This window comes from Arvicola amphibius, chromosome 2 (genome assembly GCF_903992535.2).
Source record: "Arvicola amphibius chromosome 2, mArvAmp1.2, whole genome shotgun sequence".
NCBI lineage: Eukaryota > Metazoa > Chordata > Mammalia > Rodentia > Cricetidae > Arvicola > Arvicola amphibius.
The window spans coordinates 80,765,827-81,054,184 of NC_052048.2; the positions used below are offsets into that span (position 1 = coordinate 80,765,827).

At 38.8% G+C, this 288,358-nt stretch overlaps 2 protein-coding genes across 3 annotated transcripts; both read right to left on the reverse strand.

Moving 5' to 3' along the window:
- Window positions 1-48,491: 48,491 nt before the first annotated feature.
- LOC119807840 (transforming protein RhoA-like) lies at window positions 48,492-49,073 on the reverse strand. Of its 2 annotated transcripts, XM_038320004.1 has the most exons (2): window positions 48,918-49,073; window positions 48,492-48,665 (listed from the first exon to the last, which is right to left on the reverse strand). In XM_038320004.1, exons 1-2 carry the CDS (start codon window positions 49,071-49,073, stop codon window positions 48,492-48,494), a joined length of 330 nt encoding a protein of 109 aa, XP_038175932.1. The 2 variants fall into 2 exon arrangements, with proteins under 2 accessions (XP_038175932.1, XP_038175931.1); XM_038320003.1 differs by having other exon boundaries at window positions 48,492-49,073.
- A 12,987-nt stretch (window positions 49,074-62,060) lies between these two features.
- Window positions 62,061-234,128, reverse strand: Prdm5 (PR/SET domain 5). Its single transcript, XM_038319175.1, has 15 exons — window positions 233,933-234,128; window positions 221,876-221,959; window positions 184,968-185,090; window positions 164,789-164,963; window positions 162,989-163,163; window positions 161,405-161,526; window positions 157,919-157,998; window positions 153,211-153,295; window positions 151,685-151,842; window positions 137,854-137,947; window positions 135,999-136,159; window positions 132,715-132,808; window positions 109,594-109,679; window positions 73,239-73,343; window positions 62,061-62,497 (listed from the first exon to the last, which is right to left on the reverse strand). Exons 1-15 carry the CDS (start codon window positions 234,023-234,025, stop codon window positions 62,333-62,335), a joined length of 1,800 nt encoding a protein of 599 aa, XP_038175103.1. The 5' UTR covers window positions 234,026-234,128; the 3' UTR covers window positions 62,061-62,332.
- Window positions 234,129-288,358: the final 54,230 nt, after the last annotated feature.

Below are 288,358 nucleotides of genomic sequence, written 5' to 3' on the forward strand. Positions count from 1 at the left end.
ACTGTAATTTGAGAAACACAGTAATCTCCAAGGCATCCTGCAGTTTGATGTTATTTCCCTTTCTGCTGCATTTTTAGTGGCTCTTCCATACACAGCTCTGTGTTTTCAATAGCATGAATATTTTTAATGTTATATGCTTTGGTGAAGTTTCAATCAGTTCAGAAGTCAGCTCTGAATACCTTTTGTGTGGAATTCTCAAACTCTGTCTGTTAGTAAGACTGATGTTTGAAATGAATTGTCGGGTTATTAAAAACAAAGTCAATATTTCAAGAGACCTCCTCTATTAATATTATTTTCTACATATGTTGCAGGATATTTGATCACACTGTGAACCCTAAGATTGTGTTATTTACTGAAAAAATCTGTTTCTAGTTGTGGTGCAACTCAGCCCTAGCACACATCTTTAAATACAAGAGTTTTCTGCTTGAATATTTTAAAGAGGTTTAAATGATGTCAACCATAGGTTAAGAGGCAGAGAAAGCAACCAGTTGACAGGAAAAAATCATAAAGAGTAAGAGGGAGTCAGGAGGATGGCTAGAGAGACATACAGGAAGTAGAAGAGAAGGATATTCAATTTGAGGAGTTTTGTTTGAGACAGCATAGGAAAAAGCTATCTTTCTGGGATTTGGGCAGAAGGGGGAGGTCATCTGGTTCTTTCTCTGCCTTCTGAGCTAGCAGGCTTTCACTCTAACATCTGGCTCCAGAGTCTTTATTGGTAAAATTGAACAATTGTGATTTAGATTTAAAAAAAATCACACATACATTAAAGCAATATGCCTACTTTTTTGGTCAAACAGGGAGAGCAGGAACATTTTATTTTATCTCTTAAGAGTAGAAAAAGACAAGATATCCTGAGTAAATTGGGACCATGGGTACCTTGGGGGAGGGTTGAAGGAGGAAGGGGAGCAGAGAAAAATGTAGAGCTCAATAAAAAAATCAATAAAAAAGAGTTTTCTAGATGGAGATCAATTTCCTATCTGTTGTAAGGAGGCTGCTCATTTGTTTCCCGACTGCTCAGCCCTGAAATAATGACACAGAAACATGGTTTGCAATACTGTTTGGCCAATAGCTTAAGCATATTTCCGGCTAACTAATATTCTAAACAAATCTGTCTCTATTAATCTGTGTATTGCCACATGGCTGTGGCTTACTGGGTAAAGTTCCATCCAACATCTCTCTCAGGTGGGGACAACATAGCTTCTCTCTGACTCTGTTTCCTTTCTCCCAGCATTCAGTTTAGGTGTCTCTGCCTATCTAAGTTCTGCCCTATCAACAGGCCAAGACATTCACCAATGGTATCACAAAACACAGAGGGGAATCTAAGCTTACTGAGAAGAGATGATTCCTCTAATCATTCCTTGCACACACTAACCATGCATAGCACTAAACCCTCAAAAGGCTGCTGAGCTCTTTCTGTTCAGTACAAGACAAGTTGTTTGCAGGACAGAATCTTCTGGGTTTTTCTTAAATTCCCTTTCCCTTCAGCTGACCACATTGGCTTTCACAGTACCACAGTATGATATTCTTTACACTTGGTCTTTTTCTAATGTCCTCTGATGGTTGCAAACAGAGTACTTTCCTCTCCTCTCCCTCCTAAGCAGGTAATAGTGACCATATATCTGACAGCACAGCCCAGATAACTTTTCTCTGGTACTTTTTTTTTAAACCTTTCTGCCTTCATGAACTTCTGATTCATTGATCCTGACATTCATTTCAGGTTGTGACAGGACCAAAGCAGAAACTCATAGTCCACTACTGACTCTACAGAAATGTTTTCTTGGACCTCTCTGCCTTTATAATGACATTACCATATGGCTTATTACTTCAATCATATCCCCAATCCTGTGTGTGCCTCAGCAGAAATCCTGTCTACTTCTTCTGAGAGGGTACCCATACCCCTTTCTTTTGCATCCATCTGCTTTTTCCTTCTGCCCACTCCTTCATCTTCTGCCTGGCCTTTTACTCTACTCCTGCTGTCTATATACATAGTGTCACTTCTCTGAAATGAAGATTAAAGCTTTCCTCTGTAAACATGTATTATTTTGTCATTGAATCCCAAGAAAAAAACTCATCATAGACCATAATACCCTTCATAACTGACCTTCCAAACCCCTCTAAATTCATGTCAGACCTACCTGCCCTTAACCAGTGGTCTTCAAGCATATTTGTCTGCCCATTGTTAGATTGTTATTGAATTAGTCTCCTTTATCATTTCTATAATAAAGTACCTATTGTGATGGTTAGCTTTATAGCTGACAGGGAATACCTCCTATTTGGGTTATTGGCCAAGGAATTCCAAAAGATCTCCAAAACAGCATACACATACCTGCTATAACGTGATAATAAGACCTAACTTCTGGAGACATCAGTTCCATGACTTAGATAAATAAAGCTAGTACTGACCTGGAAGGATCTTCCCTGAGGGCAGTTCTCAGTGTCAAAAGGGGGAGAGTTATCAGCAGTTATATCCAGCTGTGAAATCTGAGAACCACAGCAATGATGGGATTGGCAAGATGCCTAAGTAGTGCAACAGTCAAATTTGTATTCTGAGGTGACCAGTAGGTGTGCAATTGAACCTAACACCACTCACTCTATTATACAGAATTAATGTCTAGTTCAGAAGTTTAGTCTATTATTGTCATGGCAGGAAGCATGGTAGCATGCAGGCAGACATGGTACTGAAGAAGGAGTTGAGAGTTATATATGGACCCACAGGCAGCAGGAAGAGACAGTTGAGCCTGGCTTGAAGTCTCAGAAATATAAACCCGTGTCAATTAAATATTTTCCTTTATTAGAATCACCATGGTCAACATGTCTCTTCACAGTAATCAAATCAAAACTAAAACAGATACCTAGGAGCCTCATGGAAAATAAATTATTTGAGCATATAATTATAGAAGCTATTGTTTGTGGCCACCAGGTTCCATTGTTCTAGGCCTCATGCTGGAGAGAAAGAACATTATGACAGGGAGTATGAGAAGGAGCAAGATCTCTCCTCCAAGGTGAACAAGGAAGCAGACAGAGAAATGAAGAGAGTTTTAATCAGGCTCCACATTCTTGTTTCCATAATCTCCCAATGGTTCACTAAATTATGTGTAATCAGAGGATTAATCCATTGATTAGATTAGATTTCAAATGATCTTATCCTTTTTCAAAGCCCCCACATAAACATTGTATTGGGAACCAAATGCTGAACATATAAGCCTTGTTCTACCATAGACAGTAAAGACACATCCTGACACTACCATAATAAGCATTGTTGTCTCATACATGTATCAGCGTAGTAGCCAACTCTTCTGAAACACCCATTGTAAAGTAGATTCTCCCCATTTATATGTACCATAGCACGTTCCAACACTCTTTTGATATTCTCCTGATGATCTCTCAATCCCACAAGGTTTCCAGTTTAAATACCCAGACAGATATAATTAACAATTCTTTGGTAAATAACAGTGATACCAAGCATTCATTTATTAGGGTCCACAGGCAGATAAGGCTGACAGGGCAGGTGTCTTATACCTCAGAGTAGGCATGGCTGTGAAGCTCCCCCGAGACAGTGGGAGGATTAATTAAAGATGGGTCTTTAAGTCAGTACGGAATCCTAAGAAGAATTATAAACGGGACTTTCATGGACTATGTTTCTAAAGTGTGACTAGTTAAACTAGAGTTTGTAATTAATAAATGTAAAGAAAAAGGGAAGAAAAAATGCAGCAATGCTGTTGCAGTTTTTGAGTACTTCCACTTCCTTCCCTGGAGGCTGGGAGCACAGCATTTGTGGTAACCCTGGCAACCAGGATAATCTGTGGAAGGAAAGTGATGGTGCTTGATTTTTATTGGCATTTTGCTAACTGAATTAAAGGGAATTTCCTTTAATGTTCATGTTCAGCCCCTGGCTAAGCAGCAGGGTGATTGCTGGCACCCAGGTGAGAAGGAATTCCTTTCTCTGGGGCTGGCTTAGCTATCCAAGCTTTTTTCCTGTATCTTTAGAAGTAAAGGCACAAACAGTTAATTTTTTAGACTAATTTCTCGTGTCAGTAGAAACTAAGATGAAGGTAAATACAGAATATTAATAGCTTGTTAAGGTAGAGCAAAGGCCAGTAGATTACACTCTCCTGAATTGGGTGATAGAGATTTTAAGGCTGGCTGCCCAGACCTATTTATCACTAAGGGCAGACATGATGCCTCTCTTGCTCAATGCCTGTCTTTTGTGGTTCTTCTGTGGTTATTTGTAAGACACCTTTCCTTGTCAGACATCCTGTCTTAAAGGATAATTGTGGGGGTTTATCTTTATGTAGATTTATTTGACTGTGAAAACAAAGGTTTGAAATGAAGACTTTTACACCAAGGCCCCACAGTGTGGAAAACAGTAATTCAATTGCCAGTACAGAAAGAAATTATGCTCAATGAATGATTGATACATTTGATACTATTGAGATATTTAGGAATAAACCCCATTATAGAAAGGAGAAATGATATGAATTCACAAGGTCTTTTACAGAAATAACAATGGCAATTCAAAATACAGTTGTTCCCAAAGCTCTGAAAATTGGGTTCCTCACTCCTATGAGTTAGTCTATTGATCTGTCAACTGTAATTTCACTGTATAATGCTTGTGAACAAAAGAAAAACACCATAACTAAAAGAAACTGGGAGGTAAATAGTTTTATTTCATCCTATGACTCTCAGGTCATCATCCATCACTGAGGGAAGTCAAGGAGGGAATCTGGATGCAGAAATTGAAGAAGAGATCTTGGAGGAACCCTGCCTATGGGCTTAATCAAAAGCCATATTATCACCTTGCACAAAACTCAACTCCAAATGGATCAAAGACTTCAACATAAAACAGGATACAATGAACCTGATAAAATAGAAAGTATGGAATAGTCTTGAACTCATTGACACAGGAAAAGACTTTCTGAACAGAAGACTGATAACACAGGCACTAAGATCAACAATTAACAATAAGACCTCATGAAACTGAAAAGCTTCTGCATGGCAAATGACTCCATCATTTAAGCAAAGTAGTAGCCCAAAGAATGAGAATTTTTTTTTGCAAACTATACATCTGATTGAGGGCTAACATCATATATGAGAGAGAGAGAGAGAGAGAGAGAGAGAGAGAGAGAGAGAGACAGTCTCAAAATACTATATACCAAGAAAACAACCCAATTTAATAATTGGGTACCAATTTAAACAAAGAATTCTCAAAAGAAGAAGCTCAAATGGCTAAGAAACACAGAAATGTTCAACATTCTTAGACATCAGCTAATGCAAATCAAAACTACTTTCAAATTTCATCTTATGGCCATCAGAATGGTTAAGATCAATGAGAAATGACAATTTATGCTGTCAAGAATGTGGATCCATTTCTGGTGGGAGGGCAAACAAGCACAACCACTATGAAAATTACTGGGATGATTCCTCAGAAAGATTGGAATAGATCTACCTCAAGATCCAGTTATACCATTCTTGGATGTTTCCTTTTTACCACTGCGACACTTGTTCAACCATGTCCACTCCTGCTTTTTTCATAATAGAGCTAGAAATTAAAATCAACCTAAATATCCATCAAAAGAAAATCAATAAGGAAAATATGGTACATTTACACAATGGAGTACTATTCAAACTTTCTTGAAGTTTGTATGTAAATGGATGGAACTAAAAATAAATCATCATCCTGAATTAAGTATCCAGACCCAGAAATACAATATTATGTATTTGCTTATATGTGTATATTAGCTGTTAAGTCAATGATAAACTCTAATTCATAGAATCACAGAGGTTAGGTATAGAATAAGGACCCAGTTGGGGGCAGATAAATCTTCTAGGAAAGGAAAATAGTATAGACAGTTATGGATGGATGGTGTAGCTTAGAACAGGAGTATCAAAAGGGAAAAAAGAGGGAGAGCAATGGAGGAAATAGGGGTAAAGACAGGTAAAATAAATAAAGGGCCATTTATGGGGTAGTATGAAAACCTAATATAGCACACACATCCTAAAATATAATACATATATAAGGTCTATTTAAACAAAATTGCTAAGTAACAGGAGATGACTGACTGGGGCTCTGTGTAACCTAATCTAATTTAGTTGTTGGTCAAGAGAGTCTCATGAGAACCCCAAAAAACCCAGGCTGTTGCTAAGACTATAGGTTGTTCTTCATAAACTGACAGCAAGGCCCCATTTCTGGAGACATTGTCTACACAACTCATTAAACATGGAAAAGTCAAGTTAGTCCCTACATAGAGCCTTTGCCCCTATGTGCTAGCATCTTTGGCACAGGAACTTACTCTGCATACTACCAACGGAGAAATGTAGACACCAGCCCAGTCATAAACCTTTTGATCTACAATAGTGTCCTGCTTGTAAGATATGCTAGTGCTATCGTAGCACAGAGATTGTGCCAACAAATATGTGATTTGACTTAAGGCTCACTCCACTAGTGGAAACCATACCTTATACTGTATTGGTGACCAAGAACCAGAGACTAGATAGCCCAAGGACCTAGGACAAAACAAAATACTATTGTTCTAAAACACAAAATCAAGGTAAAACAAAAAAAGTAAAAATAAAATGACTCCTAATGACATTCTGCTATGCCTTGTTCAGCCATCACCAGAGAAGCCCCCTTGCTGCCATTACATCTACAGCAGATGTGAACAAACCCAGTCACATATTGGTCAGAGAGTGAGAGATCTTGGAACACTCAACCCTGAAGTATATGCCACACCTCAGGGCTCAGGGAATCCCAAAGAAAAGGAGGCAGAGACAGTGTGAGAACAAGAGTGGATGGAGGACTTAGGGAAAACTAGACCCTTTAAACCAAAAGGATTAATGTGTATATGAGTACATATCTATTGGGGTAGCATACACATGGCCTGTACAGGTCTGAACCAGATGGGGTCCTAGAGCTGAAGGTGAAGTGAGGTCATGCCGCTACCTAAAACCCAAATGCAATCTCCAATTGATAGCCACTTGCATATGTAAATTTCATTTATTCCAAAGGAATTTCACTAAGAAAACAAACTACTCTTAAAGTAGGTACCATGCTCTGTGGTAGATAGCCAATAGAAAAGAACTCAATGGAATTTTTAGAGGGTGCATGTTTTACAGTGTACTGTCAGGGCTTTTTCTTTTTCTAATCATATTATTTTTATTTTTTTTACTTTTACTTTGCTTTTATATATCTTTTTAAAATTTCTCTCTCTTTTTACCCTAAAGTTACTTTGTGTATATTATAGTATATCTTCCAGATTAGTGTTTCAATGGCATTCCAGAGTGTGAGAACAAGTGTATCTGTTTTTTTCTGCATTCTCTTAGGTTTGCTTCTCTGTTTGTTTGATTTGTTCAGTTCCAATGAGGTAGTCTTAGTTTTATTATTATACTATATATTATAATTATTATTCCTTAGAAGTTTGTTTATTTTCTAATGAGAGACAGAAAGGGGTTGGATCCAGATGGTAGGCATGTGGGAAGGACCTGGGAGGAGTAGACAAAGAATCGGAATGAATATACGTACATAAAATATATACATACAAATGCATTTGTGAGAGAGAGAGAGAGAGAGAGAGAGAGAGAGAGAGAGAGAGAGAGAGAGAGAGAGAGAGAGAGAGAGAGAGAGAGAGAGAATCTCCTTTCAGAAAATTAAACTATCATGGGATGTGTTAGGGAAAATAACTTGTCATATTAGCCTGCCTTTCATAAAAAACAAAATTTAGAAGCAAGGTCTGATCTATACAGGATTCTGCCAAGTTCTGTTTTGTCAGGAGACACCAGCAATTTGCCCATGCCCATGAAAAATTCTCCTTTATCCCTAAAAAGGAAGGTTGATGCACAAACTCTCATCCTGAAGAACTATCCTTAAAACAAATCTCCTGACTCGTGTTGCAGATCTTTGTTACTTGAACAGTGCCCTTGTTTTTTGTTTAATTTCTCAATGGATGAGAAGGGAAAATAATTTAGACTCCATGTGCTTCAGACACAGGGCTCAGAAGCCACTGAGCTGGAGCCAACATGAATGCCCTCTCTCTGAGGACTAACTTGCTTGGTATCAGAAGGTACCAATGAAGGGAGGCACTCACAATCCTACACAGCTATAACTCCTGTGAACTACATCAACAACCAGTGTGGAGCCAGAACCCCAGGGGTGCAGTGGTAGCACACATATCTCAGAAACAACCAGATGCTCTTTAATTGGATTTAATTAGTTGTTAACTGCTCGACAAGAGGGAAAAAACCTGACGGGTACTGGAAACCTAGCTACCTAATCAGTGCTGGTAAAGTAATGGCTATAGATTGTGGATAATCTATAACCACTAATTTATTTAATCGGCATAATCCCTAACAATAATCTGTAAATATTTGTCTTTTTACCCACAGGTAACTTTAGTCTTCCCCCTCATCAAGGAAATTTTTCTTTGCAACAGACAGCGACCACTAACTACAGAAGTCACCATCAATCAGCATGCAGAGTATGGAGCCTAATCCCATTGGCTTACAAATTACTCCCACAGCTAAGGCTTAGGGAAAATTGTGTAAGAATGAATGGGAAGATTGTAAGAGCCAGGGGATTAGAAAGTTTGCTGTGAGATTGTGTCTCCTAGTAACACCAAAATCTATACTCATAAAGTCTCACCAACATGATCCCCAAACTGAGTAAAACTGGGAGTGGTAGAGGTGGCCATTCCCAGGGAATAACATGCCTACTGGCTGTCCAGTGCCAAAAGGCTAGCATTGAAAACATAGATAAAATTAGCATTATACAGGTTATATTTAAGAGTATATAAGTATACACAAATACAATAGCAATAGATATTTTTAATGCTCATAAATTTGGAGGAGATCAGGAAGGGATAAATGGTATAGTTTAGAGGGAGGGAAGGAAAAGAAGAAATTTTGTAATTAAGTTATAATCTGAAAAATAAATAACACAATCTAACATGATAGAAATAAATCTAGAATAAAGTGTTCACCATCTAGTTATCTTTCTCAGTAATACCTTACTGAGAAATACAGAATTGCTTGAGTCACTTCCTGTGGAACTAAGGACAAATTAACCTTCAAGACAGAATCCCAAGACCAGTAAAATAATTTCTTCAGTGTAAAATAGAAAATGACAAGGTTCAAGTTATGCTAATTGATGGTAGTCGGTCTTCTTGAAATTTTGTAAAAATAAGACACCATAGTTGTTCTTCCTGTGGTATTGCCTCAGAACTAAGTAGGACGAGAATCTATTGTTTATGTTCGGTTTCTACTCCAGACGGCAGTGCAGTGCTGTAGATGCAGTTTTGATACAACAGCAGTCTTGACATAGTATCTCTATGTACTGCCACTCACTGAACTACAGGAACACTCTCATGTTTCTTCCTTTCTTATGTTCCTTTTATTAAAATATATCTTCAAACTCAACTCTGTGACAGTATTTATAAACAAATATCTGTCTCGCATATTGAAGGGCATTTGAGAATTATGTTTCTTTGTACTTGATAATTCTTACTAAAATATATTTTTCTCAAAAATCTGTGAGTGCATGTATTATAATAAACATAGCCTGAACATTCAGTCTCCCCAAAAAAAACATTGAAAGTAAGTTGTTAATTTGAAGTATTTCCCTGAAATTCTTCAGGGAGCTATTGAGATTATGCAACGATAATGAGAATTCTTATGACTTTTTTATGACAACTGCTAAGGTGCTTAAGTGCAATTAAACTCAGTCCAATTGCCTTTCCTTCGCCTCTTAATGGAAAAGCCACAGGGTGACCATGTGTTTCCATTGTAAAATTACAGTTCATCCCCTTTAGCATTGTAGAAGGATGTAGTGTACATGACATCCTCTCCTGAGCATGGGAAATGAGCACTCACCCAAGTGAGTACATTACTGGAGTTTTTGAAAAACTAAAATTCCCATCAATGATCATGTTTGTGCTTTTTTAGTTATTTCTTCTCTGAGTTTATGGTCCTTGGTACAAACAAGTACAAATTTCAAGTAAAATTGTAGACAAAATAAACACATAGATAATTAAATGGTAAGAGCATGTCAGGGAGTGGATGTGCAAGGGCTGAACAAGGAAGCCACAGAGCTAGGATGGTAGGAAAAGAAAAGACAGTGGAGAATATTATCCTCCATTGGTAATCACTTGCCAGCCCTTGGACAAACTCCATCATACTGCTGAGCCTCAGGAACTAATCATAAAATTAAGCAGAGGTTACATTGTGAGAAGAGGATTGGCTAATAGACTCAACACCTAGGAATGCAGCCATGCTGTGTGATGGACTCCTTTGAGGCTTCTTCTGGCTCTCAGCTTCGAAGGGATACATGTTCTACCTGAATGAGTGAAATTCTGTGATAGCGTTAGTTTTTGATGACAATACATCACATGCACATCCATTCTGTTCCACGGGTTACAGATCCTTAGAAATCATAGATAGCAGTGTGTTGTGGCAAGGCCTCCTTAACCCACAAATCATTGTTTCATTGCTGAAAAGCTTTCAAAAAACACTATTCAGTTGGATTATAATATTATCTTCCAAGTACATGTGCCTGCATTTATGGCTCTCCTCTTGGAAAATTCATCCAAAGACCATTAAGTAGGACACAGAGGAAAGTTATGGACTCTGTTGCTGCTTTAACACATTACTATGATTCCAGAAATTAAAATAACACAAATGTATTATTTCATACTTCTAAGTTCAGAAGTCTAAAATGGAGAGCTGAGTTTTTGGTAAGAGTGTTGTCCTTATATGTGGAACACCCTAGGTTCACTTTTCAGAACTGCCCCTACCAAAACAACAACAAGATTAAAGTAGGAGCCTAAAATGTGTTTTACTAGACTAACATCATGGATGCGTTTCTTTCTACAGTCTCTAAAGAAAGCATGGCTGTGCTTTCCAACCATCATTTTCTGGCATTTAGAAGTTGCCAGCTTCTTGGAGCACTACTCTGTTCCACGATCAAAAACAGCAATGTGGAGCAGACTCTTTCAGGCTGCTGGTGCTCCTGTTCTTTGACCTGTAGGGATCTTTATTTTTGATTAGGACCAGTAAGAAGTATCTCCACATAGCAGTGACTCCTGAGCCAGCATCCTGATTTTACCCACTCCTTAAATCCTTTTGCCACACATTTCTAACATGGAAAAGCTACCAGGAAGTGCATATATCTCATGGTCTGTAGGTTGGTAGGTCAGTCCTACTGCCAGCTTTAGGAGCTGAAATGCCTTTCTCTCTCAGGGAGTTCTCATGCTCAGAAAAAAAGAAGGGCAGCCTACAGATCCTTGGAAAAGTGCAGAATGAATTCCTACAGGAGGGCTATCTATGCATGGTATCAATCCCAATGTGTGGTGAAGAGTACATTCATAGACAGAAGCAATCTGATAATAAGTGTTAAAATTCTACAAGTATGTGACAGCCATCCCTATGATTGTAGGCATTCTTGGAGCCTAAGTGGTTTGCTTCCTTACTGTAAAGCCACCCAGCATGATATCAGAACCCTTACAAGAGGTCCATGTTGCAGTGGGGCACTACAGTCAACCTGAGGACATCTCTACACTGGTATCAGAGGCAGAATGAGTAGTCTCTGAAAAAAGAAGACAAATCATGGCTGTGGAAGCTGACAGTGGCATCCACAGCCTAAAAGAGGCTGAGCGTGGAGAATAGAGAGTGCAAGTTACACACCAGTACACAGAGCAGGCTGTCCACTTCTTACACAGAATCCTCTCCGCTATCTCAGAAAGTACACATCAGTGATAAGTGAAAGAGAAGAGGCCCCACTCTTTGTCCACTGCTAGAGGTCTCTGCAGTCTCTCTTTACTGCACTTGGTACTGCTGGTCTAACTGACTTCACCTGCCCATCTCTGGCTCCTTCTCAAAGTGTGGCGACTCCAGGAGTCTGTTGTACTCCTCCATCTTCACTGTCCTAGACCATTTCCTAGAGCAGGACACTGGGGTCAGTACTTAGGGCTCACATGACTTGTTTTCCTTCTTTTGGAGATGACTGAGATGTCTATTATCCAATCATCCTTCCTAAGTCTACTTACTAGATGATTTCAGCTGAGAGAGTGAGCTGTTTTCTGTTACTCCCTCATGAGCAGGGACTTGTAATTCTGTATTATTTTAATGAAAAGTAATTTTTTTTATTTTTTCTGGGGGATCTATTTGTTTATTGTTTGCTTGTTTATTTGTTTGTTGATACTATGATCTCATAATTTCCCCCTTCCCTTTGCTTGCTCCAAACTCTCCCATACACCCTTCCTTGCTCTCTTCCAAATCATGGATTCTTTTTATTCACTAATTGTTGGTATGTGCATACATATATATATATATATATATATATATATATATATATATATATTCCTTAATATGCAAATACATCCATCTCAGGCTATATAATATTAATAGCATGTGTGTTTTCACTGTGGATCATTTGGAATTGAATAACCAGTTGGTGTGCTCTTCCCAGAGAAGACTTTTCTCCCACTCTCAGCGTTCCTTAGTTGCCAGTAGTTCTCTGAATAGGATTGAGACCCCATGAACTTTCTCCCTTCCTTTTTGGCATGCCTATTGTTGTCCTTGTTCAACTTGTGTTTACAAAGTCATGCTGGGCACTGTATTAAATGAAATAAACCATGCAAGAAGAATATGCATTGCCTCTTATGTGATGTCTAAAATGACCACTTATATTGGTTCCTTAATTATTTATATGTCTGTATCATTTCTAATACATAGCCAAGAAAATCGTTTTTACTGACATTTGAAAAACTCTTACTGAATTAAATGTTTCAAGAAAAAAAAAGTGTTGTTCTTTATTAGTTCCAAGTTAACAACTTGTGGTTTTATGTGTTTTTATTCTTTAAGAAATAAAGTGTTATTTTGGTTTAAAGCTGTAGAGATGCTGTGCAGACACTGAAACTCCAAAATGATTTGATATAGAAATACGCAACTGTACTGTTCTATGTTCTGTATTCATTCATATGAACATGATTTCAAAGATATTTCAAGACAGAAAATAAAATTTTAGTACATCACCATCTTGTGACATTTATCCCTTGTTTTGTTTGGTTGGTTGATTGGCTGTTTGGTTGGTTCGTTGGTTGTTTGGTTGGTTGGTTGGTTGGTTGGTTGGTTGGTTGGTTTTCAGAGTTCTTGATATCAACAATTAGGCAGAAAGAAGTTGATCCCATTCATGCATGTTAATACCATAAGCCTGTTCATTTCCCCCATTACTTCTTAAAGAAAAATGCTCATTTCTGTCTTCTTCCTCCAATCTTCAGGTTCATAACATCCCCAGCTCAGCCTGATCGGGGTTCTGGGACAGGATTAGGAGTGCAACCAGGCAGGCGGGAGTTTCTTTGTTTCAATAGCCTGCCTGCAGCAAGGTAGGCCCTTTGTTTGAGAGCTCCTTGGCAAGCAAGGACCCCTGATCTCAACACCAGAAGATACATCCGGGAGTTGTGTGAGTTCATGACCCCGCTGCAGATGGAGCACTGCCTCTCCTCAACACCCTACATTTACTGGTCTTCCTGCTGGGGATACTCTCCCTGGCTACTCCCTTTCTCTTCCTACCCCATCCAGCTTGCTTCCAGAAAAACCCTCCCTTCTTCCTCCCCTCTTGGGGTTCACTACATCTCCAGCTCAGCCTGATGGGGGCACTGGGACAGGATAGGGAGTGCAACCAGTGGGCGGGAGTTTCTTTGTTTCATTAACCTGCCTGCAGCAAGGTAGGCCCTTTGTCTGCAAGCTCCTTGACAAGCAAGGACACCTGATCTCAGCACCAGAAGATATATCCCAGAGGCAAGCAAGGACACCTGATCATGTAAAAGAGGATTCATAGAGGAGCATTCAGAAGAAGATATGGGCAGGCGCCAATGCAAGAATTCCTCCAACAATCTGAAAAACAACATGAAATCACCAGAACCCAGCAATCTTACAACAGGAGGATTTGAACACCTAGATCAAATAGAAGTAGAAAACCTTGACTTTTTGAAAGTGATAGAGGCCCTTAAAGAGTAGGTGAAAAACTCTCTTAAAGAAATGTATGAGAAGAATAACAAAAAGTTTGAAGAATTGAGTAAATCCATAAATGATATCCTAGGAAACCAAGGAAAAACAATCAGATAATGGAAACAGTTCAAGACTTGAAAACTAAAATGGAGGCTAGGAAGAAAACACAACCCGAGGGCTGGCTGGATATGGAAAATCTAGGTAAACAAATAGAGACTACAGTAACAAGCATAACCAACAAAATATAAGAGATAGAAAAAAGAATCTCTGATTCTGAAGATACCATAGAGAAAATAAATGCACTGATCAAAGAAATCAGCAAATCAAACAAATTCTCATCACAAAACATTCAGGAAATCTGGCACACAATAAAAAGACCAAACCTAAGAATAATAGGGGTAGAAGGTCTTAGGAGAAGAATTACAGCTCAACAGTCCAGAAAATATATTTAATAAAATTATAGAAGAAAACTTTCCCAATCTAAAGAAAGATATTCCTATGAAGGTTCAAGAAGCATACAGAACACTGAATAGAATGGATCAAGAAAACATCCCCTTGCCATATAATAATCAAAACACAAAACATACAGAATAAAGAAAGAATATTAAGAGCTGCAAAGGAAAAAGGTCAAGTAACTTATAAAGGTAAACCTATGGGACTGACACCTGACTTCTCTATGGAAACCATGAAAGCCAGAAGGTCCTGGATAGATGTACTACAGAAACTAAGAGACCATGGATGCAAGCCCAGACTACTATACCCAACCAAGCTTTCATTCACTATAAATGGAGAAAACAAAATTTTCCAGGATAAAAACAAATTTAAACACTATGTAGCCACAAATCCAGACTTACAGAAAGTAACAGAAGGAAAATCACAAACCAAGGAGTCCAACAATGCCCACAATAACTCAGGCATCTAGCGACCCTTCACCAGCACAACTAGAAGAAGGGAAACACACAAACTCTACAACAAAAAAAAATTACCGGAGTTAACAACCACTGGTCATTAATATCACTTAATATCAATGGACTCAATTCACCTATAAAAAGGCACAGGCTAAGAGATTGGATACGAAAACAGGATCCAACATTCTGCTGTTTACAAGAAACACACCTCAACCACAAAGACAGGCACCTACTCAGAGTAAAGGGTTGGGAATAGGTTTATCAAGCAAATGGACCTAAGAAACAAGGGGGTGTGGCCATACTAATTTCTAACAAAGTTGACTTTAAACTAAAATCAATCAGAAGAGATGGAAAGGGACACTTTATACTCATTACAGGAAAAATCCTTCAGAATGAAGTCTCAATCCTGAATATCTATGCCCCAAATGTAAAAGCACCCACTTATGTAAAAGAAACATTACTAGAACTCAAGGCAGCCATCAAACCACACACACTGATAGTGGGAGACTTCAACACTCCTCTCTCACCAATGGACAGGTCAATCAGACAGAAACCTAACAGAGCATTAAAAGACTTAATGGAGGTAATGAACCAAATGGACTTAATAGATATCTATAGAACATTCCACCAAAATAGGAAAGAATATACCTTCTCTGCGGCTCATGGAACCTTTTCGAAAATTGACCACATACTCGGTAACAAAGCAAACTTCCACAGTTACAAAAAAAATGGGAACATAGGGGTGGGGTGGGATGGGGGGAGGGGGGATGGGGCGAGAAAAGTGTGAAGTGGAGGATGGGAAGAGCTTGGGGGAATAGGATGGTTGCTATATAGGAAGGGTGGATATGGGAACAAGGAATTATATATCTTACTTAAGGGAGCCATTCTAGCGTTGGCAGAGACTTGACTCTAGAGGGGTTCCCAGGTGTCCAGGAAGACGCCCCCAGCTAGGTCCTTGGGCAGCTGAGGAGAGGGTGCCAGAAATGTACAGATCCTATTGCCATACTCATGAATATCTTGCATATCACCATAGAACCTTCACCTGGCATTGGATGGAGAAAATGACAGAGCCCCACATAGGAGCACCGGACTGAGCTCCCAAGGTCCCGATGAGGAGCAAAAGGAGGGAGATCATGAGCAAGGAAGTCAGGACCGTGAGGAGTGCGTTTACCCATTGAGACGGTGGGACAGATCTAACGGGAGACCACCAAGTCCAGTTGGAATGGAACTGATGGAACAGGGGACCAAACCGGACTCTCTGAATGTGGCTGACGGTGGAGGAGGACTGAGAAACCAAGGACAACGGCAATGAACGTGAACTCTACAGCATGGACGGGCTCACTGTTTGCCTTAACCTTCACCTGGTGATGGATGGAGATAGAGACAGAGCCCCACATTGGAGCACCGGACTGAGCTCCCAAAGTTCTGATGAGGAGCAGAAGGAGAGAGATCATGAGAAAGAAAGTCAGAACCATGAGGGATGCATTCACCCACTGAGACGGCAGGACAGAACTAACGGGAGACCACCAAGTCCAGTTGGAATGGGAGTGATGGAACATGCAACCAAATCGGACTCTCTGAAAGTGGCTGATGGTGGAGGCTGACCGAGAAGCCAAGGACAATGGCGATGGGCTTGGTCTCTACGACAAGGACGGGCTCTGTGTGAGCCTTGTCAGTCTGGTTGCTCACCTTCCTGGACCTGGAGGGAGTTGGGAGGACCTTGGACTCAACATAGTGTAGAGAACCCTGATGGCTCTTTGGCCTGGAGAGGGAGGGAGTGGGGGTATGGATGGAGGGGAGGGGAGGGAAGGGGGAGGAGGAGGGGAGGAGATGGCAATTTTTAATAAAAAATAAATAAATTGGAAAAAAATATATATAGAACTAACGAGGAACCCAAATTGTTAAATAGTCTATAGGAATATAGGGGGAAATTTTGTAGCTTTCATGGATAAAACTTTCTTTTTTTAGTCTTTTTTATTTTGTTTTGAATTAGAATTTGCATGAAGAGAATTAATAAAAAATGAAATTAATCAAAAAAAAAACAAAAAAAAAAAACAAAAAAAAAGGTCCTGGGAAGGAAAATCAAATCCTTTGATACTCTCAAAAAAAAAAAAAAGAACACATAGGCATCAGTAGACATGAGCTCACACCCTCAGTGCCTCAGTGCTGGCAGGTCCCTTTCTCATACCTGAGGCCATTCAAGCTGCAGTAGAATACTTCTCCTTGTCTTGGCTCATCTGTCCTTACAGCAAGGGGCTTCATTTAAAATCCGAAAGTCTTTGGTTTGAACACGCGTGATGTCAGAAGTAAGGAAATGCTTTGGAGGGTGAGATAGGAGAGGAGAGAATGGCATTCCTACTAGGAAGCATGAACACCATCAAATCTAGAGACTGTGAGCTCATTTCTGTGCAGTTCTGAGTCTACTCTTGCTGTTGTGAGTTTTCCATTCGAGGATCTATGAGTACTCAGTCATTTGGAGCTGTCATAAGAAAAATACCATAGGCTGTGGATGGCACACAGAACAGACTTTTAATTTTCACAGTTCCAGAGGCTAGCAGATCAAGGTGAGCAGCCCCAGATACCTTAATCATCATGCTTTCCTCGGTACTGTAGTAGTTCCCCAAATCAATAATTATTTCACTGTTAAAATTCTGTCATCTTCCTTCATACATCCTGTACCATGAGCTCCTAGACTATATGTTCTTATCTAGTGGTGATGTGGGACATCCTTCTGTATGTGTGTTGCTTTTATTGGTTAATGAATAAAGCTGTTTTGGCCTATGGCAGGGCAAAATATAGCAAGGCTGGGAGGGATATATAGGAAGATTAGGCCAATTCAGGGAGATATCACATAGTTGAAAAAGGAGAAGAATACCAGAACTTTACTGGTAGGCCACAGCCTCATGATGATACACAGATTAATAGAAATGGGTTAATTCAAGATGTAAGAGCAAGCTAGAAATACGTGTAAGTCATTGGCCAAGCAATGTTGTAAGTAATATAGTTTCTGTGTGATTATTCAGGTCTGGGTGAGCAAGAAACTAACCAGCCATCTTCTGTTTACACAGAAGACATTTAGAAACACAGGAGGCCACTCTGTTATGCATACATTCAAACCAGTGGGATTCAAGGATCCACTTACATTTTTCTTATGACTTTACTCTTTTAACAGAAGTAGAGTGAATTCCTCAGGAATTCCACGTATAAGATACTGCTGAGATCAAAATATAAGTTTCTAATGTTAAACTCAGTAATTATTCCACAATATCAGTCTGGGTTCACTGTGTTTTTTGTCTTCCAAGTGCCTTGCCATTTGTTTCCTTTCCTTTGGTTTGGGATTTTGAGAAAAGACTGGCCTGGAACTGGAGATCCTTCTTCTTTTGTCTCACAATACTGGATTACAGGCATGGACCACAATCCTCAGTTTATCTGTATTCAATACTGAGGATTGACTTTAGGACCTCAAACAGGCTAGGCAAGTCCCACTGATGTCTATCCTCAGCCTCCTTTACATATGACAACTGGAGCTGTACTCTGAAGTTAGAGGCAGAGTGATCAAGTTTGAGGTCAGCCAGAGTGAATTTGGAGGCAACATGGCCAACAATATTATGACTTCAAGAGTTAACTTGAAGAAACAATTTTAAGGCTACACAAATTCAAAATTCTAGAAAAGAACAAGTTCACAAATCTCATGTAAGAAAACTAATCCGGTCTTCTAATATGACTGTAGTCAATAATGATTGAACCAGTTGGATAGTAAGTTCTAGAAAGTAACTATGTACAATCTGATTTCCAGACAAGCCAAATCACAGTTTAGAAACTATTATAAAAGATATCTGCCCATTATACACTGCAAATGTCTCCAATGTTTGTTTTGGTTTGAATTTACATTGGCTTTACCATCTGTCCTCCATTTTAGCCACCAAGTCCAGCCTCCCTTTGCCAGACTGCTCAGTGGGATACATAAAGCACTTCTGAGACCTCTGGACCTAGCACTCCCATCCCACAGGAGATTTGAAGCATTCTTGTCTGCCATAAGAAGGTAATGGTGGGGTAAGAGACAACATAGAAAATCATGACATGTTGGCTGTGCAAACATGCAAACTAACCAAACTGCCTCGGTTGCTTTTGGAGCAGCCTTGGAAACACCATCCTCTGGCTCTCATCTGGAAACCACAACTGCTTCTTGTAGAAGGTTCAGTGAGCAAAGCTGCCAGTGGTAAGTTTCCACACAGCACACAGAGTAAATAAATGCAGCTTTTGTTTTTGCAAAAGTTAACTAACATTGCTGATTCCCAACTGTGGGTAGAAACACAATTGTCAGGATCCTCCTAGGAGGACTCTCATTCTGCTATTTCAAGAAATTGTTGCTATTAATGGACCCAGCATGATTAATCATCATGCCCAGAAACATCAGAGCAAGCATGACAGACAGAATTCTTGCTTGGAAATAAGTAAAGCATTGTTGATGCCCCATGGCTCTTTCCATTCATTTCCATTCTCTGCAGTGCTGCAGATGTGCAGCGCTGGAAGGGTGCTTCTAGATCATGCAGACCCCCTATGGTCTTTTCCTGAGAAGGAGGAAGAAAAAGTCACAATGACTAAAACTAGCTATTCAAACTCACAAAAACTACAGCAAACCCACAGAATCAACTTGGTTTTCTTGTCACCATGTAGGCATCAAGGCACAGCTATAAACCTTTCAAACAAGGCAGTGTTCTGCACTCCATTCAACTCTACCATCACCATCATCCCACGCACATTAAATAGGGCACTTCATGTTGTTCACATCACCTGCAGACAATGTCTCCTATAATTTAACATTTAGTGCCAGGTTCTGGACAGTCAGTAGATCTCAAAAAGTGATGGTGATACATAATTTCTAACTTTCCTTAAACTCTATCTTCTCCAGAGTAGACACTCAGGTCCTTCAGGTCCTGATGTGATCCACAGCACTAGCATCCTGAAGCATGTCCTAAGAATTTGACAAAACAGCAAGACAGAACTGTGGTGAATGGAATGAGAATGGCCCTCAGAGACTCAGCTATTTGAATGCTTGCTTCCCAGTTGGTGGACGGCTTCAAAGGATTAAGAAGTGTGGTCTTGTGAGAGGAGGTGTATATAGGCACAAAGACTTTAAGGTTTCAGCCAGGCCCATTCCTTCTCTTCCTGCTCTTTGTAGATCATATCCTAGCCTTCAGCTGCTGGTTGAGCAACATGTCTACGTGTCTGAATGTTTACACGATGGCATATTTGCCTGCTGCTATGATGATCATGGAGTAACCCTTGAAACTTTAATCAAACCCCAATTAAATGTTTTTATTTTAAAGGTTACCTTGGTAGTGGTGTCTCTCCACAGCAAAGGAAAGTAAGTAACATAAGAATTAACTCTCTTAGACATTCTAAAAAGTTCTCTGGCTGGGAAGTCGTGGCACATGCCTTTGTTCCCAGCACTCGGGACACAGGGGCAAGCAGATCTCTGTGAGTTTGAGGCCAGTCTGGTCTATAGGAGCTATTTCCAGGACAGGTTCCAAAGCTAGAGAAACCCTGTATCAAAAAACAAAAACAAGCGAACAAAAAATTTCTCATTTTTCTAGAAGAATTTAGAAGCATCTCATTTTCTTACAAACAAAATAATTTGTCCTGAACAAAATATAATGAAAATAGAACTTAGAGAAAAATAGGAAAAACTATTTTTCTCTAAGTTCTATTTTCATTAAATTTTGCCATTATTGTTTCAATCCTTATTTTGCCTTATATGAGAATCTGTTTGTTTTGTCCTCAGTGCTGTCTTGTTTTTTTTCATTGAGGTTTATACTAGTTAGTGTAATAATCATTATTTCTGTGCTTTGAACCCCAGCTCTGTTAGTTCTAGCAAGAGTCTTTTATAACTAGGTACTGATGGTTTTCTAGTAGATTGCGCAGTTTGTTTCCTGGCATGGACAAAGAACTGAACCACAGGGAAGGTTAGAACAAAGCCACTGAGAAAGAAAGATAATAACTTATACATCCTGACACTGAGAAAACTAAAGCTAGGCATCTCTTAAACAGGGTCTGGGTTATAAGGCTTCTGGCTCAAACCCTTGCCCTATTGGACTTGTCTAGATACCCTAGACTCTGCCTTCTTTTCCTTTCTCCTCAGAGCCTTCTGGAAAGCAGAGTCTGCCATCTTAGGGAGCCAGTCTTTGCTTGCCTCATTTGCCTGCATTCTTTAGTTCCTCTGTACGCAGATATTCATATCTAAAAACTGCTAGAAATCTCACGTCTTTATGTAAAGAGTTAGCCAGGGTTTTAAACTGATGCTAAAAATATTGCACACTGGAATGAGAGATGGCTTGGTAGGTAAAACGTTCTGTGCAAGCATGAGGAACTGAGTTTGGATCCCCAGCACCCATCTAAAAGTTGGGCATTGCAGTGAGCACCTGTAACCCTGGCACTGGAGGCCAAAGAGAAGAGCAGGTCCCAGGGGTTCTGGTCAGCCAGTCTAGCAAAAAAAAAAAGGAGGGGGTTCCTGGTTCAGTGAAAGACTCTGTCTCAGAAAATACAGAAATACAGTAGAGAAGACAGCCAACATCTTCAACCTCTCACCTTCACACGTGTCTTCAGGAGTGAACTCGCTTGCACCTACATGTGCATACACACATATAACACATGGAGCACAGACACAGAGATTGAACATCTGAAAAGAGTTCGCAGCTAAAACTCTTCTATGAAGTCAGATCCTCACAAGTCATTGACCCTTTGCCTTCAGTGACTGTATACCTTTGTATGTGTGCCTGTATGTCTGTCTTCCATTTTCCATTCTCCTTTTCTCCCCTTCTTAGGTGAACACATAAAATACTTCTTTTATACAACTTATGGAATGTCCATAAGTTTCTTTTTTCCTGTGGCACACGCGTTTATAAGTCATATTCCTAATTTGTCTTGAAACTGTATTTTGATGACTCAGTATTGAGTGATTATGAACTCCTCCAGCTGCTATATAGGACAGGAAAGTTGACAGATGAGTAAATCCAGTTATGGAACAAACAGTGGACAAGTTCTGGGATGAGGCACTGTATTAGCTGTGCAATGTGCAAATGGCTAACATAGTATTTGTAAAAAATTAGAGAACATAAGAAATTACCAAACATATTTTCAAATCTCAGTAGCTCCATTCACACATTCAGAAAAGAAGAGAGGTCCAGTTACCCTAAAAAGATGAAATTCCCAAAGTGTAGCCAGAGAAAAAACCCGCTCACTCCAGTTGTACAATTGATCTTAGGAGACAGCGTGCATGGCTGCATTTTATATGTTTATAATAAACTCTAAAAGCAATTGTTGGAAAGGGAGCAACTGAGGAAAGAGTTCTCTGAGACTGAAGTTTATGAACTTGGTGAATGTCAAAACAGCTGCCATATTTGCAGAGCATGTATCAAGATAACATGGTACAAAAGACTTTTCCCGGTGACAGCAAGGAAGTAAATCATGAGCAAGTCGTTGATGAATTTGTAACTGATTATCAACCAGGTAGTCAAGAACTCGGCTATGAATATCAGTCCCTACTAGAATCCAATCTTTCTGTCAAATATATTTTATTATTGTCAGTGAAGCGATAATTTGAGCAAACAATCCACAGTTCCAGAGGAGTTTCTGGTGTTGAGAGTCTACGCTGTGAATGCTTACAGCCCTTCACCCAAAGTTCAAGGTCACCATATACACCAAGCTTTATTTGGTATCTTAGACATTTCAGTCTTCCCAGAATATGCCACCATAACTGCAGTAAGGTGAATTCTTACTAGAAGTTGTCTACCTCACTAGAATGAGTGACTGGACTCCAAGATACATTTATAATAAAAACTTGCTATTCATCTTATGACATTTAGGGCAGAAAAATTAATTTGGGGGTGTTTTTAATCTGTTTCTATTCAGAAAACCCCTTCAGGCTAGCCTTTCATGATTCCTTTCAACAATAAATGGATTTGTGCCTGGGCTAATCTTAGAGGCAGAGTTCTTAAGTTCAGTGGATATCACTCCATGATGAACATAAAAAAAAGCTGGGTTTTGTTGCTGTGGACAGCGTCTACCCTGAGGTGCAGAGTTGCCATGAGGGGCTGAGTAGTTCCAGGACTTTCAGCTTTACTGCACATCTGCTTTTCACAACCTCATTTTAAGGAGGAAAATCTAAGAGACAGAAAAATATTCAAAATCCCCAGGACAGAAAAAAATTCTCTCTTCTCATCCATAAACCAATACCAGATTTCAGCGTGAGCCCACTGGCCACATGAGGGCTTCTTAAGCTCTCATCTTGCACCACCTCCTTGGAGAAGCAGGATTTGGAGTGCAGTTTTGAAAAATATTCTGTGAAAACTAGTGTCCCCAAAGAAAAATGGAGGAGAGGGGGCAGTGGGATCAGACACCAAGCTCTTTTCCTTTTCTCAAGGTTCAAGCTCTGCTTTCTGTCTACCTTGCACTGTACTCAGCATCCTGCCATATAAGGAAAGACAGGAAAAAGAATCACCCAGACAGAAAAAGCTGCAGACAAAACATTGGCTGTCAAGGGAGTGCCAGATCCAGCCAGAGGTAGAACACCCTTTCATGGATGAGAGAAAGATGCCTGTGTGTGAATTCTGGGGCTTGTCTTCCCTCTTCCACAGATAATGAAAGTACTTTCCTGAAAATTATCATGCACTATTTCATGCTGCAAATAATAATTGCTTATCCAGGGGTTCTCGGACTAGACTTTCCTCCATGAGACTACAATCATCAAAACTGAATTTGAGTTGCTGAGAATACATTAATGAAAATATTTTTTTGGTTTAAAATTTGTGGAATCACTGTTCTAACATGTTTGATATGACCAAGACCTAGTTCTGCATTGCTCAGAAAAGGCTCAATCTGCATGATTCAGTATTCATCTATCTGAATATAAGTGTTCCTCAATATACATCCAATAAACCCCTTACATACTAAACATGTGTTTTAAAGGCACTTAATAAAATTCAACCTACCAAACAGCACAGTTCAGCCAGCCTTCCATGCATAAGCTCAGATCATGTAACAGGCTTATGGCTCGGCACAATCATTTCTACAAAGGTTTTTATGTAAAACATGCTGAATATTCCATGTGATTTGTTCAATATTCTGCTGATTAGAGAGTAGAACCATTGTTTGTCTTTTCTTTCATGCCACGATGAAGTTGCAAAGTCCCAAGCTGAGCCACAGTGAGCCATGTTTGAGCCATCAATATGCATTTGCTTCCTATTTATTTGGGAATATATGTTCAAAGTTTTATACATCAATTGTCAAACTCTAATTGTATCAGCTATGGAATAATGGACCAAAAAACAGAGAACAAGTTACAAAACTAGAGAATGTTTAAGCTATGTTGGGAAGATCACTCAGCAAGTAAGCAGAGCCCTTGCTATGCAAGCGTAAGTACTCGAGTTGAAATGCCTGCTGCCTGTGTGACAAGCCAAGTACATCGCTGCACCTCTGTCTATTTCTCGACTGCTGTGTGAGACAGGAGGATGAGTGGGCTTGCTGGCCACCGTCCTAGCTTCAGGTTCAATAATACCTTCCTTTAAGGTAGTAAGATGGAGAGTGTTGGAACAGGACATCTGCACCCTCAGTCATCTCTGGAAGTGTTAGCACGTCTTCATCTAGAAACATTCTCCTCGACTCACTTATTACTCTGATTGCCACTTCCTTTGAAGGCTAAACTCACCTCCTCCTGGGTGCATACACCACACATATACCACATACAGGTGCACATGCACATGTGTGCACATCCAGAAGCAGAAAAAAATTATCCAAAAGAAATTGAGAAACCTTAAGATGGTGCATCTTGAAGAAGTGGGGAGGACAACTGCTGAAAAAAAGATCCAACTTTTTCTCTTATGTTAATCATATTTCCTTTTTCTAGCAAAACATTTCAGTAAAACTAAATTGGCCTCTAAGAACTTCCTATTACAAAACAAATAAACAAAGGCACTCACAAAACAACAATAATAGCAAAAATCAAAACCAAATCAAACCAAGCATCAAAAGGTAGTCACAGCTGTATTTGTCCTTCTTGCTCATTATAATTGACAGAGTCTGTCTTTACTTCATCTCAGAAATATTCCCTTCTCTCAGGATCCCAATTCTTACTACATAGTGGAGGTTAAATTCATCTCCTCAAGTGCTCCTCTTCTTGCGACCACATTTACCCAACTGCTCTTGTAGGCCAAATAACCTGACAAAGTCACTGAAGAGTCCTCCTTTATTTTATTTAATTTTTTTGTAGAACATCTCATTTAAAATAATGTCCAAGCACCCTGTCTGTTCTTGAGGAATTACTGGGCATGGTTGAAGAAGTTTTAGAACCCTGGCTTGTATGTAACGAGATCTTGAATGTGGTGTTAAAATGGCACCATACTTTTCAGAATTTGCCATATGCAGTTCCATTGTCTAATCTCAGCATGCTCTAAGGCTTTATACTTTGCTATTACTGCCATATTGTCTCTACAGCAGATATACAAGGGTTTCCTCATTCTACACACGAGGGTCCAGAGATATCAATGAAAACAATCTGAGAAGCTGCAAAGGCCCGAAAAATCAAAACAGTACAAAAGTAACCCTGAACAAAGTGGGGAGGAGCTAAGGACACAAGATAGTGGAGACTAGGAATATGAGGCCTTAGAAGACTGAAGTAGATAGAACAAACATTAGCCTGGTTGCTACTGGAAACCAACTGCTGAGAAGGACCCTGTGGACCTGGAGTTCAGGGCTGTGAAGCTCAGTCAGATGCCCCTGTCTTTGGAGACCTCCCTACTTTTATCAGTGAAGTGCAATTTATGAAAGAAGAGCAGGGTGTAATCCATGATGGTTGGTTTGTGTAAATCCAGTTCCTAACATTCAAGCCCCACAGGGTCTCTGGACATGGGTACCGCTGTGTTCTCTCTAATAACGAGCACATTTCCTGACCTATTCTTCCCTAAACTACGGTGATTTCCAGTTGACTGGTGTTGGAAATATGAGTTCTTTTCTCTGGTGTCAGAGGCCTTCTAGAATGACCCAGTGCTTCAGTGCTTCTTCTCTGCTTCTTTAACGTTCTATGTGAAAAAAAAAAAAAAAAAAAAAAAAAAAAAAAAAAAAAAAAAACCAAAGGAATTACCTTCTTCAACATCTGTTATGTCTTAAATCTCAGCCTCATTTTATCCCTGAATTTATTCTCCAAAAGCAGTAATACATGCATGTAAAATTTTAAAAAAAAATGACCTTCACTTTCAAGGGACTACTTCCATTGTAAAATACATGGTTGCTGCACAATTAAATGTATAGTTTCATGGAAAATAAGGAGCCAATTTTTTTGCCAATTAAAACTAAATGACAGATAAATGTGTCTCTAAGTCTGAAAGAATTTAACTGTGAAAGCAGCATTGTAACACCTTTTCTGATTATCACAGACCTGAGTGCTAGACTGGTTCAAAGGAAAATGTTCAGCAAATCATCAAACAGGATTCTGCTTTGGGGTCCTGTATGAGAACTCACTTCCTGCCTGTAGAGCTGACTGCCTTCCACAAGGGAAGCTTCAAAAGCAAGTTTTCCCATTTGCCCTCTGAGTTGCAAAACCAGTTCTCAGCAGGAAAAGAAAAATCGCTACTTATCCTTGAAAAGTGTCTCCAGTATGTGTGAAAACACCGAGGTGAAAATGTCAAAAATTTCACATTTCTTTGAGCCTGTGAAATCTAAAGGGATGTGAAATTTACTCATGACCCAGATTGAAGTGATGGGTGCCTCTCCTGGCCATTAGAAGAAATTCTCATGCTAAGTTTTCATTTTATTTTTAAAAGGCAAATATTAAAAATGTTCTGTCCTTTAAGGTATAAAGTTGTTATCATTTTTCTTTATGTATGATTTTTTTTAAACCTTGAAGCTAAAACATTAATGAAAAAGGCAAATCCTATACAACATTTACTGCTTAGAGCATCATAAATCCAATTTTTTTGTGTAACTTCCAAGACCAACTTTTAAATAATGAGACTCTAGTTCGGTACTTTAGTTTAAATTCTGCTAAGAATTTGCCTACATATCCAATTTATGTTATCCAATAACTTATCCCAGTTCAAAAGCCATTCTATATTCCATTTATTTCGCCCATACAAGGTGCCTCTTATACTTAATGTGCAACCTCTTATGCCATTTCTGGGACATTCCAAACATTCTTGAATCATGAGATGCCTGGATGCCAGCTCAATAAGAACAGTCAATAACAGTCGGAATGATATGCCTACTAGAGCCTTGCAGTCTTACCACAGCAGGACCAGAGAAATGCCACAAAGCTGAAGTACAGGACAAGGATTTCAAATAGTCTGTATGAACACGTATAAGGTCTTTAAAGAGGAAATTAATAAATTGCTTAAAGAAATCTATGAAAATGAAAACAAAAAGTGGAATGAGATGAAGAAAAAATGGTTAAGATCTGCAAGTAGAAAAAGAATCAATAAAGAAAACCCAAACTGAGGGAAAACTGAAAATGGCAAATTTAGAAACTTGGATATGAAACTCAAAGGTGAGACTCACCACAGAATACAAGAGACAGAGAAAAAATGTCAGGCATCGAAAACATGATAAAAGAAATGGATACCTCAATCAAAGAAAATATTATATTAAAAAAATAAAACAGCACCAAAGCATGCAGGAAATATGGGACATGATGAAAAGGTCAAATATAAGAATAATAGGAATGAACAAGGGAGAAGAGACTCAGGTCAAAGGCATGGAAAATATTTTCAACAAAATCTTAAGAATAATTTCTCCAACCTAAAGAAGGAGGTACATATCAAAGTACAGGAAGAATACAGAATACCAAATAGACTGGAACAGAAAAGAACTTCTATTCAGCACATAGCACTCAAGACTCTTAGAATACAGAAAAAAAGAATGAATATGAAAAACTGTAAGAAAGAAACAAATTTCTAAAGGCAGAGCTATTAGAATAACACTTGACTTTTCAATGAAGACTCTAAAAACCTGAAGGGTGTGGAGAGATGTCCCATAAACTCTTAAGACTACTATACTCAGCAAAACTTTCAATCACAATAGGTGGAGAACGAACGACATCCACGGTAAAGCTAAATATAAGCTGTATCTATTGACAAATCCAGCCACACAATAGGGGCTAGAAAGAAATTTTCAACCTGATAAAGCTAACCAAATCCAAAAACACACAGAAATAAATAATCCCAGACAAGCAAATAAAAATAAAAGGGACAGGATACTGCCTCTCTCTTCCTGTCCCTTCCCAGCTTGCACCCAGAATCCCCCCCTGTCTCATCCTCCCATCTTTGGGGCCACAAAATCCCACAGCTCAGCCTGTTTGGGCTCTGGGGACCTGGAATTGAGTGCACCCAGGCCGGTGGGAGGTCCCCTGCTTCATTAGCCTGCCTGCAGCAAGGCAGGCCCTTTGTCACTCAGCTGCTTGGCCTGCAAGGAGACCTGACTGTCTGCCAGAGGATCCATCATTCATTGGGGTGAGTGAGTGCCTGAACCAAGGCAGCTGCCCAGAGAGGGACCACCGACATTCCCCAGCCCCCTCCCCCCCCCACACACACTTCCTGCTCTTCCTGCAGGGGTTATTCTCCCCGGATACTGCCTCTCTCTTCCTGTCCCTTCCCAGCTTGCACCCAGAACCCCCCCCCAGGGAGGGTTACCTGCCCTCTCTTAAGAGGAGGGTGAGTGGGGGAGCGGGAGGGGAATGGAATGAGGGGAGGAGGTGCAAATTTTTGAATGGAAAAAAATAAGTAAATTAAAAAAAAAAAGAAATCAGGGAATCAGGGATACAACTCCTTTCAGAAAAGCCTCAAAAATACAAAAGTCATTTGACTGGTTATTAATGAGTCAAGATTCAAGAATAACACATCTACCTCTTGAAATGAGAAATGTCTAAGAATTTGCAGCTATATTTTATAATTGTCTTTTAAAAATAACATTAACCATGTAAAATGTAAACCTTAGACTGTCAACCTCGTTATCATCAAATTGTGGTAGTAGCACTATTACAAGTAAAATGATTAACAATGCTGTGTACAGCATGGATCCGTGTACATGAATGTGGTTTTTCTGGCATTTAGTGTGGGAGTGTAGGTACTACTTTTCTTAGAGAAGTCATACTAACTTGAGTGGTTGAATTTCAGGATCTTCAATCCAGATGTAGTACATACCTACAGCTTCATTTAAACATTCAAGTGGATCTTCTGATCAATAAGAGACAATTTATTCTATTGCAAATGGTATAATAATCACTTTATACCATACAGAGTAATCAGATATCACCACATATCTGGCATATTTTTAGATGGATCTACTCTCATTATTTGCTGCCTCAGCTGTGTATGCTTGGCTGGTCACTCCTAGTAAGTAGGGTGTATATAGAAGGTTTCAACTGATGTCCTGTTGGAAGTTACTATTCTATTTTGTGGCTTGTGGTTCAAAAGCAGAGAGACAATTGGTAAAGAAGTAAATTGGGGTGGGATTTCATAACATAAAGAAGAAACTGGAGAGGAATTCCTTAATAGTAGTTCCAAATAAGGGAGTTATGATATTGACATTGAAAGAGGAACACTGCCAGAGTAAAGCAGAAATGCTTCATACTTGGGAGCTTCCAACCTTAAAATAGTTCCTGATGAGACGGTGGACAATACTAGGCTCTGACGGCAGAGAGGCCATCAAGGACCCCAACACACTCTGCAGACTTTTTCCCACTTTGATTCTGTGACTTCCCTTTAAAAACTTCCCTCTTCTGTGGTTGCAGTGGGTTTGTGCTAGATGAGCTTGTGGAGCAATAGCCCCACAGAGAAGAAGAGGGGAAGAGATAATATTACACTTTGTGTAAATAAAGGTGTCCATATGCTTAGTAAAACCATTCTGTTACAATAACAAAAAGATTGTTTTTTTTTAAATGGGGTCGACTACATGGAGACTTCAGAGGGTTGTGCACCCCCCCTTGCCTTGAAGCATGAACATGAGTCTCAGTCATATGTCTAATAATCATATGTCCCTGTGTCATATGCTTTCCCATTAACTGTGTCCTCTCAGCATCTGGTTGTTTTGAGACACTTCTTCTTCCCTTCATTTTACCCATCTCTAGAACCAGAGTCTGAATCACAACTCTCAACTGCTTCCATTAAAAATCTTTCATCTCATTTCCCATTAACTGATCACAGCTTATCCAAAGGTTATTTGCTTAGTCCCTTGTCCTATGACCACTTTTCCTATCATTTTCCTGTTGTGAGTTGGCCGTTCTATGTTTTCATTTATATTGTTGTTCAGAGTAGAGTCAATGGTCTCCTGCTCTAAGTAATCCCTCCACTGTAAGGACTCACAGCTCTTGACCTCATCTCTTGTCCAGTTGTCTGGCTCTGGAAAGAGTCAAGCAACCTCCTTCTCTATCAGCGTTGAATGTGTAACTTGAGAGAGACCACAGTGAATCAAATCTATTTTATTCCAAATCCAGGGTCACGAACTTCAAGTTCATGTTTACCACCAGGCTTGCTTTGTCTTCTCCTCTTTGGAGATGAGGGTTTTCAAGAGTATAACATTTCTTCTCTTCTCATTTGCATAAAAACTCCTGTTCATCTTTTCCTTACATCCAGTGTCAGAACACAATCTGAGAAAACAAAATTAACCAGATCAGACCTTCCTTTATGTGTCACCCAAACTACAGCTTCCTGTCTTTTTCTTTCTGTGGGAGAAAGGTCCTTTCTTCTCATGTAACAATTTCTGTAAGATACACTCTAGAGATCATTTCCTAAATTCCTAAATAAGCTAATATTACATCACCCTGCATCTTCCTTTTCCCCTTTTTCATTAATATTCATTTTCTTTTTTTCTTGATAGCCATTGCTTTAATTATAACTTCTAAAGAGTTTGTCTTATTTATTTTTGCATTATTTATTTATTTTTATTTTTTATTGATTTTTATTGAGCTCTACATTTTTCTCTGCTTCCCTCTATGCCTCTCCCCTGCCCTTTAACCCTTTTCCAAGGTCCTCATGCTCCCAATTTACTCAGGAGATCTTGTCTTTTTCAACTTGCCATGTAGATTGTATCTATGTATGTCTCTCAGGTTCCTCATTGTTGTCTAGGTTCTCTGGGATTGTGATTTGTGGGCTGGTTTTCTTTGCTTTATGTTAAAAAAACACTTATGAGTGAGTACATGTGATAATTGTCTTTCTGGGTCTGGATTACCTCACTCAAAATGATGTTTTCTAGCTCCATCAATTTGCCTGCAAAATTCAAGATGTCGTTATTCTTTTCTGTTGTATAGTACTCCATTGTGTAGACAAACCACATTTTCTTTATCCATTCTTCAGTCAAAGGGCATTTAGGTTGTTTCCAGTTTCTGGCTATGACAAACACTTCCGAAATACAATCCCATTAACACTGACTCTGAGAAAAACAATTAATAAATGGGACCTCCTTAAACTGAAAAGCTTCTGTAAAGCAAAGAACATAGTCAACAAGACAAAAATATCTGTTTTCTTACAGTATTTTAATGAAATAAAACATAGGGTTGGAGATTTGACTGGCTGGCTGTATATCCTATATTCACTATTTGCTATTTTCAGATTGTCTGAGTTCCTTTATTTATATGAGGCAATAAGATAATATGTCTTATAGTGCTGTTGTAAAGATATATTCTTCTTGAACATTCTTATGAGTGGCTGTGCTGCAACGAGTTACTCAGTCATGACAATGTGCTACTCATACTGACACACAGCTTGTTACATCTAGCCATCACTAACCACACTACTCCATCAACTTACATTACTTCAACTCTTGTGTCAGCTGGAGCTGCAAAGCCTGGGAATTGGAGAATAATGTTATAAATCAGAACAATGCATATGAACCTCCAAAGATTGATGCACAGACACAGGATACATCACTTACAAGAGCAAATAACTTCTTATAATTCTGTTTGCAAAAGTTGGAAAAGCTTGTCAGTAATTAATTGATTTGTATGTTCAAGGTAACAGAATATCAGTGATTCAACCGCCTTTCTTTTTTTTCTAGATGTATAAACCTAGAAGTCATTGATCAGAAAATGAAGTATATTATAAAATTTAAATGTAACCTGATGAGCTAGGATTACCACATTCCAAATGATGAGTAACATTTGCTTCGAATTATTAAATCTTTATTCATCTAATAGTTGGACCATTTAAAGGTAATTCCATCAAATAAAGTACTTTGGCATCATTTTCTGTAAATAAAAACAATTCTATCATGTGGCCATTTTTTATTTCAGAAATCAGTACGTTCTGTTTAATTTGTGTCTGTTCTTTCCAGAGTCAGTCTTTTTCACTTTCAGTTACTTAGTCTAAGTGTGACATTTTACAGAGAAAGATGTAGCCGTTGCTGAGAAAGTCACCTTCTTAAGGTGTACTAGTCAGTGCATGACATGCTCCAACCTTTCAGCTAAATGAGTTGTTTAAGCTGCTGTCAGAGCTGAGCTTTGGGATACTGAGCTGCAATGTCCACCAAACGATGTGTTAAAAGTTAAGACAAATGTGCATAAGATCATTTCTGAAGGAATAAGTGATGTTTTATATACTTAGTAGATTTTAAATAAAATAATAAATTTAAATATTGACAGGTTAAAAACTACCCCTCTCAAAACTCATCATTATAAACTTCTAGACATATATAATCGCTCACTATATTATATATGTATACAAAATGCTTGCATATAACATATATCCATATAACTGCTGGTATTCTAAAGGTCAGAATTGAAAAGCTCATAAAAGCAATAAGAGAGCCACCTTAACATTAGATCTGCTTAGCATAATAAATAGTGGGTTTGAACGTATTTGGCCCCATAAGCCCAAAGGGAGTGGCACTTTAGGAGCTATAGCATTGTTGGAGTAGGTATGACCTTGTTGGAGGAAGTGTGTCACTGTGGGGATGGACTTTGAGGTCTTCTATGCTCAGGCTACTCCAACTATTTCAGTTTAATTCCTGTTACCTGAGGGTTAACATGTAGGACTCTTAGCTCCTCTAGTACCACGTCTGTTGACACCTCCATGTTGCACCATGATAATGTACTAAACTTTAGAAATGTAAGCCACTCCAATTAAATGTTTATCCTTCAAGGGTTGATGTAGTTTTGGTGTCTCTTCTCAGCAGTAGAAACTTTAACTAAGACAATAATGATCAATACAGAAACCTACAACTGGTCAAAGTGTAAAAGAAGAGACCAGAGAATTCCCAGGCCAAAAATGGGACATTTCTATCACATCCCTCCTTCCATGGCTCAGAGATAACTGCAGAAGAGGGGACAGAAAGAATGTAAGTGCAAGACATGGTGGATGACGATAAGAAAATGGTGTCTTCCAGGCACAGAAGGAAAACACAGAAGGGAAACAATAGTTATGATAGTATGTATACGACCTAACCAAGATCAAGTCAGACCAAATCCAAACATGAAGATTAAAGGAGGACATAAGTATCACTCCTAAGGGAGTGCTGCTATCATTGATGCATGAAGAAAAAGTTAGTTTTCTCAGAATGTGGGATCTGGTAAGTCAACTGTGCTCCAATAGAAGGACACACATCCAAGGATTTTGGGGCATCATAAATGGTCTTGATAAGTGGAAAAAAAAGAAAACAAATTTTGGTGGATAGTGGAGCAGTTGTTGCACAAGAAGCACTTTGGAGGGGTTGAATATTATCAGAAAATATTGTATGTAATTCTCAAAAAACTAATAAAAAGTGAAAAATATTGTCTGGGTTCTCTAATAATGAGGGCCCTAAGAGAGACATAACATGATCTAATCTATATGGGTAGATAAAGACAAGATCTTCTGAATAAATTGGGAGCATGGGAACCATGGGAAAGGGTAAAAGGGGAGGGGAGAGAAAAGAGGGGAACAGAGAAAAATGTATAGCTCAATAAAATTAATAAAAAAGTGAAAAAATAAAGAAGACTTAAAAAGGGAAGAGCATATCAAGAATATCTTTGAGTCAACAGAAAGGAAGTGGTAAACTCTGAGTAATACTTGTACACTTAGAATAATCCAAATAATAAATATGTTTTATAATGTTTTCAAAATAGAATTATGCCTTAGACTCACACCCTCTAGTAAACCTTTAGGTCATCTATCAGAGCATGTTGATTTTAAGCTTTCACTTAATTCTAAAAATATTAGAAATTTAATTTTCCAAATTATAGCAAGTTATAAGTAGTGAATACAAGATTATAACTACCTTAAGTAATCACTCAGTTCATAGATCTTTGAAAAAAAGTTTCATTGTTTAAACCATAGTATAATCTGTAAAATTTTATGGTGTTTGATAAGCAATGAAAATAAAATTGGAAAGTTCTAAGTGTTTGATAATTTCAAAAAGTGTATGCACTATTCCTAAAACATTCACTTGTATAATCCCTCAGAGATTTGAGAAATTAGTTTTATTAAACTGACCTATGAACATGTCAGTGCAACATTTTATTGGCTAGTGATTCATGTGGAAGGGCCCAGCCCATTGTGTACAGTACCGTCTTTGGATATGTGGTCCTGTGTTATATAAGAAAATAAAGTGAGCAGGCCATGGGGAGAGAGCAATAACCAGCTTTCCTCCCTGACCTCTGATTCATTTCCTACTTCCAGGCTCCTGTGTTGAGTTCTCATTCTGGTTTTCTTCATGGTAGACTGCTAACTGTCACCCAAATAAAGCATTTCAACCCCAAGTTTCCTTTGGTGAGGGTTTTATCACAGCAACAAAAGGACAAACTAGAACAAATAGTTTCATAATTTAATGAGATTACTTCTTCATTCCCCAAAGTAAAGAGTGAATTAGGAACAGCATTTACTTCTAAGAAATTTATGATCAAAAATAGAAATATTATTAATTCATTAAAACAACTAATTAGCAAAAAATGCTTTGTTAAACTGGATTTAAAGCACATATCGTCAAGTAGATGATAAAGACGATGGCACCCATGATTTATAATGATGCTTAGGTCATCAGAAGTAGGAAAAAATCTAATAAATAAAGAAAGGAAGAAGAGTGACTCTATTATCTTTAAATTATAAGTGTAAGCCTATTTATTGAGTGCTTCAAGTCTATCGTGCTAAGACTTTTAGTTTTACAAATATTGATATGAAAATATAGTTAAATGGGACTGAACATCTACCAAACATATTTAAAAAGAATTGGTACATTTTAAAGATAAAAATAACTACGTGGAGAATGTTTTGCTAACTTACAAACTTATTTTACAGGGTTATAAAATAGTCACCTCATGTGTATTGGGTTACTTCTATTTACTTTTACTTGACAAATTTTGTTAAATTGGTATAAGAATCATAAAATACCCTAAATCTAATTTTTGCTTATTTTTGCTAGCATATATGCCTTTTATATGCAGTTACAGATAGCATATGTCTCTTTCAAAATTCAAATGTTGGAAATTATCCTAAAGTAACGTATTTGAGAGTGAGGTTTATGGGAGGTGATGAGACTCTGAGGGCACAGCCTCCCTACCTGACGGGAGTGCTTCTGTAAGGGGACCTTAGGACAGGTCTTGTCACTGCGCAGTGGAGCTGTTGCTGGGATGTGCAAGGTCCTGGCTTCGATTCCCACATCAGAATGTTTTAAAGATTAGGTCCTTCCTCTACTCTTTCTGCTCCTGATCCTTTTATCTGGAATTGTCTTTTGCCTACAACACAGGCAGCTGTCTGGTTACTGTGTATACCTGCTACTTTGAAGATGATCTTTGGAGATGATACCTGCTACTTTGAAGCAGTTCTACCAGACTGGTGTTAATCACATCTCTCTCCAGTTGAGGACCAGCCTTCATTTAGCTGGTATCAGAAGCTAAATGCCCTAGGCCCAGAGTAAATGGTGACTTTTATTTGTGTTGTACTGTATTCATCATTGAAATAAAGTATCTCTATGTAGCCCAAGATGGCTTAGAAGCTGAGATGATTGTGCCCCAGCCATGGGTATCATAGGTAACCATTGTGACCAGAAAGATAATAGTTTATTTTTCCAACCAGCCATTTAGACACTATTCCTGTGTTTATTGTGAGTTTTCTGCTGATTTCCACCAAGTGATAGATTCCAGAACTAATGCTTCCTAGCAAATTTCCCACAGTAAACTTGATATTTCATACTAGTTCATTTATAAATTTTCTCTCAATACAGAAGGATAATAATGACCATGCATCTATCTATCAGGACATGGTCATGAAATGCACAGCTTCTACTTATGCACAGTGTCTTGACAACCTCTGTAAAAACCACATCTCTGAACAAGGCCATGTTCTGAGATACTGAGCGCTAGAATTTCAACACAATTCACTCCATAATACTCACCCTGTGTTACCCATCTCCTTATTAATACGTTTGTTATCTCTCATGGTTCCTGCATTCAGGAATTTGAAAGTGATCTGGGCATACATAGATCTCTGTACCCTGAAATTGAGATCTCTGGAGTTAGCAGTTTCATGTCAGTCAGAGATGCAGGCATTTAAGGACTCGAATGGGTTAAAAGACCCTCTCTGAGAAGACTCAGTTACACAGACGCTGGCAGGAAGTCTCAGGTTTCCCCTCTGACCACAAGTTTGCTTCAGTATCCTAAGGACATGGTGAACCTCTCCTGTTTTTAGGCTGACTTGGATGCTATACATTCTCAGCAAAGCCATACTGGTCCATATATTGTTATCCACGTGCTTTTATGGGGGAAGCAGGGACAAAAACTTCCCATGCACCATCTTATCACCAGTGTCATTTTTATAATCTAATTATAAAATTCCTTAAAGCAGCAACTCTGCTGAACAAAATTTTAAGGAATGTTCCTAAAAGACTCTAGAAGGAACTATTTTCTGTGAATCAAAACACTTCATTCAAAGGAAACAGTTAAAGCTGTTTATGAAATATGAGCTCATTTAGTACTTGTCAATCTTTTCAATGTAGTTTAGCTTGTGTCTACACTGAAACATTCTGCTGATGAGTCTCAGAAATAAGGGTAGAAAACTGTAGGAAATATCTATGTTTTCACTTTATAAAGTAGAATGTACTAGTAATATTAATAAATTAATCTGGGTCTATGCTTGAAAGAATGGCATCTGAAAGTGTACAATTTCCCCTTAACAGCACATAGTTTAATATTCATGTTAAACAGTCACCCTTAGGAGCGAAGCTATTTCTTCATGACTTTGGGTCTTAGAGAGGTTAACTCTTCAGCTGAAAGGAAGTATTACTGATTAGTTTGCCACTGAAAATAGGAGTAATTTTCTTTGAGAGCTTCTCTTGGAAAATTAAAAACAAACCAACAAACATACAAACACAAATGTCTAACTTTCCTACTTATCTTTTTAAATGGCCATAGACAAGACTTGGTCCATTGTTGAGTTGACATTTTAAACTTGAGATGTTATCGATATTATAAAAAGCTATTATACAAATGCAAATGTATAATGCAAAGTGACAGATGAATTTGGCTTGCAGTTTGTTGGTAAAATACAAATATGGACTATGGTATACTCATAGCTATATTTCAAGAGTAATTGAAGAAAAGTAGAGAAAATAATAAAAATAAAAACAACAAAAAGAGAAATTGAAAAAAAAACAAGAAGAGATAATGGGGAAAATGAGTGAAATGAAACCAATAAAGAAACTCAAAGTACGAAGAAGACAGGACAAATGAAGCCAAGAGAGTGTGACGATTCAGCCACAAGAGAAACAACAAAAACTACAGAGGACTGCAGAGCACCAGACACAGTGTGTCACAAAGAGCACAACATAGGCACGACAGGAATAAATAGTAGACTATTCGCCACTCTTTGGGTGTGACTTCATTTACTCGTTCACTCATGTTTTGAACATAAACAGGAACAAGCACTAAAATCTACATGGAACTGATTTGTATTGTTAAATAGCGAAATACCGGGATGTGGTGGTGCACACCTTTAATCCCAGCAATTAGGAGGCAGAGGAAGGTGGATCCCTGAGTTCAAGGCCAGCCTGGTCTATAGAGTAGGTTCCAAGAGAGTCAGGGATACACAGAGAAAACAAAAAATTAAAAAAGGAAACAGAGAACCTTTTTCCTATTCAGATATTTCTATACCAATTCTAGATAAAATGTGGATCAATAATTTGGACAACAAACAGGATAAACAGATACAGAAATAATTATTGATACATTGGAAAATAGATGGGTTTATAATTTATTTCTTCAAACATTTTGCATTCGTAAGCAGGCAAAGTGAATCAAATGTCATGACTTTCGGGAAAAATAATAGACTGTTGTCATGCCCCCACATGGCATGTAAGGTCATGTGTTTAATGTAAATCTGAACTCTGTTCAAAACAAACCCATACTGACACATTTGCATCATGCGTGTCTTGTTAATGCAGCTTTGGAAAATGTGTCCAATAAGCTGCATCTACACATATTTTTCCCACATGCAGATTTTAAATAAAATGCAAGAAATAATAATTATATAAGTGAAACCAATTTTCTCACAAAAAAAGAGTTCACAAACTCTGTGTACCCAGCAGAGAGCCAGAACTGGCTGCGTTGGCAAGAGAAAGAAGGGTCTGTGCTGATGAAATAAACCACATTACTTAGCGCTGTTTAGTTTATGCTGTAAATGTGGGCAGATAATGTGGGTTAGAAACATTATGGCCTCCACAGGCATATGGTAATTATATCCACATTAAAGCCCTCCTGTTAATCGCACACATACACGTTTGCAGCTGATGGGGTACATCTTTCACACAGGGCTCATCAGCATTTCTTTCTCTGTGTGTCTCCTACCTAGGGGGCTGCTGTAGATTCTCTCAAATGATGCCTTCCTCCTGCATCTCACCATATAGAAGATTATAATGCGAACACAAAGCTGGTGGAGAAGTGCAGCATTTCGGAGAGAAGCTGCTCTGGGAAGCTATTGTTCTCCCTGACACTAGTCTGAAGTGGGCTATCTGAGTACTGGTTTGTCATGGCCAGTCCGTGACACAAAGAGCCAGAGTCGCACAGAGGTATCAACCAAAATTCAAACACACAGCAGAGAGTGGGCCACAATCACTCTATAAGCCATCTTGAGTTTCTTCTTTATGCTACACTCTGAACTGTTTTAAATATACTTTTTAAAAATTTCCCCATAATTGTATATGATATATATATATGTAATTATTTATATTTGCAGACAAAATATAAAGGAGGAAAGCATCAAAGGAATAACTTGGTTTGAAGAATTAAGATTCAGATACTGGACAGTTGAGAAGTTATGCTTTCTCCACTAGAATCTCAGCCATATTCAAAGGCATACAACTAAAAAATAATAATTATGCCCCGTAGCAAACAACACACACCCTACTACAGAAGGCAAAGTAAAATTCCACTTCAAAACCACAAAGCTCCCATGTAGATGAAACTAAATCCTCCTCATGCATCCCATGTAGATGAAACTAATCTCCTCCTCGCCACGTCTGAAGTCATGGGTAAGCCCATTGCACGTGTGCTCTGTAACTCTGTTTGCATTGGCATTCTTGTTTGCCCATGCCCTGAGTGAGTGAGTACATGGCAGCCTGATGGGATGGCTGGCAATGCTCCCTCGATGCTGCCCGAGAGGAAGATATCTTAATATGCTGTTTATAATGCAAATAATTCTGAGCTTCACATGCTCTCACCAGTGTTTTAGGCTTTTCCTGCCTCAAGAATTATCTGAAGTCACATTTGGTGTGCTTAGTTTGATGTTTGCCTTGATCCCTGTGGGGCTTAAAGAGATTAAGACCTTGTGATAGCCAGATTGTTGGCATTTAATGCTCCATTACTCAGCTTTCGGCAGGGCTCAGAGTCAGTTGGCAGCACAGTTCCCGGGGAAGCAAGCTCGGTCCTGATGCTCTCCAGCAGGGTGTGTGTCAGGGTGACCTCAAAATAGGAAACATGTGCTTTCCAGGAAAGGTGATGTGGAAATGTCCATACGTTAGGCATGCCTTAGTGTTTTCTTTTGCCTTTGGAGAATTAAAGGCCAGATGATTCTGCTGAGCACTGCTGTGCACCCTGCTCAGTCCATGTGCTGGGAATACATTTTCTGGCATGGCTGGGATCTCTTCCATTTCTGGATGCCACAGGACTAGAAGCAGTGACTCCCTTTGTTCTGGAGTAATATTTTAGGGATGTTTGTTTAGTAGACTTGGACCACTGTGATGTCTCATTCTAGAGCACAGGGCAGGTTCAATTATTACCCACAATGACAGAAAGTGTCTAGCTTTGAGTTAAGGTAGGCACATTATAAAATCTAGGGTTCTTGAATCCCTGCATTCTTCTTTAAGGAACATCTGCTGGAATAAAAGCACTTCTCATAGAATCTAGTACTCAGGAGTAGGTGAAAAAATACAGGAGCTGCAATGAGTACCAAAATGTCTTTAGTGGCTAAACAAGGAATTCTGGGTCTTCTGGTAGAATTCTATTTCACAGGGTAACTGGAAAATAGGGCAGAACCTTACACTTCCATGTACGTAACAAAGCTTTTAGTGCTTATTGTTTTACAAAGTGCCTGTACATGTTTATGTATATGGTTTCATTTATCTGTGAGTTTATCTATACAGAGAGAATATACCTATAATATTTGCAAACATGTTTTCAGAATAATCTTTATAGTTTGTTTCAATAGGATGATCATTCTGACTTGAAAATAGGGCCTAATTTTGCAGGAGCTTGTTACGAAGATAGAATTCAGAACTACTTTAGTTTTCGGTATAATTTTACTTATCTTCAGAGGTACACTTATTGCCAATCACAATAGCAATAACTAGTCACTAAAAGTTAAAGAAACATAAACAATTGATCTTTTGTGAAAACAATACAGCAAGTAAGTAAACTTTTATATTGTGTATAGGCCACATTCTGGACGTATCCAAGTCAAATACTTATCAGATCAAATTCTTCAGCATCTGATGGGGGAACATTCAATATACATTCCATTCTCAGAACTCTCAGCTTGGTGACCTATGGATCTATCTCAAATCATGACTCCAAGTTTTCTCTATTAACAATAATTTTTTCATTGACATGGGGGCAGCACTAGCTTTAGCACATAAATGCCTAGGAGACAGTAGCTACAGGTCATGCCCGTATTCAGTTCATGTCATTTATGCAACATAACTCTTCCAGTAATGAGAATCAATGGTTGGCTCCAATATGTCTCACTCTCAACTTTCCTGACTTTATTTCTCAAATTCTCTTGCCCACATCCACATTAACAGTACTGATTTTAATGCTTGGTTGTATTGGGGGGGGGGGTGATTTTGAAAGAAGTATAACACTTCTGTGTTAAGATGAAGGCTTTGATCTTAGATAGGTTGTTAGGTTATTAAGATCTTCAATGTAATATGACTCACATAATTGTTTCTACAGCATCTTTGATTTCTAAGTTGAAAAAGGGAAAATTTCATAGTTACTAAAGTTAGAAATAAAGTAATACAAAAGTGGCCATTGACCACTTAGATTTTTGAATGTGTAATCCTCAATTCATTCATAAAATATGCATATATGCCACTACACAATATGCTTCTATTGTAAAACATATAGAACAATGAACCTAAAAAGAATTTAAAGTTGAATACTAAAGTCTTAATTTGATAAAAATAGTGAATTCAAAGACATGATAATTTCAGATTTCAGTGTTGTATGTCATCACCATTCCTATCTTGTGATGGCATGGCAAAACAACAATCATAGAAATAATGGGCAGCATTACCATCTTCTATGTTGGTTACTTTTGTTTGCATTACTAATTTATTGTTAGCCTGTGATTTCCGTAGAGAGATTTTTAATGCATTAATCTATTTGAGGAGGTATAGTGATTAGAATTGGACAACAATCCATCTTTCAGATAGGTATGATGTTTAGAAGCAAATGAAGATGCCACAGTCAGTCCCTCAAGTTCATAAAAGGTCATGTGATAAACCCAGTGTGACATCTAACAAATGGACTCACGACTTTTTAAGGAAACTAATGTCAGTTGTTGTCCAGAAGCTTATGGGAATTCTTTACAGCTCAGAATGATGCTTTGATAGTAATTGTACTGCCTCTGTCTTGCCATCCCAGTCAATTTTTGTTTTGAAGTTTGTGCTTGTTCTAAAGATCTGTATTGTAAAAAAGAATTATGTTTTTAAATTATTAATTTAATTAATAATTATTTAATTATTATCATGTATGGGATTTGGAAGTATTCTGAGCTATGTACATGTCCTTATCGCTTACAAGAAACAAACTGACTGGAATTTGCATCAGCTGTTGAATGACTAGAAAGCCACATGGAAGCTCCCTCTAAAATTATGGAAGTCACATGTCCTATAGCTGTGAGCCAGTAAAGGGCATTCATACACCATTGCATTTTGCTGAAACAGACTACTTATTTATAAATAAAGCTTACAAATAAAGTGTAGTGGGATGCCACTAGTTAGTTCCCGGTGCTCAGTCCTGACATAATCACACAAAAAAATGTATTATTTGCAATACTCTTTGGCCAACAACTTAAGTATAATTCTGGCTAACTCTTATATCCTAAACTAGCCCATCTCCATTAATTTCAGTATCCTGCCATGAGGCTATGACTTGCAAAGTAAAGTTCTGGTATTTGTCTCCATCTGGGCAACATGGCTTGTTCTGACTCTGCCTTCTTTCTCCCAGCATTCAGTTTAGTTTTCCCTGCCTACCTCTGTTGTACTGCCCAAAACAGATTCTTTATAAACCATATTCACAGCATACAGAGGGGGGGATCCCACGTCAATAAATTGTCTAGGAATCTGAGCTATGGCAGCCATCTATATACAAAATGCACCACAAGTGAATTAGCCCTCATTGTATACCTGGGAAGTGAGCTTGTTGCACAATGTATGATGAGACACTATCACAGCAGGAAACCAGATAATTCATGATTTCTGAGATGCCTTGTGATTTGGGCTTTGCCCCAGAAAGTCTAAGTATATTAAGTGTTCCTCTGAGTTGCATCATAGCATGCAGAAACTTAGGAGTCACTGAGCAAGATTGAACAACATTTCCTAGGACACTGAAGTTCCAGACTGTATCACCAGGAGGACAATCAGTCACTGTTGTATTTTATCACTTGTGAACAATGATTAATTTGGGAAAGGCAAATATCTCTATGGTCTATACCACACATTCTTTGATCTCTATTTATTGTCTTCACAGTGTTGACCAACAAATACTTCTATGTCAAGACCAGGGCAAGCATCTCTTTCATAGAGGGTAGAGAGAATTAATACATGCAGTAGAAATGACACTTTAGAAATTAAAAAGAAGTGTGTGGGCAGTGGTGGCACATGCCTTTAATCCCAGCACTCTGGAGGCAGAAGTAGGCAGGTCTCTGTGAGTTTAAGGCCAGCCTGGTCTATAAGAGCTAGTTCCAGGACAGACTCCAAAGCTACCTTGTCTCAAAAACCAGAAGAAAAAAAAGAATTGATTTGGTAAAGAGACAAATGGTTAAATATTAATAATGGAGTCTTATTAAGTTTTATCCTCTTCAAAGGTTCAGAAAATACAGAGTGCAGACCTTCGGCCAGCTTTAATTTCTTTGTAAATGCTGAGTCCTATACCCTCCTGAACCAGTAGCAAAGATAACATTTATCTTCAAGAAAATCTGACTATTAATAAAATAATGTTAGAAATAATGGAAATGCAAAATCAACCCTATGAAAAACAGGAATTTGATGTGAAGTATGTTAGGAAAATATAACTTTTGAGTATATTTTTTCCCTTTCAAAATGAGTAAATAGTCACATTGTACAGAGGGTTATGTCTAGGGAATGGCCCTCCAACCAAGGCTTCCTGAGATCTCAGGCATTTAATCCTCCTAGTTGTTCTCTATCAAACATTGTCATAGAAAAAATGTTTTATAAACCACCTACTTTTAAAAATAAGATAGGTTTATTTAAAAATAAAATGAATGTGTCATTATTGCAGTTATGTCTCAGTGTTTGTTGCTAGCAATAAGTGTATTCTAAGCAATAGGGCCCTGATCCCTTGACCTCCAGATATGTAATCTAATACTGTTGCCAGGTTGTAGTTATGCTATATTTATTATATATATTTACTTACATTTACATATTTGTGGTATTTGAAAAGTTGGTGGCAGTCCCCATGATACACAACAAATGTATTTCCAGAGAATAAAGTTTATTTATTAGGATAGGGTTCCTGTGTACCTCATCTGACAATATCTGGTGTTGGCACTGAAATGGCAAGAACAGGGAAAGCCTGGACTTCATTACTTCTTCTCTGTTCTATTTGCAAACTGAAAATTTGCAAATATTCTTGCCTGAGTTCTCTCTCTTTGCCCATATCTTTTCCCGCTCTCCTGGAAGAAATCTGGTTTCAGCCTTCTCTGTGGAAGGCTCTTGAGCTAAGTCTATGAGAGCATTGGGTAGACATTTTCAGTCTTATTACAAGAAAAGTTACACAAGTCACTTTGTGATGTTTTTCAGCATATATGCTGGATAACCCCAAAGCCAAAGACATAAATTATATATTCAGTTGCATCTGTTTCCTGCAAATGACATAATTTTATTCTTATCTTCTTTGGGGCTCAATAAAGCTCCATTGAGTATACATACATTTCCTTTATCTACTCATCTTATCGACAATCTAGCCTGATCCCTTTGTTTAGATGTTATGAACAAACATGAACATGCAAGTATTTCTGTATTATGTTGACTTCATCATTCATGTGGAGGAAGAAGTTTCTGTGTCCCACCAGCTGCTCCCAAACAATCACAAAAAAGCTAAAAATTAATTGTAAATGCTTGGACAATTTTCTTGTATCCGTCCAAGAATAGTAACTGATTTAGAGACTTATTTGGTATATAGCCAGGAAAGGTAGGTAAATCATATTATAGTTCCTACTGTTAGGGCTTTTGTGTGTGTGTGTGTGTGTGTGTGTGTGTGTGTGTGTGTGTGTGTGTGTGTGCATGTGTGTGGTTTGTTAGGAAAATGCACATTTATTGTCATAGCAGCTGCAATAATCTCCATTTATGCCAACAGTGTATGAGGTTTTCTCTTTTCCTAAATCTTTACCAGCATTTATGATATTTTTTGATGATAGCCATCCTTCTTGGAGTAGTATGGAAAGTTAAAATAGTTTTAATTTGCATTTCCCTCATAGTTAAAGAGATTGAGCACATTTTCTCTTATATTCACTGGTTATTTGTACTTGGTTTTGAGAACCACATGCTCAATTTGCACATTTGAGAACTGAATTTTTTGTTTTTTCAAGTGTTTGATTTGCTAGGAAATCAAAATATTAATCCCTTCAAAACCATAGTTGCATATTTTCTCTTACTCTGTAGGCTGTCTCACCACGATGCTTACTGTTTGCTGTGCTATGCAAAATTTTGCAACCATGTACTCTTTTTTATGAATTTTTCATTTTATTTACTTTTTAAAAACCAATTTTTCTCGTTTTACTTACCAATCTCAGTTCCCTTTTCCTCCCCTCTTCCCATTCCCTCCACCCTTCACCCTCCATCCATCCCACACCCCATGCACTCCTCAGAGAGGGTAAGGCTTCCCATGGGGAGTCAACAAAATCTGGCACATCTCTTTGGGGCAGGACCAAGGCCCTCCCCAGGATATCTAGGCTGAGCAAGGTGTCCCTCCAAAGAGCATGGACTTCAAAATGCCAGTTTAAGCAGTAAGGATACATCCTGGTCCCACTCCCAGTGGTCCCACAGAGTGCCCCAGCCACACAACTGTCACCCACATTCGCAGGGCCAAGTTTGGGCCTATGCAGGCTTCCTTGCTGTTAGTCCAGAGTCAGTGAACTCCCACTAATTCAGATCAGTTGTTTCTGTGGATATCCCTATAATGGTCTTGACCCCTTTGCTCATAATACTGATCCTCCTTCTCTTTGACTGGTCTCTGGGAGCTCGACCCAGTGCTTAGCTGGGGCTCTCTGCATTTGCTTCCATCAGTTGCTGGATGAAGGTTCTATGATGACAATTAAGGTAGTCATCAATCTGATTACAGGGGAAGGCCAGTTCAGATACCCTCTTCACTATTTCTTAGGGTCTTAGCTGGGATTATCCTGTGGATTCCTGGCAATTTCCCTAGTGCCAGGCTACCATGCAAACTTATTTGTCAGTTTTTGAATTGTTGACTGTGCTATTGGAATATTTTTCCAGAAAAATATCTCTGCCTGTATCTTGGAGTGTTTTCTCTGTTTTCTTCTACAAGTTTCTAAGTTTCAGGTTTTACATTAAGGACTTCCTTTTGAATTGTTTTTCTTTTTGTTGTTTTGTTTTGTTTGCCCCAGAGAGTAAGACTTTACAGATCTAGCTTCATTTTTCTTCATATGAATACTCATTTTTCCAGAACAATTACTTGAAGAGGCTGTCTTTGTGCCTTTTATTCCTCTCATCAATATACCTTCTCTCTTTTTTTTTTCTTTTTTTCTTAGGATTATACTTATTACTATAGCTCTGGGGCATAGTTTAAAATCAGGTGTTGTGATAGCTACTTTTTTGGTTTCTTACCATCTTTTGTGCTTCCACATGGATTTTTTTTCGGTTGTGTATTCTAGCTATTTGAAGAATGTCATTAAAATTTTGATGAACATTGGATGGAATTTATACATTGTTTCTGTAATATAACCATTTAAATTATCAATTCTGACAACCTTGGAGTGAACTTGGAATTGGAGTGTGCATTCCAATTTCTAGTATTTTCTTTAAATGTTTAAAAGTTTTCATCAGAGGTTTTACTTCCTGTGGTAGCTTAACACAGCTATCATATTAAAGGTCTGAATGTTTGGTCCCTAGATTTGTAGAACTGTTTGATAAGGATTATGAGGTATGGCCTTGTTGAAAGTATGTCACTGGAGGTGGGCTTTGAGGTTTCACATATTTACAGCATTTGTTAGTCCTCTCTGCCTCCTGCTTATGGATCAGTTGTAAGCTCTCAGTTACTGTCAAAGTACCATGCCTGCCTTTCTGCCGTGGTAGTCATGGTAGAAGAAAGTATTAATTTTTAAAGTGTGTGTTTGTATGTGTATGAATATGGGTGTCTGAGTGCCATGGTGCAAATCTGGAGGTGAGAGGAGTTAGCTCCTGCCTTGCACCTCGTTGCCAGGCTTCTCATTGTTTTTGCAGCACTGCACATACCAGGCTGGCTGACCCACAAGCTTCCAACAGATCCTCTTCTCTCCTTGTCCTACATGACCATAACAGTGCAGGAATTTGTGATGCTCACCACTGCATCCAGCATTTTAATGGAGTCACCAGGCTCATATGGTAAGATCTACCCACTGGATCATCCTGACTTGAAAATAATGAGCATTGTGTGCTGATGCTATGTTCTGCTACTAAGTGTTAGCAAATCTAAGATTCCTTTTTTGTGGTAAAGTCATTAAGATCTCTTCAGTATCGAATTGTGTCATCTGAACTTCATAACACGACTCATATCTCTCCTATTACTTTTCTTCACTTTTGCTTTTGCCTGTTGCCCTAAAACTTCAAACACTATGCTGAATAAGAATGGAGGAGATGGAAATCCTTGTTTCATTTCCTATTTCAATGAGAATGCATTGAGTGTAATGTTGGCTATATAGCTTCCACCTCCCCCACACATACACACATACTTGCACACATACACTTAAGAAACTGCATTTATTCTTTTAGTTGGAAAAATTAACTCATACAGAAAATAATTTCAGTCATCCTGGAGACAAAGACCACCTTTACACCCCATGCCATTCATAAGAAGAGGTGGCTCCTCTGGGAGGCACTGTGACTTAGATCCAGACCCTGCAGACCAGATGAGAAGGACTATGCCTCTTTCAAGGGCTTATTGCCTTAGGATATGAAACCTGATTCCTATTTACTTAGCCCAGTTCTGGAAAGATGTACTAGTTGTGAAGGGCTTAAAAGGAGGAGAATGGTTATATTATATCAGAGAAAGGAAAAATGGAAATTTTAAAAATTAATTTTTCATATGACTTTTATTTTGAAATTTTTTCTTTCAACCACTTGCTGTGGAAATGGCAAATATTGGTATTAGGGAATCCAATTATACCAAAAATGCTACATCTAGTCTGGGGTAGATGTTCTTATTCCTGGTAACATCCATTAACATGCACTAACTGCATAGCAACTATAAAGTAACTAGCAAGAAATCACAAATTGCCTACTCTAGCACAGCTGCATGGAGAAACGTTTCATCAAAAATAAAGATGGCAATCAAAGTTGTTATAGAGTAAAGTCTGGTGACTCAGAATTCTTCGCAGCAGACAGATGATAGGTTGGCCATGTCAGAAAGTACTTACAGTCTAATAATAAAGCTACCATTTCTTTTTCTAGAAATGATAAATTCTTCACCTCATGCCCGATGTTTCAGGTCTGTTAGAGTCAGGATCCTGGCAGGTCAGACAGATTGGACATCATTAGTAATCATGGTTGCCTTCTAATCACTGGTAGCAAGATGACTTATGATTTTTAGTCTCAGACATATACATTAACAGGTTAGCAACTACACAGTAAAATTACAAAATAGCACTTGAAAATTAACTGCACCTGGGCTGTGCTTGCACTAAGGCTTCACAAGATGAAGCACCCAGGCTTTTTCTTCCCGCGATTCGTTTGCAGAGCAGCCCTTGTGGCCATTTCAAATACCATCCTCACTCCATCTTTGGTCTTTGCAGAACACTCCACGTACCCAAAAGCACCAATGCTGTTCGCCAAATCTCTGCCTTGTTCAAGTTTTACCGGCTCCTGCTTCCTCTTGGCTAACTCTAGTCTTATGTGCCTGTCATTCCTAAGATCCTTCTTGCTCCCAACTAGGATGATTGGCACGTTGGGGCAGAAATGCTTGATTTCTGGAGTCCATTTCTGTGGGATGTTCCCAAAGCTATCAGGGTTGCCAATGGAGAAACACAACAGGAGGACATCAGTGTCCGGATAGGATAGGGGTCTCAGGCGATCATAATCTTCTTGACCAGCTGTGTCCCACAGGGCCAACTCGACCTGTTTCCCATCCACTTCGATATCAGCAACATAGTTCTCAAACACTGTGGGAACGTAAACCTCAGGAAATTGGTCTTTGCTGAAGACTATGAGTAAGCATGTCTTTCCACAAGCTCCATCTCCCACGATCACCAGTTTCTTCCTGATGGACGCCATTGCTTAGGTTGCTTCTGCTGCTGTACAAGGCACCTGGGACTTCTCAGAGCACTGGCTGGCATACCACACGCAGGCTGGCTGATTATTGTGAAGGAGGATGCCCGTCCAGAGTCACCACCTCTGAGGCACAGCTCAGCAGGAGGTGGCAGACTCTGGAGTTTACCAACTGAAGAAGGTGTTAGAAGGCGGGTGGTGGAGGGAGGGGGCCGTGCATGCGCATAAGTGCTCAGATTGGCTCGCGCCTGCCAGCCCCATACACTCTCATATTTTCACAGTTCAACAGGATTGCTCCAGACAGATTTGCTGCTCAGAAAGCAAGGTACTGTTGCTATCATCACACCCAAGTGGGACATGATGGGAATTCTCAAGATATAGTCTTGTTGTTACTTGTTTCTTCTAGATATTCTCCGTGTAAAGGATACTAAATTTTCCCAAAGGCTTTCCATTGCGTTGATTGTATGATTTTTGCCCTTAAATTTATTTAAATTTAAATCTATTTAAATGTGTCACCAGACTTATTGATTTGCATATATTGAGTCTACCTTGTATCCTTGGAATGAAACCATCTTAGCTCATAGTTAGTGAGAATTCTTTTTAGTGTGCCCTTGAATTCAATTTGCAAGCATCTTTTTTTTTTTTCTCATGGTTTATTTTTTTTTTTATATTTAAAAATTTCCATCTCCTTCCCTCCTCCTCCCCCCTCCCTCCGCTCCTCCTCCCCCTTCCCTCCTCTTCCCTCCACCCATACCTCCCCTCCCTCCCTCTCAAGGCCAAGGAGCCATCAGGGTTCCCCACTCTATGCTAAGTCCAAGGTCCTCCCAACTCCCCCCAGGTCCAGGAAGGTGATCGACCAAGCTGAGAAGGCTCCCACAGAGCCCGTCCATGCAGAAGAATCAGAGCCCAGCGCCATTGTCCTTTGCTTCTCAGTCAGCCCCCGCTGTTGGCCACATTCAGAGAGACGGGTTTGGTCGCATGATCCATCAGACCCATTCCAACTGGAGTTGGTGATCTCCCTTTAGTTCTGACCCACCGTCTCCATGAGTGAACGCACCCCTCACGTTCCTGACTTTCTCCCTCATGTTCTCGCTCCTTCTGCTCCTCATCAGGACCTTGGGAGCTCAGTCCAGTGCTCCAATGTGGGGCTCAGTCACCTTCCCCATCTGTCGCCAGCTGGAGGTTCCCTCACAGTCCTGACTTTCTTTCTCATGTTCTCTCTCCTTCTGCTCCTCATCAGGACCTTAGCATTATTTGTAATAGCCAGATCCTGGAAACAACCTAGATGCCCTTCAGTGGAAGAATGGATGAAGAAACTGTGGAATATATACATGCTAGAATACTACTCAGAGGTAAAAAACAATGACATCTTGAATTTGCAAGCATCTTATTGAAGGTTTTGTATCTGTGTCCATCAAGGAAATTCATGGATGGGTTTTTTTGCTATGTCCTCAACCTGGTTTTGGTATGAGTCTATTATTGGTTTTATAGATTGAGTTTAATAGTGTTCTTTTCCTTTATATTTTATGAAACAGTTGGGGAGGCTTGAAGTTAACACTGTTAATGGTTTGGAAGAATCCAGCAGGGAATCACTCCAGTCCTGGGCTTTTCTTTGTTGGAAGGATTGTCATTACTGCTGTAATTATGTTCCTTGTTGTGCTTCTCTTTAACTTGCTCATGCCTTAATTTTGGTAGGTTATTTGAGCATAGAAAATTATCTGTTTATCTTATATTTTATATTAAAATGTATGTTTTCTGAATGATCCCCAGTGACTCTCTGAATTTAATTGGAATCCATTGTAATATAGCCATTTACATCTCTAGTTTTATTAATTCCATTTTCTCTTTCTTTTGGTTAATTTTCTTAATATTGCCGGGCAGCGGTGGCGCACGCCTTTAATCCCAGCATTCGGGAGGCAGAGGCAGGCGGATCTCTGTGAGTTCGAGACCAGCCTGGTCTACAAGAGCTAGTTCCAGGACAGGCTCCAAAGCTACAGAGAAACCCTGTCTCGAAAAACCAAAAAAAAAAAATTTTTTTTCTTAATATTTTGTCAACCTTGTTTATCTTTTCAAAGAACCAATTCCTAGTTTCATTGATTCTTCACGTAGTTTTTTAGTCACTATTTTATGAAATAAATTTTATGCCTTCATAGTTATTTATTTCTTTCCTTTCTTTGACTTTCTGTTTAACTTGTTTTGCTGTAACTTTGAGCCACATCATTAAGTTATTTGAGACTTTTCTGATATTTTAGTGTAAGCATTCAGCTATACTTCTTTCTTAGAACTGTGTTGCTGTATCCCAAAAAATTTTATAAGTTTTGATCTCATTGTATTAACTTTTCAATTATTTCTTTAAAACTGAAGTACTAATAGATAAGTAATAAAACATAGAAAGGGAATTGGAAGGTAGAGAAAAGAAACAGAGGAAAAACTAATGTAATGAAATGTAAGAAACAATAATGGGGTCTTACAGTGGTGGCACATGCCTTTAAAACCAACACTCAGAAGGCAGAGTTTGGGGGATTTCTGTGTGTGAGTTCGAGGCCAGCCTAATCTACAAGAGCTAGTTCCAGGACAGCTAGGGCTATTACACAGAGAAATTCTGCCTCGAAAAACCAAAAGAAAAAAAAGAAAGAAAGGAAGGAAGGAAGAAAAAGAGGAAGAAAGAAGGAAGGAAGGAAGGGAGGGAGGGAGGGAGGGAGGGAGGGAGGGAGGGAGGAAGGAAGGAAGGAAGGAAGGAAAGAATAATGGGTAGAACACAATAAACCAAACACAAAGAATTAGGGATGATATAGCAGTGCTTTTGTTTTTTCCTTTAAGCTTTTGCTTATTTGTTTTCAGTTCACTTGGTGGTGGTGCAGCCATTTCTTTTCAAAACCCAAATAAGTGAGTCCAGACCAGACAGAGACACATGCAAGCTGAGCCTTTCTTTCTGGGGGCCCAGGTAGGATTCTATACATACAAAAACATTGGTGGAATTTTTTTTTTTTTTTTTTTTTTTTTTTATGGTTTTTCGAGACAGGGTTTCTCTGCAGCTTTTTTTTTTTTTTTTTTTTTTTTTTTTTTTTTTTTTTTTTTTTTTTTTTGAGCCTGTCCTGGAACTAGCTCTTGTAGACCAGGCTGGCCTCGAACTCACAGAGATCCGCCTGCCTCTGCCTCCCGAGTGCTGGGATTAAAGGCGTGCGCCACCACCGCCCGGCTTGTGGAATGTTTTTGTATGTATAAGGCCTGGAAATTAAAGCATACCCCATCTCACACTGCCACATATATCAGCATGTCCTGTTACAGGTTAGATGTTCTACCTGTATATAGTATAGGTGTGATATGGGAGATCTTTCCTGGATTTTCAGAGAATACTGAACACTAAGACTAAAGCCGCCTCCCCTTGCTGCACAGGGCTGAGGACAATCTTGTGATCCTGATTTCTCTACTATCATTGTTCTCTGTCCTAGAGCACCAACTAGTCTCTTTTCTTTCCTCTGACTAGCATTTCAGCTGCAGACATTCCAGTCTAAGGATGCCTACTTGGCTCTTCAGTATGATTACACTTCCCACCAAAGCAGATCCATGTCCATGGACATGATTGTGAACTACACTGGGTCCACACTTGTTCTTTTCTAATCGTTTGTTTGGCCAATGTAGAGAGGAAAGCTGAGGCTTGATATCTCCAGTGTTCTTGTATCTACATTCTCATTGTTCCCTCATAGCTTCTACAAGCATAACAACCGAGCCATTCCTGCCTCTTTTCTCTGACTCAGTTTTCTTCCTTTTAAGGATGAACAATGTTTTGTTTTTGAGACCCACTCTACAGGAGGAAATTCACATCTGGTAATGTAAACATAGTAAAAATCCTGTAACTCTGGAGATTATAGGTCCCCGTATAGAAGATACTGCCATCATTTTGAAATATGAACATGTCTGTCAAATTTCTTTCTAATATTTATGCTTAAATCCATTGCTTATTTCTGACAGTTGTGCCACTACTGCACTAGTAGGCACATCTTGGGTAACATGTTGATAGTTTAACATGCAGTTTTCACTGGAATACTAGTTAAAAATCTATTTGACTTTCAAATGAACATCATCAGTTATATTGAATCAGCTGAGTTATACAGAAGACTTGTATTAAGTCTGCAATGACAGGCCTTTTTCTGATTTAAACCCAGTGATGATAAATTTCATGTTATGTGTAATTAGCACATTTCTATTTTAGGACAGACTCTTAACACAAGTCCAATAACCTATACGAATGATCCTATGTAAGTCTGACAGAAAGACAAGGACAATTCATCAGAGACCATAAAATACCATTCCCAGTTTGTCAGACATTGTGAATGGAATAATTTTTATCAATTATTGTTTCTCAAAAACATACATTTCATACTGGGAAGTGGTGGCATACACCTTTAATTCCAGCACTTGGGAGGCAGAGGCAGGTGGGTCTCTGTGAGTTCAAGGCCAGCCTGGTTTACAAAGCAATTTTCAAGACAGTTGGGACTGTTCTACAGAGAAATCCTATCTTGAAAAACAAGACAAAATAAAAAAATAAAAATCACTTTTCCACATTAAAAATGTACTCAAGTAAAAGTAAAATACAGAAAATTACTTTTGAGGGAAGAATTATCTTAGTATCTCTAGAGGATAAATCGGCCTGAGGCATAATGGAATAATCCAAATCTCTTTTATGAGCTGGGGAAAATGGTTAGTGCGAGAACTTTCCAGATGTAATGGATTTTTATAAGAACAGTGATTGTTCTTACAAATTCATGCAATAACCAACAAGAGTGTTAGCAGTCCCACAGTCTTTCCCTATTATAAACATATGAATTACTGTCATTATTTAGAAATGTTAGTTTCCCACTCCTGTGTGCTTACCAATGTGGCATAGACATAAGGGGTACAAATTTAAGACTGCTAAGACGTCTCAGTGGGTAAACGTGCTTGCCACCAGGCTGACTCCCACATGTGTGTCTTGCTGCTTATTTAGTCATGTTAGGTATAATTTAAAACTACTCTATATTTCTTTTTTAATTTTTTTAATTTTTAGATTATGATATAATTAATTTATTTCCCTCTTTCATTTCTTCCCTGAAAATCATCTTATATATGGCTTTTTCCATTAATTTTTATTACATAGACATACACACATATACACATATAAATATATAGTTCTCGCCGGGCGGTGTGGCACACGCCTTTAATCCCAGCACTCGGGAGGCAGAGGCAGGCGGATCTCTGAGTTCGAGGCCAGACTGGTCTACAAGAGCTAGTTCCAGGACAGGCTCTAGAAACTACAGGGAAACCCTGTCTCGAAAAAACCAAAAAAATAAAAATAAAAAATAAAATAAATATATAGTTCTCAATCTGCATGATGTTAGTTGTATGCATATTTCCAGGGCTGTTAATTTAGTATTGGATTAATCAATTTGTGTGCTCTTCTGCAGGAGAAACTATTTCTCCTGCTCTTATCATTCCTTGACTGCCTATAGTTCTTTATGTAGGATTAAGGCCTCCTGAACATTAATGTAACCACTTGTCATGCATGTTGTTATCCTTATTCAACATGTTTACACAGTCATGTTGGTGATGGGTGTAGCTTCTGACATTCCTAGGAGATACAATCTCATAGTAAACTCCCTGTTCTTCTAGCTCTTCCAATCTTACTGCCTGCTCTTCCACAATGCTCCCTGAGCCTTAGGTTAAAGTTCTTTTGTAGATGTATCTGCTGGAACTGGGCTTCAGAACTCTCCATTTTGTTTGGTTGTGGTTTTCTGTAATGATCTACATCTGTAGCAAAGAGAAAATTATTTGATGAGGGGCAAGGACTACACATATCTATAAGGACAGATATTTAGGCTATACTTAGGGATTATGCTGGTTTAGTAAAGTGGTGTGGTTGTGATTCTTCTTCTAAGATTCATGACTTCATTAGCCCTAGGTAGACGGCTAGGTTTTCAGTTCCAGTCATAATGTTTCTCTTGTCAAATAGGTCTTAAGTCCAAATATAGACTTAAGTATGTGTGCCACTAATTCACCCTTGTGTGTATTTTGCCATGCTAGTCATTGCTGTGATTCATAGGCATCACAGCTAGGTAAGGCTGTAGTTACTTCCTTTCTTTAGAAGCTTGCATGGTGCCTTATGATACCATGGAAAAGAGTTCTCAGGGAGTAGTCTTTCAGGCCAGTTCCAGATCAGGGCCGTCTGGGTCCTGCTTCTGAAGTACACTGTGTCTTCAGCAATAGGAATTTATTTTCCACCTCTGAGGGGTCATGGCAATGTCCTGTAATTTGGGGGGAATACCTTGGACAACCCTGACCAACAACTGGAAAGAGGGCTTCATTTCCCTGGTATTGGAGTTTTTGTTAGCTTGTCTTTGGCTCTTGGAGGGAGCAACAGAAACAATTAGAAATTTTCATTCAAACTATATATGCACATTTACACACATTTATGTATGTATGCACATATATATGTATTACAGGTTTTTTTTAGGTGATTGAATGATTCCTTATGGCATTTTTAGACGTCGTGTTATTTTACTCTCCTTTTAACTCCTGTATTTATCCCACCAACACCACCAATGAAAGCCCACCTGTTTTTTCCATTTCCCTCTCAGATCATGTATACCATTATCTTTCTCTGCATTGCACCTGCCACCCTGCAAGCCATCGTCCATTTTCACATTCCTGGTTTCTGCAGTTAGCCCAAGATTGAAGGTGCGTGGTTGATCGGCAGTTATGATTCACCAGACAAGCTTTAATATATATAATTCAGTTTTAATAAAGGAAAGGAAAGGGAACTTACAAATCCAAGGTTCCAGCCAGGAGCGCAGGAAAACAAAGAGCAGGCGGGCCACAGGCCCGCAAGATTTTATAAGTCAATATTAGCCTAAAGGGGACACGCCTAAGAGGGACACGCCTAAGAGGGACACACCTTTAGACCAAGGGTGACACGCCTTTAGACCAAGGGGGACACGCCTTACAAAACAAGGTTTTTGGCTAGGCTTCCCCTTCACAAGATATATACAAATACAAGAGCATTTGAAGCTAGGAGCCTCACATGAAAGAAGACATCCAACATTTTTATCCTAGGGTCTGGATTATTCACTCAATATAATCTTTCCTGGTTTCGTTCAAAGTTCATAATTTTATTTTCCTTTTAACAAGTGAATAATATTCTATAGTTTATATGTGCCACATTTTCTCAAAGGCCTTTTCTACATTTATTAAGGTAGTCATTTTTTAACTTTAAATCAACTTATGTGATTTACACATTGATTGATTTGCATATATTGAGCCATCCCTGAATTTCAGGGATAAAATCAACTTGGTAATGTGGTGGATAACTTTTTTGATATATATCTGACTGTATTCTGTTAGAAAGTATTTTATTGGGCATTTTTAATCTGTGATCATCAGGGCTATTGGCCTGTAGGTTTTTTTTTTTTTTTTTTTTTGTTTTTTTGTTTTTTTTTTACTTTTTTTTCTCATTTTTTTCTTTTTTTTTATTAAAGATTTCCATCTCCTCCCCCTTCCCTCCCCTCCCTTCCACCCATACCCCCACTCCACCCCTCTCCAAGACAAAGAGCCATCAGGGTTCCCTTCACTATGTTAAGTCCAAGGTCCTCCCAGCTCCCCCAAGTCCAGGAAGGTGAGCAACCAAACTGACAAGGCTCACAGTGAGCCCGTCCATGCTGTAGAGGTCATGTTCATTGCTGTTGTCCTTGGTTTCTCAGTCCTCCTCCACCGTCAGCCACATTCAGAGAGTCTGGTTTGGTCCCCTGTTCCATCAGTCCCATTCCAACTGGACTTGGTGGTCTCCCGTTAGATCTGTCCCACCGTCTCAATGGGTAAACGCACTCCTCATGGTCCTGACTTCCTTGCTCATGATCTCCCTCCTTTTGCTCCTCATCGGGACCTTGGGATCTCAGTCCGGTGCTCCTATGTGGGGCTCTGTCATTTTCTCCATCCAATGCCAGGTGAAGGAAAAGTGGATATGGGAACAATGAATTATATATCTTAATTAAGGGAGCCATTCTAGGGTTGGCAGAGACTTGACTCTAGAGGGGTTCCCAGGTGTCCAGGAAGACGCCCCCAGCTAGGTCCTTGGGCAGCTGAGGAGAGGGTGCCAGAAATGTACAGATCCTATTGCCATACTCATGAATATCTTGCATATCACCATAGAACCTTCACCTGGCCTGTAGGTTTTTTTGTTTTGTTTTGTTTTGTTTTGTTTTTTTAATCTAGCTTTAACTGGCTTTGGTATTAGAATGATAGGGGCTTTTGGGAGTGCTTTTATTTCTATTTTTGCTTTTGAATAGCTTGGGAAGGATTAACCATAGATCTTCTTTAGAAGTCTAGTAGGCTTCTGCTGTGAATCCATCTGACCCTGAATATTTTAGCTGCAAGAATTTATCATTTCAATTTCCTCATTTACTATGTGTTTGTTTAGGTTTCTTTTTCTCCTTATTCATGTAACTTGGCAGATTTGGCTGGAAATCATCCATTTCTTTTAGACTTTCCAACTTAATGAAGTACGGATTTTTGAGATATTCCTTTATAATATTTGAAATTTCTTTGGTGTCGATTATAATGTCTCATAGTTTTTTTCTGATTCTGTTTATTTGGGTCTTTATTTCTTTTGGTTAGTAGTCCACAGATCTATCACTCAAAACTCAAGTCCAAATGGATTAAAGACCTCAATATAAATCTGACCACGCTGAACCTGATAGAAGAGAAAGTGGGAAGTACTCTACAACACATGGGCACAGGAGACCAGTTCCTATGTATAACCCCAGTAGCACAGACAATAAGAGCAACAATGAATAAATGGGACTGCCTGAAACTGAGAAGCTTCTGTAATGCAAAGGACACTGTCATTAAGACAAAAAGGCAACCTACTGACTAGGAGATCTTCACCAACCCGGCATCAGTCAAAGGTCTGATCTCCAAAATATATAAAGAACTCAAGAAACTAGACATTAAAACTCTAATTAACCTAATAAAAAATGGGGTACTGAACTGAACAGAGAATTCTCAACTGAAGAAGTTCAAATGGCCAAAAGACACTTAAGGTCATGCTCCACCTTCTTAGCAATCAGGGAAATGCAAATCAAAACAACTTTGAGATACCGGTAATCTTACACCTGTCAGAATTGCTAAAATCAAAAACACCAATGATAGCCTATGCTGGAGAGGATGTGGAGTAAGGGGAACACTCATCCTTTATTGGTGGGAATGCAAACTTGTGCAACCACTTTATTTTCTCAAATAATCAGCTTTTGTAATGATTGTTTGTATTGTTTTTTGCTTCAATTTCATTAATATCTGTTCACATTTTATTTTTTTTGCGATCACATGGGTTTAGAATTGTAATTGATTTGTCTTTGTTTCCCACTGTTTTTTTTTTTTTTTTTTTTTTTTTTTTTTTTTTGAGTTTTATCGTCTTAGTCATTTTGTGAAGACATTCCATGATCTTATTTGGTGCTGGCTTACAGTTCTGAGGTTTAGCTAATTACCATGGCAGGAAGCATGGAGGTACTAAGGCAGACATGGTGCTAGAGAGGTAGTTGAGATTGTTATATCTAGATAGGCAGGCAGCAGGAAGACAGAGAGAAATCACAAAGCCCACCTCAGTGACACACTTCCAACAAGGCCTCACACCTACTTCAACAATGCCACACCTCCTATAGTGCCATTCTCTGTGTCTAAGCATTCAAATCTGTAAGCCTATGGGGCCATTCCTATTCAAGCCATTACAATCATTAAGTCATTTGTATGTTCTCTTTATGATTAATAAGAATGATTATTTTTATTATTTAACAAATTTTGAATTAAAAAATATTTTTATCATATTCTTCCCTTTACCCAAATCCTCTACCCCTACTTACCCATCCAATAAAGCAAGGCTCATATGAACTCAGAGAGACTAAAGCAGCAAGCACAGGGCTTAAACCTGTTTGCACCAGGTCCTCTCTCTATATATATTATAGTTTCCAGTGTAGCATTTTTACAGTACTCATGAGTGTGTGAATTAGTGGGTCTCTGACTCTCGTGTCTGCTCTTGGGACTCTTTCTCTCTGTTGAGTTGTCATGTCCAATTTTGAAATGATAGTTTTTGTTTGATCTTACTATATTTTAATTTGTCATGTTGGCTGTTAACTCCGAGCAGCCTGTTCTTTTCTAATGAGAGACTGGAAGTGGGAGGAGTAGAGGGAGTGGAAATTATAATGGGATCTACTATTAGAAAAAATAATCTGTTTTCAATAAAAAGAAAATTGAAAACAATGCTTATTTTTACTGTTTAAAACCACTTTAAATTTTAAATATATTTTGATTCTATTCTTCCCTTCACCCAAGTACTTGCTGATCCTCTCCCCTTCTCTTCCCACCTAACTTTAAGTTATTTCTCAAGAAACAAAAACCAATAAGATAACAACCCCTCAAAACAGAGAAAACAAAAGAAAATGACATTCATAAAGAAAGAAAAGAAAAACAAACCCCTCCAAACTCTAACCAAATAAAAGAAGACAAAACAAAACAAACTGTGGAGTCTATTATATGTTGGCTAACTATTCCTGAACATCAGGCCTGCCTGGGGTGGTTGGTATACCCAGTGTCATTCTATTGGAGAAAATTGATTTTTCTTCTCCCATAATGTATAAGTGACAGTTAGTTGTTAGCCTTTACAATAGTGGCTAGGTTTTCATAAAATATAGTAAGAAAAAGCAAAAGCTATCACACCAAATTTCAACAAGACAATCCAGCAAAAGAAAAAAAAAAACCCTAAGAGAAGGCACAAGAATCACAGACCCACTTACTTACACATTCAAAAATCCCATAAAAACAGTGAACTGTAAGCCATAATACATATATGCAAAGACCCTGGCGTAGACCATGCAGGCTCCATGCTTGCTGCTTTAGTCTCCATGAGCTCCTATGTACCTTGCTCAGTTAAGTCAGAGGACCATATTCTCTTTTTTTCCTCCATCCCCACTCTGACTCTTAGAATCTTTTGCCTCTTCTCCTGTGTGATTTTCTGAGCTCTGAGGGAAGGGATTTGATGGCAACCTTTTTTTTTTTTTTTTTATTCTGTCAGTGACCGCTAAAGGGCCATTTATTTTTAAAAATTCAATCCATCTTAATTTATTACATGGACATAGCAGATTACTCTTTTTTTTTCTCATGGTTTATTTTTTTATTTTTTTTTTCTTTCTCATGGTTTACTTTTTTTTTATATTTAAAAATTTCCATCTCCTTCCCTCCTCCTCCCCCTCCCTCAGCTCCTCCTCCCCCTTCCCGCCCCTCCTTCTCCCTCTTCCCTCTCCTTCCCTCCACCCATACCTCCCCTCCCTCCCTCTCAAGGCCAAGGAGCCATCAGGGTTCCCCACTCTATGCTAAGTCCAAGGTCCTCCCAACTCCCCCCAGGTCCAGGAAGGTGATCGACCAAGCTGAGAAGGCTCCCACAGAGCCCGTCCATGCAGAAGAATCAGAGCCCAGCGCCAATGTCCTTTGCTTCTCAGTCAGCCCCCGCTGTTGGCCACATTCAGAGAGACGGGTTTGGTCGCATGATAGAACCTCCACCTGACGATAGATGAAGAAAATGACAGAGCCCCACATTGGAGCACCGGACTGAGCTCCCAAGGTCCTGATGAGGAGCAGAAGGAGAGAGAACGTGAGAAAGAAAGTCAGGACCGTGAGGGAACCTCCAGCTGGCGACAGATGGGGAAGGTGACTGAGCCCCACATTGGAGCACTGGACTGAGCTCCCAAGGTCCTGATGAGGAGCAGAAGGAGCGAGAACATGAGGGAGAAAGTCAGGAACGTGAGGGGTGCGTTCACTCATGGAGACGGTGGGACAGAACTAATGGGAGATCACCAACTCCAGTTGGAATGGGACTGATGGATCATGATGGCAACCTTTAATGTAGATTCTCTTTCTCTTTCTAGAAGGCACTAATTTAGTCTAGTCCTCTCCACTTCTGGCTCTTTAAAAGTTACCTTACTTAAGTTTTAAGCATAGTATTTTCAAAGGCTTTAAATGTCCATAGTGAATCTTTGTGTTTCCTGTGATTCTAAGGTGCCCAAGCCCTTAGATAACCATTCTCCTCAACTCTTCACCACCGAATGACTTCCATTTAATTAATGTTCCTCTCTTCTAAACGGGTTCTGGTCACACTGGTCCAGGAACTGGGCTTCTTACATTTTGGATCTCTCAACTGTTTTGACATTGTTATCTTATTATATCATCACCACTTGTTCTTTGTATCTGGCTGTCAAATATTTTGTAGATATGAATTTAAACTATAACAATGAGAAAACTTACATTTTAATATTCCAGATTTCTAATTCCATGGGATGATTGAGGATACTTCAAAACGGTTCTTAAAATCACACCAGAAAGACAGAGGCTCTGAAGTCCGCTGAGCCTGTACTAAGAACGGGCACAAGCCAGGGCCACCTCGGCATAACTCAGGTGATGATGGGGAAATGACCATCTACTTCTATTTCTAGCTGGGTGTGCTTATGATTGCTAATTTCTAAGGATGAAAAGTAAAACTCGAATGATCAGGATCATAAAAATTCAATATAGCAGTTATTGTTGTGCTGACCATATAAAAAATTTCCAAAGCATAAACAAGCATCTGAATGATACATTCAAACAGTGTGTTCTGAGATTCTCTAAAGTAAGCAATATCTAAATAGACTTTAATTCTCAAACATATCTATATCTATCTATTTATATTATCGTAATTGTTAAATAGAGCTGTTAAATAGGATAAACTTGTGTTTTTTTTCCTGCTTGAGACTTTGAAAATACATGGTCTTACTGGTATCTGCAAAGAAATACTTGAATGTCTTGATTTCTGTCTGATTTGTTAAGAACCAACTGCAGTATCTGATACTTGCATGTGATTACCTTCCCACACATAAATAAGAACACAAATGCCTAATGGGGGAATATGTTAATAAATTTCATAAAAGGAGTCGAGAGCCATAACTTTTTATTTAGTTTTTAATCAGCTAGAACACAAACATAACTTAAAGCATTTTGTAAGCTACAAAGAATTATTTTTTATTTGCATTTCTTTTTGGTAAAAGTAAGATTTTTGTTTACATGTCCATCTATAAAGTCCAAAGATAGGCAAATGAACGCTGTGAGATCAATGTACTGCTTTTGGTTATTTCTGTTAAGCTGATCAGGTGATAAGAATCTGGAATTCATATTAGAAGCCCCTTCTACATGGTTCGGTTCCTTGACAGCTACCATCAGCTGTCTGCTACACCATGAACATTGTCCATATGCACTTTGAGGTAGTCATTTCTTGTAAACTTCTTATGACAAAAATGGCACTCTGCCATGGGGCGGTTTGGATTGTGAGTCATCTTGTGTCGGATGAGCATTTTCTTCAGGCTAAAAGCCAAGTCACAAACCTAGAAAAGAACCAGATACCCCATATTTATGATGAGAAATCAGTCTGTCATATATACAATATGAAAATTCATTTTATTAAGTATGTGCTAGTGGGCCTAAGGACAAACCACGCTTTCAGAATAAATGGAATTTCACACCAAGACAAAGAAGTTAATTTCAGTTTTCAAGCATCACTTGCGTTTAATTGCATGGCTTGCACCACCCCCAAGCATCCTCTCCTCTCCCAGCTCTAGAGCATGTCAGCGAAACAACTTCCTAGGGACATACCTTCCTCAGCATAACAGAGTGTATTTAAAATCCATAACAACTCCTCACGTGCTGTGATTTACAGCCTGGATGACATCTCTCCACAGGGCATAAATACACAAGACGTTTTTTACTGTGATGTTTTTAATTTAGTCCCACTTGAGATGTGACTGGCTACAAAGGCAAGAGTTATAACCACTTGTGATGTGATTGGGTAACAATGCTTTAAGCATTACAACCACTTGTGGTGTGACTGGTTAACAATGCTGTAAGTATTACAACTCAAATTTATTACCCAGTATTCCGTTTCTTTCTTTCTTGTTGTATGTATATTGCTTAACTAAGGCATATAAGCAGTTTATTTCATATAAACTCCACTACACGGCAGCCCAGCTTAACATCCCCATCAAACAACCTGGTAAGGAAAAGTACCGCAGCAGGAACATGTAAGCAAGGCAGAATAACTTAAGTCACAGATAGAAGTCAAATTCCAAGTTTGATCTTACTCAATTTCACACACACATAAGTTTATCTCTCTCTCTCTCTCTCTCTCTCTCTCTCTCTCTCTCTCTCTCTCTCTCTCTCTCTCTCTCTCTCTCTCTCTCTCTCTCCTTAAAAGTGCACTATGCCACTGGAGTTAGATTGTAGACAGTCACTAAAAGCTTGGCTAAGTTCTTCTTCCCTAGCAAGCAGGATCATTGGAATTTTGGAATATTGGAAAGAAGAGACTAAGTGGGGAGCTACCACAGGGGGATTTGAGAGGGGACACAACTATTCAGGAGTGGCAGTGAGGCTTGCCCGCCAGGTGGGATTCTCTGCGAAGTGTCCTCAAGGCAGCCATTCCCAACATTTACTCCAGCTTAATGACCGATTTCTGGGACTTTTCTGGGCAAATCTCCTTACTTTTATAGGGAACTTAAAGGTACAGGTCATTAATCCATAAGTATTAGTTGAATTTACAAAAGTGAAATAATGGAAGATGATAGAAGGAAGGTAGAGGGGATAAAGACAGAGATACAGATATGTTTCTATGTATCTAAATCTATACATAAATACATATGGACAGCTTTTATGAGCAATATAAAAACCTCAAGAACTATGAATACTTTTAAAGAAATAAAAGCATGTTTTTATGGACAGTACCTTGATGTGAAATAAGTACCAAATTGTTTTGAAAGTATAGCTTCAAATTGATGCTCATTTAAAAGAGAAACTTGGACTTTATCTGCATGTCTTATTTCTCTGGCCCCTTCTCTGAACCCATGCAAAAGTAAAGAGCTCACACTACTTGTAGTGTCTTCTCACAGAAATTGCATTGAGTCAATTCCTTCCCATGGTGGAGACATTCACATGCCACCCAGGGCTCCACTCTTCCTTTCTCACCACGCTCCCTCTCCCTAGGACTCCTTACCCCTGTAGCCTCCAACCATGCTGTTTGCTCTTCGAAAATGCTCTTATCTTAGTAGCTGACACCTTATCTTTTAAGCTAAATAAACACACAGAGAGAAAATATGGAGATACATAAGCAGATAATTCTTTCCTAACTATATTTTTTCACAGCTGTTTGGCATTGTACCTTCCCTTTTCAGTCTTTATCATAAATGGCAATTAGGTATTCGTCAATGTTTATTTATTTAATGTTATATGCATTAAGTGCCCTCTATAATGACAGAGTAGATGCCATCTTGTTCACCTGCTCATTTTGTGCCAAGCATGGCTTTCACTATTGGCCAGAATGTAAGTGATTTCTTCACATTGCTTCATTCAGTACCCATAGCTGCACCACTGAGTAGATAGTATGTAACCTTATTTTCACAGAAGGAAATTGAGATTAAACAGATTCCCAACAATAGAAAGTGATTTCTAGAACTGGAGCCAGCTAGTCTGCACTCAGTCCATACTTCCCCAGGGCAAATCACAGAATCAACTGAAGATTCTCATTTTAACTTGAGATATATGAACTGTTTCTCCCATTTGTCTGGCTCTCACCATTTTAAGGAACAAAGGTGACTTAGAAAATATAAATAAGGTTTCCAGATATTTGGGCTCACTCTTGGGAAAGGAGAAATACAAACTTCAAGTGCTGTGGATACAAGTCCACTTCCTTAGTCTCTGTGGGAAAATGACAGCAATGGTAACTGCAGAGAATGTAAAGGAAGCTGAGCAAGATGCTAAAACTTTTGTTAGTGGCTGAGAACTAAGGAAGTCCAGAGGATTCCCACAGGAGAGGAGACAGGGACAACCCAGGAGAGACTATTCATTGGGAGCCTGGGTAGAGCTTTAGATGGCAGTGGAGAGCCACTGATGTCACTCTTGTGAAAAGGATTACCTGGATGTGAGAAGATTGACATTCATTATCTTAAGTACAGGGCTTAAAGGACTATGATGCTGCTCAAAATCAACCACCCAATGCCAGGTCATCTATAGTCACACTGAAGTCAAAAGAGGCTGGCAAGAGAGAATGAACACTGCACAGCATAGAGTTTTCCTTTTCTTCACTTACACCAGGGCTTCTCAAGCCTGTCCTGACTTAGTACCAATTCAAATACAAAAAATGGGGAAGCTTTATTTTTCACTATTAATCTAAGAAAGAGCAGGCTGATTTTGTTTCAGAATATAGTGAAGCAAGTTATTGAGAAGGAAGTTCTTCCAGAGCTGGGAATGGAAATTGTATATAAACTGCAGTTAAAATACTTATAATACAATGAATGTACGTACCAGTTTATATAATAATAAAATGCTAACAGAGGCACAGATGTGAGCACACTTAATGTTTGTAAGGGACTGGGACAGGTTTTAAGCAGTGGGGTGATAAAGTCTAGGTACGGATGGAAGCACATGGCAGAGATGGAGAAGGATTATCTCCTGGGATAGCACAGGTACTGCCAGGGGACAAGAAAACAAGCAGGAAACTGAGGGTGTACAAACACTGTTGACTTGAAGGAAGAGCGGTTCAGAAGTCATTAGAGAGAAGACTGAAAAGGAAGCTTGAGTTGAAGGTTGGGAATAAATTTCGGAGACCTGAATATGAATAATCCTAAATGGGAGTGGCAATCTCTCATGAAACTGGTAGGAATTCACTGAAGCTTTCTAACAGATACTAAGACAGATGCTATTTGGTCAGCAAGCAGAAGATCAAAAGTTACTGTCAGGGAGGCCTAGTCCATGTTTCTTTCTAAGCCAGACATGATTGGGACGTGGATTAGGACAGTACTTCATTTATTCAAGTTTTCATTCTTAAAAATACTTACAGCATGTATTTTTTTATATCTGAGGAATTGTTCTAGGCTTACAAACAAAGAAACCAGTAATAAAGCAAAACTCCTACTTTCACAGAACCTGCAGTGCATAAGCAAGTAACTAAATAAGGGCCATCAAGATGGTCCAGTAGATAGGCTGGCAAATCCAACAATCAGAGCTTGATCCCCAGGATGCAGGTGGTAGAAGGAGAGAACTTAGTCCCACAAGTTTCCCTCTCACCTTCACATGTGCACAATATGAACACATAAACAAGTGAACAAATAACATAATAAATAATTCAAGAAATAAATATTAATTTAGGTAAATACAAGGAACATGAAGACTATGTATAGAGATACAAGAGGAAATAATCTGAGCAGGACCTGAAGGGAGCATTGGGGCAGGCCATAAAGATACACCAATGGCCAGGCATGATGGAGCCCAAGATCCCAGCACTTGGTGGCAGAGGCAAAATGGTTGCTACAAGTTTGAGGCCATCCTGACCTACACATGTAGCCAATACTGGAACAAAATGGGCTACAGAGTGTAATCTTGTCTTAAAACAGCAGTAAGTTTAAAAATAAGTAACCAGCAAACAAATAAGAAAATAGAACAAAACAAAAAGATACCCAAAGAGAAAGGAGTTCAAGCAGAGAAAACAGCAGTTATGAAGGCACACTGGTGACCATAGTGAGAGATTGTGTTGAGTACATCAGAAGGGGAGGAGGGCACAGGTGCAGATCCTAGGAAGGAGGGCACAGGTGCAGACCCTGGGGAGGAGAGCAGGTGCAGACCCTGGGGAGGAGAGCAGGTGCAGACCCTGGGAAGGAGAGCAGGTGCAGACCCTGGGGAGGAGAGGACAGGTACAGACCCTGGGGAAGAGGGCATAGGTGCAGACCCTGGGAAGGAGGACATAGGTGCAGACCCTGGGGAGGAGAGCACAGGTGCAGATGCTGGGAAGGAGAGCAAAGGTAAAGACCCTGGGGAGGAGAGCAGGTGCAGATCCTGGGGAAGAGAGCAGGTGCAGGTCCTAGGGAGGAGAGGACAGGTACAGACCCTGGAAAAGAGAGCAGGTGTGGACCCTAAGGAGGAGAGCAGGTGTGGATCCTGGGGAGGAGGGCACAGGTACAGATCCTGAGGAGGTGGGCACAGGTACAGACCCTGGGGAGGAGAGCAGATGCAGATCCTGGGGAGGAGGGCACAGGTGCAGATCCTGGGGATTTCTTTTTGAATGAGACGCATGATCACTGGAGGATTACAGACAGTCAGACAGTCAGACAGTCAGACAGTCAGACAGATGCAACCTTTGGATAGATTACTCTGGGTGGCAACTTTAAGCAGAGTGTTAAGCAGCAAAGATAGATCAGTGAAGAAGCTACTTCTGCATTCCCAAGCTAACTACTAACTAACTACTAACACAGTAGTTGGGCAGGTGTGGTGAATCTGTAAAAGCCAAACAAATTTGCTCATATGGTGGGTATGAGAGACACGAAAGTGGCAAAAAAAAAGTCTAGAGGCAGCCATGGGTTTGAAACACATCCTGAAGAGTAGTGACAGAAAAGGGGGTTACTAAGAGATTAAGCAAGACAAAGGCCTGTCAGTCCAGTAGGTCAATGTATTTTATTTCCTGTTTGTCAGGTTACCAAACCCACTTAAGGAAAAAATGAGAATAACAACCGAACATTGACATCAATACCAACAACTCAAGATAATGAATAAAATATAAATAATATTAATAAGGAAAGTCTAGGACTAATGGACCCCACAGATGAAGTCTACCAAATATTCAGAGTTACAGAAATATCTTTCCTGCAGCGAGAAGAGCACTTTTAAAACTTATTTTCTGTACTTAGCATAGCTTTGTCACCAAAGCCAAATGATGATATTAAAAATAAAGAAGAGATCAACATTTATGGATCTAGGTGCGAAAGTTCACACATACACATACACAAAATGAAAGAATTTAAGTATCTATTAAGTGGGTTGTTAGCCATGGCCAAGTAAGATTTATTTCAAGATTGCAATGGTGGTTTAAATAAGAAAACAGAAGAACCTGTCACATTAGTAGAATAAAGAAAAAGACAAACATGGACATTGAAAGGGCATTTACTAAAATTCAGGTTTGTTGGTTTGAAAACAAACGTCTACTTAAAAATTTGTCAGTATAACCAAGGGTGTTTATTGAAACTTACATTTAAGGTCAATAGGGCAGAAGACACCCAGCACTCAGTGTAAGGGGGCAGAAGACACCCTAGAGGATGCTGCCCACCACCAGGCCAGTAAGCCGGCCCCAGGACATGAGAATGGGATAGCGGTCCTGCCCCTCGCCTGGGCAGTATGGGAGAGCTGGCCCCAAAGGCATGAGAGCCGGTGAGCTGGACCCATCCCTAGTTGGCTACAGCATTCCAGAGAGTGGGACCCATGCCTTCCTTGGGCAGCATAGTAAAGCTTACCCTGGTGGTGTGGATGCTGGAGAGCAGGCCCACAGGGCATGAGAGCAGATGATCTGGCCCTGCCCTTCACTGGGCCAGTTCTGGAAAGCTGGTCCTGGTGGCATGGGTGAGGGAGAGCTGGCCTCAAAGGCATGAGCACCAGAGAGTCAGCGGGTGCCTTCCCAGCCTTCATAGCAGGAAAGCGGCTCTGCCCCCACCTGGGCAAAGAGGAGGAGAGCTGACCCTGGTGGTGGAGGTGCAGGAGAGCCGGCTGGCTGAATGACTCAGCTACCACCCAGGCCCAGATGCAGGACTCTGAGTTGATCAACCTCAATATCTAACCCGTCCATGAATTGCTGCAGTGCCTTCAATCCTGCAGAACCAAAGCTTTAGGACCTTCATGACACCAAGCTACAACAGGATATCTGAGAGGAACTCCATGGAGAATCCAGTATTGATAGTGTAGCAGAAGCCAGAGGCCTCTAAACAGACCAAGGACTTATGGTAATTAGCATTTGCAAGTAAAGATGTTTGGGCAAGAGGATAGAGTGTGTGACACACTGTGACACACTGCAACTCTTTTTTTTTTGGTGTTCTTTTGTTTTCTTTAGATGGGGTAGTTTTAAAGACAGAGGGCAGATATGGAGGGATGGGGAGATGAGTGGGATTGGGATGCATGATGTAAACTTCACAAGGAATCAATAAAAAGTTAAAAAAATACCTCACATTTAACACTGTATATAAAGCTGAAAGATGGTGAAAGAATGGATCCCTAGCAGACTCCATATTAAAAAAAAATCAATTCAAAATAGATACAACACTGAAATATAAGAGCTGAAGGATAAAATGTTTAGGGAGAAACAAAAGGACCTTGGTCTGGGCAACAAATTTTATATATAACATGAAATATGACAAAATTCTGAAAAATATAAAATGAACTTAACGTCGAAATCTTTGTGCATAGAATATTATCAGAAAAAATAGAAAGAGTACTCCTCGAGTGAAGTATTTATTTGAAATAAAATATTTGCATGTCATGCAAAGTTTTTATCCAGGACATTACATAGAATTTTTACAACTCAACAAGAAAAAGCCTAAGCAGGTAATTTTAAAATGAGCATTTGAGCAAATACTTGTCCCCAAGACAGAAAAATATCCAACAAGCACATAGACACTTAACTTCGTTAGAATTTAGGGTAAAGTCAAAACCTAGTGAGATACTTCACACTTAGCTGGATGGCTAAAACAGAAAAAAACAAAACAGGGAAAAATGTACTCAAAGATGGGGAAAATAAAACCTGAATCCTTATACAACCCTGACAGGAATGTAACATGGTTCAGCTTCTATGACTAACAGGATGTACAAACCACACTCAAGGACGGCCTCATGCCCAGCAGTAGAGGGCCAACTCAAAAGGAGTTTGGTGACATTTGCGGCATCTTTTATCTACTAATACTTCTTGGGGCATTTTTATTTTACTTGTCTTTTGCTTATATATTATGTTTTCTAATTTGTGGATTGTGTGTGTGTGTTTTATATTTTTGTTTTTTATTGGCTTATTTGTTTGCAAGAGGGAGAAGTAGAAAAGAGGGAGGGGGGAGAGAAAGCATGAAATTGGATGGATGGGAAGGTAGGAAAGATCTTAGTAGAGAGGAGGGAGGGAAAATTTTTGATCAGAATATGGTATATAAAAATTATTTTCAATTAAAAAGAATAAAAACTCAATTATTACACAGCCCAGAAACTCCACACACACCCCCAAAATGAAAATAGGTACTCAAACAAATTCATACATATACCTGCCTGCCACAGCCAATATGTAAAAACAGCAAAAGCAGAAACACCAGGTGGCTACCAATGGATAGATGGGTAAGCACACGTGATAGGTCAAGAGAACAGGGTATCATCAGCCATGGAAAGTGATGTTCCACAGATACATGTCACACTGTGGATCTGTCCTAGGAAAGGGAAATCTAAAAAACTTAAAAAAAGGCAGACTAATGATCGTTGGGGACTAGAGGAGTTGGGGAAAACATTAATGGGGTTGATTTTCTATTTTGGTGCAAAGAAAAATGCTTTGCTGCTGGATAAATATGATTACACAACAAGGATAATGTGCTAAATGCCACCAAATTACATATTTTAAAATGGCTAATTTATGTTAAACAAACACTTCACAGTCAGGAAGATGACTCAGTAGTACTTGTTGCAAAGCTTTATGATCCAAGCTTCACCCCCAGGACTCTATTAGTCAGGATTCTCTAAAGAAACAGTATGTGTGCCAGGCGGTGGTGACACACGCCTTTAATTCCAGCAGAGGCAGGCAGATCTCTGTGAGTTCAAGGCCACCTTGGTCTACAAGAGCTAGTTCCAGAACAGGCCAGGCTCCAAAGCTATAGCAAAAACCCTGTCTTGAAAAAACTAAAAAAAAGAGAAAGAAATAGTACGTGTGTGTGTGTGTGTGTGTGTGTGTGTGTGTGTGTGTGTATGTGTCTATGTGTTATATACACCTAAATATGTGTGTCTGTGAGTCTGTGTATGTCTGTGTGGTCTGTCTCCTGTGGAAATGCCAAATCTCAGCAGTCTTAATTTGGGGCTTGAGTCCCCTTGAAGTCCTAGAGAGCTGCTACTTTTCAGTCTACGCTGGAATTCTGAAGAAGTAGGTTCTGGTACAGTGGCAGGACAGGTGAACAAGAAGAATGAGGTAAGCAGGCAAAAAGCAAATGCTTCCTTCTTCCATGTCCTTTTATGTGCATTGTCACCTGAAGGGGTGGCCTAGATTTAGAGTGAGTCCTCCCACCTCAAATAATCTAAGTAAGAAAACTTCCTCACAGGTATCCTTAGGGGCTTTAATTTTAGTTAATTTCAGATACAATCAGGATGACAAGCAAGATTAGCCAGCACAGGACCTGATGTGGGATTCTCTTTTGTATGCTGTAAATATGTTTTAATACCATTGGTCAATAAAGAAGCTACTTTGGGCCTATAGCGGCACAGAATAGAGAAAGGCAGGAATTTCAAGACCATATATAGAAAAGAAGGCAGAGGGGGGCTGGAGAGATGGCTCAGTGGTTAAGAGCACCGCCTGTTCTTCCAAAGGTCCTGAGTTCAATTCCCAGCAACCACATGTAATGAGATCTGGCGCCCTCTTCTGGCGGGCGGGCATACATGGAGGCAGAATGTTGATACATAATAAATAAATCTTTAAAAACAAAAAGAAAAGAAGGCAGAGTCAGGGAGATGCCATGTAGCTGTCAAAGGAGGCAGATGCCATGTAGCTGCCCAAGAGGTAACAAACCACAGGCTTTGTGGTAAAATATAAAATAATGGAAATGGGTTAATTTAAGATAAAAGAGCTAGCTAGCAGTATGCCTGAGTGATTGGCCAAGCAGTGTTGTAATTACTATCATTTCTGTGTGATTATATCGGGTCTGGGCAGCCAGTAATGAACAACACTCTGTCAACACAGGACCCACATGGTGGAAGGAGAGAATAAAGTCCCACAGGTTGCCCTCTGACCTCTACACCCACACCATGAGGTACATGTGCCTACACAGACATACAGACACATAAAGTCTGCTAATAAATCTTATAACTTTTAAAAAAGATTTCAAAGTATCACGTCGAAGATGCCCAGGGGAACACACTGGACATCTGAAGTGATGAGAAAGGATGAAGGCTACAGCTGCTGATAGGAATGGAAATTTAGAGGAAGTGTCCATATGCCACTGTCAAACTGTTTCAGGCCTGAGACGGTTATCTGTGTAGCTGTTCAACAAAGGCACTTACATAGGCTCTGTTTCTATAAAAGAATTAACTAACTGAAGTTACTGAGCTAGCTCCAATTCCGGACCATGCTCTGTCTGAGTGCATTTCTCTTGCTACAGGTGGGTTTTCTTGAAGTGTGCTGGAGAGGAAGGTACTTTATGAGTAAGCACATTGCTGTTTTAGCCTCCAGCGAGCTCTCACAGGATGGGGAAAAGGTCTTGGGTTTGTCAGTTCCCATTCACAGGTACTCCTTGCACCATATGGTCCCCGCTCCGACATGCCAGTGGGATGACACTCTTGAGTAAATTCAGCACTTACAGTGAATTTGTACAGAGCTGCTTCACACATTACAACTTCAGTGTTTCTTCTCATACCAACTTCCACTGATGCTCTTTTTTTATATTTATTTGTCAAGAACAAGCCTTCTCTAACACTTGGGTTGATCAGCTAACCATCGGTAGAAAATAATCATTTCCCCCATCAATGTTCTTATTACATTTACTAAGAACAGTAGCACTCTCTCCTTTCAAAATTAATGTGAAACAGTTATGTCAAATTATTTCAGTTTAATAAAATATCCAAAATAGAAAATGTCTTAAGTAGCATTATTTAACAGAATGGAATTTATAGACATATTCTGAAAATTCAGCTTGTATTTAACATCTGAGTAGCTAAATATATTTTTTACATTCTGATTTTTAAGAATTTCAGACACATACAATATAATTTTCATCATACTCACTATTGGTTAAACTGTCACTAACTTATCAAAGATTGGCGCAGATGCCTGAGTTGCCCCCAACTATCCCATATTTATACTCTGGAAGAACAACAGCTCCTTGGATCAAACATTGGACGATATCCCGATGAAAATCACAGTTTATTTGCTGCTAGTAAACTATAATGAATAAAATATGATTTTACTGAATGTGCAGCCCAGAGTTAAAAGCAGCAGAAGGCATTGATGGACTCACAAAACAAATGCATGCTCAGGCACGGACAGTCCTCCTGGTACTGCAGAATACCAGAGGAGAGAAAAGAATCCCAACTCACGTCACACTGAAAAGGCTTTTCCCCTGTGTGCGTCCTCTTGTGCTCATCCAGGCCCCGCTTCTGGCTGAAGGCCTTGCTGCACTCTGAGCACTGGTATGGCTTCTCCTGCAGGCACAGAAAAGAGAGCACCAAGAATGTCAGTGGGTGAGTGGACCGGCTGCTGAACCTCCACGGAAAGGCGAGTGTTGAGATGGAAGACGCCATCCTCGAGATGTGCAGGGGAGAGCTGAGCTGCTTCAGACCTCACGAGAAACACTAATAATCATTCCTGGACACTGTAATCTCCTAGTTGAAAGTGAGCAACAAAGGCAGGACAGTGTCTGTCCCACTAATAGCTTGAACATGTGATTCAATTTTTAATTATTTATTTTAGCTTAGAGGTACCATAACATTTTCCTATGGCATTTTGAGTATTTTCATCTAAGAAAGCCGAGGATCCCTCAGCTAAATGATGCAACTACTATAATCTGGATTGAATATTTCAGAATCAAAATTGCTATGTAAGTTGGAAAATAAATTTAAAAAGCTAGAAAGTACCTTTGATTGATGTATTTTAATCTTGATTACAAAATATTTTTCTTCCTGGTATAGAGTTATTAAAACTAAGAATATTTCTAAGTGAGACTTTTCTTGTTTTTCTGTTATAAGCTTTTAAGTATGCATCTCAAAAGGGAGAAAAGTGTCTACATTTCCTATTCACCTAACGGATTCCAATCTACAGAAAAGAAGAAACAGCAGGAAGAGAACATACTGGAGATTTTCTGATCCAGCAAGTCTCCTAAATGACAGGCAGAAACAAGTCCTTATAGAGAACCAGGTAAATCAATGGGGAGACACATGCATTCTTTCTGAAAAAGAACCTACACACTTCCTACTAACTTCTCATTACCCCTAACCTGATTCATTGCAAACACATGATTCCTCACTAGTCAAGCACAGGTAGACAAGAGCCCAGACTGGATGCTACGGGCACAGTGTGTGATGCCAGGAGATATGTGTTCCTGTTCCCACCCCTTCCTCTGAGAACTGAGTAGTCTTCATTGTTCCAGGAACATTCCCTAATATACGTAGCCCTCCCCTTCCTGTGAAACAAGAATCCATGCATACAGTCAAGAGCACAAGGGAATTATAATTTTACTCTCTAATCTCTTTCCCTTAGGTTTACTTAGCACCATGGTGGTTAAGACAGTTACACAGAGACTGTCAACAAGGAACCATATGATAGTGAAAGCTTAGGAAGCCATAAGATTCTTTGACTTCTGTCAAGTTAAAAGACTTGAGGCTGAATAATCTCCTGCCTTTCCAAGGATATAAATGAAACAACTTATAGACCTATGTGGCTAGAATATAAAAGCATGCTCTTATACCACTTGCTATGATTTGGGTTAGTCCTTCGTAAGAGCCCATGTGTTAAAGGCTTAGCCCCGTTGGTGGCACCACTTAAGAGCAGAGGTAGCAGGTGGAAGGGAATTAGATGACGGGGTATTCCCTGAATGAATTATATGGCTCTGCTTTCTTCTTCCTTTCTTTCTGTTTCCTAGCCACCATAAGGTGAGCAGCTGCCCTCATTATGTGCTCCATGTGACAGGCTCAAAAGCAGCAAGGTCAAACGACTAAAGCTCTAACACTGTGAGCCAAAATTAACCTTCTCTCCTTTTAAGCTGATTATCTCAGACATTCGTTAGAACAACAGAAATACTGTCATGTTTGTGACCATCCTGCCACTCTGAGATAAGAAACTCATCCACCGCGTTGTCTCACAATCTCACTGCACTTCTTCTGTTGTCTGATACAGGGATCTTAAATATGAGCACACAATCAGATTCAACAATATATCATGGGAACTGGTTTTAATGTCCTCATGGAGAAATATGTAAAATAAATCACACATTCTGACTCATATGCTAGATTTAACTAGACATCATGATTAGGTTCTTGATTTATGCTATTTCTGAATGATTAACCAGTCCAGTTGAGAAATGTCTTGTCCTTTGTCACTGTGACCTGGGAACCAATGCTAACTGGAGGCAATCTATTTATCAGCTAAACTAATCCATGAGTGGCAGAAGTAATCAACCATCTAATTAGTCTACTCTAATCAAACAACATCTGGCAGAGCTCATTCAGAAGGCGGCTGTATGGAGCTCTGTATCTGACACCTTGCCTATCGACAACACAACAGTTGTGAGTCATTGACACCCTTCTATACAAAGAAACAGCAACTTAACTCACAAAGATTTTCTAACAGCTCTCAATATCATTTAGGAAAGCTGTGGACAAAGAGTTGTTTTTTTAATAGAACTTGTTGGGAATTCCTCACACACACACAAATACACGCACACACACACACACAAAGGCATGTTAAGACATGAAAGTTGTCTTCCATTTCAAATTAATTTAATTTTCCAGATTATAGTATTTTATATTAATGGCTTTCCATGTTTAAAGGTTAGGAAAATGACGAATTTTCCTAGATGATCCTGTTTTATTACTTTTCTTGTCTGTGATTATGTATGAACATGTAATGTATCTTTTCATGGGTGTGGGTGCATATGTGTATGTGTGGAGGTCAGATGTTGATGCCTGTGTCTTCTTTCTTCTCCACTTTATTTACTCGGGAGGGGTCCCCTGTTGATCTGGAGCTCACAGATTCAGGCGAGTCATCTTGAGGTTTTGGTTTCCTCCTCCCTAGTGCTACGATCATTAACCAGCTACTGAAACTGCCTGAATATTTATGTGGCTTCAGGGAACCAGAACTTTGGTGCTTACACTTGCATATCAAGTGCTTTATAGATGGAGTCATCTCTTAGGCCCCAGTTCTTATTTCTAAACTTAAAAAATCATCTTAAAAATTTCCTGGGTACAATGGTGCACAGCTGTAATTCCAGCATGTGGGAGGTGGAAGCAGAGGATCAGGTTCAAGGTCATTCTCAGCTACAAAGAAAGTTGGAGACCAGCCTGGACTGCATAAGGCTGTTTACAACATAAAATAAAACAAATAAACAAATAAAATCAACAAACAATCAAACAAATGAAAAGGTTTTTTTAACGTGGCCCAAATATTGTCATGCAATTATCTAGGCCAGTGAGATAGCTCAATGAATAAAGGCACTTTCCATTAAGTCTGACAACCCGAATTTCATCCCCAGAACACATTCCCACAACTATGCTGAAACACAAATGCTCAAGCATGCCCACATATGCACAAATATAAATTTAAAATTCTTGGAGCATGGACTTGATGCAAATTACTTAAACACAAAATTTCTATATACCCAGAAATCTTCCATTCCCCCCTTTTTTCCAGCAGCCCTGGTGTTGGTTAACCTTGTAGACAAACCATAGTTTATAAGAAAGTGAGACCTTGTTAACTTAAGTGCTGAATTACATTTTTAAAAGTATATAAAGCAAATTTTACCTTTTAATCTCATGTGAAAAACACTGTATTAATGTTTGAAATATGAAGCCTATAGTGGGGCAGACAACATATAACCAGAGTAACTCTTTCTATCCGGGACCGTAACAAGACCCATCTACCAATCCTTCTGAAGATAACACACGGAGAAGCCTGAACCACCCACATTAGTTTAGGTCAAACTTCCTTAATCTGGAAACAATTGAAATTTAGGGCCAGGTAATTCCTGGGAGAAGAGATGTTCTCAGTATCCACTAGATGACAGCAGTATACGGTGGTTCCCCACCAAATCTCCAGACATTGGTTCAAGTCCCTGGAGGAGGGCAAAGCACAGAGGTTCTATAGTATGCTTTTGGGGCTTTACATACTGAAAGATGGCAGTTGCTGCAGTCTGTTGAAGAGTGGTCATTTAGAAAAGATAATAAAAATTCAATACCCAGAGAAGTTATGCATCTGAACATCATCACAATGCCAAAATGTTGTGATGTGACTCTCCTCAGATTGTCTTCGCCTGTCACAATGAGCCACCGCTGCTTTTGAGGCAGACTTGGAACTGCGTGGGCTTACAATAAAACTGTCTTTGCTGATAGGATGCCTATAATTCAATTTTATCATTATCTAGGAAAACAAATGATGCCTATGCTAGAATATACTCAAAGGCTTAAATTTCATATGGTTAGGAGATTAAATAAGGCAAAACTACTTGTCTGATGTGGCTGACAACACATGGGAAGGGGGAATTCATTACTTGATTCTCTTTGTTTCTATAAGTCTAAAATTTCTGTATAAAAGTTAAAAGACTTAAAATACTGTTTTTATGTTATTCTGAAACTTGAAATATCACAACCTTCCTTCTTCCAAGGACATGCCTTTCTCTATTGAGGGGAACTAATTATATTTACTATTTACTATATATCAAGATAATGGACCTTGTAAACATCAAATCAAACTAGCTGTTTAGAGACAATTCCATGATCTGGTGTTGGGCTTGACAGCCATGAAATCTCAGCCTGGTAGGCAGTTGTTTTCCAAAACCTGGCCCTGACGTTGAAATATGGAGTCTACAATGTGCAGGCCACATGAGACTGGGTTGACTCTTTCCAGCCAGACCACAGCCTTGACCAATCATTCTGCAGCAATGTTTGGGGTATCTGGAGCAAGGCAAGTATGTGTGTTTCCCATGGCACTTCATAACACAGCTCCTCCATGACTTGTAGTAATCCCAACCATTGACTACTGGTCAGCCTTGACCAGTGCCCTCAATGTGGCAGACTCAAACTCTGGTTTCTTTAGTGAGACTGTGTGGACAAAAGATTACTACTGAGTTCCATAAAATATCAAATTTGTACAAAATCAGAGCTACAATTTATAGGAGGGTTTGTGAGTGTGGTCCCTCTAGTTTCTATTACACCTAATGGGGCAGATCTATAGCCTGCAGAGCAGCTGGTCATATATCTAACAGTTCCTCTTAATGGCCCATTTGTGAGAACACACACACCACCGGCTGCACACAATCAGGGTGTGCTGAGCCTCCCTCTAGAAGCAGCCCTGCCGAGCAAGCTCTCACAGATGTTTACAGCTTCTCTGGGTTTTTACTCACGTCTTATTTTTTATAGTCAGTGTGGTCATTCAACATATGACAAAACACACCCTTGGACTAGTAAACAAAGCACCTAAAAATTACAACTCATAGGGAAGCCTTTGAGAGCAAGGAGAATATTTAAAGCAGGTTTCTACACAGCATATCCATAATTGCTTCTGCATTGTAGCTAATGGGAAACACATTACATATAAGCCAGGAGAATGAATTGCAAAATCCACATATAGGAAACTAAAAATAAGCACAGTGAATAAAATCTAGTTTTCATATAACAATGTTGTAAGGAGACACCTGGTCTATTTCTGATTAATTTCTTCTTGTGGTCCATGCAATAATTTGTAAAATAAGTGGGTAGCCAGAAAGTCCAATTACATGCACAGAGTGGGTACAGGAGCTTATCAGGCATAAAACAAGCAAGAACCATGCAAATTACTTGAATGTGCTTTGCTGGAGCTACATGCATGACTTCTGTTTGTTGCTGGAGCAGCAGGACAACCTGCAGCAGAGGAAACACATCCCTCACTCCATCCTGATTGTGGACCACTGTATTTCACCATGCCTGATAATTTAAGTTTCCTTGGAATCTTTTAAATAACTACTTTCTGTGGAATAATCCTCTTGTACACTGTAAAGATTTGTCACTTGAATTGGTTTGATAAAACACTGATTGACAACTAGCCAGGCAGGAAGCATAGGTAGGGCAACCAAACTAAGGATGATGGGAAGAAGTGTGGAGTCGGAGTGGCCAGCTAGATGCAGTGGGAGCAGGAGATGAACATGCCCTGCTAACAAAGGTACCGGCATGTCGCAGAGTATTAATAAAAATATGGGTTAACTTACAATGTAAGAGCTGTTTAGTAATAAGCCTGAGCTATTGACTGAGCATTTATAAGCCTCTGAGTCAGTTTTTTGGGACCAGGTGGTTGGCACAGGAAACATCCATGTACATTTGGTACTTCAATGTGTGGTTGGAATTTCCACATAAGACATGATAAAGCTTTAAAAAAGATTTTAAACACACATAAACAGAGTCAAACTAAACTTCTTGGTAACCACTACAGAGAAATATTTGATTATGAAAGCTGTTAGATTAAACCAACTTATAAATTTTAAAAATATCTTGAGTCCAAAGTTTAAGTAAAAAGATATGTTACTTTGGGAAAGAGGGTCTGCTTTTTCTCTAGTGATGAGCAAAGGCATAGCTCCTTTAAGAGACAGCTTCCTTAACTCAGCATTAGTGGCAAAAAATGGGAGGCTCTTTTAAGAAGCCCTGCTACCAACACTTGAATGGGGTTCATGAGCAGTGGGTGGCAGTGTGGATCCAGAAACTTCATAGAGTTGGAGCAGTGAACATGGCTCCCAAGCTAGCAGTAAACATACCTCCTCCATAAGACTAGCCTCTCAGGGAACCAAGGAATGGGATGGAGACAGATGACAAAGTCTCTGCTTTGGTCTTAGTCAGCTCAGCATTTTAAAGGCTCATGTGGTCAGAAAAAAGATAGAGATACGCAGTAAACACAGATTCATAGGGGGAAAAACCCTGTAAACAGTTTACAGTGTGTTAAAATATATCTATATCTATATATCTCTATCTAGGCTTGGGAGAGAAAAGAAAAAGTCCTTTAAAAGGAATAGAGTAATAAAAATTATATTATACAACATAAATATGGAAAATACAGAGTCTGAATTGTGTATATTATTGTGTTGTCTTTAAATTTTTTAACTAATAAGGGAAAATGATAACTGCTGAGAAATATTTGATTATAAAAGCTGCTAGATTAAACCAACTTATATATTTTTAAAATATTTTGACTCCAAGATTTAAGTAAAAAGATATGTTACTTTGGGAAAGAGGGTCTGCTTTTATTTCTACAGAAAATTAAGAACTCTGAATTAATTCTGGGTTAAGAAAAATCAGGTTTGATTGAGGAAGTGCCCCTAAAAAATCTCTAATGAAAATGGATGGCCCAGATGATCCAATGTTTCAGAATGCCTCTGCTGCAGTTTCCTCTGAGCCTCTGAGTTTTGCATCCAGAACTGCATCAAGGATGCTGGATGAGATGATTCAGCCTCACAGAATACTCCAGTCAAGACTTGACCATAATCCTAAATTATCTCAGAGTCCCCCAAAGATTACCAACACCCCCAATCAACAGAAGTAGTCTAGAAAACTATGCCCACACTCCCAAAAAATGGGTTATGGATATTTATTTTCATTTAAGGGGGTTGGTTACAAGTTGTTATTGCTAATGGTCAGGAAAAAAGCTGAACAAAAGAGACTAGATTCAAGTATCTTGATCTCATTCTAAAAGGAAAAGGGGATATAGAAATACGATAAAATGATAGATTATTGTATCTACTTTAATCCAAAAACCAACTATTAATTTTACATTTTAGAATTGGTATGGATTTTGGTTTATTGATACAAATTTTAAATTAATTTATACTGTATGTATTTTCTACTCTTCTCTAGGGTATTATGTCTATGCATCTCATTTAAAAATATAATACATGATTAAAGAATATAGATTAAGAGTCATCTATAATACTCAAACTTATAGTTATGTTAGAGCATACACAGATATATTTAGATAGATGGTCTTCAAACACTTCAAAGACCTACAGAATATACCATAATATGCTTAATAACCTAAGGATTTTCATGACAGTGAGATGTAGTGAGGAGACGAGCAGGCCTGCTTTTCATCCTGCCTGGCTCCCACACGGCTAGCTTAAAACCTGAAATAACAACACACAAATTGTATTCTTTTAAATACTGCCTGGCCCATTAGCTCTAGCCTCTTACTGGCTAACTCTCACATTTTGATTAACCCATATTTAGTAATCTGTGTAACACCACGAGTGGTGTCTTACCAGGAAAGATTCAGCATGTATGACCTGGCGGCTGGCTCCATCATGTCTGACCCAGAAAGGAGAGGCATGGCAATTGCTTGAGGCATCTGCCTCACTCCCAGCATCCTGTTCTGTCTATTCCACCCACCTATGTTCTAACCTATCAGGCCAAGCAGTTTCTTTATTAATTAACCAATGAAACAGCAGATAGAAACACTCCTATATCAGTGAGACGTGTTTCGACAGCACCAACCTACTTCAGAGAAGATGATGGGCATTAAAGAAACTCAGTATAGAGGATTTTTATGGCAAAAACTAACCATGGGGACAAAGAAACTTCCCTTGCCTCAATTGTTGTCCAAACTGGACCAACAGGATATAAAAAGTAAAAAAGTGACTGCTGAAATTTGCCAGGACAAGGTAGGAAATCCTTTAGATTTCCCTGCTTTACAGGAAAGTCTGTCAGATATTCTAGACCAGCAGGCCAGAGTTGGATACTCCAAAATTACAGAGGAATGTTGGGTGACTGTCCAGGCAGCTGAGGTTCCTATCATTAGGTAACATTTTACCCTTTTGGGGTCTTTGATGGATTTGAAGGCTAGAGAGTTATAGTTATAATTCTTTAGTTATGATAAAAGATAACTGAGGTAGAAAACAGATGTGGGATTCCCCTCTGTATGCTGTGAATACCATAGGTTAATAAAGTGTCTTGAGCCCGTGATAGGGTAGAATAGAGCTAGGCAGGGAAAACTAAACTGAATGCTGGGAGAAAGAAGGTGGAGTCAGGGAGAAGCCTTGGAGCTGCTGCAAGACACAGACATGATGAAACCTTGCAGGTGGTAAAATATAAAATAATGAAGATGGGTTAATTCTAGATGTAAGAGCTAGCTAGCAATACACTTAAATAATTGGACAAGCAGTAATTTAATTAATATAGTTTCTGTGTGGTTATTTCAGGAATCTGGGAAGCCAGGAAATGAACAAGTGGCCTCCGTACCACACAAAAGTTTAGATTCACAAAGACAACAGAGTATTTTTCTCTAATTTTTACAAATACACATAGACTGGATATTTTAACTGTAATTCTTACTTGATGAGTGTTTTGTTATATATAATCTTACTATGTTAAATGAAAAACCTTTCTTTTTAATTAGACAGAAAGGAAGAAATGTTGTGGAATAATCCTCTTGTATACTCTGAAGATTTGCCACTCAAATTTGCTTAATAAAATGCTGATTGGTTAGTAGCCAGGCAGAAAGTATAGGTGTGGTGACCAAACTAACGATGACAGGAAAGAGAAGGATAGACTGATGATTTGCTAGCCAGATGCAAAGGGATCAGGAGATGAACATGCCATGCTAATGAAAGTACCACCATGTTGCAGAGCATAAATAAGAAATGTGGGTTAATTTAAAATGTAAGAGCTAGTTAGTAATAAGCCTGAGATATTGACTAAGCATTTATAAGTATTATGCCTCTGAGTCAGTTGTCTGGAAGTGGGAGGTCAGGAAAAGAAATGTCAGTTTACAACTACTGCCCTCTGGAGCCCACTCTCAGAAAGCATATTCATTGTACTGGACATGGCTAGGCACTGATGCTTTAAAAGTTCCCAAGGTATATGAAAACATACAACATATTAAAAAAAAAAGAAATGTTCTAAAAAGGGGGTGTCTCTATAGACAGTCCATGAATATAGTCTCTCCTGCTCTGTAAGGGAGAAAGTCATGAGTAATTTTCTCTTCAGGGCTTCATATGGAATGGAATGTTAAAAAAAAAAACTTAGAAGTGAAAATAAGATCTAGTATTAATCAAGGCAACTGATGGTTTCCTTTCAAATATTACCTAAAGTCAAACATGAAGGACTGAATGTAATTATTTAAAATAATGTTCAGAGTGACTTTTGTTGTATGTTTTCATATATCTCTGATTTTGGCTAATGGAAAGATTTGTATATTATTATTAATTACTGTTATTGTTTTACATTTCCTTAGATTCCTCTTTATTACCTCTGCCTTTTCTGAAGCATCTTAATAAGACCAAAGGGAAACTCATACTTTTTATTTTTGACCATTAATCACATGAGAATATACAAAATTTTTATTCCATTGGTTTCTTTTATACATGGCTACTTTTCTGTAAAAATTTATCAAGAAATAGTGTGTGGGACTTCTAACCACATTTTCATGTTTATACTGAAGATTAATTAGTATATTAATATTTGGCTGATTTTATCCAAATTGCTCAGCATTCTGAATAGTTTCAAAGATTTTAATAATCAACAAAAATATAGAATTTTAGAAATCACATTTTGAATACAAAATGTCAATTATGCTTTGTAAAAACATACAAAATATTTAGCCTTTAAGAAATTACTTATAATTATACAAACATGAATGCGAAATCCCAAATATTCCTAAATTGCAATGCCATTGACAATGTAACTCTAATCATGATGATCAATTTAACCGATAGCTTGGGGAATGAAGGGGTAATAGAATTATGTCCTGAAGGAGATGGATTGATGTTTATCACAAAATAAAGAATTCATATCAGAAAGTGTGGATAAATATATTTTACAGTACACAGAATAATCTAAAGCCTTTGTATATTAGGAATCTGGGACTAAGGTTATGCTTTGCCACATAGAAGTTCTCTGTTTTAGACCATAGCTAGGTTTTGCTTCTCTTTTATGCTCTATGTTTTGTGGGGGGTTATACTTATTTGTACTCTGTTAATGCATCAATAGTTATTATATACTTAATTTTTAAGTAAAAAAATAGTTTCTGTGCAAATCTGAACCAAAGAAATAAAGATTTCATTCACTGGTGAAAAAAAAAAAAGTTCCCAAGGTGCTGTCAAGTGCAGTCATGAGGAAGAAGCTGCGATCTAGTCCGTGGTCCTGTAAGGGCATGCTAGAAGGCTAACTGAGCAGCAACAGTGGCAGACAGGCCTGTTGGCCCCCTCCTGTTCTTATACTCCTCTCACACTGCACGGTAACTTTCCCTTTGGGCTGCCTCTTTCACACTAGCTGGCAAAGGGATAGGAATACTTTAAAAGCTACAGTCCACTAAATTGTTAAGCAATACTTGGAATTTTCTATGGTTATGCTCACTTTACAGATGAAGAAATGTTAGTTTACAGCTATGCCAAAGGTCACAGAGTCAGGCAGAGAGGACAGAATTCACAACAAGTTCCACTCTAAGACCCAAGACCACTGTACTACATGGCTGCTGGCAGCTCACAAAACTCTTCCCCTTCTCTCTGGCCCTGCGAGCAGAGCTCCATTCTGTTGAGTACCACCTTTATCTGGTTAGCTACTCTGAAGGGGGAGGATGGTCCCCAGCTCAAATGAGGCAGCTGGTCAGGCTAAGCTTCAGCCCATGCTTGTATAAAAATTGTAATCAACAGAAGAGCTTCAAAAATGCTGATGCCTGTAGCCTACTCCTTGGGAAAGAAGATTTCCTAATGGGGTTGTGTGCCCAGGGCTTTGTTATTTTTAAAGGACTTCTGATGCTTTTAATTGGACATGTTGGGGAATAGCTGAGAAAGATCAGGATGCCATTTGTACATTGTTGCAGGTATGACTTTAGATGGGAATATGAGAAGTAACTCTGGTTCCCGTATGAGGAGACACTGCCTGTGCTATTAAGAATCACATGCAGAACACGGACAGAGCTAATATGGTGGGAGACATCAGAAGAATTGGGTTACCTGGTGGCCTTGTTGAGCAAATCATCAGCTCCGGGCAGTCTCATATTTAGGAACCTTACAGTTTGTGGTAAACTTACTCAACATACCTCACCTGAGATTCTCACTCACCACGTTATTTTCTTATGATTCATAAGCAAAATACTGCAGAGGGTGCTGAGTGAGGAACAGGGTGAAGACCAAAACAAAATGTCCTCACCTGCCAGAAAAGCACAACAGATTCACCAAGGAAAAAATATCAAGGCAGGTGGACTAGATAGAGCTGAAGTCTACCTGCCTATCAACTGATAGGTTCTATGGCACACAATTTGAAATATGGAGGCTGGGGAAGGAACACAGTGGTAGAGTGTTTGTCTATCAGTGTGAGGCCCTAGGCTCAATTCCTAGGCTTTAGAAAATGATAGCATATCCAAATATAAACATAAACCAAATACTCACAAGAATCTGAGGAGCGTTACGTAAGTGCACAAATGACAGAAAGTGAGAATTCATCACAGGCACAAACTCACATTTAAGAGTCATTTCTAACTGGTCCCAGAGGACTGAATAATTCATCTTGCCTGCTTCCAAAAATAACAGCTCTGACATATGTGATGGTGGCAATTCACTTCTCAATAAACCCATACCATTTATTCAGAGGTCTGCAGGAGAAAGGAATTATGTAGATTCATTCTTAGAAGAGGCATCTCTAATTCTAAAGAAATAACATACTTCTCTGATTACTCCATTTTGAAAATAATCACACAGCACAAAGGTGCTATTGCACATGTGGCTAATCCATCCACGAGCAACAGGGTATTGATAACAGCCAAGTTCATGTCAACAGTAAAACGAAGCCATCAAGCAGTGGGCAAAAGTCAGAGGAAGTAGTATCAATGTAAATTACAACTAGAGTCAACACCCTGCATCAACGGCAGGGAGCTAGTAATAGAAATGCATCCTTTCAAGCCTCAGAAAATTCTGGAAAAAACCTAGGCTGTCTGTTTTCACAGGTGGGGATTCCAGGGCTGACCTACTAGAGATCTTACCAGATCAAAACTGACTCAAAAGTCATAAAATGCTTTTTTAAAAAGTCTAAAAAGTCTTAAAAATAAAAATATAGCATAAGATTACTATAATAAGTGAGAATGGCTTTATATATCATCTGAGAATAATAAACATTTTTAAAGACAAAGGGCAACAGAAGATCAATTTAAGTTCAGATTATTAGTGACCTCACTTTTTACTCTATTCACCCAACACCTCTTTTCTTTTTTCTGTCTCTGTCTTTGTCTCTGTCTCTGTCTCTCTCTCTCTCTCTCTCGCTCTCGCTCTCTCTCTGTAAATTGGAGCACAGTTATTTCACAAGGGTAGATTTTTAAAAACTTTTCATCACTTCTAGGGCTATTATGCAAAATTCATCCAGCTGGTGTGTGCTTCATTCCTCATCAACAGGTCCTAAATTTGCTTGTGGAAAACTAAGGACTGGCACTTTTGTCCAAGTAGCTTTTGGTTGTCTCTCTGTCTCCTTATGAAGGGCACTTATTAATGTATTTCAAGAAAGGATATCACCAACTTGGCATATTTGTCCAGGACTAGCCTGGATTTGACCCTGAAAGTCCTATATTCTAAGAAACTTTATTTTTCAGCAAAACAGAAAGGTCATGATTATAATGCAAGACACTGCCCAAACACGTCTATATTCGCCTAAGTGTGGAATGCTGGGCTGAAACTATGTCCCACTTGGATACTATTTAGGAACTGTACACATCTCCCCTATATTTTTACTCAGTTGTCATTTGGCAGGATAACATATTGAACAGAAAGGACTCTGCTAATGTAACACCTCCCATGCCCCAATCTTTCATCCCATGTGCAAATAGTTAAAGTCTCTAGTTCCAATGACAGTAGGAACTTAGTTATCTACAACAGCAGCACTCAGATTTTATTTTTAGTTAGTCCTTTCCCCAAGGCATGGGTATGACAACTCACATGACATGGATCCAGGGGGCCACAGGGAAGAAAGAAGCAGGTAAAGTGAAGTGACAGTTGCTGACCTGGGCATGTGAAATGCATTTTCTCAGCAGTAGGTACTCGTGGTTTTTTGTTTAAGGAAGAACATTTTACAGAGAGGGGTATTTTTGAACTCTCCAAGCTATTAGAAGTTTTGTCTAACTCAGAATGTGTTAGGTACAAGACTGGGTTAAGCCAGCTTGGCGGTGGTGGTGCATGCCTTTAATAGCAGCACTTGGGAGGCAGAGGCAGGTGGGTCTCTGTGAGTTCACGACCAGTCTGGTCTACAAGAGCTAGCTCCAGGACAGGCTCTAAAAAGCTGCAGAGAAACCCTGTCTCGAACAAACCAAAAAAAAAAAAAAAAAAAAAAAAAAAAAAAAAAAAAAAAAAAAAAAAAAAAAAAAAAAAGACTGGGTTAAGTCAATGTAGTTATTTTTAGCAAGCTAAACGGCATAGAAAACTCCAAGGAATGACATCTCAGATTTGAACCATTCTTTTACACACAGATAATGTTGATCTTAGCTCTCAGTGTCTTGTCATTTGGTTTAGAGATACAGCCTCTGCATGGGGGAATACTAACATAGAAGAAGAGCTACCAGCCCCCATCTCCTGGTCACTGTCCCCTCTCCTTTCATAATTGTGGTTGTGATAGTTTTCTACTAGGAACTAAGTATCCTCATATTAAGTCAACATAAACAGCACACTCAGCAGAGGATCCAGTTAAAAGAATCCTAATTTTTCACAGAGAAGCAAACCACAGTGAGGTGGCTCAAGAACTCAGAGATTATTCAATGAGTATATTTCTCTTCTCTCAAAGTATCGATACTACTGCCCTCTAAGAGACCTCTATTCAGAGAACCAGATAATATCTGAACACTTACAGGTACAAAATGGGAGCTGGGGAGGGAACCAGCAGGCCCCAAGCTCAGTATCACATGAAAAGGAACATATAGCATTGGGGAGTCTCAGCACAATACAGATGTTGAGGGCTCAGTCATATCTGGCCAATGGAAACAGAAGTAGAATTTAATACTTAAAATCCAAAATTCAGTCAATATGTCACATATTACTTGGTGATAAACTGTCCTACTGTTTAGAGTGTTAAAGACTATTTCTAGGTGGAATATAATTTTCTTGGCACTGACATGATCTCTGCTTATTCACCTAAAGACACATTTAGACCCTTCAGTCTGTTGCCTCTACAGAGCATCAAAGTATTGAACCTGACTCACACTGTCATGGTGAGCCAAGAGTAGTCATTTACTGAAGGCAAGCAGCAGCAGGAACTGGGCCTGACAGAAATGCGAGAGCACAGGTGCGTATGGTCATAAATATGTGAATACAAACACATACGAAGTGTAGCAACAACAAAGTTTTAGCTCCAATGCAACTAATCCAAAATGCAAAGAAAGTGGTCTTGGATTCACTGCTGCAGGAATCTGGGCCATGTTTAGCATCACAGACTAGAGAAGGTAGTATGGCCAGGGACTTGGTAAGTTTTAAGGTAGCCCTAGTGATTAAGGAGGTTCTCAAATGTCTGTCTTTTATAGCCAAAGCAAAAAAAGAATCACTGAGGAGTATCTGACTATGGCAGGTTTTTTGTCTTGGTGACAACTAATCCTTGAATGAATGGTTTATGTCACTAGCAATTTGCCTCGGACTGGCCCAAGGAATGAATGAGTTTAGAACTAATTAACAGTCTCCAGAGTGCTTCCCCAACTCCACCCCAGCTTTATGGTTTCCAGAACACCAATACTCAAATCAGAAATCTATTCATCTGTTACAAACCACTATCAAGGACACAAGCAATCATTGCCATCATAGTCACTGTAAATCATAATTCCATAAAGAAAATCTTAGGCAAAAAATGCATCCATGTGATGTGACCTTAAAATATAACTAACTAACTAACTAACTAACTAACTAACTAAATAACATTTGGTGATGAAAATGTGTTTGGAAATCTGCCCTCAATTCTGGTTCCTATTATCTCCATTTATAACTTTGAACATGCAATGATATAAGGAACTAAATTACACATGCATGTACTCTCTACTGATTCCACATATATTTAACAATATTTACTCTTCATGATGTAAACAAAGGCTTATTGGTTTAAGTGAATGTTCTGTGTGTGTATGTATATACATATATGTATGTATGTATTTTGGAGACAGTATCCTACACTGTAGTTCAAGCTAACATGGAATTCCCTATGTAATGAAGCTGACCGTGAACAACTTACCACTGTGTGCTGGAATTACAGATATGAGTATGTTGTGTAAATTCTCATTCATTTGCCTATCAGTCAACATTTAACCTAATACTATGCGTTGGATGTATCTATGAGGCTTTTAATATCTATATTTCAGTGTTCCTAAAGAGGAACTATAGTCATATGAACTCATGGCACCTGAACTTCCTATTTCCCATTAGTGAGACATGCTACATAGGAAATATGCACAGAGTATGATTTGACTGGGAATTCTCAAGTGTGTGATTATAAGACGCAACTTATAATTGAGAACAGAGCTGCCTAGATAGACACGGTAAAGAACATAGTTTTCTGACCATCATGTTTAAATACTCCACAGAAGCAGCGGAACCAAAGCCTCCCCAAAAATGTTTCTGTCTAGGACCACAGCGGGAAGTGGTTTCCTTGATAAAGAAGATGTTCGGCACAGAGCATACAGATTTGATCTAAGTATGAAGTAAAGAAACAGAGCCAGTGTCCTAGCCTCACTCAGGACCAGCAGATCTGACTTCAACATGAAAACGATTAGGGCCAGTCAAATGCTGAATGAGTAGCTGCTTCTCTTAGAGTCTAAATTAAGAGTGATGCCTTCTTTGTTGAACAAATGAAGACACCCATACCCATATTTTAAACTGAAGCCCAAATGGATGCTCTAAATTAGCAGTTCTCAACATGTGGGTCATGATGCCTTTGGGACTGGATATCAGATATCTTGCTTATCAGGTATTTACATTATAATTCATAACAGTTGCAAAATTACAGTTAGGAAGTAGCAATAAAATAATATTGGTTCTCACCACAGCATAAGGAACTGTATTAAAGGGACACAACATTAGGAAAACTGAGAACCACTGCCCTAAATTTTTAAAGTATCAGTTTTCTTCATGGAACTGGGATACTATCAACAATAAAATTAAGGCATTTTCCAAATTCTACAATCTTGACATTAAGGTGTATGGCAAATGAGTCCAAGAGATCCTTCAAAGCCTGGCTCACAGGACCATTTTCTAACCTTGATATCAACTTGACCTATGACCTACTGCTGTTATAGATTATAATTCTAAAAGGATGGCTTATATACTATGGGAAGCAGTATATTATAACAGTGTGATGACTACACATAAACATTAACTTCACAAAGATATCCAAATTCCTTTCTTGATGCTGATCACATCTAGGTGACTCTAGAAAAATTACACACTTCACTGAGTTTGACAGCCTTAGTTATTAGCATGAGACAGTGTACCTATGTCTTCTCACCTTAATGTGTGACATAAAAGATCTCAGAAGGGTATCTTTGTCTTATATTAACCAGAATTTGTCTATTTGTAACCACAATATGAATATTAATAAGTACTGCAAGTCCAAACTGAAAAACGCCATACAGATTATGAAAATATAATTAGATGATTTTACCAAAAGGAAAGGAAATCATGAATGATCTTCAGTGTATCACTGCTTTTGGAATTTATATAAATAGATGCCTTTATTTTAAAATTCTTATGATACTTTAGTAATTAGAGCTCTCTCAATAGAGTAAAAAATAAGTAAAATTATGTTTAGAAAGAAAATAGTATAGAAAATTCCATTTTTTTCTAAGAATGATGACTTTTTCTTTTAAAACTGTCTCTATACTAACTTTCTTAAAACAAATGAAAACTCAAACAGCATGGACTACACTTCCATTTAATATTAAAATATATTATTAAAGTCTAAAGATAATGTGGTATTGGGAAGATAGCAATTAGCATAAATGCTAAATATTTATAGAGTTTTATTTTAGCTAAATCGTCAAACCGTTCTGCATAGCTTCTTTGTTCACATACCAGCTTCACAAGAATTACTAGGCATCTTTGAAACAGCTGGATTAATTACTGCATTGGGACCACATAGGGACAGGAACCCGTTCTATGTCACATGGTACACAGGCCCTTAAAAGAACAGGATTGGGTCTGATGCAGGGGCTCCTGGAATACCCCTTGTAGGAGCCACAAGAACTGAAGAAACACCTGACCTAATGGATCTTGGATACCTAAGCACAGACTTTGATGCATTATGGTCTGCTCTGTAGATGCTCAGTATACTGAGCAGTCAATTAGGCCTGGAGCTGAACAGCAGGAACTTTGCTCCAGGATTCTGTAAATTGGGGAGACAGTGAACTACAGAAATCAGTTCAGTTAAATGTGCAATACATAGTGACTGCTCATAGATGAAGCCCTTAGCCAAGCACTGAAAGATTGAGAAATAAAGGGGGATGTGATTTAACCGAGCACAGGACTTCATTTGTTTGCTTTTAAAGTGTTTCCAGATGGCAAAGCCAGCAATAAAACACAGAAGGACATTTCAGTTAACAAGACAATCCAAATAGATCTAGAGAGCTGAAGAAGGTTGTGAATTTGGCTAATCTAAAATATTTATGCTCTTCTCTTTAATAAAAGAAGCCTAGACTTTCTGTCACTGTGACAAACCCTGAATGACAGGAAGGGTCACAATAGCTAAGACAGAAATTGACTAATTTTAGTGTTTCAGATGAGAACTTCAAACTGATCTTGGATTGTCTCAAGATGAGGGTAGGAATCTGAGTGGATTAAGAGAAGCAGTTCTGCCAAGAATGAGAGCTACACTTACCAGTGTAGGATACGTATTTAGGGTGTAGTTTGAAATTACACTTGTTTAGGACAGTAGCAGTATTAGCTTTTCTTTAAGATCATGACCTAGCTAGCAATGGGAAACCAGGCTTTTAAGAGGACCTTAAATCCAATTAGACAGCTGCTTGCTACTGCCAAGATATAAGTACCACTACTGTTCCTTCAAAGATGTCTTTCCATTTTGGTCATTGTTCTGGTTCATAGATGTCACAGCTTTCTTCCCTTGTAAACTACTGAAAATGCTTTCTTCCCTTGCTAGCTTGCACAGCACTTTCTGGTATGATGAGAGCCTGCCCTTAGGGAAGAGGCTTTTATGTCAGATCTACCTCAAATCCTCCTAGTTCTGTGTTCAAGGAGTGTGGTATCTTCAGCAACAGGAACCTTCAAATTCTGGAAAGCAACCAAGCAAGACAACAATAACCTATATTTTTTAGGAGTCTCTTGGACTTCCCAACAACTCAAATGGAGTTTTTTGCTAGATAGATAATTGCTCTTAGGGTAGGCACTATCATCCCAACTGGCATAACTCTTAAAAATATATAGTATATACAATAATATGATTCCCTATGATCATTTCAATAAACCTTAGTGTTATTTATCCTTCTCATCCCTCATTTAAAAAGTTTCATTTTGTCAAAGACAGAAACCATTACAGAAAGTCACAAAAGGTCAAAATGCAGAGAACAACTGACCACAGAGTGTCCATTGCCAAATATCCCCCAAAGGATAAACATAGCCCTTATAACTAAGGCTCAGAGAATAGCAGATAAAAGGAGCCCAAAAGCTTGTGAGAGTCAGAGGACCAAGAAGTCTGCCACAAGATTGTGTCTTCTATATATAAGGAAGTGATACCCATAAAATCTCAAAAATATGGATGTTTGAACAAGACCTGATCAATGACAACACTACCAGACATTCCAGTACAGATGGGGGTGATCTCATGGGGTCCACCCCTAGGTGAAGAGCTGCAGGAAATCAGTGACTACTGACAGAGGGAGAATAAGCCTTTTAAATGATCCCCCAAGTGGTTATCCAACACTAAGTAGTCAGGCCGAAAAATATATGTACAAGTAGTACTAAATGGACTTTTAGGGTGCATTTATGTATTTTCGTGTGTATTTGTGTGTGTGTGTGTGTGTGTGTGTGTGTGTGTGTGTGTGTGTGTGTGCACGCACATGTGCGCACATGCGTAACAAAAATAATTTTTTAAAAAGAGGCCATAAATTTAGGAAAGGATGTTGGGGCCATGGAAGATGCTGGAGGGTATAACTTGGTGTAATTATGTTTTAAATTTTAAGAAGAGGAACAACGTCATAGTGGGGAAAGTATGGAAGTAGTCTAAAAGACTGGCAGCTCAACATGAAAAAGTCAGTGTTAACTGATTTATTTTCTGCTCTTAGGATTGCATATATGTTATATGGCTAATATGACTTTTGAGAAGATTTCCTGATTAGATTACAGACATGTAAGTACTACCAGGTGTATTTATGATGCTTATAATTGTTAATATCTATGCATTCATTATAAAATACATTGTTTATATCTGACATTGAATAATCATGTGGGTTGACTTATGATTTATTTGAAATTTTATCTTTTCTATATTAAAAAGTTTTAGTCTCTAATCTTTAAAAAAAAAGATAAGTTGTCATAGTAACAATAAATACTAATTCCTAGCTATTACATTGATTCTGTGCATCTAATACCTTATATTATGGAACCAAATTTTATTAAACAGCAGTAGCATTAATCTCCATGGTAAGCAAAGGCAAAATAATATGTGGGTAAACAAAAATGAGACATTTAAAAATAGCATTAAAGTCTGAAACAACAAACAACTAGATAATGGTATAATATACCTGCTTTCTGATTTACACCTTTATTCAGCTTCCATTTACTTCAAACATGATAATACCACCAGCAAACTCATAGAAAGAAAGTTATGTAACCTAATTAGCTACATCAAGTCACTAACACATTCCCCTTTTAAATTCCCACTAAAAGCAGGACAGGATCAGCTGCCACATTACGTGCTCCCAAAGACTTCAGGCTGAAATAATTGGGATCAAGCCACCGTTTATTTTTAAAAACCATAGGAATTTGTGCCCTAATTGAATCTTAAATTCCTTCAAAGACAGTGTTTCCGAGACTGGATTTCTGGCTCCTTGTGCTTTCGGGATATGGCTGCCTAGTGAAAGGAAATCAAATCCCTGGGATGCTGTTTTTTATTAAGACACCAGCCCCTACCTGCTTTCTCTTTCCTCACCACATGCTCCCCACCATAGTGTCTTGCTTCTCCAGAGACTACAGCAAAATGGCCAAACCACGATATACTGAAATCCCTGATGCTAGGAGCTAAAAGAAGTCGTCCTTTTTTTTTTTTTTGGCGGCTTGTCTTGGGCATTTTGTCACAACAATAAAGACAAATTGAGTAACATATGCCCTATATTTTGCTCTTGGAGTACGTGCAATAACTGCAGCCTTGGAAACTGAGTTACAACATTATGAGTTTCAACCTGTGAGACTAATTTTGTAATATAAAAAATGAAATATAAATTTTTAAAAGCAGTTCAAAAAGGAGAGTTGTTTGGGGTGAACATCTGTTTTTATTTCATAGACTTTTATTTCTAATAAGCAAGGGAATCCTCAGGCTTATTGCTTATCTTATTGCTTCATTCTTTCACTGGGAAACCAATAAAATCTTCCATTGACTTATAGTGCTATAGAGTCAATCTTGCCTTGCTGTCTTGGTACAGAAAGTTTCTACTAGCCTGCAGAACTTACCTCGCCCATACCTTCTGCTCCACTTTACCCTGGCCTGTGATGCCCTCTCTTAGTATGGGCTCTTTTTCAGGAAAGAAAACACAGCTTAACGTCACCACACAAAGCTCCCAGTTTATGTAGCATTGCACACAACATCCCTGCACATATCTCTCAGTTATGTAGCATGGCCCACACTACTTAATATCCCTGCACGTAGGTACGCAGCATGACCCACACAAATTAACATCCCTGCACGTAGATCTCAGTTATGTAGCATGGCCTACCCACCTCTGTTTCTTTCTCTTGAAAGCTCACAGTCATGGCTTATAATTCAATTCACACTTCCTCACTGAACCCTGTGTGGTTTCCATATGGATAAATTAGAGGCTTTGTCTTCCACATGGGGAAATTCCCACCAAACACACTGCTTTTTCTCTGTAGAGCATACAACTGAGCAAAACAGGTTCTTGACTTTTATCTGGGCACATCTACATCTTGATTCCTAGTAGTTGAGACTAGACCTTAAAATTTGGTCCTTTCAGCATTGATAGAAATCTTTTCAGAGAGTCTCTGTTCTTTTCACAGAAAAAAACATCTAATAAGAATAAAGTATAAAACCATTTGACAAGTGTGTATGGAAGAATGAATTAGTAAACTAAGCTATAAAAAAGAAATGGCAAATAACAAAATAAAAGTAGAGTGCCATTTGATACTAATGTTCTTTTCCCAGTATCAACTGGCTAAAGTCAACTGGACCTGTGCCTTGGGAAAGGCATTCAGAAACATGAGACGGTGGGAGTCTGGTCACTCAGACACAGCCACTGACTTATTACCCATGGGCAGTGAGAAGCTGCTTTTGCTTGTTTAGTTTTTGATTTAGTAACTGAGATTCATGATCTAAGTTGATCTTTACAAATATTATTGTGTCTGAGATAGGTAGACCAGAATTTCTTCAATAGCACTTTATGGACACTAGCCCCACTGAGTTTTAGTATTCTAAATCCATCAGTCTTTTACTTTGTTGCTTGTTGCTCATGCTTGCACTCTCTCTTGTGCTCTTCCAGGCAAAGGCTATGTTATGTAAATTACAATAAAGTATATCATGAACTTCTTAAAACTTTTAATATGGTTACCTATATTCTGAAGCTCCAGGAGAAAGACAAAGAGGCGGGCCCTCTGGCCCTTTGCTGTAGTGCCACTTTGTTTCTGCTGGTCCTTAAAGACCTCTTTGAGTTTCAGCTCAGGGAAGCTAAGCTGCTTTGTTCTTTTCCTGTCATCCATGCAGCTATCGCCATTAAATTTTCTCTTTTTGTGACTTATCCTTGACAGCACCTTACTCTAATGTTGTTGACAGGAAGACCCCTCTCAGTATATTCTGTACCTTGGGACCACCCCTCATGATCGCTGTCCTGATCTGACTTTTGTAATTTCCCCTAACTTTTCCTTCTCTATATAGCTAATAACATAGATGCTATATTCTTCCAAATCTTAAAGAGATTCAATTGGAAACATAACACATTAGTCAAAGAACTGTCTTTATTCAAGAGTTCCCTGTGGGCAACTACTAAGTATTTCAAATCACTGTTAAGCAAAGTAAAATAGGAACTATGAGTAATCCCCAAAGATGAAGGATTTTGCTTTGAGTTTTAAAGAAACTCTATGAGATAATCAAAAAGACCATGAATCCCATAGGCATTTCCAATGTACAGCAGATGGACTTTATTCCTATCACAGTGCTACTGAACTTTACTAAACAGTCTATAAGTAATCCCTTCACAAGAAATCCTGTGCACTTTCCCTATTTCTGTGTTCAAATGATAACACACTCTAAGATCCAACAATACTTTAGTTAAAACACTGTTCCTATTTCAGCTATGGCAACAGTTCCCAAGAGTCCTGACAGATGTGGGGGTGCAGAGCTAGTAGTGACTCTTGGCTTTGTGTTACTGTACCAGTAGGTATGGTCAGTTCTTACGTTGTAGGCATGAGTATTTACCAGTGGTTGTAAAGCACTGAAAGGAGTGGAAACGCCACACAGAGTCTAGGAAAAGCTTTAATTTTCTCTAAAGGTAGTTTGCTGGCATGCTTTCCTGAGTCATCCCCTAGCTTCACCCAAGCCACAGAGCAGGACAGGAAAAAAAAATAAGAAGTTGAGGAGAGTCAGACATCTTATTTTTGTTGTCTACAAAAAAATTTACCTTCAAAGAAGGCACCACGTTAGAGTGAATATTCAGAAAACAATATTCCAAGCCCATGGGACCAGTGAACATTATCCTAGTGTCTGACAAAAAGACTTCAAACTAAAATATGTTAAGGATCTTATATTTAAAAAAAAAAATCAAAGAGCGCCAGTTGGTAGTGGTCCATGCCTTTAATCTCAGCATTTGGGGATCTCCATGAGATCAAAGCAAATCTGGTCCACAAAGTGAGTTATAGGATAGTCAGAGCTTTTACACAGAGAAACCCTGTCTTGAAAAACAAACACACACACAAAAAAACCAAAATCAAAGAATCAAAGAGAACAAAGACAAATAACTTAATGGTGCACCTCAAGAATTTGTACAAATGAAAGCAAAACACATCCAAATGCCTTGAGCAGTAAAAAATAATAAAATCCAGGGCAGAAATTTATGAAATAGAAAAAAATACAAAAGGAAATCAATGAATCTAAGAGCTCATTCTTTGAGAGGATAAATAAGATTGACAGACCCTTGGCCCAATTAACCAAATGAAAGAAAGAAACCCAAAATTAACAGAATCATAGAAGAACAGGGAAATATTATATATATGAAAAAATTTACAACATTATAAAGGAATAGTTTAAAAACCTATTTTCTATTGAATTAAAAAAATCTATCATGGAAGCTATAAGGGATGACTTAGGCACAGTGCATATATGTTACAGTTCTTCTCAAAGCTGGAACAGAGGCTACATCTGACACTTTTACTGGACTTTGGGACTCTATTTCTCATACTGGGTCATATTACCCAATCTTTGGTGCAGGAGAATTGTCAATATTCTATCAATCATGTTTTAAATAAACGCTGATTGGTCAGGCAGGAAGTACAGGTGGGAAAACCAGACAGGAAGTAGAAATGATGCAACGAGAACAGGAGAATTCTGGGAAGGAGGAAGTTGATTCCTCCCACTCCTGCCCAGACTCCGTAGAAACAAGGTGTGAGCTGCCCTGCTGAGAAAGGTACCAAACCATGTGGCTAGCATAGATAAGAACAATGGGTTAATATAAGCTATAAGAGCTATATGTAGCCTGAGCTAATGGGCCAGTTTTATAACTTATGGAGATCTCTGTGTGATTTTCTTTGGGGCTTGATGGCTGTGAGGAACTGAAAGGACAGAAACCCCAACGAGCAGCCCCTCATGTTAGAATCTTAATACATGGTGAGGAGATTAGTTGTACTGCAACTTGATATGCCATACTTAATTGATACTCATGGGAGACCTGCCCTTTCCTGGATGGAGACATAAGAGGAGGGGATTGGAAGATGGGAAGGGGAAATGGGAAAGAGGGGCTGGGGTGGGGAGGCTGTAGCCTAGATAAATAAATAGATGGATAAAAAATAAAACAAAAAGAAAGAAAACCTAAAATAACATGAACAAATTTCTAGACCATGGGAACCAAAGTTAAATCATGAAGAGAACATCAACTTAAACAGACCCATGATAATAATGGTATCAAAACAGTGATTTAAAAAATCTGATTAAAAAATGCCAGGCATAGATGGAATCACAGAACTTTAGCATATTTTTAATGAAGAACTGTATCAATAATTCTAAAATTATTTTTAAAGAAAAAGAAATGGAAATGAGCATTTCTAAAGTTCTTCTATGAAGCCAGAATTATTCTAATATTCTAATACCAAAGCCTAGTAATGTCACAGCAATAACAAAATTACAGGTCAATATTCTCAATTAACATTACAAAAATTTTCAACAATATACCTGCAAATGGATTTTATATATATATGACTGCACATATAGCTCAACATATATGACAATATATGTAATAAATCTTATAAGCAGACTTATAGACAAAAATCACATTGTTATCTCAACACATGCACAAAAGTCCTTTGATATAACCTACCATGTTTTCATGATAAAAGTCCCACAGAGAGTGGGACTGTGTAGAAATATATCTCAACATAACAAGCCAAAATTATCCTAAATGGAACAAAACTTCAAGCAATCCCATTAAGAACAGTAATGAGGTAAGGGTGTCCACTCTCCCTGCTCCTTTTCACTATAGTACTTGCAGTATGAGCAGGAACAGTAAGACAAAAGAAGGTAATTAAAGAGATACAAATAAGAAGTCAAATGGTCACCATTTGAAGATAGTAAGGTATCTTACATAAGAGGTCCTCAAAATTTCAACAGAAAACCATTAAAAATGATCAACAATTTCAGTAAAGTAAAAAGATATAAAATCAACTTCTTCATTCCTTTCTCATGACAACAACAAACATGCCAAGAAAGAAATCATGGAAACACTCCCATTCAAAATATCGTGAAAGATCTTGGAATGAACCTAATCAAGGAGGCAAAAAAAACTACTTTAAATCTGGGACTAGAGAGCACTAGCTGCTCTGTCCCTAGCACTCACATCCATCCACAACTCCAGGTAAAGGGATATAATGCTCTCTTTTAGCCTCAATGGGAACCAGCTCTCAATGTGAATCTTAGGTTTCAGTGTACAACCTGATGCCAGCAAAGTGTTCACTGGAGAAGGCAAGGAGAAGATCCAGAGAGGATAGTAGATAAAGGTGACTCAAAAAAGGAAAGGTAAAAATTGGGAGGGGTGTCTTTAAATGGGGAGGGATAAAGGAAAGGCATACAAAAGAAGGAAGGAAAGATAAATAGCACTAAGGATGTTTTAAAAGGCTATATAAAAACTTATTTTATATGCTTATTTAAATACCTACAATACCTGTGTATCTCTATATATATGGTTTCATGTGTATATATGCATATATGTATATTTGCAGAAGCAAATATATCCTAAGTGGAGTTATACCACATGGGGTGATAATGTCCCCCCACCAAAGCCACAGACTGTCTAATAAGAACTCCAGTTGTAGACATGAGAAATCTCCCTTTCAATTGTTAGCCAGCAGGGGTCCAAGAGATTGCTCCACCCCAATGATGGCTATTGCCATTAGTCTTGTCTGTTTATCTAAACATGAATATAAGTCCATAATGCTGAACATACTACATGCTTTGGATGTAGAACTTAGAGTAATTAATCTAGAACTGAGCTGTAAGACTAACATCACAGTACTGAAAGGGACCACACAAACTGCTAACAGAAAAAAAGCTATCCAAAGTCCTAAGCAGCTGTAAAGATCAGGGACCATAGCAATGAGCAGCCTGGAAAGATGGCTCCAAGGGTGCAATGGTTGCATTTTTATCTTGGGAGTAACCATTAGCTGTCACGCAGGATTTCAGGCCTACTTAGGATAAGGGACTTCATCTCTGGTACTATACACCTAGCTAACTACCCATGTCTGGAGAGGTTCTAGATCCTAGAGGAGAACCAAGTACTTCCATTTTCTTAGGCCAATATAATTTCTAACTGTATTTTGAATAATATATCAGAGACCCACAGATAAGTTCTCATCCCACATGGACGGGCTCACTGTGAACCTTGTCAGTTTGGTTGCTCACCTTCCTGGACTTAGTGGGAGCTGGGAGGACCTTGGACTTAACATAGTGAAGGGAACCCTGATGGCTCTTTGTCTTGGAGAGGGGTGGAGTGGGGGTATGGGTGGAAGGGAGGGGAGGGAAGGGGGAGGCGATGGAAATCTTTAATAAAAAAAATGAGAAGAAAAACAAAGCTTCTTTTTGAAACAATGATTCACAACTGTTCAAAGTGACTTTGGGATGCCCATCCCCAACTGATTCATCTATAACACAACCTCTACATCTAAGACTCAAGAAAATGGCAGAAGATGGGGCAGAAAAACTGTAAGAGCCAGAGGACCAGAACACAAGCTGTGATATATTATCTTCTAGGCACAATAGGAGAGCTCCACCCCTGAAATCGCCACAATATGCTTGCATCATGACAGAACCAACTGTCATGCCAACATCATTTTGAGAAATTTCACTAGGCCTTAGATGACAGGATTAGATCAATGGTTGGTGAGAGTCAGAGATCAGCTTTATCCAGGAACAAGCTCACTGAGAAGTTATTCAGTCCCAATTGGTCAGTCCTATTTACATGCACATAGGAGCTACACTAAATGGACTTCAAGTGTTTTTACACACGTACACACACATGCATGCACACATGCACAGCCTGTGTGTGTGTGTGTGTGTGTGTGTGTAACAATAATTTAAAAAGGAATGTGTATGGGGAACCTTGGAGAGGACCTGAGTAGGGAAAGGGATGGGTGGAAATATGTGAATTTTGTATTTGTGAATAATGTGGATGATGTATAATATGAAATATGTAATTGTGGATGAAATTAGTAAAAGGAATATTGCCAGGCAAAGCACATGCTTTTAATCCCAGTACTTAGGAGGTAGGTAGATCTCTAGTCTACTTAGCAAGTTCTAGGATAGCCAGTGCTTGGTAAAAAGATCCCGCCCCCAAATAACAAAATAAACAAACACATAAACAAGCAAACAAGCAATATTTAAAAAAAAATCAAAGAAACAGTCAGCAGAACTAATTTCCTGCACACATTTTTTATTATGAACACCCAGCGCTGTGCACTATTCAGTATTCGCTCCAGCTATCATAGTAAAGTCTCCAAGTTAATATACATTTTATTATGTAACATTTCTTCATTGGTATTTGGTTTACCTATTTAACGACCTAAGATAGCCACGCTGAGTGGGCTGATCTGGCTCCAGAGTGGTTCTTCTGGAGTTTCATTACTGACGCTGCAGTTGCCCAGCTGCAGCTGCAATCATATGAAGCTGTAACTAGGCAAGATATCCATCATACTTTCCTCGGATGGCTTTTACTTCCCATAGTCTGACAAGAGTGCAGGAGCTGGCCCCATGAGACCCAGACAAAAACTGAAGGTTTTCTGCCCACGGGATGATTTAACTAGTAAATTTCTCACAAATATTCCCCTTTCGCTTAAACAATCACCTGTGACATCCGAAGTCTGTGGACATCTGGGATGCCTAGACTGGAGCCTTTCCCTTAGGGACAGCACATGGCATGCAAAGACTAGTCTAAACTAGAAAACGTGAAATTGTCTTTTCTGTGACTTTATAAGAACTAACTTGGAATTTAATTTCCAAGAAATAGCAAGGAATATAAAATTCTCCATGAAAAATAGGGGTCCTAAAATGTGAGAACTATACTTAGTCAAATGAAATGTTTCATATAGTACCAAGAAAACACACCTATTCTCTCTACAGCATAGAAGATAATGATGCCTAAAAGTTAGAAATGATGGAGGATTCCCATTGGCTAATAAAGAAACTGCCTGGCCCATTTGGTTGGCCAGCCCTTAGGTGGGTGGAGTAGACAGAACAGGAAGAAGGAAGTGAGGTAGATGGCTCAGTCAGATGCTACGCCTCTCCTAAGTTAGACAGACCACCGTGCCTCTCCTCAGAGAGAAGCCAGACGCGATGAAGCTCCAGCCCAAGATGGATGTAAGCTAGAAACTTCCCGGTAAGACACCACTTCGTGGTGCTACACAGATTATTAGATATGGGTTAATCAAGATGTGAGTAAGAGGCAGAAAATAATGGGCCAGGCAGTGTTTAAAAGAATACAATTTATGTGTTGTTATTTCGGGGCATAAGCTAGCTGGTGGCCGAGAGCAGGGCAGCGGGAAGCCGCCCGCGCAGCTAATCACTACAGAATGGCGCCCACGTGGATAACCGAATCCGCAGAAAGCTTGAGAAAGCTTGGGAAAGAATAGAGTAAAGCTCTATTTTTCGGGTCTGGCAAGCAAGCACTCTCATCTAAGAGAGGCTTCCTGACTCAGCTTCAGCTGCAAAACATTGCAGCTCTTTTAAGAGGTTCGGCTACGAAACACTTAAATGGCGTTGATAAAATCTGACTGCATGCTTGTTTGTTTTCAGCCGTAGCAGGAAAAAAGTTGTGCTGTTTTAAAATGCTGGCGTTCTGGTCTGTACTGCCAGGGCAAACTCTGACTCTTTCAGGCAGGCGGTCCGACTACGTACAGAGCATTTGAATGTGGTCTTTGAGAAGAATGTTGCAGCTTGCTTGCTGGCAGGGACCTTGAAACTCCACAGAGTTGTGGTAATAAGAATGGCTCTAGCAAGTACCTCTGCCATTAGGCTGGAAAGCTAAGGAATGGGCTGGATCCAGCCGCCAAAGTCACAACTTTAGTCCTACTGATATTGTTTGGTAAATTAAAGACTCATATAGTCAGAAAAAGAGAGATATACAGTAAAAGAAAGATTCAAAGTCGAAGAAAACGTCAAAATGGTTTACAATGTGTTGGAAATATATGCAGGCTAAAAGTTAAAGTTCTTAAGAAAAAAAAAAGGAAGCAGTTGGGTGTGGTAGTACACACCTTTAATCCCAACACTTGAGAGGCAAAGGTAGATTGGCCTCTGTGATTTCAAGGGGCAGAAGTAGATTGACCTCTGTGACTTCAAGGTGTGGTAACACACGCCTTTAATCCGAATGCCTGGGAGGCAGAGACAGAAAGATCTCTGTGAGTTCAAGGTGTTGTAGCACACACCTTTAATCCCAGCACTGGGGAGGCAGAGACAGATGGATTTCTGAGAGTTCAAGGACAGCCTGGTCTACAGAGTTATTCCAGGACAAAGATATACAGAGAACCTGTCTCAAAAAATAAAAGTAAAAATAAACGAAATAGAGGTTAAAATAAAGCCGCACAAAGATGGAAAATACACAGAGAATCTTGATACTGTATGCTATTATGCTCTTTGTGAATTGTTTGAATGCTGAGGAAGGAGCAACAGCTCCTAAAAGATATTTGTTTACAAATGCTGCTGAACTAATCCAAGAAAGATATCTTGAAAATACCTTGACTTTAGAATTTGGATCTAAGGATATGATACTTTGGAAAAGAGATTCTTCTTTTATTTTTACAGAAAATGAGACCCGTTGGATTGCTTCTATCCCAATATGGTATGATAGGCCACGCCCTCCTGAAAGGTTGCTGTGAACACCCTCAAAAAATTACTTCGCTCAACTGATGACTGAGATGAACCTGGCACACAGGTTACACCATGAAAGATCTGATTAACAGTGTCCCCATTCAGCAGGAAGCAGTTTGGAGAGAAATAACTGCGCCCATGTTCCCAAATATTGTTTATAAATATTCTTTTACATTTAAAGGGGGATATGATATAGATATGAATAATTTGCATTGGTATGGATTTAAGGTCAATTTTGTTATATGTATATGTATTTCTGATACTGATTAATGTATTGTGATTGTGTAGTTCATTTAAAAATGTAATGTATATAGGTTGTTAATGGATAGTTATCAATATTAGTAAAACTTGTAGTTATGTTAGTTAGATTTTCTAGCTATATAGAGATATATTTAAGTTACATAGGCATTCTTCATATCTTTCAAAGACTACAGAATATCGCATTTTAGATGTTTTAATAACTTAAGGCTTTTCATGACAATGAGACACGTCAGCTCCTGGCAGCACCAATCTACTTCAAGAGGAAGATGGGCATCGAAGAGGATCCTTATGGAGTTTGATAGCCACTTGGGCAAGAAACTGCTCTTGCCTGGACTGTTGGCATAAACTGGACACAAAGAACCCACAGAGAGAGGACTAAATATGAGATGATCTTTTGGGGTTCCTGATTCAAGAAAGAGTCTGCGAGACATTCTGAAGGACACAGCAGATAGTGAATGAACTGCCTTCGAAATTTCCTGCTGCATAGAAATGTCTGATGGATGTTTATGGGCCTGTAGGCCGAAGATGGATGCCCCAACAGTACAAAAGAACTTTGGGTGACTGTCCAGGCAGCGAGATGTCTCTGTCATTTCTAGAGTTTGGAAGTTGCTTATTTCTTGTTTACTTAGGTAATATTATATCCTTCTGGAGTCTTTGATGGAGTTGAAGAATAGATAGATAGTTATAGTTTTCTTTAGTTTTGATAAAAGATAAAGTAGATATAAATATTATAACTAATTCTTACTTGATAACTGTTTTGTTATATGTAATTTTACTATGTTAAAGTTAAAGCCTTTTTTTTTTAAACAGAAAAAGGGGAAATGATGGAGGATTCCCATTGGCTAATAAAGAAACTGCCTGGCCCATTTGGTTGGCCAGCCCTTAGGTGGGTGGAGTAGACAGAACAGGAAGAAGGAAGTGAGGTAGATGGCTCAGTCAGATGCTACGCCTCTCCTAAGTTAGACAGACCGCCGTGCCTCTCCTCAGAGAGAAGCCAGACGCGATGAAGCTCCAGCCCAAGATGGATGTAAGCTAGAAACTTCCCGGTAAGACACCACTTCGTGGTGCTACACAGATTATTAGATATGGGTTAATCAAGATGTGAGTAAGAGGCAGAAAATAATGGGCCAGGCAGTGTTTTAAAAGAATACAGTTTCCGTGTAATTATTTTGGATAAAGCTAGCCGGGTGGCGGGACACAGCCCCGCCGTTCCTTCTACATAGAAAAATTAAATTTTTCTAAAATCATAGTGAATCTGTTATTAAATTTGCATCTTTTACATTCTCTACATATAAAGATAAGCATATCTCAGCAAAAGTCTTAGTTTCTTAATCTATACAATAGCTAGTCTCACTGGCATCCTCCCTAACCTTTCCTTTTCTTTTCCTTTGAATCTCCTCGCTAAGCTACCTTGTGTCTGTGTAGAACATCATAACCTATAACCTCTACATCTTTTCAAGGCTCTCCAGGTTCTTTTGTGACTCTTCCTCTTCACCGTCATGTACATACAATGTATGAACAACAATGTTGACGTTTATCTCAAAGGGGCCCTCACATCTGTTCCCTACTTTCAAATCCCACAGCCACAGGTAGAAGTTCCTTTCTACCTCTCTACTCTCTACTCATAGCCTTCCTGCTGCAGTCTTCAGTCCATATCAAAGCATGACCTTCCTGATAGGTAAACCTGACCATGTTAATCCTTCACTCAAAAGGAAACTATGAGCACAGCCAACTACTTCAGCTCAGCCTGTCTCAGTTCAAGTCACACTTCAGCATTCATCTCTGGTCACACTGAACAGGCCACTCTAGCCAAACCTGTAGGGAATTCACAGAGTCATATCTGCCCAGCCCATTCTCCATGTTTTTCAACCACTCCCTCCATGCGCGCATCCCTAGAAATCAACTCATTCTTTCTCTATTTTACTCAAGAAACCTGCACTACTTTGACTTTTAAGCTTTTAATGCTTACCACATCGTATGCTTATAAAGATTCAAAGCTTATTCTTGTTCTTAAAAGATGCCTTTCTGTTTTCAAAGCTACTCACAGTCCTGCAGGGCCAGGGAATCTTGCCTTTTCCTATCCTCAGCTTCTGCCATTCATTCCTGCTGCTCTACCAATTTTGTTCATCTGGAACAAACTCTGCTTTTTCCTTCAACATCATGTTAATACTGATACTGCACCCACATGATTCATTTTCTTTATGCCTTGGTAAAAGTCAGCAATATTTTTAAATATAAACAATTAAATTTAAACATATATACATATACAAATATATGTATATATATATATATATATATAATTTAAAGATGCAGATAAATCAGAAACGTGTGCTTTATAGAAAGTCTGAGCCACCCATTCATATTTGGCTCAGATACCTATTTCCAGGCACAAATATCATTCTCCACTATTTCACATATATCAACAGCCACTATGATCACAGCATAGCATAACTCCCTAAATTTCCCTACCTATTGTTGATAGACAGTCAACATAAAGAGACCCGGGGGTGCACTATGGTGAAGTTAAAATACCTACATATAACAGGTAAAGAATTTAATGAAAAAGATATTTTTTTATTGTTGTATTAGAATAAAAAGCTATCAACATGGTGATGGTGGGAGTCTGGAAACTGAGCTTTCTGAATGATAAATATAAACATAGAATTGAAACGAAAATGTTCTATACCTCCAGTGTAACAGTATCTTCTTTGAGTTAAGCCTACACGGTGCTAATAACTATCAGAAAATACGCTTGCAGAGCCTGCCCTGCCTGGAGTTTTTACAAAATGTCTGGTTCTTGACAATGATGTGACTGTATTTAGTGATAATATTAGTATGCTTTACAAAACTTGAATTTTTGTGCAGAGAATAATTGTAGTTATTCAATACTTAGGAAAAAGGATTTCAAAAGGAGAGTTGTCTGAGACACCACGTGCACAAAATTAGAAATCAAAGTAACTGAAGGGAAAAGCTGATCTGAGATTCTTTCTAAACTTCCAGGTGTTTCTTTCTAGAGAGTGGCTGGGATCTACTTCCTGTACAGATAGTGCTTGAGAACTCTCAGCATTATGCTGTCTGCCAGCAAACACGGTACACTCATCAGGATGCTTATTTTAAACTTCAAGCAAATTAGACTAAAATTTAGGGTCTTTATTTTTTGTTTTGTTTGGAAATACATAGGAGAGTTTATCCAAGTCAATAAAATGAGAACACATTTAGTTGAATAAAGTAAGAAAAAATGTAATAGGTGTTTGGACAAAAGCTCCAAAGGCTCATGAATTAAAGGCATGATCCCCAGTTGGCAGTGGTTAAAGATGATTAGGTTACAAGAGTATTAACTTCATCAGTGGGGGAACCCATGTGTGAGTTCATAGTTGAACAAGCCATGGTAGGTGACCTAGGGCACACTTGTGGAGATGAGTCCCTGGCTCCTCCTCTGCTCGCTCTGGCTGCCATGACATGAACAGTCTTTCATTTGGCTGTGCTCTTCCACCATGATGTTGGTGCTTTGCCTCAAGCATAAAGCAGCAGACTAGCCAGAGCATAGACTAGACCTGTGAGAGCAGTTGTGACACTATCTTACCTTTCTTAGACTATATATCTCACGTCCTCTGTCACAGTGATGGACAGACAGGAATGGGCACAGTTGGTATGGGAGAAGCTTCTACATGCAGCCTCACACTGCTGCATGTCCGTGCTTTGCCCTCTCACTTTTTCAGAAAGTATCATGGCTCTCTCAGCTTGAAGGGGACTTAAACAATTTACAATAAATCTTAAGGAAATAATTGTGGAGATATGTGACATGGCATGGTTGGTTCAATCTGTATTTATTTGTACTTAGCCACTAATATTATTCTTAGTAATGATTTACATTATGGTAAAATACCAAGTTCATTGAATTGGAAATCACTGTTTTCTGTAGAGCAACCAAAACAGTATTTTGTCCTCCTGCAGCAATGTACAGAGCTTGTTTTATGGTATGATTTCTTGTCTCCAGTAATCAGTGAAACAATGTAATGTATACTGTGGTCAGCATCGCTACTTTCTGATGCTGAGAACTGGGATGCTTTTTGCCTAGATACTGGCATCTTTACTATCATTTTCATTTTATGGTTACTCACATAAAAATTACTTTTTTATTACGTGTTTTTGTGTGTATGTGTGTGTTCACACAAGTTCTGTAGCAGACCTGTGGAGCTTGGAGAACAGCTTGCTGGAGTCAATTCACATTTTTCTTTTTTGAGGGGTGAGGTGGGGTGAGGGAAGGCTTTATTTCATCTTACACTTTACAGGCCATCGAGGGAAACCAGAGCAAGAGATCAAGGCAGGAATCTGTAAGCAAGAACTGAATCCACGTTCTGGAACTGGATCCACCTGGCTTGCTCAGGTGCCTTCTCATATAGCCCAGGTCCTCCTGCCTTGGGATAGCAATGTCTAGAGTAGGACCAGTCCTCCTCCATTAATTAATGACCAAGAAAGCAACCCACAGACACACAGACATGGCGACTGGTAAATCTAATGGAGGAAATTTCACAACTAAAATTCCCTCTTACCAAATATGTCTAAGTTCACATCAAGTTGACAAAAATAAATCAGCAATCCATTCTCTGAACGTTAATTCACACTATAAACAATATCCTTCAAAAATGGTTACTAACCATTTGTTATTACAAAAGTCACTTTCAACATATTGATCCTAGGAATCCAACTCAAGTCATCACTGTCTTCACTGTGCGCTATACCTGCTGGGCCTTCTCATCAGTCCTAAAATAATTTCTCTAACTGGTTCAAAATGAACTTAAGCTTCTTTATTAATGCTCATTGTGAAAATAAGTATTTGATCATTATGTATTTAAATTATACTATAGTAAATTTCAATACCTGTTTAATATTTTATAGCTGTATTGTAATTTATATTTTGTTATATTCTCTCTCTCTCCCTCCTATACTCCCTCTTTCCTCCTCTCTCCCCCTCTCTCTTAGACAAGATCTCTAGCACAAGCTAGCCTCTAGGTTCCAATGTAGTTAAGAACGGCCTTGAAATTCTTATTTTCCTGCCACCACACCAAGAGTACTAGGATTACAGGCACTTGTACCTGAGCTGGACCGTGAGCAGAGTAATACATGTGAACATAGGACAGGTGGTGCATACCATTTTAAAGCACATGAAACAGAAGCTTGCAAAAAAGTATACAGACAGAACCAATCTAGTGAGAGGTGCTAACAGCTCAGAAAGAAAATAACACATTGCTTGGTGGTGCTCCCTGTTATCCATTCAGCCACATTTCCATGCTATGTAAACCTCCCTAAAATTTAAAGTATTTGCAAGGTCTTTCCTGTGACTTTCCTTGTTTGTAAATATTATCCAGTAGTCCAATACTGACACACTTGTCACTATCAAACATATTCTTTACAAGTGATTATTTTGTAAGACAAAACTACCTTTTCAAGGTTTAAATATTAACATTTACTGGACATTTGTATTACTTTGTCATTAATAAACCCTGTGAATTAATTCAAAGTCTAAAGTAAGGGCTCTTTGGGGGTTTGGGTTGTTTTTCATTTATTTTTCTTTAAAAAAGTTTGTCTTCAAATGTCATACCTAGTCTTTGTCATAACTTCAACTATAGCACTTTAATTTTCTCATGTAATGTTAAATATGTTTCTTTTAGAAAAGCCATGGATCTTATGATCAACAAAACCAGGCAGAATATAGTCTTACCCTCGTATGAGTTCGAATGTGCATCTTCAGTCCGTCATTTTTACTGAATCCTTTTTCACAGTACGGGCACTGATAGGGACGCTCACCTGCAAATAAAGGAAGCCCCCACGTCAGTCAGTGATAAGTAAAGAAGCAGAGCACCCTCAGTGCCGCTGCTCTTCACAGGGTCACTACAGGCACAGCTGGGCCGCAGAAGCACCACAGTACAGGAAGCATACACCGGGGCATTTCCTCCAGCCCAACTCGGCTAACACTCAGAAACAAACAAGGTTTGCTGCATGACCTTCTAATATATGAATCAAATTAAACACACTAATTTCAAAATCTTGTAAAAACGATTCTATATCAGTCTGTTCTGTGACCATGCTCCTCACTATGGAGGTCTTAAACATTTTTTAAAGTAACTTTGCTTATAAACATTTCATATAAATAAATATGGCTCACATCTATGCATTTCAGAATAATCCCATATAGCTGGTGCCTGTTAAACAGAATCATTGGTATTTAAATTACACAACAATTGATCTACACTTTTCTATATAACTAAGTAGCTCTAAATTAAGGCTGTAATTTAGAAAATTGGAAAGATGTTTTTCAAGGCAAGTAAGACCACACAACCCCCACCCAAAGAAAGCTAAACTTCTATTTTAAAATGACAGAATGCAATAAAATCCAACATATAAAAAGAATTCAAGGCTGTTCTCATCAAAGCACAATTATTTACATAATAAGTTGGGTCCAAATCATCAGTTTTCTTTATCCTTTCATTGAACAATAGACAAATAGGACAAGATGCTAGAAATTTCCTATATTCCAAGATCAGTAAATTGAAGTGAAAAAGAAAATGTCCTCAGCAAGTAAAAAAATCTATCTTTCTTTGCTTCGGGGCCAGACCTGTAATGTCCTCTGCTCTTTTGTATTCAACCTGAGGATCTAGCCCATGAATTACTCCAATTACCCCGCCAGAGCAGCAATGAGCTCTTCCTTGTTCAACCTCACCACTTTCCCAGAAGAGGCCTTACTTGACCTCCCCCTTACCCCTCACCTTCCCCACATCTTCATAGCCTCATGAGATGAGATTCAAGACTGACCTAACTTATCCCCAGTCTGCCGCATAGAGCTACCATGTGGTGGCAGCTCCAGCAGAGTGGTATTTTTCAGCTTCTCCCATTTTAAGGGGATCATCTTGGCCATTGTTTTACATCACAGCCTTCGATGTTATGTTAAAAAAAAAAGTATAGAACAACTGTAACTTTAATTCCGGTGGTTCAAATGGCACCATAAAATGGTTGCAATCTCCACAAGGGAAAGAATAGAAACAGCAGCATCAGCCAACATATGAACAGGGGGTCTTTAATAAACTACCCAGATCTACTAGCTACCGAAAGAGAATTAAACTTCTAGCACTAGGCAGTACACCTGGAATACTTGAAGTAATAACTATGACTCTAGGACATGTGGCTTTTCATGACAAAATAAAGGTTATAATTTCTAATATTAACAACAAGATGATAATCATATGCTTATCTTATTTCCCATCTCTACTGAGCCTCAATCTCCATACACCCATCTGTCGACCATTTGTATACCTAATAAACAACTCAAATTCTGCACGTACACTCTAAATTTATGATCTTATCTTCTGTTCCTATGTGCTCCAAATACACTGTCCTGATCAGCTGTGTAGATTTATTCAGATATCAAACAACAAAATCCCCATACATCTGTAATGTACAACAAATCCTAAATAAGATGCTATTCACTCTTGTTAAAAGGCCAGTTCCTATAGCCATACTGATGAATTTCTTGCATATCACCATAGAACCTCCACCTGACGATAGATGAAGAAAATGACAGAGCCCCACATTGGAGCACCGGACTGAGCTCCCAAGGTCCTGATGAGGAGCAGAAGGAGGGAGAACAAGAGAAAGAAAGTCAGGACCGTGAGGGAACCTCCAGCTGGCGACAGATGGGGAAGGTGACTGAGCCCCACATTGGAGCACTGGACTGAGCTCCCAAGGTCCTGATGAGGAGCAGAAGGAGCGAGAACATGAGGGAGAAAGTCAGGAACGTGAGGGGTGCGTTCACTCATGGAGACGGTGGGACAGAACTAAAGGGAGATCACCAACTCCAGTTGGAATGGGACTGATGGATCATACGACCAAACCCGTCTCTCTGAATGTGGCCAACAGCGGGGGCTGACTGAGAAGCAAAGGACATTGGCGCTGGGCTCTGATTCTTCTGCATGGACGGGCTCTGTGGGAGCCTTCTCAGCTTGGTCGATCACCTTCCTGGACCTGGGGGGAGTTGGGAGGACCTTGGACTTAGCATAGAGTGGGGAACCCTGATGGCTCCTTGGCCTTGAGAGGGAGGGAGGGGAGGGATGGGTGGAGGGAAGGGGAGGGAAGGGGGAGAAGGAGGGGCGGGAAGGGGGAGGAGGAGCGGAGGGAGGGGGAGGAGGAGGGAAGGAGACGGAAATTTTTAAATATAAAAAAAAATAAACCATGAGAATGAAAAAAAATCAAAGTATGTGTAGCTATGTGAAGTCATAGTTGTGTTCATTTAATTTATTTTAATAACTATTTATTATTATTTATTATATGTTTTATAATAACATGAATGACTTAAACACACAATAAAATTTATTGAAAAAGAGAAACTTGAGAACTGTCCAGATACCACCTTTTAACTCTACTCTATCTGGATCCAGTCTCCGGTGATAAAGACACCCTGGGATGTTCCTCAGGATTATTGGAACATGAAGACAGCAACAGTAGTGCACCTACTATGGCCTGCAGGAGGACCTAGGGGACAGCAGGGGCTGCCACTTATCAAGTTAGTAAACATATAACACAACCCTTGACAGAAGTATAAAGACTGGAAAAAAAACAGACACACTCATGCTAATGGTCATATTCCCGCAACATAAAAATTCAAATGACTTCATCCCCTTAATCATAAAAACTTACAAGTAATGGTGCTTTTAGTTTTTTTTTTATTGAGACAATATCACTCTATATACTATAGAGGTTCTGGCCCTTACAATATAGACCACACTTGCCACATAGGCAATCCTTCTGTTTCTGCCTTGTACTAAGATTATAGGCATTGCCATACCCACCTGATATTTAGAACATTCAAAGTACATTTATTCCATTTATTTTACTTAACTTATATAACAAGTAATGCTGAGTTCTTTTTTTCCTTTTTAACTATTATTAATAATTGAATTCATCAGCCAATCAAATCTAGATGACAGATAAAGAGTGATAAAAACAAAAAGTTTGAGGGCAGGACAGATGCCTTAGAGGTTAGAGCATTTGTAACTCTTGTAGAAGACTTGGTACGATACACAGCATCCACATGGTGGTTCACAATCATCTGAAACTCCACTTACAAGGTGTCTGAGTTTCACTTATGAACTCCACAGCTACCAACCATGCACATGTTATATGTACATGCATGAAGGCAACACACTCATACACATAATTTTTTAAACAATTAAAACTTTTAACATGACACGCAGACAGATACTTAATTTTTCTTGCCAACCACTGTGTACCGATTTCTCCTGAGTTGGAACATTATCTCCTAGAAGAAGGAGGGAGGCTTCTAAGATTGAGAAAGTAAAGAAACCTTACAAGGCCCAGGAAGTCCCTGGGAATTACATGACTCTCAAAGCCCCTTCCCATGGTTATATAAGAAGTAACAATTTCCGAGAGAGACTCCTATCAGTCAAGCTGTCTGCAGAGGATGCAGTGAGCTCTCTGGGATGTAACTTTTATAAATTTTGAACTGTGCTCTAGGGTGGGGCTTTAGATGCAGTTGTCTTTGAATTACTCTGGCAACTTCCTACCCACACTTCTAAAAGTCCAATACCCTAACAGATTTGTTAACCACTCATTCGTTCATTAGGTGGAACTGTTTCTTTGGGTTGATGTCAGTGCTCTATTTGGGGTAGAGAGACATTTATTCACATCTCTCCAGAAGAATGAACACAATTCGTGGTAAACTTTGTTCATAATATTCAGAAACTGGAAACCTAGGTGTGCCTCAACCAAAGGATAGGTAAAGAAAATGTGGTACAGTTACATAATGAAGTATTACTCAGCTGTTAAAAATGATGACATTATGAAATTTGCAGGCAAATGGATGGAACTAGAAAAACTCATCTTGAGTGAGGTAACCAAGACCCAGAAAGACAAACATGGTAACAACTCACGTGTAAGTAGATTTTTAGCTGTAAATTGAAAGATAATCATGCTACAGTCCACAGACCCAGAAAGGCTAAGTAACAAGGAAGGGTTTTAAGAGGGGATGAAAGGATCTCTATGGAGAGGGAAAATCGAATAGATTTCTCAGGTGGGCTCTTAGGGCAGGTGGGGTTGGGAATAGGAGGGATCAGATGTGGGGGAGAAAATAATGAGAGAAATGACTGAATTGAGGGGCATTTAGGTGATGAAGAGGAAACCTAGTACAATGAAACAGCATGGATTCTATGAGCAAACCTAGCAAAGTCTCCCAGTAATGGGGGACACAGAGCCTGAACTAGCCATCTTCTGTAACCAGACAAGGCCTCAAGTGGAGGGATTGGGACTCCAACCCAACTTCAATATCTTTGATATACAGTTTGTCCTGCCTATAAAGCGTTCTAGAACCAGAGCCTAGCAGAATTGTCATAAGAGATCAGAGACACTTCATCCAGCAACTGTTGCTAATAGATGTGAAGTCCCACAGTCAAGCATCAGGCAGAGCTCAGATAATCATGTGGAGGAAGGGAAGAAGGCTCCTTGAAGTGTTAGGGTCTGTGGATCACCCCACAAAACAAATACTACAACTCACATATGCAGTCAGCAAGAGCATTGTTTATTCCTGAATGCTGGGCTCAGCCAGGCACACAACAAAATGTGGGTGACCCCGATGGAGCTCTGAGGCTCCTTTTACAGGCAACATAGGAGTGGGAGGGGTGGGATTAGGTGTTCCTAAACACAACTAGCTGAGGCTGTAGTGCCAACTCATACAGGAAATGAAACTGAAACTAAACTGAAACAGGCATAGTAGAGGCTGGGGCCAAGAGAAGCCTCCCTGTGGTGCTGCTGTGGCCTCTCAGGAGGAACCAGGAGGTTCAAAGACACCATGAGAACACAGCCCATGGAATAACTGGCTAGGACTCATTGGGCCTCACAGAGGTAAAGGTGTCTGAAATAGGTCCTTTGCATATGTTATGGCTGAGCAGCTTGAGGTCCTTGTGGGATTCCTAACAGAGGGAGCAAGGGCTATGCCTCTTTTCCCCACTTGGGACCCTCTTCTTCCTACTGGGTTGCCTTTTCCAGCCTTGATGAGATGGCATGTGCCAGGTATTATAGTTCGGTTGATCTCCCTGGAAGGATGGCTCTTTTCTGAGAGGAGGCAGAGGAAAGGTGGATCTGGATGAGAGGGGAGATGGGGAGGAGAGGCTGGGGAGATGCACCAAAAAGCCCAGTTCCACATTCTTGGCAGTTGTGGCAGCTCCTTCCCTGAAGTTGCCAGTAGCTCAAGTCCCAGTCCACAGTGTTTATATTTTGACTATACTTGGGACAAACCCAACTTCATAATCTTCCTGCTTTAGTTAGGGAACATGACTGCTCCAGCCTCTATCTCTTCTGTGACTGGAGAACTCACCCAGAAGATGCTTTCCTCAAATAAACCTATTCTTTTACTTTTTCAGTTTGGCTTGACCTGGCTTACTGTGTTGGTGGAAAAACCTGTTATTGGGCTCTAGAAAACCTATTAATGAGCACTAAAATCTGAAACAAATCTGAACCCTCTGAAAGTAGAGGGCCCTTGCAGGTGAGTCCTTGGGCAGCTCTCTTGCTCTACACAGTATGGCTAGCATACCTTTTTGATAGATGAAGTCTTCCTTATGAGTATGAGTACAACCCCCAAAGGGCAGATGGACAAGAAAAGATATTTTAATTCCCAATAGTAGGACATCTGGGGCAGTATTTTAAATGGGCTGTGGTGACTTCAGAATGAGTAATTAAGAGATTATTGTGTATGGAGAATTACAACAAGAAAAGGGCATACAGATTACATTCTCTGTATCAGCTTCTGAGAACAGTAAAAATGCAAAGGGGGGAGGATGAAACAGATATGTTGGCTCTCCTTTATTACAGCTGGCAGGATATAAGGGATGTGCCCAAAACCATTGCTTGGATCCTCAAACTAGACAGTGAAGAGCAAAAGATGGTGGTAAAAGTCCTGGAAGACAGTCCATAGATCCATAACCCAGTAATGGAGAAGAAAGGAAATCTATGCTTCAACGTGTAGACAGGGACTTTAAAAAGGCTCAACACAGGAAACTATGATAACTGAGAAATAGCAACTGACCTGCTTGAATTGAGGAAGACTTTAATTAAATGAGAAATAAAAGCCATTTACAGACACATTTGTAGTGCTGTGAAGCAGAGGTGGATGCCCTGCTTCCAAGTCCAAGGGTGCCCTGGAAATGGAGATGTAACATAATTACCCATTTCTCCTTGAAACAAAGGTTGTGTAACCTGGGGCAATATGAAGGGAAACAGAATTTGAACCATTAAGTGCGCTTCTTTATCTCCTGCTGAAGGCTGCATGCATACCAGGGGCTGGAAAACAACAGAAGGCTGGGCATTACTGAGGTAAAGGAGAATGAGAAGAAGTGATTGATAAGCATCTCACTAGGCCAGATAGAGCTGTTTGCAAATAAGTTTAAAGAGGTTGAGGGCTAAAGAGATGGCTTAGAAATTAAGAACATTTGCTGTCCTTGCAGAGGACCCAGGTACAGTTCTCTATACCTACATGGTGACTTATAGTTATCTTTATTTCCATTTCTAGGAGATTCTACATTTTCTAACCACTATGGGCATCAAAAACACACCCAGTATATATGAAAGTAGACTGCCCATATACTTAAAATAAAAAATCATCATTTTTAAGAGGTTGATTCAACAGGGACCTCAGGACAATTTCAGATCTTTAGTATCTTTGCTGATACCAATGATGGCACATGGTTTTATGATGCATAAGAGGCTCTGGAGACCTAGGTGTTTTAGACCAGCATGAATATAAAATGTTAATCCAATGAACAGATCTGCTGTAGGAACTCTTTCAGCCAGTAGCCTTTAAGTTACCCACCCACTTGGGCATGGCCTCTTATACTATAAATGCTGACATAAAGTGTGCGCCCACTCTCTTCTGGCTGCTGGATTTGGTTTCTGTTCTCTATTCGAGGAGAGGACTTTGATCTGTGAGTCTACTCATAAATAAATAACCTTTTATTACACTCAATTCTGAGCTAGTGTAGTATGGAGCGAGGGGCCCCTTGTTTTGTCCCAGTTGCCCTGCTAGCTTACACCAGAAATAATCACACAGAAATTGTATTAATTAAATCACTGCCTGGCCCATTAGTTCTAGCCTCTTATTGGCTAACTCTCACATCTTGATTCAACCCATTTCTAATAAACTGTAAGTCACCACGAGGTTGTGGCTTACCAGAAAAGATTCAGCATGTCTGACCTGGCAGTTCCATGACTGCTCTCCGTCTGCCCTTCTTGCCAGCATTCAGTTCTGTCTACTCCTTCTACCTAAGTGCTGCCCTATCAAAAGGCCAAAGCAATTTCTTTATTCAAACAATGAAAGCAACACATAGACAGAAGATCCTCCTACACCAAGCTAGTGTGGGATTTTTGTTGTTGTTGTTCATCTTCACAGATCTCTTCAGGCCACTTAAAGACTGATGTTGTAATATGTATATCAATTCAGTGTTCCTGGGTAGTGGGAAATAGAAAAAAATCCAAATGCTATGCTAGTCAACTTTTGGAAGGCTTTGTAGCTGAGTTCACAGAGGACAGAAATGACAAAATGGTACAGGCAAAAAAAAAGTTAAACTTGTCCTGGGGGTGGGCAATTATGCTCCCCCTCCTAGTGTATGTCCTGAGTTTTTTCTTTATTCTAATCAAGTATATTAAGGATGGAGATGTGGACCCTTTGAAGAGCCAGCTGCGATCAATGGAAGAACAGAGGCCATGTATAGTAGTACAGAACTTGTCAGAACCAGGAATCTGGCTCAAGTAGCCAGATGTCATGCTACAGTATGTCCTTTCTCCTCCTTGGGCCAGAGTAGGACAAGCCCCCTAAGTGAACTCTGACAGGATGACCAGGGAAGAACAGATGCACAGTGGCCCCACTGCAACAGCAGTAGCAGCAGCTCAGATGAGGATGTCTGGTAACTCTTGAAAAATGACTGTGGATTACAGAGGGTGGATGGAGTAATGCCTGTTACCCATGCCACTGGATACAAAACTGCTCTTTTGAGGAAATAATTGATAAAAGTAATGAGACCTTTCTGTGATTATCGTCCTTGCCCGTGCTTCTTCTTTCCCTATTTTTCTATCCACCCTTAATGTACACTAACAGGCTTTGATAAACTTTTGGAAAACTAGAGTATATGGTTGACAAATCAATCAGGTTGTCCCCAATAATCTGCTATGTTCATGACTCTCTGAAGTCATTCCTGCCTATCATAGCCTCCACGATAAACAGCACCTGCTGTCCACACAGTATGAAATTGAAGACACCTGACAATCAACATGTTAATAATGATTAGTCTTTGCCTTGTTTGTATATTAAAGACAAATGACTACTCTTATGTTTTATTCAAATTATAGATCAAACTTTATTATGGAGAATATGACTGAAAGGCACGTTTTTGTGTGTATATCAAAATATCATGCTTTGAACAAGCACTAGCCTTCAGTTTTGGTTAACTGTTAACAATATGAACCTTTCTTCCTTATTTGAACATGCTTAAGTTATACTCTATGAAATATAAAATGAATCAATTTTAAAGCATTGTTATTATCTATTATCTCAGAAAAATTTAGATATTCATTTTGGTTAGAATAACCACAATATCCACATGAAAAGAATTTAATCTTAAAGTTAGCAAAAAACAAAATAACAAAACAAAACAAAAAACCCACCTCATCAAGTGCAGTTAGAAACAATAGCTGGAATTTAGAGCTCTATTCTCAGGTACTGATCTGTGAGCTGGGAGATGGCTCAGCGAGTGAAATACCTCATGTGCAAGCATGAAGACATGAGCCGGGATCCACTGAAGCAAAATCCCACATGAAGACATGAGATGAGAATCCCACAGCAGCTTGGGAAGCAGAGATAGGACACCCAGATCTGTGAACTCCAGGTTCAGTGAGACTCCCTCAAAAAATAGGATGCAGAGTGATAGAGGAAGACACGCAACGTAAATCACTAGTCTCTACAAGCAAGCACACGCACATACACACACAGAATGCTGTATATATATACAGCATATATATATATATACAGCGTATATATATATACATATATATAAAACCAATATTCACTTACAATAATACTATGATCTAATTATTCAAATATCTAGTTTATGAATGAGAGAAATAGGGCAGAGAAAGGATTAGTGATTTTCCAAGACAATACAGCTGTCCAATGGTAGAATCCCAACCGCAACCCACTCTTAATTCCTTTGCTAGATGACACAGATAGTGTTCTGTGCTAAGTGGTCCAAACTCTGAAACTACAGCAAAAGCTGTTCTGACAATAGATAACAGACCCTTCAGGTTGGCATATTTAAGCATTCAATTGTTCATCAAAATTTATCTGAAAAAAATAAGGGACAGATTAGGAAGGTATATTTACAACAAGTCCAAAGTTAAAGGGAATATGGATATATACTAAACTGAGTTCTGAAAGACACACCCACTGAAAGATTCAGCTATGAATGGACTTTATAAGCATAATAACATAAATCATATTCAATTGGACACATGTAACAAAGCATTTTCCATTTAACTAATACAAATGATTGTGCATCTTTAAATGATGTTCTCACACTGAATGAAATGAAAAGCTACTGTGTTTTCCTTGGACACATCAAGGAATAAACAGAAACATGATGGTAATTACAAAAGGTTAATTTTAAATGTGTCACAAAGTGGTTACACCATGAAACTAATTTATTAATTTTCAATAGATTTATATCTTTTTAACAACATGTTCAAGTTTATGCCTTGGACTTTAGGAAACAAACTACAAAGAGATAAAAATATGCCAAGACAAATCTAATCAAAAAAATGCTTAAAAAAATCTGCAGGCAAGGAAGCAGGCAGGTGATGATCTTCAGCTATAGGCAATGGAGAAAGGGAAGTCAGTAAATGAATGGAGTCTCTCCAATCTAAACACATCTTTTTGATAATTCTTTACCTTTCAATTAGAAGAATTTGAGCTCCTGGCTTTGAAGTAAGGGTCTCCAAATTCTCACTGCAGGCACAACTGAGAGGAAATCAACCTATGAGCCTATAAATGTGTCTGGTGAAGCTTGGAAAGAGACTTTCAAGGGCATCTGGTAGAATGAAAGGAAGCCATACGGAGCCCCTTGATCTGATACAGGCAGACCCTATCAAGTCACCTTGAACCTACCACAGCATAAACGCCTGTTGATGACAAATGCCGGCTGTTAAAAGCAGTAAGATTATTTACTTTTTTTTTGCAGTGGCATTGTTCTATGTAAAATAATCTTAATAAAAGACCTTAGGACTCAATCATACCCAAGTATCAAAGCATTAATGACCTAATAAAGCATTAGACTCATAAAAAAATAAAACTGTGGAAGGAAGGAAAGTAGCATGCATCTTAATGATAAAAGGTTCCTATAGCGAGGAAATCACTGAATACCCACCATATACTGTGCCACTTTCTCAAAAGATCCAACACTTTCCCAAAGATTTATGTTTAAATAACATAAAATTGGTTAAGTAAAATATTTCAAGTTATTTCAATCTTTATATATATATATATATATATATATATATATATATATATATATATATATTTGGGTTTTTCGAGACAGGGTTTCCCTGTAGTTTCTAGAGCCTGTCCTGGAACTAGCTCTTGTAGACCAGGCTGGCCTTGAACTCAGAGATCCGCCTGCCTCTGGCTCCCGAGTGCTGGGATTAAAGGCGTGCGCTGCCACCGCCTGGCTCAATCTTTATATTCTTAAACTGCCCATGTATTTAACTCAAGAAGTCAATCTAACCTTTCTATTAGGAGACTGAGAATAAAATTTTGTTCATGCTACTATATGTATTAAGTGATGATCTCAATTAACCACAAATGTAATGTAAACAATGATTATGACAATAAATTTTATTATTATATTTTACCACAACTTTTGTAAGTACAATTACTGTGCTTTCTAGTGATTTTAATAAACAAAGGAAAGCTTAATGTACAGTGGATATACACAAGTTTGAAGAGATTTTTGGATAAGTTAAGATTGGATGCTTTCCAGAAGTACATTTTAATGATTTTAAATTCTTTATTTTGTCATTTCATATAGTAAAAATGAAAACATTATGCCAAACTTTATAACCCTCATAAATATTTAAAAAGATAAAAAGTTAACCCACAAAGAAAACCCAACCTAAAACAGTAAAATCAAAGTCATGTATTTTTACGAACTCCAGCGTAAATAAGGTTGAATAATTAAATGAAGCAGTATACAAAGATTCATAAGTTATATATACAGTTTTACTTTCTACTTAAATTTATAAAATAAAGAAATTGAAGATGACAATACTTTCTATGTGAAAAAGCAAACTTTTCAAGGGTATAACATTTTTGGAGGAAAAAAAAATCCTGCTGAGATGGCTCCACCTGGACAAGTTTGGAGTCGGTGTGCTACATACATCACATCTGTCTTCCAGAAGTATCAAAGTACGGGATCATTTTACTTTTGAAGACTAAGGGAATGGTTATAAAACAGCATACTGAATCATTGTTAAAACAAAAAAAAATCTAGTTTTGGAAGTACGACCCAATCACTTTTCCAACACTGCATTCAATCCCTTCCATTTACAGAGCAGCTAATAAATTAGAGGAACAGCTCTGAGAGGAGACATGCAGCACTGAAAAGTGGGGGACTGTGGAGCTCATTCCTAACACCTTCCTGTGAACTGAAAACCTTTCTTCTATCCTTTAGCCTAAGAACCATGACTCCCCATTGACTTCACTGAGGCCCACCTTGTTAATCTTAGAGTGTCCCCATTAATCAAATCTTGCTAGAATAGCACTGGACCTAACAACTCAAAGGACACATCTGAAGGAAAGACAGCAAAGTCCTGGGCCTCACATTTACTCCTCAATGGTTACAAAGACACTGTATTAAAGTGAGTAACAAAATGTTAAAGCCATATAAGACCTTTACTGCTTAAATACCGTGCCACCTGAAGCAAGTCAGATAGAACTTGATCAAAAATAAAGAAATAAAACAAAACCAAAAAGCCCACCTCCCTGCATTTTCTTCCTTAAAAGATGTGTTTTGTTTTAGAGAACCTTCTCAAAGCTGGATCCTTCTTCTGTCAATGAAGCAAGTGATATTCAGTGGAAGAAGAAAGAGCCCTGTGTACTTACTACTGAAAATTCTGGGGCAGTAATAGCAGAGGTGAATCAAAACCCCAATTTACCAACTTACAAAAACAATACGGGTAAAAACGAGGTAGGAAATACAATAAAGAAGAGGAGGAGGAGAAGAACTAATGAGTAAGTTTAACCCTGACCAGGGAAGAAGGAGACATGACCTAACCCCACACAGAGTGTCTGTTCAAGCAAAATGTGAAAGGCCCCTTTCCTGGACTGGACTGAAAGGAGGAGATGGGCTAATGCAGCCCAGAGTGAGTGCTGCAGAAGCCCAGCGACTCCCGAGGAGAGCAGAGAGCTGCACAGCAAGTTTCAAAGTTCTACCTGTGACAATGACAGACAGTGAACAGTAGTGTCCCTAGACACTGGCTTGCCTTGGTTTTTAGAAGTCAGTTATTGGTAAGCAAATCCTTCATCTTTTCACCTGGTCATTTTTCATCTTGAAAAATTTCAAGCAGTTTTCTTTAAAATGGCATTTATGAGCACCACAGCAGTAGTGGAGGGGGAAGCAGCAAAAGCTCAGGTGCCACACACAGATAGTGCCAGAAAGGAAGAATCCAAAGCATATAACTTTTGAGCAGTAAGAAACTCATAATTAATTTCTCCTATAAATCTAGATAAGCTATAAAACCTCCCTGAACTCTGAAGCAGAGTCCAGGAACTACAGAAAAAGAACACGGGATCTCTTCCTGGGAGTAATTATAAGAATGGCAGAGAAACATGAAAGGAATTACATTTACAGCTACAACATACCCCAAAGAAAGACAGGGCTGGGGAGTAGTTCAGTGATGCACACACTTACAACACAGATGAAACTTTCGTACAATCATGGTCATCCAAACCAAAAGCGATGTTTGCAGCTTAAATTAAATGCAGCTATGGTGATGATATTATCTAATGATGCAAAATAGATGGAGCTTTGTGGCAGTGTTGATCAAACATGGTGAGCCTACAACACTGCAAGTTTTCAGGAAGCCAGTATGAAGAAAGAAAATGGAGAAAGGGAGGAAGGGAGGAAGGGAGAGAGGGAGGAAGGAAGGGTAAAAATGCGACTTACAGAAATGGTAGAATATTGCAGATGATCCCCACAACTCTCTGCAACTATTACTAACTTACTTGGTGGTGATTCACAAACCATATTCTAGGCAAATTTGTAACTCCTTTATCCCCCCCAGGCCTGTTATTCCAACCTATAGCAAATCTTGACTTAATAAATGCTATTATGTGGGCCTAAAATTAGGGGTTAGGGATGGGGAGAAGTTTCAGTGGCTAAGAGCACTTATTAAACAATTCTGAGACCCAGCAATCAAATGATGAGCAGGACATGGTGTGAATCCTCTAACTCCAGCTCTCAGGATTCTGAAGCCCTCTTCGGATCCCTGTGAATCCAGACATGAATACTTGCCCACAGATGTGCATACACTCACAGATACATGGAGACACATGCATATGCATACATATGTAAATAAACCTTTAAAAATTAGGGGTTTAAAAAGTTTTTAAAAGAAAATATAAAGATACAATAATTGAAAGTCAAAATAAAGTCAACTTCTGATGGGGACCAAGCAGTAAAGAATCACTTAGGAAAACAAAGTTGAATAAATTCCTTCTCGGCAGATAAAGTCATTTAATGCCTATAAAGATATGAAGGACAATTTAAGTTCCATGTATTCAGTATTTATTGGCCATTATTATCTTATATCACACATGGCTGAATCCAAATCTAATCCAACTATAATACAACAATCCTTTAATTCTAAGCTGTGGGGCCACTAGCAGTGGGACCAGGATTTATCCCTAGTGCTTGAACTGGCTTTTTGGAGCCTATTTTCTTTGGAGGGATACCTTGTTCAGCCTAGATATATGGGAAATGCCTTGGTCCTGCCTGAAAGTGATGTATTTACCAGACTTTGTTAACTCCCCATGGGAAGCCTGACCCTTTCTGAGGAATGGGTGGGGGCTGCGGTGGGTGAAGGGTGGGGAAATGGGAGGAGGGAAGAGAGATAACTGAGACTGGTATGTAAAATGAGAAAAAAGTTTCAATTTATTTTAAAAAGTGAAAAAACAAAAAAAACAAAAAGCAAAAAAAAAAAAAACAAAAAAATAACTTTCCAAAGACAGTGATTTATTACCCCATTCAAATAATAGTGTGCACAGAAGCCAGGGCAGAATGTCCAACACAGCCGCTATCTAGTAACAGGGAAAGTTAACTCTAGGCACATAATTAACCTCTTGGCCTAAATCTTAAAAAAAAACAACAACAACAAGAACAAAGAAACTCCCAGAATTTCTCTTATAATTTATGAACTAATGGAATTCATGTCACAGTCTGTGGATTCCCTTGCTGAGTGAGCCTCAGCTTTCACTGACCCAGAGAAGCCACAGACTCACGGAATGTGCTCCACCATTTCCGCTGACCCGCAGAGTGCCATCTCTCTGGTCCCCTCAGAGAAAACTGGAAGATAAATTACAGGACTGCCCACCAGACACAGACTTAAATGTTCACCTTCACTAACAGTGACAGCAAGGAATTGAATATTACTCTTCAGTCACCCCAGGTCAGCACCCATTTGACAGCAAACCCTCGTCTGTAGCCTAGACATTATCTCTATCTGCAGAGACAGTGTATGGAGAGACAAGCAAGATGACTTAGAAGTAGAGGGCTCAAGAGTGCACCACTACAGTGAGTCTGAGCACTGCAGAAATACAAACCAAAGCACACCACCATCACAGCTTGACCACGCTGAACTATACAATAACCTTCACATGCAGCTACATCTCTTCTTTCAAAAGCACCCCACTACTGGGCCTATTGCCCAGTTTTTCAGTGGAGATAAATTATAGGTGAAGCTGCTTGGTAAAGATCCCACAGACAGACAATAAAATGAATTTGAAGACTCTGACCTGACTCGATGACCCTATACCAAGTATGAACCAGATATTAAATAATAAGCTATCAGAGATGATTTTGAGATGGGAAAGGTTTTCATACATGGAGTGTTTGGCCACAGGTAACAGACTGAAGACCTGCACATTCCAGCTAAGATCACTATTCTCAACCAGTTAATATATTAAGAGGAAAATACCATCAAATAGCATGTATGCAAGTTTAAAAACAACAGTAAAATTCGAGTTCAGGCAAAAAAATAAGAAATAAAAAGGTCAGCAATGTGATATGCTAGAAAGAGTTCCAATCTTTGCTTAGTTCCTAGTGAACCATGTGAAGGCCTGTAACCATATGAATCATTGCTTTTGGCTAAGCCCGCCCTCCAGTAAGAGGCTTCAGGCATTCAAAATTTCACTTTTGAAACCTGCAAAAGCAGATGCTAGGACTTGTCATTTACTGGTTCTAATCACCAAATTACAAAGAATGAATGACTTTAAAGGTAGATGCAAGTTTTAATAAAACTAATGTTTTCCAAATTCATATAAAAAAACAAACCAAACAAACAAAACAGTAAGGCTCTTAGACTTTACCCTGGTTCTGTAGAATCATGGTAGTGGGAATGTGGAAAAGACAGGGGAAAAAGTTAACTTCGTTTGGTTCTTATGCCACCCCAACTGACCCTTACTTATTTATAAAGTCCATTCTTTTTTATGACCCAAAGAAAAACTTGTTTTTATCAATGGGGTCTGGAGCCTCTCTCCATTTCTTCCTTACATATGACAGTTGTTTTTATCAATGGGGTCTGGAGCCTCTCTTCATTTCTTCCTTACATATGACAGTTGTTGTTCTTCAGCACCTCGTAGGTAGTCTGGTGACAGAATCATTTTTTGGATATGAAGGCAGATTCTCCTGTATTGATTTTCTTAGAACCGGGTTTGTTTTTATGTGCCTCATTACTAGTGGATCCTCTGTAGGTCAGTGATAATTAGTTATTGTCTGGAGTTCTGGGAGTCATCTTATCACTGACCTACAGACATGTTAACTTCTTTAATATATGGAAAAAAAGATTAAAATGGCTATTTACTCCATAAAAATCTCACTGCACTACAGTATATTCAAAAGTCCAACTATCAATTATTTCCTAGAAAATTCTCAGTAAACTGCTGTAAAAAGATAACCTAAATAAAATAATAATATAAAAAATAAAATAGTATTCACTAAGTTTTGCCACTGAATATTAATGAGTAAAGCTTCTGTGACTTTGGAAAAAAAAATCCTAATTTTGGTGCCAGGATAACAACAGAATTTTCAAGATAATGCTTATGATAAATCTCAGGTTCAAATGGGCCCCCAAAATGGCAGTGCTATAATGGCACAAATGACAATCTGGACTATTCTGACTAGGTAAACAGAAAGATGGTTCTTCGATAAACAAAACCCTAAGATAATCATTCCTTGGGAACTTGTAAAGCAGGGCTCTATCTGTCAGGAAGAGCCAAGCCTTCTCTTATCTTCCCTACAGCAAAACACGTCCAGCAATGGGGCATCTAGTTCCCCAGCAACACATGTCAAAATCCCCATGCTAGCTCTGAAGCTATTCTGGCTTGCACACTTCCTTTAGCTATTTTCTCTGTCTCCTGCAGGACAGCCATGGCAGTTTTGAATTTCCCCAAATAAACCTTGCTTCCTGCTTCACTGTGCCCTTCTCACAATAATCGACTATCTCATGCAAACCATACCAAGTACCTTACACACGAGACTTCATTTATTCTTCATTAAGAACCTCTGAGGTAAAATAAGGGTTAAAGAGGATAACTACTTTGCTCAAAAGTATAATTTTGAGCAGAATTTGGATTCAATTTAGCTTTTCTTTCAGTTAGGCTGATGCCAACATTAGAACAGAAGAAGGCAGAGTATAGTGGGAAACACACTGCAGCCTGCTTTTACTCAGCAGGGCAGCTGCCACAGCAGAGAGTTTTTTAAAGCCAAATAGAATTCAGAAGACCAAAGCCCCTATTACATGATTTTAAACATCAGTCAAGAATTACTATGATAGCCCTTTGGCAAAGCTCTAGCTTTTGTCACCCACTGGAACATTTTAGAGTAAGGTTCTAAAATACAGTAACACCTATGCCCAAGTTGGAAACATAATATTTTTCTATAAACACAACATGGGCAGCCTAACAACAAACAGATACAGCAGGAATCAGATCTGGTAAACCTCCTTCTAACAAGCTGGTTGCAACAAAGGAACCAGAAGGGACATTTGCACGTTTCAGCAACAGCAACATGTGGAGAATGTATTCCCAAGAAAGGTTAAACAATGAATGGAGGCAATATCAATCTGGTTAGCGAAAAGTTCTCAGTTTGTACAGAATGGCCTGTTGGCTGGGTTCTCATTTGCAGGCCTCTTCTGGTTTCTCTGCATGAGCCCCCCCCCCCCCCCCACACACACATATACACATTTACTTTGCCTTAGATGTTTATTATGAATTGGGATGCCCAACTAAAGTTTTAGTTCTCAAAATACCAAAATATAGCCTGTGCATTCCCAGGGATCCTGAAACCATTCCATACAAGGTCAAAAACACTTTCCATATAATGCTTTTCTATAACCTTCCTTTTAACTATGTTGACATGTACATGAATGGTGCAGTTACAGCGGCGGGAAAACTGCAGGTTTAGTGATATAGGTCAGAGCAATGACCTCAAACTCTATACTACTCACAACATTCATCACAGTCTCATACACTAGAAATGCATGATGTTCCCACTGGAGAATATCAACACAAAGTGATTTATTTTATTAAACCTAACTGTCAATAACATCTTTTTAGCATGGAAACTGAATGGAAAACTCTTGCAATGCATATGACACTGGTCTCGAAGACCCCCGAAAGCTGTGTTTGCTGCTTTTGTCACGAAACATTCTTCTTCTATAATGCAAAAGAACAAGTGACAAAGCCTAGGTATTAGAAAACGGCGTTTGGAGAATAGTTTTAATACACAGTAAAGAAAGGATGTAACCATGACAGTGCAGCAGTAATCCTTACGAAATATCAAAAGTGAACCAGACAAGCAGAGAGCTCTGAACGGGCAGGCGGATGAACTCAGCAATGGCATAAACAAATGTGAAGATATTCAGGACTCAGTGAGTGGATGTTTCCCAAATGACCTGTGCATCCTGTTATAGAATCCTTCATGGGTGAAAGGTTTACTCCTAACACAACACAGATGGATGGATTTTAAAGTGATAGAACAGAAAGGGGTCACGAAAAGAACTTTAGGTTGCACATGACAGCAATCCTTATCCAAAGTCTGCTTCTTGATTTTTAGTATAGTAGCAAATAATACCTCAAATCATTTGATCAAGACTATTAAAATACTCTGCAGGATTTCTGCACATTCTGAAACACCAATTACCTATCGCAGGATGAATGAAGAAACAGATATGAATATCTAGCTTTCTCCTCAGAATCCAGAGTCAAGTCGATGACTTCATTCTCACTAATGCCTTCTGTTTGGAAAGCACAGTTACTTCCTATAAAAACATGTTAACCTGGAAAAATTTCCTATGTCACTTTCAACAAAAGAAGTAGTTTTACATTTTCTATTAAGACACACTGCTTAAATTGGTAACGTGGTCAACAGCTATGGATAGAAACGAGTGTTCCCTAAGGTCCCTGAGAGTCGGGAGCAAGGTGCTGCAGCAGCAGTGTGTACACTGCTCAGCAAAGCACTGTGTGCGCAGAACTGTGCCCTGCCTGATGGTCTCAAGCACATCTCACTCGGAGGTGTTGACATTTCACTGACTATTCCATAAACAACATGGGATTCTTTATTACTGGCATGCTAGAGGGCAACTAGAAATTGCAAAACAGCATTAAAAGGGGAATTAATGAAGTCTTTTCACAAAGGAAAATAAAATAAAGGCAGAAAAAAAGATAATATGGCAAAACAGAAATAGTAAGAGATCTGTTGCTCTTCTGTCAGAACACAAAGTACCGACAGAAGCTGTGTCCTCAGTGGCCTAGTGTCAGCTCTCGGGGGTAAGTTGACGTTCCGCATTTGAGGATGGGATAAAATCCTGTTATTCACACTTGGAAGAGAAATCCATGTCCAAATTCATCTTTTTGGGTCTGGGTTACCTCACTCAGAATAGTGTTTTCTATTTCTATCCGTTTGCATGCAAAGTTCAAGATGTCATTGTTTTTTACCGCTGAGTAGTACTCTAATGTGTATATATTCCACACTTTCTTTATACATTCTTCCATTGAAGGGCATCTAGGTTGTTTCCAGGTTCTGGCTATTACAAATAATGCTGCTATGAACATAGTTGAACAAATGCTTTTGTAATATGATAGGGCATCTCTTGGGTATATTCCCAAGAGTGGTATTGCTGGATCCTGGGGTAGGTTGATCCCGAATTTCCTGAGAAACCGCCACACTGATTTCCAAAGTGGTTGCACAAGTTTGCATTCCCACCAGCAATGGATGAGTGTACCCCTTACTCCACATCCTCTCCAGCAAAGGCTATCATTGGTGTTTTTGATTTTAGCCATTCTGACAGGTGTAAAATGGTATCTCAAATTTGTTTTGATTTGCATTTCCCTGATCACTAAGGAGGTTGAGCATGACCTTAAGTGTCTTTTGGCCATTTGAACTTCTGTTGATTTGGTATGTACTCACTCATTAGTGGATTCTAGACATAAGTAAAGGTCAGTGAGTCTATAATTCGTGATCCTAGAAAAGCTAAATAAGAAGGTGAACCCAAAGAAAAACATTTAGTTATCCTCCTGGATATTGGAAGTAGACTAGATTGCCAGGCAAAAATTGGGATCTTGGGGGTGGGGGTGGGGTGAGGGTAAGGGGAGATGAGGAGATTGGGAGAGAAAAGTGAGGAGGGGAGGATGGGGAGAGCCTGGAGTAATGGGATGGTTAGGATGGAGGAAGGGTGGATAGGGGAGCAGGGAAGAAGATATCTTAATTAAGGGAGCCATTTTAGGGTTGACAAGAGACTTGACTCTAGAGGGGTTTCCAGGTATCCATGGAGATGTCCCCAGCTAGTTCCTTGGGCAGCTGAGGAGAGGGAGCCTGAAATGGCCCTTTCCTATAGCCATACTGATGAATATCTTGCATATCACCATAGAAGCTTCATCTGGCGATGGATGGAGATAGAGACAGAGACCCACATTGGAGTGCAGGACTGAGCTCCCAAGGCCCAAATGAGGAACTGAAGGAGGGAGAACATGAGCAAGAAAGTCAGGACTGCAAGGGGTGCGCCCACCCACTGAGACGGTGGGGCTGATCTAATGGGAGCTCACCAAGGCCAGCTGGACCGGGACTGAAAAAGCATAGGATCAAACTGGACTCTGAACATGGCAGACAATGAGGGCTGACTGAGAAGCCAAGGACAATGGCACTGGGTTTTGATCCTACTGCATGTACTGGCTTTGAGGGAGCCTAGTCTGTTTATATGCGCACCTTCCTGGACCTGGATGGAGTGGGAAGGACCTTGGACTTCCCACAGGGCAGGGAACCCTGATTGCTCTTTGGACTGGAGAGGGATGGGGAGGGGAGTGAGGGGAGGTGGAAGGAAATGGGAGGTGGGGAGGAGGCGGAAATTTTTAATAATAAAAATTAAAAAAAAGAAACCCATGTCCAGATTGCTGCAGAAGCCCAGCTTTCAGTCTCCAGCCAGATAGCCTCAGTTCTGCAGCACTGCTCCAGCTACTCTGCAGGAGGTTATCACTGAACAGACTTGTAACTCAGATACATAAAGCAGGGTCAGGGATGGGACTACGAAACAGGTCTGTTTTTAAATAGAAAAATGCGGTGATAAGAAAATGCCCACCAAAACAAATAGTTACATGGCTATTTGTGGACACACACACACGCACACAGTCTACTCCTTTTCCTTCCCCTACATATGCACAAAAATCTGTTTATACAAGTGTATACATAGGATCACCATGCTTCAGTTTGGTACAGAGTAAGATATACAATAAATTGCATCTAATGCAACATGATTCAGATTTTAGGATGCTCTTTATAATAAACATAATATGAAACATTACTACAAAAAGGATAAACATGACATATTTGACATTTTTATCAAATAAAATTCTTGGATTTCAAAAAGATAATACTTAAAACATTAAGAGCAATGTGTAGCACAAATAATGTATGCTTTTCTACTGGGCACTCTTCCTACAAGCAAAGTTAAGATGAAAGCACATTAAAATGCACAAGGATGGAATCATTAGGAATCTTTAGGCTACATTTGAATGAGTCTATCTTTTCCATGCTGAAACCTCTGCCTTAAAGTCTCTGCTTTTAAACACATGATACCAGCTTGATACAATCATGCAAACATGTCTCAGGGGTTATTTACTAGAAGGTTTTTCTCTGGCTATATAGATAGCCTGCTGTCTTTCTATCTACAAACAACACACAGAAAATCTATGCCGATGTGCAAACTAAAATAATTTTCTCAGTGTGTCACAGCAACATCTACTGAGAATGATTGGCACAGAGAAGACAGTTTATTTCTCTACTGTCTTTATCAGACCCAATTCGATATGGTCCCTCTTACACAATAGGAAGGGATGGCCAAGGACATCCACACTACCCCATTGGAGAGCGGTTCCCTAGTCATCATGACTTGCTGTCAGAGGGCAATCAGCACAGCGCAGGCAGCTGCAGTCACTGTGTGTTAGGATACCAGCTTCCTGAGCAGCCCTCTGCTGCTCATTTCCTTTGCCTTCTCTCATCTTTTAACCACCTTGAACTTTGTCCTAAAAGCCTTGACTTCCCTAGATAACTTCTCAGACATATAAAGAACCTGGTGTCCAGTCTTTGAACATTGTGCTGGGTTTGTCACTGGTTATGTGGATCATTTACAAGCATATGAGTAAATATTCTAAGGTCCTATGTTAAAGGCATGTCTTTCAGCTTTGTCTACAAAATATACAAATTATGCTCTAATGTCCCTTCCTTCATGTGTCTATAATGTCACAGTGTCAATTCTTTGATCTACTTAAACTAGCAATTCTTCATTCCCAAAACAGTTGCTACTCTAGACACTATGCTGAGTGTGGGAAATACTATTTTTAAAGTCACATATTATGGCCCTTGTACAGAAAGCTTCAACTACATAATTCAAAATAAATGCATTCTGCTTAGTGGAAAGACAATTCCATTCACACAAAGCAGAAAGAGTGTAAAAATCATTTAGTCTAGCCAGTTGGTAAACTGTAAGCTCTTTTCAGGAATATTTAGCTATTCACCATCACCCAGTGGTCACCTTTTCACTGGAGAAACTGCAGAGGAAAAGTAAGAAAAAAATGTCAGGGGCTCTTAAGCATCAGCTGATACCACAGATCCCTCATATGTAAAATAAAACTCTACAAAAGTCAATCAGAAAAGCAGACACTTTTCATATTCAAAAAGGCAACATTTGGTATGTGATGGATAAAGAGGAGGCCTGTCTGCTGTGGACAGTGAGGTTGATAACACCTACCCTGCTCAAAAGGACCCTGAATGTCACACTCACATCTCAACTAAAAATTAAAGTGTTTACTCTTCTTGAGTGATCTATTTATTTTGGGGGCAAATTCTGCTACTGAAACTCTTCTCAAGTGCAGAACTAGTTTGGATGATCCTCTGAAGAAGGAGAACTGGGTTTGTGACAACAGTGCTCTCTGTTCTGACACTCACTTCCAGTGTTTCCAGCCCCATACCTGTGTGGCTCCGGATGTGAACTCTCAGGGTCCCACTGCTGGCGAATTTCTGGCCACAATATGGGCAGACTTTCTCCTTTTCTCCTGTGTGTGTCTAAACAGGAATAAAAATGGTTGATGATAAACGCAAAGATTTTGGTAAAGATGATTAAGTACTTCTGACAAAAGTAAATCTATATATTCCAGGATTATGTTTCATTAAAATGATTTAATGTCACAATGCAACTTTAAGCAATTTATCATGGATAATCCCATGGGTTCAAAATCCCTTAGAAGCATGCATTAGCGTTAATTTAAAAATAATTCTGCAGTTTACCGCTTAAGCCTTTATGGAATCCCTGTCTAACTAAACGTGATTAAGTTATGTAAAGCCAGTGTATGGAGGAAACCCAGATAATCAAAACAGGGCTGGAGTTGCCCTTGACTGTTGCCAAGAAAATTTCCTTTGAATCCTTTTCTACATTCTTTGGGCATATTTCATTCTGAAAGGCAGAATTAATCTCAAGAAAGTCATTTGTTACCTAGACTATGTTTGTCTGGACAGATTTTACTACAAAATAAAGAGCATGTATACATCTAGTTTGGCCTAGAAAATCAGCAGGTGTCAATTGAGCAGTCAATTGGAAACAGAAATTCTGTCCTCCACATATGTATCATCTAGGCACAAAATAATCATACTAGAAAAAGAGAAGGAGCGCCTGCACACACAGTTTAAAGATGCCAGGGACTAGGGCTGGGACTATAACTCAATGCTAGGATACTTGCCTACCATGCAAGAGGCTCTGGGTTTAATCACTGTAAAATAAATAAATAAACAAACAACAAATGAAAATTGCCAAACTAAACTTCTGACAGCTCCAGAAGGAGGGGTTGGGAGAGTATGATAAGGCCTCATGTATTCAACAGGAGACTAGTTTTGTCTACCAACATAAAAAAGAAAGAAATCCTATCATTCCAGTGAATGAGGAGTCTGAGCAATATGTGAAGTCACAGGGTTTTCAAATTTAAACCGAAAAAAAAAAAAAAAAAAAGCTGATGGCTGAGGAATCAGGAGGAAGCAATTTCTTCAAGTATCTACCTTCATGGTCTTCATAGTATTGTTTTGAGAATATTTTCTGAAAGTAGCCTGAAAATTAGTAAAAGCAGGTAGTGTCTGTTCTAATTAAAAAAAAAAAAAAAAGGAGTATAGACCTAAACAGACTAAACAGAGAACTCTCCACAGAGGAATCTAAAATGGCTGAAAGACACTTAAGGAAATGTTCAACATCCTTAGTCATCAGAGAAATTCAAATCAAAACAACTCTGAGATTCCATCTTACACCTGTAAGAATGGCCAAGATCAAAAACACTGATGACAACTTATGCTGGAGCGGTTGTGGAGAAAAGGGAACACTTCTGCATTGCTGGTGGGAATGCAAGCTGGTACTACAACCCCTATGGAGGTCAATGTGGCGACTTTTCAGAAAACTAGGAAACAACCTTCTTCAAGACCCAGTAATAGCACTTTTGAGTATATATCCAAAGAATGCTCAATCTTGCCACAAGGACATGTGCTCAACTATGTTCATAGCAGCATTGTTAGTCATAGCCAGAACTTGGAAACAACCTAAATGCCCCTTGACTGAAGAATGGATACGGAAAATGTGGTACATTTACACAATGGATTACTACACAGCAGAAAAAAAGGCATCTTGAAGTTTGCAGGAAAATGGGTGGTGATAGAAAACATTATTTTGAGTGAGGTAACCCAGACACAGAAAAACAATTATCACATGTACTCACTCATAGGTGGTTTTTAAACATAAAGCAAAGACAGCTAGCCTACAAACCACAATCCCAGAGAACTTAGACAACAATGAGGACACTAAGCGAGACTTACATAGATCTAATCTACATGGGAAGTAGAAAGTAGAAAAAGACAAAATCTCCTGAGTAAATTGAGAGCATGGGGACCTTGGGGGAGGGCTGGAGGGGGGGGGAGAGGCATTGTGGGGAGCAGAGAAAAATGTAGAGCTCAATAAATATCAATAAAAAAGACTGAAGAAAAAAAGATAGTTATTTTAAGAGTAGCTGGGGAGATTGGTGATAACGACCTCAATGGGGGCGTTCAATGGCATTTCTACATACCATCGCATTATAAAGCCTCTGATCCAAACTAGGGATGATTGCTTTATTAGTAGGTGGGGGAACGATAGGAGGTGGGGTCAGGCTGAAATGCGTCATTAAGGGGTGTGCCCTTGGAATAGATCTTGCCCTGGCTTTTCCTGTACTTTCCCTTCATGCTTCCTGTCCACACTGAAGTGAACAGATTTTATTTGCCACCTGTTGGCACCACCAACTTTGGAAATTTAATTGAGTCCTTCCTAAAATAGCTGTGCTATTTATTATAATGTTGTATATTTATTTATGAAATACAAAAGTAAACTAAATTTGCTTGATATATTGATCTAATTAGTATAATCAAAAAGATAATCCTGAAATCACAAATGAAACTATTTCATATGAACGGAATCAGTATGTGTCAAACCCCATTCTATACTAGGAAATCCCTAGTTTCCTACACTTTCTAGTAAACACTTGAATTAGTTCTATAAAAACAACCCAGCCAAGTGGTAGTGGCACATGCCTTAACTTCAGCACTCAGCAGGCAAAGGCAGGTGGATCTCTATGAGTTTGAAGCCTGCTCGATCTAGAGACTGAATTTCAGGACAGCTAGAGTAACACAGAAAAACACTGCCTGAAAAAAAAAAAGCAAAACAAAAAAACCAAACAAACAACAATAACCTACCACAGGTGTCATTCATATTTTCAGAAGAAACAATCTACATTGAGTGAAAATGATTAAAATCAGAGAGTCTTACTGAATACTTTCCAAGCATACCTATCAGTAAGGCTAAAGATTACATAAAATAAACATAGAACTTTGAGGTTCTATTTTATAAGAAAATGCCTATTCTGAAAAAACAAAGGAAACAGGTATTTCTTTTTTTTTTTTTTCTTTTCTTTTGGTTTTTCGAGACAGGGTTTCTCTGCAGCTTTTTTAGAGCCTGTCCTGGACCTAGCTCTTGTAGACCAGGCTGGTCTCGAACTCACAGAGATCCGCCTGCCTCTGCCTCCCAAGTGCTGGGATTAAAGGCGTGTGCCACCACCGCCCGGCAGGTATTTCTTGAATAGCAAATATAATATATATTTGTCCTTGTCTATGAGCATGTCATAAATTAAAATAAAACTGTCATAATTCTTAACCCTACAATGCATTCTGTCTTGATGAAGTTTGCACTTACTTTCTTATGGCTCCTGAGCACTGACGGCGTAACGAAGGCCTTACTGCACAGCTCACATCGGTACTTCTTGTGTCTTTCATGGACCACTTGGACATGAACATTTAGTGTGTCCTTCCTTTTAAATGTGGCATCACAGTGATGGCACTTGAAAGTCCTTTCACCTTAGAAGACAACAACAGTCACTCCACAAATACAGGATTTCAGATTTTTTTTGCGATAAAATAACAGAATTCCCTAATTCTGATATGCTACTTCTATCTGATTCTGTGTCTTAATTCTATCAGAACTTTTCCCTAAGGTTAACACCTACAAACTAGCCAGGGACCTGCCTTTTGGTTTTTAGTGTACAGGAGAAGAGAAATAACTTCCAAAGTAAGTAGAAATTGTTTATATTTTAGTCTATGGTAAAGATATGTGTGTGTAATAACAGCCTTCACATCTCTGAAGTGCAACTAGCTGTACTGTTAACACTGTGTGAAACAAGACCTAGGACTTTGTTCTCTCTGCGTCTTGTTTTCCTGCTGTTTTAACTTCACTGTTGCATGTCTGCCCCTTACATTGCTCACTTAGTGCCCTAAATTCTGGAGGTTGACTTTTTAGCCCAGCACCAAGTGCAGCTTCTGAAAGCCTCTTCTAGTGCTGCCCATTATCATTCCCACTACAGAGCACACAGCACAGTCTCATAGCCACTTCAGTCCTTCCTCTAAAGCTGCTGAGAACCAAGTGGGTGACATCAAAAGTATCAGATTTCTGATGCTACAAATTCATTGCTGTTATGTGAAATAAAATTTAATTTTGCCCATGAAATTTTTTTTTAGCATCAAGTCAAATTCAGCCACACGTCTTCAATGAAGTTCACTCGTCTAAATGTTTATTCCAAAATCCATCCAGCTCTTAAGCCCTCTCGCATAATAATTCCTTCTGTTGTGCAACAAATTTCTTTAATGACAAAGTTGTTCTGTATAAGGAAACGGAAAGTTGGGCTAAGCACTCTGCAGAGCTGTATGGCGACTAACCTGGACTGGAACTATAGTCTGGTCTTTTCCGACAGGAAGCAGCTTTCTTCCTTAAGACCATCACCAACATGTATAACACCTTAATACCCTTATTATTTTTCATATTAGACCCTAACTTGAGTGGAGAAACCTTTCTTCTGTCACCATTCTGTACAACCAACCATCACAATGCCTTGTATTTTGAATTTAATATTTAAGCAGCAGTAGAACTTTACATGTACATTTTTTTAAAAAAAGATGTGTGTCTACGTAGAACATAATAAAAATTTACTTCCCCCCCCAAAAAAAGTAGAGAAATCAGAAATTTTACATGAAGTAGGAAAGGTGCTTGCCTATCAGACAGCTGGATGCAATGTCTACAATCCCCTACTTTAATGACTGTGCTCTTGTCAGACTCAATAGAGAATATTCTCAATTTCTCCTTAAAAAGGTTCTGGATTAGATGTGCACTCTGATCCATTCCAACTTTAAGCCTGCAAGCTAATAAAACCCTGACCTGCAACATAATTTCCTGTTACAGAGGCAGCCAAGTTTCCTTAATCATCATAGTTAAAAGGGAATAAAAGTCTGTGTTTCTAAACAATGTTCACAGCGTACTGAGTGTGGGGTATCTTTTTCCATACAAACCATAAATACTGGCAAGAGGCGATGTAAAGTAAAGTATCTCATAAAATGATTAATGGTACTGTAGGAACACAGGGCAATCTGTCTTCTGTATGCTTTAAACAGATTATCTAAAAATTCACAGTGCACTTCTGTAATGTCTACATTCTGAAAGGGTCTAAGAACACAGTAGGAAGTAACTTCATCTGTCCTCAGCTGCCCGAACTGGGACTTACTGTTGTGGATCAACAGGTGTCTTTGCAGAGAAAATGGGGTGCGGAACAAAGCTTTGCATTCGTCACATTGAAATGGCCGCTCCTCAGAGTGAGTCTGCAGAAGAAAGACAGAGTCAGCAGAAGAATGAGCTCATCATTACAGAATGCAGACAACATCTTGCTTCTTCCTATAGCTCTCTACTACGGAGGGAAAACATAACCAACCATATGCATTCACAGGAAGAAAATACTTGTTCTGTCAAACTCTCAAATTCCTTAGAAATTCAATAAATAGCAAAGGAAATTGTTACTCCTATCTTGAATTGCTAATGTAAACACAAATGTATATTTTGTAAGATCTACTTTGTAGACCAACATGCTGTATAGTTTGTCTGGTGTACAGTTAGCCCTATGGAGCATTTGTCAGGCTTGCTCACTTTCCATATAGGCAAGGGAAACAGTTCACAGGCACATGGTCTCTACCCTTTCCCTAAAATCTCACTGATTTAATCCTCAGGTCTGCTTGGTGTTTAAATTAAAAGAGCGTGGACTCATATGGTTAACCCGAGGCAGCATTCATTAAATAATTAATTTGTATCCAATGTCATGGTAAATACTATACAGGGATTGATGAATTCCAAGAGCCATGTTCTTGATTAGAATAATATTACAGTCATGATTGTAACATGAAAAAATAACTAAAGACTTGCAAAAGATGCACATGTTATAAAGGTCTATGGAACACGACAAACCAATAGGCATTGAAATGATCACACAGAACTTTAAACCAATTTGGCACAAACCATAAATAAAGTCTTACTCTATACTGTGGATGACAAAGTTTATTTATTTATAAATATTTTTAAATTTTATTTTGTGTGTATGTACATTTTGCTTGTATGTGTACCACCTGTACACCTCATGTATGCAGAGGGCACAGCAGGGTATTGAATCTCCTGGAACTGGAATGTTTATGTGGGTGCTGAAAACTGAATCCAGGTCTTTGCAGGAACAGCAAGTAATCTCTAACTGCTGAGTCATCTCTCCAGACTCAGATGGCAAAACTGAATAAGGTTCACAAATGCATTTTTAAAATTCTCAAAAGTCCAACGATATCCATTCATTACAACAAAATAGGCTATAAATGTGATAGGTTCTATGGTATTGGTACAAAAAGCATGGGACAACTGAAGAAAGCCACTTTATTCCCATCCCATTGACAGGGACGTTCACAATTTGATGGGCATGTCAGTATTCAAGTCTGAGAAGTAGTATCACAGAGAGTAAAACTGCACATATATCAAGACTGTTTCCACTGTCAGGAACATAAAGGGTAGAAAAAAAGTCAGCATAAATTTAAGATATTTAAATGTGTTATTCAGACATAGAAATTCTAGATAAAAAATATAGTAGAAGAACATTTCTTCCATTATATAATATGAATGGCACTATGGACACGACATTCCAAACTGGCAAGAGAAGCGTGGAATATTTATCAAAGGGTTCTGATGCAACTAAAGGTGGGCCCTTCACTTCCTACAGGAGGAGAGAGGCTATATGGATTTAGTATTTTTATTCACATTACTTTTCTGAGACACTCTTGCTATGCAGCTCAGGCTGGCTTTGAGCTTCCTCTTACCTAATAAATGCTGATATTACAGATGCATGCCACCACATCTGGCTTCACCTATTTTTTAAAGTGAAGAATAAAGCCTCAAATCTCATAGAAGAAAATGTTCTAAATTTTAAATAATAATTGAATGGGAAAAGGTTTTCTAAGTATGATGGAAAACTAGATATTTTGATTTAAATATAAATTCAATATTGTAAAGTAAAAGTGTTTTCCAATTACCAAAGACAGTATCTGTAACACCAAATAACAATACTAATTTAGGGTTTGATGGCACAGTAATAAGAAAATGGAAAACTCCAAAAGAAAACCCTTAGATGACACCTGCACTTCCATTTGGAGGGTGTTTTGTATCAGGTCTATAGTATGCATTTTGCTTTTAGGAGTTCATCCTATTTCAGACTGAGAATACAGGGAGAACAAAATCCACAAAAGCTGCTGCATCACAAGGCTTTTATCCTGTATGTGTGATAAACACACAACCTACATTAGGAAGTAACTCATGCTATAGAGGAAAATAAAGAGGAGCACAGATAGTGTTTCAGAGAACAGATTTTAAATAGGTGGCCAAGAGAATCCTGGCTGAGGTGATGTTTGAGAAAAGTCTGCTCTGAGGGAACAAAGCACAAGGACCCGAGTGACAAACACAGGGACTGGGAGCGAGGTCAGATTGTTTTTCTATTCCTAAAGATATATAAAGAAATGTCTATATTCCCATATGGAGGGTAATCACAGAACACAGAAAGGTTTTGGTAACTCAGTGTGATTATTACTGGGGTTGCCTACAGAAGCACAGGCAACTCAGACATACACTACCCAGAGCCCTCTGGATGGCTTCAGGAGGCTACACCAACTGCAGGTCCTACCTAGTAAGCTACCTCTTATTCAGCAGTGACTGCAGTTTCAGTGAGGGCCATGCTCATTGAATCCACTGAAGGCCTCTACTGAGAGAAAGCGAATAGACACGTCTCATGGGGATCATGTACTGGTGAACACAGCTTTCTGCTTCAAGTTGGCAACAATCACAACTACCCAGGACAAACATCTATGTTTCTGCCCATGTGGCTGGAGTGATAGGAATGAGGCAGAGAAGTGGGAAGATGCAGAAACATGCAAGGATAAAGAAAAAGAGAAGAGACCAATCATGAAGGCCAGGTCAGCCTAAAGTGTTTTCAATTATTCCGAGAGACAGAAGGCCTCTAAAGGGTTTGGGCAGGTGACTAGCATGTCTAAGACTGTGTTGCTTTGAGAATCTGTAGTAATAAGTCAGACGAGTTGATAAGTCTGCAGAAGTAGCCTTGGATAAGAAAAGTAAGACATCTAGTATCTTACAAGAAGAAACAGGCCTCGGGCATGAACTTGGATGTGAGAGAGGAAGGAAGCAAGCATGGCCTGCAGACCCGTAAAATAAGAAGCGAAGAGAGGACACCTGTTTAGATGACACTCATTGGGTTCAAGTGACTTTTAAAGAAACTCATAGGCAGCAAAATATTTCAAACCTAGATTAAACTGAATAGAATTAACATAGAAGGTATCCGTGCTACATATACAATTGATATATAATTAATGACAAATTCAAAGAATGACAAATTAAAAACAGTAGCTATTGTCCTTGACGGTGTCACACATGAAGAAAATAGATACTACTTAGTGTTTGCTAGAAAATGAAGAGTAAGGCAAGCTCACAAACTGTGACTAGGAAGGTAAACTCTCTGGATTCCCTTGTGGCACACTGTACATCCCTGTGACTGACCAACTACCTTTACAAAATACATCTGAAAGTTTTAAGAAGAGAAAAAGCAAAACAGGAAACTCTTGAACGGTTAAAAAAAGATATAAATGGGCTAACTAAGTATAGTTAAATAAATTACATTTATTTTTTACTTTACTTTACTTTATTTAAAAGGAAAATCACACATAACTTTTAGAGTGTCGCATCATTATAGAATACCATTTGGCTATACACATTCACTCACACACAATGGAGTCTGGAAAGATGCTCTAAAGTCTCTGCTGAGGAGAGTTTTCACAGGAAAGTAGGAGAATTTGATGGCATGCTTGCATTCTTGTTTCTTTCTTTAGTATTTAAACTTTACATACTAGGTAGATACTGCTATTTACTATACTGCAAAAGCTACTTTGTTTTAGAGCTTTAAAATTTGAGCAAATAATTTCTCTATCCTTCCAAAAGTACTATATTCTATCATCAATCATTTTTTCAACATCTGGGACAATAACAATAATAGATATATGTGGTAATCACAGATTAGCATATTTTAAATAATAAACTACTATGACAATAACCAGATAAATTCTTTTATGAAAAAGATCCCAACATGACCTCTGTATTAGGATGTTATAAATTATAAACATTAGCAGTGAATTAATATGTTTGACTAACAGAAAGACCCCAAGTCATGTAAGAACTAAGAGTGTCCAGTGCTCACATGTAGATACAGAATTTGTGTTCATGAGATGTTTTACAAGTATCAAATGAATTTCAACTTCTTGAAAGGTATTTTATCATTAGATTTCTCACTGATTTAATAATTGATCCTTGAGCTCATAATATTTCTTCCAACTGCCAAGGCACTGATGTCACCAGCATCTGCTAATGTAATGGATAAAGTTGCCATGAATAAATAGTATGAATTATCTTTTTAGATACTTAAGTTTTTATGGAACAAATCCAACTCTGATTAAAGATATAGAGAAGACATAAGAAAAGTGTTGCATTGTCCATAACATCCATTAAAATTCTCAAAAATACCTCAGGAAGGTAGCACAACATACAGTGAAATACTGAAGAATTATAGTCACATAGATCAAATGTTAATTTCACAGTACCAAAATAAAATTTTCATCAGGGCCATTCACAGCTAAAATTTACTCTCAACAGTCTGTACTGTCCTATAATAATAGTATTTATTGCTGATGGTATTTTATCTCTGGAAAACACACCATACAATAAAACCAATGAAATCTTCATCATACCCTCTTCTCCTAAGGCTCTGGGACCATTTCAGAGGTGGTGGAAAGACTCTAAGAGCAGAAGCAGTGTGACAACAAGGAAACTGTTTTCCAGGCACAGCAGGGCACGTGTGAACTCACAGCAGTTACGACAGCTTGTACAAGGCCTACACATGTTCAAGCCAGACAACATTACAACACAGAGATGGGAGGTGGGCATTAAGTCCCACCCCTAGCTAAGGAGTTATTGGCAGTTGATAGTTGGTGGAAGAGGGAGGGTCTGTTTACTCTACAGATGTGGCCCCTGGTAAGTCAATTGCACATCAGTAGAAGGTCACACATCAAAGAGAATGTGGGCAGCACAAAGTTACTTGATGGTTTAGAGATAAAAGAGGATGTAAAGTTGGGTGTAGGGAAGAATGAGGGTTCACTCTGGAGGATCTGGGTGATGGGGATGAATATGATCAAACTATATTCTGGGAAATTCTCAAAGAACAAACAAAAATGAGAAAAAACTAATTAAATATAGAATGAATGTAGAAAAATAAAAAAGGGAAGAGAGGAAAGGAGTTTGTTAGATAGACTCAAACCTCTCATCACGGCACACTCACCCAGTGTGCTACATAGAAAACCCGAAGCTGCACCACTGTTTGATCTAGATGTCTTCAAGGTTTGTAGGTTAAATTTATACAGTCATTTGTACAACTAGCTTCTTTAAAAGGATTTCTCCTCCTCAGAAAAATACACTAAAGCTAGTGCTCTGTTGACAAGTTCAGTTTCAGTTCAGTAAAGCAACAAATAGCTCACTCCACACAGAAAAAAGGAGGAAATACTGGAGACAAGTTCTTCATGAAAGCATCGAATAGCCAAGCTTTTCATCTCTGGTTTTCTATATTCAAACTCTTCAAAAACTGGGGCCAAAAGTATGTCAAAGCTTTGATGTAAAGGATAAGATTGTGTTTAATTCTGTCAACAAAATCTTCTCAGATTATCAGGATTACAGATCTTCACATATAGTAATATAGTGGCTGACATGTAGTATTTAATACTTTTTTAGAAAAAAGAACTATGTACAATAATTTGTTGATAATAATGCAAAAGGATATCACCCAGGAAAATACTGGGATTGTGGTGTGTGTGTGTGTGTGTATGTGTGTGTGTGTGTGTGTGTGTGTGTGTGTATTTGCTGATTTTTGGAGGGGTAATGAGAGTAAATACAATCCATGCTATATAATTGACCACCATACATTCATAAGTGATCTAAGGTTTAATTCTCAAGAGATGTCTACTAAGAAAAGAAAAAGTAGCAAGAAAAGTTTTAAATTAGATCACAAAGGAATAATGTGCTTGTATTTTCTTCCAAAATTTCTCTCTTGTGTTTGCAAAAAGGTTAGGGCAGGTACCTAGTGAGAAAGCAAAGATAAGGAGTTTCTCGACAAAGGTCCAAGGATAAAAGGGCATCACTGACTTCCCAGTGTGCTATAATCCAAATATTCAACATAGTAAGGAAAAGTTCAGAAAGATTAGGTCATTATGTAAAATAAAATAAGCCATGGAAAGAAAATTATGGTGTAGAATCTGAAAATGTCAAATTCATGAAGCAGAGGGTTTATGGTCGTTGACAAAAGCATGGCTGGAAGAAAGGGGAACAAAGGGGAGGAAAATGGGATGATGCTGGCACAAAGACACACAGTTTGAATTACAATGAGTAACTTTGGAGATGTATGATAAGTTGACTGTTATACAGTACTATATACTTATAATTGCTAAAAGTATACATTGTTAACTTTTAATTTTCTTTGATAAAAATTACATATGTGTATATCACACAACATGACATTATGACATTTGTACAGTGGTTAATTAACACACTATCATCTCACAGATAATAATGCTTTGGTTTACTTTCTGTAGTGAGAATGTGTAAAATCAAAAGAATAGATCTAACATTTTTTTGTTTGTTTCCAGTTTATTTATTTTTTATTAAAAATTGCCATCTCCTCCCCTCCTCCTCCCCCTTCCCTCCCCTCCCCTCCACCCATACCCCCACTCCCTCCCTCTCCAGGCCAAAGAGCCATCAGGGTTCTCTACACTATGTTGAGTCCAAGGTCCTCCCAACTCCCTCCAGGTCCAGGAAGGTGAGCAACCAAACCGACAAGGCTCACACAGAGCCCGTCCATGTTGTAGAGACCAAGCCCATTGCCATTGTCCTTGGCTCCTCGGTCAGCCTCCACCATCAGCCACTTTCAGAGAGTCCGATTTGGTAGCATGTTCCATCAGTCCCATTCCAAGTGGACATGTTTTTATTATATCAAACAGAAACAGAAAACCTTTTTTTTTTTTTGGTTTTTCGAGACAGGGTTTCTCTGCAGCTTTTTTAGAGCCTGTCCTGGAACTAGCTCTTGTAGACCAGGCTGGCCTTGAACTCACAGAGATCCACCTGCCTCTGCCTCCCGAGTGCTGGGATTAAAGGCGTGAGCCACCACGGCCTGGCTCAGAAACAGAAAACCATATCAGATGATGGATATGTTATATCAGGTGACAGAAATGTTGACTACTTTGACTGTGGTAATCATTTCACAGTGTATGCATAATTAAAGGATCATAATGTACACTGCCAATCTGTACAAATTGTGTCCAATGTGCTTCCATCATGAAAATAATTAATTGAAAAGCAAGCTTCACATTGCTATTTCCTCACCCACTTAAGAACAGTACCATCAACGTTAACAGACAGGGGTTTTCAGTGACCACTGAACCCCAGCTGATGATGAGTCCCTGTTGGACACTATATCTCAATTCCCGCCTGGCACTCATAACTGTAAGCATCTCCAAACTGCAGTCACTACCATCCCAGGAAACAGGAGTTGCTTGAGAAGGCCTGAAGAACAGCTACCTGGCTGAAAAGACAAGACAGGGCAGCTAGGATGTATTTACTGAGTGCCTGTCATTCAGTCCCCACATTAATACTTTCTTGACAAAGCTTTAAGAATTTTTTTCTTGTATTAAGTTTACTCCTTGTGCTCTAATTTTGTAAATGAATTTATGATCTGTTAAAGATAAACTTATATTTTTCTTTCAGGTCTAACAACAATTTACCACAGCAATGTTTGAACGGCAGTGTCTTTCAAATGATAGGACCATGACCCAAGACACATTTTTTAAATAACAAAACTAATTAGGAACTATCAAGAAGGCTCAGCAGGTAAAGGCAGGAATTGCCAAGGGTAGAAGAAAGAGACAAGTAGCAGCAAGCTGTCCCCTAACATGGCATACATACTCTAATACAGTAACAAAACAAATAAATGTAATAAACAGTAAAAAAATTAATACATTATGTGCGCAAGTCTTTATTTTATTAAGTCACTCTCAAACTTAAGCTCCAGGTTCTACTTTGAAATGATTCATGTCCTTGTAAATAGGACTGAAGGCTAAGAAAGTGCCATTGCTCAGAGTTTGACTACAAATCAATGGAACCTGACTACAGGAGCCCAACAGAATTTTTCCAGAAGTTGTGACTAGATTCCTACATACACTTCTATGGCTCCATCCCTGACAAATCACACAAGGGAGTTTTAATGAGTAGGCACACATCTGATGCCAAGAAACTCACAAAGACTTCCTTGGGGCTTTGAAAACTCTCATGGACTCACTTCCATCATCAAGCCGGCTTGATAAAATAAGACAATTTGCTCCACTTAGACATCCATATCACAAGAGGAGGGGATCACCATAGATTTTCTTCAGAGTTTTGCTTTGCAATAAGTCTGACAAGTAACAGATGGAGAAAGATGATTAACTCACAGTTATTGTCTCTTATAGTTCTGAAATATCTGACCAACTATGATTCCAATAACACAAATCTAACTGGACCAAGACAGATGACTCTTATTTTAGCCAGACATTTTAGCACTAATCTGAATCAGATAAACTGAGTATAGAGAGGATGAGGAAATAAAAAACAAGCAAACAGACAAACAAAAAACTAACAGCTGAATCTTTAGGACTGACGGTGAAACTGTTAGCAATGCCTCATAAAGAAGTACAATCCATCCAAAATGAGAGAAATAAATGGATATGGTGAAATGCATAGATGACAAATGCAAAAAATCCAAAGGAATATTTTATTTACGTAAAAGAACATTTGGGCATGCTTCATGATGGAGATCAGACTAACTCTTAATGATTTTCTTGTTCTGATAGTCTACCATTATTATATAGTTTCCTAAATGACCATCCCTAAATACTTATGGAGCAAGGTTGACTTAGTTTTTCATATGATTCTTGAATATTCTAGGCATTTTCACATAACCACACCAAGACACACTAGGATCACAACACAGAAACACATGTGTCGGGGGCAGAGGATTGAGAATGTTTTCCACTTTGGAAATCACAACCATCATGGTTTCTGTCCTCCCTAAGACACCATTATTACTTTCATATGATTTATGGGTGAAAAGTATGAGGAATAGTGCAAAGATCCTCTGCCAAATTCCCATATGGCATATAACATAAGCCAAACTGTGAAAAACTCATAAATGTGGGCAGATCAGTTTCATCAAAGAAAGGATTAAGAGGGTTCCAGAGACTGAACAGGAAACTAGCCAGATACTTTATACAGTCATGTAATGACTACAGCCCTGCCCTGAATGCAGGCCTTGAGTTAAGTGTGAGGGTACAAAGCAAGAAACCAGGCAGAGACAAACTAAAACACCAGGCCCTGTTCAGCTCTTGATATATCTGCCACTTCTTGTTCTTCTTGGACAGAAACTAAAATCAGTGTCATTTTTAATGCTTTCAAAAGAGATAGCTGTTTCTTGAAGCACATTGTAAATAATGAAGTCACTTCAATGCCTACTAAATATTATTTTTAAAATTCCCTTTAAAAATATAGTGAAGTGTTTCCTTAAAATATATAAAGAAGCATTTCTGATATCACGTATGTTTTCACATAAATTTCTATGTGACATATTTTCTGAATCTGAACATGAATCATGTACAAAATAAATATAGTAAAATTAAAGCTAACATGCTTTAAAAGAAGAACTAAAGGAAAAGTATAGTGTGGAAATGTGAACAAAAACCCAGAGAAGAACTAAGAGCATATAACCTGAAGATAAAGAAGCTAAAGAGCATGTAGAAGACAAGCAAGTATCTAATGTCATGGTGTCGGAGCAGCGGAAGCCTTTGCTGCCTAAGCCTGACAGCCTGAACTGGAACCCAGGAGCCTGCAGTGGAAGGAGAGAACCAAGTACCTCTGACCTTTACACATGCACTATGGTTCACACTCGCACATATAGGCATTATGTTCACACATACACACAAACCACAAATGAATATCCCCCCACATGACACCCCACACACATATACCCCCAACACTCCCACCACACCTGCACCATCCACAGAAGTAGTTTTTGAATTTTTTATTATTATTTTATGTAAATAAGTAGCTTGCCTGTGTGTATATCTATGTGCCACATATGCCTGGTGCCTGAGGACAGCAGTAAAGGGCATCCAATACCCTGAAATTGAAGTTATAAATGGTTGTGTATTGCCATGCAGGTTCTGGGAACTGAAATCAAGACCTCTGGAAAAGCAGGTAGTGCTCTTAACTGCTGAGCCATTGCTCCTGCGCTGATAAAAGCATTTGAACATGAGAAAGCACGTATGAAATTGTTTTAGGTATGCTTAATGCAAAGCATTGAAGATACGCTTAAGAAGTAGACTGGGTTGATGGTAAAGAGAACTCTGATCGACAGAAGCTATATATGCACTATAATGTGGGTGGCATTTGGAATTCACATCACTGGAGAGTAGAAGAGTGATATAGCAGTTACGCTTTTGGATGTTTAACCTGGTAGGACAGTGTGACAAGTGCGAAGCATCAAAAGCCTGATTAGATGAGTATAAAAGTGGTCAAAAGAAAAGAGAACTATCAGGACACTGAAACCTTCTACGAAGGCATGTAGGTGAGGGGCATGGAGCTCAGTGGTAGAGCACTTGCCACGCATGGGCACGCCCTGAATATGACGCTTAGCACTGTAAGAAAATCAAAAAGGTGAATGGGTACAAACATAATGAAACAACAGACAGGAAAAACAGTTATGATATGTTTTCTACATTTATAAAAGACCCAAGACTGAAGAAGGAGTGTTGGATAATTACATTTCTTTTTTTTTTCTTCTTAGAATTTTGTATTGATTTAAAGTCCCATTTCTTTTATTGTTTTTATTAAGCTATACATTTTTCTTTGCTCTCCTCCCTTTCTCCCCACTCCTAATTTCTTCAGGAGATCTTGTCTTTTTCTTATTCCTATGTAGAATCATGTACGTCTCTCTTAGAGTGCTCATTGTTGTAGAGGTTCTCTGGGGTTGTGAATTGTAGGCTGGTTTTTCTTTGTTTTATATCTATAAACCACTTATGAGTGAGTACATATTATATTTGTCTTTCTTGGTGTGGGTTACCTCACTCAGTATGGTTTTTTTCTAGATCCATCCAATTGCCTTCAAATTTCAAGATGTCATTATTTTTTTACCGCTGTGTAGTACTCCATTGTATAAATGTACCACATTTTCTTTATTCGATTTTTGGTTGAGGAGCAACTAGGTTGTTTCCTGGTTTAGGTTATTACAAACAATGCTTCTGTGAACATAGGTGAGCACATGTCCTTGTGGTATGATTGTACATCCTCTGGGTATATACCTCAAAGTGGTATTGCTGAGTTTTGAGATAGATTGTTTCCTAATTTTCTGAGAAATCGCCATACTCATTTCCAAAGCAGCTGTACAAGTTTGCACAGCCATCAGCAATGGAGAAGTGTTCCCCTTACTTCACATCCTCTCCAGCATAAGCTGTCATCAGTTGTTTTTAACTTTGGCCATTCTTACAAGTGTAAGATGGAACCTCAGAGTTGTTTTGATTTGCATTTCTCTGGTGACTAAGGATGTTGAGCACTTCCTTAAATGTCTTTCAACCCTTTGAGATATGCTTGTTGTGAGTTCTCTGTTTATGTCTGTACCCCATTTTTATTGGATTATTTGGTTCTTTTGATGTCAAGTTTCTTGAGTTCTTTGTATAATTTGGAGATTAGTCCTATTTCCAATATGGGGTTGGTGAAGATTTTTGCTCATTATGTAGGCTGCAATTTTGTCTTGTTGACAGTGTCCTTTGCCTTACAAAAGCTCCTCAATTTCAGGAGGTCCCATTTATTAATTGTTTCTCTCAGTGTCTGCACTACTGGGGCCATATTTAGGAAGTGGTCTCCTGTGCCAATGTGCTTAAATGTACTTTCCACTTTCTCTTCTATAAGGTTCAGTGTGGTTGGTTTTATGTTGAGGTCTTTGATCCATCTGGACTTGAGTGTTGTGTGTGGTGATAAATATGGATCTATTTTTATTCTTCTACATGTTGATATCTAGTTATGCCAGTACTATTTCTTGAGTTTTCTTTCCTTTTTCTATTTTATATGTTTAGCTTCTTTGTCAAAAATCAAGTATTCATAGCTGTGTGGATTGATATCCAGGTTTTTAATTCATTTCCACTGGTTCTCCTGTCTGTGGTTTTTTTTTCTTTGATATTATCAGGCTGTTTTCATTACTGTAGCTCTATCGTAGAGTTGGAAATCAGAAATACTGATACCTCCAGAAGTTCCTTTATTGTACAGGATTGTTTTGGCTACCCTGGGTTTTGTTTTCCCACATGAAGTTGAGTTTGTTCTTTTGAGGTCTGTGGAATTTTTGCTGGAATTTTGCTGGGCATTGTGTTGATGTACAATGCTTTTGGTAAGATTGACATTTTTACTATGCAAATTCTACCTACCCATGAGCATGGGAAATCTTTCCATTTTTGGAGTCTTCTTTAATTCCTTTCTTCAAAGATTTAAAGTTCTTATCATACAGGTACTTGTTTGGTTAGAGTTACTCTGAGATATTTTATATTCTATATGGCTACTATGAAGGTAATGTTCCTCTGACTTCTTTCTCAGTCGATTAATCACCTGTAAAAAGGAGGGTTACTGATTTTTTTGAGTTAATATTGCATCCTGTTACATCACTGAAGGTGTTTATTAGTTGTAACAGTTCCCTGGTAGAACTTTTGAGATCACATATGTAAACTATCATATCATCAGCAAATAGTGAGAGTTTGACTTCTTCTTTTCTAATTTGTATCCCCTTGATCTCCATTTGTTGTCTTATGCTCTAGCTAGGACCTCAAGTTCATTGCGTTTCTATCCTGGACAGAATGAAAAAACTACAAAAGGGAAATTACCTGGGTCAAAGAATAAAAAGTCATTCTTGGTTGGGATAAGGGGGACTGATAAATGCACTGCCGAAATGTTTCAAGGAAGTAAATTTCTTGGATTTTGTCAGCTTAGCATTGGCAGCACCAAGTCCCGGATGCAGTGGGCATCTTCCAGAGAGAGAGCACAAAGAGGCCATCCAAAGCCAACAATGTCCTCAAGTGGGGGTGGTGGCAAATACGGGTGAGAACTTAGCTGTCTCTCAAAAGACTCACATGTTGAACAGCGTGGGACCTCTCTGGAAGTGCTTACTGTAAGGTAGTGGATCCTTTAGGTGGTGCAGGTTTGTGAAAGATGTCACATCACTTGGAAGAATGCCCTGTATTGGAGATCATCCCCCATTTTCACTCATTACCCCTTGGCTTCTTGGCCACAGTGAGGGAAGCTTCACCTTCATTCTTGTAGTGTGCTCACCCCTGCGAGAATATGTTTTACTTTGAGTATAAAAGCAAGCAACAGATCCAGGCAACTATGGATGCAAGCCATTAAACCAAGCCCAATAAACCGTTTTGATAAGTAAATTGTCTCAGGTACTGATGGCTATAGGAAGCTAACACAAAATCTAAAACACATTGAGAGAAATGAACAGACCCAGCAAAGACCACTACAAGAAACCCAGGAAAAGGGGGATATGAAACACAGAAAGAAGAAGGAGCATAGAAACAGCAATGACTACAACCTTGGGATCACTGGAGCTGATTAGAAGTTTAAGTTATTTAAAGGATTCAGTTACAGAAGGACATTTTCCTGAGAGCAATTTTCAGAGGATGGAGATAAGAAGAAAAGCCAAAGAGGCCAGTGGTCTACATGAGTCTTGAAAAGGCAGAAGCAGGGTCACCTCTAACCACCCTATTCACTTCATGTTGCATGGCCCAGCCAAATTCTGGCTAAGAGACCAACTGAAATCCTAACAGCTAATCAGTAGCTAACAAGTTAATAAGCATCTTTACCTTCTTGTGGTTCTTGTAAACATTTCTGTGAGCAAATCCCTTTCCACAAAGCTTGCACTGATAGGGTTTATCTTCACTGTGGATTACTTTGTGGGCGCCCACTTGATCAAGCCTCTTGAATGATTTGTTACAGATCTCACATTTATAAGGTCGCTTTTCTGTGAAAAATGAGTGGAGACAATCTCACACTGATATGAAAGTCAAGTGCCAAGGGGAAGGAAGCATGCTTTCCTGCAATTATTTCTTATGCATAAACAAACTAAGGCTTAGTCAGACACGTACCCCCCAAAAGAGCCTTTCATGCAGTTCATCTATGTTAGACATGCAAATTCTATTAGACATGCATATTCACAAATGAAAATGAAAATGCTTACTCTTCTATAGACATATACTGAAAGTTAAACCTTTGAAATAAAAAAGTTTGAATTCAAAGCACAAATTCTATTTCTGTATGAAAAAGATAAAAGCGTGTGTTTCAATCACGTCCTCGATGCTGAGAGATCTGTCAGAGACAGAAGTAATCACAGAGCACCAGGCAGCCCTCTGTGGCAGAACTTCCCATCTTCAGCAGAAGCCAAGCATTTAGCAGGTTAAAACACACACATCCTTGGACTGGGCATCAGTGTTAACAACCAAGCAAACGATCCTGCGCAAATCACACAGAGCACACCAGAAAGCCAACAGTTTCAATCACTGATCTTAACTCACGAACACTTATTTGTCCTCCAAACCACGAGGATGTTCAAAAGATGTATTTCAATATCCTCAAACTATAACCTTCCTACGTTCTTTAAAAGGATAGCTTAAGGCAAAAATTCTTCTCAATACATTTTAGTGTCTTCATAAGTGAAAAAAAAGCCAAATACTCATTAAATGGTTTAATGAGCATCCATCTTATGAAATGTTTCTCATAAACCTATATATTTCTTTGTTTTATGAATACCATATCGAGAATTCCAAAGTATCTTGAAACATAATAAAAACAATAATTGTTGAATCTCCACTAAATGCCAGACACAATGCTAGAATATTACATAAATGACCTCATTTCATCTTCACAGTTCTTTTCTCAGGTGCCAGAGTGCCATGCCACAGATAAAAAATAAAGAAACCTAAAGAAACCGAAGTCCTAAATTAAACAGTGATTTCTGTAGGCCTTGCACATCCTGTAGTCAAACAACCTTTGCTTTCTAACTAGACAATTAAGAACTTAGAGATACTATGACTAGGCTAGAACTTATAGCCAGGGTTCTGATTACTCCTTTTCTGGTTCTTGAACAAGATGAAGTAATTCTTTTGCAATGATTTCAATATTTGCAAGAAGTACATTGTCAGGCAGTGGTGGTACATACCTTTAATACCAGCACTCAGGAGGCAGAGGCAGGCAGATCTCTGAGTTCTGAGTTTGAGGTCTCTCTGGTCTACAGAACAAATTCCATAACAGAAACCCATCTTGCAAAAAAAAAAATCGAACAACCAAGGACCAAAAAACAGCATATATATGAAAAAAGAAGTACATAGTTCACCTGAGTGGGTGATCATGTGACGTTTCAGCTGATTAGCAGAAATAAACTTTTTCATACATTCTTGACAATCAAATATTTCATGGATCTGAAAAATATTAAATCGACAGTTAAACCAAACCTTAATAAGTAATGAATTCTATAGATCTGAAGCAAACATGTAAACATGTGAACAGCTGTTAGTGCTGGGCCCACACTACCCTAAGTTGGCTTCATGTACAGTGGAAATGCCATGCCAAACTGTGTAGCTGACACATCACTAAAAGAAAATGGTCCCAGTAAAGCATGCCGTATAGCTGTCCTATTTGTATGTAGTAAACATACAAACTGTAAAAAAATGATCACAACTAACAAATATTAACTTGTGTTATACATAAAATTTAGAGGGGAAGGTATATGTTACCTGCAGATAAAATATTCCTCTTTCAGCTGTCGTTAGCAGTTTAAATGTAAGAGTACAAAAGAAACTGTCAATCACAGTGAAAGGTTAGTAGGAAGTTGATCTAAAGTCACTAAGTTCACAATGAAGTCTCACATGACCAGAGAACCATAATAAAAATGATGGGCCACATAAAATAGCCCATAAATACAATGATTGAGTCTAAAGACCTAACATTAAACCTAAGCAATATGGCCAATAGTAGAATATTTATAATGTTGTGGTCAGGAATTCTTAGTTAAAGGAATAGATCACAGGAGCTCTGACATGGGGTAGGGGACTAAATAAAAACGTGAGATGTGAATGTGAAATTGTTTCATTATTCTGACAATTCTACTGCATATGTGTATCTCATGGCATGTTATATATTCTAAATATAGATGGAGAAAACAGATCTTGAAAAATGTATTCAGAACACTGATGGAGGATTCTCATTGGCTAATAAACAAACTGCCTTGGCTTTTTGATAGGGCAAAATTTAGATAGGTGGAGTAGACAGAACAGGAAAAAGGAAGTGAAGTAGATGGCTCAGACAGTTGCCCCGCCTCTCCTCTCTGGGGCAGACTGCAGTGCCTTTCTTCAGGGAGAGATGCGATGAAGCCAGCCGCCAGATCAGACATGCTGAATCTTTCCTGGTAAGACACCATTCGTGGTGTTACACAGATTATTAGATATGGGTTAAAGCAAGATGTGAGTAAGAGGCTGAAATTAATGGGTCAGGAAGTGTTTAAAAGAATACAATTTGTGTGTTGTTATTTCGGGGCATAAGGTAGCCAGGTGGCCAGGAGCCGGGCGGCAAGAAGCTGGCCCACTGCTCCCCACTACAGAACACAGCTTTAGCACACAAACTAATGCAAATGTTATAACTAGGAACTATAGTGCTGATATAGTAACTAGAGATGAAGTCTTTCTATCTCAAGCCATAAAATATTTGGTCTGGAAAACAGAAGCCCACTTTACCATCATGAGGAAGGTGTTCAGCTCTAAGCAGCAGACTGCATGAAGCCTTCCTTGGAAACGCTGGCCACCCACCCAATGAGCAAGGACTTCAGACTACTGGGGTAGGATTCAAGGCTGGTTCTGCTGAAGGTACAATCATTAACCCTAGGCAAACAAATCCTTCCTCAGACAGCCAAGACTGTGTTTGTCACTGCAGAATAATTGGATGTCACCGAGAAAAAGATCACCATGACTGATATAGCACACAGTGGATGACGAGGCTGTCTTGGGATCTAAGTGGCCTTGCCAGGAAGAGTGGAAGGAAGAAAGGCTGGAGGGAGAAAGGTCAATAGATCCCAGGCCTGGCAGCTGCTCTTATTCTATGCCATGGCAGATCTGAGCTTGAAGTCTTCCCCTAACTACTCTACTCTTTAGTGAGACTGAATGCACTGCGAGAACTGGGAAAAGCCAGAAAAGCAGGCAGCCATGACAGACATCGATCCTCTGGGGCCTGACTTCTACATTTGCGGAATTCATCCACACCCAGTTCTGATCAGGGACAGATGGCAGGGTGGAGCCTGTGCAGCTATTGGTAGGAGACTAGAAACAGAGTGCAACACAGCACAGAGGAAGGTCAGGCAGCCTCTCCCTATCAAACACCTGTGGCGGATTAGGCTAAACAGGCAAGGTGACGAAATAAGGACAGATACGTAATGATTATTTAAAGCTTGTAGGTGCAAATTCACATTCTTAAGCACTGCATGTAAAAACACATAATATATAATTTTATAATGATGGCAAGATAGTTTTTTTTTGTTTTTTTGTTTTTTTTTTTTGTTTGTTTTTTCGAGACAGGGTTTCTCTGCAGCTTTGGAGCCTGTCCTGGAACTAGCTCTTGTAGACCAGGCTGGTCTCGAACTCACAGAGATCCGCCTGCCTCTGCCTCCCGAGTGCTGGGATTAAAGGCGTGCGCCACCACCGCCCGGCTGGCAAGATAGTTTAAAATGACAAACCTTCTGTGTCATATAGAAGTGAAGACTTTATTTGTATTACTCAAACTGTATTACTATATAAAATGTTCTTAAAATTTATGCCTAAAATAACCAATAAATAAAATATTGCAAAATACTCTTATTTATTCAATTTTTAACTCTTGTAGTTTTTTGGTACATTTTTCATGGTTAAACTAATGAAATAGACAAATTTCAGCATTTACTACACATAAGAGCTTTTTTGAATGAACTATATTATTTATAGTGGAAAATTAAGTGATATTTTCAAAACTTCTAATAAAATTTAACAAATGATAGAAAATACTATTTAATTATACCTAATATTAAGAAAACTTGTTTTGTTCAATTTCCAATTTTCCATGCTGATTTTTAGGATGATAATTTACTACTTGAATTCCCAAATAAATAACTTGAAATAAAAGTCATAATGTACTTTATTATAATACAGGATAGTATACTGTATTATAAAAGACTATACTATGCTGTAATTTAGTATTGTCATAAAGCACCATCTACTGTTATGGGAAAATACTGCAACTATACTCTATTAGACATTAGAGCTGGCCAACTAAAATGACTGACATTTTTGAACTTACTAAAGTCCCCCTTGTACAGAGAAGGGCTTTGAGGGGCTACTCTACAATAGAGACAGGGAAGTCTACTTGAACTAATGATTTATTAAAATTATTTATTAAAATGTTCATAACTTGAAGGCACAGCTGTACTTTCTGTATTCTACCAACAGGTATACCTTTTTCTACCAAGTTATTCTTTTATGCAGTAAGTCTTTACATTATTAACAAATGGAAAATAACGCATTATTCAGAAATGGGTCCCATGACTAAGTTTGCTAAAGCACTCTGTTAAAATATCTTAAACATCATCATCTAAGATTAAATAGACCCAGGAAATAAATCATTCATTTTCAAACAGGGGTGTTTAGAAATATATACTATAACATATTTAATATTTTTGCCTCAGAGTAAGTCTCCATTCTCCACATCCTAAGATGAATAAGAGAGAAAAAGGGACCTACAGGACCTTGAGAGACTCAGTAGGTAAAGCATCCTCTATGCAAGCATCAAGTACTAAGTTCAAATTACAAGAACCCAAATAAAAGCATGTCTGCTACCCCAGGTTTCCTGTGATGACACAAAAGGGAGAGAAAGGAGGTCCCTCAGGAGCTCAGGAGCCAGACAATCTGGTATATGCATCAGAGAAAAAGTCTGTCTCCAACAAGGCAGAGAGTGAGGACCAACAACAGAGACCATCTGCCCTAGTCTCCATATGTGTGCATGGCATGTGCTTGTCTGCACTCAAAAGTATACACACATACATATGGGGCAGAGCTAGAAGAAAAGTATCTAGACTTGCATTCTGCGAAGTCAGCACACAGACTAAAATCCAAATGCTACTGGATAGAATAGCCTGGCTGTGCAAAAGAATGACACCCAAATTCAGGAGGCATATTACATCTTCAAACAGCCCCATAAAATCACCAGCTGAATACTGTAAAAATAAAAGAAGGAACAAAAAAATTCTAGTCAATTCAATATCCCTTTTCAGAAATGAGAAATTCAGCCTAATGTTACATGTATAATTACTGACAGAAAAATAAACTGGGTCTTTATTTGTAATCCATTATTTCTCCTGAAGATGATAAAAACAAAATCCCTCTAAATCCAAGAGTCAACTTCACTCATGTAAATATGACAGTAACTATCTCATAAGTCATAATGCAAATCCAGGGACATTTCATGGACTAGCAGATGAAAAATAATATGAGCTATAAATCCTTCCAAATTACTATGTAATAAATCTACATACAAATACACAAAAGGCATTTTACAAATCACAAGAAAAGTGAAATTTTACACTTATCAGCAATATCTCCTTTTCTCTGGATATCAAGTAACTGAAAAATTTCCAGTTTCTTAGATATACTAAATATTTAACATGTTAAATCAGGAGATAGTGTGGATTCTATTTGTGACATAAATAGCTTTTAAATTAATTTTGTACCAAACTAAACTACAATATGTATCCATTTTAATAAAAAATGCCAATTCTTAGCACAAAAATGTATGTTTTAAATCACTGATTTATGTTTCCTGAGAACATCAACTGAAAAATCGTGAAGACACGGTGGGTGTTCTGTGGGAATCAGCTAGACATGACTCCTGGCATTGAAGAATCTGTCAGCTAACTCTGAATGACACATCTATTCTCAGTTCACTCCCCTGCCCACTGTCCCTGGCTCATTTCTGTCTTAGTACAAAATCAGTCAAGTGCATATGGCATCCCACAGACTCTTACCCACCTTCCTGTGCTCCTGCAGGCTGGACACTGAAGTGCACCTTCTATTGCACACTGAGCATATGAGCTTTCTCCTAGGATCACCTAAGACAGGGACAAAACACCATCACAGGTTAGCTGAGGTCGACCCAGCAGTCCCGCTACAGGACTTCACCATCACGATTCAGAAGTCTCTGCTGATATGCTCAAGTCTTTCTTTCTAAACTTGGAAGTCCCCAGATCATCAGCTTCTACATATGCCAAATAAACCATTCACTATTCCATCTGTTAAGATAGTCTTTAGAAAACAAAAGTCCACAGAAGTCAGAACAAAATGAAAATAAATCAAATGTGCTTTAAGAAGGAAAAGTGAACGTATTAATTCCAACACTGATTTTCCATCTCCTTTACCTTTCGTCAAATGGATTCCCTTCACTGCTATTCACAGACTATTCTTTCAGCAATATATTCCTGGAGAATCTATGCTCATGCCTTACTAAGTAAGTATTAATAGGTAGTATAATACAGAATCAACCACAATAATATATTATATTGGCAATCGACACTGTTAGAAAATCAAACCAAGACTAAATTTCATCTTCTTTTACAATGATTAAAGGGGTCATTTCATATTTCAAACTTCACAGTGACTTAAGAATTTCAAAATGCATTGTCAGAACTGTATTAGTTGCACCATCACAAATGACTTCAAAATGATGTTTCACAATTTTAAATGATTGATTTGAAAACTCCCAAAGTAAATAATCTAACACACTGCAGTACCCTGTGTCCATCACATCACCTAAACAAAGTGAAAGAAACCGTATCCATTCTCACTCCAACCTCAGTGACATGCATCTGAGACAGCGAAACTAAGATCACTGTGTCATTTGATTATATTGTATGACTATGGTTATGAAAGGAAACTAAATGTTTATTAAAAGATAGGTAGGAATTTTCAACCTGCTTTTCAAGATAACAGGATACTCATAGTAACAGCAGGTAACTTTAACCTGTTCAAAGAACTCTATACACTACACAGTCAAAAAAAATTGTTTGGAGTTTACAACAGAGATTCAAAATACAAACTCTGCCCACAACAAAATGAACATTAGCCTGCATGTACTTGTTTATTATTATTTTCTAACTCCCATTGCTTATATGGTTCACCTTCCTGGCATAGCTCATTAAGCCCTAGGACACCTCTGTTGAGACCAGGCCCTGGTCTTCCCATAAGCCTGGTAAAAGGAGTGGAAAGGAGAGGAGAGGCTGACATCTCAACCACTTCATTTCGCTTTCTCCTCCCGCTCCTGCCTCTGCTTCAGCACCAGTGTCCCACCCTACTCTCTCTCCTCTCGCTTTCTCACATCTTTTTTATCTTACAACTGGAATACTGGATTCATAAAAAGAAATACAGAAACAGTTCGTGAGAATACAGAAAAATGTTATTTCTCATAAATACCCTTTTGTGTTAAAAACCATAGAGTCAATAGACTTTTAGCCTCCTATATTCATGTATACATGGTTTGTAACTTTCAGGAAGGCTGGGGATATGGTGACAAAATTCAGTGGTGTTTATCGGGGGCACTCGGGTTAAATCATCAGCACCAGGAAAACAAAACAAACAACAGCAACAAATCACAGTGACAATCACAGAAGCAAGCGACGGTCAAAGGAAGCTATATAACCACGCTTACCTCCAAACCTACCCACCATATGCTACTATTTCTACAAAAAGGAAGTTTGATCCATGTTTAAATATTCAGCTTCTCTTCATTTACCTTCTACAGTGCATGCACAGAGGTATGCTTCACCACCAGTAATTATAGAAGTAACAAGGTTGCCTAGTTTATCAACTACCCCTGCTTCTCTATGGAATCCTCAACACTCATGCCTGAGTGTTGCTCTCCTTGCTATAATAGGAAGTACTCTCCCATTATCCATACTTTACAGAAAAGGGGAGAAGCCTAAGAGAGCCTGAGGATGAGAAACTGAAATCATGTGCCCAAGCAAATGAGAGGTGCACATGGAGACCTTAGCTGAAGTACAGAAGCTTTCACATCGTATCATGACCTGCAACACGGCATAATGATGATGAAACAAAATCTTCATGCATAAATTGTTTCCTGAAAATTGCCACAAATGCCCCAAAGCTGCAATAGTAAGCAACCCAAGGCCAATTACAAGAAGACTCAAAAATTACACTATAAGCACAGCAGGAAGACCATATGCCTAGTTATGACGATGGAAAAGTTTTCAGAGTTGTAGCATCCATCTGGCTTTTTACTTAGTTCAGCAAAGATGACTTTATACTGACATAAAAGTTTGGTTAAAATACATTGCAGACAAAGATGCAGAAAATTAAGAACAGCATTTTAGCCAAAACAGCATTAGGAAAAAAAAATGAAGGCAAATCTATCAAAAAGTTATGCCTGCTTCTGCCATCATTTGAAGAGCACCCGTATATTTAAATTCAATGGGGGAAGTCATTTTCCATATACCAGCCATATGTTCTTCAAAAAGCAAGCCACAAAACAACGCTGAGAAGTCTTGATGACTGGCGTGCCCTGAAGGTTAGATTACAAAGCTTCACCTTCTGCTATGGGAACACTGTTCACGGCTCCCACTACACCGGCCCCGTCAGCGATGACATGAGGCCATCAGGCACACCACGCTAACCCCCTGTCTCCTTATTCTTAAAGTCAGTTATTTTTAGGCAACAGAGGTCTTGATCTCGGGTATCAGTCACTTTTTTCACCTAATTTTAAGGATAAACAAGAAGGGGAAAAGAGTCTCCTCCTGATCCAAAGGTGCAATTCTGCTCACTTCCCGGAAGTGATGGATACAAGCTAATATGTAAGAAACGTACATGCACAGAATGACATGATGATGTCCTTGGGTCTCAAACTCCTTTACCAAACAGACAGCAAAGAAGGGAAAAGGCCCCACAGTCAAACAGATATCACAACCCAAACTATATTCACCATGGTCGCGAAAATACCAAGGACAAAACCCTAAGTGACAATCAAATGTTATCTTTGTTTTACTGTTTGGCTAGCAATTATAAGGAGTAAAGCAAGTTTTTGCTGAAAATTCAAGTATTTTCAACCCCGTTCTAAAATATAGCTAGGAATTTTCTCTAACATAGAAGAAATGCAAGCACTAACGGTACTGAATGTTCCTTTCAAAGTCCTAAGGCAGAAGTACATCGCTTCATAGTTTCAAAGTGTAACTACAAATGATCAATTTCACAATGTAGAAAAAAATGAAATTTAAAGGCTAAACTAACGAAGAGATCACACAATACACTGAGTGAAGAGCAGCTAAGTGAGAGCTTGGTTACAGTGACGATTAATTCAGACAACTCTGAAAACAGTGCTCAGTGTTCAGTGAAACACAAACAAGTCAGATGCGCACAATGGGACGCCTCCTCCCAAAGGAGAATTAAGAAGAGATCCCACAGCCTGGGGAGAGGGAGCCCAGTTAGTACGGACTGTCCAATGCTCCTCACCAGTGTGGACATTTTCCTGGTGCCTTTTCAGAGCCTCCTTGCTTTTCAGCCTCTTCCCACAGCTGTCGGCTTTGCACACAAACCTGGCATCCCCTCGGCAAGCCTTCTGGTGCTGCTCAAAACTAAAAGACAAGTAGCAAGGGGAGCAGAAGTGATAACGATATACCTACAGACTTTAAACATCACAGCAGGCTTCTATCACCCATGCCTCCTAGGACATGCTTCCTGCAGGAGTCTCGAGATCACTTTATGCATTAATTATGTAGGTAAGAAAGAAGTACTTAAATTCTTCAGTTTTCTTAGTATAATGCTGACTAACTCCAGGTATGAAATTATGCATTCAAAGATGATCTGCACATTCATAAAAGCCTCTTTATAACTGGGCATTAACTCCCAGTGATGAACTGACAGAATTGCAAATACAACACTGAACACTCTGGAGAACCATTCAGGCTGCTTCTGGCTGTGCAGTGGCGAACACTGAGAAGGGAGGGAAAGGAAGCCAAAGCACCAAGTTATGGTCCCATCCTCTTCTGCCACCTTTCCCTTAGTCTTCTACATTTGTAATGGCACCTTACTTAGCTCTAAGATATAGTTCAATGCCTTAAAATATACATAAATTTGAATAGAATACAAGCTAAAGTTAACTTATTAAAAAGGACAGAACTCTTGCATGGCATTTTTAGAAGAAGTTAATAAAATCTCTAAATGTTTAATCCATCCTAAAGGTTTCTTTTTTTCTATAGATTTGTTACATATAAATAAAATTATTTTCAAATTTCATGAGCAAAAGTTGATATATATATAATACATAGAAATGTAATATCTATATATAGATGATAGATAGACAGACAGACAGATAGATGGAAATAAAATGGCATAATTTGGAATTTAACAAAATGAAAAGTGAACATTAAGTATGGAAAATGTTTTAGTCATGTAAGGTGAGTGTCTGCTAAGTGCAGAACTTTATAGCCTCTGTACATTCTCTTGGTTTTGATAACTCTGATCTTACAAAATGTTAAATAGAGGCTAATGTTGTAAACATAACTGACTAAGATAAGGTAAAAGGTAACCTCATGTAATTTACCCAACTGTCACACTCTGCCTTATTCAGCTTCAAACTGTTCTTCCAAGTGGCTATGAAATAGATGATGTTTCCCATCCATTCATTGTCCCTACACTGAAGTGGTCATTACTTAAACATTTTTAAAACAAATAAGAGAGCAAGTAAGTGACACTTGGTAAATAACCTCAATGCTCTGGCTAACTTGTGCATATGTAAATTTCAGAACAGTAAACCATTAAGTGTAATATTTAAAGGTAAGTATCAATCAGAGAAGAGCTAGCATAAATGATATTTAACTGCATATCTCAGAAAAGATGAACTCATGCCAAAGTAGGCTGCCCTCCTCTTTCCCAAACATGTATGAGTACATGCTTACACACGTACATGCTCACAAACACACATGGGTACATGCTCACACACTTTGCATGCAGAGACAGACATATTCAGAGCAGGGTAAAGCAAAGCGAACAGTCTGAGTGACTGTTCACAAACTGAAACACCCTGAGCATACGCACTGTCTCTGCAAGGCCTGCCTCACGGGGAACTTCTTCCCGCAGCTCTGGCATTTGAACTCTTTCTCCCCTGTGGGCTTCTGGTGCAAGGTCTGCCGGTGCTCAGTAAGGATCTCCTCACTGGAGAAGCTCGATTCACACTGTGGACAGGCATAGTCCTCTTCACAGTCCAGGTGACCTGCGCAACATCACAACACTGAACTTCACATGCCAGGAACCAGCTTTGGCTCTCATTTCAATATCAAACTAGTTCTATCAACTAAAGTCAATTTTTATTTTCTCTAACAAATGTAAGTAAGCATTGCCCACGCTGAACAGAAGAAAAATATTATAAGAAAAAACTATTTAAAAATCATTTTACTATGTTTTACAGAAGCAAAAAAAAAAATCAAATTCAATTTCCAGTTTCCCTTCCAATGTTAATATTTCAAATCAAAATGATAATAAATGCTGATTGCAATGAAAAACTTTTCCTGGAAAATGGATCCTCTCCAGTTCACTCCGCACTTGACAAGGAGAAACATGCAACAGACATAAACTATCTTGAATTGCCAAAGGGGAATCTCACACATACTGGAAATAAGGCAATTCATGGAAACAGTGTGAACTAGGGCTGGTGCTGTGGGTGAGGCAGCCCCGCTTCACATGACTGGAAGAGCTCTGCCCAAGGTATTCAGGATGCCATTTAGGTTGTATATTTTGAGTGATCTTCCAATAAAATGAGAATTTAAATGTATTAAATATGAAAAAATAAAATAATCAATAATGCCACCCTGAAGACACAGTTGTGGCATGCTAAAGAGACATGTGTTCAGTCTGTGAAGAGCAACGTCTGTGATCGTACCTTATGTGCACTTCCCATGCTGCTCTTTCTCCCACCTCTAATTACAAGTCATTTGCATACTTAAGGTGCCACATTCATGCAATCAAGCTCTACAATGGCAAATATGTGGGTGACATCTTTGTCTCTTTTGCTGGGGTTTTGTTTTTTTGTTTTGTTTTGTTTTTCTGTATGTTTCACTTTTGCAAACAAGACCGAAATCAGATACCAAATGTGTTGGTACCGAACCTTGAATGTCCTAGAGCACAGAACTCTCTACAAGAACTTTCAGACTGTTTAAAAGCATGCACTACAGACCAAATGGACAAAGACACAGAGTGCTGCAACAGCACTATTGCCATTTCCCTCAAATTTTCTCCAGGGGCCAAGAATTATGCCCAGCAATACCTGTCTCTTTCACAGTAGTCGACAACCCACGGCCATCTGTCCCTAGAATGCGGGTTTCACCTATGGTCACTTGAAATCACTGCTCCCCAATCTAGGACAAATTAGCAATCCTGCACACTCCTGTGACCATAATACAAATAGATTGCCAGAAGGTCCAAATTCTGAGAGAATCTCACAAGACAGAGCCCAGGGACCATTTCTCCAGGATACAGGGGGGCCTCCCTGCACATCTAACCTCCTCAGGCGTGCATGAAATTAAACGCTCAGAGTCTGAGCGACCTCCTTACTGGCCCAGGGTTTTAAAGTGATGATTGGCAGAGCTGGTGCAGGAGTAGACAGCCCATCACTTTGCTACCACAGTGACAAGAACCAGAGTTGCCTCCCCCACCTTGGTCATCCTCTAGGACAATCATTACTCAACCCCAAACACTATTTTTCTGCTATTCAGAAGAGAAAAACAGTTTTGACAAAAGCTATTTTAATAACACCAATCCAAGCATAATTCAAGTAATTCAAACTATCTTCCTCTTCAATGTTTCTCCATTCAGACCACCAAATGAAGATGCATTTAATACCTTTGCTTCCAGCTGCTGACTGTCCCTTGGAGTGGTCAACTTTGCCTTCTTTGGTCAAGGTCAGAGTTTGTTGCTCCTCCTCCTCTGCCTCCACATCACTGTCCAGGTAACCAATCAGAAGCTCAGTATCAGTTTCTATATCATCAACTGCTAAGTAGAAAATATTTTCTCCTTCCTGAAAGACAATTTAAAAATGTTAAGGCACTATTAGCTTCTAATGGCAATCTAGAAGTTGTTTTAAGATGTATTAACTGAGTATGGGGTATTGATGATGCACCCCTATCAGCACCTTGGAAGTGGAAACTGGATAATCAGGGGTTTGAGGTTAGGCTCAGATACAAAGTAGGTTCAAGGTCAGCTTAGGCTCCAAGTGAACTTGTCTCGAAACACACATGCAAACAAATAAATACTATAATGAAATAATTGAGGATCATGGGCCCACGAAAAGTTACAACTACTTCTTCATCTCGAGTTGATCTGGATGTTAAAAAATATTCAAGTCACATGGCGATCAAAATACAAATTACCAAGATGAGTAACTTCATATCAATTGTATTTACAAATATATAAGCATACATTAGTGTTTCATTCTGATTAAGATTATATATAAAATTAGAAGAGAAAAAATAAATTCTGACACAAAATAGAGAGAATATAAAATTCTTTTCAGAAAGAATTTCTAAAGAGCAGAAAGGAAATTCCAAAGACACTAGACATTTATGGTACCAACTGAGTGATCCTATCTACCTCACTTCTTTGGCCTCGCTAATCCTATGGTAATGAATGAAAGCAGAGGAGAACATAGGCAACCACAGCATACCTTTTGTGTTTTTAAAGGAAATTCTAGCAGGCAGAAATCAGTAATAGCTGAAAAGATAACTCCTCTAGAGGATCCCCCAACCAGTAGCAGACACACAGAGAGGAACACAGCAGAACCTAAGAAATTCCCAGACAATTTTTTTCCTTGGAATGAAATTGCTACAGAATGCCTCCCTTGGCCTTAGGCTAATCTTCCTGGAAGCCAGTCCTGGGGCTTCAAGGCCTGCTCTCCCAGGAGCAAGCACCCAGAGTAGATTTTCTCACATAGCTGAGAAACATCCCCCAGACAGTTTCTAATTTGTCTAGTGAAGATAAACAGAAGAAACACAAAATGAATTTATTGAAACCTCCTCATGGGCAAAATGAGGAAAGAGCAAGGAAAATAAGTTTGACTGAGGAATAAAATTCAATAGAGTACAAAGTATAGAATGAAGCCTTCATTAGTATGACAACATGTTATGTTCTTAAGTTAAAGTGCCCAGAGAGAAAGAAGTATGTGTGGGTATATGTGTGTGGTAAGGGGGGGGGGGCATTGCAATGGCGGTTTAGACCAATAGTTCTCAACCTTCCTAATGCTGTGACCCTTTAACTCAGCTCCTCATGTTGTGGTGCCCCCAACCATAAAATTATTTTTGTTGCTATTTTATAACTATAATTTTGTTACTGTTATAAGTTGTAATATAAATAAATGCATGTGTTTCCCATTGACTATAAGGGACCCCTGTAAAAGGCTTGTTAGACCCCTACACACAAAGAGGTTGCAACCCACAATTTGAGAACTGCTGGTTTAGATGCAAAGGTACAGCAAACACAAACAGAAAACTCAGAAACTATTTAAAAAAAAAAAACTACATGTATTTTTAGGACTGGGGAGGAGCTACTCCTTACGGAATTGTTGAGCTCCCAACTACCTCCCCCATTCCCCTGCCCTGCTGTAACTAAAGCAACTTAAGGATAGAGGGTTTGTTCTGACAGTTTGAGAGTTTGATCCATCATAGTCCAGGAAGTCATTGCTCTGGTCACGTTGCAGCTGCAGTCAGGAAGCAGACAGAGATAGAATACTGTACTCAGCTCCGTGTCCTGTTTTTATTAAATCTGGGGACCCAGACTATTAAGTTGGTGCCTGCCCACATTCAAGGTGGATCCTCCCATGGGACTCAGGTAAATCTTTCTCATGGTATCATCACAGACATGTGCAGAGGGGGTCTTTCCATGGTGCTGAATATCCTGTCATATTGACAATAAAGATAAAAAGCACAGAATTTGAGAAAGGTCTCACTGTCCAGTTCTCCTGGCCCTTTTTCCCAATTGCTAAGACTTTAAGAGTACACCACTGAGTCCCAATTTTTGTTTTTAAGTATATTTGTAATTTAAAAATCCAAATATACATTTAAAGAGTTCCCTGGAGAAAAACAGAAATGATTATCATTATTCACCAAAACAGAAGAGAGAAAACACAAAGATTCAATTTGTGTTAGTAACATTTGATAAGACCATATTTCAGATCGTCCATACCTCCAGAACATAGGTATTTCTAATTAGGAAAACTGAAGCAATCTTTATAAACTACTCCTCTTGATGTGACACAAATAAGAAACAAAAAGACACAGTCACAATTGATAGAAGAGACTAAATCAAAACCAGACCTTCCCAGTCTCAGTTTCTCCAAGCACTTGAAGACTTGCCTTATGAAGACTCGGACAGAACCATAAATCTCTGTGCTTATCTGATCTATAAGCATAAAAGCTAATTGAAACTGCTTTCTGGTACATCAGTCATTTTGTGATAGTTGGTATAGCAATAAATAATCTTTGATTTTAAAATAAGATAACACTATATTAAACTATAACTTTAAGGGATGCATGTTTATTGGGAGGCTCTATAATGAAATCGGGTTTAATATTCACTAGATTTTTAATAAAAAGCAGTGGCAGCCTTTCACAACCTGATGTGCTCAGCCACCTTATAATATAAAAGAAATGCAGTTAAAGGCATTAACACACAGCAGTGTAAGGAATGGGAAAACCCTTCTCCATTCACACAATTACCAAGGCCTAGAGTCTCCTCCTATGTGTTTGCGACCATGTTGTTAAGACCACCCTCCTAATTTCCTTGGGATCTTGAATGTCCACCACATAAAGGGTTGATCTCTAGCATGTGATGCTATCAGGAGGGTGGAGCCTTTACAAGGCACAATCGAGTCATAGGAAGTTGATTGGGGTATTGCCCTCAAAGGGACCTCCCAGTCCCTTCTTCTGCTTCCACCACATGTTCCTTACTACATAGTGCCTGACCACAGGTCACAAATGACAACTAACCAGAAAATTAACATCTGGAACAAAACGAACCTAATAGCTACACTGTACTAATTTTTAATGTCATCCCAATTCCTGAAATTTTTATCATGGATTTATTCCCTTTCCAAGCTCTGTCAGAACCTGCCATATCACTATTTCTGGAGCCTTGTGGAGCTGTTTTCCTAACCTGCAGGCTCACTCAGTGCCTTATCATCTCTTGCACTGCAGTGGGAAGGATGGAAGGGGCACAGATCTAGGGAATAGAGAGACTACTCAGCAGCTAACAACTGCCTGGAACACCAGATCCAGAGGACCCAATAGCTTTGTCCCCACAGGCACTTGCACACATATAAGCACATGCTCACACTCAGCCAGACATACTCACATGAAGAATAAAAATCTATTTTAGAAAATGAGTATGGCTGTAATGCACTGAGACTCAACACCAACTTCCTATTATTAGTAGGCCTCTTCTGACATTCTGACCCTCAACTTTCTCTTTATTATACTTATTATTTCTGCTCAGGGCTTAGTCTCATCAACATAGTCCCTCCATGCAGGAATCTTACCTGCTATTTATATTTTGAGAGTTCACTTTCTTGGGACTCTAGCTGAGTGCTAAGACAGTTTATGCCTTGCCTAAGGTTTCAGGTTATAGGGCCAGAAATTTATAAATTTCTTCAAGACCATACTCTCCTCAAAAATATTCCCAAACCATTAGCTTTTGCAAGCTAATTGATATATCATATAGCAAGCAATTTTAACTATGATCTCTTCCATTACTGTTCATAGCTTTGAATGTTTTTTGTTAGTGTCTCTTCTCATTTTGCTTGATTTTACTTGCACCTGACATTTGGCAAATTGCTTCTCCTATAAACTATCTATAATACCAGAATGTTACAAAATCCTAAATGCCCAACCAGTTAAAAAAAAGTTAAATTTCTAACAACTGTTTTTTAAAGATTTATCAACCTTTATTAGTATAGAAAGACAGAAATGAAGATAGATATTATATAACTATAGATATCTAGACCAGCATGTCTGTGCTGGCTAATTTTATCTGAGAGGAGATTATCTTAATTGAGAAAATGCCTCTGTAAGATCAGACTGCAGGCAAAATTGTAGAGTATTTTCTTAACTAGCAGTTAATATGGGAAGGCTCAGATCATGGTGGGTAGGGCCACTCTAGAGCAGGTGGTCTTGAGTTCTATAAGAAAGCAGGCTGAGAAAGCCACAAGGAGCAAGTCAGTAAGCACCACTGATGGAGGAAGGTCATCTGTCTATTATGTGTTACTTTCATTGGTTAATAAAGAAACTGCCTTGGCCCTTTGATAGGACAGAAAATTAGGTAGGTGGAGTAAACAGAACAGAATGCTGGGTAGAAGGCAGTGATGTAGACGCCATGCCTCTCCTCTCTGAGAGAGTCACCATGAAGCCAGCTACCAGGTCAGACATGCTGAATCTTTCCTGGTAAACCACCACTTTGTGGTGCTTCACAGATTATTAAATATGGGTTAAGCAAGATGTGAGAGTTAGTCAGTAAAAGGCTAGAGCTAATGGGCTAGGTAGTGTTTAAATGAATACAGTTTGTGTGTTGTTATTTCGGGTGTAAAGCTAGCCGAGTGGGAGCCGGGCAGGATGAAAAGCAGGCCTGCTCATCTCATCACTACATACCACTCTTCCAGGGCTACTGCATCAGCTCATGTCTCCAGATTTGTACCCGTCTGAATTCCTCTCCTGATTCCTTCAATAATGCACAGTGATATGGAAACATACAGCAAATAAATCCTTTCTTCCCCAAGTTGTTTCTGGTCATGGTGCCTATGACAGCAATATTTGACCCTAGCTAAGGCAATGTCTAAAATAGTAAGAGACTTGTGTATAAATGAGGGCTCATTTCTAAAGGCAGACAATCCAAGGGTTTTGTAATTTTCTTCTGTTACTTTCATAGTAGAACAGATGAAAACAGGACTTTATTTTGTTCTACTATAAAAGCATTTTTGGCTGAAGATAAACTGTTTCTCAAAAGATGTGGGGAGTTGAGAGGCTTCTTCATAATTACTCTAAGGCAGGGTTTTCTTCATTCTTTTTCAGAAGCGTACTGGGGACTGCATAAAAGAGGGTCCCTTCATTTATGCTGCTGGGGACCAGAAAAAGAAGTGGATTCAGATTCTGAGAGTTTATCAAGATACTTGGGAACATAACTGGTTCTGAATGTTAAGAGTTCCTGTGCTTCTAGTCTATGTCAACATGACACAAACCAGAACCATATGGAAAGGGAACTTCTATTGAGAAAGTGCTCCCATCAGATTGGTCTGCCGGCAAAACTGTGGGATATGTTTCTTTATTAATGGTTGATGTGGGAGGGCTCCATCCACAGTGGGCAGTGTCACACCTTTGGCAGGTTGTGCTGGGTTGTAAAAGAAAGAAGGCTGAACAAGCTATCAGAAGTAAGCTAATATGCAGCATCTCCATGACCTCTGCCTCAGTTCCTCCCTTCAGGTTTGGCCTTAAGCTTCTGCCCCACTCCATGACGTAAAATGTAAACCAAAAAATGCCCTTCCTTCCTAGAAGTTGTGTTTGCTCTGAGTTTATCATCATAAGATGATGCAAACTAGGATAGTTCACTTCTTCTTTGGGCCAGGAGACTGCCAGGTAGAGGGTGGACCCAACTAGTATCCATGATAGGAAAACCTAGTTGAGAATATGACCCTGGAGAGCATCCTGAGTATCTGGTTAGGTCTACCTGCCATCTGTCTTGCCTAGAACTCTCCAACTGTTAACACTGAAAACTTCACGCCGTGAGAGATTTCTCAGTTGAAGGCAAACCATGTGACTGATCACCTCAGGTCTAGGTTAGCAGAAGTCAGAAGAAACCAAGCCATAGCAGCACGTTAGCTAGTATGCTAACTGGTGAGCAGAAATTATCGAATGCTAGGTGCTTCAGAGGTCTGGTTGGGGGAGAATGGAAACAGATTCAATTTTTGGCTAAGAGTAACTTAGTCAAGAAAAGATTAATAAAGATAGCCTTGCCAAAGCAACCTTGATTTGTTGAAACAGGCTGTCCACTCTCTCCCTATTTCTTCAATATAGTGCTTGAAGTTCTAACAATAGCAATAAGACAACATAAGGGGATCAAGGGGATTCTAATTGGAAAGAAGTTAAACTTTTGTTACTTTCAGATGATATGATAGTGTACACATGCGACCCCAAAAACTCCACCAAAGAACTCGTACAGCTGATAAACTCCTTCAGTAACATGGCAGGATACAAGATCAACTCCAAAAAATCAGTTGCCCTCCTATGCACAAAGGATAAGGAAGCAGAAAGGGAAATCAGAGAAGTATCACCTTTCACGATAGCCACAAATAGCATAAAATATCTTGGGGTAACTCTAACCAAGGAAGTAAAGGATCTATTTGACAAGGACTTTAAGTCTTTGAAGAAAGAAATTGAAGAGGATACCAGAAAATGGAAGGATCCCCCTTGACTTGGATTGGGAGGATCAACATAGTAAAAATGGCAATTCTAGAAAAGCAATCTATAGATTCAATGCAACCCCATCAAGGTCCCATCAAAATTCTTCACAGATCTTGAGAGGACAATAATCAACTTTATATGGAAAAACAAGAAACCCAGGATAGTCAAAAAAATCTTATACAATAAAGGAACTTCTGGAGGCATTACCATCCCTGACTTCAAACTCTATTACAGAGCTACAGTATTGAAAACAGCTTGGTATTGGCATAAAAACAGAGAAGCTGACCAATGGAATCGAACAGAAGACCCGGATCTTAACCCATAAACCTATGAACACCTGATTTTTGATAAAGGAGCTAAAAGTACACAATGGAAGAAAGAAGGCATCTTCAACAAATGGTGCTGGCATAACTGGATGTCAACCTGTAGAAGAATGAAAGTAGATCCATATCTATCACCATGCACAAAACTCAAGTCCAAATGGATTAAAGACCTCAATATTAATCTGAACACACTGAGCTTGATAGAGGAGAAAGTGGGAAGTACTCTACAACATATGGGCACAGGAGACCGCTTCCTACGTATAACCCCAGCAGCACAGACATTAAGGGCAACATTGAATAAATGGGACCTCCTGAAGCTGAGCAGCTTCTGTAAAGCAAAAGGATACTGTCACTAAGACAAAAAGGCAGCCTCCTGACTGGGAAAAGATCTTCACCAACCCCGCAACAGACAAAGGTCTGGTCTCCAAAATATATAAGGAACTCAAGAGACTAGACTTTAGAATGCTAATTAACCAATTTAAAAAATGTGGCACTGAACTGAACAGAGAACTCTCAACAGAAGAAGTTCAAATGGCCAAAAGACACTTAAGGTAATGCTCAACCTCCTTAGTGATCAGGGAAATGCAAATCAAAACAAATTTGAGATACCATTTTACACCTGTCAGATTGGCTAAAATCAAAAACACCAATGATAGCCTTTGCTGGAGAGGATGTGGAGTAAGGGGTACACTCATCCATTGCTGGTGGGAATGCCAAAATTGTGCAACTGCTTTGGAAAGCAGTGTGGAGGTTTCTCAGGAAATCGGGGATCAACCTACCCTAGGACCCAGCAATTCCACTCTAGGGAATATACCCAAGAGATGCCCTATCATACTACAAAAGCATTTGTTCAACTATGTTCATATCAGCATTATTTGTAATAGCCAGAACCTGGAAACAACCTAGATGCCCTTCAGTGGAAGAATGGATGAAGAAAGTGTGGAATATATACATGTTAGAGTACTACCCAGCGATTAAAAAAAAAAAAATGACATCTTGAATTTTGCATGCAAATGGATGGAAATAGAAAACACTATTCTGAGTGAGGTAACCAAGACCCAAAGAGATGAACATGAGATGTACTCACTCATAATTGGTTTCTAGCCATAAATAAATGTCATCAAGCCTATAATTAGTGATCCTAGAGAAGATAAATAAGAAGGTGAACCCAAAGCAAAACAGATAGTTATCCTCCTGGAGATTGGAAGTAGTCAAGATTGCCGGGCAAAAACTGGGAACATGGGGGTGGGGTGGGATGGGGGTAAGGGAAGATGGGGAGAGAAATGTGTAAAGGGGAGGATGGGGAGAGCTTGGGTGAATGGGATGGTTGGGATACAGGAAGGATGGATATGGGAGCAGGGAAGTATATATCTTAATTAAGGGAGGCATTTTAGGGTTGTCAAGAGACTTGACTCTAGAGGGGTTCCCAGGTATCCAGGGAGATGCCCCCAGCTAGTTCCTTGGGCAGCTGAGGAGAGGGAGCCTGAAATGGCCCTTTCCTATAGCCATATTGATGAATATCTTGCATATCACCATAGAAGCTTCATCTGGCGATGGATGGAGATAGAGACTGAGACCCACATTGGTGTACCGGACTGAGCACCCAAGGTCCAAATGAGGAGCAGAAGGAGGGAGAACATGAGCAAGGAAGTCAGGAATGCGAGGGATGCTCCCACCCACCGAGATGGTGGAGCTGATCTAATAGGAGCTCACCAAGGCCAGCTGGACTGAGACTGAAAAAGCACGGGATAAAACCAGACTCCCTGAATATGGCCGACAATGAGGGCTGCTGAGAAGCCAAGGACAATGGCACTAGATTTTGATCCTACTACACATACTGGCTTTGGGGCGGGGGGCTAGCCTTTTTGGATGCTCACCTTCCTAGACCTGGATGGATGGGGGAGGAACTTGGACTTCCCACAGAACAAAGAACCTTTACTGCTCTTCAGACAGGAGAGGGAGGGGGGGTGGAGGGGGGAGGGGGAGGTAAATGGGAGGCAGGGAGGAGGCAGAAATTTTTAATATACTAAAAAAAATAAATAAATATAAAAAATCATTCTGAAAAGTAAAATGGTGATTATTAACACACTTAACTTTTTTATCTTCAGAATATCGATGAACATATGTATTTTGATGTTTAATAAATTTATTTATTATGCTGGGCAGTGGTGGCGCACGCCTTTAATCCCAGCACTCGGGAGGCGGAGGCAGGCGGATCTCTGTGAGTTCGAGGCCAGCCTGGTCTACAAGAGCTAGTTCCAGGACAGGCTCTAAAAAAGCTGCAGAGAAACCCTGTCTCGAAAAACCAAAAAATAAAAATAAATAAATAAATTTATTTATTAAAAAAAGAAAAGAGTGAATATTTTAACCACTAGCTTTCAAATTTATGTTAAGACTATAATAGCAGGGAGATGGCTCTGTGGTTTAACACATATACTTCTGTCACCGAGTACTGTAATTAGTTTCCAAGCACCTATATGAGCGGCTTCACAACTGTGTGTAATTCCTGCTCGAAAGAATTCCATGCCCTCTTCTCACTTCTGTGGGTACATGCATGCACATGCACATACTCCACACAAACACAAGCACCAATACACATAATTACAAATACATTAAACAAATAAACCAATAGCTAACATTCCTGGTTATTAAGCATATGATGGGGTGGCACGTTAATAATCTTGTAGATATTAACACTTTTAATCTTTCCAGTAATCCCATGGAACAGTATGTATTAATATATTCTAATTATATTTATTAAAATATAAAAAATGTATGCTGTAAAGCATTTATATATTTATTAATATAGCCACTTTACAGAAGAGGACACTAATGTTTGTAGAAGTTGAGCTATTGGTCACATAGCTGATGAGTCTATGAAGAGACCCAACTTCTCTGCTCTTTCCTAGACACATGCGGCATCATGGTGTGCTTCATGGGAATAATGCTTATATAGGAGTCTAGGGGCAGCTCTTCTACCTTTACTCTGCTGCTCCTAGACTGTCAGTTTAGCCTATCTGATCTACTAAATTCATATAAATCCTTTTAATTTGGGATTTTCCATATAAACTTGCTTCCCTTCAAGTGAGAACTTTCTGACAATTTATTTCTATAAATTTTACATTTAACTCACATGATTCAAAAATTTCTAATGTGCTATATGAATTTCCTAAAAAGTTGATTTCCTCTGAGCAGTCATCAAGTATTAGCAATTCTCATAGAAGTTGTTCAATATTTTATAAAAAGTAAGCAGTAAAATGCTTAGGGTGACAGAGGGAAGCTGTATTTTCCTTTATTTGAAGAATGGCTCTTACAACAATCCACTGATGAGTCTACTAGTAAGGACTATATACTAGAACCGTGGAGGCAGTGAGAAGCAGTCAAACTCCCAATAAATCTTGACAGACTGTATATGGAAAATGAGCATCGAAGTGTTGAGGATGAGTCAAAGGGTCAAAATTTATCCCAAAGTCTGTAGATGCTGTCCTCATTTAGAATTCTTAAGGTTTTGCAATTAACAACAACAAAAGAACAGCTAGTTTTGTTGTTGTTTTGACTCAACATGTTCCCTACACACATAAATTTGCATTTGAACTTTCACACATAAACCCAAGAAGATGGTCAATTCATCATTTTAAAGCCAATTACTATTGTTTAATAAATGGGCTGAATCATTTAGTATCTCCAGCCAAAGTGGAGGGGTAACTCTTGTAGAAGATGACTTATCTACAGAGCTTACATTTTTCTGTAGACTATGTGACCTTGACCTCATGGTCAGGAGGTGTTTAACTTCCAGCAATTAGCCTTAAGATACTCTATAGAGTAGGCACTCGTGTGTGCTTTATGGGAATAATGTTTACAGAGGAGTCTAGAAGCAGCTCTTCTACCTTTACCTTCCTGGTCCTAGACTGTCAATTGAGCAAGGCTCCTTATCACCCAGGGCCTCTATTTCAGCTACAAAGCACTGATGTTGGACTTACCTCCTCCTTTGTTAGGCTTGAGCTGTTGGTCACAAGTGACAGAATGTTAAGTCAATGGAGCAGAAGAAAACGTGCTCATAAAACTTTGGCTCTCAAACTTTGTCCAACTTAGGAAAGATTGACATAAACTAAGAACACAATCAAACCAGGATGAAATGAGAAGCTAGAATATGCAACCCTTTAAGATTTAGAGTCCTCTTCTCCAAAATTACTGAGTAATTTAAGCCATCATTTGATGAATTCTTTCATAATGCCTACTATACTGTGGCAGTGATTATAACCAAATTAACTCAAATTGCCTCCTGTTGAGTTCTTTCTGAGTCTATCAACTAATGGACAGACTCATTCCCGGAAGTTTAGGAGAGAAATCTAATTTTCAGGGCTGGAAATATGGTTCAGTGGATAAGTAGTTGATGCTTTTTCAAAGGGCTCGAATTCAACTGCCAGCACCCATATCAGGCAGCTCATGATTGCCTGGAACTCCAGCCCCAGGGAATCTAATAGTCTCTTTTCTGGCCTCCTCAGGTATCAACATGCATATAGCATGCATATGCATACATGCATGCACACACAAAAAAAATTAAATAAGTAAATAAATACATCTTTTAAAAAGACTCATTCTTTGAAATCCTCTACCTCCTTTCAACGGCAAAAATACTCAGCCTTTCCTGACAATTTTCCTATCATCCCTACTCAAGCACCAGGTCTCAACTGGAGTGGACTTAATGAACTCATGCACCTAAGGTCATTTGCGCTATTTGGAAACAGCAAAAGTAACTCTACCTTCTCTCAAAGGAAAATATTAATCCCCACTGTGTACAAATAAACATAACTCCAGACGAGGGACAGGTGCTTGGTACTTCAGCTGCATCTGTCTGTGACATAACTCGCTTCTTGTTTACTTACTGGCAGGCTGCTGTCCACGTGTAGATCAAGGGAAACCATGATGGTACACTTGGCAAAGGCACAATTATTCAATTGCAAAGGCAGTAAGCCGTAAAAATCCACACCATCCAGCTAAAGTGATCATGCCATAATCCAAGCACAAGAAAATCAGCTTACGAATGCATGCTTTACCCTAGGGTGGGGAGGTTGTTGAACTACTACTCAATAGTTATGTGCATGAAAAGACAAAAGATGAAAGGAAAGAAAACTAATACGATAACAAGAATTTGATACCTGCTATCATCTCACTTAGTCCCTCTTTCCTAACCCTCTGAATAAGTCTCAAGCTGCATATAAACACCATGTCTAAAGATGAGAAACATTAGGAAAACATTCTACAGTAAAATTAATAACATATATCTACAACATTAATCTGACAACAAAATATGTTAAAGATGAGCTATACTATTATCAGTAAAGTATTTTAATCTAACTACTACAAGCTGCCATGTGACTGTGAAGGCCCTTGAACTCTCTCCCCTGTAATTATATCCGAGCAAATGACACCTACTGACACATGGGATTCCAGTGGTAATACCATGAGACACATGCAGGAAAAAGCTGCGAACGTCCTCACTGAGCCTAAGTAATGCTCTTTCTGCCAGGAAAGCACACAGCTGCAGTGAAATCTTTCCCTGTGGATACCACGTGGGTAAAGCGTTCAACCTGGCAGCTATACTCATGCAAACAGGAGTAAGACTTTATAACTATAAACTACTAGAGCTTTTTCCAGACATGATAGTAATACCGTAACCCTAGTGCTCATAGGGTAGTAGGAAACATCAGAAATTCAAGAACAGCCTCAGCTACAAAGCAACACCTTATCTATAATAAATAAAGACAAAACAAGCAGCTGCCATAATGTGCACCTCTTTTACCAGCACTTGGTGTGCATAGGGAGTTGATGCATCAAAGAAGCATCTTGAGTTAGAGGCAAGCCTGGGCTACGGGCAAGACCTTGTCCTGAAAATAAACAACAAACAAAGCAAGAATCGACATGAGGTGAGAAAAGGACAAGTTGTGTTAATAGTAATGAAAAAGGCAGAAAAATCAACTTCACATTCAGATAACACTATGTAGGCACAAGTGCAGAGACTCTGTATCCTTTAGAATCATGGCTGTTGAGCCACTGCACAGCAGGGAACAGTTCACACTGTCCAGAAGAACGGATGCAGTCTTACAAGCCAAGCCTGTGAACAAAGTGGCACCAGTTGTAGATCCTAAGCAAATACAGACATCCTTCCCTGATACTCACTGAGACTGTTGTGAATTAAAAGCAAAAGAAACAAACCACGGCTCTGCTAGAAGAAAAATAAAATAAATAAATAAAACTATACTTCATTTTTTAATGAAAAAAATTTAATGCACATTAAATTATTAAATTTTAATAATTTGTCTAAGACCAAAAAACTTTAGAAGAAAAGAGTGCTATAAGAATTGGAAGCTTGAGGAGCGGTTTTGTAGATACATAGGCGAAGACAGACTGCACTGCCCTGCACACTCACTTCTTCTAGCCCCACAGCGTGGCTCCTGGGTGTGAACGGAGCTAAGTGACGCTGGGATGTTCATCTCAGGCAGAAGGTGATTCTCTGCTTGTTACATTATATTAGGATACAGTAGAAAATTTTGTGAGAAACTATACTGAGGATGAAAAAGGTTTTGGTTGTGAATCAAAAATTTGATGAAGAAAATGTTTGAAATGTAAATTGCATGGCTTCCCAATAGTGTTAGCTTTCTATAACTGATCATATAATGGTTTATATCACATTAAGAAAGAAGTGTTTCAGCTACATAACCACACCAGAGCCCTGAACCACAGGTCCCAGGCTGCTCAATCCTCTCTCTTACTACATCTGAATTTATTTATCTGAATCCTTGATTTGTGCTAAACTCCATCAGAGAATGGATTGTACTTTAATTATATATTATCATTCCCAATATATTTACTGTTCCACATCTTATTAGAGTTACCTAAACACATGTGTCTCCTTCTTCCCACCTCCTCTTTTCCTAAATTAGTTACCTTTCTTACTGCTGTGATCAAATTTCTGACCAGAACGACTTCAAAAAAAGTGTATTCTGGCTTCTAATTCCAGGTGGCACTGCCAGTCCCTCAAAGTAGGAAAGTCTGGAGGTAGGACAGTGAGGCACTGGTTCACACTGCTTCTGCCATCAAGAGAGAAATAGAATATAGGCAGTAGAGATGGATTCAAGAAGTACACCAAGGCCCCAGCCAAGGCCGGATTCCAGCTTGGATCAAGTGCTGAAACACTGTGCCTAAATGGTATATTTCACATAACACACAGTTGTGCTTGAGATTATATAGTCCAAGGTCGAGCACTCTACCATATGCATCCTTGTTTTAAACTAATAAGACAGCAAAAAGCAATAACATCACTTAGGAAAACACAAGGAGCTACAAAAATGGGTTGTGGCTCAATTTTCCATTCTTAACAAATTCTAAGTAATTCAATGGTCAACAACAGTTCTGAATGACTTAGCTTTAAAACGGATTAGTAAAGAGTAGCTGAGAGGATGGGGGATGTAAGAAAAAGAGTGTCTGAAGACAGAAATGGGTAATGGCACTGGAAGTTACTGCATAATTTATTCAAAGGATGTAGAGAAACATCCAGTGGTTTCATGGCACAGTCCACTGGGACCTGAGGAAAATCTAACTACAGAAGGTGGAAGAAGTCAGGGGAGCATGGGGAGAACAGCACATTGGAGTTAAAGAAGTGGATGTAGCAGGAGGAAGGAGAGGCAAACATGCCTGGAGACAAGGGCATCAATAAGTTTCACTTACACCCGGAGGCAGAAAATCCTGCTTCTAAAAGCAGATGGGTCCATTCTCTAAGCCTGGAGAAAGGAGAGAGAGCAGGTGTCTTTGTAATGTAATGTGATGTGTGACATCACAAGGTCAAGATAAAGGACTATTATTTGTATCCCCTTTCTTAACAATCAAAATAGGAGGATGCATTTTTTTTTATTATTTTTATTGATTTTACTGAGCTATATATTCTTCTCTGCTCCCCTTCCATCCTCTCCCCTCCCGGACATGCATTTAAAGATTAGTTTAAACTGTAGTGTATTTTCAAACATTAAAACAGACAACTTATAGTCTGCACAGTGATGTCATCTTAACTGACGTGCTCCCTAATCAGTGCCATAAGTCTCACGCAGCTTCTCAGCTATGGTTTCCTGTAAGTCTCGCAGATGGGAAATCGGCCACCGCTCAGGCCTGTAGAGCTGCACATGTCACAGCACTCATGGAGCAGCTCAGGGACACAGCATGTGCCTTGCAGGTGCCCCGGGGCCTTTTGAAAATAAAACATTGAAAGCCTATGTAAAACAAGGCTCTAAAATGTACAAGAATTCCACCAAGTCTTCCAGATAAAACCTGACTATATGTTTACCCCATCTCTCTACCGGAAGAATTCAAATAATAAAAGTGGATGACACAGTACACATAACAAAGTCTTCTTCCCACACTCCCATACCCTGGCAACCTGAGCTCGAGTCGTACCAGCATTTGGGAAAAGCTATTAGGATTAAAGCACATGATACATGCAAAATGGAAAGCACCGTGCCTATCATATACACATTCCCATTAACTAGTTCTTAGCATCAGTGCCATCTTTATTATTAAACCCAATGTGACAGGGTATGTACCATAAGAATACGACTTGGTGGAAATCGAATGTTTTAAGATTACCTCATCTAATAAGTTCAAATATTATAAACTGGGGTAACCTAGCTACTAAGTTCAATTCTTCCAATATCCCTAGGAATTGCTATTCCTGACAGTATCTCACATGGGTAGTCTAAAATGCCCTCACATGTTCTAGATTACCGGGGATGATCTTTAATTCTGGCCCTCCTTCCTCCATCTCCTAAATCCTAGGATTATAAGCCTGTTCCACTACATCTAATTTACACAGTGATGGGGGAAGAAGCCACAGCCTTAAGGGTTTCAGGCACTCACTTTGCCAAATGAGCAACAACTCCAGCCCCATCATGCCCAAGATTTCTATCCAACACTAGATTTAAAGGAATTGGCTATGAAAACTATTTCCTGGCTTTAAATAAAGAACATTACTATTTCTGAGATTTAAAAAAATAGCAAAAGTATAATAAAGTGTGGAATTTCTGGAACTGGCAGATACTGCACATAGAGATATCGGCAGACTAAGGGGCCAACAGGGTTCTAACATTGTTCTGCCATTTGAACATCACGTAGTGTGGCTTTAGGTTTGTTCACCAATCTAGTACAGGATTTTCGTTCATTTATTTTCAACAATAACATAGAGAGATGTATTTGATCTTGGGATGCACTGAAGCAAAAAACTGATAAATGTGGTAAGGTTTAATAATAATTTGATGTATATAATTTATGGAAAATCACTTCTGTGTGCTTCTCTGCTTTGGTTACACTCACAAATGGACTTCCTGAGAGTAAAAATTATCATGAGGCTACCATATGGGTTTTAATAATGAGCTAAACCCTATATTAAGGAGCAAAGTGTTTCAAAGAATGATTCTATGTCAACATTATATACATAGCATTAGAATTTTTATGAGCTGAAACATAGTATAGGCAAAGATATCACTATAAATGAATATGTACTTAATAATATACAATTTTAAAATATAAAGGAAAAGGTAAGATCTATGAAATTGTATTTTATTCCAAAATATAGAAATGGGAACTGAATGGAGTTGGGGGAAGTTCTCACAGCCCAGCTGGGGAAGAACTGGAATAACCGTCAGTAAAAATGACTATGCCCTTTCTGTTCTTGCCTCTGAATGGAAAGACGATACCATAGAAAATGTGTAAAGACCCATCTCAAGGACCTCAACTGACATCAGGGAAGGAAGCCAGAATACATTACTGCTATTATCTTTGTTCATGCCAGGCTATTAAATATGACCATCTCAAGCCAGCTGGAGAAGCCATAGGCATGTCAGTCAGACAAATGCCCAATTAATTAAACATAAGACAGTGTGAAGGGCTGTAGCACAAATCAATCAAATGACAGACATAGCCACTGTCAAGCTGTCTATGAACATCAACTACAAAGCTCTTGGTTAAAAGGAAGTTCACACTCAAATCTTGTACACACGCTCTTTGCCTGGACTCTGTAGTTTCCCAATGTCACGAACCTCTACAGCCAACCCCACAACTACATAGGAGCCTCTTTGTCCATTGCTCTGTTGCTAAGCTGTCTTTTTAAATCATGTCAGAGTTCAACTGATGACAAAGATAATCAAGATGACCAGATCAGCGTTCTAAGGCCACTCCTGTCCTTCAGATTTGTGAATCAGTAGACTGCAGAACCTTCACAATATACATTGGGTAAAATAAATGACAAAGAGTCATTTGAATACTTTGTAATTCACTGATGAAATGTAGGCCTTCATGTTTTTATCTTGGATCACTTTCTGAGAAGCTACAATATATTGGAGTAGTGGTTTTCTCTGAATAGAAACTTCCCTAAAAATCCCAACATCTATTGACAAAGCAGAAAATATACCTAATTCTAGTATTCAGTTAGTAAATTCATTCAATTACTCCGTTTATATCTTCTTACTATCTCAGTGACAACCACAATCAATAATCCAAAACTCACCATCAAATGTACCTCCAATTTTGAAAAATACAACAAAGACCTCAAAAGATGGGATACAGAGGAGCATGAAGTATGGTACCTTGAAAAATACAAAAAATTCAGTTTCTTTTCCAAATAGCGTAACTCACTATTTTAGCTGAGTAATTTTAACTAAATGGTTCTCTATTTAAAAATCAGAACAAAGGTTTTTATAAGCCTATAAAACACTGACTTACCATACTTTATCAAATACTATACACATGTATCATTTAGAGGCACAAAAGTAACTCTGAGAAGAGTCACCGCTCTTCAGATGTTTAAGAGGGCTTCCACATCACTTACAGACACATCTTTCATATTCAGAACTTTCTAGTCTAAGTTGGAAACGTTTCCAAAGTTTAAATACACAATTCAACTGATTATTCTGCAAAGGGTTCACGTGGGAAGAAATATTTGCTCCCTGGATCCTTCTTCGGCAATTTAGCTATTTAATCATCATTTCCAAAGCAAATTTCCAAAAATCAAATAAATCGCAAACCTACAAATATAATTGAGCTTCCATGAAGGAGTTCCAATCATTTGCTAAAACAGACCTGAAATTCTTAATCCCTTGTCCAAAAAAAATTGGACCAAGTATTGACGTTTTCCACCAAGCAAGCCACATAACCACAAATGTTTCTCATTTACTCTACTCCTAGGGCATACAGCTCAAATAAAAAATTTCCTGAATACCCGAAATTTCAGATGCAACTTGGAATGCAAGTGATTCATAATGTAATGCAGGAAACATTACGCTCGTGTCTTACCACTCAGAGTTTCTGGAATGCAACTCTCAGGAGAGCATTCTTGCCAATTAGAAGTCTGGCTTTGTTTTCAGTCATGAGACCTAACTATTATGCTCTTTGACCCTTACTCAAATGTGATCTTGAAGCCTCAACAGGTTACTACAGCTACTGTTCAAGTGAGAAAGCTGTTACCTCAAGGGAGCTAATAAGGTTCTTATGTATACCTTGACAAAACCAAGTAATGGTACATCCATTCCCACTAAGAAAGGGCAAAGCAATACTAAAAGAAAAGAAGCTAGTGTCTTTGCTTCCTCAACAATATCCTTGCAGTGGCCTCTGAACAGATTTAGACCCTAATTAAATCAATGGTGACGTTTCTCAGAGGCTCTTGTCATATTCTAATCCTGCCCTTACCTTGATGCCCTTCTTAAGTCATCAGTTATGTGTGGAGGAAACACAACGGCAACCATTTTCTTTCTTTCACAGACTCCTAAACTCTCTCAAGGAAAGGGATACTGCTCCCATGGGGGAAGGCAAGTGGCCACTGAGTGTCTGGGACACTCTCATTCGGGACCCTATTAGAGTCAATTCTATGTGTCCATACAGGGAAATACAGCTTTCCTAACCCTCATATTAAAGGAGAAATTGTTTAGCTGAGGATAGGAAATTGAACACCAGATGACTGTATTTTTTCATGAAATTAAACTTAGTGCTGTGGATTTTCCCCTCACCACAGCTGGTTTAGGATAAAGCAAACAATAAATTTCTATAAGCAAATGTCACACACAGAAGAGTATAGACAGTTTGCCCGGTTATCTTCCTTCCCTTCTCGTTTCTGTCAGCCATGGCTTCTTGACTTCTGCAGTTCAGAGTCAGAAAAGGAAGCTTTGCATGGGATGAGTCAGTTTATCATCACCCCATGGTGTGCCTTACTTCTCTTGGTTTTTCTGACTGGTCTTTTATTTATAGGCTCACTCTATAATTGCCTCTTTTCCTTTTGCCTGTATTGCCATTGGACAATTCCTAAGTTCACCTCATAGTCTGTACAGGCACCAAATGTTTTGTGTGGCAGTATACTGCTATACAATGACACAGAATTCAGCAAGATGTGATCCTACTTGTGGAATTGTTTTTATGGATCGGCCAACTGGGCATGTAGTGGCTGACAGCTGATTAAACCATATGCTGTGTGTTTTTATGAAAACAGTTTCAGATGAGAGTAAAATCTGAATCAGTGGGCTTAATTAAGGAATACTAACTACCACAATATGAGTGGACTTCATCCAATCAGTTGAAGATCTGAAGAGAACACAACGCTGCAACACTGCTTGGTCACCATAAGAGAAACACCATGTCTTCAGCTTGTTCAAAGCAGCCTTCCTAGCTCTACAGGAGCTTTAGGTTCTTGGATTCAAATTGAGACATCCTCTCTGCAGATTTTGCATTTGCCAATGTCTACTATTTCATGAGCCAAATGTTTCTAAAAGATCTGCACAGAGAGATACTTAAATGTATCCCACCAGATCTGTTTATCTGAAAAAGTCTCAAAAACACATGATCCCCATGGGCCTCAGTTGGACTGTGGGCCTTTCTCAAAGAATAATCAATAGCAGAGTACAAAGAGCCAGAGCAGCTAGCAAACCAAAAAAAAAAATTGCTTAAGAAAATAAAAGTATTTGAAGGCAAGCTTTGCCAAGCACAGTATCAAACCATGTAAATCATTTCCTCCAAGAATTCCCATAAAGCCAGTGATCTGGTTTTAGCTGACAGTTCAGTTGCTTTTTCCTACATATGAAGACTATGATAATTTTCTCTGTTTTTAAGACTTAGGTACTGTTGTTTGAAGCTGATCACGGGGAAATAAGCTGATAACACAGAGTAGAGCCATAAATTAATTTATTATTCTTATGGTGCACTGTACAAATACAAAGCCAACAAGCTCACTTGAATGGCAGCCAGGTTCTTCCGCTCCTGAGATGGTGCCTCATGAACAAAGCGAAGCCAGTTGGAGTGTCTCGGGTTGGTAGCATCCAAAATGTACAGAACTTCTCCCTTGCTCCCACGAACCTAAAACAAAACAAACAAAAAAAAATCATATTAATCATACTAAATTTACCAAGGCTGGAATACGACATTTTTCCTGATGTATACATCTTTTTATTGATAAGCATTGAATAAGTTTAAACTAACAGCACTCATGACTTAAACATATGTATAAAAAAAGACTACTATTTAATTTGGCAGATGTCTACATGACTCACAACTGTTCTCAAATCTCAGAGACATATCATGTTTTCTGTGTCCTTTTTTGCAGGTGTATTTGAATATACACGTGACAATCACAGTTGTTCAGGAGACAATCATAACACAATCAATCCATCTTGTGTCTCCATGGAAGAGAGCAGCACTACCTCCCAAGTGAGATAAGCGGAGTCAAGGCAATCTCTTTCAATTCTCTTTCCATCTGTTTAGAGAATTATCTGAAGAAGGGGGAACTGACTGATCCAACTAGGAGGTGTGACAGCTCATGGGATAAAGAAAACAGACTCCATTTTGTCTTTTAAACAATGTACTCATGAATTTTTTGGAACAATATTTTTTATTTATTGCATTTTACTTAGTCTCTAGCCATAAATCTTGCAGGTCAAACATAATATTTTAATAGAGAAAGACGCAACAGATGGAAGGAAAGAAGAAAGAAGGAAAGAAGAAAGGAAAGAAGGAAGGAAAGAAGGAAGGAAGGAAGGAAGGAAGGAAGGAAGAAAGGGGCGAAAGAGGGGAAAAGAATGAATCAGTCCATTGAATGCTCTTGAACTCAAAACACTTGGAATCTACTGTCTCCATCCTCCATTATTGGTTATGCTGGCCATCTTTAACAACATACAGACAGCAACCTCCACTTGTGTATATGTATAGCTGAAATCCAGCAGAGAAGAGATGGAAAGATTTCAGCGAATGCAGATCCAATTCTCAGCACCCACATAGTGGCTAACAACCCCCTATAATTCCCCTTGTACAGATGTGACACCCTCTTCTAGCCTCTTTGGGCAATGGACACAAGTGATATATAGACATAATGTAAGCAAAAACAACCATACCCCTAAAATAAAATAAATATTTTAATCCAGCAGAGGATGTACACCTAAAATAAATATTTAATCCAGCAGAGGATATACAAAAATGAATGGTATGCAACTCACATGACACAAATGTAAAATCTAGAAATGCACTAGAAATACAAATGAGGTAAGAGAAACATCCAAGAACACCAAATGCATGGGACATGTATCTTTCATGGCACATCTACACATTTATTCAACAAACTTCTGCTGAGTCCTGTATTGCCCAGGACTAAGAATGTTTCAACAAACAAAACAGACTAAGTCTCTGAGCTCACAGCACTTCAGAGTAAACAAACATAGAATGAAACTTCATATTACTATGAAGACCATGAAGAAAAATCAAGCAGACTCTAGAAAAGTAAGTCATAGAGGAAAGGCCAGGTAAGCATTTTTGATGAGGTGGCTCTAACTCAAGTGCTCTAAAGGGGACAAGCAGCTGGAGAATGATTTCCAAACAGAGCAGCAAGTAAAAGCAGCAGAAAGCTCTGAGTTTTGAAAATGAGCTTGACGTACACAAGGAAGAGGAGAAAGGCTGAAGAGGATGTGATAAGCACACCTGAGAAAGTGATCGACATTGGGATCAACTGGCAGATGACAAGCCACCCACAAACATACAGCCCGAGAAGCCACCTACACAGTCCCCACAGGGTACGTTCAATAATTTCCACCCAAAATTCTATTTAAAACTCATCTGTTGGATGATGGCAAAAAAAAGGGTGAAATTTCAAGTTTCTCACATATATTGTAGAGAAGAAAAAAAAATCAGCTAGCCTGTTCCTATTGCCTGATATCTGCTGTTGTTCAAAGAGCTGTTGCTTTCCAAAGCCAAACAATTTTCAATAATCCTTACAGTATCTCTAAAGAGATTTGCAATGATCGCTAGAAAGCAGAAATTTAATTTTCAGTATTTTAACTGCTAAAAGCCTTGTGTGTCTCTTAAATACTTAGGTCAGTATTGTGAGAATTAGTTATAATTCTAACAAAACAAAAACCAAACTGGTACTGAAATTTGTTCTGCCTCCCTGCTTCAAGCCTCACTGCCCCAAGGAGAATACAAATAAATAAATAAAAAAATAACCAGCAGCAATAATGTTCTGCTGGGTTTAAAACACACTGTATACCTACCACTCAAAGAGAAGTTTCATTTAACACAGTAACAACTGTAGATGTGTGGCATAAAATCCTTCCCTTCAATACCATCTACAGTTTTAAAATAACTCGCAGCAAGTAGACATCCTGCTACATAGCTGAAAATAATATTTTCTTAAAGAAACTATAATTTAAAATCCTAACTATTGCTAAAATCCAAATAACCTATCAATGAGTAAAAGAACATGGGAACATGTGCTTGTCAATGCCATCTCAGCTTGAAGGGGGGCCTAGTCAGGGACTTAGTCATGGGAGCCTCAGTAATACATCCATTACTCTGTATTTTATAATGTGATCAGATGTGCTTGACATTTGAACTCAATGCAAAGAGGACAGACCTTAACAAAACTTTCTCAGGTTTACTATAATAAGCAAATTTAAGGAGTAGGACTGTTCTTTTTATTCCAGTTTCGTCTCAGGACCCTAGGCTCCAACTATTTTCAGTCAATATAATGATTAGTATTAACTGTCAACTTGATAGAATCTACAATTATCTGAAAGACTGCTTCTGGGCATGACTATCAAAAATTATACTGATTACGTTAACTGCAGTGAGAAACTGCACTGTGGGTGGTACCATTTCCTGGGCTGGGATCCTGGACTATAGAAGTGGGGAAAGAAACCTGAGCAACAACATGCATCCATCGCTCTCTGTTCCTGACTGTGGATGCCATGTGACCAGCAACATCTTGCCAGTCATAATGGACTATACTCTAAAATGGGAGACAAACAAAGGCCTGCCTCATTAAGTTGCTTTTGTTAGGGTATTTTATCACAAAGGTAGAAAAAGAAATTAACCCACTTAGTATTAGCAACCTGCTTTCATTTTTGGTTCACCAGACGGACACATTTTTCAGCTGATTTATCCTTATACAATATTCTATCTTAAGAGAAATACACAACTTCTTATTGAAATTCTTCTGAAATGTATTATTTTTAATTAAACAATTTATACTTACTGTTATTTATAATCTCATAACAAAAATAATGGTAAGAAATTACTGTACACTGCCCAAATATTTATATTTGAAAACCTACCTTTGTTTGGTAGCAGAGTCAATGCCCATCTTATTGCAATTACCTGCACTCACAGACTGTTAAGCATCCCTTCTTGACCCATTACTGAGCTTTGCGTTGCCCTGCAGTCTGCAGCTCCTGTGAAACCACTGCATTACCTATTCCTAAGACTGCATCTTCCTGCCCTTGTCACATTGTTGCATTACCTGCTCATAAGACTGCATCTTCTTGTCCCTCTCACAGTTCACTTGATGACACACCCTCTGAAGGAGACATCCTTGCTCTTTCAGCACAAGGCAGTCAAGGCACCCTAGGCAGATAGCTACTATTAAAGTATCCATTTAACTGTCTTAATTTGATAATGAGCCCTGAGGTTATATATTCAACATTTTTGACATCTAACAAAGAAAACTAAAAACACCTCTTATTCCATATCCCAACAGCTTGTATGCTTCGCAGCCAAAGCACAAAACTAGTCTCCCAACGCCTTTTACTTAAAATTTCAAGGAAGTGAAACAACTTATTACTGCCCCACTTAAGACAGTTTCTACAAAGCAGGCCCATAATGACGTCAACATTTCATATTGAAATCATCTCAGTTCAAGATTTATCCAGCTTTCCTACACTAGCAACACAAAGCAGTTGCCTAAAGTCAAAGGGAAAGACACCCTATGAAAAGTAGAAGACAAAATCGGGCTGTTTCACATCTCTCTGTGCCTGGCTCCTCCATCATTGAAGACTGTACCCAAATGGCAATGCTACTGTTTCCAGCTCCTGTTCAATAATTATTTTGCTTTTCAAGTGTCCAAGAGGAAGAAAAAATATGTCCATATTTGCTATCACAGGTATGCACCTTCTTTCAGATCTAAGACCAGCAAAGGAAAGCCACAACTCACTTCATCTTCCAAATCAGCTTATCTCAGAGGAAGACAAACACACAAAAATTCAGCTCAGTTAGTGAGAATCTTCACAGGTGAGTAGAAAGGTAAGAATCTGACCAGGCGGTGGTGCCAGGCAGATGACTGTGAGTTCAAGGCCAGCCTGATCTACAAGAGCTAGTTCCAAGGCTCCAATGTTACAGAGAAACCCTGTCCCAAAGGAAAAAAAAACCCTCTAAAACAATTGATTCATCATTATGTCCTTCAGTCAGCTCACGACTTCCCAGAGAAGACGTGTGTAATTAGCGAGGCTTTTCAGAACAGTGGTTCAGAATGCTGAGACTGACAGCATGCATGCCTTTAATGTATAAAATGTTATCTTTTGATTTAAATTTCAAGCACTTCTCTGCAATTTTTTAGCTGAAGGAAACCATATACCCTGCCTTCAGAGCTTAATTAGTCCAATGTCAAGATACTTTACAAGTACTGAAAAGCAAGAGATTCTGGAGTGAAATCTGACATCTCAGTTACCAAATTTAAACCCAAAGACCAAAACACCCGGAGACCATGAGCACTGTCATAAGCAAGCTGATGATTTATAGTTTCCAAGCACAGAGCATGTTTCCCTTCATGGTTTTCAAAAGATTCTGAGGTTTGCGTGCTTCTAAACACCAAAAGAGTATCAGTGCAGAAAGTGAGGCATTCAGGAAGCAGGGGTATGGGTTTACATTGTAGCTCATCACCCTGTTAAGTGATCTTGACTGAAAAGACTCTTTATAAGACAGGTCCAGCTGGGTGCAGTGGACCCCACGAGTAGCAGCACAGAGGCAGAAGCAAGGTACAGGTTTGGATGGCGGGAGCAGAAGGGAGACAGTTAGAGCTAAGATATACTAATTCTTACTGTGTGTCAGTTCTGGAAAATGCATTATGATCTTAGAAATGAACGTACCTATGCCCCAATTACCAGTTATTATAATCATCTAATAATCAAAATTATATGCTAAAATAATAGAAAAGTTGTATCCCTTATTAGTACTGAGTGTTCATTGAACCTAACATTGGTAACTTTAAGATGTGCCAGGAAAAGCTTTAGAAGAAATTTTTAAACATGGTTCTTTTACTTAATTAGCATTTTGAGTATGATTAAGGAAATATGAAACCTTGTTTGAGCCTGTAAAATATTGTTCTGAGAAATATAAAGTTGAATACATATGAACTGCCATCATTAAAAGCATGTAATACATCTGGCTATAAAATGCAAACAGTTCATGTGCTGGAGCAAAGAGAAACATAAATCCCAGAGCAGAGAGGACATTGTGAAAAGCCCCCAAAGGTGTCTACACACCCAGTAAAACCTACACTTGGTTTCTTGACAAAGAAACATGGCACAGGTGTGGCTTCCATTTTCACTGCTGGTGACACCACAGAAGGATGGCAGATGAAAGCTGGCATTGTGTTTCTCTAGACTCCATCTGCATCTTTCTCTTACAGTCCGCCAATGCATTGTTCTGACAACACTGTAAAGAATCTTATGTAAAGAACAGTGAGACTTGGGTCCCAGGAGTCATGCTAGGAAATCCTCTCACCTTTTCTTGAACAAGACCGACCAACAGGACTTCCAGGGTCAGACTACTCCAGTCTGACCTACCTCACCTCCACCAGGACTTCCACCTTCAACATTTTTTTTGTCAAAAAAAGGTTCTTGGTTTGGAGGCATGTTTTAATAAATTGCCTTTTCATAACTCTTTTATTCTTTCCACATTGACTTAAACATATTCTCAAATATACTCTTAACAATACTTTCATAACTGCCCAGTCTCTCACACCACTATCTGTTTAAAGACCACCCTCTGCTTTCTTCACAGGCTGACTTGCCTTCTCACCTCAGGTCTCTCTCCCTTCCTCCCACTTCATTTCCAACATAAACTCAGACACACACACACACACACACACACACACACACACCTGGCCCCAGCCAAGTAAGAGCACAAGGGTCCACCTGTGGCAGAAGAATGCATGAGCCAAACAGATGCTCAAGAATAGGATTCCACAGTGATGAAATCTCCTTTTGTTTAACATTTGTTGTTTTTACTGAACATGTGCTTTGGATTCAACAGTCAAGTTCATTACATGAGAACTGAGACATGCCAGGAAAGAATTCTGCTTTGAAGAACAAATAACAGCAATAACAATTAATAGTTATGGAGTGTTTATTATGTGCCAAGCACACAGTAACACAGTATAAAATAGAATCTTTTTAGTTCTCGAAACTGTTCTATAAGGGCAGGTGCTCTGAAAACTGAGGGACAAACTGAGTGAATATCTTGGGGAAAACAAAAACAAAAAACAAAAACCCTTCAAAGCTATTCCTGGAGCCAGGGCTTGAAGCATGCTCATCCAATTATAAGCCATTATCTTCGTTACACTACCTTAGTATGTGTGCCACCCTGCCACCTGCTGCCAACTAGTGAAGAGAGTTCTAAGAATAACTATTTATAATGCCCACCCCTGCATAACTGCCAGCATCTGAGACTGAAATGTAAGTAGAAAAGGGATTCTTTCTACGGCCATGTTATGTTATGAAAAGGAACATAGAATAATTAAGAGTTTATTTTTGTTTTTGTTTGCTTGTTAAACTGTAGAATGCTCACTTTCTTATAAGGAGTGAAGTCAGAGTGTGAACATAAGAAGGATTCAACATAAGGGAGTTTCTCCAAAGCTGAGACACCGGATCCCAAAGGTCGTTTGAAAAGTGTCACTAAGGAAACTAAGCATTGAAAGATGACTCTGGCCAGTAGCCAGCAATTAAGAGAGGACCTCAGCCTTAGAGTCTAGGTCAATGGTTCTCAATCTTCCTAAAGCTCCAACCATTTAATACAGTTGTTCATAATCTGGTGACCCCAACCATATAATTATTTTCATTGCTACTTCATATCTGCAATTTCAATGCTAATTCATAACTGTTGAATAATAATGTGAATATCTGTGTTTTCGGAAGGTCTTAGGTGACCCTTTTGATAAGGTCATTCAACTCCCCCAAAAGGGGTCACAACCCACAGGTTGAGAACCCAGGCCTGGGGATTGAGAGATGACCCGCTAGAGAAGGTGCTGTGCTTAAAGACAGCACAGGTTCATTCCCAGCACCCACAGGACCAGCTCACAACCATCTGTAACTCCAGCTCCACCTCAGCCAATAGCCTCTTCCAGATTTTACAGGCAACATGCACTCACATGGGACACACATTTACATGTAAGAATTCAAACATACACACAAATACATATACTTTTAAAACAATGAACTCAGGCCTGCCAACTCCTAGATCTAGCCTGGCTTGGTGAGAGCTGAAAGCAGAGTTACACCTGGGCTTCTCCTCTTCAGAACCCTAAGAAAATAAAAAGGTAGTTTCTCAAGCTACTGCATTCATGGTAATTTTTAAGGCAATAATTGAAAATGAATATCCCACTCCTGGAACCAAGTTTTCTGTTTGCTATCCTGATAATATAACAATCTTAATATCTACACATTAGCATAAAATAATACACTTACCTGGTATCTATTAGGTCACAAGTCTAGAATGGTTTATCAAGATGTTGTTAGGGAGAGTCTGAAAAGTTCTACTCCACATTCACCCCAGCTAGTGGCCCACCTTCAGCTTACTGAAGCTGTGGGGCTGAGGTCTTGCTTCTTTCACTTTATGAGATACTAACTGATGGCTTGTAATCTCCCAATATTGCTGTTTATATAAAAATAGTGTAATTGCCTTTAAAAATCAATATAAGCATGTTTAATGTAAGGAAATTGATGATGGAAAGGGGAAGGGAAGAAGAGAGAATTGTTATGTACTCACTATATATGTTAATGCTAACTCTTAGATTACAATCAATTCTTCCTAATTTGAAAATAATTAAGTCACATTCTCCACTTCCCATTTATCAGCTGTCTCCAGACACTAAGTACTGAAATGGGTGGTATTTCTCTACTTACAGAAAAGCTACCTAAATACTTCCATGGTTATATCTAGTCACATCAGAAACTCAACAGTAAAGACTCTACTAACTGAAATATTTTCTACAGCTTCATCACCTTGATACGCAATAAACACAAATTATAGACGCAGAATACAATAAAGAGAAGTCAGGGAACTTGATGCTCAAGAGTATTATGTGACTTCAGTTTGGAGCTTTAAAGTATACTTTTAAAGCTAAGGTTTTCCATAAGGGCATGCTTCTCATGTTACAACTATCCACCCTTTAAAATAACTCCCCTAAAATTGCTAAGTGACAAAACACTTTCTTTGTCCAGACCTAACTCACTTTATTGGTGAAAAAGCTGTCCTTCACATATACTAAAAGCCTGGTTGTGCATGCATATACAAAAAGCCTTATATGAAACAGGAATGGCCAGCAAACTTTTCTCACTACTTCAGCCTTCACACACGCTCACTGCGTGACAGGGTTGTGGGGATGCACTCTTCAAGAGAAAACAGCTTCAAACCACAGCCTGTTTTCATGAGAACCGAAAATACCTTGCTTTCACCAATGGACCTTCCTGACTCTGACATCTGCTGTTTGATCCACATACGGTCACTCTACTCAATTTTCCTGGAGTAATAGCTAAAGATTTGGGGCTTTTGAATTTACTTAAACTGAAGATGTTCCTCCAGAACACCAGAATTCCTTAAAGCAGGTGTTTTTAAAGCTGACTCCTAAAGTGACTTTTATAAAGGTAATACAGACATAACAGTGCTTCATATCTCTTGCTTCATATCACTTGCTCTTTGGATTTAATTAATTCCTGAAGAGAGCCTATGGAACTAGAAGCTAACATAAATAATTGGACAAACCAGTGGAGTTCTCCCACTTCAGCAAGAGAAGATAAACGTCTGAGGGTGACAGCAGGTGCTACACACTGGCACTGAGAGAAAGCGCAATGCCACTGAGTTAAAGAAAAGCATGTTCTATGGTGATATTCAAGATAGTCATCAGTGTGACTATGGGACAAGGCCAGTTCAGGCACCCTCTCCTCTGCTGCCCAAGGACCTAGCCGGGGACATTCTTGTGGACACCTGATAACCCCTCTAGAGCAAAGCCTCTTGCCAACCCTAAAATGGCTCCCTTAATTAAGATATCTTCTTCCCTGCTCCCATATCCGCCCTTCCTACATCTCAACCATCCCACTCCCCCAAGCTCTCCTCAATACTCCCCTTCTCCCTTCTCTCTCCTCCTCTCCCCTTCCCATAGGGCAGGGTACCCTGCCCTCTCTTAGGACTGGAGGAGGAGTGGAGAGGGTGAGTGGGGGAGCAGCAGGAAGGAAATGGGAAGAGAGGGGAAATGAAATTTTTGAATGGTATTATTTATAAAGCAATAAATTTTTTTTTTAAAAAAAAAAGCACGCTAGTCTGCCTGAGAACAGAGATGCAGAATGGGCTGAGCTTGCAAGACAGCATGGATGCAGTTTCCATAAGGCTGATCAGCACCACTGTTTCCAAGATTCTCTTCATGAGAACTATTTACTCCCACACCTCTGATGCCCAAGTGTGGAGCCAGTAGATAAAAAGAGACCACGCAGTGCTGAGATCTGCAGTCTCCCCTGCACTTTTCAGATCAAGGGCAATAACCAAATTAGCATACAAACTAGAGACAATCTGGTAGACCCAGTCAAGTCACCAAAGCCCTCCCCTGAATTTTGAATTATCTAAGAGTAAGAAAATACAAGTCTAGCCAACTACAGACAAAAGAACATATGTGAATTTCAATCTTCCTCTGGGGTCTGACAGAAGGGAAGATATTGTTAAAACTATGGCTCATTAAATCAAAAGTTAAAAAACAGCAAAAACATACATCAAAATATTAATAATCTAAGCTTTTCTAAAAATTCTTCAGAGAACAAAATTAATTTAGAGCAGTCATTTATCATACAGTGAATAAATTATAGGCCAAGCCATTAAATGAAATTTATTCAAGTTCATGACCATTAATCTTCTTTACATGCAAAGCAAACAAAGAGTCTTAGGTAGTTTCAAGCAAACATAAGGCCCTCCCTGGAAAACTTCATCTATGCGCTAGAGGCTTATATGGGTGTTGGTGCTTTAGAGTTGCAGTAAATAATATTAATAACTTTGTGGAAAATTCTTAACTCCTGAGCCCCTTGACTCACTTTTTAGTGTAACATGTAGATCAGAGATGCAGTTTATAATAACACAGGCCAAAAGGAAGCAAGCTCGACTCCCATGAACAAAATCAGCGGTGCCCTCAAGGAGACTTTTAGCCTACAACACTTGTTTAATACAATACCAAGGAAAATGATAAAACACCTTGATGAACACAAAAATACAAAGTAAACAGAACACAAAAGCATCTGTGTTACTCTAATACTAAGCAGCCAACAATGGCCAACACCAAGAGACTAAAACAAGTGCAGAATAACCAGAAAGAGAACTACTGAGACACAGAAAAGTGCACAAACCAAAACTCATCTAAGCGCAGGGATGCATTAACCTCATCTAAGCACAGGGCATAGTATTAAAAACAACCTTCCAAGTTGTGAGTGTAAGAAATAGAAAAAGAAAGTGCAGAGTTTAAAAATAACAGTAATAGAAAGACAAAAGATATAAGAATCAGGGGTGAGGAGAGGAAGGAAAAAGAAGACAAGCTTCTGAAATAGGAAAAGGGGAGCGGTCGGGAAAGGAAGTGTGAAAAGGGGCAAACCAGGGAAAAGTGAGAAGGGAAAAGGCACCTTGTCTCTCATTTTATTTCCCATGCATGGTCTAATCACATCCAGGACTCTAATGGAAAGAAATGCATACAGTGGGCTCTTCTACAAGCCCCCAAATTACTACACATCTCCAAGACTTATAATAAGCAATAGGATACAAAGGGGGCTGACTGAGAAGCAAAAGACAATGGTGCTGGGCTCTGGTTCTTCTGCATGGACGGGCTCTGTGGGAGCCTTCTCAGCTTGGTCGATCACCTTCCTGGACCGGGGGGGGGGGGGGGAGTTGGGAGGACCTTGGTCTTGGCATGGAGTGGGGAACTCTGATGGCTCCTTGGCCTTGAGGGGGAGGGAGGGGAGGTGTGGGTGGAGGGGAGGGGAGGGAAGGGGGAGAAAGGGGGGGAGGGAAGGGGGAGGAGGAGGGGAGGGAAGGGGGAGGAGGGGGGAAGGAGATGGAAATTTTTTAAATGTGAAAAAAATAAAAATAAAAAAAATAAAAAAAAATTATTATTATAAAAAAAAATTTGTTTCATTCAATAAAGATCGGTTTCTTGCACAAAGAAATCAAAGATCAACAATATGGAGTCAGTGCTGTGAAAGAGCTCAGAATTCTTGAGAACAGGCAGGAGCAGACATGACAAATGTTGAAAACAATGCCAGTGATTTTCCCAGCAATGAGGAAAGAGCAAGCAATGAGAAGGCCACAGGCCAAGTAAAGGCAAAACCAACAACGTATAGGTGGGATAGATTCAATGAAGCATCAGCGTATCAGTAGGAAGTGCTGACGGACAGAACACAGGGGCAGAAAATCCCAAGTAACATGATAGAGACAAAGGAACAAGGATGAAGAACAGAGGCACAGGAAGTGCCGAGGAACAAAGAGAACAAAAGGGCAGGGCTTCCACATGGCCCTTGTGCAATATGGAAAAAGAGTACCACCCACCTTTTCATTAAGAGAAACAAACACTAGGTTCTTCCTAAGGAAAAGATTTATTCCATGTAACATCTGGGTAGTTGTGCTCCACAAGCAAAGTCAGCTACTACACTGCCCTAGGCTGTTTGTGTATAGAAATCATTGTCTGCTTTCTCAGACGGGTATGAATGGATAGTGGGGAGGTAGTCTGCACGTGGGCTGTCTTGCCAGGTTCTGCCTGCTAGAGGAGCATCCTTTTTTGCTGGAGCCTGTTAGCATCAGGCCTTTGTACAAACACTTCCTTGACAGACTGCAAAGCTGCAGGTTCAATGGGGGATGCTTCTCTCTCCCAAAAAGGTTTTCCTTATGTTGATCAGAAACACACTTCTCTCATTGCACTCACAGCGTTTTGTTTCGTTTCAAGTCTGCCTAAGAGTTAAGTCTCAGCATTTCCCACACAACATCACAGACAACCACAGGATTATAACTACTGTTGCTTCTGTTCTTCAAGTCTCCTCGCGGAGTGACAGGTCAAAGCTTCAGATCCTCTCCTATGGCTAATGAGGTTGCAATGCCAGCTCTCCCCCAATTTCTAAGTCTATAACTAGCACTACCAATGGGAGATGGCTGATACACAGTATGCTGGAGCCTAATTCTCTCCCATTCACAGACCTCCTCCTCCCCCTCCCCCTCTCCTTCCCCCTCCCCCCCCTCCTCCTTCTCCTCCTCCTTCTCCTCTTCCTCCTCCTCCTCCTTCTGTTACAGTCTGGGGTTTTGTTCTGGCTGTCAAATAATACCAGTAATGAAAATGGCCACATAAATCAAGTATACCCTGAAATCATTTGCATATAATCAGTATCAAATCTAAATTGCCCTTCCTCCTAACTCAACCTTACCCATGTTGCATTTCAGCATTTGTCTTTGGTCTATTATGCTAGTTATTAAAACCCTGTGACGTTAGCAAATATCTCAAAATCTTTCCAGCCTGTGAGATGGCTCAGCAAATAAAGACACCTGCTGCCAAGCCTGATGACTTGAATTCAACTCCTGGGACTCAAAATTCTAGTCTCACAAATTCTCCTCTGACCTCCACTCAAGTACTGCAGCACATCAGTGCTGCACCCACATGCATGCAGTCACACACTTTTTAAAATGCAATAAAATTTAAAGTATATACATATTACTCTTACCTCACATCTGCTAAGATGCTACAACTAAAACAAAAACAAATAAGTAGCAACATCAGTGAGGGAATGTAGAAAGTGGAACTTTTAAATATTGTTGATGGGTTGGAAAACAATACAGAGATCCCTTAGAAAATCAAAAATAGAACTTTTTCTGTGTATAAACCCAAGAAGACTTGAAATCAGAGGGATATCTACAGGCACATCAGAATAGCCAAGAAGTAGAAGTAACCCCAATACCTACTAGTAGATAAATGGGTACTGAAACTGTGATACGTATTCACAATGAACTATTATTTAGCCTTCATTAGGAAGGAATTTCCATCACATGATACAACACACTGAACCCTGAAATCACAGTTATGGAAAGAAGCTGTGTAGTGATGAGATGAGCAGGCCTGCTTTTCGTCCCGGCTCCCGCCCAGCTAGCTTTACACCTAAAATAACAACACACAAACTGTATTCATTTAAACACTGCTTGGCCCATTAGCTCTAGCCTCTTACTGGCTAATTCTCACATCTTGATTAACCCATTTCTATTAATGTGTGTAGCACCACGAGGTGGTGGCTTATCAGGAGAGATCTTAACCTGCGTCTGTCTCAAAGAGGAGAGGCATGGCGACTGCCTGAGGCGTCTGCCTGACTCTGCTTTCTTTCTCCCACAATTCTGTTCTGTCTACTCCACCTACCTAATTTTCTGTCCTATTAAAGGCCAAGGCAGTTTCTTTATTAACCAATGAAATTAACACATAGATAGAAGAACCACCTCCATCAAAGCTGATTATTTAAATACACACAAAAACACAGACAAAGAAATACTGTCTGATTTCACTTATTTGAAATACCAAATCTAAGCCTTACAACTTGAAAGTAGAATGGTGGTTACCAAGAAATGGAGACAGGAAAATTGTGAGAAATTTAATGGTACAGAGTGCTAGATTTATAACAAGAAAAGTTAAGGAGATATATTTCACAACAATGTAAATATCTTTATAATTACACTGAACTATACAGTAAGTGCATAGGGTTGAGGACTGAGTCCTGAGCTGGATTTCCCACCACAAAAAAGTACATAGATAGATAGATAAATAGATAGATAGATAGATAGATAGATAGATAGATAGATAGATAGATAATAGATAAAACTGTACAATTACAAGAGTAAATTTTGGAACACACCTTTAATCCCAGCACTCAGGTGTCAGATGCAGGCAGATCTCTTTGAATTTGAGGACAGCCTGGTTTACATGGTAATTTCCAAGCCATCTATGGATATAAAGTAAAACCCTGTCTCAGATCAGTCAATCAATCAATGTCACTGATTATTTACCACAAGTTTTAAAAAGACGAGAAAAACCTGTCCTTCTCCAACATTCAGTCTGTCATATAGCTAATATAGCCAACTAGATTTTCATGGTCCTTGTCAGAAATGCTGAGCAGGGAGAAAAAAGCAGGCTTGTCTTCTAAATTTTTATGGGATTATCCACCCTATTTTATTTGTAAGTGTCTGACTTGCATATATGTGTGTGCATCATTTGCACACTTGATGCCAGAAAGGTTGAGATTCTTTCTCTTGACAACACTGACACTCTAGGCAGACTGAGGCCAGTACCTGCAGGCTACTGTTTATGTCTTTTTTTAGTTATCTGGGCCTTTATCCTGGGCTTAAGACTATAGCTACCCTACTGCTGCTGAAGCATTTTGCAGATGTATGCATAGGAAGCTGGGAGTACACTTGCATGCTAAGTCAGGCCTGTGAGGCAGGGCACTTCTCTGGGCTGGAAACAAGATGTTTTCTCTGTTAGGCAACAGATGGACACTGTTTTCTTCCCATGGAAATATTGAGAGTAACCAAATAAATCCTCTCTAGTGGCTAGGACATCTAACGTAGGCTGCCTGGTTCAAAGACATAATCTAAGGCATGTGACCAATTTTTCCCATTTACTTATTAGCTAGCCAGAGCCCTACATACAGGCCATCCTAGGAAGCAAAAACTGAGACCATGTAAGCACAGCTTACTTAAAAACAGAATTTAATTTTTAATCCAGCTCCAATTGAGTGGTGGTGTTTCCCTAGAGCACTGTACTGGCTATGAGGCTGAACCCAAAAAGAGCCCAGTGGCCCCTTTAGGTCTGAGCTAATAGTTGGTGAACTGAGGTGTAGGGCTCTTCAAATACCTGCAAGGACACCCCTGAAGTTGTCACTTAACCTGTCCCTAAGAAACAGCTAGAGAACACTAACTGTTTTATGAGGAACAGGCCACTTTAGAATAGACGTTAACCAAGTTCTCAACTCAGTGTCCATGAGAAAAATGGGTGAACAAAAAGATCAAGTCAAAGTTAGAACTCAAAAGAAATGATGAAGATACGACTAATCTAGGGGCAAGGGGAAAGTAAGATATGGAAGAAGCAATATGGATTATGAAAGAGTCAGTAAAAGCCAAACACAAGGCACAAGGCATACAAAAGTGCAAAGCTACTGCCTGGGGAACAAAGCAGCTCAGTGTTGGGTAAGAACAGCTGGCTTCTCTTAATTTACTCTTTCCCTTCTGTTGCTTTACCTTGTCCAGCTTCAATGTGATGGTTTTGTTCACCTTACTCTAGTTTATTTTGTTCTGTTTGATAGTTATCTCTTAGAAGCCTGCTCTTTTTTAATGAGAGACAGAAAGAGAATGGATTCAGTTAGGTAAGAAGGTGAGGAAGAAATGGGAAGAACAGAGGGAGGGGAAACTGTATTCAAGATATATCGTTTGAGAAAAAAATCTATTTTTAGTAAAATGGGAAAAAAATAAAACAAAATAAAAAGAACAACTACTTAAAAGCATGTGCCATACTAGGACAGCAAATAATTAAATTCAAGCTGTTTTTTGTAAAACACTACTTTATAAAGCAAAAAAAAAAAGCTATCAAAATTTCAATGTTATAGAATTCATTCTGCTATATTGCTTTTTTAGAAAAGTCAATTGGTCTCAATATAACTGAAATATTTCATTTCTTCTTGGCACATTGATTCCAGGAAAAACTAGCCAAATGCAGAAAACTACACCCAGGCTACAGTGCCATGTACAAACATACAAAGCATCCACTTCTAGAAAATTCAGTGTGTTCCTCATACACACACTTGTGTTGTTGAGATAACATCATCCACACCAGATGTTAGAACTCTTCACACAATTTTAGAAAATTTTCCTCCCACCATTTGAAAAACCAAACAAATAACAGGCTCACTTCTACAAGTCAACTTCAAGTCCTCTGTAAATAAACTGCTAGACCAAGCGTAGTAGCACATGTACTCAAGGGGTACCCAGTACTCAAGGAGCAGAGGCAAGTGAATCTCTGTCAGTCTACAGAAAGAATTCCAGGCTAGCCATAAGCAAGGATAATACACTATGTGAAAAATAAACAAATAAATGTAATTGTTAAGTTACTGTACATTATGTTTATAGACAGGACCAGGAATAATACTCCCTATAGAATACTGTAGCTATAACACTAAGTATAAAGAACGAAGAAGGGTATTGACAGCTACAAGAGAAAATACGCAAATGATATATAAAGGAAAGTCCTTCAGAATAACAGATGGCTTCCCAATGGAAACTTTACAAGCAGAATATCTGTGAGCAATACACTCCAAATCCTGAAAGACCACAGATGCCAATGCAAACTACCTTGCAAAGCAACTCTACATGCCAGAGCTGAAGGAGAAAGAAAGCTTTCCAGATACAAACAGGCTAACAGATTCATGTCCACTGGAAACAATACTTTGGACTGAACACAGGTATAAGAGGTATAAGCAGAGCCAAGAAAATACAGAAAGGAAACAAGCAAAGATAGGATAACTGAAATACAGAATAAAACTAAAAATACAAATAACAGAGATGTACACAATGAAGTAATCTGTTCACACCTTGCACTAATAATTTTAAATATTAATGGCCTAGATTCCCTAATCAAAAGACAAAGGTTAACTGAATAGATTAAGTGAAACATTTTTTTCTATAAAGACACATTTTATATTCAAGGACAGGAACCACGCTGTAATGAGAAAGTTTCCAAGCAAACGGGAATAGGAAACAAGTAGGCATCTCTATCTAAATATCTGATAAAACAAACTGCATACCAAAGTTAATCTGAAGAGATACATGATACATCAGTCTGATCAAAAGAACAATTAACCAAGAAGACATAACAGTCCTAAACATACATACAACAAACTCTGATGCACTCAATTGCATGAAAAGCATAATACCAACATAAAGACACATATTAACTCCCTTCCAGTGTTAACAGGTGATTTTAATACCCACTGTCTCTATGGACAGACAAACATCAGAATTAGTTGACTTCATTCACTGAACAAATTTTCACTGAAAATCTCTCTTGACTTGGAGGAGACTGAACTTTTGCCACACTTTGCAATAAGTTAAAAATGTGCCCTGAGATCATTTAAAACAATGTATTTAATCTGCTGACCTACTGTACTCAGTCTAAGCTTACCCCACCTTTAAGAAAAGAATGTGCCCAATCTTCAATTTCCCAAGTAATCAGCTTTTACAACCTATGCTAAATGCACATCGTAAGTTACAAATTTTTCCATGTCCCTCAACCAGAATAATGAATGTGTGTATGTGTTGTGGTAATCATTTGCTGAAAACAGCCAGCAAGGAATACTCTAAAAGCAGCTTTAAACAATAAATATTTGATAGATATTTAAAAGCAACATGTGGTTATGATTTGGTGACAGCTGTGTACAGTTCTGAATGCTATTCTGGATCAGCTGGGGTCAGGAAAATGACTTCTCTAGTAAAATCTCTGTTAAAGGTGTCTTTAAAAAAATAAATAAAAGTGATCTTCATTCCTTTCCCATACCACGTTTTCTGAGATGTTCAATAAATACAGAGAAGAGCCCTCTGTTAGAGTAAGAAAACACACACAGGCAACAGGGAGAGACAGACATCAGACACAGACAACAGACAAACCACAAACAACAGGCACATGTCAGACACCAGAAAAGAACTGGAGAATTCAAATTTGGGCTCATTCTCAGATTCAGCTACTCCAAAAATTATATTTTTCTTTAATTCTTTAATGTGAGAACAATGTAGATCCTATCAGATAGCTACATAATATTGTACCCAAACACCAAAGAGTACACATTCTACTCAGCAGCCTGTTTACCTAAAATAGTCCATGTTTGGGGAAACAACATGATTATAAAAATAAGACAAACAAACAAAAAAAACATAGAAATAATCACATGTATTCTCTCTGACTGCAAAGCAATAAAACTCAAAATCAGAACAAAAGAATTGGGGCTGGAGAGATGGCTCAGCAGTTAAGAGCATTGCCTGCTCTTCCAAAGGTCCTGAGTTCAATTCCCAGCCACCACATGGTGGCTCATAACCATCTGTAATGAGGTCTGGTGCCCTCTTCTGGCCTGTAGACATAAACACAGACAGAATATTGTATACATAATAAATAAATAAATATTTTTTAAAAAGAACAAAAGAATTTTTAAACACACACTCATAGAGATTAAATATCCCACTATTCAATGATGAATGAGCTAAATAAGAAATTTCCTTAAAATCCTGGAAAGAAAAGAAAATTAAAATACAATATAGCAAATCCTCTGGGACACATTAATCCATACTAAGAGGGAAATTTATAATACTAAATGCCTACATTAAAAAATTAGAAAAGCCACAAATACATAGCTTAGTAATGCACCTCACGATTTTGAGAAAATAAGAACAAACCAGACACAACTTCAGTAGATGGGAAAATAAAAAAAAAAAAAAACTCTAGGGCAGAATTGATGATGCCTGCACATAAAAAGCAAACAAACAAAAAACACCAAGAAATAATATACAAAGAATCCCTGAATCTAAGGCCTGCTTCCTTGAAAAATAAACAATTGACAATACTTTGCTGAATTAACTGAATGAAAACAAGACATAAATTAATAAAATTAGAGAAAAGTAGGGAAAAATTACAATGGACACCAAAGATATTCAGAAAATCAGAAGCGAAAACTTTAAAAACTTTCCTTTCATTAAGCAAGAAAACCTAAAAGAAAAAAAATGAATTTCTATACCTAGCTGCACTACCAAATTAAACCAAGAAGAGATCAACAATTTAAAGATCCATAAAAATAAGAATATTAAAACAGTAATAAAAAGTCTACTGAATAAACAAAGCCCAGGTCTATACATAAATACACAATAGAATTCTTTCAGACTTTGAAAGAACTACAAGTAATATTTCTGTAATTATTTAAAAAACATTAATGAAGCATTTCTAAACTCCTATAAAGCCAATATTACTCTAATAACAAAGCATACTCAAGACATAACAACAACAAAGAGATTAGACCAATATCCCCAATGATCATATATGCAAATATTTTCAACAAAATACTTGCAAACAAATACAAGCATATATCAAAAAGACACCTGCCATGATAATGGGATGGTTTAGCATGTATATGTCAATAAATGCAGTAAAACATATAAACAGATGTAAAGACAAAAATCATATGATAATCTTAAAAGATGCTGAAAAGGCATTTGACAAAATCCACCAAGGATGCATAATGAAAGACCTAAAGAAAAAATGACCAGAAGGACTATAACTCAACATAAAAAAGGCTACTTATGATAGGTCTACAGCCAACATCATAAGTGGAGAAAAGCTTGGAATGAGGCAGGGCTTTCACTACCTCCACTCCTCTTCAAACGGTGTCTGAAAGCCTAGCTACAGCAATAAGAAAAGAAAATTAAATGACTGCAAGTAGGAAAAGAAGACAAGCTCTATTTGCAGATGATATAATATTATATGTAAGATATCCCAAAGATTCCAGAAGAAAACATCTAGAAATGATTAACACTTTTTGCAAAATGGCAAGATACAAAATCACTTTACAAAAACCAGTAGCTATTTTCTAAACAAAAGCAAGCATGCTGAGAAACAAATCATATAAACACTCCCATTCACAATAGCCTCAAAACACAAATAAACAAGCAAACCAAATCACTTAGCAATAGATCGAATCAAGGAGATGAAAGTCTTTTACAGTGAAATTTTTAATTCTCCGAGAAGAAAAGAAAATGAGGAAATCAGTAGACATAGAAAGACCCCCTGAGCTCAAGAATTAGTTGAATAGATTGTTTTAAAAAGACTATCATAACCAAAAGCAAACTACAGATACTACAGATTCAATGCAGCCCCAAATAAAACCTTGATGACATTCTTTTCAGAAAGAGAGAGACACAGAGAGAGAGAGAGAGAGAGAGAGAGAGAGAGAGAAGAGGAGGAGGAAGAGGAGGAGGAGGAAGAGAGAGAGAAAGCTCAAGGCTGAATCCCATATGAAATCACAAAAGATGCCAGATAGACACAAAAAATCTGGAATAAAAAGAATAAAGCTGGAGAAATCACATGCAGATTTCAAGCTATACTGCACAGCTAAAGTAACAAAAACAGCATGGTACTGGCTTAAATATAAACGTAGAACAATGGAACAGTGTGGAATTACAGAATCAAACAAATTGACAGTTGCCTGCACCCCAAAATCTTTTGGAGGTTTATGGTAGGAGCCAGGGTTCCTCACTCTGGTTGAAAACCTAGATCCATTTCATAGGGACAAGAGGTCATTTTAAAAATCAGTAAGGCTTTTCATCCATGCAGGCAAGTTTATGCCAACACAAGCTATTTTGCAGATAGCCTGTTAGCTAATAAACAAGGGACATACCTCCTCTGCTGCTGTTACATCTCTGCTCCCTCCCCTGCACTTTCCCCAGAGCAGTATTCTTTGGTATGTGAACTGAAATGTCTGCCTCCCCTCAATCTGACCTGAGTGCACAAATTAGTTGTATTTTGTTTGTTCCTTTGTTTTCAAGCAATATATACAGTAGCCTGTTACCCGAATAAACAAGCTGGCCTGAAGCAGACTTTCAAGGGGTTCTTTGCTAGTGCTTACTCACAGCTGTTTGACACCCTAGCCTCTGTTCTCCCCTAGGTCCTAAGACCACCAGGGAGCCTTGGACTGGTAACTAAAGAACAGAATAGAAGATCCAGTTGACAGATGTAATTAAAACCACCTGATATTTTACAAAGATACTGAAAACACATAGTGGAGGAAACACAGCATCACTAACAAATGATGCTGGGAAAACTGGATGTACACATGTAGAATGAAATGAGACCTGTATCTATGACCCTGCACAGTCACCTTCAAATGGATCAAAGACCTTGGTGGGAAACCTCAAATGCTGAAAGAGCTAGATTAAAAGGCAATCGGAGAGGGTTTTCATAATAATAAAAATAATGATGGTGATGACGGAAAGTGTACTGGCAAATGAGCGAGAGTGATTCAATGGTAAGAGGACAGCTTCCCTATAGAGTAGAGCCAGAAGAACTCAACGCTGGTATTTTAAAAACATGTCTACACACAGATTTACCTATACCTCTCACAAAACTATCTTTGCAATATGAATCGCTCTATAGGTCCTTAACTTTTAAAATCTAAACTATAAAACTCTGCTGTTTAGTTTTATGTCAACTTGACACAAACTAAAGTCATCTGACAAGAGGGAACCTTGATAGAGAAAATGCTTCCATAAGATCAGGTCATAAGCAATCCTGTAGAGCATTTTCTTAATTAGAGATTCAGTGCAGGAGGGCCCATTCCATTGTGGGTGGTGGCCCCTCTGAGTTTGTGGACCTGAGTTCTATAAGAAAGCAGGCTGAGTAAGCCAGGGGAAGCAAGTCAGTAAGCAGCATCCCTCCAAGGCGTCTACATCAGCCCCGCCTCTAGGATCCTGTCCTGATTTCCTTCAGTAATGGACTAAGATGTAGACGTGTAAGCCAAGCTGCAAACGTGTAAGTAAGCCCTTTCCCCCCTAACTGCTTTTGGTCATCATGTTTTCACACAACATAAGCCTAAGACGAATTCTGAGAAATTAATAGAGAAAATCCTAAGTATCCTTGTGTTTGATATTGATTGTAAAGATACAAAACCAAAAGCAGTGATCCATATGAAAAACATTTGATAACTAAGATTTCATTAAAATTAAAACAAGCATTCCATGAGAAATATTACAAAGAAAATGAAAAGACCATCCACAGATTGATAGAAAATGACTACAGGTATCCAAAGCCTACAGAAAACAATCCGATAGTTTAAATGGGCAAAAGAGAGTAAGACAGCACAACCAGTAACATGAGCAACATGCAGATGGTAAGCAACGACAAGAAGAATGTTCAGCATCATACAGCATTCGGAGACTGTAAATTAAAACAGGGAGAGATGCCATACTTCCAACCAACAGATGCTGAGAGGGAAATGGAGTGACAGAAATGTTCATTCTCTGCTGGATGGACCCAAATGGCACAGGGTCTGTAAGGTATTTTAGCAGATTCTAAACAAACTGTAAAAGCTATCATTGCATGACAGTCATGCTACTTGGCAATTATCCAAATTAGCTGAACATGAGTGTCTACACAAAATCCTGCCCATAAGTGTCAACAGCAATTGTGTTCATAATATCCAATCAAGATAATCAATCAGTGACTAAACATACTGTGGAATATAAAAACTAATATTCAGTAATAAAATTAAATGAGCTTAAAAGCTTTAAAATTGAAGAAGTTTAAATATACAAATTTTAAGGGAAGTTTATCATCTGAAATGGCTATATATTACATGATTCCAAATATATGGCATTCTAGATTTTTAAAATGGATTGGCTAGGCAGTGATGGTGCATGCCTTTAACCCCAGCACTCGGGAGGCAGAGGCAGGTGGATCTCTGTGAGTTGGAGACCAACCTGGTCTACAAGAGCTGGTTCTAGGATAGGCTCCAAAGCTACAGAGAAACCCTGTTTCAAAAACAAAAACAAACAAACAAACAAAGGAATGGTGGCTGTCAGCAACTAAAACAGAGCATAGGAGCAGGAACAGACAACACACAGAGGATTTGGGGAGTTGGGGATCTAGTCTACATACTTAAAGAATGAAAGCACAGAATAAACTCCAATGTAAACAACAGACTGTAATATAATGGATCCATATGATCTCATCAATTAAAACAAAAGTTCAAAACTAAGGAAAGATGTTTATAATAAAAGAATTGGAGAGAAGGAAAGAGAACATGGGAATCTTAATTACTGTTCAATTTCTATGTAAATCTAAAATGCTCTGAACAATAATGTAACAATTAAAACACACAAACCAAAGCTTTTCTTATCCTTCCCTTTTTTTTTTTAAGATAGGATCACAAGAAAGCTGGGGATGGTCTCAAACTCACTACTTAACTAATGGCGACCTTAACCTTCCTATCCTCTGTCTCCATCTCTCAAGTGCTGGAACTAGGATTCCAGCTGTGCTCCATTCTGCCCCGTTGTATGCTGTGCAGGGGACCAAACCTGCTGGTCTGTGCATGCCAAATAAGCACTATACACAGGAAAGTACCTCTCCAATCTGAAAGCTAAGATAAGGTGCTATAATATATAACAATTTTAAAGGTAAGATATATAGAAATAAACTAATTAATGTCCACTTTCTCCACCAATGAGTGACACTTCTCTCCACCTCTGCCATGAGCCAGTTCTCAAGAACTAGACAAGCTGTTTTCTACACCCTGTTCATGCTGTCCAACAGACGCGAAAGATGAGCCACATGAGCCACTTCAATATACCCACACCAAAATATCTACAAAAATATTTCAACATACAGTTTATATAAAATTAATGAGATTCTACATTTTACAGTTTTTAAATACACATATATTTAATATGTAAAGCTAATACCAATAAATACACTAGTTTTTGTAAGAAATGCTGTATCTTTAGATTTTACAAAATTCATAATTAAAAATTTTGTGACTAACTATGTAGTGTAGTGGTAAAAAGAATGCTTACCTACCATGCCCAATATGCTGAGCTTGAACATAACACTTACATACATACCTCATAAATACATACATACATGAGAAAAACAAGTTGTTCAAAAGCCACTTATCATTTTCCAATAATTAAATCAGCTACCATGAAATGATTAGCTATCAATTGCTTATAAAAATAGATAAATCTAGATTATTTTAGAAAAATTGACTTAACCCTGAAAAAAAAGGTGTTTCAATTTCAAAAGTACATCTATCCAAATAAAATATATTTACTGGCATTAATATCAAGAAAGTAGTAATGAAATTAAATTCAAAGAAATAATGTATGAATATAAAATTAATTCTAAATTTATTAACAAAACATTTGTCATAGCATGGTTTCTATAGCAAGTTATATAGTCTGAAATCTTATAATTAAAATCACACTTGTTTTGCAAAATGTGTTAAAGTATTATTGATTTCTACAGTCTAAAGTACCAAATTACAAGGACGCTTTTCTCCTTTCCTTGGAGCCCCAAATTTAGCTCATTTACATGAAATGGGATATTAATAAAAATTTTAAATTACGTTGAAGCAGTATGTGTAGTGTACTGTATCTGTGTATGCGTATGTACATATGTATGTGTGTGCCTATGTAGTACATGTACATTCCTATAGGTGTGTATCTGAATGTAGGTGTATACATATGTATCCATGTGTGTACATCTGTGTATGTGGCATGTGTTTGTTGTATATGTGTGTGAGAGTATGTGCATATAAGTGCATGCATGTATATGTGTATAATATGTGCTTGTGGACAAGTGTTTGCAGGTGTATATGTTTATGAGTATGTGTATGAGTATATATATGCATGTGTATACACATGTGCTGTGTGTGTTTTTACATGTATGAGTAAATGTATGTAAGCATGTGTATGTGTGTGCACTCATGTTTATGCATGTGTAGGTGCATGTATATGTACACGTGTATACACTTTTGTGTAACTGTGTGTCTGTGTGTGCACACACGTGCACATGTATTAGTCCAGGATAGAGTGATTTTTTTGGTCAGAAAAAGAGATGAGGAAGAGAAAAGGGAAGAAAAAGAAGATAATAGTTGAAATAAAGTGTTAAGTTAAAGGGTACCATAGTGAACCCGAAGGAAGCCTTGAGCAGCCCAGCAGCAACATGCAAATTTGCCCCTATTCTTACCCCAATGAATACATGCAGAATCTCACAGAGGACTTAAACATGTTGTACAAAGTCATGGTTACCATGAAACTTGTTTAAAATGTTATCATAAACAAAAGCCTTGGCAGCTCTCTAGAATTAGTTTTGTAGATGTAAGCAAAGAACAGCATACATCAACCCACTGCAGGATATGAGAGAGCAGAATCCAGTCCTATCTCTTCCTAATGAATTCACACACCCATCAGCTTGGGAAGTAGGGTCAAAAAGAACTCCACAAGCCACAAAATGTAAATTCGAGAGTCTTTCCAGCATCCCACCTACCTCCCAACCCTTATACACACAGCCCTACACTGGTCCCTGCTCAGCCCAGTCCACTTCCCAGCAAGTTCTGGAACAAGGAACTCAATGTCAGCTGTCACACAATATGCCAACCTTTCTTGCTTATGTTCCACCAATGATCACATGAGTCGAAGCCGTGCTCTACCAATGGATGTCTCAAAGTCAGTATCTCTTTAAAAGATCAAAAAAGTGTTTTAGTCTTTTGCCTATGATGAGCCTTCACAATGGTGTGTGTTATGGTTTGAAACTAAAGTGTTTCCAAAAGCTCAAAATTTGAATGCTTGTACCTGTTTGTCAGAGCTGTTTAGAGAGGTTACAGAAGTTCTAAGAGGGGCCTTGCTAGCAGAAGTAGGCACTAATGGTCAGCCTTTAAAGGTACTATTGTCTCCTCGTACCAGCCTGCTCTTTCTTCTTCCTGGTCAGACATGATGTGAGATTATTGTCCTAACTAGGTTTCCATTACTATAATAAGCCCCATGATCAAAAGCAACCTGGAGAAGGAAAAGGTTTAGTTGACTTAAACATCCCATTCCCAGTCTGTCATGAAGGAAAATCAGGGCACAAACTCAAGTTATAAAGTGTAAGTTTAGAGAAATTTATTTTAAAAAAAAATGTGGCGTATTGATTCAGGGTAAAGTGGAAAAAGGACATATACATATTGTGTGTTATAGAAAACATATATATATATATACATACATACATATAACTCTCAATTTTAATATACCAAGGTTCATTATGACCCATGCTATCAATGAAAAATATTCAACTAAGAAATCCAATTTCAGTGCATCATCTATCAGTAATGGCAATGTATATTCAATACCATTATAAGTTGGATGTATGTAATCTCGTTTTATATTTTAGAAGAGATTACAATTAAGTGATTGTCTTGAGTCTCACGGAGACTCTGAACCTTTAAACAGTGTTGAGACTGAAAAACGATAAGGACTTGAAAAGTTGGACTACATGCATTGTGCATTATGATGTGGCCATGATACAATGGGGGGCAAGGAGAAGATGTGGTGATTTAAATAAGATAGTCCCCATAGTGGCAGGCATTTTGATTGCTTGGTCCCCAGTTGATGCTGCTTTTCAGGGATGCTTAGGGCAAGGCTTTAAGAGTGCAAAGACTCCTGCCATTTCATGTCTGCTCAGTCCTTTGTGCTTAAAGTGTAAGATGTAACATCTCCACTTGCTGTTTCAGCCCCTAGGTCCACCTGCTGCCACGCTTTACTGCATGATGGAACTTAAACTGTAAGCTCAAATATACCTTTCCTTCTACAAGGTACTTTGGTCATGGTGTTTTATCACAGCAATAGAAAAGTAACTAATTCAAAAAAAAGAGTAACTAACACAAGAACAAAGCTAATGAATATATCCTCCTACCACCATACTTTCTTAAAGTCCATGCTCTTTTATAATATATAACTGGAAATCTAAAACCATTTAGAAAATCTAATAGCTACTAATTTTATTAAGCTCTTTTGTTTTTACTTATGCAGTAAACAGTAAAACTGACACCAATCCCTCAATTTTACTATAGTTCTAAAGTGCTTATTTTCATAAATGCATACATTCATCTGTCAGATCTGAAATGCTTTGTCTAAACCATTTCATATGGAGTTAACTAAGTTTTTACCATAATGCCTTAGTGTGCTTAGGAAACTGCTCAGATAAGCATGTCATGTAGTATATTAACATGAAGATAAAATCCTCCATGGCAGCTGCCAGCAGTGAGACTACGGGAAAATGAGATTGGTAGAAATTGACTATCATCCCTGAGCTGATTGACAGTCTCATCCCTATGGTAGCCTCAACAACTGAGTTTTTGAGGGTTTTGTTTTGTTTTGTTTTTTTGTGTTTCTGTTTTATTTTGTTTTGTTTTGTCTTGGCATCATGATCTTCTCTGTTATTTAACAAGTTGAAGTTGTTTGTAACAGTAAACAACTGCTTCTGTCAGATAAAACGCCTGCTGTGTTTTCAGTCAGGATCAGATCACAATGATCACAGACAGTACTCCCCAAACAAAGAAACCTGCTTACTTATTTGTTTCAATCATACAGTGCAGCCACTTCAATACTCTTCTGATCCTATGTAAGGATTAGCTTGATGGCCAGAAAAAGGATATACTTAGGACCCAATGTGGGAAAAGTAGACAAAGTACAGTCTCAGCTGACACAAACTGTACAGAAGGCACCTATATTTGCTGGCCTGTGTCTCTAGCTGAGAAACCAGTGTCAGGGGGGCTGTCCTACACTACAACATTTGTGTCACCAGCTCTAGCATTCTGAAGGCTTCATAGGTGGTATTTTTCCATTAATGTGTCCACTAAGTGGTTCCATTTGGAACCTAAAAATGTTACCATCTGCAAAAGGAAAACATTTCATACGGAACCTCCTTTGTTCCAAACACCTAAAAGGATTTCTATAAACAATAAAAAAATAAAAGATTTCAAACAGTTGAAAACATTTTTTACCAAAACCTAAAACACATTGGGAAACTGGTACTGAGTCAAATTCCCAACAGCAGAGCAGCTGTAACCAGCAGACACGGTCAATGAAAAGAAGATACAAATAAAATGTCTACTTCAATATCCAACCAGGCGGCATCTTTACAGACTGAATTTCAGTAAAATCCTCTCTTCATGAGCAAGGAAATATGTCTACAACATGAGCAAGCAATAAGGCAATCAAGTTGTGTTCTTAACTGATAAATCACATATTTTCTAAAAATGCTCAAATAACAAGCACAGATTATATATTTATTTGAGGTCTTAAATACTAAATATGAAATAAATGTTTATTCAAGGATATTTATATTTTAGATCTACTATGCAAAGACCTAAGAGTAAACATCATAGCTAGACAATAGAATATGTCATCTCTTTGGGATTGGAAACAGAGTCCATCCCATCATTCCTTCTCTGTCCAAGTGCCCTCTCTAATTAAGTACATCACTGTATGGCTGTTAGCCTTGTTGCTGTGTTCAAATGCCCTGCCAAAAGCAACTTACAGAAGAACTTACAACAGGAAGAGCTGTTTTGGCTCTCAGTTCAAGGTTCCAGACCATCATGGTAGGGAAGTCCAAGCAGCAAGGACCTGAGACAAGTGGGTACATTATGTCCACTGTCAAGAAGTGAGAAATGAGTTTGTCCCCTCTTTTTCCCTGCATTGCAGGACCAGGACCAGGCAATAGTACCACTTATGATTAGGATGTTTTCTCATCTCTATTAAGGGGATGTGGGAAGGATGGGATAGTCAATGAGTCTAAAATTTTAACAGAGATGATAATAAGAAGTAGCGTTCATCTTCCAAAACACATGTCAGAGACATTCAAATCAACTAACTATGCTTGCTTACACAGAGCCAGAATGTTCGTGGCTTTGCATTTAACAGTATTGGCATGCTTGCTCATCCCTAAAGTCAATGAAAGTATCTCCTAAAACCACCAAACCATTTCATGCATAACAAGACATTCTTTAAGAATGATCTTACTCACTGTTCTTCTGGGTGAGTATGCCACTTGTTTTTTGTTGTTTTGTTTGGGTTTTTTTTTCTTTTTGCTTGTTTGTTTTGCTTTGTTTTTACTTAATTTTAAAACTTGCTGAATTAATCTTGAAGTCTTGTTGCAAATCTTATCCTTTGAACATGATAACTTTAAAAGCCACACAGCCACTACGGAGGCATCTAAGAATGTCCTTTGTCTGAATGCCCATGCTTCGCTCTAAAGTATGTTCTCTCCCTTATCTTAATGAATGCTCTGATGCTTCCCTCTGTCTTGAAATTCTTTTCTGAAGTGTTGTCAAGGATCTGGCTTTCCGAGTGTAGTTCCTGAAGAATAAGGACACAATAACAGAGCATCCTCCCTTCTCTTGCTGCCCTCCATCAAGTTATAGCCTGTGACTGAGTCTCTGGGAAGATGGTTAGGGAACACACTCAGAATTCACTCTGCAGGTTTATTCCTTGCCACAGATGGTTCTAAGATCAAGATGTAAGAAATAGTACTGCATTTGCCCTCTGAGCCAGGGCTCAGTCACATGCTCTAAGTAAACTTTTCTGGAGCCGCATACTTCAAAGTTATTACCTGCTCATTGATAGTGTAGAAATTTTCCTCTTCATCTGGCTCCTCTGTGCTCCTCATAGAGCAGAATCAATGAGAAAGAGAAAAGACCAAGTAGGGACCACCCTCATTGTGAGTGGTGCTAACTAGAGGCTGAGAATGAAGTTCCAAAAGCAATCTGTACTGTTAAAATAGGAAGCCCATCAGTTATAAAATGGGGCTCACATCACCAGGTGAGCACTATTATTCCAAATCAATGCGATAACTATAGCAAGTCAGCAATCTGTACAAAAACCTCAAATATTTGAACAAGAATATTTTGAAAACATTATTTACTCAATAATAATAATAAAATAATACTCTTTTCTGCAGACTAAAATAAGTAAAATTAAAGCAGTTTAACATGCTGCATTTTATAATATATGGGTGGTAGATATGGTAATTATTAATGACTCTGGCAATTCCAATGACCTTAGGCTTAAGAATAGAAAGGTTTTCCTCCATGCTCCTTCAGGCAATGGATTTGAAAAAATAAGAGAATGTCAAATTTTAAGAGTCCTTACTGGAAGGCTGAATTTTCTAAAAACAGAACAAAAAACCAGTGACCCATGGGTAACAGTGAGAACTCTTCACTTCTGTCTCCTGTTGTTGGCACTGTCCTCTATTCCTTCATGCCAGGAAAAGCACTAGAGTGCCTGTCTACCTAACCTGTCTCTTTTGCATTTTAGGCTGAAGTGTCTTAAACCCATAGTCATCTTTGATGCCAGGAACAGACCACCCCAAGGTGATAACAGCCCTCTAATTTGGCAGACTACATGCTGGAACAGAACATAGAAACAGATGGGTACTCTCAGGGATGACATGATTGACAGCTTAACAATTTAAGGGACCATCTTGCAATGACCTGAGCTGAGACAATGGTGGGCAAAAGTACACCATGACCAAGACTGTCAACTATGGATACTTCTTGCGCCTGCCCCTATTCTTCCTCTGTCTAAGTCTAAAGTTCATATCAGTAAAAGGAGGATGAACTCGTGATCATGGGACCTTTACATCCCCTTCTTCCCAACATGGTGATGAAATTTTCTTCCTCTCTTCTCACTATTACTCACCTCTCAGCCAGCAGGCAGGGGGCAGGATTTCTCCTCCTCTGGCTACTCAGTCACCCACAGGTAAAGCAGATTGCTTCATAGCACTTTGTACATAACTGTTTTATAGCTGGACTGATTCTTTATAAGAGTGGTACTTTTTCAAAATTGATGTTTGATGTGGGAGAGTCTTCTGCTTGAGTTGATTTCATTGACTAATAAAAAACTGCCTTGCTCATTTGATTGGCCAGCCCTTAGGTGGGCGGAGTAGACAGAACAGAATGCTGGGAAGGGAAGTTAATAAATCGCCATGCCTCTTCTCTCTGAGCCAGACTGCTGTGCCTCTCCTCGGGGTGACAGATGCGATGAAGCCAGCCGCCAGGTCAGACATGCTGAATCTTTCCCGGTAAGACACTATCCGTGGTGTTACACAGATTATTAGATATGGGTTAGTCAAGATGTGAGTAAGAGGCTGAAACTAATGGGTCAGGCAGTGTTTAAAAGAATACAGTTTCCGTGTAATTATTTTGCATGTAAAGCTAACCATGCAGGAGCCAGGCGGGATGAAAAGCAGGCCGCCTGCAGCTCCTCACTACAGATGTTTAAGGTCTATTTGCTTTGTTTCTAATGTTTCGTGAATTGACACATTTATTAAGTATGATGATATAATAACAAAAAATTAATCTGAATCTAAGTAAAAGAGATTTTTTTTCCCTATAAAATAACACTCAGAATGTGCATATCTCACTTGACTCTTTCTTTCTCACCTGATTCTGGTAAATCTGGACATGAGCTGTGGATTGGGTACACAATGAAAGTATTCCTTCCCTAGAGGGCCCACATGAGGTTACGGACCAAGATTACCCCTGTTCTGTGCATAAGGAATCACCACTAGACACTCGACTGTATGGTAAGTGGTTCGGAAGGCTGGGGGCAAACATGAGCACAGTGTGAGTGGAGCACAGAGAGGAGAGGGACACACAGAGCCCTGTGTGATCTCAGCACAGATGCAAACCTCAAGAGTAAGTAGTGCTGGAAACGCCCAAGCAAGATATAAAGCTTTAAGGACTCAGCAGAAGCATTTTGACACCAAACTCCTGCATGTACCGCCAGATGTCTTTTGGAAAGGGAGGGAAACCCCAAAGCCAGCATATCTGAGCTATTGGAAAGACAAACATGGTGGATGCTACAATGCCTGCTTCAGAACATCTGCATAATGCTCAAGGGCAAGAGGAAGTGAAATACGCAAACTGTGTCAAGGTATGTGCTAGAGAGAGAGACTGAACTGTGGTATGAAGTATCTAAAAATGTATCATAGAAATGAATGGTGGAGATTTTAAAAAGCACTACCAAGAGCTTTGGCAATAGCACATGATGTGTTTTAGTCTTAAGGATGAGTCTAAGAAAATAAAATGAAAGGAAATGTAGTCATAACTCTAAACCACCTGGCAAAAGAACCCCTAATTAAGTGCAGGAAAGGCTACAATGCAGACAACTGGGCACATACCACCAAACTGTTCAAGGGAAACATCTGTGGTCAAGCACTGGCTATAACCCCAGGTCTGACAGCTGGCCTAAAGCCCAAGGAAAGCAACATTCTTGTGGGGATACACTTTACTTAAAATAAATGCAAAAATCAGAAGCCTTCAATAAGCATTAATGACAGAAAGAAGTTCAAATCCTGGTAGCCAATACAGCAAAAGTCTGAAATTCAAGGAAATGCTCAGAAGCAGTGGACATCTTAAATCTCAAGTTGTATCCCAAGAGGGAAGAAGAGCTTCCAGCAATGCCAGCATTCCCCATGGCTCACAAAATCTGTTTACGTACTTACTGTGCATGCTGCTAGAAACTGATATGTGTCAGTAGGCAAAATGAGTAATGCCTCCAATGCTTTGATATAAAATTACCACCGGGGCATCTTTCTTGTCCATGAGCATCATCAACACCATAAGCACAATAAAATATAAATTGAGAAAGAACTGTGTCTCATGGTGTCTTGTTAGGGTATTATTTCTAGATATTCTCATCAGCACCTGGTTCATATGTCATAACTACAAAATAAGTAGGATGGATGGTCCAGGAGCAGCATGGTGGTTACCAGGAACAGCATAAATATTAGACATATTTTCAATAACTGGTTGACTGGTTGATTTCACCTGATGGGAAAATTATTCTTTTATCTCCCTTTGAGAATAATCAAGGATTCCAGAAGAGACTCTGTTCTGTCTGGATGCTGGCATCGTCAACCCTTAAGGAGTAAAAGTCTCTGTCAAGTGTAACTCCAGGTTCTGATGCAGCTCATGCACCATAAACATGGAGAGGATTACACTAGGGAGAGCAGGGAAGCTATGAGGTTCAAAAGGTGTTCTCTGCTTATGTTTCTCTTTGGTTGTTTGCATGTTTTTGTTTTTTAATGTTCCCTCAGAAGATCTATCACTGACAAAAATTCCTCCTCCAGCCAACAACACAACTGGAAAAGTAGGAACTAGCTGGCAATCCAAATGAATACCAGATGAGGACAAGAAAAAGAGAGAAGGGGAGGGGAGGAGAGAAGGTAGAGAAGGGGAGATGAAGGGAAAGGGGGAGAGAAGGAAATTGGAGGGAAGGGGAAAGGCAGTAGCCTCAACAGAAGCACCATGCATAAGTAAGTACATAAAGCCAATCTCAGAAGCCATGTGTTATTAATCCCAGTGTCGGGTGTGGGATATCTCCATAGGAATTATTGGCCAGAAAATCTCATGGTATCCCAAAGTAAGAGAAGCTAGTACCATTCCTCTAAGCTGACCATCAGAACTGATCAGTAAGAGCCTTCTGATGAAAACACATGCATCTTGGTTACAAAACAGTAAAACGATGCTGGAACTATACTGGAAGCTTCCTCCCTGCTGGTTAGCTTTCATAGTGCCAGCAGTTGCTATGCTGGCATCTCAAGGAGGAAAGTCAGCAATGGTCTTTCTCAGCTTTGGACATAGCATGATGTAATATCCACTTTCCCAGCAAACTGTGCTTCCTGGTGTAATAGTGGTACACTGCTATGGAGATAACCAGTTGGTTGTTGATTGAATCAGCGGTCTGCTTCACTGGAAGGAATTCATGTCCAGTACTGTGGATCTGGTCAAAGACTAATATTTGGGATCACAGGCCCTAGAGATGAAATTACTACTTTAGTAAACTAAATGGACATGTTGTCAAGATCCTTTCTAGATATTCATGTTTATGCCCCACACTAGCACTGCTTTGTCTTAATCAAAGACGCTAGTATTTCCAGTGAACAGCAGTTATGCAGATATTTATGATTGATCAAGGCAGGGCTAAAAACAAGTGACTGGAGAATTCTTGGCCTTAAATGAGACACCCAAATCAGTTTTTAAGGCACATTGTAAAAGAAGGGGTAGAAAGAATATAGTCAATGGGAAGTGGGCAATGAAGCTCTGTCTTAAGGGCATGGCAAGGCTGTGTCAGTCACAAATTCACAGCAGCTATTGTTGCCTGCACAGAGATTACACAAGACAGTCCATCAGTATCCAGTCATAAGTGGAGGAGGGGCTCAAGGGCCCAGGCCCATCTAGGAGAGCTAATAGTAGGTGAGGACTGCTGGGCGAGAGAAGTCAGTGTCTCAGTGACATGACCCGTGGTGAGCTATTCATACACCTGTGGATAACGCCAAGACCCATTCCTACTCGGGCAGCCATGGTTATACTCAAAAAGATTAGGAAGTAGGATGGGAACTTGGAGAGAGGGAGAAGGGAGAATGGAGTTGAAAGGGAATAAGAGAGCTAACAGATAAGTGTGACCAGAATATATTATATACAGTATAAAACTATTGACAAATAAATTTAATAATGACAAAGGGAGAAGGGAGAGAAAAGGAGGTAAGGAAAGAATGAGGAGAGGACTAAGTACAACTTCCCTGGGATAACCTGAAGCAACCAGTGCTTTACCCTTTACACCTTCCAAACTATACCTCATTCAAAGCATTAACTACAAAGTAAAGTAAAGATGATATATCAGCCACCATGTGACTCTTAACATCAACAAGCATCAAAATACATCAAGTTCCATGAGTGGCAGAGTAACACTAAGTAAGCAGCACTGGGGGTGCTAGTGTGTTAAAGCAAAATAGTAAAGACACCAAAGGTTATAGGAGTCAATGATCTGCTGCCAAAACGTCACATATAATGGAGAAACAAAGCCCTATACTTTATTTCTCATAATTTCCTTTCCAGAGAAAAATTACAGTCAGTATCGGCTTCATAACGCACTTGTTATATAGAACACTGGTTTCACCACAAAAATTTCCAGACAACAAATAGCAAAAGCCATTAGCAACTTGTTAAATATTACCATTTTTAAGAATTTATAGGCTTTTCCTTGAGTGGCGGGCTGGGGCCCCTTTGTCACATAACATTTAATTTCTGAAAATCTTATGGCAAAAGAATGAACTGCTTATGGAAACATGGTAGAAGCCGTAAAAACATCTTAGGTTCCTAAAAATAAGCAATTAAAACAGTATGCTAAATAAGTACAGCATCAGTAACATTTTCCACTTGGATTACAGTATAGGCCACTGCTAGTTTCTGCTCCTGACTCTTGTACTACAGAAACCTTTTAGAATTCTTTTTCTCACAACTGCAACATCACCAACACTGTCAGTAATAGTAGGATGCTTATATGTATGCTTTGATTGCAGACAACATGTTATGATGGATTTATATGTCAACAGCTAAGTTGCAGTACTACATGAATGAACCAAAGACTAACCTTGATATTCTGTACATTAAGTTCACTTTAAATCAAAGAGATTACCCATCATAATATGTGGGACTCTCATTGGACCATGGCTTTAAGAGAATGATGGCAGGTTTGCAAAAGCACACAGCCATAGACATATCATTAGCCTTCATCCGAGTTTCCAGCCTGTTGGCCTCACCTTCTGTGTTAGTTACTTTTCTATTGCTGTAATGCAACACCATGATCAAGGCAACTGACAGAAAGAAGGGTTTGGGGTGGAGGGGCTTACAGTTCCAGAGGGAAAGAGTATATCATGGCAGGGAATCTTGGCAGTATATGGCAGACTTAGTAACAGAAACCACTAAGATCTCACATCTTGTACAACAAGCTGGAAGTAGAGAGAAAACTAGAAATAGTACATGGCTTTTGAAAGCTTAAATTCCGCTATAAGTAAGACTTCCTTCAGGAGAACACACCTCCTAAACCTACCCAAACAGTGGCACCAACCTGGAACCAAGTATTCAAACATCTGATCCAATGGGGGTCATTCTCATTCAAACAACAGCACTACACATTTCAGATTCTCACAACTGCATGACTTAAACCTTGAAATAAATCTTTTTATGTCTTCCAAGGCAGCCTTAGATGCATGAAACCCTATCTCAAAAGCAAACCAACACAAAACAAAAACACATTTTTTGACTTGCAACCTCTACCTTTCAACCCATCTGCACAAGCTTCAGTTCGTGCCCACCTAATAGAATTCTTGCTGCTGAGGTCTTCGAATTTCCCTTTCAATTGTCTCCAAGCCTCTAATTCCCTAGTTCTAATCCTTAGACCCTTCTTCTAATCAATACAAGCCAAAAAGTAATTGAAACTAGGATATGAAATCTGCATGATAAATAATGCACACTCACATATGCAAATCCCACAGAAAAGAAAATTTATATGGTAAAGGCAGTTTACAGCATCTTAGTTCTTACATGTGTATCTAAAGGTAAGTGTAGCTTAAGTGTGAAGTATGCATTAAACAAAGAATGCAAAGTTACTTCTATACCACTAGAACTGCAATCAGAAATAAAGGTTAAAGAAAAGCCCAATTTCCTTTACAAAAATCCAATTCTAAATTCAGTGCATATTCACTTTGAAATCCAAATGTCCTTTACCATTTTGCGGGACAATAGTTAAATTTCAGAGCTCTAAAAGAATTGTGTAGAAGACTATTGCAGCAGTCTAACATTTTTAATGTTAACCTTCATGAAGACGTTCCAGGTCTGGCAAGATGATACCACAGCCCATGCTGCTCTGCCAAGGGTCAGGTTGTTTATCCCCACCTGTAACTCCAGCTCCAGAGGATCTAACGCCCTCTTCTGGACTCTACAGCCTCCTGTACTCACATGTACACACACACACACACACACACACACACACAGTTTAAAAAATAAATCATTAAAACAATAAAGCAATAAGACATTTCAGGACATAAAACTCAACTAAGACCAATATTGATTCAATGGCCTTACTTCAGTATCATACTATAGTACCATACAAAGGGGAACAATCCCTGAGGTTTAACAACCATACCTTACCTCCCACATCAGTCGGTAGTCCATATTTTCATCCAAGTCTTCAGGCATTCGCTTCTCTCCAGCAAAGGGTCCAAATTTTTCACCCTATAGAGCAAAAATCATCAATGTAACAATCAGCTACTAAAATAAATCAGTTTATCACCTGGAATCCTTTTCATCCACATCTTCACTTTATAAAATATTAACTATGTAAACAAACTACAAAGCTAATACAAAATGTTTCCATGTTTTTTAAATATAGTTTAATCTGCTTTAGTCTAAAAGTGTCAATACACAATAGAGAAGCCAACATAAAAGGGTTAAACCACTCCACTTTCAAATTCTGACAACATCTGAAGACTGTACTCTACGCATCCATCCTCCTCACAGCCTTTGGCAGGGGTTGAAATGAAAAGCACGAGTGTTGCCTGACTTGAGAGACAAGCCCACCAACCAGAACATCACCTGGTTTCCATAAAAATCATAAATCCATCCTATTTTGCACAAGAAAGAAATAGCTTACCAATCTCAGAGGAAGACTGTTCATAAATAAAATTTAAATTTGCCTGTCAATCTTTGCAGCAGCCTGGTGGTCATACTTTGAACAGGTAGTATCAAAATGTGTGTTTGGAAGTCTACTGCATGAGAATCACTAGGGCGGTTGTTACAAATGCTGAGTCCTACACTTTGTTAAAACCAGTCTCTGGAAACCGAATGTAGAGGACAGAATTTTGATGGATACCCTGATGAAAATCATGAGTAGAGGCCTTATAAACCATGAGGAAAAAGATCAAGTGGATAACATGAAGTTTTGATCTGTCACCTGTGTGGCATAGATTCTGAAGTGTATCGACTGTGAGGTATAGACTCTGAGTGTACCCACTGTGAGGTGTAGACTGTAAGGTGCAGGCTCTGAGTGTACTGACTGTGAGGTGTAGACTCTGATTGTACCAACTGTGAGGTGTAGACTCTGAGTGTACCAACTTTGAGGTGTAGACTCTAAGTGTAACAACTTTGAGGTGTGGACTCTGAGTGTACCGACTGTGAGGTATAGATTCTGAGTGTACCGACTGTGAGGTGTGGACTCTGAGTGTACCAACTGTGAGGTGAGGAATATGAGTGTATCAACTGTGAGGTTTAGACTCTGAGTGTATCGACTATGAGGTGTGGATTCTGAGTGTACTGATTGTGAGGTGTGGACTCTGAGTGTACCAACTGTGAGGTAGAGACTGTGAGTGTACCAACTGTGAGGTGTAGACTCTGAGTGTATCGACTATGAGGTATAGACTGTGAGTGTACAACTGTGAGGTATAGACTGTGAGTGTACCAACTGGGAGGTGTAGACTCTGAGTATACTGATTGTGAGGTGTAGATTCTGAGTGTACCAACTGTGAGGTGTAGATAGACCTTGCTGTGTCAGTTGTGAGGCTTGGTCCCTAAATGTGTGGAAACTTATCAAGACATATGTAATAGTAAGGGGCAATTATATTTGTTCATGTGTGTACATATGTTTTAAGATGTGGTCTCATGTACCCCAAGATGGCCTCCAACCTTACATACCTGTCCATCCAGGTATGTGTGTGTGTGACAGAATAGATACAGCCATTGTAGTATTGAAGCAGACACTGAGAAGCTGCTTTTACTAAAAAGTCCTGTTTCTCTCTTGGGTTTACAAGATAACTAAAACCATAAAGAAAGCCCAGCTTCTCTGTCTTGGCTTTGTGTTTGTACTTTCTTTGGCAGAAAGCAAAGAGGGACGCTATGGTCCTTAACTTTTGTCTCAACTCACTTTAAACTCCAAGAAGAGGGAAACTTGTCACTGGATGAGGATGCACCTCAGGGATTAACAGAAAACAAGGTAACGGTCTAAAGGATGACCTTGCAGGACAGATTTGACCTAGAGAATAACAAACTTTAGGACCACACCTCACTATGATGGTACCATTATGCATGTTTCCTCCCCTCAGCTTAAACCTAAACCCCATGGCAGCAGGCCGAGACAGCCTTGTGTCATTTACACCCCCTAATTAGTTCCTCTTCCTAATGTGAAGAACCTTCTCTCTCTGCTTTACCCCATCACCCCTCTGTAACTAGGTGTGTTGTGGGTGGTGGGCCAAGTCCAGCTCTTTGGAGCTGGGAAGTAAGCTTTTCACCCTAAAAAATTATTCAGAAAGAGTATGTGGTCCCTGATAAGATCTTAGTTCACAAATAAGCAGTTATTAAAAATAAAATTAGAGACAACTGGAGTAAAGTGAATACGGGCTGGTATCAAAAGACATTGGGAAATTACTGTTTTGTCAAAATTAAAATAATATTTGAAGTACTGTGTGTTATCTAGTTCACAAATAAACACATATGTGAAGATGTAAACTATAACTTCAGAACAAATCTGAACTTGAAGCATGTATATATGAAATAATGATAGTTTTTTTCACAGGAGTTTAAAGTCTCCTTTAGAACATGATTATGTATCACTGTTAAAGTACTGTGCACAAATATGCTTTTATAACATAATTATGCCTCCACCTGTATATTAGATGTGTTTCTAAAGAGTTCAATGGAAAGATCGCCCATTCTTCTCTCCTTGTGAATGTAAGACAGAGTCTAAACGCCCCCTAAATCAGTTCATTTTACTATTATAACTTTGGCCTTGTTATGAATATTAATGTAACCAGGTTAAAAAAATCTACCTGGGTGAGAGAACTAATGACCTAAATGAAGACATCCTGTGGGACTACCTCAGAAATTCTTAATTGAATTGAAGTAAACTGCAAAGTCTATCCAATGGCTCCATTATTATCTCTTTCTCCCCACCTGGAATCTAGGCACGACTACTATTCACAGTTGCTATGGTAGGCATCAGGGAAAGAAATGCTATGATGTCCATAACTCTTCATTCTGCACTGTAAGTGTATCATATAAAATACTAGTGAAAGGAGCAATACAGAGTTATGAATAAGGGATGGTGGAGGTACACAGAGATGATACACAGATACACAGACAGACAGTTATAGATATAGGCAGAAGTATAGAGAAATGTCACAGCAGAAAGCAGTGTATTTTTTTCTGCTCCCCTTCCTTACATACTTGATTTTCTCAGCAAAACAACTGATATTAATATCTATGAGCAACATATAACCGTGAGGCCTAAAATCAGAAAGAGCCAGCATGAGGCTAACAAGCAAGAAAACAGGTAGTAAGAAGGCCTGGGCTAGTCACTGAAAACTAAAGAGTTAGGAAAAGAACTTCAAAGCCAGACATGCAGTAGGCATTGCCCTTGATGTGCAGGAAAATCCACAGAGGCCAAAGAGTTGATTGATGGGACTCAACAGCTTACTGCCACCTGCAGAACGGACAAAAATGGTCTAAATGAACAAGGTCCACTTGCTAGAGACAGTGAAATCAAAGTGAAAAAAATAAGACCCAAGTCAGGGGTTGAAGAAAAGAAAGGCAAACCAGTATTTCTGCAGATGGAACCCACAGATGCAGAAATACTAAGGGCTAGAGATACAGCAAATGAGTGAGGACCTACTTTGTATGCTTGATGGCCTGCCCGCATCCTGCACAGCAAATAAGAAAACTAATTATAATAAATAAAAAGATTATGCATGGATTTTCTAATGAAACTTAAAGACATTGAAATACAGCAACTCAAAAGACTTTTTTAAATAAAAACTTCAATGAGGATTTGTTTGTAGTGTGGGTGCATGTATGTATGCACATTCCCACGTGTATGGGTATACTTGTGTGAGAGCACATATGTGTGTGTGCATGTCTGTGAAGGCCATTCTGTGAATGGCCTTTCATTCTGTGAAGAGGTTGACAATGGGTGTCTTCCTCAACTGTTTTCCACTTTATTTAGTGAAGGTCTCTCAGGGAATTCAGAGCTCACCGATTTGTCTAGTCCCACTGCCTGCTTGCTCCATGGACCCCTATCCCCAGTCTCCCGGACTCTGGATGACAAGTGAATGGCAAAGTCCCCAGCTTTTGTATGCAGGCCTTGAAGATCTGAATTCCACTTTTCTAGCACTTTATCCATTTATCCATCTCCCCATCACCATTAATGAAAACTTTTAATAATTAAAAAACATAATTTCACAATTGGATATTTTTAGAAAATGTATTGAAACATGGGGAGAAAGAGGAATCAAATTAAAGACATATCTCAAAGGAAAACAAAGAGGTATGAGTAAGATTTCTGGAGAATAGTTCAAGGGCAGCTCCAATCTATATAGTTCAGAGGATATTTAAAAAGTAGGTTGAAAGACAGTAATTGGGAAGACGGTTTCGAAAGCTGAAGATAAATCTCCCTCTGTAGATCAAATGGTCTCATTCATTACCACACCAAGTGACTTCAGAGGCACTGTCATGCTAGGCGACCTCAGCACTCACTCTTGTATCATGAAATCAGAGTCACCTCCATGCTAGGTAATGTGAAATACTCCCTTGCTAGGTGATGTCAGAGGAATTCATTTGTATTAGGTGAACTTGGAGGCACTCACTTCTATGTTAAATGACATCAGAGTCACTCCCATGCTAGGTGAACATCGGAATCATTCACTCTTTTGCTAGGTGACATAAGAGTAATTCACTCCGGGCAAGGTGGCAGCAGAGCCTAGACAAACTCTAATAAACTCTCTGAACTTTAGAGATAAATCAATAGAGCTGGCAAAATTTCCAGCAGCTAACTTAGAATGTTATCTGTAAAACACAAATCACCAACCAATATAAACAATCAAATAAGACCTTGAGAAAATGTTCACTAAATATAAAAACAAACAAAAAACATTGAAAGTCATTTAAACAATTCAAGGTATAAGGATAGCAGCTTTCATACACAGATTCAAAAGGAATATTGCATTGCATACCTGGTTTAATAAGATAAACTGCAAAAAGTCCATTGATTAAAATGAAACAGGAAAAATACTCTGGAACTTAGAGCTGGAATAACAGTTGAGCACTGGGATCAGAGACAGACACGCTCTAGTAACAGAGAACGATGGTGGTACTAGAGTAATGCATACAGTGGTGGCCTGCCTCATGAGGTTTCCTCTGAAACACCTTGACTGGAGGCCATCTCTGATATTTTAGTAAAGAATATGCATGCTCTCTGCCCATGCCTGGAAAACTTGCCCAGGGTTAAATCTGAAAGGACTAATTTCTTTGGTGGAGGGCATTTCAAGACAATATGCTAATGAGTCAGTGACATGATTATTACTGGTCATGCTTACTCAAGTCTACAATGAAAAGATCAAGTAGAGAAGAAGAATACCAAATACAGTTTAGAGAGAAAAAATAGCCCTAGGAAGATTTATGGTGCCCACTGCATGTGCTGGAAAAGAGGCTGTAGTTGTTAAAAGAGATTAGGACCATTGAGGAGAGACTTGCTCTACATTAGAACAAAGGGAAAGGTGGCCTCAGGTCAAAACCCCATCCAATTGAGTCTCTAATTGGTGAAAGGAAAAGGACTAAAAGGTTGCTTACTCCCAGAAAGCAACTGCTTCAACATATCATGGCTACTACTAACAGAAGGTGTAAGGGGAGGGCTAATGTCTACCCCAAACAGGCAACTCGACATGGCATTGTTACGTATGGGTGAATGGCTTTGGAGACATACAAAATGCAAGAGTAAGGAGTCGGGGATTCTGTCTCTGTGGTTTCAAAGAGCTGCTAAGACTAGGTAATGTATAACAAGGGTAAAGCCACTTCAAGAAGGTCCTGAGAACACAGGAGGCCCTAAGATGCCATTGCATAAAGGCATGAAGTTTAAGCCTGAGTTTCCATAGAGATAACATGTTGTCAATGATAGAGCCATGAGATATCTATCAAGAGCTACACACTGGGAGTGGAATCAGCTCAAAAAGAGATGTATACTGCAGGCAGCAGAGCTGGAGGGGATAGAGCTATCTAACCACATTGAAACTGAAGTCTTAGACAGTGGACTTGGAGCTACAGGATTTGGTGTTTGTTCTACTGCCTTTTGGTCTTGTTTTGGTCCAGTATTTTCTCATTATACCCTCATTATTCTTTTTTATAATAGGAACTTATATTCTCTGCCATTGTATGTTGGACATATGTAACTTGTTTTATTTAACAGGTATCCACACTTAAGAAGATGCTTTGAGTTCCAGAAGAAACTTGAGGCTTTGCGCTTGTTGAACAATGTTGAGACTGTTAATAGTATATGATATCTGACAATGAGTTAAATGAGTTTTGCATCATGAGATGGTCATGAGCCTATACAGCCAGGGAGTGGAATATGATAGTTTGAATTAAAAATACCACCTATAGGCTTGGTATTTGAATATATGGTCTCCAGCTAGTGGCACTGTTTGAGGAGATGGCAGAACCTATAAAAGGTGTAGATTTGCTGTAGAAAGTACATGACGGGGGAAGGTTTTGAGAATATAGAGTCTTATTCCACTTTCTCTGCTTTCTGGGTGTGTCTCTAAGTCTCCTGTTCAGGTTGCCTGCCACCATTATGGACTCTATCTTTGGAACTGTAGGCCAAAATAAATTCCTTCCATAAGTCGATTTTGTTCATGATGTTTTATCCCCAAAACAAAGAAAACCCAAAACTATAAATATTAATCACAAATGTTTATTTTTACTGTTTAAAATATAATTGGTGAGCCAAAGGAGAAAATTGTAACTGTAACGTTTATATATAAAATAAATGACAAATAAAGATGGGGGAAGGAATTGTGAGTATATATTTCATGGTGATGCCTGACATGCCCCAGTTATCTAACAGGCATCTTAAAAACAAACCTGAAGTTGAGCATCTGCTGCTCCACAACCATCCATCTCTTCAAACTTGATCCACGCAAACTCCCTATGTCAGTTACTGACTAACAATTCAATCCTTTCAGGATTTCTGGCTAAGCCCTGGAAACTGCCTTGATCATTCTTGTTCTTTGACATTCTACCATACCCTGTACCCTCAGCCTTCAAATTTGACACTTAGTCTGAACCTCATTACTGCCCACGGATTACAGAAAGAAAATCCTAGGAAGTCTCTGTTTACACTGTTTTTCCATAACAGACTATGCTCAATGCTGCAGTCAGAGTAATCCTTGATAAACATGACCCACCTCTGGAGGTCTCCAAAATGCTCAGATTAATGTCAGTCTTCAGTTGCACAAAATGCTCTAGGAAATATGATTCTTCTCCAAGTACCCTCTCTTTGTTAAGCCCTACATCCTTGAGGTATTTTAAGACTTACCACTAGCTCAGTCCTGGAATGCCTACTGGTCTCCTTGGAAACCAATAGGCAAATCAAGCCTGCCTGTGTCAGGACCTCGGACTGGCTTGCTCCCTTGGCAAGAATATTCTTCTCATGGCAATATATTTGGCTGGTTGCCTACTATCCTTCAAAACATTGCTCAAATCTCACTTTAGTTGAAATTACTAGGCTACCTAATTCCTCTCATTTTTCATTTATGTACCAGCCAACCACACCTAGCCCTACTCTTTTTTCTATAGTACTTATCATGTTCTAACACAGTATACAATTGAACTACTAGATAAAGCAAGCTCCACAAGAGCCAGAATATTCGTTTTCTTTACTACTCTAGCTAAGTATCTAGTACAGCTCTCAGCCTATAGTGTGGCTAGAGTGCTTGAATGACTATGTAGAATAAGGCATAAACAAATATTAATGCAATTATATTAAATTAAAATTAACTGCAATATGGAATTATTCAACCATCATAAAAGAGCTGTTCATAGTAGCCAAGTTATAGCATCAGCCTGGGTACCCATAAACAGATACACAGAAGAAAATGTCACATATTAATTAATTAAGTAACTATACACGTAACACACAATGGAGTCTCATTCAGTTATGCACATTTAAATTATGCAATCTGTAGGCAAATTGATGGAAGTGGAAACCATCGTGCTGCAAGAAACAAGACAAACTCAGAAAGATGAGCATCACATGCTTTCTCTAATATGCCAAATATAGATTTAAAAAGACTAAGACATTGAAGTACAGGCAGATTTATTTGGGAAAATGAAAGAACACTTGGGGAAGATGGGGGACAAGAGAGGACCACGAGATTGAATGAGGTCAAAGTATATGGTATCCATTGATAGAAAAAACACAATGAAACCCATTATTTTACACAATTAACATGGTCTAGTAATAAAGACCACTGGTGAAATAATTATAGCAAAACTCAAAATAGCAAAATTACCTACAGGGCTACTGCTGACTGAGAACTGTTCAGGACTGCACATATTCTCTTCCTATTTTTGTAAAATAATTTTTGTTTGAGTGTATTTAAATCTGCATTTGTAAACTTAACATTTTATCATTACAGGGGAAAACACCTCTTTGACAGAAAGAGTACACACTGACTATTCCTGATCTTAACTGTGAAAGGCAAAAAGTGTTCTAGTTTCCAGATTTAAGGGAAGGTTACTATGTAGCTACAGATATATAAACAGATAAATATATAAATAAGTGGAGATAAAACCCTAATCTAAATAGAGAATTCATACATTTCAAATACACTTTACACATTGTCTGAAGATAATTTCATGCAACCATTAGTATGCCTGGCTATATGTAGTATGTTCCATGTCTGGTATCATACAGACTCAAAATGATACAATTTTGGAACAGTTCAAATTTTACATTAGAAATGCCCAATTCATGTATAGAAGGACCTGAGTTCAGATTCTGTAAACCACACTAGTGTGGGACAGAGCGTTCTCCAGCATCAGTTCTGTCACCTATGAAGCAGGGTTTGCCACAGGGCCTAAGTAAGAACTGAGAAAAGCATTCTTGACTGCTATCTCTGTCATTCACCCTCTGTCTCCAGTAGTAAGGACAGTTCCTATTGCAACAGCTTCATAAAGATTTCATTAGTTAAACTCTATTAAGTTATAAACAAGATATTTAATTATTAGTAGCTGTTATCGTCACAAAATCAAATACAAAGTTTAGAAAATGTCAGTTTAAGTTGATTTATGGTGTACCTTGAAAAATCTGTAAGAGCAGTAAACATAAGGCCCTGATGGGTCCCCATGGCGAGACCTGACTATATAAACAGGGAGATAGTGTCACTGCAGTGATTCTATTTCCAGATCGGTGAGTTACCAGTTTCAGCCAGATAAAAATCCATTGGTCTTAAAGGGGTTACCTTCTAAAACTAATTAGCAAAATACATTATTACACAAAATCTAGTCTTTCTATATGAACATGAGAATCATTCTGCTTGCTTTTCTTTTCTCTTTGGGTTTTGTTGTTGGTTGGTTAGTTTGGTTTTGATCATGGTGTATTTTCTTCTAAACTGCACACTTTCAACTTTCCTTTACTTTTTAAATTTTCGTTCTATTTTTACAAACTGGGCATTAAAATTATTTTCATTAATATTTTTCATCAGAAACAAGTGTCTAACTTATAAAAAACAGGGAGTTGACAGCTGGTACAGTGGGAAGCATGGGAACCTGAGAGGCAAGTGTACATCTCTAGGCCTTGGGTGAGCTCACTTTTACCAGGATAATGTGCCACCTCAGGTGAGCTCATCTTCACCAGAATAATGTGCCACCTCACGTGTACTCACCTTTACAGGATAATGTACCAACTCAGGTATGCTCAGTTTTACCACAATAATGTGTCAACTAGAGCACTTATGACGTTCTTTAAAATGTTATTGTTTGGAACATATTAGTATCTACTCTTTCCTACTCCAAAACACAGTTTCTCTTCCACAGGTTAAAGGAACACAACCAAGCTTTAATGTATATCTGTTAAACAATCAAGAATCAATGCTACCTGCAAACAAAATTAAACACTGATCAGTACATTTACAAGGGGTGTATCATTATAGTACCAGGACATGATGAAACTGTCACTCCAATAGTCATTATGAAGGAAGGAAATGCTTCACAAAGGGGTGAGTCTAGAGAAGTATGAGGTCCCTTTGCAAAAGGAATTCCAAATATACCTGTGGAATGTACAAATAGGACATTTCTTAGAAGATTCCCCAAACCAATTCTGGACTCTAGTCTCTAAATTTTAAATCAACAGATAACTTGAATTTCAATTATGTTGTAAAACAGGCATATTACACAAGCACACCTGCTATAAAAGAATGATACAACGTCTATAATTGTCAACACATGCTCCCACGTGGTAAATCCCAAAATCTGTTTAGAAGAACATGAGCATTTTTAAAGGCGGTCCTTAACACAGCTCCAATCACGACTGTTACCTTCTCAGACCTCCTGAAATATGTGTGGTCAGGTAAGACTTACATGAGTGACTTGGAAAATAAAAGTTGAGACACAGTGAAACGGGAAAGGCATGTAAGAACATTCAGCCTGATCTTACAAGTCAGCTAAAATCTGTTGTGTGGCTTCAGTTTTGTCCCCCCGTATTTATGGGAGGAAAAAGCAGAAGTCGACTAAAAGTCACCAGTGACCATTGTGATTGGATATCTCAGAATGACAACTCTGTCAAAAGTAGTCTAGATTATTGAAAGCAGTGTTCTGCGTGGTCAGCATGCTAGAAGCAACCTAGGTGAAAAGTCTGTGTTCGGTAAAAGTTCCATGAGCACCATAAGATGAGTGCCTACCAATGCTGCCATATTATGACTCGAGATATTCCATCCCTCACCAAGCAGTACTCCACCAACACATGGAAACATCAAAAGCAAAGGCACTGTCCAACTACTAAAACAGACCTGAGTAATCAAGACAAAAACTATGAAATAACTCTTACTTTTGAACAAATGACTTGTGTCCTACTATTCATGAGCAGGAAACAGTTCCTAATTATAGTTATACCAGAAACCTTAATGAAAAGTCCACCTTTTTTTCATTCACCTTTTTTTTTCAGGCTATAAGACTAAAACAGAAGTAGACTGTCAACAGTACAAGGGAGTCATTTGATGATGGGTGTATTTGGCTTTGAAAGACTGTTGATTTCAACATTTGGTCATTTGGCAAGATCTCTCCAACTCATTGCAAAATTAAATGAAGTATTAACTCCTGCGTTTTGTGTGTTTACATTTGAACATTCTCCCAAACAGCCACCCATAAAATGTTAATATTTGTTTTGGTTTTCTTTTTTTCCATCGGGCTCTGGAAACTTCTTGTGGGTCAGGCTGTGAACCGAGCACTGTCTACTAGTCTTTGGTCTTAGTGTCAGAGGCGGAGACTGGGGTCTCCAGAGGTATCCTCTGAACCTCTGTTTTCCTAAGTATCAAAGCAAAGCCTGGACAGCGGTGGAGCAGGACCGGGGTGGGGGGTAGGGGGTGAAGCTGGGAACGTGTCAGTTGCAGGGTTATAAGGCATGTTGTTCCGTAACAGAGTGTTCTAAAAAGACCGTACACCTTCTATTCAGAAACCATGGGTTTGAAGTGTAATGCATTAGCTCAGCAGGATGTCTAACTTTAGAAATCCTCTGCTTACCTGTTAAATGAGAACTAAGAGTTGGCTCCAGAGTGTGTTGAGCTGGTAAAGACAAATGACACATATGGATAAAGTACCAAGCATGGGCTCTGCTCAGTGAACCTTGACCCTGCTTACTCTGGGTGCTTCTGTCCTGCCTCCTCTGGTTCGTTTCACATCTACTAACCCACCATAGCTCAACCCACCAAGTTCTAAGGTTGTAAGTCAAGATTCGGAGTGCTTAGTATCCTGTCTTCTACATCTCTGCAACATCTGTAGTGCGTCATCACACAGGGGCAGCCTGCGCTTGCCCTAACTGCACACGCCTCTGAAGCTCTGGAAGATGATCCAATGTCAAAAATAAAATTAAAAAACGCAAAGCAAATAGGCCTAAGATTCAGATTATCACCTCAGTGCGAAAGATCTCTCTGAGATTCCTGGGCCTGTACTGTGCTCCAGGTTGCTCGGGCCCATCTGCACATGAAGTGAGGGGTAAGATCACACCGACTGTTATGAAGGCAGAGGCCGCCTGGCGAGGGGCTCCGGGAAACGGCGGAACGAGCAAGCCTCACGCTGCAGCCGCGGACGGCGGCCAGACCGCCCGCTCCCTGCAGGCCCGCACTCCCCGCAGGCCCTGGGACGTGGCGCGGCCTGCGCGGGCCGCTCACCCACCTTGCGCACGCGGCGGGCCGTGTAGAGCCCCATCCCGTCCTGGACCCGGGACGACTTCAGGGCGAACCTGTCTGGTACGTACATGCCCAGCATCCTCCGCCGCTCGGCCGTGCGCCCCGGGCGCCGCACGTGGAGATGGGATGCAGGCCAGGGGCGGCCGGGAGGAGGAAATGAGCTCTGCTCCCAGAATCCCCACCTCCCAGCTTCGCTCCCCGCGGCCTGGCCCCTCCTCGGCCCGGGCAGGCGCGGCCAGAGCGGCTGGGCGCCCGGGACACCGGGACATGCTGATTGGCCCAAAGTTGGCGGTGGCGGCTGGGAGCCCCAAACCCCGGGTCCCCGGAGCCTCCCGCCCTGCGCCCTGCGGATGAGACTGTGGCCACACTAGCCCTCCTCACACCATCTCTGCCTTTGGCAAGGGTGTCTGGAGTCTCCTCAAATACAGAACGAAATGGGCCTTGCATCAGCCTTAGCATCTCCAAAATAGCCTTCTGCTGACCACAGCTGAGACCAGACCACTTTGAATCTTAGTGGTTGTGTGTTTGTGTCTAGTGCTGAACTAATAATGAGCGACCAAATAGTACGCTCTAGTTCAAGCTGAAAGTTGGCCATAAGTATTTAAGGGATATTTATGGAGGGGTGTCCTCTGGAAAGTGATTATACTTTGTAAGACTTTTGACTGCAAAATCCTGTCACCAGAGTTATTCCAGTCAGAGCTTGGGCTCTTGCATCCCATTCAAGAAGACTGGGCCATCAATCCTCGACAGACCAGTTACCCTGATTATCTGTCAACTTGACACACTAGAGAAATGGGAAACTTAAATTGAGGAAATGTCCCCATCAGTTGGTCTGTAGGAAGTCTGTGGGACATTTTCTTGATTAATGATTGGTGTAGGAGCTTCCACCCCACTGTGAATGATGCTATCCCTGGGTCAGGTGATCCTGGGTTGTATTTAAAAAAAAAAAAATTCAAGCTGAACAAGCTACAAGGAGAAAGCAGTGTTTTGCTATGGTCACTGCTTCAGTCCCTGTTTCCAGTTTCCTGCCTTGAGTTCTTGCCCTGACTTTCTTCAGTGATGGGCCAAAATGGGAAAGATAAGCCAAACAATCTTTTCCTCCCTAGTTTCTTTTGGTCAGAATGTTTTATCACAGTAATAGAAAGCAAAACATAGTAGAACACCTATTAAAAGAGACAATGAAAGATTCTATTCAACGTGACTACGTTAGGAAGAAGAATAAATGGAAACAATAACTCCACTAAGTTCATATTCAGGATCCTGGCATAAATTTAGGCTTACATAGAGGGCAAGGAATATTTTAATAAACAGACTGGTCAAAGTGTGATTCCACGTACAGAACCATCTAAAGCCATGTAGATACAATACAGCATTGTCTTATTGGTTACATAGCACAGAGGCAAGACCAACTTTTCCTTTAGAAATGTTGTGTGAAATAAAAACCATAGTTGAGTGCAGATGTTTTAGTGAAAACTCCATTAAAGGACACAACCATAGCCAATGATACAGTCCTTATGGAACTAGGCAATACAAGTCCTCTTTTGCCATTGGTTTCTTCTTGTGTTTAGCAGCTTGAAATTTCAGATACCAACTTATTACTGGACAGGGAAGTAGCTGATTCCATCACCATAGATAGTGAAAGGTCATAGCAGAATAATATTGCTTAAAGATCATTAACTATAATTTACCTTTGTTGTTTCTAGTTCAAATAAACACTGGTTATTTGTAAAAAACTAGTTACCTATTGAGAACAATATTTTTTGGATTAGCCTCAGAGGTTGAGTTTAAGATAACAATGTCTGTAAGTTTTGGTATCCTATGTTTTTAATGAGTACTTCAAATGTACATAAAACACACAGAGATAGACACACACGTAAGCAGAAAAACGACAGACAGACAGATGATATTTTCAATGCAGTTACCCCCCACATGGCAGGATAATGCATAACATAGAAGTTAAGGACTATCTAAGAGAAGCACAGTGCTACAGAAGGTAATGCCTCCATTCAAGTTGTTGCTCAGTGGTGTCAAAGAGATATCCAAAACAGTATAGGCTATTGGCATTGCTCTTGATCACCTACCAAACCATGAAGGTGACACCCTATTGCTGGTGATAGCACACATTTTGGTTACAGATTTGAAAGAATCAAGCTGGAATGGGTATACAAAATTTCCTCCCTGGGAGCTCTCATAGTGTTGGGATGTGCCATTCATGTGGCCAAAGGAGAAAAAGTATCAATTGTCCTACCCACTGAAATGCTCACAAGTTAAAGCAGAAAGATATCCTCAATGATGCACTAGTGGCAATTGCATTATAAGGGTAACCAATAGCTGTCTAATTAAACTTAAAGCCCACTCAGTTAGAGGAAATTCATGTCTGAGATATATCATAAACCCTAGAGGAGAGCCTACTACTACTATGTTTCTAAAGTAAGACTGTTTCCAACTGCAGGCTGTGAAATACTCACCCATATACCTATAGGTAAGTGCATACCACATCTTATCAAGGAAGCTTCTTTCTGCAATAGATGAAGACTAAGAGCCAACACCTGTCGAATGTGGAGAGAAAGTGATGCCAAACTCTAAAGGAGATATTTATAACCTTTACCTAAGACTCAGGAACATAGCAGGAAAGGGAGTGGACTGAGTATAAGATCCTAAGAACCAAAACAACTACTTTCTGATAGTTTCTTTTAGACAGAACAACAGTATTGTTCCCATGAACTCTCAACAGCATGGATGCCTGCACAGGATGTACAAAAACTACATCAGTCAACTCACAACAAGGACCCAGTCCTAAATGAGGTACCACAGGTAGTCAATACTGCTATGTGAGGGAGAACCATGTTTAGGTTCTGTTTTTGTTCCTTTTGTTGTTGGTGTTGTATTTCAGGGACAAGACCGAAATCCTAAACTCACACAAATAGCTCAACAATAGTAGATAATTATATACATATAAGAAGAGGCTATTAATTAGAGAGGGGACAGTGGAGGAGTTGGAGGAGGAAGGGGAGGGATGATTCAAATTCACCTTACATTAGCATGAAAGCCATAGAATATCTTTTCACTTATGTAATAATGTTTCAAATTATTTTTATTCTTTGATAAGTTTATACATGTATGTAATGTTACACACACACACACACACACACACACACACTCATTCTCCCTGCAGGAGCACCCACAGCTAGCCCATCAACCAATAGATAGCAACCTCACCCCAGCCCCATAAAAATCATACCATAGAACTGTAGTGACAAGCAACTATAGCCTAGACCACTAATAGCAAATAGACCTATAGCAAATACACATCACTGATATAGTATATGATATGATATAGTATAGCATAGTTAAAAAAACAAAAATAATCATAAAACCCATTAAAAATCAAAGCACACCATACATAGCCAACACAGTAGCACATGTCCATACACAGAATAAAAGTCTCTATAGGGGGAAAAAAGAACAAAGAATGAGAAGGACAACTGTAATCCTAAATGCAGAGATATCAGTCCAGGTACGCAGAAATATAAAATATCAAAGAGTGATGCAAAATAGTGATTCTTCAGTAACAAAAACCCCAAGGAGAAAATTTACAAACCTCCTGGAAAGATAATCAAAACAATAAATCTTAAGGAAGTTCAGCAAGTGACAAGAGAATATAGACAATGAAATTTGGAAGAGAGTTCAAGACCAGAATGAGAAATCCATCAGAGATGAAAGTTTTTGTGGGGATGGCAAAAAGGGGAGAAAGCCTGTGACATCCATGGGTAATAATTGAGTTACCAAATATTTACACTACCAAAATTTCACAGAAGAACTGGAGAAAGAAATTGTGTAGACAGGGATTGCTCATATGTTTCCCGGTCACCCAGAGCCAAATAATCACATGGAAACTATTAATTACATCATTGTTTGACCAATAGCTTTGGCATCTTTCTAGTTTTCTCTTACATTTTCAGTTAACCCATTTCTATCAATCTATGTATGACCACACAGCTGTGGTCTACCAGTAAAGGTCTGGTGGTGTCATTCTCCTTCAGCAGCTACATGTCATCTCCTTGACTCCACCTACTCTCTTTATATATCTCTGTTCAGATGTCTGCTGTCATTGACCGAAACAGCTTCTTTATTAACCAATGGCAATAAAACATATTCACAGCATACAGAGGGGAATCCCACATCAATTTAATGAAATGATAACAGAAAACTTCCCAAGTCTTGAGGGAGTGAGATGGGCATCCAGATCCATGACACTCACAGACTATCAATTAGATTCAAATCAAAGAGGTCCTCTCCAAAATCAAAAGAGAGAGAATTCTAAAATCAGCTCACATATTAGGTGTAGTTGTTCATGTTTTCAAGCTGACATGTGCTAGAATCACCTAGAGGATGGGCCTTCAATAACACATGTGTGAGATTACTTAGCTCTTGTGATGTCTGGGAAGATTATGTTCACTAGACCCATCATAGAAGGTTCCCTGGCCTTGAGTCCTAGACTTCATAGAAAGAGGTGAACTCTGCACAAGCATTCCTCACTTTGTTCCTAATTGTGGATGAATGAAACCAGACATTTTCTAGTTCCTGCATGTTTCACTTTCCCACCACAACGAACTATATACTGCATCTGTGTGCAGAATAAAGCCTTTCCCTCTTAAGTGGCTTCTGTCAGGTTATGTTATTACAGCAACTAGACACTGGGGACTGATCAGTATACCAGTAAGTTTCTTAGACTGTCTGTTCCAAAAGAGAATGAAATGGTATATCTAGGGTGTTGAAAGAAAGGGAAGTGGACCATTAAGATCTTGGCCCAGCACAGCTACTCTCTGGACATGAAGGAGAAATCGCTTTCCTCAAGCAAGGGAAGCTAAGAAAATTCACTGCCACTAGGCCTGCATTAAGGGGATGTCTAAGTGAATTCTATGTCTAGACATGAAAGGATGGTGGTTGCCACTGTGAAAATATGGAATGCACCGCTAACACAGACACATGAAAAGAAGAAGAAAATTAAAATGGAATCAAAAAACACCAGGCTATACACAGACAATGAAGCCATAAGAAGAACAAAGGTGAATGACAACTATTTTAATATTATGACAAGGGTAGGCCACTACCTATCAGGAATCAAGTCTCAAATGTTAAGTGATTTATGTTCTCAGGTAAAATGTGTAGTTTGGCTGCTAAGCATAGTGGCTTATGCTGTATGGAATGGTAAGGAATTGTGCCTGCAATGATAAACTGTGTATTTCAAAAAAAGTAAAATTTAAATGTTATCCCCCAAAATGGCAATTTTTTGTGGTATATGTTTGCTACCCTGATCATCATGTACAATATATATATATATATATATATATATATATATATATATATCAACTACTTACATTTTTAGTTAAGAGAAAAATAATATATAGCACATAAGGCAAAATTTTGTTCAAAAAATCTTCTATCACCCTATGTACCACTAAAAGCCATGAGCGATGCATGCTCAGATTCATTACCTACTTTACTTATTTACTTATTTGGATTTTAGAAACAGTGTTACCTGTAGCCCTGCCTTGCTTCACTCTGGATCCTCCTACTTGTTCTTCCCAAGTAGTGGTGTAACAGGTGTGCACCCTGACACAGTGAGGTTAGTTTTACTGTTCTGTCAATTTAACACTGTGGAACATCTTAGTGCATGTACTCTTTAGCTAGTTATGAATGTAAATGCTTTCTATGCTAAAACAGACAAACTAAGTCATTGACTATCCCCAACAGAACTAAACACATTTTCATGTGAGGCTTCTCTTCAGTCTGGTTCCTAGCATAGATAAATGCTCAATAAGCAGTCACTCCTGCAGAGTTCTGTCACATGTATTCTACACTAATATCTAGGGAAGGGACCAAAGTCGACATCAGGAGGTAGCCGCAGTGACTTTTAGAAAAGGAACAGTTAGAGAAGAGATAATATAGGTGAGCTTGCAAACCATTTGGCTACTTTAACTTGGAAGCCTGTGTGTTCAGCCGTTTCCACACACACCCTTTCCTCTTACTACCTCCTTTCCTATTCCCTACTAGCCTCCCAGAGCTCCAGTGTTGTCATATGCTGCAAGAAATATTTTATGCGCAAAATTACAGTGTTCTTTAAGGCTCACTCAGTGGCGGAATGTGGAGGTTTGTAATTCTGCAGCTCTATATCTTTTTATGGGAAATGAAAACTGATATCTGAAAGCAGCAACTTGCAGTGAAATATTATTTTTCTTTTTCCAGTTATTTATAAATAGCATCAGTTTCAAATACTTTATTACAGATAATCCTTACCAATTTAAATGTCCAAGTTTTCAATGAAACATGCCTCATGAAATGTAAATACCTTTGCAAATGTAATTCCATATTTTGCCTTCAGAGAAACCAACACATTCCTCCATTTCAGTCAGAGTAACAAACTGTGCATCTGAGGAGAGAACTTGGTACATGAAATTTAAAATTATCAGGTGGCAGGGTTTATAAAATATTCCTATAATCTTTTTTTATTAAAAATTTCTGCCTCCTCCCTGCCTTCCATTTACCTCCTCCCCCACCCCTCCCCCTCCCTCTTCTGTCCAGAGAGCAGTAAGGGTTCCCTGCCCTGTGGGAAGTCCAAGTTCCTCCCCGCTCCATCCAGGTCCAGGAAGGTGAGCATCCAAACAGGCCAGCCCCCCCCCCCCAAAAGCAGTATGCGTAATAGGATCCAAATCCAGTGTCATTGTCCTTGGCTTCTCAGCAGCCCTCATTGTCCAACATGTTCAGGGAGTCCGGATTTATCCTATGCTTTTTCAGTCCCAGTCCAGCTGGGCTTGGTAAGCTCCAAATGGATCAGCCCCACCATCTCAGTGGGTGGGAGCACTCCTCGCAGTCCAGACTTCCTTGCTCATGTTTTCCCTCTTTCTGCTCCTCGAGGATTTGGACCTTGGGAGCTCAGTGCGGTGCACCAATGTGTGGCTCTGTCTCTATCTCCATCCTTCGCCAGATGAAGGTTCCCTCACGGTCCTGACTTTCTTTCTCATGTTCTCCCTTTTTCTGCCCCTCGTCAGGACCTTGGGAGCTCAGTCTGGTGCTCCAATGTGGGGCTCTGTCCCTATCTTCATCCATCGGCAGATAAAGGTTCTATGGTGATATGCAAGATATTCATCAGTATGGCTATAGGATCTGGCCTTTTCCGACTCCCTCTCCTCAGCTGCCCACGGAACTAGCTGGGGGCATCTCCCTGGATACCTGGAAACCCCTCTAGAGTCAAGTCTCTTAATAATTCTAAGATGGCTCCCTTAATTAGGATAAAATACTCCTAATGCTTGTGACTGCATAGTAGCTATGGATCTTTCAAAGTCAAGGCTTTATAAAAATACTTGCAGCAAAATTAAATTTAAAAAGAAATAATCAATTTTACCAAGTTTGAAGCTTTTTAAATATTTTTTCTTTTAAATTCAGTGTCTCATGTATCCCAGACTGGCCTCAAACATATTAAATGGACAAGGATGGCCTTGGAATTCTGATCCTCCTGCTTCTACCTCCCAAGTGCAGATAATACAGGTGTGTGCCAGTGTGACACACACCCTGTTTCGGTGATTCGGGAAATTTTGAACTCAGTGTCTTCTGCAGGAAGGTGGTCTACCAACTGAGCTATATCCTAAGCCCTCCTTCTAGTTCACTTTTAACAATATCCTTATTAAGAATGGTTTATCTATTATTTGAAAATAATATCCAAAGCAGAATCACTTTTTGTAGAAGATAAAGACTTTATTTCATCCACTAATTATTTGTAAAGTGAAACTTGAATTTGCTCCAGGTATTGCCTAACACAGAGAGCAAAAGAATCATGTTATTCTATGGAATGTGTTTAGGTGCTAGCATAAGATCTGGTTCCAAAAAGAAAAAACAAAATAAAATAAAAACACCAAACAAACAAATAGAAAATAGAGCAAATAGTAGAATTGCTATAAAACTATAATTATATTTTTCACTATATTCAATAGTTAAAAATTTTAACTTGGATATTCGGGCACATAAATTCAACAGGTTTCAATATTCTCATTTTCCTCCAAAGGGTTAGTTTCATCAGTATTTGTGCTTGGAATACTCCTTGTTTGTCAAAGTCTTAGCTTTGAATTGTCCATTCTTATCCTACTTCCCCCCTCACTAACAATGTTACCCACAGCACATAAGGGGGACACTGTGTTCTAGCTTTTTCCCCTTGACTGTGCTGTAGAGGTCACTGTTTGGATAGTATTGCTGAAGTGCCTTGACAACTCCTCTCTAGAAACTTGAATACATGAGCATACCAACTGGATGTTCTCAAATCCACATCCCAGAGGCTGCCACAATCTGGTTCCCTACTTTTTGAACCTACTTTCCACTAATATTCCAGATCCTTCATCAAACTGAACTCAACTATTCTCTCCCCACTGAGCCTAGTTAGATGCCTTGCTCACATTTTGGTTTCCATTATTTGACATGCTTTCTTCTGTCCTCCTTGGACAGCTAGGCAATCTGTCTCTCACACGCTCATTCACTCTCTCTCTCTCTCTCTCTCTCTCTCTCTCTCACACACACACACACACACACAAATTTTGAATTTTTTTTTAAATTGGGATGCTTCCAAGTAAAAAAGGGGGGGGGGGGGGAACAGCAGAAGAAAACAAAGGAAAGAAAGCATGAGGGAAAAAACTCAAAGCAAAATACGAGTAACATCTGATGTCAATATAAGATAAGATATTGGAGATGAAAGCAACAAATGTCCACCAAATATACCACTCTGGTTAGGTCACTCGTGCTCCTGTAGAAGGCTTTACACTCATGTGTATACAAGTAGAACCCACTGAACTTGAGAGGGAACACAGGGAAGTGTCTGTGAAGTATTGGAGGAAAGGGATTAGGAGTGGATTTAATCAAAACGAATTGTATACAACCAAGAAATCCTCAAACAATAAATCAAAGTGTATACATAATCTTCCTATATGCTGTAATATGTGTGAGACCAGGATAGAATGCTATGATATAAGACAACCACAAAAAGCCAGCTGCCAATAACTTTATTCAGTCTTTTGAGACAGTCTTAGTGTATACCCTGTATAGAACTGGAAAATATTATATAACCCAGGTTTTCCCAAACATAGGCAACTGTCCTGAGTCAGTAAATCCTTTGGTTATAGGATGCTCATTTTCAAACTTACGACGCATGAATTTAATTCACAAAATGTAGTGATAGTCATTTGTATTTTAATGAATAAAGCTTACCTGAAGATGAGAGAGTAAAAACAGCCACACTAATCAGTTTTACAGAACCAGGCAATGATGACACACACCTTTAATCCCGCTAGTCCTGCTAGTTTGCCATAGAAACCAGGCAGTTTTAATCCCAACACTAGAGAGGAATATAAAATGGGAGGAGACAGATCTTACACACAGTCTCATTCTGAGATTCCTGAAGGCAGGATTGCCATTTTGGACTGAGGTAGAAGAGCCAGTGGCTGGCTGTTTTGCTTTCTGACCTTCAGGTTGAACCCCAATGTCTGACTCTGGGTTTTATTAATCATTCTACAACAAAGGCTTTGATCACATGACCCAATTGTCTCTCAAAAGAAAGGTTCTACCTCCCAATACCATCATTTTAGTTTCTATTTCAATATATTAATTTTATGGAAGTATCTTCTGACTATCCCCTAAGCAAAGCAATTATCATCTTGAGGAGTTCAGCTGTGCCTCCTTGCAAAAGCATTATCTGAGGAGGGTTTGTTGACAGTTTATACCCCCTTTGGACTAGGGGGAGAGTCATAAAACCCTCACTTGAGTTTCTAGCTGCTCCCTTCCACCTATGTCTTAACTGCAAATGACGTGGAAGAAGGACTGGAATATATAAATGAGGACAACTATAGGAAGCAGGAGTACCATCTGTGAAGCTGTAGGGAGGCACTTATCCCTGCTATGTAAAGACTTTTCATGTATGGCCTATTGGGGAAGGAGCACCCACACACCAGTAGGTAGCCCCTTACCTGTGCTCTCTATGAAGAGGTCAAATAAACTCATTGATTCCCATAGTGAAAATTGGTGGGAGCACACTTTGGTTTGTCCTTGAGATACTAGGAGGAGGAGGAGTTTCTCCTGGGAAGAAATTTTATCAACAGAGCACAAATATTCAGGTTATAGCTATAGCAAAGACAATATTCTTAAAGAATAAGAATAAATTAATATTTGGAAATTTTTGCCATAAAATCAAACAACTATACTAAGAAGAGGGTTGGGATTATTTATGAAGTGTCATTGGTTTAACTTCAATACAATTAATTTGTCTTTGGTTTAAAAACAGTCAATTAGCAAAGAAGCTAAAAGTAAAAATTGGAAAAAAGAAAGCATATCCAACAGACGGTGCTAGCATAACTGGATATCAACATATAGAAGAATGACAATAAATACATATCTGTAGCCATGCACAAAACTCAAGTCCAAATGGATCAAAGAACTCAACATAAAGTCAAGCACACTGACCCTCATAAAAGAGAAAGTGGGAAGTACACTTGAACACACTGGCACAAGAAACCACTTTCTAAATATAATCCCAATAGCACACACACTGAGAGAAACAATTAATAAATCAAACCTCCTGAAACTGACAAGTTTATGTAAGGCAAAGGACATGATCAAAAAGACAAAACAGCAACCTAAAGATTGGGAAAAGTTCTTCACCAACCCCACATCAGACATAGGGCTGATCTCCAAAATATACAAAGAACTCAAGAAATTGGTCATCAACCGAACAAATAATCCAGTAAAAAAATGGGGTACAGACCTAAACAGAGAACTCTTAACAAACGAATGCTGAAGACACTTAAGGAAATGCTCAACATCCTTAGCCATCAGAGAAACGCAAATAAAAACAACTCTGAGATTCCATCTTACACCAATAAGAATGGCCAAGATCAAAAACACTGATGAAAGCTAGAGAGGATGTAGAGTAAGGGGAACACTCCTCCACTGCTGGTGGGAATGCAAACTTGTACAGCCACTTTGGAAATTAGAATGGTGATTTCTCAGAAAATTAGGAAACAATCTATCTCAAGATCCAGCAATACTTCTGTTGGGTATATACCCAGAGAATGCTCAATCACAATACAAGGACATGTGCTCAACTACATTCCCAGCAGCATTATTTCTAATAGCCAGAACCTGGAAACAACCTAGATGCCCCTCAACCAAAGAATAGATAAAGAAAATGTGGTATATAATGGAGTGCTACAAAGCGGCTAAAAAATAATGACATCTTGAAATTTGCAGGCAATTGAATGGATCTAGAAAAAAATATATTGAGTGAGGTAACCCAGACCCAAAGAAGCAAATATCATATATACTCACTCATAAGTGGCTTCTAGACATAAAACAGAAAAAAAACAACCTACAGTCCACAACACCAGATAATCTAGAAAACAAAGAGGATCCTAAGAGAGACATATATGGATCTACGTAGGAAAGAGAAAAAGAAAAGATTTCCTGAATAAACTGGTAGTGTGGGGGTCACAGGAGAGGGTAGAAGGGAATGGGTGGAAAGGAGAGAAGTGGAGTAAAAAATATAGTTCAATAAAAACAATAAAAAATACAAAAAAGGTAAAAATCAACTCTAAAAAAATAGTCAGTTTTACATATCACAATTAACATAAGTCATTAAAAATCTATGATCACACGCACACACACACACACACACACACACACACACACACAAGGGCTCACCTTCATCATGTAGTAACTGCTGCATGAGTGGTTTATAACAATTGCTTGGCACTCCAGCCAGGGAAGCAGATCAGTTCCTTGCTTAGCCATCATCAGAGAAGCTTCCTCCTGCAGCATCAGGAACAAACGCAGATTCACAGCTATACAAGGTGCAGAAGAGTGAGAGACCATGGGACACTCAGCCCCAAATGCTATGTCTCCATCAAATCAGATACTCAGGAAACCCTGCAGAAGAGGAGGCAGAAAGAGTGTAAGAGCTAGAAAGGATGATGGACACCAAGAAAAAAAGGGGCCCTTCAAATCAGCATGTTCAAACTACATATGAACTCATAGCCCTTGAGGCTGCATGCACAGGGCCTGCAAGTCTACACCAGATGGGGTCCTAGAACAACTGAAAGGAGAAGTGGGCAGATGCCTCCATCCATAACTCAGAAGCAGTATCCAATTGACAGCCACTTGCAGATGGAAATTTAGTTGTCACTAAAGGAGTATCGCTGGGAAAAGAAACTATTTTTAAGTGTAGGCTGCATGGCCTACACTTTAAGTGTAGTAGATGCCCAACAAAAAAGTGACCTCAATGGCATCTTTGGAGGCTCCTTGTTTCATAATGCCATCTCAGGGCTCTTCCTTTTTATCTTATTTAAAAAATAAGATTTTTTTTTAAATTTTTTTAAAATTTTATCCCTCTTTTTTTTTTTACCATACCGCTCCTCTGTGTTTATATTATGAATTCAGCATCATGTTCTTATAGGATCCTTGAGTATGTAAATGAGTGTGTCTCTTTTACTTGTGCCTTCTCTTGAGTTCTTTGCTTGTTTTGTACAAGTTTGATGTGTTAGTTTTTGTTTTGTCTTATTTTATTATTATCAATTGAAGCCTGTTTATTTCTTAATAAGAGACAAAAAGAGGGTGGGCTGTAACAGGATTGGAGTTGGGGAGAACCTAGGAGGAGTAGAGGGAGGAAAAACAATAGGTAGGACATTTTATGTGAGGGAAAAATTCATTTTCTATAAAAGTAAAAAAAAGTCACACACAAAAAAAAGAAAAAGGAAAAGAAATGCTTGGAAGGACAGTAGACTGAAAAAAAAAATGTATGCCAACATAGCAAGAATTCTTTTTTTTTCTTTTTTCTCTTTTATACATTTATTAATAATTTGACTTTATCTTACAGGATTTTTATTTCTTTTTGTAAGAATAAGCTAACGTTATTTATTTTTTTATTAAAAATTTCCACCTCCTCCCACTTCCCTCCCCTTCCCCCAGCTTCCCCTCCCTTTCCACCTCCTCCCACTTCTCTCCCCTTCCCCCAGCTTCCCCTCCCTCTCCAGTCCCTTGCTCTGTGGGAAGTCCAAGGTCCTCCCCCATCCATCCAGGTCTAGGAAGGTGAGCATCCAAACAGACTAGGCTCCCACAAATCCCGTCCATTCAGTAGAATCAAAACCCAGTGCCATTGTCCTTGGCTTCTCAGTCAGCCCTCATTGTCAGCCACTTTCAGAGAGTCCGGTTTGATCACATGCTCCACACAGCTGGCCTTGGTGAGCTCCCATTAGGTCAGTCCTACTGTCTCAGTGGGTGGATGCACCCCCTTGCAGTCCTGACTTCCTTGCTCATGTTCTCCCTGCTTCTGCTCCTCATTTGGACCTTGGGAGCTCAGTCCAGTGCTCCAATGTGGGGCTCTGCCTCTATCTCCATCTGTCACCAGATGAAGGATCTATGGTGATATCCAAGATATTCATCAGTGTGGCTATAGGGTAAGGCCAGTTCAGGGACCCTCTCCTCTGCTGCCCAAAGAACAAGCTGGGAACATCTCCTTGGACACGTGGGAACCCCTCTAGAGTCAAGTCTCTTGCCAACCCTAAAATGGCTCCCTTAATTAAGATATCTACTTCCCTGCTCCCATATCCACCCTTCCTCCATCCCAACAATCCCATTTCCCCAAGCTCTCCCCAATTTCCCCTTCTTCCTTCTCTCTCCACATCTTAATGCATATATCATGACACAGCTATTGGTGCATACTTTTACAATGTAAAACTACTTTTTAGTATTTATCTCCTTAGAGATTTTTGAATTTACAAGTATAAATTGATATTATCTTCTTTGAATCTCATGTGTACCTGTTGGGAATGAATGATAGAACTTATTTCTTGAGATAACCTAGGAGACATTGACACTTTTTCAAAATATGTAATATGTAGGGAATTTGCTTGGAGGGTTCTCTCTTGTGCATGACTACACACACACACACAACACACACACACACACACACACACACACACACACACACACGTCACTGAAACAAGCCTGAGGAACCAAAAGCAGGCATCAGAGTATAGCTGTTTCTAGACGGTGCAATCATCAATTGGAATCAGCTATTGGCAAGTAGCATCTTCCAGGGAAAGTAATAATGAATCCTGACAGATGGATATCTGGGCACAATGTCCCTTGCCAAGCAATATGTAAAACCATAACCTACATATTGTAGCCTTTCTGCTCCACACTAGGACAGCAGCAGCATCATGGCCATACATCTTCCCAGTTTAGGGACTACAGACATCGGGGTCTGTAGGCACATGAGGACCAGAGGATGCAGCAATGCTGCAGGGCCCTTTCTGTCTCCCAATCTAATCAGACTGAACCTCTACGACAGGGGCTCCTGGGTTGTCCCCAACAGAAAAGTCCTCGTCCTACCACTCTACAGACCAATTTTGCTTTTCATTATAATCCCAAATTAAGGCAAAACACAGAAGGAAAATAAACCAGATAGACACGTTGCTTCATTGAGTCTTCTGCGATAAACCCAGAAAAGAGATTCCTGGGAAAATTCCCATTTCTTGGAGTCCATTGTTTGAATAGACCTATAGTCAGACTGAGGGACACAAGTGTCTCTTTGGAGACATCTGCAGTTATTGTCCGGCAACCAGTTGGTAGGTATATAAGTAGGAATTATCTCTGCATGAAAGAAGTCAAGATACCATTTTCTTTTTTTCATCTTTTAAAACATATTTTCAGTCTCTAACAGTTTGCAGGTGTGTGCAATCTTCTCTTCAGGATGTTCTTAAGGCTGTGGAGACTCAGAAGGGAAAGAACACTTACTGAGTCATGTGAATTTGTGTGGCTAAGCCTCTATGTCAACTTAAAACGGAAGCATGTGAGTAAAATACAACTGTCGGTTTTTGTCTCAGAAGATGTGTCTTGTCCTCTGTACTAAGTGGAGGAAAGACAGCAACTTAGTTCCAATTCCTGGGGAATTTTTATGGGGAGAGATTGTACATGTCTTTGTCTTTTTAAGCGTCTTTTAAAAATTTAAATTTTAATCTGTTTTGCCAAAATGCATGTGACTATAAGAGTTAGTGAAATATTTTCTGTCTTTGCCGATAACACAGACCATAACTCATTAATAATTTTTTATCTCCATTCCTCTGAGTCTGCTATTCTCAGTCAGTCAGTATCTTCACTGGGCAGTGTATTCTTCTGAAGCAGTGGAATTAGACCCCTCCTGCAGTCAGTCCCAGTCCGCTGACAATGCTGTAGATTTGCAGTTTGCTAGTCTTTTAGCTACATGAAGAAAAGCTTCTGAAGAAACCACACCCCACACTGAACTTCCTTCAAGGCCAAGAGAAAGGCCAATCCAGCTGTTTTTTCAATCCATAGTCACTCACATTTGATTTCAGACTTCACCATCTCTTCCCATTGAGATGATTTATAGTTGGCTAATATTTGTAACACTAATATTTCAAATATTATATTTACAGACCCCGGTTACCCTGAGTTCCACACTCCAACATGGTAACAGTTCAATGAAGTTTTTGGAAATCACCTTGGTGGAAACTCAGATAGGTGGGATTCAGAAGAGTGGGAAAATATCTGCTATAGCCTCACAAGCCTGACCACATTCTTAGCCTTTTGGTCGGTGGCAGCCAGTGCTTTGAACATCACAAACAGTCACCTAACAGTCACCCATGTTAGGTCACACACAGAGAAAGGCAAGGAATTTCTATCAAGGAGCTATATGGAAATTTGGTCCTGGACCTCCAGCATTCCAATCTCACTGCAGCTGACGTTTGAATCAGTTAAGCGGCCTGGCATCCGATTCACGCTTCATACTAAGTCCTGAGTTACTGAGGAAGAGATAATGCCACAGTACTGTGGGGAAGTTGACATTTTTACATGCCAGGTGATCCCTAAGGTGTCTTGGTCAGCTGCTTCTCTTGCATGGGTTTTCAATGGTAGGAAGTATCAGACAACCTCGATCTTCAAAGACAGCCATCAGCACATTAGAGGAACAGCAAAGACCCATTATCCCATGACAGGGAAACTATTTCCTGCTGGTCAAGAGAGTGGAATCTTTGAGTAGACCTAACGTTCTAGTTTGGCAGAGCAAGCACCTAACTAAGGGACAATCAGTCTCTCAGAAAGGCATCCATCTTGAGCAATGCAAAATAGATAGGAGAATAATTCACCTTTATTATAAAATAATAAATTCGCATAAATTATAAAATAAAAAATAATTTACATATTAAGATGATATGCTTTTATTTCCCTGAGTTCCAAGCCCTGCCCACAGTAGAGCCACTGCAGAAATTCTAATGGGACTGCCCACCTTTCTGAGTTCTGACTCAAAAGATGGGATTCCTCCTTTATTTTCTTGTTTCTTTCCTGTAGATGTTGAACAAACCATAACTATGCCTTTCCTGGTACTCTAGGCTTTCTTATTCTATCTTTGAAGCTCTCCTTTCTGCTCTGTGTGCCATGACATTGACTTCAATGCCAGCTTAGCTCAGATAACATGGTTCTCTCTATTTCTCTTTTACATCTTCCTCCTCCAGGCAGCTGTCAAGATTTCCATCTTATAGCCCCAGAATAAAATTATTCTTGAGTTTCTGTTTTAGTCAGTTCTTAAATTCTTTTCTTAATGAGACTGAGAACCCCCGGGGGGGGGGGGGCATAGTCCTATTTCCTTGCTATCGTGTGGTGACTTTGTTCAGACTCCCCAAAATTTCCTTTAACAATTGGCACTGAAGTCCTGTCCTTCCTAGGGAAGGTGAGACATCCTCTCTAAATTGATTTCTTCGTGGAGAGGGCACATTCTATTTTTCTACTGTCCTAAAGATAGCTCTACCAATACCCTGGCTCCTACAGCAAGAGTTGCCTTGCAGAATCCTCTATTTATTTGTTTAGCAAAAATGTATTGTCCCTAAGAGGTAAGGCTAGCCACAAGACTTATCTTACCCCTGTGCCTATAGTCATCACCCCTGGCTGTTTTGTGCTGTCTTTGTGTCATCTCTGTAGAAAACACTAAAAACCAATTGTAAACGTTAACATAAGTATCTGGAGTCTCTTGGGTTGCTCGAGAAGGTTTTTCCTCTCTGGAGCAGACTGACTGATGCAATAAGAATCAGTCGCTCGCTCCTATAGCCACTGTCCCTGCGCATGGTGCAAAGCTGCCCTCACCTCTATCTGGTGCTTCCAACCTTCTTCCCCTTGACAACTTATTTTACTCATATGCTAATTTGCCAGCATTTGTGCAAGTCCTGCAAGGCCTCTTTCTGTCTGCTTCCTGCCTCACTTCCCCTATTATTTCCCCTTGAAAGGGCTCCCTGTGTCTGATGCACCTCTTTACTGACCACAAAGTCATAAATCAGGACTTTTGCCTTCCGAATCTTTGTCTTGAGTCTGTACGGTGCCAGTCCTGACCTTTATCCCTGTATGGAATGTGGGTATGGAGCCAAGAGGCATTGTGCAATGGCTAAAAGGAAGCCTCAGTCACCACCAGTTCTCCCCAAGCTCAACTGATGGACTCTGAGCATTTGAGACCAGTCTCAGCTACCATGAGACCACCACCTACCTCAAAACAAAACAACAAAAAACAGATAAACTAAATCAAGGTTTTAAATGTAAATTTTAGTGTTATTCAGTATTAATTGTTTCTAAACAATGCTTCTTAAAGAGTAGAGTTACTGCAGTAGGCACTCTGTAAAGAAAGCCCAGTTAGAAACAGTAAATGTTTCTGGTAAAAGTACACCAGTCCTGTCAGACACATGCTAGCAAAGAGTTTACTCCCATTCTGAAATCTGTTCACTAGATTTTACTGCCACCTTTTTGATCCAGCTTATTAATTACATGAGGTTTTATTTGTCAATTATCAGAGTTGTTTCCCAGCTATTGGAAACCTGTCCAGAAAGTCCATGTCGATGCCTAGACCTTAAAGTTTTTCTTTACTTCATGTCTTCTAACAGCTTCAGAGTTGAGAGATGTCTCAGTGGATAAAAGTCCTGCCAGGAAGCTGATGACATAAGTTCAATCCTCAGGAACCACATTATAGAAAGAACTGACTCCTGTGAGCTGTCCTGCGATCTCCATACAATCTCACAGTGACACACACACACACACACACTCACACACACACACGAATAACTAAATAAAGTATTTTTTTAATGGTTGACCCATTTGTACTTTGTACAGGGAAGAGACATGAACCTGGTTTGATTCTACATGTGTTGATCCATTATTCCCAGTACTCTTTATTAAAGAATCTATCTTTTCTCTACTGTATATTTTGACGACTTTGTAAAATGTCAAGTGGCTGGATCTGTCTGGATTATATCTGAGTGCCCTATTATTTTTTGTACTGGTAACATATTTTTCACTTGCTATGAATGTATAGCACAACTCCATGTGATATGATACCTCCAGCATTTTTCTTTTGGTTCAGAATTGCATTGGTTACCCAGAATCATTTTTTGCCTGAGAATCCAAAGAAACTAGGGTGAGACTCACATCCTTAATACACAAGCTAAAGAGCAAGTGAAAAACAACAAGTAGGTAGCTATCTATTTAATGTGACCACATTGGGAAGATGAACCAGAGTGGTCCTGGAAAGCTTCCCATATCCATCTTTAGAGGTTTAGATTTAAATAGAGGGAAGAGATATGTATAACTAAGTAGTACTGGTCAAAGTGTGATCCCATCCATTAAAATTTTCTCTGTATTAGTCTATAAGCAGAGACTGCCAGTTCATTTCCTGACAACCCAGACCCGAATCACACAGAAACTATAATAATTACAATACAACACTGTTTGATTAATAGCTTAGGCATATTCACAGCTAGCTCTTACATCTTACATTAACCCATTTCTATGAATATATGCATCAACATGTGACTGTGGCTTACTAATACAGTTTCAGCATCATTCTTCTTTGGCAACAACATGTATCTTTGTTCACATTTCCCACCTGGCTGTACTCTGCTAAGCCATTGGCTGTAACAGGCTCTTTATTAGCCACTGGTAATAAAATATATTCATAGCGTATAGAGGGGAATCCTACGTCATTTCCCCTCTTCTGTCTAAATAAAAAGGAAGCTTTTAACCATATATGTGTATATATATATATATATATATATATATATATATATATATAATATTTCTAATGTGTTCTTGCATTCGGTTTATCCACTACGATCAAGTAGGCTTCATCCCAGAGATGCAGGGCTGGTTCAACATACAAAAATCTATCAATGTAATCCATCATATAAATAAACTGAAATAAAAAAAACCATATGATCATCTCATTAGATGCTGAAAAAGCATTTGACAAAATTCAACACCCCTTTATGATAAAGTACTTGGAGAGATTAGGGATACAAGACTCATTTCTAAATAAAATAAAGGCTATTTACAGCAAGCCGACAGCTAACATCAAATTAAATGGAGAGAAACTCAAGGCCATCCCACTAAATTCAGGAACACGACAAGGCTGTCTACTCTCTCCTTATCTCTTCAATATAGTGCTTGAAGTTCTAGCAATAGCAATAAGAAAACATAAGGGGATCAAGGGGATTCGAATTGGAAAGGAAGAAGTTAAACTTTCGTTATATGCAGATGATATGATAGTGTACATAGCAATCCCAGAAACTCTACCAAAGAACTCCTACAGCTGATAAACTCCTTCAGTAATGTGGCAAGATGTAGAAGGAGCGGTGGGGCTGTGTCCGTCCCCCCCCCCCCACCTGGCTAGCTTTACCCAAAATAATTACACGGAAACTGTATTCTTTTAAACACTGCCTGGCCCATTAGGTTCAGCCTCTTATTGGCTAATTTCTCACATCTTGCTTTAACCCATATTTAGTAATCTGTGTAGCACCACGAGGTGGTCGCTTACCAGGAGATCTTAACCTGCATCTGTCTCAGAGAGGAGAAGCATGGCGACTCACTATGGTGACTGCCTGAAGCGTCTCCCCACTGCCTTCTACCCAGCATTCTGTTCTGTTTACTCCACTTACCTAATTTTCTATCCTATTGGGCCAAGCAGTTTCTTTATTAATTAACCAATGAAAGTCCTCCATCAGCAAGTTACAAGATCAACTCCAAAAAATCAGTTGCCCTCCTATACACAAAGAATAAGGAAGCAGAGAGGGAAATCAGAGAAGTATCACCTTTCACGATAGCCACAAATAGCATAAAATATCTTGGGGTAACTCTAACCAAGGAAGTGAAGTATTTATTTGACAAGAACTTTAAGTCTTTGAAGGAAGAAATTGAAGAGGATACCAGAAAATTGAAGGCTCTTGATGGAGGCTTCCCATTGGCAAATAAAGAAACTGGCCCATTTGATTGGCCAGCCCTTAGGTGGGCGGAGTAGACAGAACAGGAAGAAGAAAGTGAGGTAGATGTCTCAGTCAGATGCTACGCCTCTCTTCTCTGAGGCAGACTGCCATACCTCTCCTAAGAGAGAGAGATGCGATGAAGCTCCAGCCCAAGATGGATGTATGCTAGAAACTAAACGGTAAGGCACCACTTCGTGGTGCTACACAGATTATTAGATATGGGTTAATCAAGATGTGAGTAAGAGGCTGAAAATAATGGGCCAGGCAGTGTTTAAAAGAATACAGTTTCCGTGTAATTATTTCGGGATAAAGCTAGTCGGGCGCCACGGGAGCCAGGCAGAAATGCAGCCCGCTGCTCCTCTCACTACAGGCTCTCCCTTGCTCGTGGATTGGGAGGATCAACATAGTGAAAGTGGCAATTCTACCAAAAGCAATATATAGATTCAATGCAATCCCCATCAAGGTCCCAACAAAATTCTTCAAAGATCTTGAGAGGACAATAATCAACTTTATATGGAAAAACAAGAAACCCAGGATAGCCAAAACAATCTTATACAATAAAGGAACTTCTGGAGGCATTACCATCCCTGACTTCAAACTCTATTACAGAGCTACAGTATTGATAACAGCTTGGTATTGGCATAAAAACAGAGAAGCTGACCAATGGAATCGAATAGAAGACTTGGATCTTAACCCATAAACCTATGAACACCTGATTTATGATAAAGGAGCTAAAAGTACACAATGGAAGAAAGAGGGCATCTTCAACAAATAGTGCTGACATAACTGGATGTCAACTTGTAGAAGAATGAAAGTAGATCCATATCTATCACCATGCACAAAACTCAAGTCCAAATGGATTAAATCAATCCATTAATCAGAACACACTGAACCTGATAGAGGAGAAAGTGGGAAGTACTCTACAACATATGGGCACAGGAGACAGTTTCCTACATATAACCCCAACAGCACAGACATTAAGGGCAACATTGAATAAATGGGACCTCCTGAAGCTGAGCAGCTTCTGTAAAGCAAAGGACACTGTCACTAAGACACAAAGGCAGCCTACTGACTGGGAAAAGATCTTCACCAACCCTGCAACTGACAAAGGTCTGATCTCTAAAATATATGAGTAACTCAAGAGACTAGACTTTAAAATGCTAATTAACCCATTTAAAAAATGGGGCTCTGAACTGAACAGAGAATTCTCAACAGAAGAAGTTCAAATGGCCAAAAGACACTTAAGGTCATGCTCAACCTTTTTAGTTATCTGGGAAATGCAAATCAAAACAACGTTGAGATACCATCTTACACCTGTCAGATTGGCTAAAATCCAAAACACCAATGATAGCCTTTGCTGGAGAGGTTGTGGGGTAAGGGGTACACACATGCATTGCTGGTGGGATTGCAAACTTGTGCAAACATTTTGGAAAGCAGTGTGGCAGTTTCTCAGGAAATTCGGGATCAACCTACCCCAGGACCCAGCAATTCCACTCTTGGAAATATACTCAAGAGATGCCCTATCATATTACAAAAGCATTTGTTCAACTATGTTCATAGCAGCATTATTTGTAATAGCTAGAACCTGGAAACAACCTAGATGCCCTTCAGTGGAAGAATGGATGAAGAAACTGTGGAATATATACATATTAGAGTACTACTCAGAGATAAAAAACAATGTTATCTTGAATTTTGATGTAAATGAATGGAAATAGAAAACACTATTCTAAGTGAGGTAACCCAGACCCACAAAGATGAACATGGGATTCACTCATAATCAGTTTCTAGCCATAATTAAAGGAAATCAAGCCTATAATTCGTGATCCTAGAAAAGATAATAGGAAGGTGAACCCAAAGAAAAACATATAGTTATCCTCCTGGATATTGGAAGTAGACAAGATTGTAGGGCAAAAATTGGGAACTTGGGGATGGGGTGGGATGGGGGAAAGAGGAGATGGGGAGAGAAAAGTGTGAAGGGGAGGATGGGGAGTGCTTGGGGGAAGGGGATGTTTGGGATATAGAAAGGGTGGATATGGGAGCAGGGAAGCATATATCTTAATTAAGGGAGCCAAGGAATGCAAGCTGGTACAGTCCCTTTGAATATCAGTATGGCGATTTCTCAGTAAATTAGGAAGCAACCTTCCTCCAGGTCCAGCAATACCACTTTTGGGTATATACCTAAAGGATGCTCAATCATACCATAAGGACATGTGCTCAACTATGTTCATAGCAGTACTGTTTGTTATATCAAGAACCTGAAAACAACCTAAATGCCCCTTGACCAAAGAATGGATAAAGAAAATGTGATACATTTTCACAATGAAGTACTATACAGCAGAAAAAAATAACGACATCTTAAAATTTGTGGGCAAATATATGGCTCTAGAAAACATCATATTGAGTGAGGTAACCCAGACCCAAAAGACAATATATATATATATATATATATATATATATATATATATATATATACTTATAAATGGCTTTTAGACACAAAGCAAAGAAAACCAGCCTACAATCCACACTCCCAGAGAACCTAGACAACAAATAAAACCCTAAGAGAGACATACATGGATCTAATCTACATGGGAAGTAGAAAAAGACAAGATCTCCAGAGTAAATTGGTAGCATGGGGACTATGGGAGAGGGTTGAAGGGGAGGGGAGAGATATGGAGAGGAGTGGAGAAAAATATATAGCTCAATAAAAACAATAAAAAATAGTCTAACAGTTCAAATAAACACAGGAATAAAAAAAGGGAGGCAAAATCTGATGTGTCCTTATCACAGAAACTTGCTGTGATGGCTAAACTTGGTTGTCAGCTGGAGTGGATTTAGAACCAACTTAAACAAACCTCTGAGTGTATCTAGGAAGGTATTTCCAGGAAGGACGAACTATGTGTGGGAGACCTTCTCTGAGAGGGCATAGTACCATCTGGTTTACTTCCAACTGGCCAAAAGATCACTTATCATAGCCTAACAAGTCAGCACAAGAATATAAAGAAATATTGGAATGAAACTTAACACTCCCATGACTTACACTTTCATTTTATTTTGGTGGTTAATATAATGCTGCAAAGAAAAGAGGGGAAACAGGGCTGGTGAGATATCTCAGTGGATAGCTGTATACACTTGGGTAAATACACTTGATATATAGTATGGCAGTTGAGTTCCATCTCTGGATCCCGAAGGAAAGGAGTGAGCCGATACTGGACAGTGTGTAAGCTCTAGCACTCACCTGTGTTCATGAGACAGGGAGTATGAGGTCCAGCACTCACCAGTGTCGGGGACGATGAGCTCTAGAACTCACCTGTGTTCATGAGACAGGGAGGATGAGGTCCAGCACTCACCAGTGTCTACGGGTCGGGGAAGATGAGCTCCAGCACTCACCAGTGTCCATGAGACAGGGAGGATGAGCTCCAGCTCTCACCAGTGTCCATGAGACAGGGAGGATGAGCTCCAGCACTCACCAGTATCCATGAGACAGAGAGGATGAGCTCCAGCACTCACCCCTGTCCATGAGACAGGGAGGATGAGTTCCAGCTCTCACACATGTCCACAGGGCAGGGAGGATGAGCTCCAGCTCTCACCAGTGTCCATGAGACAGGGAAGATGAGCTCCAGCACTCACCAGTGTCCATGAGACAGGGAGGATGAGCTCCAGCTCTCACCAGTGTCCACAGGGCAGGGAGGATGAGCTCCAGCTCTCACGCATGTCCACAGGGCAGGGAGGATGAGCTCCAGCTCTCACCAGTGTCCATGGGGCCAAGGGGCTAGAAAATAACAGCAAATGTTTTCAAACCTAGGGAAACATTATTTGACTACCTGCATCTCTCTTACAATGGAATTACAGATCTGTGAGTTGTGAAAAATGTAGGTACTTATTTTAAAACCCCATAATCCATTTAACAAATATGAAAAGAAGCCATGTTTATACTCACTTTTGATTAAAATAACAAAGCAAATGAAGTGATGTCAAGAAAATCACAAAACTGGAAAAACTCCCTCACGGGAGATTTTAGTTAAAGTTCACAAGAGAAAAATTGGGGTCAAAAGTTTTGCAAGCCAGCCCATAACATAGGGTCATAGGTCATAGAACTTTCACCTATGCAAGGAAGTATGTAAAGCTTTTGGGTCAGTTTCTGGCTAGATCTCAGGGTCAAGGTCTATGTGTTGACAACCTATGTTAGAAAAATTGCTTCTGACAAGCCTTGTACCTCCACTGTAACTTCTCAGTGAAAATGGAGTCCCTTGTGACATTAAGAGGGACAAGGACCAATGCATGGACATGGTATCACTTCAGGGCACAAGCTAGGTTACTACTTAAAGCAGTTTACTTTTGAAACACAGATCTTCTTGACTCCCTCTTTTCTTCCCAGTCTGGTGTTGTTAGCAACAGGACATTTGGGGATATGAGGCCTGGATCGAATCACATTGACATGAACTCAACACAAAACACATGTTCACTACTGATTCTGAACTTTGTGTTCCTCAAAAGAAATTCAAGACACAACTTATTTTCTTAATCAATTAGCCAGGCCTTTCGTCAATACTTAGGAAAGCCTTTTCTACCCTTAAGAAAAATGTTGCATGTTCACCCATGGTTCCAGAATGTCATTTTTCTTGCTGACACTTTTGATAATTTAAAGATCACATTTTTTCTTGTAATGTATTTTAATTTGCTACAATAAAGTGATTTATAAAAATAAAAGTTGGTAACAGTGTCTTCTAGAAGTTATTTCAAAATTTTTTGGTTTTAATCACTATTTTAGCTTAGCCTATTATTTCTGAAACCTCAGAAATCATGAGCCCTACCATTACATAAACACAATTATATTATATTTAAGAAATATGTTTCCTTGATCAGTAGAGAGATGCTTAGCAAAGGGCATTTCCCTGTTCATTTGCTGTTGAGGCTATAAAGACACAAAAAAACAAGGGGTGAGAGGTGGGAAAGGAATCCTTCATTCTGGGACATTGTTTGCTCTCCTTACTAACTGAGATTCCAGAAATTTGAATACAGCAGATAAAGTCAAAATTCTATACAGAGACAATGTGCATTTTCCTCAGAATATCTCCGTGAAACAAACAACAAAATACTCCAAGCAAAACCACCACCGAAACAAAAATAAAACAAACAAAAACACTGAAACAAACACACACTGAACTATACTTATCTAGGGCCATCTCTTTGGGTTTCACCATGTACATACTATACCCTCATCCTTAATTCTAAACAATGTACCTTTTAATTCCATTGATAAAAAAGAATTCTTTAAAAAAAAGTAGATTCATTCAGATTTTTTAATTTAAATTCGTAAACTGTCCTTATATTTTAAACTCTGCTTGCTTAGCCTTGTTGTAAATTACATTCTTATGGTGATGAATCTCTCTCTCTTACACACCCACACACACCCACACACACACACGCACACGCACACGCATATGCACATGTGTGTGCATGCTCTGGAGCAACCTGTATCTACTTCTTGCACATTGTGGTCTGCTGTGTGACTGTCTATATGCTTTGTAAGCTCCCCAGCTTTGGCCCATTCTGCCTCTTCCTAAATTTTTTTGTGTGACAGCAGAGGACCCAGCCTTACGTGGGCTGCTGGTGGCTGTATTGGGCCCTCTGTGTCTCCTGCTGCTGCTGACAATACCAGAGGAGAGAGAGGCTTTGATTCAAATGATTGCTCAATTTGCTGGTGTGTCTTCTCCCATTCAGCTCATATTGGAGGTAATATTTCCTGAGATATTTTTTGTCACACTAGATTCCTTAGCCCTCAATTAACCCCCAAACAAATAAACCAATAGGGTTTCTAAAGGATACTCTGGTAACTCCTAGGAAAGGACGCTCAGCTCCTCTACTTGGGTTTTCTTTTCAAACTTGCTTGCTCTCAGTCATCAAGCTATTCTGCCTCCTTTACAAATCTTAGTCACATGCATTATAAAGAAGTTCTTTCTGCTACCATGTCAGCAAAGCACTGAGGAAGAATAATTACCATCCTCATTATTGCCTTAGACAATGCCCAATATTAAAAGTATTAAGACCCAGACTCAACTGAAGCACTTAAAAAACCTAAGCTACTTTGTGATTGTATGTCCCCAAGAAAGGCTATTATCCACACTTTACAAAGGGAAGCTGGGAGCCTAAGAGGTGAGCTTAAGGCTGGTGAATAAGTCAGCACTACTTCTGTAAGAGATCACAGGGAAGGTAGGTCCCTGTCTGGATCTGTAATAAGAAGACCAATTTCTTAAGAATAGCTCACAGAAAGGTCTCAATGGTATACATTTTACTCAAGGCTTTTTAAAAACAATCCCTTAAAACATGTATATGAACTACAAGTCCTTACGTTTGCTTTGTTGTTACTATTGTTTCTTTGTGTTTTTGATGGAGGACTCTCATTGGTTAATAAAGAAACTGCCTTGGCTTTTTGATAGGGCAGAATTTAGATAGGAGGAGTAGACATAACAGAATGCTGAAAAGAAGGGAAGTTAGTCAGAAGCCATGCCTCTCCTCTCTGAGACAGTCACCATGAAGCCAGCCACCACGTCAGACATGCTGAATTTTTCCCGGTAAGCCACCACCTTGTGGTGCTACACACATTATTAGAAATGGGTTAATCAAGATGTGAGAATTAGCCAGTAAGAGGCTAGAGCTAATGGGTCAAGCAGTGTTTAAAGGAATACAATTTGTGTGTTGTTATTTTGGGTGAAAAGCTAGCTGTGCGGGAGCTGGGTGGGATGAAAAGCAGGCCTGCTCACCTCTTCACTACAGTTTTTTTTTTTCTGAAAGTACAAATACTTGAAATATAAAAAAAAAAATATATGAAGAATAGCAGAAGCACCAGAGTCATGGGACATCATTTAGATAATCATTATTAAAATGTCATTCAGGGATATGCTTTTTTAATTTGCTTTATTTTACTAATCTAAGAATATTCATGAGTTAACTTTTGCAAACTAGTTTTACAAAGGTATTAGCATCAAAGACACAACTTGAGGACAATAGTGGCAATAGTAAATGTTTGAGTAAAAGGAAATTTGGAATCAGGAAAAAAAATTAAAAGCTCTGAACATTGAGGATTTTTGAATCTAGTAAATGAAGCTTTTACTCTCAGATGTGAATACCTCTAACCCTGAGGGTAGCTTTGCACCCTCAGATGGTGGAAACAGGAAGGACAGCAAATGCAGCTGTCCTGGGGATCCAGTGTCTCTCCAAAAGCTGCAGTAGTAGCCTCTGGATATGTGGGGTCTATTGCTTAGATAGTTGAAGTAGTAACCTGTGGGTAGTGAATAAAAAAATAAAAATTAAAGTGAGACTTTATTTAGAATAAGAAAAATGAAATTTTAAACAGGTAGAAAAAAAGTCATGTTCATTTTGGGGTAGAAATTATAACTCAAAACAAAAGTTTTTAATTCCACTACAGCCACAAACATCCTGAATGTCAGAAAAACTACAACATAATAGACAACCTTTTAGAGTTATCTTCTTGCTTCACTCCCTTTTCATGGTTGCTTTCAGTGAAAAAGACTTAATTATTGCTTTGCACAAAGACAAGAGACAGGGCATGCAGTGACCAGAAAAGCAGGTTGTTCTTCAATGACAGATATGAGAAAGAAAGTCTAGGGGGTCTGGGATGACAGTGTATAGTATCCAAGATAGAACAGGAGGGCTCAGGAGGTTCTGTACAAGTTATGCTTTGTGTCAAGCAAGCTTACTAAGTATAACATCTTACATACTATTTTCAGGGAGGAAATGGACAGAGCCAACAGAAACTCATACAATGGTATGAAGTCATCAGGAAGCCAATAAGCCAGTGTTACACAAATGGAACACAGGATATCTCATGATCATTACAGATGGTCTTGGGACTGATAATCATAGCCCCCTATGGTAAGAAGAGCTGGGATCTCAAGATCTGAATTTGTAGCTCCCCCCAGGCTCCAACCCAAGGCTACTACCAGCTCTGCCAAACATATTCCTGGTCTTAGAGAAGAAACTATGTTTTTTCTTCATACATCACAGGGAAAGCCAAGGAAGTTCTCAGCAATTCAGTTCTTCCTCCAGTGCCATCACTACAAATTTACTTTTATTATGTCAGGAACCAAACTTGAACACATTTAGTTAAACAATCTCACTGACTTCGGTTAGTGATTCATGAGTCCAATCAGCATCTTTCTTATGAAAGAGAAGGCTCTTTTCATATCCATATTCTGTCTCACATTAGAAAACACAATCTAAGGAATAATAATGCAATACAGTATAATACATTAAAATAAAACAAAACAAATCAGAATAGGACAAAACAGACAGAAAAAAAGAGCTGAGGAAAAAGCACAAGAAATGCATGCAGATGCAGAGACACACATTTGCACACACAGAATTCCTATAAAAACACAAACCTGGCAGCCATAATATATGTACAAAGAAACTACAAGGTAAATAAGAAGACAGGAAGGAAGGAAGAAAGGGAGGGAGGGAGAGATGAAGGAAGGAAGGAAGCCCTTAAATAAAATTATGAGACAGAGAATAAACTAAGTAGAAGGCAGAATACCAGTGTTGGAAGACAAGGAAGAGGACAGTGCATTCAGATAACAATAAAAATAAAATGAGAAAGTATCATATTAGAAAATCCAATTTATAAATAATGGGCAAAAAGACAGCTCTACAATCAATGGGCACAGAGTGTATAATCAATAAAGTCAAATCAGACAATTTTCCAAATCTGTGGAAAGAAATGATTATCCCAGTAACAAGAGACATTAGAACTCAAATAGTTAACTTGAAAGGACTATCACTGTAATAAAATTAAACATGAAGAACAAAAGATATAGACTCATGGGATCCAGAAAGACAAGTTCCAAGTCAGGTACAAAGGCAAATATATCATAATAACAGAGGTCCCAACTGAAAGTCTAAAAGCTAGGAGGGTATGGGATGATGCAATCAATCTCTGAAAGATGATATCTACCAAACCCAGTCACTACATCACTAGAAAAGATTCATTGTGAATAAAAAGAAAGAAAAGGTTCATTAATAAACATGAATTAAAGGAATTTATATGATCACTAATCTATTAATACAGAAGCTACTTGAAGGAACTTTATGCTTTGAAGAGGGAGATCAAAACATATAGATGATTAAACAAAGCAAATGAGGATTTGGAAGGTACCAACTAATATAAATAACAAAATTATACAAATTGCTATGTGCTTTTCAGCAATAATGCTGAAAGCTAATGCCCTCAATTCTCAATTTAATCACAAAAAATAATATATTGGATTAAAAGCAACGATGCCTCCTATTTGTTGCCTCTAAGAAGCACATGCCTTGGATGTTTCTCTGGGTGACAGAAAAAGGGTGTCCCAACTACAGGGACAGAACAAAAACAGGTGTAGCCATAATAGACTCTGACAATTTAGACATCAAATCAAAGTCAGAAGAGATAAACAATGCTACTTTGCAATGATTAAGATAGAAGTCCACTAAGAAGTTAAAATAGCATTCAATGTACACATGCTGCTCATTAGCACTATAAATGGAAGTTTCTGTCCTACTCCATCCTACAAATACTTAGTCCCAAAGAAACACAGAGAGGCTTATATTAACTATGAACTGTTTGGCCTATTAGCTCAGTCTTATTATTAACTAGCTCTTACAACTTAAATTAACCCATAATTCTCTGTGTTTAGCCATTTGGCTTAGCAACTCTTCTCAGGAAGGCAAGCTTATCTAGCTTCCTCTGCTTCTGGATGATGATTGACTCTCTGCCTTTCCTATTCCCAGAATTCTTCTTGTCTGGTTGCCCCACCTATACTTCATGCCTGGCTACTGACCAATCAGCATTTTATTAAACTAATATGAGTGACATATCTTTATAGTGTACAAGAGCAAGTCCCACAGCATGGCACTTTCATAAAATAAACACAGCTAAATGTAAAGGCACAGGCTGACCTCAAACATGATGTTCATGGGTGACTTTAACAGTCCATTCCCATGATTTACAGTTCAGTCAAACCAGAAAAAATAACAAATATAATAGTTAATTGATGTTATAAACCAAATGGATTTAGTAGGTATCTCCTGGCTATTCAACCCCAATACTTGAGAATACCCATCCTTTTCAGAAGGCCACAGAAATTTCTCTAATTCATCTTGGAAATTTGAAATAATGTCTATATTCTAGATAATCACAATGGACCAAAACAAGAAGTGATAGTAACATAACCTGAAAAAAATATACAACTCATGGACCTGAACCAATTATTCCATGATCAATGAGTTAAATTTAAAAGTTCCTAAAATTTAATGATAATGAAAACACAACATACCAGGAGTAGGATACAACAAAATCAGTTCTAAAAAGAAAGTTAATGTCTACATTAAAAAGGCATTCTTTTGATTTTTGAGACAGGGTTTCTCTGTAACTTAGAAGCTTGTCCTGGAACTAGCTCTTGTAGACCAGGCTGGCCTAGTACTCACAAAGATCTACTTATCTCTGCCTCCCGAGTGCTAGGATTAAAGACATGCACCACTACCATCTGACTTTTTAAAAAAATTTTTAATCTTTTTTACCATAAATATGTTTAATGACTAGTATAATGTATCTCTGGGTCCTAGAAACAAAAAAAAAAACCAAACCAAGTCAAATTTAGAATATGTAGAGAAATAATGCCCAGGAAAAAAAATAGAAAAGAAGAGAAGAGAAGAAAAAAAAGATATCAACTTAATGCAAATGAGATTTGTACAAATAATAAATCAAACAAAGATTTCTCATGGAAAGACAAATAAAACTGACAAGCCTTTAGCTAAAGTAGCAGCACAAAGAGAGAGCATGCCATTACTAAAAGTAGACTTTAGAGGAGAGACATTATAACAGAGTCTCCCAAAATTTTGAAGACTGTTAGGGAATAGTTTGGCCACATACACTTAAATAAATTTGAAAATAGAAAAGAAATGGGAAATTTTCTACATACACATTGTTTATCAAAATTAAAACAAGGCTATATAAAAATAGATACACAACAAATATGAAGATTGAGGTAATAAGAAAGTGTCTCAACTAAAGACAACCTGAATCACAGATAGATTGGCTGCTTAATTTTGCCAGACATTTAATGAACTAACCTAAGACTCCTCAAACTATCCCATGAAATAAAAGGACAAATGGCACAAACTCACTTTATTGTAACAGGAAGAGCAAGCTGCTTGTCATCTCGGCCATACAGCTAGCTTATACCTGAAATAATCACACAGAAACTGTATTCAATTAAACATTGCCTGGCCCATTAGCTCTAACTTCTTATTGGCTAATTCTTACATCTTAATTTAATATATTTCTGTTAATCTGTGTATTGCCACATGACTGTGGCCTACCTGCAGGATTCTAACCAGTGTCTGTGTCAGACAGGAGATCCATGGCATTCTGCTACTCTGCTCTTCTTCCCAGCATTCAGTTCTGTCTACTCTGCCTACCTAAGTTCTTCCCTATTAAGCCCAAATCATGTTCTTTATTCATTAGCCAATGAAAGCAACACATAAACAGAAGGAACTCCTACACCATTCCCCATTTTCTGTTTAAACAAAAAGGAAGGCTTTAACTTTAACATAGTAAAATTACATATAACAAAACAGGTTTCAAACAAAAACTACAGTTACCATATTTATATCTATTTTATCTTTTATCATAACTAAGGAAAACTATAACTATAACTATAAATTCTTCAACTCCATCAAAGACTCCAGAAGGATATAATATTGCCTAAGTAAACACAAAGTGCATTGTAAGCAACTTCCAAAACTCTAGAATTGACAGAGACATCTTGCTTCCTGAACATTTCCCGAAGTTCTTGTGTATCATTGGGACATCCAACTTCAGCCTACAGGCCCATAGTATCCAGAAGACTTTTCCACAAAGCAGGAAATTTCAAAAACAGTTCAGTCACTTTCTTTTGTATCCTGCAGAATGTCTCACAAACTCTTATGAACCAGGAACACTGAAGAATCATCTCACCTTTTGGCAATTTCAGCATTATCTCTCTGTGGGTTCTTCATGTCTAGTTTATGCAGCAGTCCAGACAAGAGCAGTTTTTTGCCAAATGGCTATTAAACTCCATAAGGAGCCTCTTATATGCCCATCTTCTTCTTGAAGTAGCTGGTGCTGCTAGGAGCAGACATATCTCATTGTCATGAAAAGCCCTAAGTTATTAAAACATCTTAAATGCCATATTCTGTAGTCTTTGAAAGATATGAAGAATGCCTATCTGAAATATATCTATACACATCTAGAAACTCTAACTAACATGACTACAAATGACTATCATAGATGATTATCTATTAACAACCATTATTTCCTAATTATACATTATATTTTTAAATGAACTACACAATCACAATACCTTAATCAAGATAAGAAATATGCATATAACAAAATTGACCTTAAATTAGTATCAGTACACCAAGATTCATATCAATGCAAATTATTCATACATATATTATATCCCCCTTTAAATGTTAAAAAAAAACCTTTCTAAACAATATTTGGGAATATGGTCACAGTTTTTTCTCTCCAAACTGCTTCATGCTGTATGGGGGTGCTGTTAATCAGACTTTCATGGTGTATCCTGTGTGCTAGGTTCCTCTCAGTCAGCAGTTGAGTGAAGTAATTTTCTGAGGGTGTTCATGGAAACTTTTCAGGAGGGCATGGTCCATGAAACCATATTGGTGTAGAAGCAATCCACAGGTTCTCATCTTCTGAGAAAACAAAAGAAGAACCTCTTTTCCAATGCACCATATCCTTAGACCCAAATTTTGAAGTAAAGATACCTTTATAATATATATGCTGGTTTAGCTTAGCAGACCATACAATGAAATGTGTCTCTGTATTTAGCTCCTTCACAGTCAAAAAATTCAAAGAAAACACAATAATATACAAAATCCAGACTCTTTGTGAATTTCCCATTTTTATGTGGTTTATTTTTCTTTACTCCAATCAATATTTTCACTGCCTGTCTGTTTAAACATTCTATCCTTTTTTAAAGCATTAACTTTATTTTATCATTTTTTATACTCTTTCTTTTCTCCCAAGCCTATTTACATTTATCCAACACTGTGACCCATTTAGAGGTCTTTTATGTCTGAATCTTTCTTATTGTAAATCTGTAATTCTTTACTATCCAGGAACACTTTTACTTTGAACTTTTAAAATGCTAAGTGCTTAACAATCTAAGCTGCAACAATCCTAGGTCAAATACAGGTACTGAAGGCTTGCCCTGCCCAGCCAAGCATGGCAAAGCCACTTGTGCCTCTGAGAGCCAAGAACACTGCCCCACTACCAGGCACAAAGCTGTTCCACATTGCCATCAAGCAAGCTGCAGCAATCTGCTCAGAAACCCCATTCAAATGCTCTTCTCTTGCAAGAGTCAGAGGTTGTGCTAGCAGCATAGCCCAGAAAGTCGGCATTATAAAACTGCACAGTTTTTTCCCACTGCAGCTGAATCAGGAGAATCTCTCTTAAAGCAGCTGCATTAAGCTGCCAGCAAACAGCAAAAAGCTGTGTTAAACTCTGTATTCTTTTTGAAGCTCTCTCAGATTTTATGTGGATTTAGTTGATCACGTGGGTGCCAATTTGTAACAGCAACCCATAAACAGAAGGAACCCCTATACCACTTTATAAGGCTAGTATTATCCTGAGACCAACACAAAGTAAAGGAATAACAAAACAAAAATATTAGAGGTCAATTTTTCTGATGAACATGAATATAAAATTATCAAAAAAAGGTATTGGCAAATAAAATTTAAAATGCACTTTAAATCCACTATTATGAATGTGGATTTATTACAGGGATGCAAAGAATATTCAGCATTAGTAGACTGAGTCTTGTAATAAATAATGTAAATACATCTTGACACAACCCAACCTTCTGTAATAACAAAATCTCTGAGCAAACTCTAAAGAGCAGAAACATACCTCAACATAGTAAATACTATATATGGCAAGCCCATATATAGTACACAGCACTTTCCTAAATGGGGAGAATACAAACATTTCCACTAAAATTGGGAACAAAATAAGAGTATCAATGTATCTTTTGAGGTCTTAGCAAGCAATAAGAAAAGAAAAAGACATAAAAATGCACATAGGAAAGGTGGAAATCAATTTATCTCTATTTGAAGACAGTATGCCCTACTGTATAAGAGACCACATAGTCTCTAACAGAAAACTCTCAGAACCGATAAACACTTAACCAACATATGAAAATATCAACAATGAATATGTTGAGAAAGGAATCAGAAAGACAATCCTGGTTTCAAAACAACAAAATACCACCAAATAACCTTAAGGAAACTTAAAACTTCCACAGTAAAATCTTTAAAAAACTGAATATAGAAATTAAAAGAGGAAAATGGAATATGGAAAGCCCTTCATGATCATAGATGGATAGAATTAGCAATATTTTAATGGCTATATTACCAAATATGACTAACAAATTTAATGAAATCAAAGTTTCAGTGATATTCTTCACAGAAAAGAAAAAAGCTATAAAATTCACATAGAAGCACAGTGATTGCAAATAGCCAAAACAACCATGAGCAGAAAGAACAAAACTATACTACAGAACAAAATATAGTACAAAACTATAATAATGAAACCAGTAACATACTGATACAAAAACAGGCTTATAGAGCAATAGAATAGAATAGAAAATCCAGGAGTAAATCTACAAAATTACAGCTTTATTAGTTTCTTTTCTGTTACTATGACAAAAATACCATAGTCAAATGCAACTTAAAAGAGAAAAGTGCTTATTTTAGTTTATAGTTCTAAAGGAAATACAAGATACCATGGTGGGAAAAGTGTGGCATGAGTATGAAACAAGCCTATAATTCAGGAAACAGAGGGATTACATTTGATCCACACACAGGAAGCTACATGTCATTCACACATAGGAAGTAGAATGGTCACATGTCATCTACACACAGGAAGCAGAAAGGTCACATCTCATCCACACACACGAAGCAGAGAAGTCACATCTTATATGCACACAAGAAGCAAAGAATGGGAACCAAAATTGAGGCTGGGATGTAAGACCTCAAAGCTTGGTACCAGTGATACTACCTCTAGCAAGGCTGTACCTCCTAAAGGTTTCATAACCTTCCCAGATAACAATACTATCTGGAGACCAAGTTATCAATTACATGAGCCTATGGGGGAAATTTCTCATTCAAACAACAGAAGTCAAATGATTTTACTTTAGTTTTTACAACGATAAAATTGAATCTAGGGCCCCATGCTAGGCAAGCCCTGTATCACCAAGCTGTAGCACAAGTAATTTTGGACAAAGATGCCAAAAACCTATATTGGATGAAAAAAATCTTTTCAGCAAATGGTACTGAAGATACTGTATGTTAATATGCAGAAAATGAAGTTAAATCCATATCCCTCAGCCTATAGAAAAGTCAATTAAAGATCTTATTTCAAGAACTGAAACTTAAACTGCTTTAGGAAAACTTGAGTTGGGGAGAATCTTCATGATACAGGCATAAATAAAAATTTTCTGACAGAATTGGATAGCTAAGAAAATGAGAAAAATTGAGTTTTATGAAACTAAGAATGTTTCTATAATTTAAAGGAGCCAAATCGGTGGAGAGGCAGCATACAGAATGGGAAAAAATATTTGTTAATTATGCATCTGATCAACATCTATAATATATAAAAGAGTCAAAGACTAAATTCCAAAAAAACAAATAATCTAATAGATAAATTGGTTAATAAAATTAACATAGAATGTTTAAAAGCTGAAATGTGGACATCAAAAGCTACCAGGGAGATACAAATTGAAACAATACTGAGATTTGATACTATGTCAGTCAGTATGACTACCATCAAGAAAATAAATGGGGAGGGACTGGGAAGATAGGAAGGAGGGGAAATGTGATCAGGCTGGGAAAATAATTAGTTAATTAGCATAAAACTTAAGAAAATAAGTAAGTTCTGATGAGAATGTGGGGAAGGGCAGGTGGTAGGGGAAACAACTTCATCAAGCACCATGGAAATCAGAGAGGTTCCTTCACAAACAAGAAATAGAACTATAATATAATGCAGCTATTGAGTATAAAAGCTGAACTCTTCTCTGTAAGAATATCACAGAATTATAGCACATTTATTTTTATTGCAATGCTATTCACAATAGCCAAATTACAGAATAATTCTAAGTATCCATCAGTAAATAATTTGATAAAGAAAATATGGTATGTTAGACATAACGGTGCTTTCGTGAACCACAAAAAAAATCTATTGTTTGTAGGAAGATGACTGAAATTGGATATCACACACTAAAAGAACTAAATTAGGAAACAAATTACATGAACACTTAATCATTATTCCATTCTAGATTTTTATAGATGCACAAAGTCTTATGATATGAAAGGCAGCAATGACATCACATGACTGTAGAAATAAGAGTATCTGGGGCTGGGGAGGAGGACAAAAGAGAGGAAAAGAGTGGTAGAGCAAATGATAAACTTGTATGACTTTATTATTCCTTTCACTCTATACTAAATACATATGATAAAGCTTTACATTTAAAAAGGAAAGATGATGCAAAGCTACAGAGGGTAACTGCAATTTTTAAGACACCACGTTGAGTTTGATACTGTGTATTTAATATATTAACATGGAAAGACAACCAATAATCACACTGCCACCCAAGAAAATCATATGAGCATTTCAGTTTCTTTGCTAGAACCACGTGAATTAAGGAATACTCTTTTCCCTGCCTCCCCCCTATTTTTTTAACAAGGTGAGAAAGAGAGTCAGGTCTTTGACTTAAGTTGATGATAAATGACAGAAAAATTTTAGCACTGAAAGTAATCCCATTTCTGTTTCCCAAGTCTGAACACTGAAGACTGATATGGTCTTTCCCCCATCCTATTGTATTAAATTCCCTTCAGAGATAAAACACCTCATTAATCAGATGCAATACCCATTAAAACCCCAGTCATAGTCCTCTGTAGAATCATTTATCTTAGGACTTTTATTCCTGGCATTCAAAGTCTTTCCTTCAAGAACCTGAAAAATAGTTCAATTTAAAATCCTTACAATTTGATCCCTTTAAATTCCCAGCACAACACGTCCATGGCTTCTAACTACTGTGGCATTGCATTCATTAAGTTTCTTTCCAATGCATTATCACCACGAAAAGAGATGAAAATGGCATGACTGTTACATTTTGACTTTTCCTTGGGATACATATTCCCCACAAGCATCTACTCACCCCAGTCAGGGAGTCCTCAACAGTACAGATACCACCAAAGTCAAGACTGAGCAACCACTGAGTCCTACTGGGATTATTTGCAGAACTATGGCCAAGTGGTTACTTAGAGGAGCAGAAATGACTAAAAGAAAGTTGTGTGACCAGCACCAACTCAGCATGGATGACAGCTCACAAAAGCTGGGAAGCTGGGGGTGCACTGCAGGTAGCTCAACGGTTGGTGAGTGTCCCTTCCATGTGGTTTAGTTGTCCTGAGCCTCTGCTAGGCAGCTCTGCTGGTCTTTGTCTCTTCCAGGCTGTTCAGTTGGTTTCTCCTTTGGAGCTTTCTTCAGCTGAGAGTGTCTCAGTAGGATTTACTGGTTATGTACCCTTGGAGAGAGAGGTACCTGGTCAGTTTCAGGGACTTCTTGAAGCTATTTTTATTTGATTACTTCTGTTGAGGTGCTTCTCTGGAGTATTTGCACCTCACCCTAGAATATCCTGCTGTCTCTCCTCCTTGCAAACCTCCTCTGTTTCACTTTCCTTTTATAGTCCATGTCTCAAGAAGTTTCCCTCCAAAATGGAAGGTTTAAACCATGGAGGAAACTCCTACACAACAATAGTCCTTCAAAGATGCTTTGAGGAAATGTAAAAGTGAAACTAATGATGTAGTAGTAAAGCGTTTAGTTATTTTATGTATCACAATTAGTCATACATTATAAATTATCCAGTTAGATAGAAAGAAGCTTATAAATTTACAATGTTGCTATACAAACAAAAAGTTGGTTTTTTGTTTGTTTCTTTGTTTGTTTTTCTCCTCATCACAAATCTGAGTTTCTATGCCACATGACAGGATAAGACAGTGCAGAGGTTCCCCCATCATGTATTCTTGCTGAGGCCATTTTAGGTTTAACTAGAATTGGATTTCCTTGATGTGGAGTATTATAGAAAATAACCAAATGCTTTTCAAAAACCCGAGGTTAAGATAGTCCTTCTAATTTATCTTGACTTCCATTAAATTGCCTGGTTGTGCAGACTACACCCCCCCACACACACACACATCAGCTAACAACTTATCTTAGCTCTGTTAAACTGCTTGCTAGTACAAACTTTCCCCTGTAACTGCTAAGTGAGAGTCAGGATGTGGTTTTCGTTTTTAAAAGCCCATTCCTCTAAAGCTTAGAGCTACACTTTGGTCCTAAATACTGGCTGGAATAAAGACTTTCAACTGGCTATAGACTGTGTCTGAGTGGTCTTATCTATTGGGCTCTCCATAGAAACTATTAGAAATGCATTTATAGTGAATATACCAGTAATAGAAAACACACTCTTAAAATCTCCTGAAATCTTATTCTTCTACTTTGTATTTTGTATTTCTTTTTTTTTTAAGATTTGCTTTATGTGCAATGGAGTTTTTCCTGCATGTATGTCTGTGTGATGAGGCCACAACCCATTGACCTGGAGTTATAGATAGTTGTGAACTGCCATGTGTGTGTTGGGTATTGGAACCATGTCCTTTGGAAGAGCAGCCAGAGTTGACAGGGCTCTTAACCACTGGGCTATGTCTCCAGCCCCTTTGTATTTCTAACTCAGTTTTACCAGATAATGTTTTTCTCCACCTATATCCCTAGTCTCAGCTGATACGCTCTAATGTCCCAAGACATCTTTTGTGTATACTACACTTGAAGCAGAATAGACAATAAAACACATCTTTTGCAAATTGAAAAGTCACATGAAACTTGAAACAGGCAGCAGAGACCTTTGGCACAACTGGTGCAGCAGCTGACTAATGGTTGCTTATTGGGGAAACATTCCTGCTATGAAGAACCAAAGGCTAGTTTGCAGGACTTTGTATATGAGAGATACACATAAATTTTGTCTTGAGGACCCCCAAAATTAGTCATCCTATACAATATACTAAACAGTTTGATATCTCATCTATTATATTTATTTTAGAAATTACAGAGATTATCTATGCATATATAAATACATGTAACACATATATTTAAGTATTTGCTTGAACCAATTTTAATATCAGCTTCTCACATATTAAGTTTAATATTTATGTATGTTCATTTTATATTTGCCTGTAGTCAAGATTAAGCTATTGATAAATGTATTTAATATATCCTAAATTGGAAGTTTATGATAATAACCACAGACAATAGCAAACTATTAGTATCTAATTTTAACATTCTAAAACAATGCAATTTTAGGGCTACAAGTTACCAGGAGTTTCCTGTTTTACTTTTCCTACTCTCAGCTGATTTTCTTTTCCCTGTTGTCAAAATGCATCATTGAAGTTATTTTAGTTCATTGTGTGTGAAGCTATTGTGAATGGGATTACTTTGTGTATGCGTTTTCTTTCCCGGTGTACTAGCTAGGTTTCTATTGATGTGAAAAGTACACATAACAATAAGCAACATAGGAAGGAAAGAGTTTATCAGGCTCACAGTTACAGTCTATCATGGAGGAAGGGAAGTCATGGTAGGAGCCCCAAGCAGGAACTTACTCAGAGGCCGCATGGAACCCTTGCTTTCTGACTTGACTCCCATGACTTGCTTAGCTTGACTTTTTGCACATTCTTTTTTATACAGACACCAGATCAGAAAGTTTACCGCTCACAGTAGGTTGGGCCCTCTCACATGAGTCATTAAGCAGGAAAGTACCCCACAGATTTGCCTACAGACGATTATGATGGAGACATTTTCTCGGTTGAGCTTTCCCTTTCCCAGGTTATCCTAGCATCTGTCAAACTGACAGAAAACCTACCAGCACACATAGCAAATTTATTGTACATAGGAGGGCTACTAGTTTTTGTATGTTGAATTTTATATCCTATCTCTTTGCCATGAGTGTCTATAAGTTCCAAGAGTTTTCCGGAGTCATTAGGGTATTTTAAGTAGAGTATCATGTAATCTTCAAATGAAGTTTAACATCTTCCTTTCCCATTTGTTTTTCTTCCACATCTTTCTGCTCTCTTAACCAAATACTCACCATCAAATTAGAGAGGTCAGAGTAGGCGCCCTTGCCTCATTCCTGATATTTTACAGAAATTGATTTCACTGTTTTTCCCATTGAAAGGTTTTTCTGTGCCAATTATTTTATGATTACTTTTTACTTTCTTTTTTTTTTTTAGCATATCCATGGTATCAGGTCTTACATCAAGATCTTTTATCCAATTGGAGTTGGGTTTTATGCAGGATTAGAGTAAGGATTATTTTTCATTTTTCTACATGTTTTCCACATTTTCTACATATTCTGTTTGTCCAGATCATTTGTGGAAGATGTTGTTTTCCCGCCCTCCCCCCACCACCCCAAATTGTATTATTGGCATCTTTGTCAACAAACGGGCAGATATAAAAGTGTGGAATTAATATATATGGATTCTCAGCTCTATTCTATTGGTCAATGTTTCTTTGTGCCAGTACCATGCTGTTATTACTATGGGTCTGCACTATAACTTAAAAAGTGGGATGGTGATGCTTGAAACATTTATTTATTATTCAAAATTGCTTTGGTTATCCTAGTTATCTTTTATTTTCAAAATGAAATATATAATTTTTTTCAATTTCTGTAAAGAATTGAACTAATTGCATTGCATCTGTGCATCACCTTTGCTTGGTGGGACGCTAACTATCCTATTAACCCATGAGCGTGGGAGTTCTTTCCATCTTCTTATGTATCCTTTAATTTGCTCTTTGATTATCATAAATTTCTCACTGTACAAATCTTGTGCTTTCCTGGTTAGATTTATTATGAGTTGTTCATTTGGAGATTGTTGTGAATGAATCGCTTTCTGATTTTGTTCTCATTATGTGTTCTAGTTGTGTGAGAAAGCGACTGATTTTTGTGTGTTCTTGCTAGGTTACTGCTAGGTTGTTGAGTTCATTTATCAGGTCTGGTGCAGTCTTTAGGGTCTTTTATATATAGAATAATATCATCTACAGATAACAATGTTTTGACTTTCTTCTTCCTAATTGTATTCCCTGTATCTTCTTCATTTGTCTGATTGCTCAAGGTAAGACTTCATGCTCTGTATTGAACATGAATGAAGAACATGGACATGGTTATCTTGTTTCTGACCATAGTAGAAATATTTTCTTTCTGTTTTTCTTTGTTTTGTTTTTGTTTTTCCACTTAGCGTGATGTCTGCTGTGGGTTTGGGGTATATTGTCTTTAGTATGTGAAGATCTTCTGTATGTAAAGTATGTCCTCTGTATTTCTAGATTCTCTAGCATTTTTATCATGAAGGGATTTTCTTTTTTTTTTTCTTTTTTCTTTTTTTGGTTTTTCGAGACAGGGTTTCTCTGCAGCTTTTTTTTTTTTTTTTTTTTTTTTTTTTTTTTTTTTTTTTTTTTTTTTAGAGCCTGTCCTGGAACTAGCTCTTGTAGACCAGGCTGGCCTCGAACTCACAGAGATCTGCCTGCCTCTGCCTCCCGAGTGCTGGGATTAAAGGCATGCGCCACCACCGCCTGGCTAAGAAGGGATTTTCTTGTCAAAGGTCTTTTCTGTATCTAGTAAGATGAATGGGTGGTATATGTCCTTAAGAATATTTATGCTAATATTTATGCTAATAAATATTTAACATTCTTTTTGGAGTTTTTTTTTTTCTGTCTGTCTGTAAAAAGGTAAATGGAGGAGTTGAGCATCAGTCTATTGACTAGGCTGCTGTTGAGTGCTCAATCCCAGTCCACTGAATGACAAAAAAGAAATTGATTTCAGCAACATTATCAAACTGTATGCATAAGAAACACATGAAGAATTGTTATATTCCAGTAATATATCACCAATGACCATACATCACAAAATGGGGAAACATAATGTAGAGTACAGTATGACATTAAAATTTAGCTATAAGAAATATGGAAATACTGAGTGACTGGATACTTGGAGATAAAATGGGAAAGAAAAAATGGAGGGTAGCAAATATAAATGAAAAGAAAAAGAAAAATAGAAAAGATAGGGAAACAGAATGGAGTAAGAGATTAGAATAGATGAAAAAGAAAGCAAAGACTTCCCAATAATGATAAACACAAAGCTGAAAAATATGAAAAGATGCTAGAAAATAAAAACATTTGAGACAAAATCAAACAAAACCAAATGGAATATTCCATTGTGATAAAACTGAAATAGTACTTAAAAATAGCAGAGAAAAAATGCCCAATAATGAACAATTTGTAAACAAAATTACATGACTGGAAATAAGAAATAAAACATAAATTAAAAATAAAGTTAAAAATGCTGCAATTGTCAAAACTTCAAAAAATGAAAAGGACAAAAAAACAAGGACAAAACAATGAAAGCTTGGGCAGCTTATTTCTGTGTCTTCAGAAAACTGAGACTGCTACTTCTGAGCATGTTATAAGGAAGGAACGCTGAACCTTCTTTCCTACGATTGATGCATTGTTGTGTCTGGATTGGACACAGGATGAATATGCACTAAAGTTATCTTGGCCTTTCCTGATTTTCTATCTTGTATACTGGGTCCTCTCAAGGACACACTTAGTTTTGCAATCTGTGGACTGGGCAGCATATCTCACTCTCTAAGGCACTTCAGCGTATGGGAATGACTAATGTTCTCGTTGTGGTTTGTGCAGCTCATTTCCACACATCACCTTTCAATTTCTCTGGAATTTTCAGACATCCTATCACTACCTTTGGGAATTTCTGTGGCTCTTTCTCTCTTGGGAATAAAAACTATTTATGGTGGTGATGATGATGATGATGATGACAACAATGACAACAATGACAATGACAGTTCATCAGCCAATCAGTCAGAGGCCACATCTAGTTTGTCATCTAACAGAAATGCTCTATTTTCACATGAAGTAATATTTGAAAGGCCACCATGACTAAACGCCGGTCACTCGTGGGTAAATCTAGTCCTTTGGAAATGATGGATTCTTGTATTCATATTTAAAACAAATGCTAGATTTTCACATGGGCGTGTTGGCAATGGAATAGTAGCCACTTATGAGAAAGACACAAAAAAGGAATGCTGTTTTGGCTTTTATGCAGAATACAAAACTGTTCTGACAATGCTAGAACAAAAACTTTAGTCATTTTTTTTTTAAGTTGCAACAATCAATGCACCCTGGAAGGTCAAGTTTCTTTTTATGGTAGTCCACAAGAAGTTGACAATTTATCTCAAAGGGCTCAAAGCTGAAGGTTTGATAAATCATGGCAAAAGCCCAGGGTCATGTATACTTTGCTAGAAAAGAGAAGGTTTGCCTCCATAGAAACCATGAGGGCATTATGCAGGAGGAAGGGAAGTGAGAAGAGCAGATGGTTTTAACAAAAGGCTATAGGGACCGATGGCCCTGTGATTGACATTTAAGGCCCCACCAAATAAGAAAGCTTTCTCATCTCTCCCACTCCTCTGAAACACCCCTTTAGCAGTCTCCTTTTCTTCTTAGTTGGTATTATTGAGCATTCCTTTTAAAGAAGTTTAACTTATACATATTTTAAAAGGAAAATAGGTATAGTGTGAAGTTCCCTGGTCCTGTGGATTTCCCACTTCAATGTTACCCTGATCCACTCATTTCTTGAAACCAACTTATTGTGGGATCTTATATAACTTTGCATTTAAGCCTGCTCTTTTATTCCTCACTCAATGCATAATGCTACCACCAACCTCTTGCCTGCGTGTGACATGAGACTGAAAGTGTGTGTGTGTGTGTGTGTGTGAGAGAGAGAGAGAGAGAGAGAGAGAGACAGAGAGAGACAGAGAGAGACAGAAAGACAGAGAGACAGAGAGAGAGAAATGTTCAGCAGCATTTCCCCATCTCCACTACAACTAGAACAGCACACAGAATACAGCAGAATCCTACACCTCACAATTAAATATGATTGGAGCTTCTGCATAAATATTCATTATTTTAACAACCTTCCTATATCTGAAACCTGTTTTATCATCTATAGAAATGACCATCTTTTTCTTTTATATTTTGCAAGTTGGGATCAAGGGTTAACTCAGAAAACATGATGCTTGTTAGATGAACTTAAACGTTTCTCCATTTGAGTTCTTTTTAAAAATAATTTGTTTATTCTTAAACATTTAAAAAATTCCTTTTTATTCATATATTTGTTTTATTTTATGTGGTTTTTGAGATAGAATCTCATCATGTAGTCCAGGCTAATATTAAACTGCAATTTTTTCTGCTTTAGGCTCGCATGTATTGTTGGCATGACAAGCATTTACATCATATCCAGGTATAAAGGATTTTTTCATTTTTTAAAATTTTTTATTGATTTTATTGAGCTAAACAATTTTTTTGCTTTTCTCCCTTCCTCTACCCTCCCTTTCTACCCTCACCCATGTCCCCCATGCTCCCAATTTACTCAGGAGATCTTGTCTTTTTCTACTTACCATGTAGATTAGATCCATGCAAGTCTCTCTTAGGGTCCTCATTATTGTCTAGGTTCTCTGGGATTGCAAATTGTAAGCTAGTTTTCTTTGCTTTATGTCTAAAAGCCACTTATAAATGAATACATATGATATTTGTCTTTCTGGGATTGGGTTGCCTCACCCAATACGATATTTTCTAGATCCATCCATTTGCCTGAAAATTTCAAGATGTCATTATTTTTTTCTGCTGTGTAGTACTCCAATGTGTAAATGTACCACATTTTCCTTATCCATTCTTTGGTCAAGTGGCATTTAGGTTGTTTCCATGTTCTGGCTATGACAAACAATGCTTCTATGAACATAATTGAGCACATGTCCTTGTGGTACAATTGAGCATCCTTGGATGTATACCCAAATATGGTATTGCTGGGTCTTGAGGAAGGTTGTTTCCTAACTTTCTGAGAAATCGTCATGCTGATATCCAAGGGGCTGTACCAATTTGCACTCCCACCAACACTGCAGGAGTGTTCCCTTTACCCCACATCCTTTCTAGCATAGGTTATAATCATATGTATGCTCATTAATTTATGTATATTCACACATGCTTGCTGGTACCCTTGGATGCCAGAATAGGATGTCACATCTTCTGGCAATGGAATCACAAATGGTTGTGGACCAGTTGACATGGATGTTGGAAATTAAACACTGATTCTCAACAAGAGAAGCAAATGTTCTGAACCACTGAGCCATCCCTCCAGCCCCTATTTTATTCTTAAATTATGTCTATGTGGATGTACATGTCCATATACATGTGCATGCACATCCAAATGCTCATGGAGGCTGTGTGAGAAAATTTGATCTTATAGAGATGTAGACAATTGTGAACTGGTTGACATGGATTCTTGGATTTGATGGCAGTCCTCTGTAAGAGATACAAGCATTCTTAACTGCTGAGCCATCGCCCAGTCCCTCTTTCACTCATTTTAATTCATATTAGCAATAAGTACATTATTCACAATTTTCATATTCAAAAGGTTATTAGATAGAAAGGTGGATAAATGGATGGATGGATGGATGGATGGATGGATGGATGGATGGATTTTTGATATACAGAGAGAGAGGCAGATAGATAGATTGATAGTAAAATAGATAGGTAGATATATAGATTTGTAGGACTGCAATATAGGACTCACAAATTTAATTGGTGTGCACAGAAACCCAGGTTTCATCCTAGTACATCAAGAAAAAATACATAGAAAAATCTCCCTCCTGACTTTGTATTTCAAGTAATTCCCTTTTGGAGATCATCTTTTGTGAGTTTCTACATGTGCCTCTAACTTTTATGCTCATGTGTGTTCTTAGGTATTCAAAGACAAGACAGCATCTAAAAACATACCTCTCTACTTTCTTCTTTTCCCTAACAATGTATGTCAGAAATCTTCCTGTATCAGTAAAAATAAGGTAACTGCTATGTTTCTTTCCTGGCATCCTTATCTCTGTCTCTGACCCCTTTCCTTTCCTCTTTCCTCATGAGACTGTGTATGGTATCATCCTGTGGTTGAACATAATGTATCAGCACTCTGCTGATAGCCTGTAGGAGGATTTATATTTTTGAAAATCATGGTGAGCACTCCTGCATTCTGTGCCATTTTCTGAGAGTTCACATAACTCATTATTGTGCATTTCCTATGATAGGGTTGCTGACTTAAATAACAGGGGAGTTTATCATTTTAGCAAAGTCCGACAAATACTTTCTGCTGCAGCAGCATTTTGTATCCCATCAGCATTTTTCCAGTGTTTTCAATTCTCTTATCAAACTCATGAATTTTGCCACAAGTGAGATGTTACCACAGCATCATTTTATTGCTTTCTATCTCTATGTGTGAAGCCCAATAAAGTATTTTCTCAAAAATTAAGATCAAAGCCAAGCATTGGTTGCACACTCCTTTAATCCCAGCACTCGGGAGGCAGAGGCAGGCAGATCTCTGTGATTTTGAGGCCAGCCTGATCTACAAGAGCAAGTTCCATGACAGGCTCCAAAAGCTACAGAGAAACCCTCTCTTGAAAAACAAAATAAAACAAAACAAAACAAAAAACCTGAAATCAAGTTGATCCCATTTTTATATGTTTTGTGTATATTCTTTTTATATTACAGATTTTAGATTTTGAATCAAAGGAACACCTTAGTAAGATTGGAAATTCACCAATAAATATTTCATATTTGCATATTAAAGCATTTTTGCTTTTAATTTATTGTATACAGTTAGACCCAAACTTCATTTCTGCAACTGTATCAGTCCCAAGGCCAATGCTCCCTTGGTAGGAGAAGCTACCTCTGATATCCTAGCCACCTGTACTCATTTGAGCTTATTTCAAATTTTTTTTGTTTGAGATTTTTTTCCCAGTAATCAATCTGTCTGTCATTTTCCTAGTATTAAGCTGTTTTATATATGGAAGCATTGTATTTTGTTTCAACATTGCTGACTTACATGCTGGAGAGGTAACTCAGAGATTTACACACACCTGACACATTCCCAAGCTTTACACCTTAGTTGTCATAACTAATGGGGTTACTCATGCTTTGCAATCTTCCTAGTCACTTTTACTTTATTCCTAAATAATAGCCTCAAGATTAGAATGGAATAAGTCTCAAAGTAATAATTATATACCTCTGATTTTAAAGTACATTTTGTTTCGTATTGCATAAATTTATAAATTAAGCATGCAATCATATCAGATACTGAGTTTTTCCCACGAGGAATGTGACCCTTCTATTTATTCGGATTTATCTGATCTTCTTCAGGAGTCTTCTGAAGTTTTCCTTCTAAACTGTGTATGTGACTTTTTACTCATCTCACTTGTAGGTATTACACTGTTGAGGACAGCACAGACATCCATTACATATTTAGAGATCTATCGCAACATTCTGCTGCAGAAGGAGAAAAACAATTCTTCCCACCTGCTACGCTCGTCCCCGGAAGTTCTATGAACAGGTTAGCAAGAGGAAAGCTTACGTTTATTCAGCTTTATGTGACATGAGCTCCTTCCTAAGGAAATGACTACACGTTTTCTATACTGGCTTTAATGAGGGCTGGAAAGTTGTGTGGACAGAAGAACTACAGGGCATAGACAGCTCCTCAGAGAGATCCATCTTTGCAGAGAGCAATGCTCCTTTACTCTTGGGATAGAGATGTTAACTCTCACGTGAAATATTTTTTCTCAATCTCTCTCTGCCTCATATCAATGGAAAATAATCTTAAAATATTCATTAGATATTAGAGTCCAAGGATCCATAAAAAGAATAATAAAGCAGCATTCTAAATTCATCTCACCCAAAACTACAAATGAAGTGAAACATCAAAGTACATATGAGTATTTTTGCTTTATGTTTGTATGTACACAATTTATGTCCTGTGCCAGCAGAGGCCATAAGACACTGTTGGATCCCCTGAAACTTCAGTTATAGATGATTCTGAGACATTATGTGGGTGCTGGCAACCAAATTCAGATCCTATACAAAAACAAGAGAAGTCTTAACCACCAATCTGTCTCTCCAGCCTATCTTGTGAAAATCTTGTGGCCCCTCAGAGAAGGTGCACATCTCTTTCTATACCTACCATTTCTCAGTCTCTCGGCTTAAAACATTTTGTGTACCACGTTAGCATATTTTGGAATGCTGTGCTTTGTGCTCTAACACCAATGAAATAGTTTTATTATTTGTGATTGTTTTTCAGTTAAAGTTTATGGACTTTTGTGTTTATAACTGATTATCTACAGGTGGGAACAGGTCGATTCCTCATTTCACTTTGTGTGGTTAATTGGTTTCTCTAGTTTAACTACATTGGCTAATAGCAGCAGTATAACATTAATCAGTGATGATGTTACAAAACATCTTTTTGATTCAACTTAACAATAAAAATATATTTGGTCTTTGTACATATACCTTACCATAATACATGCAAACTGTAGTAAGAAACTGCCTATCAATTTCTATTTAAAATTTTTATATTAATAAAGCTATCTTTTAAAACTCAAGACTGAACTTTAAATAATGTTGTATTTAAATACAGAAATGATTTCTTAAAGGTTGTGTGATAAAGTTTATTATTGTGTTTAATTGTCAAACTATAATATAGAGCTACAGTAATGAAAAAAGCTTGGTACTGGCATTTCAACCAGCAGGTTGACCAATGGAATCAAGTAGAAGACCCAGATATTAATCCACACACCTATAAAAACCTGATTTTTGACAAAGAAACTAAGGTTATGCAATGGAAAAAAGAAAGCATTTTCAACAAATGGTGCTGGTATAGCTGTATGACAACCTGTAGAAGAATGAAAATAGATTCATATCTATCCCCATGCACAAAACTCAAGTCCAAATAAATTAAGGACCTCAATATAAATTTGATCACACCGAACCTGATAGAAGAGAAAATGGGAAGTAGCCTTCAATGCATGGACACAGGAGATCACTTCCTAAATATAACAACAGACACTGAGAACAACAATAAATAAGTGGGATCTCCTGAAACTAAGACCCTTCTGTAAAGCAAAGAACACAGTCAATAAGACAAAAGGCAGCCTACAGAATAGAAAAAGGTCTTCACCAATCCCACATCAGGCAGAGGACTGATCTCCAAATAATATAAAGAACTCAAGAAATTAGACATCAAAATTTCAAATAATCCAACTAAAAAATGGGTACAGAACTAAACAGAAGATTCTTAATTGAAGACTCTCAAATGGCTGGAAGACATCTAAAGAAATGTTCACCATTCTTTATCCATCAGGTAAATGCAAATCAAAACAACTCTGAGATACCATCTTATACCTATCAGAATGGCTAAGATAAAAAATATTAGTGATAGCTTATGTTGTAGAGGATGTGGAGTAAGGGGAACACTCCTTCATTGCTGGTGGGAGTGCAAACTTGTACAACCACTCTGGAAATCAGTATGGCAGTTTCTCGGAAAACTGGGAATCAACCTACCCAAAGACCCAACAATACCACTCTTGGGCATATACCCAAAGAATACTCAATTGTACTACAAGGACATTTCTTCAGCTATGTTCATAGAAGCATTATTTGTAATAGACAGAACCTGGAAACAACCTAGATGCCCCTCAACTGAAGAATGGATAAAGAAAATGTGTTACATTTATACAATGAAGTGCTACTCAGAGGTAAAAAGCAATGACATCTTGAAATTTGCATGCAAGTGGATTGAACTAGAAAACACCATCCTGAGTGAGGTAATCCAGACCCAAAAAGATGAGCATGGTATGTACTCACTCATAAGTGGATACTAGCTGTAAAGCAATGGATAACGAGCCTATAGTCCATGATCTTAAAAAGCTAAGTAACAAGGTGAACCCTAAGAGAAACACACCTGGAAAGGAGAAATAGGCAAGATCACCTGACAAAATTGGAAGCATTGGGGTGGGGGAGAATGGAGGGTGGAAGGGGAGTGGGAAGGAGAAATTGAGAAAATGGGATAATCAAGATGGAGGAAGGACAGAGATGAGAGCAAGGAAAGTGATATTTTTATTGAGGAAGACATTATGGGGCTAGTAAGAAACCTGTCACTAGAGAAATTCCCAGGAATCCACAAGATGACCCCAGCTAAGACCCTAAGCCATAGAGAAAAAGGTGCCCAAACTGGCCTTGCCCTGTTGTTAGATTGATAAATATCTTAAATGTCAGCATAAAACCTTTATCTAGCAACTGATGGAAAGAGAAGCAAAGACCTGCAGCAGAGCACTGGGCTGAGTTTCCAAGGTCCAGTTGGAGAGTGGAAGGAGTGAGAATATGAGCAAATAGGTCAAGACTGTGTTAGGGACACCACTGAACAATTTACCAGAGCTAATGGGAGCTCACCAACTCCAGCATATGACTAAGCTAGACACCCTCAATGACAGTGACAGTTGTATGACTGAAGCAGACTGCAGGGCCACTGACAGTGGCACCAGGATTTGTCCCTGCTTGTACTGACTTTTGGTGAACCAATTCTCTTTGGCTTGATACCTTGCTCAGCCTAGATATAGTGTGGAGGACCTTGGATCTTCCCCAAAGTAATTTGCCTTGCCCTCTCTGGGGAGTGGATGGGGTTGGGGTGGGAGGGGTAGAGAGAGTGGGAGGAGGAAGTGGGAACTAGGATTGATATGAAAAATGGAAAAAAGATAGTTTATTTTTTTTCTTAAAAATAAAATAAATTTAATTTAAAAAGTTGTGTGATAAAATTTATTCATGTATTTAATTGTCATACATGTCTTGAGTGAAGTGGTTTAGAATGCAAGTGTGGCATATTGCTCTTTTCATGGATCCAAGGATTCTGACTATTAATGAATATTTTAAGATTTTCCCACTAATAGCAGTAGATATAAAATACAATTTTCATTTCTTCACTTTTGTGAAGTTTCAGGGAGTATTGGTATACTTATGTCTTTAAAACATAAAAATATGCCCATTAAAATAAATGAGAGATTGAAGAGACAGCAACCCATAGAGTGGAAGAGGAGTGTTTGCCAGTTGTTTAGCTGGCAAGGTATTTGTTCTAGGCTATATAAAGATCTCAAAAGTTAACAACAAATAAGCAGCTAATCTAAACAATAAACAGACCCATTTCTAAAGTAGTATGAATAGCCAAAATACATGAAAAATGTTCTCAACATCTTTAGTCATTAGGGACAATCTAAACTATAAACAGCAAATCTAAACTGTGCTGATACTACAGACATGTGATCATTGGCCTATAATCCTTAGGAGACAAAGGAAGAGACAGTTCAAGGCTAGTGTGGGCTCCACAGCAAGCCCCTGATGTAGAAAAGAAAGCACTGCAGATAAAGCTCATTGTGTTTGCCTGGTCCGTGCAATGCCTTGAATTTGATCCCCAGGACCAGAGCAAACAAGTGATCATAGAAACAAAACACCTACACTGGTATCCCAGCTCACCCAAGTCAAGTGGTTCTGGTGAGAAAAACAAGAAGCAACACATGCAACAAAGGATGCTTTGAAAAAGGAACCTGATAGACCACTGGGAAAATTATCATGAAGATTTCTTATAAAACTGAAAATAGAACTGCCATATGAATCAAAGTCACACAACAGAGACATCTGCACATCCTTGATTTTTTGCCCAGTTATTTGCCTAGGTGAAGAAAGTAGACTAGAGTGAAGACTATCAGGAAAGGAGAATGTGCTAGAGGAAGGAAGGAGGGAAGGAGAGGTAGGTGGGGGAAGGGAGGAGGGAAGGAGAAGATGGAGAAAGGGAATAGGGAAGGAGAATATGCTGGGGAAGGAAGGAGGGAAGGAGAGGTAGGTGGGGCAAGGGAGAAGGGAAGGAGAAGTTTGGGGGGAAAGGAGGAGGAATATGAGAGAGAAAGAGGACAGTGAAAACAATCACATCACATTTTCTAAAAAAATGTTGCAATCAAATCATGGTTCTATACTATTAAATAGGCTACTATTAAAAACAGAATAATAATCAATAAGTTTTTCCTCTTCTGAAATATTTAAAACAACACTGAAATTACCTTTTCCATAAAGACTTTTTAGCATTTTTCTGAGAAACCATCAAGGATTAATGGTTTTCTAGCAGATAGGACAGATGGATTAAAATTTCATAACTTTCATAGAAGTGTTTTTAATGTTTTTTCATCATCTCTGAGAATTTGGTGATGAATTTTTAATATTTTCCTTCAAGGTATCTTTGGAAAAAAATCTGTGCTTATTACCAGTCCCGTTTCAGTGTTCTTTTTCGCCACTGTTAGCAGCAGTGTCAGATGGTGGGAAAAGGGAGGCGAGCAGCAATCCACAGCTCCAAGCTCAAGAGCTCCCCTTTATACCTTAAGAGCCAAACAGAAAGTCTAAGACATGTTCAAGTCCCGGTTTTCAAGGCGAGGCATGTGCAACCTATATGAACATATGGGGATACATAACTGTTGTTAGTGCTGTCTGTATGTAATGAATTGTTGCTGTTGTTCTTGTTGCAACTACCAAACTTTCTTGACAAAGTCAAAGATCCCCAGAGTGTGAAAATTGCCCCTAGTGGACATCACTAAGCTTGTATGACAAGGTCTATCTTTCTTTCTCTCTCTCTCTCTCTCTCTCTCTCTCTCTCTCTCTCTCTCTCTCTCTCTCCCTCTCTCTCTCTCTCTCTCACTCTCTCCATTCCTCTCTCTCTTTCTCCCCCTTTCTCTCTTTTTTGGTGGAATCCCACTGGGTAGTGAACTCTCTGTCCTTCATGGTTAGAGTTTCTATGGCTATGAAAGGACACCATGACAAAAACCAGCTTGGGAAAGAAAGAGTTTGTTTAAACTTATAGTTTAATAGTCTATCACAAGCAGGAACTCAGAATAGGAACCTGAAGGCAGAGGCTGAAGGAATACTATTCAGTGATCTGGGATTCCTCTCTGAGTGCTATAAGTATGTTTTATTACTATTGGTTAATGAAGAAGCTGTTTTGGCCTATGGAAGGGCAGAAGAATATAGCCAGACTGGAATCATAGGGAGAGAGAGTAGGCAGAGTCAAAAGGAACCCATGTAATTGCTGAAGGAGAAGGACATGCCAGAACCTTATAGGTAGGCCACAGTCTTGTGGCGATATACAGATTAATAGATATGGGTTAATTTAAGATTTAAGAGTTAGTTAATAAAAAGCCCGAGATAATAGGCCAAGCAATATTGTAATTAATATAGTTTCTATGTGAGTATTCAGGTCTGGGTGACCAGAAAATGAACGAGCAATCTCTGCTTACAATTCACTGGCTTCATTCCCAATTGTAAACTCAGAAAATCAAATACAACTCAGTATCATCTTCTCATATCTACAGAGTTGTAAAGACAAAAGTGGAAGGCTCAGAGTTAATGTTCTTAGTTCAGTTAAGGGTAGAATACCAGAGATCTGGTCTGAATAGCTGAAAAATGAAAACTCAATTGAAGAACTTGAGACCTGCTGAAACCCTAAGTAGACATAGTGATTGATTCTACATAATAAGTTGAATTCATGCTTTTCCTGACAAACAGCAGGTTTATTATGTATTTAACTGCTATCTCTTCTTTAATGACCTCTTTATAATACCCTTAGTTTTGAAGCGGGCATGGTTGGTCAGCAATTGGAAATAACCAAACTAGCCTTATATAAAATACTCAGATTTAATAAAAGGAGAAAATGGGAGAAACTTACAGAGCCAGAGTTCCAGCGAAGAGCAGGGAACCAAGAGGGCAACACAAACAAAACACGGATCTTTTTAAGGTATTTTGTGCCCCGGAGGGGTCACACCTCTCGGACAAGGGATTGGTCAGCTTCCCCATCATCTCCCCCTTTTGTCTAAATAAGACAGATTCAAAATCAAATACAACTATATACAATGGGAACAGATAATAAATATAAAATTACAAGCAGCAAACAATATTAAGCAAGAAACATATAACAAAAGTTTTACTAAGCATTCTACTTCAAGGA

Bases quoted from the DNA above. Each gene is read 5' to 3' on its own strand.
- LOC119807840 (XM_038320003.1), bottom strand. From the start codon at position 49,073: ATGGCGTCCATCAGGAAGAAACTGGTGATCGTGGGAGATGGAGCTTGT.
- Prdm5 (XM_038319175.1), bottom strand. From the start codon at position 234,025: ATGCTGGGCATGTACGTACCAGACAGGTTCGCCCTGAAGTCGTCCCGG. The intron at 185,091-221,875 runs GTAAGGTATGGT...GTTTTGTTTTAG, and splicing joins ACTACCGACTGATGTGGGAG to GTTCGTGGGAGCAAGGGAGA. The intron at 157,999-161,404 runs GTGAGGAGCATT...TCCCTGTCTTAG, and splicing joins CCAGGAAAATGTCCACACTG to GTGATCCTAGGAGAAAGCTC.